The 232,909-nt window shown below is 44.8% G+C and overlaps 2 protein-coding genes and 1 long non-coding RNA gene across 4 annotated transcripts; 2 read left to right on the top strand and 1 right to left on the bottom strand.

Moving 5' to 3' along the window:
• Nucleotides 1–60,422: 60,422 nt before the first annotated feature.
• Nucleotides 60,423–199,092, bottom strand: LOC143807585 (uncharacterized). The gene is made up of 7 exons (XM_077289281.1): nt 199,030–199,092; nt 167,182–167,314; nt 165,209–165,390; nt 163,801–163,955; nt 106,762–106,900; nt 87,172–87,308; nt 60,423–61,423 (listed from the first exon to the last, which is right to left on the bottom strand). The coding sequence occupies exons 1-7, from the start codon at nt 199,067–199,069 to the stop codon at nt 60,917–60,919; spliced, it is 1,293 nt and encodes a 430-aa protein (XP_077145396.1). The 5' UTR covers nt 199,070–199,092; the 3' UTR covers nt 60,423–60,916.
• On the top strand, nt 96,820–101,390 carry LOC143807586 (uncharacterized). 2 transcript variants are annotated; one of them, XM_077289283.1, is made up of 6 exons: nt 96,820–98,601; nt 98,741–98,865; nt 99,465–99,673; nt 99,835–99,950; nt 100,025–100,166; nt 100,551–101,390. In XM_077289283.1, exons 1-4 carry the CDS (start codon nt 98,517–98,519, stop codon nt 99,845–99,847), a joined length of 432 nt encoding a protein of 143 aa, XP_077145398.1. In that variant the 5' UTR covers nt 96,820–98,516; the 3' UTR covers nt 99,848–99,950; nt 100,025–100,166; nt 100,551–101,390. The 2 variants fall into 2 exon arrangements, with proteins under 2 accessions (XP_077145398.1, XP_077145397.1); XM_077289282.1 differs by having other exon boundaries at nt 99,835–100,166.
• A 24,124-nt stretch (nt 199,093–223,216) lies between the features above and the next one.
• Nucleotides 223,217–224,270, top strand: LOC143809821 (uncharacterized). Its single transcript, XR_013222472.1, has 3 exons — nt 223,217–223,406; nt 223,497–223,647; nt 224,046–224,270. It is a non-coding gene; the product is annotated as an uncharacterized LOC143809821 (long non-coding RNA).
• The last annotated feature ends 8,639 nt before the right edge of the window (nt 224,271–232,909 follow it).

Here is a 232,909-nt window from a genome sequence, read left to right as displayed (position 1 = left end):
TTAAGTTAAAGGGGGCAAATAATATTGCACGCCCCAGTTTTCAGTTTTTGAATTTCAACAAAAATTTAAATTAACCAATAAATTTCATTCAACTTCACAATTGTGTTCCACTTGTAGATTCTTCACCAAAAATTTACATTTGGTATCTTTACGTTTAAAGCATGATATGTAGGAAAAGGTTGAAAAGTTACAGGGGGCCAAATAATTTCGCAAGGCACTGTACCTTAACCAACAAATTTTAATTTCATTAACACAAGCATAAGTGCTGCCTATGGCACAAAATAAAGAATAAAGTAAGTTATTAGAATACAGCAATTCGGCTTTACAGAATATCAATACAATTCTAATCACAAACTATTGTTGGATTTCAAATGAACAAAATATTATCTTCATTGATGTTTTGATCCTAATACCTTAACCTGAGGTGCGTCAACGTCAGTATTGGATCTGTTACCGCCATCTCTCTTTCACTCTTTTGACAAAACGAGCCGTAAAACAGGCCCTAACAGAGGCCACGATGCCAAGACCCTTATCAATGAGTCACTTTGCACACCCTAGTAACAACATCGTACATCATACATCATACCAACAGTAACATGTAGTGGTAGTGTCATGATCTGTTTTGCTACTACAGGACCTGGAAGACTTGCTGTGGTAAATAGAACCATGAATTCTGCTGTGTACCAAAAACTAGCACTAAAAAGAGAACACCGAACATAAGATCTAAAAAATAGTGTGGAACCATTGGTGAAAGGATAAAATGCCTTTATTAACAAGAGTGTTATACAATAGCGCTACATATACAGAGGTGCCCGCACTTGTAGTAAAACAAAAAAGATTACAATATATTCATACACATAAAATACATATGATTAAAAACCGAACCACTAGTTGAATTATGGAACAATATACATACACTGTTAAAAAAAAAATAAAGGGAACACTAAAATCCCACATCCTAGATATCACTGAATGAAATATTGCAGTTGTAAATCTTTATTCATTACATACTGGAATGTGTTGAGAACAATAAAACCTAAACATGATCAGTGTAAATCACAACTAATATCCCACAGAGGTCTGGAGTTGGAATGATGCTCAAAATCAAAGTGGAAAATAAAGTTACAGGCTGATCCAACTTCAGTGGAAATGTGTTATGGACCTGGTGGTTAGGTGCACCCGGAATGACCTAATGGTTAAACTAGAAATCGGGACAAGCTCTGGGGAAGTGGGAACTCTGCTGACCGCAAACCCTACTCCTATCACACACACTAGAAATAGCCGTGGAGCGTACCTAACTCTGCCTAGACGCCTCTTCACAGCCTAAGAGCTAACTACCCCTAAAGATAGAAATAGAAGCCTTACCTTGCCTCAGAGAAATCCCCCAAAGGAAAAGGCAGCCCCCACATATATTGACGGTGAGTTTAGAGGAAAGTCACAAACACAGGAATGAAACAGGTTTTAGCAAAGGAGGCCAGTCTTCACTAAATAGTCAGAGGATTGGAAAAGTAACTATGCGGTCAGCACAAAAAACTACAAAACCACGCAGAGTATGCAAAAAGACCATCACACCAACTCACGGTGTGGAGGTGCAACTCTGCACCCCCAGAGCTTCCAGCTAGCAAAGAAATATCATGATAGCAAGCTGGACTAGAATTAGAAGTAACCACAAATGAACTAGCAGGAACTTAGCTTCTGCTGGAGTAGACAGGTCATCTGAGAAGTCCAAGAGAGGTCTGAACCAATACTGAGACATTGACAGCTGGCATAAAGTAATGATCTGAGTGGAGTTAAATAGAGAAGCCAGCCTAGCAATAAACGAGGGCAGCTGAGAAAGCCAGCCTCAAGGACCAGCAGTTCCACTCAAAGCCACTAGAGGGAGTTCAAGGACAGAACTCACCGAAGTACCATTCATGACCACAGGAGGGAGTCCGAGAACGGAGTTCACAACAGTACCCCCCCTTGAGGAGGGGTCACCGAACCCTCACCAGGGCCCCCAGGCCGATCAGGACGAGCCAAGTGAAAGGCACGAACTAAATCGGCAGCATGGACATCGGAGGCAACAACCCAGGAATTATCCTCCTGATCATAGCCCTTCCATTTCACCAGGTACTGAAGCTTCCGTCTTGAAATACGAGAATCCAAAATCTTCTCTACCACATACTCCAACTTCCCCTCGACCAACACCGGAGCAGGAGGATCAACGGAGGGAATCATAGGCGCCACATATCTCCGCAACAACGACCTATGGAACACATTATGGATGGCAAAAGAAGATGGAAGGACCAAACGAAATGACACAGGATTGAGAATTTCAGAAATCTTGTAAGGACCAATGAATCGAGGCTTAAACTTAGGAGAAGAAACCTTGATAGGAACATAACGAGAAGACAACCAAACCAAATCCCCAACACGAAGTCGGGGACCAACACAGCGACGGCGGTTAGCGAAACGTTGAGCCTTCTCCTGGGACAACGTCAAATTGTCCACTACGTGAGTCCAAATTTGCTGCAACTTGTCCACCACAGAATCCACACCAGGACAGTCAGAAGGCTCAACCTGCCCCGAAGAAAAACGAGGATGAAAACAAGAATTGCAAAAAAAAAGGAGAAACCAAAGTAGCCGAACTAGCCCGATTATTAAGGGCGAACTCAGCCAAAGGCAAGAAGGTCACCCAATCATCCTGATCAGCAGAAACAAAGCATCTCAGATAGGTCTCCAAAGTCTGATTGGTTCGTTCGGTTTGGCCATTTGTCTGAGGATGGAAAGCCGAAGAAAAAGACAAATCAATGCCCATCTTCGCACAAAAGGACCGCCAAAACCTAGTGACAAACTGGGAACCTCTGTCCGACACAATGTTCTCCGGAATGCCATGCAAACGAACCACATGCTGAAAAAATAATGGGACCAAATCAGCGGAGGAAGGTAATTTAGGCAGGGATACCAAATGGACCATCTTAGAAAAGCGATCACAGACCATTTTCTAAACTTCTGGCAATATACCTTCGCTTCATCCTGACCCTGACACAAAGCCAGCAAGATTTTCTCTGCCTGATCCACTGAATTCGGTTCATCATAAAGCAATCCAAGCGCCAGAAAAAACACATCTACATTAAGCAATGCAGGATCTCCTGGCGCAAGGGAGAATGCCCAGTCTTGAGGGTCGCCACGTAACAAAGAAATAATAATTTTTACTTGCTGAATGGGGTCACCAGAGGAGCGGAGTTTCAAAGCAAGAAACAGTCTACAATTATTTTTGAAATTCAGAAACTTAGATCTATCCCCAGAGAACAAATCAGGCATAGGAATTCTAGGCTCTAACATCGGATTCTGAACTACATAATCTTGAATTCTTTGCACCCTTGCAGTGAGTTGATCCACACAAGAGGACAGACCCTGAATATCCATATCTACACCTGAGTCCTGAACCACCCAGAGGTCAAGGGGAAAAGAGAGACAAAACACACTGCAAAGAAAAAAAAATGGGTTCAGAACTTCTCTTATCCCTCTTTTGAGATGCATTAACACCTTTTTGGGCCAGCTATACTGTTATGGACCTGGTGGTTAGGTGCACCCGGAATGACCTGATGGTTAAACTAGAAATCGGGACAAGCTCTGGGGAAGTGGGAACTCTGCTGACCGCAAACCCTACTCCTATCACACACACTAGAAATAGCCGTGGAGCGTACCTAACTCTGCCTAGACGCCTCTTCACAGCCTAAGAGCTAACTACCCCTAAAGATAGAAATAGAAGCCTTACCTTGCCTCAGAGAAATTCCCCAAAGGAAAAGGCAGCCCCCACATATATTGACGGTGAGTTTAGAGGAAAGTCACAAACACAGGAATGAAACAGGTTTTAGCAAAGGAGGCCAGTCTTCACTAAATAGTCAGAGGATAGAAAAGGGAACTATGCGGTCAGCACAAAAAAACTACAAAACCACGCAGAGTATGCAAAAAGACCACCACACCGACTCACGGTGTGGAGGTGCAACTCTGCAGCCCCAGAGCTTCCAGCTAGCAAAGAAATATCATGATAGCAAGCTGGACTAGAATTAGAAGTAACAACAAATGAACTAGCAGGAACTTAGCTTCTGCTGGAGTAGACAGGTCATCTGAGAAGTCCAAGAGATGTCTGAACCAATACTGAGACATTGACAGCTGGCATGAAGTAACGATCTGAGTGGAGTTAAATAGAGAAGCCAGCCTAGCAATAAACGAGGGCAGCTGAGAAAGCCAACCTCAAGGACCAGCAGTTCCACTCAAAGCCACTAAAGGGAGTTCAAGGACAGAACTCACCGAAGTACCATTCATGACCACAGGAGGGAGTCCGAGAACGGAGTTCACAACAGAAATGCCTCAAAACAAGGAAATGATGCTCAGTAGTGTGTGTGGCCTACACATGCCTGTATGATCTCCGTACAATGTCTGGGCATGCTCCTGATGAGGCGGCGGATGGTCTCCTAAGGGATCTCCTCCCAGACCTGGACTAAAGCATCCGCCAACTCCTGGACAGTCTGTGGTGCAACGTGACATTGGAGGATTGTGCGAGACATAATGTCCCAGATGTATTCAATGGGATTCAGGCCTGATGAATGAGTCCATAGCTTCAATGTCTTCATCTTGCAGGAACTGCTGACACACTCCAGCCACATGAGGTCTGGCATTGTCCTGCATTATGAGGAACCAGGGCCAATAGCACCAGCATATGGTCTCACAAGGGGTCAGAGGATCTCATCTCAGTACCTAATGGCAGTCAGGCTACCTCTGGCGAGTACAAGAAGGGCTGTGCGGCCCTCCAAAGAAATGCCACCCAACACCATTACTGACCCACTGCCAAACCGGTCATGCTGAAAGATGTTGCAGGCAGCAGATCACTCTCCATGGCATCTCCAGACTCTGTCATGTCTGTCACATGGGCTCAGTGTGAACCTGCTTTCATCTGTGAAGAGCACAGGGCGCCAGTGGTGAATTTGCCAATCCTGGTGTTCTGTGGCAAATGCCAAGCGTCCTGCACGGTGTTGGGCTGGGAGCACAACCCCCATCTGTGGAAGTCAGGCACTCAGACCATCCTCATGGAGTCAGTTTCTAACCGTCTGTGCAGACACATGCACATATGTGGCTTGCTGGAGGTTATTTTGCCGGGATCTGGCAGTGCTCCTCCTGTTCCTCCTTGCACAAAGGCTGAGGTAGCGGTCCTGCTGCTGGGTTGTTGCCCTCCTATGGCCCCCTCCTCTTCTCCTGGTGTACTGGCCTGTCTCCTGGTAGCGCCTTCAGCCTCTGGACACTACGCTGACAGACACAGAAAACTTTCTTGCCTCATCTCGCATTGATGTGCCATCCTGGATGAGCTGCACTACCTGAGCTACTTGTGTGGGCTGTAGAGTCTGTCTCATGCTACCACGAGTGTGAAAGCACAACCAACATTCAAAAGTGACCAAAACATCAGCCAGAAAGCATTGGTACTGAGATGTGTTCTGTGGTCCCCACCTGCAGAACCGCTCCTTTAGTGAGTGTGTCTTGATAATTGCCAATAATTTCCATCTGTTGTCTATTCCATTTGCACAACAGCATGTAAAATTGATTGTCAAACAGTGTTGCTTCCTTAGTGGACAATTTGATTTCACAGAAGTTTGATTTACTTGGAGTTATATTCTATTGTTTAAGTGTTCCCTTTATTTTTTTAAGCATATATAGTATGCTTAGTTTTCCGTTGGTGGCGTAGTGGTTTGCGCATGCCCAAGGTCCCGAATCCACTGCACAGGGGAGTGAAAAGAGCGCGATGTGCGCTATTTCCCTGGTGATCGGTGGGGTCGGTCATCTTCCTTTGGCCGCGCGTGCGCAGAAGCGGCGCTCTGCTGGCCGCGGCTTCAGGAAAATGGCTGCGGGATGCTGCACGTGCGCAGATGGAGATCGCGGCGGCCATTGTCCTCAAGCAGAGTTCGCATCTCGGCTTCAGGAAAATGGCCGCCGTGATCTCCATCTGCGCACGCGCGGCATCCCGCGGCCATTTTCCTGAAGCCGCGGCCAGCAGAGCGCCGCTTCTGCACACGCGCGGCCAAAGGAAGATGGCCGCCCCCACCGATCACCAATGAAATAGCGCATATCGCGCTCTTTTCACTCCCCTGTGCAGTGGATTCGGGACCTTGGGCATGTGCAAACCACTACGCCACCAACGGAAAACTAAGCAAGATCTGGGGGAAGACACCACGCCCATCTGACCAGACCAGCCTGATTGACAGGCGAAAACGACTACTTTGGTAACGTATTTCGGCAGCATAGGTGGGGAATCGGGGTCCACAAAATACACTATTGCAATTCACAGCTCAGGCCCTATTTAACAGTATTTTTATCTCATACGGAAAAAACGGGGTGACAGGTTCCCTTTAAAAATTAGTGCCATCATACAGTACACCTAAAAACAACACCTGAAAAAAATAGTGCTAGGCTGTGTGCACACGTTGCAGATTTTTTGCGTTTTTTTTGCGTTTTTTCATGATAAAAACACTAAAAAACAGCATAGAATATTCATCCCATCATTTAGAATGAATTCCACAATTTTTGTGCACATGATGCGTTTTTTTCCGCGAAAAAAACGCATTGCGGTAAAAAACGCAGCATGTTCATTAATTTTGCGGGGTTTTTTGCGGATTTCCCACTATAAAATGCATTGGGAAATGTCCGGAAAAAAACGCACAAAAACGCGGCAAAAACGCATGCAGATATCTTGCAGAAAATTTCAGGGTTTTCTCAGGAATTTTCAGCAAGAAATCCTGAACGTGTGCACATAGCCTTAAATAGAAGTACCTATAATGGACCCAATATGTAAACGTCTCTTCAAAATAAAATAATATACCTACAAAAACAATATTCAAAAAAGGGTGAAAACTGTGTTCACGCTAATGAGTAAAAATATATATTTTATTAGAAAAATGTAAATGTCAAGTATAGACACATAAACATATAAGTAGTGGGCAAAATGAGGGTGTAACAGTGAAATTTAGACCAGAGCTGAAATGCTGAACAAGTCATAAATTCCAAGGATAAATGCATATGCAAGTTATCAATAAGGAGAAATTCTCAGATAGTAATCATCATGCACATAGTCCAATTGTATCACATGTGTAGAGCAAGTGCATATACTGTATGTCTGCAGTATCCAGTGTGAGATAGGATGCGGGCGGATATCAGATAATTAGTGCACTATGGCAAAAGACATAGTAAATCCACATCCCAATCTCACCCACACACTGGATGCACACATAGTCTAAAATGAGCTAAAGATGACAGCCACAATTGAATGCATGCATGGAAACATGATGGTATCAGAAAGAAAAGGGGGTTAGGTGTAGCAGCAATTACCCATTGGTGTGGTTTTAGCAGCACTCCGGATGGCTGTCACCAACATACGTTTCGCTTTAACGTTGCTTCCTCAGGGGGTCTGCATCCAATCTTATAGAGTGGCTAAATTTTCTTTCTCTTTTTTTAGTATACAAGAAAAAAGAAGAAAACAAGAGTAACCAAGCCCATATAAAAATATACAATCTTTATTCGATACAAAATACATAAAAATATGCAAATAAAATCAATAAAAATTAGAGAACGTCAGACAGAGGCAGAGATCACACAGGATACCCCAAAACATATTGCAAAAATACATGTATGCCCTGTGGTAAAGCAGCTCACTCGGCTACACACGAAGGTAGACACGGCTACACGGCATCTTTAGGAATTTCCTTTGGTTTATTGTAAGCAGCATAAACTAAGGTGTGGTAAAGAAAATATAGCCCTATGAGCAAAGCAGGAAAACAAACCACAATAGTGGCAGAACAAACACAGTCCTTCTGTGGCTGACAGAACACACACGGCTCAGGTTTACTAGTCCATGCAGCACTCTCCTGCAGTGCTCCATCTCAAGGTGATCCCACTGAACACTGAAAGTTCTTTCTTTCAGTCATTTAAAGGGAACCTGTCACCTGAATTTGGTGGGACCAGTTTGGGGTCATATGGGCGGGGTTTTCGGGTGTTTGATTCACCCTTTCCTTACCCGCTGGCTGCATGCTGGCCGCAATATTGGATTGAAGTTCATTCTCTGTCCTCCGGAGTACACGCCAGCGCAAGGCAATATAGCCTTGCGCAGGCGTGTACTCCGGAGTACAGAGAATGAACTTCAATCCAATATTGCGGCCAGCATGCAGCCAGCGGGTAAGGAAAGGGTGAATCAAACACCCAAAAACCCCGCCCATATGACCCAAAACTGGTCCCGCCAAATTCAGGTGACAGGTTCCCTTTACGCTTAGACCATGTGACTCCTCAACCACATGACTGATCACATGACTATGACATAACCAAGGTCCTGTCAGCACACAATGGTGCTGGCCCTGTAGGTGGAGATATGGGACACTCTCCCACCCGCTCTATGAATGCCCCCCCTAAAAACCAGCCTATAACATTTGTTAACTTAACCCTTGCATCACTTACTGTGCTGAAGGAAGTAAAACTCTGGATATTATATCACTGATGCCATTAGGCGTAGTGAAACATATCTCCCCTCTATTACATTACCAGTGACTCTGTCACAGCCCATAAATAATAATAATCTTTCATTTTTACCTCCGAGTATTTATGACTGCTGGGAGATTTAGTTTTCATCGTGGCAGCTGAATGATTTACAGCTACTAGCCAGGCTGAGTACATGTGGGGGTTGCCTGGTTGCTAGCGAATCCCCACTTGCAATCAAGCTGGCTAATAGCTGTAAATCATTCAGCTGCCGAGATGTAAACTAAATCTCCGAGCAGTCATAAATACTCAGAGGTCACCCAAGCGTGCTCGGCAAAATCTGAGCAACGAGTACACTCGCTCATCACTAGTTATAATCTATTGATGTATTCATTATTATTATTATTATTATTATTATTTATTTATATAGCACCATTAATTCCATGGTGCTGTACTGTAAGAGGGTGGTGCTGTTATGGACAGTAAGAAACACGCTGTCACTTTAAGAGGCTGCATCCCCTTGTCTGGTGTGAGATGGAATGGTCTGCTCCCCCCCGCTCTAATCGTTTTGATGATCCAGTCAGTGCAGTGTGGAGGGGTGGAGCTGAAGCAGCGTGTGGGAGAAGAAGCTGATATAGAAGACGGTGTGCTGTTTTGCTGCAAGAAGGGTTACACAGCTTGAGACGGACTGCGTTTTTTAAATAAACGTTTCCAGTTACAGCAAAGGTGGCTGTTCTGTGCTAGTTTGGGAAGCCACGAAGATACTGAGAAGGGGACTTACAGTTTCCAGGAGCATCCCTAGAATCCAGAAGCAAGGAGAAGACCATGCTTCGCAGAGCTGACAGGAATCCGTGCGCACCACCGTGTTGGATTTCTGGGGGCCCCCTGGGACTGGGCCTGTGTCCCCAACATCACCATGAGTCTGTTCCTGTATGGTGCACCAGTTAGGGCCTAGTGCAGGCTTCAGTAGTCAGAACACGGTAGCCGTGTGGCCTGCATAGTAAAGGCCAGGGAAGCTATACATAGACTAGCATCGATATTGGTCTCATTGTTTAAAGTTGCTTGTGAGACAAATTCTGAGTTTGTAATTGTTGAAGCAACGTGCTATTTTACGGACAAGATAACTCATGTGCATTATCTTTTGCTATTGTAAACCCCTGTTTGCATCTTCCTTGTTCCTTCCATTCCCTGTCTCCCAATAAATCTACCCTTTGTTGTTTGCACCTCATCTTGTGTACAGTAGTCTTCCTGCACAGTGGTGGTCCCCTGGCCATCGCTTCAGTACATGAGAAAAGGGGGTACGTACAGGGTTATAAATATCATTTACAGTAAACAAGTTTACAGTGACAGACTGATACAGAGGGGAGAGGACCCTGTCCTTGCGGACTTACATTCTATGGACCATGTGTCCACAAAAAATTGTGAAAATATGTCACTTTTTTATTCTCGCCATTGAGCAAAATGATCAATACAAGTCTATGGGTCAGTGAAAATCAAAGACAGCACACAGATGACATCAGTGGGAAGTCTGTGTGCTGTCTATTATTAATATTCTAAAGGATTGGGGAAGCTTTGCAATTTTTTTTCCATCAGTGAAATATTGATGGTAAAAACTGAACACTGATGAAATTCGGATCCAAAACACTGATGAACAATGATCCATGTTCTTACATATGAAAGAAATCACATATGTCTGAATGAGGACTAATGGCGATCTTCTTTGTGTCCCATAACAGTAAAAGTGCTCCTGTTAGTAGCAAAACATATTAATATTTTAATGTCCACCAGTGGGACCCTTCCTTACAAATAAATCAGAACACACTGCGGGGTGGGATCTCGGGTCTCAGGTACACACAGGCGCGAGATGAATTCCATTAGGTGATGTGAGTTGAAGGGCAGCGCAAATGGCGCATTCCCGAAAAAGAAAAGCACAGCCCAGGTGCTGGGTACATTACTGAAGACAGAGGAGGCGGTGCCCGGCGCACAGAGGGGCAGACTGATGGCTGGGAGGCACTTGTGTCCGGGGGAAAAGACGTGACCCCCCGACAGACTAAAGGTATGGCGCGAAAATTATAAAAATTTATATTGCTGAGTTGCTAGGGAGCACAAAAAGAAGACCTTCACAGAATGAAGCATTAGTGATGCACAGGGTGGCTCTTTTAGTTAAAAACGCCAGCGGGGGGTGATAGGTTCGCTTTAAGCCTTGCAATGCTCCTCTGGGAAATGTAATATGCAAGTTGCCTCTTCAAAGAGGAAGAGGATCGAGTGGTAGCGCACCACTGATCAATTCATTGTCTGTGGGACTGCCAGAGATACCCAAAAGCAGCATTCAGCTTTTTCTAGAAGTCCTTTAGAGAATGTATAAAGCGATGTACATATCTGGCCTTCATTCCATTTCAATGTGGATCTGAAGAGCATTATTCTCGGGAACAGTGTTGTCCCAGTGATAATGTCTCCTCCAATCAACTAATCACTATCCACGACACAGAAAGATGATAACTTCTAGAGGTGGGGATAAGCCTTTAAGAAACTGAATAGAATATGATTTAGAATTAAATCAATTAATAGATACTCTGCAATAAGTAAATAAATGGCAGTAATACACTTAGTTGACACTTTTTTGATCAATAAAGCGTTATAGCTATCCCACCGTGGCAAGATGTACCCAATTTTTATGGTCTCTAATTCTAATATCTCACCTTGCTATGTGCCAACAGGGCTCAAAATAGATGAGGGGCAAAGCAGGATCTGGACCTGACTGCTTTACCCCTGCCTCTGAAAAGCTAAATAGGCAAGATGCACAGTCCAAAGGGAATTGCCCGCCTCACCCACTAAATTTACCAAAAACAGGAAACTAAGAAAAAACTGAAAAACTGGATCAACATACTTGTCATTATAATTAAGTGAAGAAGTAGCGAGTTAAGTGACTGGAGTTAGGGACTATCCTGATTGGGTACATCTTGTTGTTGGGGGGGGGGTTTACGCTCTTTTGATCAAAATTATACCAACTAAATACCTTATTTACATGTATTACCATTCTGGGTGTTGTGTGCTAATGGCTATGCACTTACTGTACACTGACAGGTTTGCTGGCCAAATTTTTCGGTTTTGTTTAAGTTGGTTGTTAAAGCTTCAACTACATTTTTTGGTATTGAGAATCTTCAAAATAGTTTACTAGAGCAGCTTCCCTTTGATGTTTTATGGACAGACATAGCTTCGTCGAACACTTGTTTCCTTCAGATACAGGAAATATGAAATGTATGTTGTGCGGTTAGCCCACAAAACTTGAACTAAGGTTCACTTATTGTTTTTCTGTGCTTCAATTACTTTGACATTATATGTTACAGTTCATGCTTCCGCAACAGTAGAAAACCATCTGCATCTACGGTAAGCAATAAAGAAGTGGAAATAATTGACATTTATTGTGTATTAATTCAAAATTAACCAACACCAGATTTAGTTCACAACATGAATAACTAGTAAGGTAGTAAGGGTGCTTTCACACGCTTACTTTGCATTCTGTGTCCCCGTCGGGGCATTTGTCCGAAATCCTCTGGAAAACGGGGTGCGGACGCAAGCACCAACTGGGTCATAGACTGTAATGATGATGGCAGAGCGAACGTGCACTCTGATATGACTCATTTTTCGGAGCCAGGAGGCGGAAACTCAGACGTATTAGACTGTGTCTTAGGGTCAGCCTCCTGTAGCTTACACTCCAGAAAAAAGTGCACAGCAGAGCGCATGTTTGCTCTGATGTCACCATTACAGTCTATAGCCCAGTCGGCGCATGCATCCGGACCTCGTTTTGTGGTAATTTTGGACGTTTACCCTGACGGGGTCACATAACGCAATGTGAAAACACCCTAACTCAGATGTCTCATACTGTGTACTGGGGCATAGCTAGATGAGGTGCAAAGGTTACTTTCACATCAAGGCTCTGGTGCAGAGAGGGCCAAACATCTCCTCTGACACATAAGAAGGCATCTGTATTTTAAAAAGCACACTAAAGGCAGGAGTCATTACAGATTTCACAAGGCGTTCCAAAAGACTTTCTTGTGTAAAGAAAAGAGCCAAAATCATACATAGTAATGTTACCGCAGTGGCTATTGCACATAGGGTTATTGTGCTCCTACTAAAAGATGGCCTGCCGGTCGTCCTGACATGTCTGCTTTGATGTCTGCCACTGATCAGACATAGATTACCTATACTAAGGACAGGCCATCAATGCTAAAGTAGTGGAAACCTATTTACCTGGAGTGAGAAAAGTGCAAGAAATGGCAAATATCCAACCGTAAAATTATTATTTCCCAAGTATGCATGGTTGTCCATACCATTTCCACAGATATTTTGTTTTACAGTGTCTACAATACACAATTGTACCACTGGCTAAAAGGGACTGCTTGAGGATCCCAAGTGAGCTTACTATACTATTCTCTTGATAGTACAATGGGAAGAATCAATGAAGTTCACTGATGATGATGCATTCCTTGCGGTGAGATCTATTGTGTTGTAGGAATGGTACATAGGTAACATTTTTGTGGTAGGGCTTTGGATTTGTGGACATGTTTAATCAAATTATAGCTGGTTTTGGACTTACCCTTGAAATTAAAGAACTCTCCTTTGAGTTCCTAATATTAAAGAATGAAATGGGTCAAATACCACACACACAGCAGTCTTTCGTTGAGGGAGTAGTCATCTTGGACCCTTAAAACATGATATTCCAAATGAGGAAAACCTATGCTCACAAAACAATTGCTTCTAATCTAACAGATTATTATCATAATTGTCACCTTAGATTTCCAAGGTGGGATAACCCTGATGAAAATTGAGGGTGATGGGGAAAACTCATGTAGTTTTATAGATATTGAAGCCAAAACTGTAATCTCATATGCAACATTAAGACTTTTAATACAGCTGCATCATATACAATGACAGTGATTTATATATATTAGGTCTCATTCAGATGTCAATGATTTTTCACGTATGCAAAACCTGTCCGAGTGTCATCAGTGTCTGGACAGTGTTTCAGTTTATACCAGTGATCAGTGTTTTTCATCTAATATATAATTGCCTAGAATACTACTTCCTGCAATTTGTGCCAACTTCCGTGGCTTTGTCCGGAGCTAATGTCCGGAGCTAATGTCCGGAGCTAATGTCCGGAGCTAATGTCCGGAGATAAGTGACGTCACCAGTGTCCTACACCCAGGCAGAGCACAGGGGCCCCAGGCAGCATATGGGGCCCCAGGCAGAGCACAGTGGCCCCAGGCAGAGCACAGAGGCCCCAGGCAGCATATGGGGCCCCAGGCAGAGCACAGTGGCCCCAGGCAGAGCACAGGGGCCCCAGGCAGCATATGGGGCCCCAGGCAGAGCACAGGGGCTCCAGGCAGCATATGGGGCCCCAGGCAGAGCACAGTGGCCCCAGGCAGAGCACAGGGGCCCCAGGCAGAACATGGGGCCCCAGGCAGAACATGGGGCCCCAGGCAGAGCACAGGGGCCCCAGGCAGCATATGGGGCCCCAGGCAGAGCACAGGGGCCCCAGGCAGCATATGGGGCCCCAGGCAGAGCACAGTGGCCCCAGGCAGCATATGGGGCCCCAGGCAGAGCACAGTGGCCCCAGGCAGAGCACAGGGGCCCCAGGCAGCATATGGGGCCCCAGGCAGAGCACAGTGGTCCCAGGCAGAGCACAGGGGCCCCAGGCAGCTTATGGGGCCCCAGGCAGAGCACAGTGGCCCCAGGCAGAACATGGGGCCCCAGGCAGAGCACAGTGGCCCCAGGCAGAGCACAGGGGCCCCAGGCAGAACATGGGGCCCCAGGCAGAGCACAGGGGCCCCAGGCAGCATATGGGGCCCCAGGCAGAGCACAGGGGCCCCAGGCAGCATATGGGGCCCCAGGCAGAGCACAGTGGCCCCAGGCAGCATATGGGGCCCCAGGCAGAGCACAGTGGCCCCAGGCAGAGCACAGGGGCCCCAGGCAGCATATGGGGCCCCAGGCAGAGCACAGTGGTCCCAGGCAGAGCACAGGGGCCCCAGGCAGCTTATGGGGCCCCAGGCAGAGCACAGTGGCCCCAGGCAGAACATGGGGCCCCAGGCAGAGCACAGTGGCCCCAGGCAGAGCACAGGGGCCCCAGGCAGAACATGGGGCCCCAGGCAGAGCACAGGGGCCCCAGGCAGCATATGGGGCCCCAGGCAGAGCACAGGGGCCCCAGGCAGCATATGGGGCCCCAGGCAGAGCACAGTGGCCCCAGGCAGAGCACACACCAAATCGGAGGCCGAGGGGCCCCGCCAACCAAATCGGAGGCCGAGGGGCCCCGCCCACCAAATCGGAGGCCGAGGGGCCCCGCCCACCAAATCGGAGGATAAGGGGCCCCGCCTACCAAATCGGAGGCCGAGGGGCCCCACCAACCAAATCGGAGGCCGAGGAGCCCCGCCCACCAAATCGAAGGCCGAGCGGCCCCGCCCACCAAAGCGGAGGCAGAGGGACCCCGCCCACCAAATCGGAGGCCGTGGGGCCCCGCCAACCAAATCGGAGGCCGAGGGTCCCCGCCCACCAAATTATTCTTACATTTGAATAAATAAAGTATATATGGATTCTAGACTCCCGATTCTTTAGAATCGGGCTGCCATCTAGTGTATATAAAAATATATAAATAATTTGCATAGCTATTCCTATTCAATACAATGTTAATCACGTACTGCATACTGATGCCATCTGTATGCAGTCCATGAGTTTCATGGATCCATATACTTACTGTATATGGATTATTTTTGCCTTTGTTAAATTGATTCTTTTTCAAACACATGGTCCTCAAAAAAATGTACATGTGAATAGCACTGTAGACTTTAAGGGGTATGTGTGCTATCCATGAAACCACAGATAGAACATGTACTTGAAAAACAAATGTCTGAATGTGGCCTTATGTTTGAGCAACTAAAAAAAAAATTCAATCACAAAGCCAATTACAGCTCATGTAAATTCAATGCCTTTATTAATGCATGGTATAATAAATAAACAATAAACATGGGCAGAATTTTAATGCAATACAAAACTTATATGAAAAAAAATCATTAGATAGGAAAAACAATATACATAGAACAAACGGTTAATGAAGTGCGGAGTGTTACTAGATTACAATGATTCAACTAAATCTATAAAGAATCACAAATTCCCTCACTCACAGATCTTTTATAAGCTAAGCAGGAGCATCAAAAATCGGAAGCTACAGTCAGATTCGAACCCTGAGTGCAAAAGGTACAGTATGTGACTTAAACAAGTAGCAGAACATTTGTTAGTGACAGGATCTATTAGATAAAAAGAATTTGAAGCATTACCTATAGAGCTACGTAGGAAAGAGATCTGACCTAAGAATTCATGGTATGTGTAATAAAAAGTACACTTTCTTAGGGATCAGGAACAATGACGGGGAGGGATATGTGCAAGAGGAAAGGATGCACACATCATATTAGGGTAGTATTTGGGGGGGGTTGTATGAAAGTATGTCCAGTTTGCCTTTTTTTCTCTTTTTTTGTATTGCTCCAATGAACACAAAAGAACTAAACATGTGTATAACAAAGCATGTGTAATTGCAATCATTTTCTGGGAAAAATACTTCATTTTCTGGAACAATTTCAGGGGTTCCAACACTTTTGGCCACGGTATAATGCAGAAGGATACATACACTGGTTGTGCAGAGATTCTTTGGGAAAGTGTGAGCTCTTTTCCAAATTATAGGCATTCCGATAGGCATATTTATTGAATGAGCCACATTGGATCTGTAAATTAAGATCTGCCTGTGGCTCATGTAAACTTGTATATAGGAATCTGCAAATCAATGACATTCAACAGTTTTCCTTATGTACCTATGCAAACTTTTTCTAAATGTCAAAAACTTAAAGAAGCACTCCTGTTAATTTTTTTACTTCCCTAAACCTTTGTAAATATTAATGTAATGTAAGTGAGTCAATATACTCACTGATCGGAGTCTGGTATTCAGCGCCACTCCGCTACTTTTCTGAGTCATGTGACCCAGTCCCTCCGTGTCATACTGCACTTTATGTATGAGCTGGAAGTCTCTCTTACAATCTGAGCCTATGGAGCCTCATTCTGATGCCTTAGAAGAGTACCGGAGCGGCACTAAATACCGGAGAACATGGTGATAGGTGAGTATATTAACTACTCTAACATTTACACAGGTTTAAGGAGAAAATAATGGGAGTGCCGCCTTAAGCCAAAACTGAAAATACTGAACTTATAATAGGACACACCAATCTTTTATACCTGTAGTTTGCATGAATACACTAAAAATCATAACTCCAACTAATAAAGGTTAATTCACAAATAAGACACCTAATTAAAAACTGAAGCAAATACAAGGTAGATACATTCTATAGCTTTATTCACAACTGGATATTTTCATAAGTTGGAACAGGGCTGGGGAAAAATGCTCACTGCTGACCACTCAGGCCTGGGTGAAGACCTCTTGTTTCCATCATCAGGTATAAGTGGGCCACCATACCTCTTGGACCCCCAATGCATCTGGAGCGCCCTAGCTGGGCAGTGGGGTACTCGGAATCGGGTCTGGTCTCTCTTAAAGGGGATGTCACGGCGGCTGAGACCCAGTCCGTGGCCCTGGGTGTCCAATAAAAGGGAAAGGTCTTTTAAGGGGATATTGTAAATGAGTCTGTTGTGACGCCACCTGTGGTGTTCGGTCAATAGTGGGACCGACGCTGCTTTAATGGGGTCCTCTGGGGGATGTTGTTGCAGCAAAGATGGTAACGCTTCCCACAAGTGAAACGGGGTCCCCAGGGGTCCTATAGTGTATGGCGATGATGGTGAATGCAGGGCAATGAGTAAAGGACACAAGTTGTAAAGTCTTTACCTGGTTTACTGTAGTTGGCAGGCCACAGTCCAGGGTACCAGGCACGGATGGTGGTGTGGCCCGGCCGGCTCAGAGGCAATGGGAGAATCCCTTTTCCAGTAGAGGTCCGTGAGCCTTTCCAACTAGCGCTGTTCTATGTGAGGTCCCTGCTGCCTGAAGCTTACTAGCAAAGTCCTCTTTTTCCCTGTCTTGGCACATGTACCTGCATGACAGGCAGCTTGAGCCGTTTTACAGGGACTCTATCATGCCCCGGGCTCCTCAGGTGCTGGTGCGTCTCAGGTATGATGCGGGTCATTCACTGAAAGTTCTGAGCCCTCCGGCTTTGCCAAGTGTCCTACAGTTCCACTATAGCCTCGGGCTCCCAGTACCCAGTACTGCGCTTCGGCTCTGAGGGTGCCCGGTCACAGTTCCCCTCTGAGCCCTGTTCCTCTCCTCTGCTCCTTTCCTCTGAAGCTCCACCACATACAACCATTCGGGTCTTTCTCCTTCCAGAGGCTGCAGCTCCCATGTGGCTGCTGGGCCTCTCTGTGTGCTCTCTCAGACTTCCTTCTCCTTCATTGTCTCTATCAGACTGGTTAACTCCTCTTCCAGACCAGGACATATATCCATATTTGAGGGAAGCTCCCCTGAATCCGGGTCCTGAGCTCCCCCTCCTGGTCTGGATTTGGAATATGTTGCATGTGAGTGCCTTTCCTGATAAAGGGAATTCCATTGCCTCTGAGCATGATATCACCCTCCCCAAAAGGAAGGTAACATCACTGCAACAACCGGTTAGCTGGGGTGTTGCACTTATGCACAGGTTGCACCAATGATATATCTGTCTCTCGTCAAGATAAATTATGATTTCCTCTGTAACAGAAAAACTGCTAAAACTTTAATCTCACACATTTTCACTTTCTATGGTTGAGAGAAAGTGAGAGAATGTGTCTTTTGACCACATCCTTTCGTCAAACCTCAGCATGTAAACAATGCAAAGAATCTTCACTAATTTTTCATGTTAAAAAATCTTGTCACATCCGCATTCACCAGCTTGCCGAGTTCAGGGTTGATATATCGCAGTATTCCTTGCTGGCTCAATGTTTGCACATAGTTTGCTTTCTCAGAAGTACTGTACAGCCATCTGATGTAGAAAGACTATCCTACTGTAAGATGGAAGCTCAGCTAAGCCAGAAAAAGGGTTACTGGCAGATAAAAAAATATTTTAAAAGGGCTCAGACTAGTATGTAAAGAAACTCTACTAACTCTCCCGATCAGACGCTTCTAGTCGCTGAGTGTCTGCTTTCTGGTCCCATCTTGACCCACTCAATAATAGCAGACACAGACAGAAATATGCCCCTGTGCAGCAACAATACATGGACTCTTTGCAGTCCAATAGTTCATCATAATGCAAAATTCCACCTGTTTTGGAAATGGAAGTGGTCCTCCTTACCTCTTGGTCCCCTGTTTGGCTGCACGGGTCGCACCAATCACATGTCTGCCCCTGATAGCAGCCATTATAAGTTGTCTATGAGCTTTGCAAAGATCCTGTATGACATATAAGTCTATGCACATTAGAGTTTCCTTCTAATACAGTGTTTCTCAACGCCAGTCCTCAAGACCCCACAACAAGTCATGTTTTCAGGATTTCCTTAGTATTGCATAGCCGATGGAATTAATGCTTGAGCAGGTGATGAAATTATCACCTGTGCAATACTAAGGAAATCCTGAAAACATGACCTGTTGTGGGGTCTTGAGGACTTGAGTTGAGAAACACTGTTCTAATAGTTCTAGATTTAGGTTATTAGCCTTCATAGCAATCGCGTATTTTACTTTTGCTGTAATAAAAAAATTGTAACCACTATTATAAACTGTGCCTTAGGGCATTGTATTATGAGAAGGCTGATAACCGAATAGTTCTTAGCAAAGTAGTAAAACATATAATTATTAACTGAAGAGACGCTATGTTAACAGCGGATCTCTATGAGGCCCTCTTGGGATAGCCATTGAAAAACAGACTCACTGCAGACACAACCTCTGCACAGTAGAGCAGCATATGAAAACGTAGTAGATAATGCGGCATATTCATCAATACTCTCTAATTCCTTAAAATGAGAAAGGTTTATCAAAGTGGTTCATACCGTTTGATAAATCTATTTTTCGACTGTTTCATCTTAGTTTACACTACCTATTGGTATTTGGGCAGAGCTGTAAAGCAATACTCGGGTAAGTGCCGGCAATGCGCTCACTGCGCACCACTCCAATGACTTCAAGCAGTTTATTTTCTCCATGTAGCCACTCTTTCAGTAAGCTAGGCGAACATGATTCTTATGCTTCCTGATTTACTTGCAGATTACCACTAGATTTTTAGAGGTGACAGATTCCCTTTAAGGAAGCAGCGGCCTTATGCAATTTACTGTAAAGTGACTTGTTCCTCATTCAGATAGTTCAGGAAGAACCGGTTTGACTCGATTTATCTTATGCCAAATTCATATTGCACCGCAATGTGTCTAATAGATAAAAGCTTCTTCCACGGGCCATAACTGTATTTTTCACTACACATAGCCATACAAGGGCTTATATTTTGCAGGATGAGTTGTACATTTGAATGACATAATTCATTTTATCATGTGATGCACTGGAAAGTGGGAAAAAATTCCAAGTTCTTTGAAATTGTAAGAAAAGTGCAGTTCCACAATTTTTTTTTTATTTACCATATTCACATGATAAAACTGAACTGGCAATATGATTCCCCAGGTCAGCACCAAATATGTATAGTTTATTTTTTATTTAAGTGGTGAAAAAAAATAAAAAAAATTACAAAATTTGTAAGAAAAAAACATTTTGATTATATTGCCAATTTCACAGTTTTCATTTTTTGGGATATGGGCTGTGTAAAGGAGTAAAGGGAACACCCTGATCTGATGCTTTCATTGATAGGGTAGATATGATGTTTTAATCGCCTGTTATTGCATTTTATTGCAGTGCTGCGTCTGTAAAAAACCCATAATTTTGGCGTTTTGATTTTTTTTCCTGTTACGCCACTTAATAGATCAGATTTTTTAGTTTATATTTTGATAGATCAGACTTTCATGAATGCAGCAATGGCATAGATGTGTATTTTTTTTATTTTTAATGTGGCAAAAGGTGGTAATTTGAACTTTTGTGGGAGTTTTTTTATTTTTTTTTTTCATATTTTTTTTTTAATTTAACTTTTTTTTTTACTATTTGCTTCATTTTATAGCCCCCTTAGGAGACTTGAAGCTGCGATTGTCCGATCGTTTGGCTAAACATTGGGCTTTGTCACTTCAATGTATAACAGAAATCAAGATCTCCTATGGACATTGAAATGACAGGCACAGGGGTCTTCAGCAGACCTCCGGTGGTTGTGACAACTCATCAGGACCCCTAGATCACATGACAGGGATGCCGATGTGTTGTGAATTTACCTTTTTGGCTCCCTCTAGTGGTTACTAGTGATTTGACTCTGGGAATGTCTGCCATCCCTTGTATGCTCACCTGGGTCGTTAGGTCAGGGGTGTTGCTATATAAGCTCCCTGGACCTTCAGTTCAATGCCTGGCAACGTTGTAATCAGAGCTAATCTGTTGTGCTCTTGTCTACTGATCCTGGTTCCTGCTAGATTAAGCTAAGTCTGCTTTCTTGCTTTTTGCTATTTGTTTTTGTTTGCATTTTTGTCCAGCTTGTACATAATCTGTATCCTAACCTTGCTGGAAGCTCTAGGGAGGCTGGAGTTCTCCCCCCGGGCCGTTAGATGGTTCGGGGGTTCTTGAATTTCCAGTGTGGATTTTTGATAGGGTTTTTGTTGACCATATAAGTTATCTTACTACATTCTGCTATTAGTAAGTGGGCCTCTCTTTGCTAAACCTAGTTCATCTCTGTGTTTGTCATTTCCTCTTACCTCACCGTTATTATTTGTGGGGGGCTTGTATCCAACTTTTGGGGTCTATTCTCTGGAGGCAAGAGAGGTCTTTGTTTTCCTCTTCTAGGGGTAGTTAGTCCTCCGGCTGGTGCAAGACATCTAGCGACCAACGTAGGCATGTTCCCCGGCTACTTCTAGTGTTGGCGTTAGGAGTAGATATATGGTCAACCCAGTTACCACTGCCCTATGAGCTGGATTTTTGTACTTCGCAGACTTACTTGTTCCTCTGAGACCCTCGCCATTGGGGTCATAACAGTTTGCCAGGCCAGTATTAAATGTTAAATGCATTGCAGAAGCGGGATTATAAGAAAGAAAATTCTGAGTTTTTTTTTCTCTTTCTCATTTTTTTTTCTTTTCCCCTTTACCTCTGAGTGGCTTGTGTTTGCTGCAGACATGAATGTCCAGACCTTGATTACAGGTGTGGACCAGCTTACTGCTCGTGTGCAGGGCATACAAGATTATGTTATCAGAAATCCTATGTCAGAACCTAAGATACCGATTCCTGAACTGTTTTCCGGAGACCGATTTAAATTTAGAAATTTCAGGAATAATTGTCAATTGTTTTTGTCCCTGAGACCTTGTTCATCTGGAGACTCCGCTCAGCAAGTGAAAATTGTTATTTCTTTTTTACGGGGCGACCCTCAGGATTGGGCCTTCTCGCTGGCGCCAGGAGATCCGGCATTGGCTGATATTGATGCGTTTTTTCTGGCGCTCGGTTTGCTTTATGAGGAACCCAATCTTGAGATTCAGGCAGAAAAAGCCTTGCTGGCTATGTCTCAGGGCCAGGACGAGGCTGAAGTGTATTGCCAAAAATTTCGGAAATGGTCCGTGCTGACCCAGTGGAACGAGTGTGCATTGGCTGCAAATTTCAGAAATGGCCTTTCTGAAGCCATTAAGAATGTGATGGTGGGTTTTCCCATTCCCACAGGTCTGAATGATTCCATGGCCCTGGCAATTCAAATCGACCGGCGGTTGCGGGAGCGCAAAACCGCAAATTCCCTCATGGTGTTGTCTGAACAGGCACCTGATTTAATGCAATGTGATAGAATCCTGACTAGTAATGAGCGGAAAATTCATAGACGCCAGAATGGCTTGTGTTACTACTGTGGTGATTCTACACATGTTATCTCAGCATGCTCTAAACGTCTTACTAGGGTTGTTAGTCCTGTCGCCATTGGTAATTTGCAACCTAAATTTATTCTATCTGTAACTTTGATTTGCTCACTGTCATCGTATCCTGTCATGGCGTTTGTAGACTCAGGTGCTGCCCTGAGTCTGATGGATCTGTCATTTGCCAAGCGCTGCGGTTTTGTTCTGGAGCCATTGGAAAATCCTATCCCTCTTAGGGGTATTGATGCTACGCCTTTGGCAAAAAATAAACCGCAGTTTTGGACACAGGTTACCATGTGCATGACTCCCGAACATCGGGAGGTGATACGTTTTCTTGTTCTGCATAAGATGCATGATTTGGTTGTTTTGGGTTTGCCATGGTTACAGACCCATAATCCAGTCTTGGACTGGAAGGCAATGTCGGTGTCAAGTTGGGGCTGCCATGGAATTCATGGAGATTCCCTGCCCTTGTCTATTGCTTCTTCTACGCCTTCGGAAGTTCCGGCGTATTTGTTTGATTATCAGGATGTCTTCAGCGAGTCTAAGTCCAGTGCACTGCCTCCTCATAGGGAATGTGACTGTGCAATAGATTTGATTCCTGGCAGTAAGTTTCCTAAGGGGAGACTGTTTAATTTGTCGATACCTGAACATACCGCGATGCGTTCATATATCAAGGAGTCTCTTGAGAAGGGGCATATCCGTCCTTCTTCTTCCCCTCTTGGTGCGGGATTCTTTTTTGTGGCCAAAAAGGACGGATCTTTGAGGCCTTGTATTGACTATCGGCTTTTAAACAAGATCACTGTCAAATTTCAGTATCCTTTGCCGCTGTTGTCAGACTTGTTTGCCCGGATTAAAGGTGCCAAGTGGTTCACCAAGATAGACCTTCGTGGTGCGTACAACCTTGTGCGCATTAAGCAAGGCGATGAATGGAAAACCGCATTCAATACGCCCGAAGGTCATTTTGAGTACTTGGTGATGCCATTTGGGCTCTCTAATGCACCTTCAGTTTTTCAGTCCTTCATGCATGACATTTTCCGGAAGTATCTGGATAAATTTTTGATTGTTTATCTGGATGATATTCTGGTTTTTTCTGATGATTGGGACTCGCATGTGGAGCAGGTCAGGATGGTTTTTAAGATTTTGCGTGAAAATTCTTTGTTTGTTAAAGGCTCAAAGTGTCTCTTTGGTGTACAGAGGGTTCCCTTTTTGGGGTTCATTTTTTCCCCTTCTGCTGTGGAGATGGACCCAGTCAAGGTCCGAGCTATTCATGATTGGACTCAACCCTCGTCAGTTAAGAGTCTTCAGAAGTTCTTGGGTTTTGCTAACTTCTACCGTCGTTTTATCGCAAATTTTTCTAGCGTTGTTAAACCATTGACGGATATGACCAAGAAAGGCTCTGATGTAGCTAACTGGGCTCCTGCTGCCGTGGAGGCTTTCCAGGAGTTGAAACGCCGGTTTACTTCGGCGCCTGTTTTGTGCCAACCTGACACCTCACTTCCCTTTCAGGTGGAGGTGGATGCTTCGGAGATTGGGGCAGGGGCCGTTTTGTCGCAGAGAGGCCCTGGTTGCTCTACTATGAGACCTTGTGCCTTTTTCTCCAGGAAGTTTTCGCCGGCAGAGCGAAATTATGATGTGGGCAATCGGGAGTTGTTGGCCATGAAGTGGGCATTTGAGGAGTGGCGTCATTGGCTCGAGGGTGCTAAGCATCGTGTGATGGTCTTGACTGATCACAAAAATCTGATGTATCTCGAGTCTGCTAAACGCCTGAATCCTAGACAGGCCCGCTGGTCATTGTTTTTCTCCCATTTTGACTTTGTGGTCTCGTATTTACCAGGTTCTAAGAATGTGAAGGCCGATGCTCTGTCTAGGAGCTTCGTGCCTGATGCTCCTGGAGTCGCTGAACCTGTGGGTATTCTTAAGGAAGGAGTTATCTTGTCAGCTATTTCTCCTGATCTGCGGCGTGTGTTGCAGAGATTTCAGGCTGGTAGGCCTGACTCTTGTCCATCTGACAGATTGTTTGTGCCTGCTAAATGGACCAGCAGAGTCATTTCCGAGGTTCATTCCTCAGTGTTGGCAGGGCACCCGGGAATTTTTGGCACCAGAGATCTGGTGGCCAGGTCCTTTTGGTGGCCTTCCTTGTCAAGGGATGTGCGGTCATTTGTGCAGTCCTGTGGAACTTGTGCTCGAGCTAAGCCTTGCTGTTCTCGTGCCAGCGGGTTGCTCTTGCCCTTGCCTGTCCCGAAGAGACCTTGGACACACATCTCTATGGATTTCATTTCTGATCTTCCGGTGTCTCAGGGCATGTCTGTCATCTGGGTGATATGTGATCGTTTCTCCAAGATGGTCCATTTGGTTCCTTTGCCAAAGCTGCCCTCCTCTTCTGATCTGGTTCCTGTGTTCTTCCAGAACGTGGTTCGTTTGCACGGCATTCCTGAGAATATTGTGTCGGACAGAGGATCCCAGTTTGTTTCCAGGTTCTGGCGATCCTTTTGTGGTAGGATGGGCATTGATTTGTCGTTTTCGTCCACTTTTCATCCCCAGACTAACGGACAAACGGAGCGAACTAATCAGACTCTGGAGGCTTATTTGAGGTGTTTTGTCTCTTCTGATCAGGATGATTGGGTGACCTTCTTGCCGTTGGCTGAATTTGCCCTTAATAATCGGGCTAGTTCCGCCACCTTGGTTTCGCCATTTTTCTGCAACTCTGGTTTCCATCCTCGTTTTTCCTCGGGACATGTGGAGCCTTCTGACTGTCCTGGGGTGGATTCTGTGGTGGATAGGTTGCAGCGGATCTGGAGTCATGTGGTGGACAACTTGAAGTTGTCACAGGAGAAGGCTCAGCGTTTTGCCAACCGCCGCCGCGGTGTGGGTCCCCGACTTCGCGTTGGGGATTTGGTATGGCTGTCTTCTCGATTTGTTCCTATGAAGGTCTCCTCTCCCAAATTTAAACCTCGCTTCATTGGTCCTTACAAGATATTGGAAATCCTTAATCCTGTATCCTTTCGCCTGGATCTTCCGGTGTCGTTTGCCATTCACAACGTATTTCATAGGTCCTTGTTGCGGCGGTACGTTGTGCCTGTGGTCCCTTCTGCTGAGCCTCCTGCTCCGGTGTTGGTTGAGGGCGAGTTGGAGTACGTGGTGGAGAAGATCTTAGATTCTCGTCTCTCCAGGCGGAGGCTTCAGTACCTGGTCAAGTGGAAGGGCTATGGTCAGGAGGATAATTCCTGGGTGGTCGCCTCTGATGTGCATGCGGCCGATTTGGTTCGTGCCTTTCACACCGCTCATCCTGATCGCCCTGGTGGTCTTGGTGAGGGTTCGGTGACCCCTCACTAAGGGGGGGGTACTGTTGTGAATTTACCTTTTTGGCTCCCTCTAGTGGTTACTAGTGATTTGACTCTGGGAATGTCTGCCATCCCTTGTATGCTCACCTGGGTCGTTAGGTCAGGGGTGTTGCTATATAAGCTCCCTGGACCTTCAGTTCAATGCCTGGCAACGTTGTAATCAGAGCTAATCTGTTGTGCTCTTGTCTACTAATCCTGGTTCCTGCTAGATTAAGCTAAGTGTGCTTTCTTGCTTTTTGCTATTTGTTTTTGTTTGCATTTTTGTCCAGCTTGTACATAATCTGTATCCTAACCTTGCTGGAAGCTCTAGGGAGGCTGGAGTTCTCCCCCCGGGCCGTTAGACGGTTCGGGGGTTCTTGAATTTCCAGTGTGGATTTTTGATAGGGTTTTTGTTGACCATATAAGTTATCTTACTACATTCTGCTATTAGTAAGTGGGCCTCTCTTTGCTAAACCTAGTTCATCTCTGTGTTTGTCATTTCCTCTTACCTCACCGTTATTATTTGTGGGGGGCTTGTATCCAACTTTTGGGGTCTATTCTCTGGAGGCAAGAGAGGTCTTTGTTTTCCTCTTCTAGGGGTAGTTAGTCCTCCGGCTGGCGCGAGACATCTAGCGACCAACGTAGGCATGTTCCCCGGCTACTTCTAGTGTTGGCGTTAGGAGTAGATATATGGTCAACCCAGTTACCACTGCCCTATGAGCTGGATTTTTGTACTTCGCAGACTTACTTGTTCCTCTGAGACCCTCGCCATTGGGGTCATAACACCGATGTGGGAGAGGTATGACATGCTTCTGGCCGATGCGTGTTAAATCCCACTGTCAGAAGCACTGTTTTTAGTGCTTGCTCACACTGGCATATAATATGGAGGAGTGCATTGCGAGAAAATATTGCATAGCTTTCTGAATGTTATTCAAACAGGCAGAGCACATCTATCATTTTTTTCTAATGCCAGTGCAGCATGCTGTCATGAGTGTATTTCGCACTGGGTGCATGCAAAACATTGGACTGCACTCAAATGTCATCCGAGTGCAGGCAATGCAGAATATGGAGAGAGTAATCTCTCCTTCTCCTCACCTGTGATCCCATTCTCGCATGCAAGAAGATCAGAGCACAATAACATGACACTCGGCTCACACTCGCAGCAGAGTTTGAGCCGAGTCTCAATAGCATATCGCATCCCATGCTATATTCTAATGTCACCCCAGCCTCAGAGGCGCTGCAGCTGTTTCAAAAGAGCCTTTAGAACCACTCAGACACAAGGCCCTAGTGTGAGGTATAGCTCTGCAATACTTCAGTATATATTGTACATTCTTAGCAGGCTTGTAGATTCTGAATTGTGTGGTGTATGACAGGGGCGACAAACTTCTGCTGCTCCCCTCTTAGGGTACGTGTCCACCTTCAAGATGGCCGGCGGTTTGGACAGAGCGGCAAATGCGCTCCGCCCCCTTCTGTAGACGCGATGATGCCGGATGTGTTCATTGCACACATCCAGAATCATTGCACCCCACACATAGGGCCCTGTGTTTTACCTTGCGGCGGCGCAGCGTCGCCGCAAGGTAAACGGACATGCTGCGATCTTAAAAGACGCGCCGCATGTCCGGAATCGCAGGGCCGCCAGGTGCGTGTTACCACGCATAGTGGAGACGGGATTTCATAAAATCCCCTCCACTATGCTGTAACATCTGGACGCTGCGTGTTTAACACTGCGGCTCTGCGCAGCGTCAAACACGCAGCGTTTCCTGAATGTGGAAACATACCCTAAGGCCGGGGTCACACTAGACCGTAATACGGACGAGTGCTATGCGCTAAAAAATCGCATAGCACTCGGCCCAATGTTAATCTATGGTGCAGCTCCCATCATCCGATATTTTCTCCGCCGTATTCAGGATCCGAGTGAAATCGCAGCAGGCTGCGATTGTCAGCGTATCTCGGCCGAGACTCGCCAATGAAAGTCTATGGGGGTGAGAAAAAATCGGATTACACACGGACCATGCGTGTGCATTGCGAGAAATACGGAAGACTTCTCCAGGTGACAGGAAATTGAATCATCCATCATCAGGAAGCTTTGGCATGCTAATTTATGGCCCACGCTGGATTGCAAAGCAGGAAGCACGCCTCCACGGAGTGTACTGTGTAGCAGCATGGCCAGGCATATAAATGTGGAGATGCTGATTGCTCTGGTCCATGATAGACCAGAGTTATGGGACCAACGCGACGCACATTATGTGGACCGCGCACGAAAAGACGCAGCATGGAGGGCAATCTGTCGCCACATGTTCCCCGATTTTGATGAGCGACCTCAAGAGGTTCAGCAAGAAATTTGTAAGTACCATCCTTTACCAAAAAATGTGCTTTAACATTTTGGTCTTGAGAAAAATAGGCATGAACACATCATATGTGGTGTGTTTATGAGTGATGTAAATGTTCCAAGCTCTTGGTTGAGGCCACAAAAACCTTACCAAGACACACCAATATGGTTCCAATATAGTAGCTAGAGTCCTTTCAGATCTTACCAAGGGAGTTTTATGTCCCCTTAGGCTCCAGGGCCTGTGTGTGCTTGCAAACCCTGGACCTGTTGTAGTTATGTGCTTGGACAGCATGGTGGCTCACTGGATATGAGTCCTGGGTTCAAATTCCACCAAGGACAAAATATGCAAAGAGTTTGGATGTTCTCTCCGTATTTGCGTGGGTTTCCTCTGGCCACTCCGCTTTCCTCACACAATCCAAAGACATACTCATCGTGAATTTATATTGGGAGCCACATTGGTGCCAGCAATGATAATGTTTTTTACAAACTGCCGAATCTGTTATCGTTATGTAAAAATAAATATTCTTTATTATTATTTGTTATTCCCCAAACAACTTTTGCTTCTTTGCAGTGAATGATGTCACTAGACGCTGGCGGAGTTGCCGGGATCAATACCGGCGGGAACGTCAAGTTTCTGGGCGGAGTGGTGATGCAGCACCCAAAAAAAGAAAATATCTGTATTTTGATAGGCTGAATTTTCTTGCCCCGGTGATGGAGCTCAGACCGTAAGTGGATGCATGTCCCAAAAACTTATACCCATCTTCTAACGTGAATATGTTTCTAATTTTTGCCTCTCAAATCATTTTTGAAATACAGAACAGAGTCCAATCTGACAGAAAGAGAGACTGCATCTGACTCGGAGGTGGTGATTGACCCCATTGGTGAAGATTCCCAAATGGCTGGACCATCAGGGCAAGCACCAAGCAGCAACCAACCACAAGCAGCAGCAGCGTCTTCTGCCACACAGGAGGCCAATCCAGAGGTTGAGGAAGAAGGCCAGAGCAGCAGTCCAACCTTGGCTCTGGATACATCACCACAGCCTACTACCAGACCAAACCGTGGTTGGCGCAGAAGGGTGGCTTCTAACACTGGCACCAGGAGGCAAGTGGATACAGGGGTGTTGGACTATTTGTCAAGGGCTGCACATGACGATGGGGAGGAAGCGTACTTCCGCAGTCTTGCCCGCTATTTACGGCCCATTCCACGCTCGCTCAGGCTGCGGACCAGAGGTTGTATCCAAATTGTTATTGATGCGGCAACACCCCCAAACAACCCCATTCGTTTGTTCAACTACCTAGAACAGTGGCAAATGTCACCTACAAATGTTCTGGCGGTACAAGACCTTCCAGAGGAACCCAACCAAACAGTTGCAGCACCCCCCTTGCCTGCCCAAAACACCCAACAACAACCAAACAGGCCAATTAATGAATATCCATCCACTGCCCAATCTGACCACTTGAACAGACACATGTTTGGAGGCTGGTCCCAACATGTGTCTGCTCGACATGGCCATATTGGGGGGTATGACCAAATGGGTCAATACAGTACACAGGACTTTATGCCGTTCTACCCTCAACATCCTGTTTTACCGCACACTCAGGATCGAAACTTGCAACAACACCCTTCATATATATCTGCCATACCACAGGTTGACAGTCTGGTTGGTCCACCACCTAGGCCAAGTTCAGCACATGCTGGACACCCGCCATCACCATCGCCACCCCCAAACTACCAGAACCTGTAAGTTCTGTTTCAAAAGTTTCGGGAGGTCAGTTATGTTTTTTATTTTTGTTTTTGGCGCCATTGGCCTGTTATTTGTTCTGGTTGACTCTGGTTAGTAGGCCTAAAATTACATATGATGTTAATATGTTTTGGGCAAATATATATATGCTTTGATCAGTAAAAATGTTGGTCAAAATATAAGTGTTGTGTATTCTTAGGACTACAAAGATGATGTGGCAACTTCCAAACTTTTTGGGAAAGGAAAAGTCGAAACATACTACACAATTCACACATGAACATTAAGCTATTTATTAAATAACAATATAATGAAAATTTAAAGCAAAACAGCATTGTCTTGCCAATCAGTCGCTCCCTCTGGTGACACAAAATAATTTGTTAACACATCACGAACTTTTAGGCCTGAGGGCTGACGACAAGAATGAAGAACACGTGGAGTAGGCAATACAGTATTAGCAGAATCAATTTCAACATCAGCAGATGATGGGCAATCATGGTATCTAGTAAAGTTGTGAAGAACAACACATGCTTTGATGACACCATTGACATTGCCTTCACTCAGTTGTATTGCGGACTGAAGTACCCGCCATTTAGCAGTGAGAATGCCAAATGAACACTCTACCAGACGGCGGGCACGTGAAAGGCGCAAATTAAAAATTCTACGCCGGTAGTCCAGGCCTCTCCGTAGATATGGCCTCATGACGTTCCTGGATAATTGAAACGCCTCATCTGCTACCATCATGTAAGGCACTGCATCTAAATTCGCCCCTGGTAGGTTACTTGGGGGTGGGAGATTCAAATCATTGTTGCGCAGCCGCCGACCCATTAAGGAAGAACTGAAGACTCTAGAGTCTCCAGTTCTCCCATAGGCCCCAATATCTACAATTATAAACCTGTAGTTGCTGTCGACCAGGGCCAACAGCACTACAGAGAAAAACTGTTTATAATTATAGAATTGGGTCCCTGAGCCCGGCGGCTTACGCACACGGATGTGCTTTCCGTCCAGAGCCCCAATACAGTGCGGAAACTGGCAGGTGTCCTGAAATCCTTGGGCAATCCGTAACCAATCGGACCTTTTCGGCTCAGGCATCACCTCTTGATGGAGTCTTCGCCATATTTCCGTGCATGTATCCCGCACAATTCCAGAAATTGTAGATTTGCCAAGTAAAAACTCTAAATGCAGTGCTGCATATGATAGTCCAGTGGCAAGGAAGCTAAAAGAAACAAGATAATTTGTTTACCATACAAAATTCAAACATTACAGTGTTCTCTGGGCCAAAACTACAATTAGATAAATAATATGGCATGATTCCTCAAACATTAAGGACATGCGATGGCTTTGATGTTCGATTTGCTTAAATATTCCAACTTTAGCCTAAATTACGGTATTTTCTGGCGTATCAGACTAATTTTTAACCCCTGAAAATCTTAAAAAAAGTCGGGGGTCGTCTTATACGCCGGCTGCCGTCTTGGACGCCGAGTGCAGACACCAATGTGTATATGGTGGGTGGGGGGGAGTGGTCCCGATGCCGAAGAGGGGGCGTCTCACAGGAAAGTGTGAGTGGAGTATCCCCATTACCTCATTGGAGATGCAGCATGGGGTCTCTGTGCTGGGGAAAGGCGCCAGCTGCTGCTCCTCTTTGTGCCGCATGGGTGCTGTGCTGTGGGGCGGTGGCCGCCGCCGCTTCCCAGCACCCTACACTGCAGCTACAATGAGGTAATAGGGGATACTCCACTCACACTTTCCAGTGAGATGAGCCCTCTTCCTCATCATGACCATTCCCCCCCAAAAGGCACATTAGGCCCCGGCCCTATAAGACGACATATGGCGTATAAGAAGACCCCCGACTTTTCCTAAGATGTTAGATTTGAAATAGAAAAGTTGGGGGGTCGTGTTATACGCCCAGTCGTCTTATATGCCGGAAAATATGTATGGTATGTTGAAGTTTATGAACCATTTAAATAGCTACTTTTCACAATGGGTAATAGCATTACACACAAAACTTTGTTTAGAAACAGAGGATTGCTACATACCGTAAAGTAAGGATAAGGCGCTCCTCTGCAGAAATGGATTGTTGCATCCTGGTGTCCTTCTTGGTAATCCCTGGTCGCAAAATCTCCAACAAAATATCAAACGTTTGTATCCGCATCCGACAATAGTTGAAGAACTTGTCTGGATTGGTCCTCAGAGCAGCATACAGACGTTTGAAATGTCCTTTCTTGATCCGTTGCTTCATAAGTGGATGTACCCACATCCGTCTCCGCCTCCTTGGATCCACAATTACTGGGTATGGCTCTCCAAAACGTTGGGAAAGTACCCAGTTGTAAAGCACACGCTCTGTGGTGTTAAAAGTCAGTAGATCCGACATGTTGCTCATCAAGCAGAAGTGCACCAACACAAACAGGGACTCTGCTGCCTTGATTGGTGGCTGCCACCTGTTTTAGGGCCCTTAAATAATGTTCGGGTGATGATTTAAATTTTTACAGCTGCCAAAACCGTTATATGTCCATTTTGCAAGCTTGCGAGAAAATCTCGGGATACGGATGGCATACGGATGACACACGGATGTCACACGGATCATTTGATGCGAGGAAATCGCATCCTCGCACTGCTCACGGATCACTGTTTTTGAAACATTTGTGCGATTCTCGGCCGTGAAAAACGGTCCGATTTTTTATACGTTAAGTGTGTCCCCGGCCTAAGACTGAGACTCTACACATTAGTTAGTAGACAGTGTTCAGTTACAATGTCTCCGGCAAGAGCGTGACTACTGTGGGCAGGTATGAAGCCGAAGCCAATCAAAGCTATTGCAGAGCTGAAAGCCTCTGGCTCACTGCCCCACAATACCTACACCCCACTAGCCTATCAGAGACCGGCAACAGCCGATGACGTCAGGATCGTAGGTGAAGCAATGACGTTACTGCAATTCAGGTGAGTGGAATGGATGTTTTTTACAGCTATGTAAAAAGTGCCACAATGGGGGAAATTATTACTCTATGGGGGCCAGAATGGGAGCCATTATATGGCATATGGGCCAGCATGTGGGAGTGGGACATTACATTATGGAGGACATACTGAATGGAGGATATTATTACAGTATGAGGGTGCAGAGCAGGACTTTAGACTGTATGGGGGCTTATTATGCCTATGTGGTAAGGAGCTTTTAATAAACCCCAGGCGATTTGCATAATTAGCCCCCCCAGCGCCCACTGACACACAGTATGAGCTGCACTGCATTAAATAATCTCATAATAAGAAGTTTATTTTATGAAATTATTAAATATCGTTCAGCTCATACCAGGGTTACTTTATAGGAGGGCAATAGTACATGAGATGAAGAATGATTACTGTACATCATTGTTACTGTGTTAATTGGCCCCCCAGACAATAACCATGATGTGTAGTAAATTACCATACATCCCAGTCTCTTTGTTATTCTAGGCTTAGGCTAGGTCTACATTAACTTGCATCATTAAATGACCGCTGATCTGCCACATATTTGCTCTCGGAAGGTTTTTAATACCCTGTTTAGCCCCTTAACGACCGCTGATACCTCTTTTAACGGCGGCCGCTAAGGGTACTTAAACCACAGCGCCGTTAATTAACGGCGCTGTGGAAAAAGTGAATAGCGCCCCCCAGAGTCGGATTTTCTCTGGGGTCTCGGTTGCTGAGGGTAGCCGAGACCCCAGAGAACATGATTTGGGGGGTTTTTACCGACCCCCGAGTTGCGATCGACGGTAATTAACCGTTTACCGGCGGTCGCAACAAAAAAAAAACGCGATTTGCCATTTAATTTCTCTGTCCTCCGATGTGATCGCACATCGGAGGACAGAGAAATAGGGTCCCCGATGGCCCCCGATAGCCCCCCAATACTCACCTATCTCCCCCGGTGCTCCTCGTGGCTCCCGATGGGCGCCGCCATCTTTTTTCCGGGGAAAAGATGGCGGGCGCATGCGCAGTACGCCCGCCGCCCGGCACCCGGAAGATCTTTGGGGTCTCGGCTGCCGGGGGTCGGTTTGCACCCCTGTTGCGATCGCCGGTAATTAACAGTTTACTGGCGACCGCAAAAAGAAAAAAAAAAAAGCGATCTGTAATTCTCTGTCCTCTGATGTGATCACACATCAGAGGACAGAGAAATAGGGGGATTCGGGGACCCTATAATACTCACCCGGTGTCCCTGGGTCCTCTTCCGTCTCCTCCTGCCGGCCGGCTTTTTCATCATGGCGGGCGCATGCGCAGTGCGCCCGCCATCTGCTGCCATCTGCCGGCCGGCAGGAGAGACGAGTTGGGGCTAAAATTAGGGTTAGGGTTAGGGCTAGGGTTAGGGTTGGGGCTAAATTTAGGGTTAGGGTTAGTGCTAGGGTTAGGGTTAGGGTTGGGGCTAAATTTAGGGTTAGGGTTAGGGCTAGGGTTAGGGTTAGGGTTGGGGCTAAATTTAGGGTTAGGGTTAGGGCTAGGGTTAGGGTTAGGGTTGGGTCTAAATTTAGGGTTAGGGTTAGGGCTAGGGTTAGGGTTAGGCTACTTTCACACTAGCGTTTTTTGGCTTCCGCCGCAATGCGTCGTTGGAGAAAAAACGCATCCTGCAAAAGTGCTTGAAGGATGCGTTTTTTCTCCATTGGCTTGCATTAGCGACGCATTGCGACGGATTGCCACACGTCGCATCCGTCATGCGACGGATGCGTCGTGCTTTGGCGGACCGTCGGCACAAAAAAAGCTACATGTAACTTTTTTGTGCGACGTGTCCGCCATTTCCAACCGCGCATGCGCGGCCGGAACTCCGCCCCTGCCTCCCCGCACCTCACAATGGGGCAGCGGATGCGTTGAAAAAACAGCATCCGCTGCACCCGTTGTGCGGCGCTTACAACGCTAGCGTCGGTACATCGGCCCGACACACTGCGATGGGCCGAGTACGACGCTAGTGTGAAAGTAGCCTTAGGCTTCTTTCACACTTGCGTCGGTACGGGGCGGTCACAATGCGTCGGCCCGACGTACGTTGTGAAAATTGTGCACAACGTGGGCAGCGGATGCAGTTTTTCAACGCATCCGCTGCCCAGTCTATGTCCTGGGGAGGAGGGGGCAGAGTTACGGCCACGCATGCGCGGAAATGGCGGACGCGACGTACAAAAAAAAGGTTACATTGAACTTTTTTTGTGACGACGGGGCTAAAGTTATGGTTAGGGTTGGGGCTAAAGTTAGGGTTAGGGTTGGGGCTAAAGTTAGGGTTAGAGTTGGGATTAGGGTTAGGGTTTGGAGTAGGGTTGGGATTAGGGTTACGTTTGGGATTAGGGTTGGTATTAGGGTTACGTTTGGGATTAGGGTTAGGGGTGTGTTGGATTTAGGGTTTTGATTAGGGTTATGGTTAGGGTTGAGATTAGGGCTGTTTTGGGGTTAGGGTTGTGATTATCCTTAGGGTTGTGATTAGGATTATGGATCGGGTTGAGATTAGGGTTAGGGGTGTGTTGGAGTTAGGGTTGGAGTTATAATTTGGGGGTTTCCACTGTTTAGGTACATCAGGGGGTCTCCAAACACGACAGCCAATTTTGCGCTAAAAAAGTCAAATGGTGCTCCCTCCCTTCTGAGCTCTGCCGTGCGCCCAAACAGTGGTTTACCCCCACATATGGGGCATCAGCATACTCGGGATAAATTGGACAACAAGTTTTGGGGTCCAATTTCTCCTGTTACCCTTGTGAAAATAAAAACTTGGGGGCTAAAAATCTTTTTTGTGGAAAAAAAAATATTTTTTTATTTTCACTACTCTGCATTATAAACTTCTGTGAAGCACTTGAGCATTCAAAGTTCTCACCACATATCTAGATAAGTTCCTTACGGGGTCTAGTTTCCAAAATTTGGTCACTTGTGGGGGGTTTCTACTGTTTAGGTACATCAGGGGCTCTGCAAACGCAACATAACACCCACAGACAATTCTATCAAAGTCTGAATTCCAAAATGGCGCTCCTTCTATTCCGAGCTCTGCCGTGTGCCAAAACAGTGGTTTACCCCCACATATGGGGTACCAGCATACTCAGGACGAATTGAAGAACAAATATTGGCATCCAATTTCTCTTGTTACCCTTGTGAAAATAAAAACTTGGGGGCTAAAAAATCTTTTTTGTGGAAAAAAAAAATATTTTCTATTTTCACTATTCTGCATTATAAACTTCTGTGAAGCACTTGGGCATTCAAAGTTCTCACCACATATCTAGATAAGTTCCTTGGGGGTCTAGTTTTCAAAATGGGGTCACTTGTGGGGGGTTTCTACTTTATAGGTACATCAGTGGCTCTGCAAATGCAACATAACGCCCGCAGACCATTCTATCAAAGCCTGCATTTCAAAATGGCGCTCCTTCCCTTCCGAGCTCTGCCGTGCGCCCAAACAGTGGTTTACCCCCACATATTGGGTACCAGCATACTCAAGACAAATTGTACAACAACTTTTGGGGTCCAATTTCTCTTGTTACCCTTGTGAAAATAAAAATTTGGGGGCTAAAAAAATCTTTTTTGTGGGAAATTTTTTATTTTTTATTTTCACTACTCTGCATTATAAACTTCTGTGAAGCACTTGGGCATTCAAAGTTCTCACCACATATCTAGATAAGTTCCTTGGGGGGTCGATTTTCCAAAATGGGGTCACTTGTTGGGGGTTTCTACTGTTTAGGTACATTAGGGGTCTGCAAACGCAACATAACGCCCGCAGACAATTCTATCAAAGTCTGCATTCCAAAATGGCGATCCTTCCCTTCCGAGCTCTGCCGTGCGCCCAAACAGTGGTTTACCCCACATATGGGGTACCAGCATACTCAGGACAAATTGGACAACAACTTTTGGGGTCCAATTTCTCTTGTTACCCTTGTGAAAATAAAAACTTGGGGGCTAAAATATCTTTATTGTTAAAAAAAATATATTTTTTATTTTCACGACTCTGCATTATAAACTTCTGTGATGCACTTGGGCATTCAAAGTTCTCACTACACATCTAGATAAGTTCCATGGGGGGTCTAGTTTCCAAAATGGGGTCACTTTTGGGGGGTTTCTACTGTTTAGGCACATCAGGGGCTCTCCAAACGCGACATGGCGTCCGATCTCAATTCCAGTCAATTTTGCATTGAAAAGTCAAATGGCACTCCTTTGCTTCCGAGCTCAGCCATGCGCCCAAACAGTGGTTTACCCCCACATATGGGGTATCGGCGTACTCAAGACAAATTGTACAACAACTTCTGGGGTCCATTTTCTCCTGTTACCCTTGGTAAAATAAAAATTTGGAGGCAAAAAGATCATTTTTGTAAAAAAAATGCGATTTTTTTATTTTCACGGCTCTACGTTATAAACTTCTGTGAAGCACCTGGGGGTTTAAAGTGCTCACCACACATCTAGATAAGTTCCTTAAGGGGTCTAGTTTCCAAAATGGTGTCATTTGTGGGGGGTCTCCACTGTTTAGGCACATCAGCGGCTCTCCAAACGTGACATGGCGTCTGATCTCAATTCCAGCCAATTCTACATTGATAAAGTAAAATGACACTCCTTCTCTTCCAAGCTCTGCGGTGCGCCCAAACAGTGGTTTAACCCCACATATGGGGTAACGACGTACTCAGGAGAAATTGCACAACAACTTTTGTGGTCTAATTTCTCCTGTTACCCTTGTGAAAATAAAAATTTGGGGACAAAAAGATCATTTTTGTAGAAAAAATGCGATTTTTTTATTTTCACGGCTCTACGTTATAAACTTCTGTGAAGCACTTGGGGGTTAAAAGTGCTCACCACACATCTAGATAAGTTCCTTAACCCCTTCATGACCCAGCCTATTTTGGCCTTAATGACCTTGCCGTTTTTTGCAATTCTGACCAGTGTCCCTTTATGAGGTAATAACTCAGGAACGCTTCAACGGATCCTAGCGATTCTGAGATTGTTTTTTTCGTGACATATTGGGCTTCATGATATTGGTAAATTTAGGTCGATAATTTCTGAGTTTATTTGTGAAAAAAACGGAAATTTGGCGAAAATTTTGAAAATTTCGCAATTTTCACATTTTGAATTTTTATTCTGTTAAACCAGAGAGTTATGTGACACAAAATAGTTAATAAATAACGTTTCCCACATGTCTACTTTACATCAGCACAATTTTGGAAACAATTTTTTTTTTTGCTAGGAAGTTATAAGGGTTAAAATTTGACCAGTGATTTCTCATTTTTACAACAAAATTTACAAAACCATTTTTTTTAGGGACCACCTCACGTTTGAAGTCATTTTGAGGGTTCTATATGGCTGAAAATACCCAAAAGTGACACCATTCTAAAAACTGCACCCCTCAAGGTGCTCAAAACCACATTCAAGAAGTTTATTAACCCTTCAGGTGTTTCACAGCAGCAGAAGCAACATGGAAGTAAAAAATGAACATTTAACTTTTTAGTCACAAAAATGATCTTTTAGCAACAATTTTTTATTTTCCCAAGGGTAAAAGGAGAAACTGGACCACGGACGTTGTTGTCCAATTTGTCCTGAGTATGCTGATACCTCATTTGTGGGGGTAAACCACTGTTTGGATGCACGGCAGGGCTCAGAAGGGAAGGAGCGCCATTTGACTTTTTGAATGAAAAATTGGCTCCAATCTTTAGCGGACACCATGTCGCGTTTGGAGAGCCCCCGTGTGCCTAAGCATTGGAGCTCCCCCACAAGTGACCACATTTTGGAAACTAGACCCCCCAAGGAACTTATCTAGAAGCATAGTGAGCACTTTAAACCCCCAGGTGCTTCACAAATTGATCCGTAAAAATGAAAAAGTACTTTTTTTTCACAAAAAAATTATTTTAGCCTCAATTTTTTCATTTTCACATGGGCAACAGGATAAAATGGATCCTAAATTTTGTTGGGCAATTTCTCCTGAGTACATCAATACCTCACATGTGGGGGTAAACCACTGTTTGGGCACAAGGTAAGGCTCGGAAGGGAAGGAGCGCCATTTGACTTTTTGAATGAAAAATTATCTCCATCGTTAGCGGACACCATGTCGCGTTTGGAAAGCCCCTGTGTGCCTAAACATTGGAGCTCCTCCACAAGTGACCCCATTTTGGCAACTAGACCCCCCAAGGAACTCATCTAGAGGCATAGTGAGCACTTTAAACCCCCAGGTGCTTCACAAATTGATCCGCAAAAATGAAAAAGTACTTTTTTTCACACAAAATTTCTTTTAGCCTCAATTCTTTCATTTTCACATGGGCAACAGGATAAAATGGATCCTAAAATTTGTTGGGCAATTTCTCCTGAGTATGCCGATACCTCATATGTGGGGGTAAACCACTGTTTGGGTGCACGGCAAGGCTCGGAAGGGGAGGCGTGCCATTTGACTTTTTGAATGGAAAATTAGCTCCAATTGTTAGCGGACACCATGTCGCGTTTGGAGAGCCCCTGTGTGCCTAAACATTGGAGCTCCCCTACAAGTGACCCCATTTTGGAAACTAGACCCCCCAAGGAACTTATCTAGATGCATAGTGAGCACTTATAACCCCCAGGTGCTTCACAGAAGTTTATAACGCAGAGCCGTGAAAATAAAAAAATAATTTTTCTTTCCTCAAAAATGATTTTTAGCCCAGAATTTTTTATTTTCCCAAGGGTAATAGGAGAAATTGGACCCCAAATGTTGTTGTCCAGTTTGTCCTGAGTACGATGATACCCCATATGTGGGGGTAAACCACTGTTTGGGCGCATGGCAGGGCTCGGAAGGGAAGGCACGCCATTTGGCTTTTTGAATGGAAAATTAGCTCCAATCATTAGCGGACACCATGTCGCGTTTGGAGAGCCCCTGTGTGCCTAAACATTGGAGCTCCCGCACAAGTGACCCCATTTTGGAAACTAGACCTCCCAAGGAACTAATCTAGATGTGTGGTGAGCACTTTGAACCCCCAAGTGCTTCACAGAAGTTTATAACGCAGAGCCATGAAAATAAAAAATAATTTTTCTTTTCTCAAAAATGATTTTTTAGCCCACAATTTTTTTTTTTCCCAAGGGTAACAGGAGAAATTGGACCCCAAAAGTTGTTGTCCAGTTTCTCCTGAGTACGATGATACCCCATATGTGGGGGTAAACCACTGTTTTGGCACACGTCGGGGTTCGGAAGGGAAGTAGTGACGTTTTGAAATGCAGACTTTGATGGAATGCTCTGCGGGCGTCAGGTTGCGTTTGCAGAGCCCCTGATGTGCCTAAACAGTAGGAACTCCCCACTAGTGACCCCATTTTGGAAACTAGACCTCCCAAGGAACTAATCTAGATGTGTGGTGAGCACGTTCAACCCCCAAGTGCTTCACAGAAGTTTACAACGCAGAGCCGTGAAAATAAAAAATCATTTTTCTTTCCTCAAAAAAGATGTTTTAGCAAGCAATTTTTTATTTTCACAAGGGTAACAGGAGAATTTGGACCCCAATATTTGTTGCCCAGTTTGTTGTGAGTATGCTGATACCCCATATGTGGGGGTAAACCACTGTTTGGGCACACGTCAGGGCTCGGAAGGGAAGTAGTGACATTTGAAATGCAGACTTTGATGGAATGGTCTGCGGGCGTCACATTGCATTTGCAGAGCCCCTGATGTGCCTAAACAGTAGAAACACCCCACAAGTGACCCTATTTTGGAAACTAGACCCCCGAAGGAACTTATCTAGATGTGTGGTGAGCACTTTCAACCCCCAAGTGCTTCACAGAAGTATATAACGCAGAGCCGTGAAAATAAAAAATAATTGTTCTTTCCTCAAAAATTATGTTTTAGCAAGTAATTTTTTATTTTTGCAAGGGTAACAGGAGAAATTGGACCCCAACAGTTGTTGCCCAGTTTGTCCTGAGTACGCTGGTACCCCAAATGTGGGGGTAAACCACTGTTTGGGCGCACGTCGGGGCTTGGAAGGGCGGGAGCACCATTTGACTTTTTGAACGCAAGATTGGCTGGAATCAATGGTGGCGCCATGTTGCGTTTGGAGACCCCTGATGTGCCTAAACAGTGGAAACCCCTCAATTCTAACTTCAACACTAACCCCAACACACCCCTAATCCTAATCCCAACTGTAGCCATAACCCTAATCACAACCCTAACCCCAACACACCCCTAACCACAACCCTAACCGCAACACACCCGTAACCCTAATTCCAACCCTAACCCTAATCCCAACCCTAACCACAACTGTAACCCCAACACACCCCTAACCCTATCCGTAACCCTAACCACAAGCCTAATCTTAACCCTATTTCAAACCCTAGCCCTAATCCCAACCCTAACTCTAATTCCAACCCTAACCCTAAGACTATGTGCCCACGTTGCGGATTCGTGTGAGATTTTTCCGCACGATATTTTAAAAATCTGCAGGTAAAAGGCACTGCGTTTTACCTGCGGATTTACAGCAGATTTCCAGTGGTTTTTTGAGCGGATTTCACCTGCGGATTCCTATTGAGGAACAGGTGTAAAACGCTGCGGAATCCGCACAAAGAATTGACATGCTGCGGAAAATACAACGCAGCGTTTCTGCACGGAATTTTCCGCACCATGGGCACAGCGGATTTGGTTTTCCTTAGGTGTACATGGTACTGTAAACCTGATGGAAAACTGCTTCGAATTCGCAGCGGCCAATCCGCTGCGGATCCGCGGCCAATCCGCTGCGGATCCGCAGCCAATCCGCTGCGGATCCGCGACCGATCCGCTGTGGATCCGCGGCCGATCCGCTGCCGATCCGCGGCCGATCCGCTCTGTGTGCACATGCCATAACCCTACCCCTAACCCTCACCCTACCCGTAACCCTAACCCTACCCCTAACCCTACCCCTACCCCTAGTTCTAACCCTAGTTCTAACCCTAACCCTAGTGGAAAAAGAAAAAAAATATTTTCTTTATTTTATTATTGTCCCTACCTATGGGGGTGATAAAGGGGGGGGGTTTATTTATTATTTTTTTATTTTGATCGCTGCGATAGAACCTACCACATCGATCAAAATGTACTTGTAATGAATCTGCTGGCTGGCAGATTCGGCGGGCGCACTGCGCATGCGCCCGCCATTTTCCAAGATGGCGGCGCCCATGGAGAAGACAGCCGGACACCGGGAGGGACATCGAAGCTAGGTAAGTATGGGGGGGTGGGATCGGAACACGGGGGGGGGGGATCGGAGGACCGGGGGAGCGGACAAGAGGACCGGGGGAGCGGACAGGAGGGAGGAGGGGAGCGGACAGGAGATCGGGGCAGAAAGGACGACTGGGGGGGCGATCGGTGGGGTGGGGGGGGGCAGATCGGGGTCTCCAGCCATGGCAGATGCTATTGCAGCATCGGCCATGGCTGGATTGTAATATTTCACCATTTTCATAGGTGAAATATTACAAATCGCTCTGATTGGCTGTTTCACTTTCAACAGCCAATCAGAGCGATCGTAGCCACGGGGGGGTGAAGCCACCCCCCCTGGGCTGAAGTACCACTTCCCCTGTCTCTGCAGATCGGGTGAAAATGGAGTTAACCCTTTCACCCGATCTGCAGGGATGCGATCTTTCCATGACGCCACATAGGCGTCATGGGTCGGATTGGCACGGGTTTTCATGACGCCTACGTGGCGTCAAAGGTCGGGAAGGGGTTAAGGGGTCTAGTTTCAAAAATGGTATCACTTGTGGGGGGTTTCCACTGTTTAGGCACATCAGGGGCTCTCCAAACGCATCCGATCTCAATTCCAGCCAATTCTGCATTGAAAAAGTCAAACGGTGCTCCTTCACTTCCAAGCTCTGCGGTGCACCCAAACAGTGGTTTACCTCCACATATGGGGTATCGACATACTCAGGAGAAATTGCACAACAACTTTTGTGGTCTAATTTCTCCTGTTACCCTTGTGAAAATAAGAATTTGTGGGCGAAAATATCATTTTTGTGAAAACAAATGCGATTTTTTATTTTCACGGCTCTACGTTATAAACTTCCGTGAAGCACCTGGGGGTTTAAAGTGCTCACCACACATCTAGATAAGTTCCTTAAGGGGTCTAGTTTCCAAAATGGTGTCACTTGTGGGGGGTTTCCACTGTTTAGGCACATTAAGGGTTCTCCAAACGCGACATGGCGTCCGATCTCAATTCCAGCCAATTCTGCATTGAAACAGTCAAACGGTGCTCCTTCACTTCCAAGCTCTGCGGTGTGCCCAAACAGTGGTTTACCTCCACATATGGGGTATCGGCGTACTCAGGAAAAATTGCACAACAAAATTTGTGGTTAAATTTCTGTTTTTAAACTTGTGAAAATTTAAAAAAATGGTTCTGAAGTAAAATGTTTGCAAAAAAAAGTTAAATGTTCATTTTTTTCTTCCACATTGTTTCAGTTCCTGTGAAGTACGTAAAGGGTTAATAAACTTCTTGAATGTGGTTTTGAGCAGCTTTAGGGGTGCAGTTTTTAGAATGGTGTCACACTTGGTTATTTTCTATCATATAGACCCCTCAAAATGACTTCAAAGGTGATGTGGTCCCTAAAAAAAACATGGTGTTGTAAAAATGAGAAATTGCTGGTCAAATTTTAACCCTTATAACTCCCTAACAAAAAAAAAATTGGTTCCAAAATTGTGCTGATGTAAAGTGGACATGTGGGAAATGTTATTTATTAACTATTTTTTGTGACATATCTCTCTGATTTAAGGGCATAAAAATACAAAGTTTGAAAATTGCTAAATTTTAAAAATTTTCGCCATATTTCCATTTTTTTCATAAATAATCGCAAGTAATATCGAAGAAATGTTACCACTAACTTGAAGTACAATATGTCACGAAAAAACATTCTCAGAATCAGCGGGATCCGATAAAGCGTTCCAGAGTTATAACCCCATAAAGTGACAGTGGTCAGAATTGTAAAAATTGGCTCGGTCATTAAGTACCAAATTGGCTCTGTCACTAAGGGGTTAAATAGACTTCCACAGTTTGTTGTTGTGTTTTTTTTTTAATTATCATAAATATCATAAATTAAATGTTACAATAAAGAAAAAAGTGACACGTAGCTATGCGCAACCTACGAAAGGTGCATTTGCTATTTTAACAGTAGGCTAATGATAACCCAACCTTCTCAGCAAGGTATATATAGGTACAAATGGAATAAATATACATCCCGTGATATGTAGGTTACCATCCAGAGGAGGATTTATAGTTGCCACAAGTGGGGCAATTCCAGACCAAACACTTCTAAAGGCATGCAGGGAAATTCACACACATCCACGTAAACAGACACACCCATTCATGCTGTGGTAGATCGGCTGCTGACAAAGGTAGCCACAGGCATGTCTCTTCTGCTGGTTTATTTAACACACGGCACAAGCCACTGCAGGCTCAATAAAATAAACACGGCCTTTCTGGCATAAGAAGAAAACAAAGCATAATGTATAGCACAGCTCATATGCCTGCGGGGATCCCACCTCTTTGGATACAACAACCGGGTTCAGTACGGTTTAACACAAAACACTTCTCTGACGGCTGACTATTTTGACTATTTACCTTCGAAACCCCACCCTTGGGAGGAGATATGGTGAACAGCCTCCCACCTGCTCTTCAGCTGTTGACTTAAAGACTAGCCCTTAAAATGTCCAATTAACTCCTCTCAGCACTTAGTGTGCGGGAGAAAACTTCCAGGTTTCAAATCACTGAAGCTAATAGGCTCAGTAAAACATATCTACCCTCCACTACTTTGCCAGTGACTTTGTTACAATACACTAACACCCTCTCATCCCCTCACTCCTCCGCTTCCAGCCACAAGAGAAGTAGTACGACAACATACTGAGTGTAATGCAGAACATTAGCTAATAATTTAGGGGGAGGCCTCAACAGTAATTGTAGGCTCAGATTCAAGCTAGAGTGACCAGACCTTTTCAAAACTTGTTTGGACATTTCTTGAATGTATAAAGTACTTTGGAAAAGGGAATATTTTTTATTAACTAGTTTCAGTTGACCTCCACATCATTATGAGCTTGCCTGGCACAGACAATAATAATAATAATAATAATAATAATAATAATGCTAAAGAAGAGTTGTTTATGGGAATTTTGGATCAACTCATCCATTACCCTTCATCATAAAACACCTGCATCCAAGTTGGCACTGGAGGCCATGGAGGTGTATCAATAGTGGTTATATACATGTATCACCAGGCCTATCATGTGGCACTAGTGCAGCGCCCCCACCTCGTCGCAGGGCCAAGGGGTACCCGGTACCGGGCCTCTGAGTCTCTGTTCTGGGGTTGTCACGGTGGCTAGGCCCGATCCATGACCCTGCTGAGGGGGCGCCCAAATAAAGGGATGACAGTCCGGTGTGTGGTGCAGGACGCAATCAATCACAAGGACACAGGGGTGCAGTCTCTTTACCTCTTCACTGAAGGTCTCAAAGTCCTCAATCCGGAATATGGTTAACCAGGCTACGCAAGTCCGGCCGGTCCGATGGCACCTCCAGAATTCCCTTTGCAGGTGGAAATCAGTGTCTACCTGCTAGCGCTTGTGTGTTGCGGTCCTCCCCTGCTGTGCTTACGGGATAGTCCCCACAACTGTTGTGTCTGTTTCTCGTGTTCCCTCACAACTCGATCGGATGATGTTCTTCTCCTCCGTCCCTCCCTGATGGTCTGGTTAGGACGCACCCGTATGACGGGTAGGCTCGGAGCTCTTCCGGGACCCTAGAGTCGCCCCTCTCCTAGTGTGCCCCCTATGTCTTCGTAGGTGATTTAGGTGAGACAGCCCGCCTGTGACTGACTGTCCTGCCGTAGGTTTGAAGTATTGCCTGGAGCTCTGTACTTCCTCGGCGTTCCGGCCGCCGGTTATTTGCGCCTCAGTAGGATGTTGCCTCGATCTTACAGCACGACTCCTACTGGTATTTCTCCTTATGCGTTGATCTCGTTTCTCACTCAGCACAATAAATCTCGCTTCTTTTCCTTTCTTGGGCACCGCCGCAATGTCGTGCAGGCACGGTCCCGTAACGTTCTCTCTAGTTGCCAGGCCTCTGTCAGGGTCCCACTCCTGACAGGGACCCTACCGAATCTTCCCCCACAACACCCTCTGCCACAAGGTGTTGCCTGGTTCCAACCCAGTCAGCTTTCTCTGAACTAACTTCCTGCCTGACCCCCAGTTTTACCCAAGTGTGAGGAGTGGCCTAATGAATAGAACCCTTAGCTCCCCCTGGAGGCCAGACTGTGAAATGTATTGGTGTATGTGATACCTGGTCAGATGAATCCCTTCAGTGCCATCAGACGTACCATAGCCCCCCTTAGTGGCAGAGCAACGGCACTGCAACGACCAGGACTCTGGGGCGCTGCACTAGCATATAGCGCATCATCACACAGTTTCAGTACAGTTATTCTGTAATCACTCTGGTGGTATTTGACTTTCACTGGAATGTTAATAATGAAAATATACTTCCCATCAAGGATCTAGATCTGTAAAACATCATTTAGTTTTTATGCAAATATATATATACTAGATGGTGGCCCGATTCTAACGCATCGGGTATTCTAGAATATGTATGTAGTTTATTTATGAATATTTAAGAATAATGCAATGAATACACAGGATTTTCTGGGTAAAATATATACTTTATCATTAAACTTTATTGCTAATAGAACTTAATACAACCGAACAAAATTATTAAACAGATCATCAAAATATATAAACCATTACATGAATATCTAACTGTATTTAAATAAATCATCGGATGAAAGAAGTACATCGACCGGCTGGGCGCGGCCAATCAGTGAAGCGGTGTTTAAATCCTGTGCCAATATCGCTGATTGGTTGCGGCCGGCCGGGCGCATCCAATCAGTGATACAGTGTTTAACTCCTGCACCAATTTTGCTGATTGGACGGGCACGACCAATCAGTGAAGCGTGGCTCAAATCCCGCGCTAATTCGCGGCTGGACTGCGCCTGTCGCTGATTGGTCGCGGCCGGGTGCGACCCATCACCAAAGCAGTGTTTAAATCCCGCGCCAATATCGCTGATTGGTCGTGCCCGGCCGGGCGCGACAATCAGCGAAGCGTGGTTCAAATCCCGCACCAATTCGCGGCCGGACTGCGCCAATCTCTGATTGGTCGCGGGCGGCTGATGCGACCACTCAGTGACACGGGATTTCCATTACAGACAAACAGACAGAATTAGACGATTATATAGTAGATATATACAGCTCTGGCAAAAATTAAGAGACCACCACATCACAAACCCTGTCATGGGCAGCCCAATCTCCAGACCTGAAACCCATTGAAAACCTCTAGAATGTAATCAAGAGGATGATGGATAGTCACAAGCCAACAAACAAAGAAGAATTGCTTAAATTTGTGCACCAGAAGCAGTGAGAAAGACTGGTGGAAAGCATGCCAAGATGCATGAAAGCTGGGATTAAAAATCATGGTTATTCCACAAAATATTGATTTCTGAACTCTTCCTGAGTTAAAACATTAGTATTGTTGTTTCTAAATGATTATGAACTTGTTTTCTTTGCATTATTTGAGGTCTGAAAGCATTGTTTTGTTTTGTTTTTTATTTTGACCATTTCTCCTTTTCAGAAAAAAAAATACAAAATTTATTGCTTGGAAATTCAGAGACATGTTGTCTGAAGTTTATAGAATAAATTTATATTTATATTTTATATTTATATTTATATAATTTATATATTTATATATATTTATATTATATTATTATATTATTATATAATAATATTATATATATATTATTATATATATATATTATATAATATTATATATTATATTATATTATATTAATATATTGATATATTTATATAATTTATATTTTACTCAAAAATATACCTATAAAGAGAAAAATCAGAGAAACTGAAATTTTTGCACTGGTCTCTTAATTTTTGCCAGAGCTGTATATATTCATTAGTAGGGTTGAGCGACCTTTACTTTTATAGGATCGGGTCGGGTTTCACGAAACCCGACTTTTTCAAAAGTCGGGTCGAGTGAAATCGGCCGATCCTATAAAAAAGTCGGGGTCGGGGTCGGCCGAAACTCGAAACCCAATGCAGTGCATTGGGTTTCCAATGGTTCCCAGGGTCTGAAGGAGCGGAAACTCTCCTTCAGGCCCTGGGATCCATATTTAAGTGTAAAATAAAGAATTAAAATAAAAAATATCGCTATACTTACACTCTGACGGGCCCTGGTACTAACCGGGAACCTTCCTTCCTTAGAATCAGCCTTCCAAGACCTTGCGGTGACGTCGCGGTGACGTCGCGGCTTGTGATTGGTCGCGCGGCCCCCATGTGACCGCTCGCGCGACCAATCACAAGCCGCGACGTCACCGTGACGTCACCGAAGGCCCTGGAAGGGCTGATTCTTAGGAAGGAAGGCTGCCGGAACGAAGCCGAGGGTGAGTATATTCCTATTAGGTATATACTCACCCTCGGACACGCCCTGCTTCTTTCCGACAGCCTTCCTTCCTAAGAATCAGCCCTTCCAGGGCCTTCGGTGACGTCACGGTGACGTCGCGGCTTGTGATTGGTCGCGCGAGCGGTCACATGGGGGCCGCGCGACCATTCACAAGCCGCGACGTCACCGCGACGTCACCGCAAGGTCTTGGAAGGCTGATTCTAAGGAAGGAAGGTTCCCGGATAGTACCAGGGCCCGTCAGAGTGTAAGTATAGCGATATTTTTTATTTTAATTCTTTATTTTACACTTAAATCTGAATTCCGATACCAATTCCCGATATCTTAAACATATCGGGAATCGGTATCGGAATTCCGATTCCAGATTCAGAAGATCGCCGACCTCATGGCCGACCCCACACAGGGGTCGGGTCGGGTTTCATGAAACCCGACTTTGCCAAAAGTCGGCGACTTCTGAAAATTGCCGACCCGTTTCGCTCAACCCTATTCATTAGGATTGAAGCTACATTTTTTTCACAAAACACCAAATCTCCATGTTTCACACTATCATAGAAAAGGTATATTGAAAAGGTAAAGGTCACCAAGTAAACCATCATTAGGTAGTCCAGTGATTGTTGGAACTTGTAGTTTTGTCTTACCATCAAAACCATCTACAGTAATTACAGCATAATTAAAATAGATGCTACATTATTGTGAAGACTTCTACCTACTCCTTTCTTCCTTACAAACATGCAAAGATATTTCAACTAGTCAACTACGGTTCGGTTGATTGTCATTTTAGATAGGAAGTGATTCCAACTCAAGAGGACAAAATTACAAATAATTTTTATACAATATCAAAATTAAAAATAAATAAAATAATGAACAAAAAGACAGGGCGAATAAACCTCCAAAAAGGAGAGGAAACACACAGCAACATTCAGTAAGTGGTGGAAAGTGGTGGGATAAAGATGCGGTGGTAGCCTCAGAACAGAACCTACCGATGCTAACACAGTCAGTGAATGCAACAAAAAAGCTTGCCTCCAGAGGAAAGTGGTCTGCACAGTGAACGTATCTAGAGAATGCTGGAAAGTTGACACAATGAGGCTACATAGCCTATAGCATATACTGTAAGTACACAGTGTCTTGCTGTGCTTGGATGTAGCCAAGACATGCCTCAGCACCTGTCATCGGGACTCCGCTTACTGTGGCTAAAGGGACTTTCAGAACAGTGCTCAGGTGGAACACACTGCAGTCACCAGTTTGAGCACTTCCGGAAGTCAGAGGGGAGACAGGACCCGGCACACGTGCAGATGTCAGAGTAAGATCCCAGTCGGCCGGGGTAGCGATCCGGACATGTCAGTGGATAACAGTGTGGGTGCCTTCAATGGAGTGGAAAGTGATAGTCATTCAAAGGGATAGTAGGAGAGTATGAGGTAGCTGATGTTCCATCTTTATCCCATCACTTCTACACCACTTGCCGATTGTTGCTGTGTATTTTCCCTCCTTTTTGGAGTTTTTTTCGCCCTGTCTTTTTGTTCATTATTTTATTTATCTTTACTTTTAATATTAAATAAGAATTATTTGTAATTTTAACCTCTTGAGTTGGAATCGCTTCCTATCTAAAACGGCAAGCAACCGTTTTAGACTCCTTTGAAATATTGATTATGAAGTGTCTAACGCTGATTATTGGACATATAGTAATGAAAACATGCAAAGATGTCTCTACCTGCCCTCTCGTCTGATATTGCCAGTTTTGACAGAGAGCAGCATAGATTTAAAAAATTGATTCTTGTACTTCTTTCCATACATTCTCTTACGTACCTACTCCTTCCTTTAATACTTAGTTGTTTGAGGTATTTTCATCTATTCTTCCTTTGAAAATTCTTTAAAATCTATGAGATTTGTGTCGTTTTGCATGCGCTGCTATTTTGAGGTCTAGCCACAGATTTTCAATGGTGTTCAGATCAGGGGACTGTGAGGGCCATTATCAAACTTTCAGCTTGCACCTTTTAAGGTAGTCTATTGTGGATTTTGATGTGTGTTTAGGATCATTATTCATTTGTAGAAACCATCCTTTTTTCAACTTCCTTTTTACAGATGGTGTTATGTTTGCATCAAGAATTTGTTGAAATGTTATTGAATCCATTCTTTCTTCTAGCCGTGAAAAGTTCCCGATGCCATTGACTGCAACACAACCCCAAAGCATGATTTATCCACCACCATGCTTAATGGTTGGCGAGATGTTCTTTTCCTGTAATTCTGTGAGAGCTCATACTGTATATAGGGGTCTGTGTGTTGTGTCATTCTGTATATAGGTGGGCATTGTATGGTCTCATATGTACCGTGGCATGTGAAAGTTTGGGCATCCCTCATGAAAACTATTGTTATTTTGAACAGTTAAGCAAGTTGAAGATGAAATGATCTCTAAAAGGCCTAAGGTTAAAGATGACAAGCTTTCTTTGTATTTTAGGCAAAAAAATACATATATACATGTATATAGTTATTTTTTAAATGTTAAAAATTACAAAAAGGAAAATGGGCAGATACAAAAGTTTGGGAACCCTTGGAGACGTGTGAACTCAGATAAATTTGACTAAGGTTTCAGACCTTAATTAGCCTGTTAGGGTATGTGCACACGTTGCGGTTTTTGCTGCGGATCTGCAGCGTTTTTGACGCTGCGGATCCGCAGCAGTTTTTCATGTGGTGTACTGTTGTGAATTCTGTTTGTGGGCTCCCCCGGTGGTGTTTTATGGTAGTGCCACTTATTTGCCTTCTTCTATCCTTGATCACCTGTTGACACCCATTAGGGGAGTTTCCTATTTAAGGCTGCTTGGCTGCTGGTCCGATGCCGGCCAACAATGTATCAGTAGCATTCTGTTGCATTCTCCTGCCTCAAGATCCTGTTCAGCTAAGTTGAATTTTGTTTCTAGTTAATGCTATTTTTGTCCAGCTATTTGCAATGTGACTCTCTGTAGCTGGAAGCTCTCGTGGACTGAAATTGCCACTCCAGTGGCATGAGTTGTCACTGGAGTTTTAAAGTAATTTCAGGATGGTGTTTTTGAGTAGTGTTTTGAAGTTGACCGTGAAGTGACTCTTTCCTGTACTTCTGCTATCTAGTAAGCGGACCTCACTGTGCTAAATCTGCTGTTCATCCTACGTATGTCTTTTCCTTTTGACTCACCGTCAATATCTGTGGGGGGCTGCTATCTCCTTTTGGGGTTCATCTCTGGAGGTAAGGCAGGCCTGTATATTCCTCTGATAGGGGTAGTTAGATCTCCGGCTGGCGCGTGGTGTCTAGGGCATCGTAGGAAACACTCCCCGGCTACTTCCAGTGTCGTGTCAGGTTCAGGTCACGGTCACTTTAGTTCCCATCACCCGAGAGCTAGTCCATTGTTATTTTGATTTCCCTGCCATTGGGAAAATCATAACAGTTTGGCCGGCCCACATGTGTTAAAACTATGCACTAAAGCAGGAAAGGATATGAAAAGGTTTTTTTTTTTCCTTCTGTGTTTGGAAAGTGCACCTTAGTGCTTATTTGTACTCCTTGCTTAAACTGCAGTCTTCAGCCTTTTTTTTTTTCCTCTCCTCTTAATCTCTGAATGGCTTTGGTTACACCTGTTTGAATCATGGATCCACAGAGTTTGGTTGCAGGTCTGAATAACCTGGCTACAAAGGTCCAGAACTTACAAGATTTTGTTATACGTGCTCCAATGTCTGAACCTAGGATCCCTATGCCTGAATTTTTTACCGGAGACAGATCCCGTTTTTTGAATTTCAGAGAGAATTGTAAATTGTTTTTGTCTCTGAAATCTCACTCTGCTGGTGATCCTGCGCAACAGGTTAAAATTGTTATTTCTCTATTGCGGGGTGACCCACAAAGTTGGGCATTTGCATTGTCGCCAGGGGATCCTGCGTTATTAAATGTAGATGCGTTTTTTCTGGCTTTGGGGTTGCTTTATGAAGAACCTAATTTAGAGATTTTGGCTGAGAAAGCCTTGATAGCTCTTTCCCAAGGGCAAGATGAAGCTGAGATATACTGCCAAAAATTTCGTAAATGGTCGGTGCTTACTAAATGGAATGAGTGCGCTCTAGCAGCTAATTTCAGAGAAGGTCTCTCTGATGCCGTGAAGGATGTCATGGTGGGGTTCCCTGTGCCTACAGGTCTGAATGATGCCATGAAATTGGCTATCCAGATTGATCGGCGTTTACGGGAGCGCAAATCTGTGCACCATATGGCGGTCTCTTCTGAGCAAAAATCTGTGCACCATATGGCGGTATCTTTTGAGCAAAAACCTGTGCACCATATGGCGGTATCTTCTGAGCAAAAACCTGTGCACCATATGGCGGTATCTTCTGAGCAAAAACCTGTGCATCATTTGGCGGTGACCTCTGAAAAGGCACCAGAGCATATGCAATGCGATAGTGTATTGTCTAGAGGCGAACGACAGAATTACAGGCGCAAAAATGGGTTGTGCTTCTATTGTGGAGATCCAGCTCATGTTATATCAGCATGCTCTAAACGCATAAAGAAGGTTGATAAAAAGGTTGATAAATCTTTTTCTATGGGTACCTTGCAGTCTAAATTTCTTTTGTCCGTGACATTGATTTGTACTTTATCATCTGTTACTGTGGATGCTTATGTGGATTCTGGCGCCGCTCTGAGTCTCATGGATTGGTCCTTTGCCAAGCATTGTGGGTTTGATTTAGAGCCTCTGGAGGTTTCTATTCCCTTAAAGGGTATTGATTCTACACCTTTGGCTAGCAATAAACCACAATATTGGACACAAGTGACTATGCATCTTTCCCCAGACCATCAGGAGATTATTCGTTTCCTTGTGTTATATAATCTACATGACGTATTAGTACTTGGATTACCATGGTTACAAATTCATAATCCAGTCTTGGACTGGAGATCAATGTCTGTGCTGAGCTGGGGATGTCGGGGGATTCATGGGGATGCACCTTTGGTTCCCATTTCTTCATCTACTCCCTCTGAGATCCCAGCATTTCTGTCAGATTTTTATGATGTCTTTCAGGAGCCTAAAACTGATTCTCTCCCCCCTCACAGAGAGTGTGACTGCGCTATTGAGTTGATTCCCGGTAGTAAATTTCCTAAGGGTCGCTTGTTTAATTTGTCTGTACCTGAACATACTGCTATGCGGGAGTATATCAGAGAATCTTTGGAAAAGGGTCATATTCGCCCCTCTTTGTCTCCACTGGGGGCAGGGTTTTTCTTTGTGGGTAAAAAGGATGGTTCATTGAGACCTTGTATCGACTATCGACTTCTGAATAAGATTACAGTTAAATACCAGTACCCGTTACCTTTACTGACTGATCTTTTTGCTCGCATAAAGGGGGCGAAGTGGTTCACTAAGATCGATCTACGTGGTGCGTATAATTTGGTGCGGATTAAGCAGGGGGATGAGTGGAAGACCGCATTTAATACGCCTGAAGGCCATTTTGAGTATTTGGTAATGCCTTTCAGTCTCGCGAATGCCCCTTCCGTTTTTCAGTCCTTTATGCACGATATTTTCCGTGAATATCTGGATAAATTTATGATTGTGTATTTGGATGATATTTTGATTTTTTCGGAGGACTGGGAATCTCATGTTCAACAGGTCAGGAGAGTTTTTCAGGTTTTACGAGCTAATTCTCTATTTGTGAAGGGCTCAAAGTGTATTTTTGGGGTTCAGAGAATTTCCTTTTTGGGATATATTTTTTCCCCTTCATCTATGGAGATGGACCCTGTTAAGGTTCAGGCTATTTGTGATTGGATACAACCTACTTCTCTAAAGAGTCTTCAGAAATTCTTGGGATTTGCTAATTTCTATCGCCGATTCATAGCGGGTTTTTCTGCCATTGCTAAACCTTTGACTGATTTGACCAAGAAGGGTGCTGATGTTGCTAATTGGTCCTCTGCGGCTGTGGAGGCCTTTCGGGAGCTTAAGCGCCGCTTTTCTTCTGCTCCTGTGTTGCGCCAGCCTGATGTTTCGCTCCCGTTCCAGGTTGAAGTAGATGCTTCCGAGATCGGAGCAGGTGCAGTTTTGTCGCAGAAAGGTCCTGACTGCTCAGTGATGAGACCATGTGCGTTTTTCTCTCGAAAGTTTTCGCCCGCTGAGCGAAATTATGATGTTGGAAATCGGGAGCTCTTGGCCATGAAGTGGGCATTTGAGGAGTGGCGTCATTGGCTTGAGGGTGCTAGACACCAGGTGGTGGTCTTGACTGACCACAAAAATCTAATTTATCTTGAGTCAGCCAGGCGTCTGAATCCTAGACAGGCGCGCTGGTCGTTGTTTTTCTCTCGATTTAACTTTGTTGTTTCATATCTGCCTGGGTCTAAGAATGTGAGGGCGGATGCCCTCTCTAGGAGTTTTGAGCCTGACTCGCCTGGTGATTCCGAACCTACTGGCATCCTGAAGGATGGGGTGATATTGTCAGCTGTCTCCCCAGACCTGCGGCGCTCTTTGCAGGAGTTTCAGGTGGATAGGCCTGATCGCTGTCCGCCTGGTAGACTGTTTGTCCCTGATGACTGGACCAGTAGAGTTATTTCGGAGGTTCACTCTTCCGCGTTGGCAGGTCATCCTGGAATTTTTGGCACCAGGGATCTGGTGTCTAGGTCCTTCTGGTGGCCTTCCTTGTCTCGAGATGTACGTATTTTTGTGCAGTCTTGTGATGTTTGTGCTCGGGCTAAGCCCTGCTGTTCCCGGGCCAGCGGGTTGTTGTTGCCCTTGCCTATTCCTAAGAGGCCTTGGACGCACATCTCTATGGACTTTATTTCTGACCTTCCTGTTTCTCGTAGGATGTCCGTCATCTGGGTGGTGTGTGACCGTTTTTCCAAGATGGTTCACTTGGTACCTTTGCCCAAATTGCCCTCCTCCTCTGAGCTGGTCCCTCTATTTTTTCAGAATGTTGTGCGTTTGCATGGTATTCCTGAGAATATAGTGTCTGACAGGGGTACTCAGTTTGTGTCTAGATTTTGGCGGGCGTTCTGTGCCAGGATGGGCATCGACTTGTCTTTTTCGTCTGCATTCCATCCTCAGACTAATGGCCAGACTGAGCGTACTAATCAGACCTTGGAGACTTACTTGAGGTGTTTTGTGTCCGCTGATCAGGACGATTGGCTTGATTTTTTGCCATTGGCAGAGTTTGCCCTTAACAATCGGGCCAGTTCTGCCACTTTGGTTTCTCCATTTTTTTGTAATTCAGGGTTTCACCCTCGCTTTTCGTCCGGTCAATTGGAGTCTTCGGATTGTCCTGGAGTAGATGCTGTGGTTGATAGAATGCATCAGATTTGGGGACAGGTTGTGGACAATCTGAAGTTGTCCCAGGAGAAGACTCAACAGTTCACTAATCGTCATCGGCGTGTCGGTCCTCGTCTTTGTGTTGGGGACCTGGTTTGGTTGTCTTCTCGATTTGTTCCTATGAAGGTCTCGTCTCCTAAGTTTAAGCCTCGGTTTATCGGCCCTTATAGGATTCTGGAGGTTCTCAATCCTGTGTCCTTTCGTTTGGACCTCCCAGCATCTTTTACTATTCATAATGTTTTTCATCGGTCATTGTTGCGGAGGTATGAGGTGCCGGTTGTTCCGTCTGCTGATCCTCCTGCTCCTGTGCTGGTTGAGGGTGAGTTGGAGTATGTGGTGGAAAAGATCTTGGACTCCCGTGTTTCCAGATGGAAACTTCAGTATCTGGTTAAGTGGAAAGGCTATGGTCAGGAGGATAATTCTTGGGTGACAGCATCTGATGTTCATGCTCCTGATTTGGTTCGTGCATTTCATAGTGCTCATCCAGATCGCCCTGGTGGTTCTGGTGAGGGTTCGGTGCCCCCTCCTTAAGGGGGGGGTACTGTTGTGAATTCTGTTTGTGGGCTCCCCCGGTGGTGTTTTATGGTAGTGCCACTTATTTGCCTTCTTCTATCCTTGATCACCTGTTGACACCCATTAGGGGAGTTTCCTATTTAAGGCTGCTTGGCTGCTGGTCCGATGCCGGCCAACAATGTATCAGTAGCATTCTGTTGCATTCTCCTGCCTCAAGATCCTGTTCAGCTAAGTTGAATTTTGTTTCTAGTTAATGCTATTTTTGTCCAGCTATTTGCAATGTGACTCTCTGTAGCTGGAAGCTCTCGTGGACTGAAATTGCCACTCCAGTGGCATGAGTTGTCACTGGAGTTTTAAAGTAATTTCAGGATGGTGTTTTTGAGTAGTGTTTTGAAGTTGACCGTGAAGTGACTCTTTCCTGTACTTCTGCTATCTAGTAAGCGGACCTCACTGTGCTAAATCTGCTGTTCATCCTACGTATGTCTTTTCCTCTTGACTCACCGTCAATATCTGTGGGGGGCTGCTATCTCCTTTTGGGGTTCATCTCTGGAGGTAAGGCAGGCCTGTATATTCCTCTGATAGGGGTAGTTAGATCTCCGGCTGGCGCGTGGTGTCTAGGGCATCGTAGGAAACACTCCCCGGCTACTTCCAGTGTCGTGTCAGGTTCAGGTCACGGTCACTTTAGTTCCCATCACCCGAGAGCTAGTCCGTTGTTATTTTGATTTCCCTGCCATTGGGAAAATCATAACAGTGTACAGTACAATGTTAACCTATGGAAAACAAAAACCGCTGTGCACATGCTGCGGAAAAAAACGCGCGGAAACGCTGCGGTTTTTTTTCCGCAGCATGTCAATTCTTTGTGTGGAATCCGCAGAGGTTTGACACCTGCTCCATATTAAAAAACCGCAGGTGTAAAACCGCAGCAGAATCCGCACAAAAACCGCGGTAAATCCGCTGTAAAACAGCGATAAATCCGCAGGAAAAGCGCAGTGTTTTTGCCCTGCGGATTTATCAAAATCAGTGCAGAAAAATCCGCACACCAGGACGCAGCGTGTGCACATACCCTTAGGGTTATAGCTTTATCACTAACATTGTTAGGAAAGGCCAGATGATACAAATTTCCCAGCCTTTTAAAAACCCAGCCTTCTGTAAACTTGTGCCAAAAAACAGCAGCCATCTGTTCTTTTGAGCAGTTGTCTATCTCTCTGGAAATGAAAATTTTGAAGGCCCACAAAGCAGGAGAAGGCTATAAGAAGATAGCAAAACGTTTTCAAGTTGCTCTTTCCTCAGTTTGAAATGTAATTAAGAAATGGCATGGAATAGTAATCAGAAGAAAACCTCTTTTTCGTCCTCACCATAAAATTCAGTATCAGAAGTATGCAAAATGACATCTGAACAAGCCTGATGCATTTTATACTGTATGGAGCATTATATGAGGCCCATTATACTGTATAAAGCATTTTGAAGGTCCCAGTATGCTGTATGGAACAATATATGGGATTCATTAAACTGTGGGGTGCAGTATATGGGGCCATTATTCTGTATGGAGCACTATCTAAGGCCCATTATATTGTATGGAGTAATATATGCTGGGCTTTATACTGTATGGAGTCATATATGGGGCACATTATACTGTATGGAGCAATATATGGGGCTATTATATACTGTATGGAGCAATACATGGTTCCATTATATTATGTAGAGCAATATATGGAGCCATTATATACCAGTTGTGTGAAAAAGTGTTTCCCCTTCCTGATTTCCTATTCTTTTGCATATTTGTCACACTGAAATGTTTCAGATCATGAAGCTAATTTAAATATTAGACAAAGATAACACAAGTAATCACAAAATGCTGTTTTTAAATAAAGATCTTTATTATTAAGGTAAAAATAAATCCAAGCCTAAAGGGCCCTGTATGAAAAAGTGATTGCCCCCTTCAACCTTAAAACATAAGTTATCTGTGGTTTATCACATCTTTGGGAAGCTAAGTTAAAATTCCTTAGCCACACCTAGGCCTAATCACTACTACACCTGTTCTCAATCAGGAAATCACTTAAGTAGGACCTGCGTGACAATGTGAAGTAGACCAAAAGATCCTCAAAAGCTAAACATCATGTCGCGATCCAAAGAAATTCTGGAACAAATGAGAAACAAAGTAATTGAGATTTATCAGTCTGTAAAAGGTTATAAAGCCATTTCTAAAGCTTTGGGATTCCAGCAAATTACAGTGAGAGCCATTATCAATCTACCACTCTACCTGTGCCCTCTGTTCTGCTAATAACCTGAGGTTAGCATCTTCAATTATCAGAACCTCCCACTCCCATCTCCAAGACTTTTCATGTGCTGCACCAATTCTTTGGAATGCGCTACCCAGGTTAATACGATTAATCCCCAATCCACACAGTTTTAAGCATGGTCTAAAAACGCATTTGTTCAGACTGGCCTACCGTCTCAATGCTTTAACTTAACTATCCCTGTGTTGCCATTCAAAATTTTTACCATAACCAGGTTCCTTGCATCATGTTCTCACATGCTTTATGCATTTAATAGCCCTCTGTGTCTGTACTGTTACATACTTAGGCTGATAACCGGTTCATGCAGCTTTACATGAACAACCTATTCTTGTACTATGCCTGGTCTGAACAACTAAAGCAATTGTTACCATCCACCTTTTGTGTCTCCCCTTTTCCTCATAGATTGTAAGCATGCGAGCAGGGCCCTCATTCCTCTTGGTATCTGTTTTGATCTATGTGCTTATTGTTATACTGTAATGTTTATTGAATGTACAAGTACCCTCTAAAATGTAAAGTGATGCGGAATATATCGGTGCTATAGAAATAAGATTATTATTATTATCCACAAATGGTGAAAACATGGAACAGTTGTAAATGTTCCCAGGAGTGGCCGGCCAACCAAAATTACCCCAAGAGTGCAGTGATGACTCATGCAAGAGGTCACAAAAGACCCCACATCAACATCCAAAGAACAACAGGCCTCATTTCCATCAGTTAAGGTCAGTGTTTATGACTCCACCATAAGAAAGAGACTAGGCAAAAATGGTCTGCATGGCAGACTTCCAAGACTAAAACTACTGATGAGCAATAAGAACATAATAGCTCTTCTCAGTTTTGCCAGAAAACATCTTAATCTTCTCCAAGACTTTTGGGAGAATACTCTGGGGACTGATGCGAAAAACGTTGAAGGTTTTGGAAGGTGTATGTCCCATTACATCTGGTGTAGAAATAACACAGCATTTCAGAAAATAAACATCATGCTAACAGTAAAATATGGTTGTTGGTGGTAGTGTGATAGTCTGGAGCTCTTTTGCTGCTTCAGGACCTGGAAGACTCTCTGTGGTAAATACTGTAGGACCTTGAATTCTGCTGTCTACCATAAAATCTTGAAAGACAATGTCTGGCCATCTGTTTGTGACCTCAAGCTGAAGCGCACTTGGGTTCAGTAGCAGGAAAATGATCCAAAACACACCGCAAGTCCACCTCTGAATGGCTTAAGAAAAACAAAATTAAGACTTTGGAGTGGACTAGTCTAAGTCCTGACCTTAATTCGATTCAGATGCTGTGCCATGACCTTAAGTAGGCGTTTCATGTTTGGAAACCCTCCAATGTGACTGAATATCAACAATTCTGCAAAGATGTGTGGCCCAAAAATTCCTCCAGAGCGTTGTAAAAGGCTCATTGCCAGTTATTGCATTTACATAGCGTTATTAATTCCACAGCGCTTTACAGACATCATTGCTGTCCCCATTGGGACTCACAATCTAGATTCCTTATAAGTATGCCTTTAGAATGTGGGAGGAAACCAGAGTACCTGGATGAAACCCACGCAAACACAGGAAGAACATAAAAACTCCTTGCAGATGTTGTCATTGGTGGGATTTGAACCCAGGACCCCACCACTGAGCCACCGTGATGCCCCATATGGAGGCATTATACTGTTTGAAGCTCTGTGTGGGGCATTATTCTGTATGGAGCACTATGTGGGGCCCATTATACTGTATGGAGTAATATATGGGGCCCATTATACTGTATGGAGCAATATATGGGACCATTATAATGTATGGAGCAATAAAAATATGAGGCCATTATACTGTATGGAGCAATATAGGGTGTCACTATATACTGTATGGAGTAATATATGGGGCTAATATATATGGTATGAGGCAATATATGGGGCCCATTATATACTGTATGGAGCATTATATAGGGATGATTATACTGGGTTTTTTTTAACAAACTTTGGATTTTTTTCACCACTTAAATAAGAAAGAACCTAGACATGTTTGGTATCTACAACCTTGTAATGACCTGGAGACTCATAATGGCAGGTCACTTTTAGCATTTGGTGAACGTGGTAAAAATAACCCATGGAATTGCACATTTTTGCAATTTCACCGCACTTGCAATTTTTTTCCAGTTTTCCAGTACATTATATGATAAAACAAATGGTGTTGCTCAAAAGTACAACTCGTCCCACAAAAAACAAGCCTTCATACGGCCATATTGATGCAAAACTGAAAAAGTTATGACTCTGGAAAGAAGGTGAGCGAAAAACAGAAACTCAAAAACAGAAAATGTCCCAGGGTGAAGGTATTAAACTTGATTTCCCGCCAACTAGTCTGATTGCTTACGTTGTCAGGGTCCCTCCTCTATCTACTGTTGATGAGATCTCACATTGCTCAGTACAATGAAACTCCCTAGTTGTAAACTGGACCATAAAATGCTCATGTTGTTATCAGGATTATACAGCCATTCTCGCATAGTTTACAGTAAGTGCAGCTGCCTTATCAATTCAAAGAGAGCTATTTAGCACTATATGTAGCACTTGTATTGGGAAATCCGGTGACTGATCTGCTTTAACAACTTAGGACCAAGTAAAATGTTAACTAGCTCTAATAAACTTTGTGACTCATAACAATACATCATTTTCATGAGAAAACATATTGGGAACATGCTTTCTTACTTTTCTTCAATAGAGTTGCTAAACAAGGGTTCTGGATCATTTACGTATAAATTACTTAAATTATCATTTTGATTTACATATGGGTGTCCGTGTCCTGGTTTGTGACAAAATTCTCCACTTGTAATGAAGTCATAATAATAGCCTTTATCTTTAGAAAAATGTGTATGACATGGTAACTGTTCTGCCATTGTGTATCTTGCTTGAAGGGTAAAAAAAACATTCTGATTTTTTACTGGAATTTGTTTTGTGCCATAAGTCGAGTTTCTTAGTTCCACCGTTTTGTTAAGGAGGCAATTGGGATCGATGTCTTTCAGTTTACAGTTAGCATAGTCTTTTCCCCAAGTTTCAGTGGAGACATAGCGCTTGTTTTGGAGATCTTCATTGACATCTTCATCCGATGGAGGAATATATTTAGAGAGCTCCATGCCTTCAAATATCGAAGGGACCATGAAGGTAGCATCAGATTTGTTGTCACTTGGTTTTGATTTTTCTGTATTTAAAATCTGTTTTAAAGAAGCAAAAAGAGTTAGAGTTAAATAGAGTTAACCGGTTATAATAGAAGTGAGGGCATAGCTGGAGCCAGGGGATGCCAAGATATCAATTGAACTCTACCTTAGTGGCCGAGTGGACCCAGAAGTCTGCCTGTCACATAATAGGACGCTACTACTACTATGGATTTTACAGCCGAAGAGCTTCAATTTATGACTCTGAAGGAAACATTTTTTGATCAGTTCATGACCGGGCCTGTTTCTGGCCAAGCACATATTCAATTTTTTATTTTTACATTCGCCTTTAACAGGTGTAAAATTTTTAATCATTTAGATATGCAAATAATTTTTGCTTCTTTTTTTAAAAAATACATGAGGTGTAATTGTTATGTAATTTATATCTTTTTATTGCTGATATTGCACAAAAATACAAAGAAAATTAGAAAATATGTGTCTATTTTTAACTTTTTTAAAACATTTTTTCTTACCATAATGGATCATTTAAAATTGCTTTTCATTTTCAATAGAAATTGTTTTGTATATATTGGACATATTTTTTTTACAAGGTGTGGATAGAAACAGCCAAAAAGAACTATCCTAAAAGAATACTTTATTGATAATGTCTAAAATTCTCATAAACAATTAAATATACTTAAATGTATGCTACCAACATCAAACCTCTGGGTTCGGGTAGGCTAGAAAAAATAGAGGGAATAGTAACAAAGGTATACCTGTCACAGTCCCTGTTAGGTGGCCCTATAATGGCTTGCACCTAACAGGGACTACCTTTGTTACTATTCCCTCTATTTTTCTAGCCTACCGTGAAGCATGGAGAAGGAGGTGTGATGGTGTGGGGGTGCTTGGCTGGTGACACTTTTGGGGAGTTATTCAAAATTGAAGGCATATTGAACCAGCATGGCTACCACAGCATCTTGCAGTGGCATGCTATTCCATCCGGTTTGCATTTAGTTGGCCATCATTTATTTTTCAACAGGACAATGACCCCAAACACACCTCCAGGCTGTGTAAGGACCATTTGACCAAGAAGGAGAGTAATGGGGTGCTACGCCAGATGACCTGGCCTCCACAGTCACCAGACCTGAACCTAAACAGAGTGATTTATTTTAAGTGTTTATTTCTGTTAATTTTGATGATTATGGCTTCCACCAATGAAAACCCTAAATACATTATCTCAGTAAATTAGAATAATTGACACAAAGCACATCCAAAGGCTTCCTAAGCATTTAAAAAGGTCCAATAGTCTGTTTCAGTAGGCTCCACAATCATGGGGAAGACTGCTGACTTGACAGATGTCCAGGAGGCAGTCATTGACACACTCCACAAGGAGGGTAGGCCACAAAAGTCACATTGCTTAAGAAGCTGGCTGTTCAGAGTGCTGTATCCAAGCATATTAATGGAATGTTGAGTGGAAGAAAAAAGTGTGGTAGAAAAAGGTGCACAAGCAAGTGGGATAACCGCTGCCTTGAAAAGATTGTTAAGAAAAGGCCATTTAAAAATTTGGGTGAGATTCACAAGGAGTGGACTGCTGCTTGAGTCATTGCTTCAAGAGCCACCACACACAGATGTATCAAGGACATGGGCTACAAGTGTCGATTTCCTTGTGTTAAGCCACTCATGACCAATAGGTAACGCCAGAAGCATCTTACCTGGGCCTAGGAGAAAAAGAACTGGACTGTTGCTCAGTGGTCCAAGGTGTTGTTTTCAGATTAAAGCAAATTTTGCATTTCATTTGGAAATCAAGGTCCCAGAGTCTGGAGGAAGAGTGGAGAGGCAGACAATCCAAGCTGCTTGAGGTCTAGTGTGAGGTTTCCACAATCAGTGATGGTTTGGGGAGTCATGTCATCTACTGGTCTAGGTCCACTGTGTTTTATCAAGACCAAAGTCAGGGCAGCAGTACATCAGGAAATTTTAGAGAACGTCATGCTTCCCAATGCCAACAAGCTTTTTGGAGATGGAAATTTCATTCTCCTGCAGTTCTTGACACCTCTCCACACTGCCAAAAGTGCCAATACCTGATTTTAAAACAACAGTATCACTGTGCTTGATTGGCCAGCAAACTCGCCTGACCTTAACCCCATAGAGAATCTATGGGGTATTGTCAAGAGGAAGATGAGAGACACCAGACTCAACAATGCAGACGAGCTGAAGGCTGCTATCAAAGCAACCTGGGCGTCCATATCACCTCAGCAGTGCCACAGACTGATTGCCACAATGCCACGCCGCATTGATGCAGTAATTGATGCAAAAGGAGCCCCGACCAAGTATTGAGTGCATTTACTGAACATACATTACAGTAGGCCAACATTTCGGATTTTAAAATAATTTTTCAAGCTGGTGTTATAAAGTATTCTAATTTACTGAGTTAATAACTTTTGGGTTTCCATTGGCTGTAAGCCATAATCATCAACATTAACAGAAATAAACACTTGAAATAGATCACTCTGTTTGTAATGACTATATAATATGAGATTCACTTTTTGTATTGAAGAACTGAAATAAATTAACTTTTTGATGATACTCTAATTTTGTGAGAAGCACCTGTATATCATGACAAGTCACTAAGAAACCTAAGAGCACCAATCGTGGTCTCATCTCAGAGACAATATGTGCGATACTTTCCAAAGATACACAGTAGTGGTCCAATATATCTGTTCACCATTTGAACATATAGTGCCACTGCAGTTATTTTGGTTTTAATCACATTATTTTAAAATTTACCAATAAAGGTTATATTTTATCCCACATTCTAGTCCTCCAATTCCCCTTCCTTATAGCAACTATGAATTATTTTGGTGTTGTACACCTATGTGGAAAAACTCTTTAGGCATTAGATTGGTTTACTGCATACTCTGTGGGTATTGGAATAACACAAAAAAAAAAAAACAGAAAAAAGGCAAATTGGATAGGTGCCAACAATTTTGTCTGGGCCACTTTGGGGGTTTTGTGTGAAATTATGTCCAACCTGCCTTTTTTTCTCTGTTTTCTTGTGCTGTTCCAATACACACAAAATGTCACTATATACTGCCCAGTGTCAGAAAGCTGAGTTTGCGTTCTATATCATGGGTGTTCCAGCAGGACAATGACCCCCAAACATTCTTCAAGAAGTACAAAGAAATGGATGGAAACAAAGTGCTGGAGTGTAATAGTACATCGATGTCGGACTCCCTCCTGTTTGGTGTGGGCTCCGGCGCTGAGCCTGCACCTTTCAGGGCACAAAACAGCTGAATTGTACAGCTGAGATGAGCCCACAACAGCCACAGTTTGAGTCGCGATCCACCAGTGGCTGCTAAATAGTTAAATGCCACTGTTAGTCTCTGACAGTGGCATTTAACTTGCGCTTCCGGCAAGCACGCCAGAAATCCCGCCCATCAATGACTGCGTCACGTGATCACAGGTCACCGATTGGTTGGCATGATAACCAGAGGTCTCCTGCAGACCTCTATGATTGTCATAGCCATATTGTTATGAGCGCCACCCGGTGGTTGGCACTCATAGCAAGTGAGCATTTCTGCTACATACAGGCCATCTGATCATCACCTGTATGTAGCAGAGCCGATCAGACAACTGCAGCTTCTAGTCTCCCATGGAGACTATTGAAGCATGCAAAAAGTTAAAAAAAGTTTTAAAAAATATTTATAAAATATAAAAGCTCAAATCACCCCCCTTTCGCCCAATTCAAAATAAAACAATAAAAAAAATCAAATATACACATATTTGGTATCGCCGCATTCAGAATCGCCTGATCTATATATAAAGAGTTAACACGATCGTAAAATGGCATAATGAGAAAGAGCAAAAATGCCAGAAGTACGTTTTTTTTGGTCACCATAACATTGCATTAAAATGCAATGACGATGATAAAAAGATCGTATCTGCACCAAAATGGTATCATTAAAAATATCAGCGCGCAAAAAACAAGCCCTCACCGAAACAGAGATCACAAAAAATGGAGACACTACGGGTATCGGAAAATGGTGCAATTTAAAAAAATAAATAAATTTGGACTTTTTTTTCACCACTTAAATAAAAAAGAACCTAGACATGTTTGGTGTCTATGAACTCATAATGACCTGGAGAATCATAAAGGCAGGTCAGTTTTAGCATTTAGTGGACATGGTAAAAAAAAAACAATTGTGGGATTGCAATTTTTTTGCAATTTCAGCGTACTTGGAACTTTTTTTTACCATTTTCTAGTACATGATACGGTAAAACAAAAGTTTTGGAAAAAAAATACAGGATTTTAGGAGGTTCAAGATTTCTGTGTGAATGGGTAATAGTTATTTAGAAAGTTATGCTTGAAATACTCTACTATTTCCTTCGCACGTTCATTTTACAGTAAAATCCACATTACATGCATACTTAAAATTCAGTATGACTGATATGCCACTGAATGCATGAAGCATTCTCCAGGAAACGGTTGGCAAATAAGGTTGTGCGTATGAAAGTCGGAGGTGTATTGGCATTTGCTACAAATATGTGCATATTTTCAATTGTTGTCTGTGTGGGCTTCTACATGAAACTCACCTTAAATATTATGGAAAACTAATGCCATGAGGGTAGTGAAATTACTTTTTTTTTCTTTTGTATGACAACCAATCACTACAATTGAATATCATCTTATTTATTCCTTCTTATCTTCTTAATATTTTACTTCCCTTCTTTTTTTTAGTGGTGGGGCCTGGTGGACACACCATTGGTGCAACCTGTGCAGCTGTATAGGGGCCAAATAGGCATAAGGGCCCAATGTGACCTAGCATCTTATTTCTATCTATTAGATTTTCTGTAAATGCCCTGCCTTGGGTTGAGACTTTAGGGGATGCTCTATAATGACATATTAAATAACATGGGACATAAATATTGTCTTTGTACTGAGGTGTTCAGGTTTCTTTGCCCAACTCTGTTTAGGATTTATGAGCTATGGTAATAAGTTTTTAAACCTGTAAACAAGTACTCAAGTAGTATTTGTTCACAAGTAGCTTATAGTTTCTTCAGGGGCATAACTATCGATGTCACAGGGGTCACAGCTGAGACGGGGCCCGGAGTGCTTAGGGGCCCGCCCAGTCCAGCAAAGAAGCAGCCGGGGTCCACATCATTCCCGGTCCTGTGCACAGTGGGAGATCTCCGTAGCCTACCCGTACACCCAATCATGGGCTGACATACCGCCAATGCAGTGGGGCCCCGAGCAGGAGGGGGCCCAGGAAAAATTCATGGCGACGGTGCATAATTGATCACAGAGCTGGCGGCAGCATCATCGCTAAAAGGAGAGGCCGGCCCGCTTTGCTGCACACTACACACGGTTATGCTGAGGGGCCCTGTCCTCACCTGTTAGTTCTGATGCTGCTGTCCGGTCTCATCTATGTAGAGACGCTGATGGGAGGATGGAGCATCATTCTGAACCTCGCAGCCTGTGATTCCCTCTGCTGCTGACACCTGCCTTTGCCGTACCACTGATCTGATGGTATGAGAAGAGGGGGGAGGTGCTGGGAGGGAGGTCGCTGAAGCAGGACATTAACCATGTCCTGATCACTATAAGGGGGGTCTCCTGAGTGCCCCCTCATACAGCTTTATTAAGTTATAGACATTGCCTCATTGCCTGTCAGCCAATTACAGACTATTCTTTATAAGCACATCTGTGATTGGTTGGATCTGTGATTGGGTGATGATGATATTCCAGTGTCTTCTGTATCCTGGAGTCACAGCTTGGAGCGGGAAGCCTCAGCAGAAGAGACTGTGGACCAGACTGACAGGATGGTAAGACACAGGAGCAGACATACCATTGGCGCAGCTGATACATCTGCATCAGGGCCCGAAGGTGGAGGGGGGCCCATGCAAATCATTCAGCTGCTGCGATGAAAACTAAATCTCCGAGCAGTCATAAATACTCAGATGTCAACCGAGCATGCTCGGGAAAACCTGAGCAACGAGTACACTCGCTCATCACTAGTATGGAGCATTATATGGGGTACATTATTCTGTATGGAGCAATATATGGGGCCCATAATACTGTATAGAGCAATACATGGGGCCCATTATTCTGTATGGAGAATTATATGGGGTCCATTATTCTGTATGTAGTAATATATGTGGCCCATAATACTGTATGGAGCATTATATGGGGTCAATTATTCTGTATGGAGCAATGTATAGGGCCCATTATACTGTATGGAGCAATATATGGGGCCCATTATTCTGTATGGAGCAATATATGGTGCCCATTATACTGTATTGAGCATGATATGGGGTCCACTATTCTGTATGGAGCAACATATTGGACCCATTATACTGTATGGAGCAATATATGGGGCCCATTATTCCCCATGCAATATTATATGGGTACCATTATACTGTATGGAGCAATATATGAGACCCATTATACTGTATTGAGCAATATATGGGGTCCATTATTCTGTATTGAGCAATATATGGGGTCCATTATTCTGTATGGAACATTATATGGGGTCCATTATTTTGTATGGAGCAATATATGGGACCCATAATAGTGTATGGATCAACTTATGGGGCTCATTATTCTGTATGGAGCAATATATGCGGACAATAATACTCTATTTAACAATATATGGGGACCATTATTCTGTATGATGCATTATATGGGGTCTATTATTCTGTATAGGGTAATATATGGGGTCCATTATATTGTGTGGCGTAATATATGGGGCTCATTATTCTGTAAGCCGTTATATATGGGGCTCATTATTCTGTATGGAGCGCTATGTGGTGCCCATAATACTGTGTGGAGGACTATGTGGTGCCCATAATACTGTGTGGAGGACTATGTGGTGCACAAAATACTGTATGGAGGACCATACTATTCGGTTTCTGAGCTATTGTAGAACTTACAATAGATGTCACTCATTTTTGGCAATGTACTATACCTATATTTCTCTGCCGTATCGGTCCATCGTGAATCGTGGTATGTGTTAAAGGGGCCCACTGAGACTCTCGTGTCCGCAGCCCACGAAAACCTGGAGCCGGCCCTGTATCACTGTCTATACATGTGTATATACAGTATGTTTATACATGTGTGTGCATGTGTTTATGCATGTGTGTGTATGAGTGTGTGCGTCTGTGTTTATGATTGTATGTGTATGCGTATATGTATGTGTGTATATATGTGTATGTGTATATGAGTGTGTGTGCATGTACAGTAACAGTACAGACCAAAAGTTTGGACACATCTTCTCATTTAAAGATTTTTCTGTATTTTCATGACTATGAAAATTGTACATTCACACTGAAGGCATCAAAACTATGAATTAACACATGTGGAATTATATAGTGTGAAACAACTGAAATTATGTCTTATATTCTAGGTTCTTCAAAGTAGCCCCCTTTTGCTTTGATGACTGCTTTGCACACTCTTGGCATTCTCTTGATGAGCTTTAAGAGGTAGTCACCGGAAATTGTCTTCCAAGAATCTTGAAGGAGTTCCCAGAGATGCTTAGCATCATGGGTGTAACTACTGCGGTTGCCACTGCGACCAGGCCCGGTGGGTCAGGGGCCCGGCAGGTTAGAGGCACGCCAACACCAGCAAAAGCTTTCACCTACAATACATGCAGCCGGGCCAGGCCACCATCAGGGCATTACTGCCCTTACTGGCATATGGGGCCCGATGAGCAGAGGGGGCCCGCTGTGAGCCCCCTCTGTTCTGCTCACTGGGCCTGCAATGGCAGGATTCTCGATCAGTTAAAATCTGTTGCCGTGCAGGAGATTCCTCCCGCTAGGCAACAGATAACAGCCGCCGGCCAATCACAGGCCGGCAGCTGACATCAGCGCGCACGTCGCTGATGTATGACATCACTGTCATACGTCGGAAACCACGCTGCGCGCCTCAGTCAAATCGTGGGTGAGGACATCGCTGGAGCTCAGCCAGGTAAGGAAAAACTTTTTTTTTTGTAAAGCCGTGGTATGGGGCATATTATACAGGTATGGGGGTGCATTATACTACTATGGGGCTGCTGCATTTTATACTCCTATGGGGCTGCTGCATTTTATACTCCTATGGGGCTGCTGCATTTAATACTGCTATTGGGCTGCCGCATTCTATACTCCTATTGGGCTGCTGCATTATACTGCTATGGGGCTGCCGCATTTTATATTCCTATGAGGTTGCCGCATTTTATACTCCTATGGGGCTGATGCATTTTATTCTGCTATTGGGCTGCCGCATTTTATACTCTAATGGGGCTAATGCATTTTATACTGCTATTAGGCTGCCACATTTTATACTCCTATGGGGCTGCCACATTTTGTACATTATGCCATATATGACTATGGGGTGCATTATACTACCATAAAGGACTATCAGGGTGCATTATACTTAATAAGATGACTATGTGCGTGCATAGTACTTTATAGGAGGACTATGAGGCGCATTTTACTACTCTGAAGTACTATGGGGTGCATTATACTTTATCAAGGACTATGGGCTGTGTACTATACTTTATGGATGACTGTGGAGGTGCATTTGATTATACTACATGGATGACTATGAACTGTGCAGTATATTATATAGAGGACTATGGGGGTGCATTATATTATATGGAGGACTATGGGGTGCATAATACTTCTTATATGGATCCCCATGACAACTGTGTAACCCCCTCATGAGTATAATTGTTTATTTTCTTTTATACATTACAGTACAACGGCAGAAAGGGTGACAAATATATACCAGGATGGGGCACCGGATAAGGGGCGCCGCCTCCTCTTGCTGCATTATCGTCCCGGCGCCTGCGCATTAAGTTTTTTTTTTCGGTCATGCGCAGTTGCGCTGCCCTTTGTACTTACGCCGGGGATGATAATGCAGCAAGAGGAGGTGGCGCCCGGCGCGCACAGGCCCGGAGTGACAGCTGTGCTGCGTCTGATTAGGAACGATTTCAGGGTATGAGGGGGCACATTTTATAAACGTTTATTTCAGCGTGTGCAGGCATCATAACTAAAAGAGCCACCTTGTCAGACTGCAGCATTTGTGCTGCACAAGGTGGCTCTTTTAGTTACAAACACCTGAGGGGGGTGACAGGTTCCCTTTAAAGGTATTATGACAGCAGATGCATGCTGCCCAATCTGCAAGATGACAGTGGAGCTGGAGCATATACATTACATAGGAGATGGTGGGGCAGGAGCATATACATCACATAGTAGACACTAGGGCTGGAGTATATACAATAGGAGACATTGGGGTGGAGTATATACATCACAGGAGACAGTGTGGTTGGAGTATATGCAATAGGAGACATTGGGGTGGAATATACACTGTGTTCCAAATTATTATGCAAATTGGATTTAAGCGTCATAAAGATTTAATTGTTTTGTTTTTCAAATAAACTCGTGGATGGTATTGTGTCTCAGGGCTCAATGGATCACTGAAATCAATCTTAAACACATGTGATAATTGGTTTTCCAGGTGATTCTAATTAAAGGAAAACTACTTAAAAATGATGGTCCACATTATTAAGCAGGTCACAGTTTTCAAGTAAAATGGGAAAGAAAAAGGATCTCTCCGCTGCTGAAAAGCATCAAATAGAGCAATGCCTTGGTGAAGGGATGAAAACATTAGAAATTTCACTTAAGCGTGATCATCGTACTGTTAAGAGATTTGTGGCTGTATCTGAGCACAAATGTGTTTGTGCTGATAAAGGCATAATGAGGAAGATTTCTGCCAGGCAAGTTCATCGGATTAAGAGAGCAGCTGCTAAAAAGCTATTACAAAGTAGCAAACAGATATTTGAAGCTGCTGGTGCCTCTGGAGTCCCTCGAACCTCAAGGTGTAGGCTCCTTCAAAGGCTTGCTGTGGTGCATAAACCTACTATTCGGCCACCCTTAAACGGTGTTCACAAGCAGAAATGGTTGTATTGGGCCCACACATACATAAAGACTAATTTCCAAACAGTCTTGTTTACTGATAAGTGTTGAGCAACCCTGGATGGTTCAGATGGATGGAGTAGTGGATGGTTGGTGGATGGCCACCATGTCCCAACAAGGCTGCAACGTCAGCAAGGAGGTGGAGGAGTCATGTTTTGGGCCGGAATCATGAAGAAACAGCTGGTGGGGCCCTTTAAGGTTCCTGAAGTTGTGAAAGTGACCTCTGCAAAGTATATTGAGTTTCTGACTGACAACTTTCCTCCATGGTATAAAAAGCAGAAACGTGCCTTCAGGAGCAAAATCATCTTCATGCATGACAATGCACCATCTCATGCTGCAAAGAAAACCTCTGAGTCATTGGCTGATATGGGCATAAAAGGAGATAAACTCATGGTGTGGCCTGTTGTGATTTTGCTCTTTGCTCCCTCTAGTGGTCATTAGTGATTTGACTCTGGAGCTTCTGTCTTTTCCTATATCCTCACCTGGGCCGTTAGTTCAGGGGCGTTGCTATATAAGCTCCCTGGACCTTCAGTTCAATGCCTGGCATCGTTGAAATCAGAGCTAATCTGTTGTGCTCTTGTCCTATGATCCTGGTTCCTGTATTTCAAGCTAAGTCTGCTTCCTTGCTTTTTGCTTTTGTTTTGTTTGGTATTTTTGTCCAGCTTGTTCCAATCTGTATCCTGACCTTTGCTGGAAGCTCTAGGGGGCTGGTGTTCTCCCCCCGGACCGTTAGACGGTTCGGGGGTTCTTGAATCTCCAGCATGGATTTTTATAGGGTTTTTGTTGACCAGATAAGTTATCTTGCTATATTCTGCTATTAGTAAGCTGGCCTCTCTTTGCTGAACCTGGTTCATTTCTGTGTTTGTCATTTCCTCTTACCTCACCGTTATTATTTGTGGGGGGCTTGTATCTTGCTTTGGGGTCCCTTTCTCTGGAGGCAAGAGAGGTCTTTGTTTTCTTCTCCTAGGGGTAGTTAGATTCTCCGGCTGGCGCGAGTCATCTAGCGATCACCGTAGGCATGATTCCCGGCTACTTCTAGTGTTGGCGTTAGGAGTAGCTATTTGGTCAACCCAGTTACCACAGCCCTATGAGCTGGATTTTTGAATCTCGCAGACTTACACGTTCCTCTGAGACCCTGTCCACTGGGGTCATAACAGTATGCCAGGCCAGTATTAAATGTTTAATGCATTGCAGAAGTGGGATTATAAGAAAGAAAATTTTGAGTTTTTTTTTTTTTCCCTCTCTCATTTTTTTTTTTTTTTTTCTTTTCCCCTTTACCTCAGAGTGGCTTAAGCTTGCAGACATGAATGTCCAGACCTTGATTACAAGTGTGGACCAGCTTTCCGCTCGTGTGCAGGGTATACAAGATTATGTTACCAGAAATCCTAGGTCTGAACCCAAGATTCCGATTCCTGAATTGTTTTCAGGAGACCGATTTAAGTTTAGGAATTTCAGGAATAATTGTAAATTGTTTTTGTCCCTGAAACCTTGTTCGTCTGGAGACTCTGCTCAACAAGTAAAAATTGTTATTTCATTCTTACGGGGTGACCCTCAAGATTGGGCTTTTTCGTTGGCGCCAGGAGATCCGGCATTGGCTGATATTGATGCGTTTTTTCTGGCGCTCGGTTTACTTTATGAGGAACCCAATCTTGAGATTCAGGCAGAGAAAGCCTTGCTGGCTATGTCTCAGGGCCAGGACGAGGCTGAGGTGTATTGCCAAAAATTTCGGAAATGGTCCGTGCTGACACATTGGAACGAGTGTGCACTGGCCGCTAATTTTAGAAATGGCCTTTCTGAGGCCATTAAGAATGTTATGGTGGGTTTTCCCATTCCCACAGGTCTGAATGATACCATGTCCCTGGCTATTCAAATTGACCGGCGGTTGCGGGAGCGCAAAACCGCAAATTCCCTCATGTTGTTGTCTGAACAGACACCTGATGTGATGCAATGTGATAGAAAAACCGCAAATTCCCTCATGGTGTTGTCTGAACGGACACCTGATTTGATGCAATGTGATAGAATCTTGACTAGAAATGAGAGGAAAATTCATAGACGCCGGAATGGCTTGTGCTACTACTGTGGTGATTCTACACATGTTATCTCAGCATGCTCTAAACGTATATCTAAGGTTGTTAGTCCTGTCACCGTTGGTAATTTGCATCCTAAGTTTATTCTGTCTGTAACTTTGATTTGCTCACTGTCATCTTATCCTGTCATGGCGTTTGTAGATTCAGGTGCTGCCCTGAGTCTTATGGATCTCTCATTTGCTAAGCGCTGTGGTTTTATTCTTGAACCATTAGAAAATCCTATCCCTCTTAGGGGTATTGATGCTACGCCATTAGCAGAAAATAAACCGCAGTATTGGACACAGGTTACCATGTGCATGACTCCTGAACACCGCGAGGTGATACGTTTTCTCGTTCTACATAAAATGCATGATTTGGTTGTTTTGGGGCTGCCATGGTTACAGACCCATAATCCAGTCCTTGACTGGAAGGCTATGTCAGTGTCTAGTTGGGGCTGTCGTGGTATTCATGAGGATTCCCTGCCTGTGTCTATTGCTTCTTCTACGCCTTCGGAAGTTCCGGAGTATTTGTCTGATTATCAGGATGTCTTTAGTGAGTCCAGGTCCAGTGCATTGCCTCCTCATAGGGAATGTGACTGTGCAATAGATTTGATTCCAGGCAGTAAATTTCCTAAGGGAAGACTTTTTAATCTGTCGATACCTGAACATACCGCTATGCGTTCATATATCAAGGAGTCTCTGGAGAAAGGACACATCCGTCCGTCTTCTTCCCCTCTTGGTGCGGGATTCTTTTTTGTGGCTAAAAAGGACGGATCTTTGAGGCCTTGTATTGACTATCGGCTTTTAAATAAGATCACTGTCAAATTTCAGTATCCTTTGCCGCTGTTGTCTGACTTGTTTGCCCGGATTAAAGGTGCCAAGTGGTTTACCAAGATAGACCTTCGTGGTGCGTACAACCTTGTGCGCATTAAGCAAGGGGATGAATGGAAAACCGCATTCAATACGCCCGAAGGTCATTTTGAGTACTTGGTGATGCCTTTTGGGCTCTCTAATGCCCCTTCAGTTTTTCAGTCCTTTATGCATGACATTTTCCGGAACTATCTGGATAAATTTTTGATCGTTTATCTGGATGATATTCTGTTTTTTTCTGATAATTGGGACTCGCATGTGGAGCAGGTCAGGATGGTCTTTAAAATTTTGCGTGAAAATTCTTTGTTTGTCAAGGGCTCAAAGTGTCTTTTTGGTGTACAGAAGGTTCCCTTTTTGGGGTTCATTTTTTCCCCTTCTGCTGTGGAGATGGACCCAGTCAAGGTCCGAGCTATTCTTGATTGGACTCAGCCCTCGTCAGTTAAGAGTCTTCAGAAGTTCTTGGGTTTCGCTAACTTCTACCGTCGTTTTATCGCTAACTTTTCTAGCATTGTGAAACCTTTGACGGATATGACCAAGAAGGGCTCCGATGTGGTTAATTGGGCTCCTGCTGCCGTGGAGGCTTTCCAGGAGTTGAAACGTCGGTTTACTTCGGCGCCTGTTTTGTGCCAGCCTGATGTCTCGCTTCCCTTTCAGGTTGAGGTGGATGCTTCAGAGATTGGAGCAGGGGCCGTTTTGTCGCAGAGAGGCCCTGGTTGCTCTGTTATGAGACCTTGCGCCTTTTTCTCTAGGAAGTTTTCGCCTGCGGAGCGAAATTATGATGTGGGCAATCGGGAGTTGTTGGCCATGAAATGGGCATTTGAGGAGTGGCGTCATTGGCTCGAGGGTGCTAAGCATCGTGTGGTGGTCTTGACTGATCACAAAAATCTGATGTATCTCGAGTCTGCTAAACGCCTGAATCCTAGACAGGCCCGCTGGTCATTGTTTTTCTCCCGTTTTGACTTTGTTGTTTCGTATTTACCAGGTTCAAAAAATGTGAAGGCCGATGCTCTTTCCAGGAGCTTTGTGCCTGATGCTCCTGGAGTCGCTGAACCTGTTGGTATTCTTAAGGATGGTATTATCTTGTCAGCTATTTCTCCTGATCTGCGACGTGTGTTGCAGAGATTTCAGGCTGATAGGCCTGATTCTTGTCCACCTGACAGACTGTTTGTGCCTGATAAGTGGACCAGCAGAGTCATTTCCGAGGTTCATTCCTCGGTGTTGGCAGGTCACCCAGGAATTTTTGGCACCAGAGATCTGGTGGCCAGATCCTTTTGGTGGCCTTCCTTGTCTAGGGATGTGCGGTCATTTGTACAGTCCTGTGGGACTTGTGCTCGAGCTAAGCCTTGCTGTTCTCGTGCCAGCGGGTTGCTCTTGCCCTTGCCTGTCCCTAAGAGACCTTGGACACATATCTCCATGGATTTCATTTCTGATCTTCCGGTGTCTCAAGGCATGTCTGTTATCTGGGTGATATGTGATCGCTTCTCCAAGATGGTCCATTTGGTTCCTTTGCCTAAGCTGCCTTCCTCTTCCGATCTGGTTCCTGTGTTTTTCCAGAACGTGGTTCGTTTGCACGGCATCCCTGAGAATATTGTGTCAGACAGAGGATCCCAGTTCGTTTCCAGATTCTGGCGATCCTTTTGTAGTAGGATGGGCATTGACTTGTCGTTTTCGTCTGCTTTCCATCCTCAGACTAATGGACAGACGGAGCGAACTAATCAGACTTTGGAGGCTTATTTGAGGTGTTTTGTCTCTGCTGATCAGGACGATTGGGTGACCTTCTTGCCGTTGGCTGAGTTTGCCCTTAATAATCAGGCTAGTTCCGCCACCTTGGTTTCGCCGTTTTTCTGCAACTCTGGTTTCCACCCTCGTTTTTCTTCGGGTCATGTGGAACCTTCTGACTGCCCTGGGGTGGATTCTGTGGTGGATAGGTTGCAGCGGATCTGGAATCTTGTGGTGGACAACTTGAAGTTGTCACAGGAGAGGGCTCAGCGCTTTGCCAACCGCCGCCGCGGTGTGGGTCCCCGACTACGTGTTGGGGATTTGGTGTGGCTTTCTTCCCGCTTTGTTCCTATGAAGGTTTCCTCTCCCAAATTTAAACCTCGTTTTATTGGTCCTTACAAGATATTGGAAATCCTTAATCCTGTATCCTTTCGCCTGGATCTTCCTGTGTCGTTTGCTATCCACAACGTGTTTCATAGGTCCTTGTTGCGGCGGTACGTTGTGCCTGTGGTTCCTTCTGCTGAGCCTCCTGCTCCGGTGTTGGTTGAGGGCGAGTTGGAGTACGTGGTGGAGAAGATCTTGGATTCTCGTCTCTCCAGGCGGAGGCTTCAGTACCTGGTCAAGTGGAAGGGCTATGGTCAGGAAGATAATTCCTGGGTGGTCGCCTCTGATGTTCATGCGGCCGATTTAGTTCGTGCCTTTCACGCCGCTCGTCCTGATCGCCCTGGTGGTCGTGGTGAGGGTTCGGTGACCCCTCACTAAGGGGGGGGGTACTGTTGTGATTTTGCTCTTTGCTCCCTCTAGTGGTCATTAGTGATTTGACTCTGGAGCTTCTGTCTTTTCCTATATCCTCACCTGGGCCGTTAGTTCAGGGGCGTTGCTATATAAGCTCCCTGGACCTTCAGTTCAATGCCTGGCATCGTTGAAATCAGAGCTAATCTGTTGTGCTCTTGTCCTATGATCCTGGTTCCTGTATTTCAAGCTAAGTCTGCTTCCTTGCTTTTTGCTTTTGTTTTGTTTGGTATTTTTGTCCAGCTTGTTCCAATCTGTATCCTGACCTTTGCTGGAAGCTCTAGGGGGCTGGTGTTCTCCCCCCGGACTCTTAGACGGTTCGGGGGTTCTTGAATCTCCAGCGTGGATTTTTATAGGGTTTTTGTTGACCAGATAAGTTATCTTGCTATATTCTGCTATTAGTAAGCTGGCCTCTCTTTGCTGAACCTGGTTCATTTCTGTGTTTGTCATTTCCTCTTACCTCACCGTTATTATTTGTGGGGGGCTTGTATCTTGCTTTGGGGTCCCTTTCTCTGGAGGCAAGAGAGGTCTTTGTTTTCTTCTCCTAGGGGTAGTTAGATTCTCTGGCTGGCGCGAGTCATCTAGCGATCACCGTAGGCATGATTCCCGGCTACTTCTAGTGTTGGCGTTAGGAGTAGCTATTTGGTCAACCCAGTTACCACAGCCCTATGAGCTGGATTTTTGAATCTCGCAGACTTACACGTTCCTCTGAGACCCTGTCCACTGGGGTCATAACAGTGGCCACCATCTTCCCCTGACCACAACCCTATAGAGAACCTTTGGAGTATCACAAAGCAAAAGATCTATGAGGGTGGGAGGCAGTTCACATCAAAACAGCAGCTCTGGGAGGCTATTCCAACTTCATGCAAAGAAATACAAGCAGAAACTCTCCAAAAACTCACAAGTTCAATGGATGCACGAATTGTGAAGGTGATATCAAAGAAGGGGTCCTATGTTAACATGTAACTTGGCCTGTTAGGATGTTTTGGCGTTAAATAGCTTTTTTGTTCAGTGAATGTGACCTCCTAATGCTGCAAATTTCACAAATGAGCATTTTCAGTTCTTTAAAAAATATCAAATGTTTAGAAATTCTACTGTGCCTAATAATTTTGAACAATGCATTTTGAGTTTTTATTCATTTTGGAGATTATACTGTTATCATTGGGAGGTTTCTTCAAAAAAATTCGATGTATACTCTAACAGGTGATGACTTTTATTACACTGACTGTCATTTGCACCAACCACTTAAGAAAATCCGATAAAAATGTAATTTGCATAATAATTTGGAACATAGTGTATACATCACAGGAGACAGTGGGGTTGGAGCATCTATATATATAATTGTCTAAGGGTTTTTCTGTCTGTCTGTCTGTCTGTCTGTCCCGGAAATCCCGCGTCTCTGATTGGTCGAGGCCGCCAGGCCTCGACCAATCAGCGACGGGCACAGCATGGCGACGATGATGTCATAAAGGTTGCCTCGACCAATCAGCGACGGGCACAGTCTGCCGCGAATTCGCCTTGACCAATCAGCGACGGGCACAGTATTGATGTAGATGTCATAATGGTTGCCATGGCGACGATGATGTCATAAAGGTTGCCTCGACCAATCAGCGACGGGCACAGTCTGCCGCGAATTCTGGAATCATCATTGTCCATATACTACGGGGACATGCATATTCTAGAATACCCGATGCGTTAGAATCGGGCCACAATCTAGTATACAATAGGAGACATTGGGGTGGAGTATATACATCACAGGAGACAATGGGGTTGGAGCATATACATTACAGGAGACATTGGGGTGGAGTATATACATCACAGGAGACAATGGGGTTGGAGCATATATAATAGGAGACATCGGGGTGGAGTATATATATCACAGGAGACAGCGGGGTTGGAGCATATACAATAGGAGACATCGGGGTGGAGTATATATATCACAGGAGACAGCGGGGTTGGAGCATATACAATAGGAGACATTGGGGTGGAGGATATACATCACATGAGACAATAGGGTTGGAGCATATACATTACAGGAGACATTGGGGTGGAGTATATACATCACAGGAGACAATAGGGTTGGAGCATATACAATACGAGACATTGGGGTGGAGTGTATACATCACAGGAGACAGTGGGGTTGGTGTATGGATATCAAAGGAGACAGTGTGGCTGCTGCTGTCTTCACCCGTGGGAAAGGAGGACATTGCGCTCTAGCTGGGACTTATGATACTGTGGTAATCCACAAGTAAAGGCCGGAGCAAGCCGTACCCCCTCCCCCCACGGCGTAGGCGAAGGCCTGCATGACAATGGGGGGGAGTGGGGTAGGTAAGGGGTTAACAAGAGGGGAGGGAAGGGTTGGTGGCTGAGGATTTATGGGAGTTTGGGGGGTGGATCTAATCACTTCCCGCACTTTTGGATCGAGATCAGTCATACCTGCGATGTCTGGCGTGGATTCGATCCTGGAGTCCCTTAGGGCGGCTGCAGCGTCACATCCCCCCGGGTGGTTGCAGGCGCAGGTGGCCCGCATCATGTCGGACGGTGCGGGGCCGTCCGGCGCTGCAGCGCCGCTGGAGCGGCGCTCTCGGAGGACGCGGCCCCCCGAGCGCCTTTCACCAGACTCCGGTCCCCGAGCCCCCAGAAGGCGCAGGAGCCCCTCGCGGGTTCAGCGGTGGCCCGGTCCCGGCCTGGGAGGAATCCAACTGCCGGTCGGGGCTCAGCGGCGGTTGGCAGGCCTGCACCCCGCAGTGCAGCGGGGGCGGGGCTTCGGCACGCTGGTCAGCGTGCTGGGCTTGTTGGAACGGGAGGCCGCAGCGGTGAGGCTCCAGCCGCGCGGCCTGCCTCGGCCTCATCTGGGAGTGTGGGGGCTTCGGTCGGTGACACCAGGGCGGGCGGCCCACAGCAGGACGGATTCGGGCCGGCTCCAGCTTCAGCGGCGGGGACCTCTCCTGCGTCAGGTCGGCGGGACGGCGTGCTGGCGTTGGCGGCAGGCGCTGGAGCAGATCTGAGCTGGTGTGCTGCTAGCTCATCCACGCAGGCACCAGTCTCCTCGGGCAGACAGAGTCTGGCACCTTTATCCACGGTGCCTGTATCTGGACAGGGCACCTCTGAAGACCTCCTGGGATCTCATCAACGGTCGGATTCGGGCGGATCGTTTGTGGACGCGGCGAGCCGGGGACGTTTGGATGCCAGCACTTCGGCTGGGGGGCCTACAGATCCCTCGCAGCCCGGTGAGTATATGTCTGTGTTGGGTTTGTGTACTCCTACTTTGGCATCGCCAGCTTTTACGGGTAGTCAGGGGCTTGGTAGTGTGGAGAGGGTGGCAGGCGATGCCGGTTCGGCGGGGGTTCGTGAGCTGTTGGGTAGCGTGCAGGGTTTGTTATCTAGATTAGAGCAGAGTATGTCCGCTCAGAGACATTTAGGGGCTTGGTCGAGCCCGTTGGTGGGGGCTTTTGGGGCAGTTGGGGCTCCAGTGGTGGCGCCTGCGCCGATATCGGTTTCAGTGCAGACGGAGAAGGAAAAAGAGTGTAGGGTGCATTTAGATGACAGGGCTCACGGCGAAGTTTATGTGTGTTTTGAGGGCCCCCTAGGGGCGCATCTTAAGAAGGAAGTTAAGGAAAAGATTGCGAAGGACGAATATGTTGAAATATTTTCGTTACTTCCGTTAGAGAAATTTAACCTAGATAAGAAAAAGAAGGATGAGGGTAAGAAGGAAGATGAGGAAAAGCGGCGGTGGCGCTTGATTCCTCAGACGTTTGCTAACTGGCTGCAGGCCTTCGCCATTTTGGCTAGTGTGATTGAGGAGAAGGCACCTGAGAATCGGTCAGGTCTGTTCTGTTACTTGGATTCTATCCATGAAGCTTATAGGGTGTATGGCGGTCAGGCGTGGCTCAGGTACGACGAGCAGTTCAGACAGAGAAAAGCGGTTCGGCCGGCAATTCGCTGGGATCAGAAAGATATCGGGCTTTGGTTGCGGGTGATGGCGCAGTACAAGTTTGGCCATCCCTTTCAAGGAGGGGCCGGTGGGTCCGGCCAGGGTTTTCAGTCCGGTGCCTCAGGGTCCTCTGGTTCCTCTAGCCAGGCAGGGGCTCAAAAGTTGGGTGTTTGCTGGCAGTTTAATGAAGGCCAGTGTAGATTCGGGGTCAACTGTAAGTTTAAACACTTGTGTTCCCACTGTAGCGGCTCCTCACACGGGGCGGCAAAATGTTTCAAGAAGGGTAGAGGAAAGGCAGGAGCCGGTAATACCCATGGGGGTGACACCGGTGATGTGGGAAAAGATGGTCCCTTATCTAAATAGATATCCAGATAGGGAAAAAGCGGTGTTACTGTTATCAGGTTTTCAAGAAGGTTTTGTTATTCCGGCCCCTTCGTTTGAGGTCCCTTGTGTTAGGAAGAATTTGCGGTCGGCTTTGTTGCATGCTGATGTGGTTTCTGAAAAGTTGCGAAAGGAGGTTGCTTTGGGGCGGATGGCGGGCCCGTTTGAGTTACCGCCTTTTGGGGATTTGGTGGTTTCCCCTTTAGGAGTTGTGCCTAAAAAAGAAGTAGGGAAATTTCGTTTGATTCAGCATCTGTCGTATCCTAGAGGTATGTCGGTTAATGACGGCATTGACCCCGGGCTTTGCTCGGTGGTTTACGCGTCTTTTGATTTGGCGGTAGAATGGGTTCAGAAAGCCGGAAGAGGGGCTCTGCTAGCTAAGACAGATATTGAATCCGCATTTCGTTTATTGCCGGTTCATCCAGATAGCGTTAGGCTGCTTGGTTGTTTTTGGGAGGATCGTTTTTTTGTTGATAGGTGTTTACCCATGGGGTGTTCGCTTTCTTGTGCGTTGTTTGAGGCGTTTAGCTCATTTTTGGAGTGGGTGGTTCGTGACGTTTCGGGTTGTGATTCTGTCATTCATTATTTGGATGATTTTTTGTGCGTCGGCCCGGCTGGGTCTGATTGTTGCAGGAAGATTTTGAGAGCAATAGAACTCGTGGCGCATCGTTTTGGAGTGCCGTTGGCTCCTGGTAAAATGGAGGGCCCGAGTACGTGCTTGTCTTTTCTTGGTATCGTAATTGATACCATTCAGTGGGAGTTCAGGTTGCCCATTGACAAAGTGGTGGCTTTGCGGGAGGAGGTGCTGCGGGCTTGTCGTTTGCGGAAGTTGTCATTGAGGGAGTTGCAGTCGCTTCTTGGTAAGCTGAATTTCGCTTGTCGAGTTATGCCTATGGGCAGAGTCTTTTCTAGGCGGTTGGCTATGGCTACGGCTGGAGTTCGTGCTCCTCATCATTTTGTGCGGTTGTCGGCTGACCATAAGGATGATCTGACTGTGTGGAGTTGTTTTTTGCAGAACTACAATGGCCGGTCGTTGTTTCAGGAGGGGGTGGTTGACAATGAGTCGTTGGAATTGTTTACTGATGCGGCCGGGGGGTCAGGTTTCGGTGCGTATTTTCAGGGGCAATGGTGCACAGCACAGTGGCCGACTTCATGGATTTCTGCTGGTTTGGTTCGGAATATCGCACTTTTGGAAATTTTTCCTATTTTGGTGGCGGTGCATTTGTGGCAACAGGTTTTTCGAAACAGACGTGTTCGTTTTTACTGTGACAACATGGGGGTGGTTTGTGCGATAAATAATTTGTCGGCTTCGTCGCCCCCCGTGGTGCGTGTGTTGAGACAGCTGGTTTTATCGTGTTTGAGATTGAACGCGCATGTAACAGCGACACATGTTCCTGGGGCTCATAATTCCATTGCCGACTCTCTCTCTCGTTCACAGTTCGAACGTTTTCGGTCACTGGTTCCAGATGCGGAGGCCGTGGGGTTGGAATGCCCTGCAGAACTTTGGCTTGTGGTGTTCGAGACGCGGAGGCATTGATCAAGTCGTCGTTGGCTCCCAGAACATGGGAGGCTTACAAGGCTATTTGGCTGGAGTGGGTGGATTTGTTGCGGGCTGTCGGTTGTGGGCCGAGCGAGCAGGAGCAGACTGGGGTGTTGTTGTCCTGGTTGAGTCGTGGAGCTGCAGAGGGTTGGTCCCCTGCTAAGGTGTCTCGTGTTATGTCGGGTTTGGCATTCGGTTTTAAATTATGTGGTCAATTGGATTTAACTAAGGTTTTTCTGGTGAAACAAGCAGTGAAGGGTTTTCGGCGGCGGCCGCGGCGCATTGATGCCAGACGTCCCGTGTCTTTCAGCTTGTTGGAAAGGTTGGGCGGGGTTTTGCCTTCGGTTTGTGTGTCGGGTTTTGAATTGCGTTTATTTCGGCTAGCTTTTTCTTTAGCCTTTTTTGGGGCTTTTCGGGTTGGTGAGTTGGTTTCACCTAGTAAGAAGGTTATGGGAGGTTTGTTGGCTCGTGATGTGTTTTTATCGGCAGGGTCGGTCGAGTTGTGGTTGCGGCGGTCTAAGTCCGATCAGGAAGGTAGGGGTAGCAGGATTGTGTTAGGTGCTGTTCCAGGCTCGGTTATGTGCCCTGTTGCCTGTTTAGCAAATTTTTGGGAATTGCTGCCTAGTCGTGATCGGTCGTTGTTATGCCACATGGACGGTTCCTCGTTGTCCCGGTATCAATTTACGGCGATTTTTAGAAAGACAATTGGGTTGCTGGGTCTGGAGGTAGGCGGGTTCGCTCCTCACTCTTTCAGGATTGGGGCGGCGACGGAAGCGGCGTTGGGGGGCCTTGGGGTTCCGATAATTCAGCGCATTGGCAGGTGGCGCTCTGATAGATATCGGAGTTACGTGCGCCCGTAAACGGAGGTGCTTTTTTGGAAGGTGGGTGGCTGGATGCCTGTTGTTTTGGTCGTGTTGTTTTGATTTTTGTTTTTGTGTTTTTTCAGGTTCCTCGCCGTTGTTGGTGTGGATTTTCGGCCATTCATACGTCCATTGGGGGGCGCAGCGGGCTGACTTGCGGAACGACGGGCGGCAACTGGGTTTCGGTCGCGAGGTGGCGGTAATCCGTTGGTTGGGTTTTAGGGGATTGATTTGGCGTAGAGTTTTAAAAGAGATTAACGATAGTGTTCGGCTGGACAGGGCTCCGGATGTTTTAGTATTGCACGTCGGGGGTAATGACTTGGGTGCCCGACCATTTAGGGACTTGATAAAGGATATCAAGCAGGATTGTCTGCGTTTGTGGGTATTGTACCCCGGGTTGACCGTTATTTGGTCAGATATCGTGCCGCGCAAGCGATGGAGGAACATGAGGTCTTTGGACAGGTTGAATAAAGCCCGGATAAAGGTCAATCGAGCGGTATCGGGTTTTGTGGTCAGGAATGGAGGTGTGGCGGTTCGGCATTTCGAACTGGAGAAAGGGGAAGGGGCCTTTTGGTTGGCTGATGGGGTCCATTTGAATGCGGTGGGTATGGATTTTTGGGCCCTCGCTATTCAGGAGGGCATTGAACGGGCTATATTTTTTCGGAGTGGTGGGGTCTCGGGCCTTTGAGGTGTTCAAAGGGCCTCTCGTTGTGGCGGCTGGGGGGAGTCCTGGGAGTTGGTAATAAATTGGTTTGGGGATCCATTTTGGCTTATGGCTCCTCTGTTTTGGTGTTGGTGTCTTTTGAATCTGGTGAATGGTGGTTGGGGAGTTCCGGTAGGGGTGGCCGGATCTCCTGGGATTTTTTACCGTGAACAGGGAACCCTTGGGTGGGTTTTTGGTGCTCCCGAGCCAGGGTTTTGAACGGCTGGGAGTAAAGTTGGTGTTATGTACGTTCACGGTATGGGTTGTCAATCACCAGATTCTTGGGGCTCCGAGGACTCCTTCTAGCCTTTAAAAATGTTATGATTGCTTTGTATTTATGTATTTATTGTTCATGTTTAATAAAAAGGCTACTGTGGCCTATATCATTCCAAAGAATTAATGATGTCGTGTCTTTGTTGCTATAGGAATGATAAATGGGGGCCACGGTGGGAGAAGAGGTGGGTGGGGGTGGGTCTTTTTCCTAAGAAGACTACCCCGTCGACGATACCAGGGTCATGACCCATTAGCAGAGTTTGATATAATGACTCTAGAATGCTTACTATTAACTATCATATGTGTTCATAATTTCATCCATTGGGTGTGATATTTGTAATTGCATAGCATCTGTGGCCAATCACATTGTGGCAATCCACATTAGGCATTTGTGCCACAGATCATTTATAATCAGGGCTATGATTGCTTACTCTGCCACCATAACACCTAAGTACCATGTTCTCTTATTGTTTTTATATTGCACAGTGTGGGGTCTAGGTCTCCCTAGATATAGGTATTATCTATGTCTAGCCATTAGGGGTACCTTTAGTCCTATTTTGTGTGGGCAGAGGGATAGCTTGGGCCAATCAGGTTCAATCTAGGGACCCCAGGGCCAGCCATCGCGGAGCGGGGGCGCCAATACGTTTCCCCTAGGGTGCCAACCCCCGCAGATAGGCAGCATACAGCATAGACATATACTAGGGCATGACTTTTTCCCCATTCTAGTTTTTTTCACGGTGTGTTGTTTTTGGTGTGCCATTGGTTGTTGGCATTTTAACTATATTTAATAAAATTAATATTTTAGGGTATTACATGATTATACATATAAAATTACTACCCCATTGCATTTATTCAAAGTAAAGACATTGCGCTCTAACCCTCAAAATACATCCATACACTGGCAGTGGCCAGCATCAGGACATAATCCTTCAATGCATGTGCCGCAGTGTTCAATAGTGAAGGCTGCATACACGTGCAAGAAGGAATTTAAAGGGCTGTTGGCCAGCAAACGTTGCCACCGGCCCAAGCACTGCGTTCCCAGGAAATCTGCTCGGAGGGCGGGGAAATGCTTCCAGGCCTATTTGCAGCCTGTGTGCTGTTCCTCTCCCCACCATAGACGCTCACTTTCCCAATGTGTAAATGTTAATTCAATTTAAAAATGGACACCAGATTACTATTTCAGAGATGACCAGACAAACAGAATCAAAACCAAGTAAAAAATTAGAGGTTTCGTTTGTACACTGTCAGCATGTAACTATTGTGCCCTTAACAGTGAAAGGCTTAAAGGTGTATTCTCATCTCCAAGATCCTGTCCCAATATGTAGTAGGTGTAATAATAATAGTAATATTGGGATAGTATCTTGGAGATGGGAATACCCCTTTAATGAAAGCTTTTGTGGAGAGAACCCGAGCTGTTGCCATCTGCTGGAAACTCTCTTGCTGTATTGCAGCGCCCCAGAGTCCTGGTCGTTGCAGTACTGAAGCTCTGCCGCTAAGGGGAGCTATGGTACGTCTGATGGCACTGAAGGAGTTCATCTGACCAGGTATCACATACACCAATACATTTCACAGTCGGGCCTCCAGGGGGAGCTAAGGGTGCTATTTATTAGGCCACTCCTCACCGTGTGGGTAAACTGGGGGTCAGGCAGGAAGTTAGTTCAAAAAGCTGACTGGGTTGGAACCAGGCAACACCTTGTGGCAGCGGGTGTTGTGGGGGAAGATTCGGTAGGGTCTCTGTCAGGTTTGGGACCCTGACAGAGGCCTGGCAACAAGGAAGAACGTCACGGGACCGTGCCTGCTCAGCATAGCGGCGGTGCCCTAAGAAAGGATAAGAAGCGAGATATATTGTGCTGAGTGAGAAACGAGATCAAAGCAACAAGGAGAATACCAGTAGGAGTCGTGCTGTAAGACCGAGGCAACATCCTACTGAGGCGCACAACCGGCGGCCGGAACGCCGAGGAAGTATTTATATATCTAGCTCCAAGCAATACTTCAAACCTACGGCAGGACAGTCAGTCATAGGCGGGCTGTCTCACTTAAATCACCTAAGAAGACATAGGGGGCAACTTGTGGAGAGGGGCGACTCTAGGGTCCCGGAAGAGCTCCGAGCCTACCCGTCATACGGGTGCGTCCCAACCATAACACCGGGAAGGACGGAGGATTAGCAGAACATCACCTAATCGAGTTGTGAGGGAACATGAGAAACAGACACAACAGTTGTGGGGACTTTCCGTAAGCACAGCAGGGGAGGACCACAACACATAGCGCAAGCAGGAAGGCACAGATTTCCACCTGCAAAGAGAACTCTGGAGGTGCCATTGGACCGGCCGGACTTGCGCAGCCTGGTTATCCGGATTCCGGACTGAGGACCGAGAGATCTTCAGTAAAGAGGTAAAAAGACTGCAACCTGGTGTCCTCGTTATTTACCGCGACCGGCACTTCACAACTACACCATCATTCTCCACTCTTTCACCGGACGTCCCCCTGACAGGCAGGGCCACGGACCGGGCCTAGCCACCATGACAACCCCCAGAACAGAGACTCAGAGGCCCGGTGCCGGGTACCCCTCGGCCCTGCGGCGGTGGGGGCGCTCCAGTATTACATACAGGCATTTGTGAAGCCAGAGTAAGAATCTTTGGATTGTTAGCGGCTTTTCATTCTGGGTCAGGTGGTTTGAGTGGAGAAGGCTCACATTATTTTTTTCACCATGTTTTTCGGCTTACCAGGTTAGAAGGAAGAGGTGGCTTTGGATAGAACACGTTTCTGTACAGTATAAGATAAATGGTGAGAATGGCAACAATGACCACAGATGCCATGACAGCCAAGATGGATCCAATGAGGACTTCATTAGCTATTACACCTAAGGAAGATAGGTATCAAAATGAGTAATGACGTAAATACATAAAAATATAGATTTTAGCAGTAAGCATATTGAATAATCATCATCAATATATTGTGTCCAATAACTTTATAGGACGCTTTTAGATTTACCCAGCCTTCGCACGTTGATTCGTTCCTGAGTGGTACAAAACTCCTAGAAGGAAACTATTAGTATAACTTTTGTTATGTTTATGTTGATCAAATGCAGACATATCTACTAATGTTTACATAAGTATGTATGTACGTGTGAAAAGAGAAGAAAATATAAAAAAATAAAAATGGAGGAAAATAAGAAAAAAGAATGGAAAATAAATGTTATCATCTTATATCATAACTATAAAATAGACATGGACCGCACATCCAAAACATGCGCATTGATCTGTTGTGGCGAAGCAAAACTTTACTAAACTAAAAAATGAGGTTCTTAATTTAACATTGTAATGAGACTGTATGAAGCCCACTGCCACTGGCTGTGGGTGTGCGCTCCATGTCTTTTTCTACAGCTATGATATACTATCATCTTATAACATTCTTAAAGGTGGTATTTTTTAAGCTTTTGAAAACACTATACCAATATGGAAGCTGAAAGGTGTTTTTTTTTTTGTTCTTTTTCTATCCGTTTCAGCCATTTTGGATTTGCATACGTTTGACCAGTAGGCACACGGCTGTAAATTCTCCGGTGCTTACAGAAAGAAAACCAGAGAAGCTACAGCAATAAAAGTTGTGTATTCTGAAAGGGCTGCCTTAACAATTATTGAGCCTGCATATAGTGTTATTCTTACAGGGCATCTGTCAGTAGAACCAACCTCCTAACACATCTGTATGGGCACACAGGTCACAGGAAGCTGAACCAAGTGATACCTTGATATCTGCATTCCAATGAATGGTTCCTGAGAAAACTAACTTCTTCAAATATGTAAATAAGCTGAAAAGCTGTCAAGAGAACTCCGAACAGATTTTTTTTTACAAATTTGAAAAATTGTGCATTTCTATTGATCATTCATTGGTTACAGATATCAAGATATCATTTGATTCCACCATCTATGACCTGCATACCCATATAGACGGCTTAGGAAGGTTGAGTTTACTAACAGGATTCCTTAAAAGGGGTTTCCCTAGTACATATTAATGAATAGTTCATGGAATAAGAATACATTTCACAATTGTAAGTGTTAAAAAATAAGTGCCCACGATCAGGAATTGCTGCAGGTTGGACGCTGCGTATCTATGCAGCATCAAAAACGCAGCGTCCAGATGTTACAGCATAGTGGATGGGTTTTCTAGAAATCCCATGTCCACTATGTGTGTATGTGCACCTGCAGATCACACGCGGAAACTGACATGCGGCGCAGGTTGACGTGCTGCAGCATGTAATGTTCCACAATAGAATGTATTGGATGCGGTAAATCCGCTTTGGACAGTAAACACGTGCGGATTCACTTGTGTGATTAGAATACAGCATTTTGGACACAGCAAAGAGCTACTGCTTCCTAATCGTTGGAATGTACCCATAGGCTATGTATAGGATCATACTACATCTCCTAGGCAGGGGGGAAGCAAAATAGTATATAGACATTACAGCATTGGATGGCAGATAATTCTTTTTGTGAGGTAAAACATTTCTCTGTCTGTTTTTTAAACAATGTTTTACCTCTCAAAAATAATTCTGTCTGCATACTATTTTGCTTCCTCCCCTGCCCAGGAGCTTTGGTATGATCAGACCATGTTCCTGCATGATCAGACACAGCCATTACACAGTACACAGCAGGGGCACATTTATAAGATTATCTCAGCACAGGAACAATATTTATAAACACATCTAATTGATTCATTGCTCACTCTTTAGTAGTGAGCACAGTGTCAACCACCAGCTTCCTGCATAAGCCGGGCGGTCACTTGTGCCCGCTACTTAAGAGAAATGAATATTCACTGCCCTCCACTTCCATGGGCGTAGAATGCAGTGATTATTCATTCCTTTTAGTAGTGGGAACACGTGAACGCTGGCAGCTGCAGGAAGCCGGCGGGTGACACTCTGCACGCCACTTCGAGTGAGCAATGAATACTCACTGCCCTCCATGCACAGTCCTGGCGTGGGGAGCAGTGAGTATTCCAGCAGCTGTCCTTCGGCTTGTAATCAGCACATGATAACTCTGCCATGCGCTCCTTACAAGCATAAAGCAGCTGCTGGCACCGGAGCAGGATGCTGCGAGGGAGCGCATGAAGCAAAGTGTAATGGTTTGTTTTTTTAATGTTTTTCTGATGGGACCATGCATATCAGGATGGGGGTGGGGGCCAATCATACCAGGAAAAGGATGAGGCCATGAATACCAGGATAAGGATTTAGTCATGCATACTAGGATGGGGATGAGGGCCAATCATACCAAGATAAGGATGGGGTTATGCATACAAGGATGGAGATGGGGCCATGCATACCAGAATACGGATGAGGGTGAACATTCCTACCAAGATAGGGATGGGGGACCATTCCTACCAGGATAGAGATAAGAGGGACATGCCTGTCAGGCTAGAGATGAGGGGGACATGCATACCAGGATGGGGATGAGGAAGCAATGCAAGCCAAGATAGGGATAAGGGGGCCATGCACATCAGGATAGGAATAAGGGAGCCATGCATACCATGATAGGGATGAGGAGACCATGCATACCATGATAAGGATGAGGGGGCCCATGCACACCAGGATGGGGATAAGGTGACCATGAACACCAGGATAAGGATGAGGGGCCATGTACACTAGGATGGGCATGAGAGGGGCCATGCATACCAGGATAGAGATGAGAGGGGCCATGCATACCACGGTAGGGAAGAGGGGGCCATGCATACCAGGATGGGGATGAGGGGACCATTTATACCAGGATTTTTCGCTTCAATTTTTTTCCTAATTTCCTCCTCTAAATCCAAGGTGCATCTAATGGTCCAGTGCATCTTATAGTCCGAAAAATACGGTATACGTTTCCACGGGTTGATCCTGATTTTGGTTTACAAATACTAATCTAAAATACTGACCAAATACTGAACATATAAACGCGGCCTAAAGCAGCTAATTTGAGCCATTAGAATAAAGCAATTATCTTTTTTTACAACTGTCTTCCAAAAGGGATAGATATTTAATTTTTCAATTATTCAAGGGTTTGTTACAGCCGGGAAAATAAATATATGAGACACTGACGATTATGTACATTTTCCCACCTACAAAGAATGGAGGTCTGTAATTTTTATCGTAGGTACACTTCACCTGTGAGAGACAGATTCTAAAAAAATCCAGAAAATCACATTGCATGATTTTTACATGATTAATTTGCATTTTATAGCATGAAATAAGTATTTGATACAATAGAAAAACAGAACTTAATATTTGGTACAGAAACCTTTGTTTTCAATTACAGAGGTCAGAGGTTTCTGTAGTTCTTAACCAAATTTGCACACACTGCAGGAAGGATTTTGGCCCACTCCTCCATACAGATCGTCTCCAGATCTTTCAGGTTTTGGGGCTGTTGCTGGGAAGCATTGAATTTCAGCTCCCTCCAAAGATTTTCTATTGAGTTCAAGTCTGGAGACTGGCTAGGCCACTCCAGGGCCTTGAAATGCTTCTAACAGAGCCAATGCTTAGTTGCCTTGAATGTGTGTTCTGGGTCATTTTCATGTTGGAAGACCCAGCCACGACCCATCTTCAATGTTCTTACTGAGAAAAGGAGGTTGTGGGTCAAAATCTCCCAATACATGACCCCATCCATCCTCCCTTCAATATGCTGCAGTTGTCCTGTCCCCTTTGAAGAAAAGCACCCCCAAATTATGATATTTAAGCCACAATGCTTAATGATTGGGACAGTGCTCTTAGAGTTGTACTCATCATTTTTCTTCCTCCAAACACGGCGAATGGAGTTGATACCAAAAAGTATTGTTTTTCTCTCATCTGACCAAATGACCTTCTCCCATGCCTCCTCTTGATCATCCAGATGGTCATTGGCGAACTTCAAATGGTCCTGGATATGTGCTGGAGTGAGCAGGGCGACCTAGTGTGCCCTGCTGGATTTTAATCCATGACGGTGTAGTGTGTTACTAACAGTAATGTGTGAGACTGTGGTCCCAGCAATCTTCAGTCATTGACCAGGTCCTCCCGTGTAGTTCTGGACTGATTCCTGACATTTCTCAGAATCATTCTTACCCCACGAGACGAGATCTTGCATGGAACCCCAGTTCGAGGAAGATTGACACTCATCTTGTGTTTCTTCCATTTTCTAATAATTGTTGCCTTCTCACCATAGTCTACAATTTTGTTCCTGGTTTCCTTAGACAGCTCTTTGGTCTTGGCCATGGTGGGAAGGTTGAAGTGTGATTGTTTGAGTGTTTGGACACATGTCTTTTATAAAGGTACCGAATTCAAGCAGGTGCTTCTGAAAGAAAGGGCTTCTGAAAGAAAACGGGTTCCTGAAAGAAAAACTAAAAGGTCTGTGAGAGCCATAAATCTTGGTGGTTGGTAGGTGATAAAATACTTATTTTATGCAATAAAATGCAATTTAATTATTTAAAAATCATATAATGTGATTTTCTGGATTTTTTTTTTCAGATTCTGTCTCTCACAGTTGAAGTGTACCTAGACTAAAAATAACAGACCGTCCATTCTTTGTAGATGGGAAAAGCTTAAAAATCGGAAGTATCAAGTACTTATTTTCCCCACTGTATTTGAGAAACAAAATGTATTTTTAATGTTATCATTTTTTAGCATTTATATGTTCAAAACTTCTTTCATTTTATTTTTTTTTTGGGGGGGGAGGGAATGGAGGGGCATTGGAAAAAAAATTGTATTGTTTTTCCTTATTCTATTAGCCACAACTTGTTTTTCTGCGGGATGAGATTAGGTGTTTAACAGTACCTTTTGGGGATACGTCTGATTTTATTTCCAGGTTTTGGAAGACGGATGAACAAAAATCAGCAATTGTTTCACTTTTTTTCCGGTGTTTACCATATGGGTTAACTCATGGGCGCACATACCGCCGATTCAACCGGTGAGGCTCACCGGGGTCCGGAGGCTCTGGGGAGGGCTGGCATTAGGGGAAGGCAGCTGCCTAGGGCCCCCGCTCCCCAGAGGCCCCCAACTAGTGGCACATCACACAGCCGCTATGGGGCCCCTGTGAGGCAGGGGGGCCCGCCTGCCGCCAGCACTGACTCCCCTGCCGCATTGAACTATACCGGCGTCTGCCGGTACAGTTCAAAGCAATGATGGAGGAGAGAGCGTCAGATGACGCTCCCTCTCCCATCATTCCCCGCTCTGCCTCTGACACTGCAGGTGCGCGATGACGTCATTGTGCACTCACTGTGTGCCAGGCAGTGCAGCGGCAGCCGCCGAGACAGGAGCTGGTAGCAGCACGGGCACGAGAAGAGGTGAGGAGTGTTTTTGTTTTTTTTATACTATAACAGTGAGTACTGGACTGTGGGGCCATTCTGGGGGGGAGATGCGGGCTGTGCTACATACTACGTGGGCTGTGCTATATACTACATGGCTGTTCCATATACTACGTGAGCTGTTCTATGTACTATGTGGGCTGTGCAATATACTATGTGGCTATGCTATACATACTATGTGGGCTGTGTTATATACTACGTGGCTGTGCTATATACTACGTGGCTGTGCTATATACTACGTGGGCTGTGTTATATATTATGTGGGCTGTGTTATATACTACGTGGCTGTGCTATATACTACATGGGCTGTGCTGTTCTGTATACTATGTGGGCTGTTCTATATACTACGTGGGCTGTTCTATATACTACATGGACTGCGCTATATACTACGTGGACTGCGTTATATACTATGTGGCTGTGCTATATACTACGTGGGCTGTGCTATATACTACATGGCTGTTCAATATACTACATGACTGTTTTATATACTACATGGGCTGTGCTATATACTACGTGGGCTGTATTATATACTATATGGCTGTTTTATATACTGCATGGCTGTGTTATATACTATGTGGTCTGTGCTGTATACTACATGGCTGTTCTATATTCTATGTGGGTTGTTCTGTATACTACATGGCTGTGCTATATACTACATGACTGTTTTATATACTATATGGCTGTGCTATATGCTACGTGGGCTGTGCTGTATACTACATGGCTGTGCTATATACTACATAGATGTGCTATATACTACATGGGCTGTGTTATAAACTACGTGGCTGTGTTATATACTACGTGGCTGTGCTATATACTGCATGGCTGTGTTATATACTATGCTGGCTGTGTTATATACTACGTGGGCTGTGTTATATACTATGTGGCTGTGTAATATACTACGCGGGCTGTGCTATATACTACGCGAGCTGTGCTATATACTATGGGGGGTATATTATATTCTATGGAGGGCTGTGTTATGTACTATGTGGCTGTGTTATATACTATTTGGGGTATATTATATTCTATGGGGGAGGCTGTGTTATATAGTATGTGGTTGTGTTATATACTATGGGGGTACATTATACATTATATTCTATGGGGGAGGTTGTGTTATATACTATGGGGGTACATTATATTCTATGGGGGAGGCTGTGTTATACTATGGGGGATACATTATATTCTATGGGAGAGGCTGTTATATAATATACACAAAAGGTGAAACAGACAAGGTCCTAAGAAAGGGGATCACCACAACAAGGAAATGGCGAAAAATTATATATACACAGCTTTATTGAAATATATATACAAACAAGGGTAACAAACACATGGACATATAAAAACACTTAAAAAGCATGCAAATGCTATACACAACAGCCCCTAATACGGCCGTACCCCACATAGGACTCGAGTCATGTACATATGATGTAATTACCTAGAACCAAATTGCTCATAGAATGAAAGAAATAGGCCAAGCTACCTGGGCACTCCCCTGGGTACTGCAAATGGGAACAGACCACTAATAGTGTGAATGCAAAATAGCAAGAGTATAAAGCCCACATAGACATACAAATCCCTGCACTGCAAGTGCTAGATAAGGGACACACATGCACAAACCTGCCTAGCAAGTAGAGACGACAGGTGTGTACATAACGGTACATAAATGTCAAGCAGCAAAAAATATATCAGCATAATGCCTCAATAGCATGTGACTAACTATCTAACATGCCACTATACAGAAAAATAGCACCAAGATAGTGTGAGCTGTAGAGATAGCATATTACCCAGGGCACATGATGCCCAAGCCTATAGCGCCTGGAAAAAGAGTCCTAATGTGGGCTACAAGGAGACCCAACGCGTATCGCCACCACACCGGGCAGCTTCGTCAGGGGTAATTTAAAGACCAAGTACTTGCCCCTTATATAACACATAAATGAATAGCATTACCATAATCAGCTGTGCTGCTGCTAGATCGGCCGCATGGAGTAGTATGAGTCACACCAACATGGAGAATCTCCCCCATCTGAGCATGCTCCGGCATCGAACGCTGATTGGTGTGAAAATACAGTTGCCGGGGAGACAAGAAATGCTTCCAGAGTTTAACCCTTCGGTATGAGGGAGCCACTACATGCACCACGCTGCAATGTAATCCATAACTGCAGCAAATGCAAGTGCCGGCTGGCACATACCGATCAGATGTCAGTGTCACACATGTGCAGCCTGGAGCAATGCTGGGATCGCTCTACACAGGCTCCTGTCGCATATTAATGAATGCCCAAACCGAATAATCCAGGCAATCAAAGCACACAAAATCGTTTGAAAAATAGAGGTGCCCACACAGTATAAAACATAATGTATCCACCATATTGGCTATGCAAAGGACCATAGGATACCAGTAGGATGAATGAGCGCAAATTACGCTACATAAATCCAACCAGTAAACCACTACTAACCCATATGTTCAGAAACTGCGTAACGATCGCACAGCGCATGCTCCTGCGCCGCATAGTGATAGAAACCTGCAAAAAATATCAGAGCTGTCAAGACGCATTAAGATGAGCCAAATACACTGTATGAGCTGTCATACTGCCAATAAAGTATGTGAGCGCTAATGCCATGAGAGGGAACCGCTCCATGCACCACGCTACGATACCACCCATAGATGCAGCAAGTACAAGCGCCAGCTAGCACATACCGATCAGATGCTGTTGCCACATAAGTATAGCCTGGAGCAATACTGAGATCGCTCTACACAGGCTCCTGCGTCGTATAATAAGAAATACCCAAAATTACCCAGGCAATCAGGATGCCATTCAGTGAGCACTTCAAAGTAGAAGTGTCCACACAGTGTAAAACGCATCCACTGCAGTAACTGTGCAGGAATGCAATAAAACACCAAACGAATGAATGCATGCAGCCAACGCTACATAACTAACCAGTTAACCCCCTCATGTCCTGTGTGTTCAGGAGCAGCGTAACAATCACACTGCGCATACTCCTACGCTGCATAGCGTTAGGAGCCTGTATAGAATAACCAGGACTATCAAAATGCTTTAGATGGACCCTATTTACTGTAGGGTTACACCCTAACCCCATAGAATGAAAAATACATTAACGCACATGAACTTGCAACGATATTATAATGGAAGGTACACAGTGGACAAGAAACTCACAGACTATCAAAGATATAGTAGAGGTGCCAAATATTAAAGGGCATTTACAGCAAACCCCACGACTATACCCGAAAGGCCTTATTAAGTGTAGTGGCACAGGGGAGCCAATCTGAATACCCGAATATCCTGGCCCTAAGATGAAAAACAGTGGTACACTTAGGGATTAGAGAACACAAAGACCCCCTATAGATATACAGTACCTCATGAAGGAGTAATCTTTATTGCGCCCACCAACATATACTCATGAATACAGGGACAAAAAATCGTAGATACCATAGTAGAGACTCATATTGCCCCCTGCAACCACGGACACCATAGGTGGTACAGAAAGACATATAGGTCGCTATAGTAGATAACCCAGGGGAGGCCAATTCAATCAGGTTTGTTTGTAAAACCCTGTAAATAGAAGGTCCTCATTGAGACCAAAAGGAGTTAGACAATTAAGATCGAAAATCCATCTAGATTCACGCCTCAAAAGTTCCAGGGTGACATTGCCCCCTCTAATGTTCGTTTGAACGCCCTCCAATCCAAGTATCTTGGTATCCACCAGTTGGGAGTTATGTTCGTCCAGGTAGTGTGTAGCCACTGACGTTAAAGTCTTTCCTTTAGCCTTATCCGCTTTAGCCATGGAAATATTTGAGAGCCTGTGTAGAGCGATCCCAGCATTGCTCCAGGCTGCACATGTGTGACACTGACATCTGATCGGTATGTGCCAGCCGGCACTTGCATTTGCTGCAGTTATGGATTACATTGCAGCGTGGTGCATGTAGTGGCTCCCTCATACCGAAGGGTTAAACTCTGGAAGCATTTCTTGTCTCCCCGGAAACTGTATTTTCACACCAATCAGCGTTCGATGCCGGAGCATGCTCAGATGGGGGAGATTCTCCATGTTGGTGTGACTCATACTACTCCATGCGGCCGATCTAGCAGCAGCACAGCTGATTATGGTAATGCTATTCATTTATGTGTTATATAAGGGGCAAGTACTTGGTCTTTAAATTACCCCTGACGAAGCTGCCCGGTGTGGTGGCGATACGCGTTGGGTCTCCTTGTAGCCCACATTAGGACTCTTTTTCCAGGCGCTATAGGCTTGGGCATCATGTGCCCTGGGTAATATGCTATCTCTACAGCTCACACTATCTTGGTGCTATTTTTCTGTATAGTGGCATGTTAGATAGTTAGTCACATGCTATTGAGGCATTATGCTGATATATTTTTTGCTGCTTGACATTTATGTACCGTTATGTACACACCTGTCGTCTCTACTTGCTAGGCAGGTTTGTGCATGTGTGTCCCTTATCTAGCACTTGCAGTGCAGGGATTTGTATGTCTATGTGGGCTTTATACTCTTGCTATTTTGCATTCACACTATTAGTGGTCTGTTCCCATTTGCAGTACCCAGGGGAGTGCCCAGGTAGCTTGGCCTATTTCTTTCATTCTATGAGCAATTTGGTTCTAGGTAATTACATCATATGTACATGACTCGAGTCCTATGTGGGGTACGGCCGTATTAGGGGCTGTTGTGTATAGCATTTGCATGCTTTTTAAGTGTTTTTATATGTCCATGTGTTTGTTACCCTTGTTTGTATATATATTTCAATAAAGCTGTGTATATATAATTTTTCGCCATTTCCTTGTTGTGGTGATCCCCTTTCTTAGGACCTTGTCTGTTTCACCTTTTGTGTATGCTCATATGTCTCAGGTCCTGGTGGTATCCCATGATCCGTGGTGCCCCCTTTCCATTATATGTATACTGATTGTGTTCATGTGGTGTCTCCTTTGACCACATCTTCTGGGTGTTGGCACACGGTAGTCTGAGTAACCTTTTCATTATTATTATTACTATTTCCCATATCTTGTTTGATAGGATATTGTATTACTATGGATTTGGCAGCACGAGAGGCTGCATGGAGTAGTCAGGCCAGTGGTATTTTTAATGATGACTATGGGGATGACCCCGGTAGTAGGGGTGACAATGATGATTTTCAAATTGTTACTAGAGAACTCACCAGTTTGCATAAGGCACTCACTAAATCTTGGTGGAACGTTAAATCACTAGAAGGATACAAGAAAGCGGGACTGGTTCCCAGAGGCCTTAGGGTACAGATTTTCCCGGCATGGGAAGTGGAATCTGGGTTTCAAAATATTTGGGAGTCTGGATTGTTGAAATGCTCTCATATTCTAATTGACATGCTATTGGAGCATGATCAGGGTGTATTGAGAACATTGAGAGACAAAATCAAATCTTGTGAGGAGAAACTTCTCAAATTTGACAGAACCACACTGGTTGAACCCTTTCAAGCTCAACTTAAAAATACGATAGATAGCTTTGAAAAAGAGGTTATAGCCAAGAAAAAGCAGAAATATAGGAGAGACCAACTTGATTTTAAAAATGGTCGAGCTTACAGGTGGGTGCACAGAGGAAATAAAAGGTTTGGTGCACCAGAAGGCACGATAGCTGCCAGTACCATCACTACGCCTGATATACAATCTAGCGATGATTTTTTATCCTCGGGCCCGAGCGACGTCGAAAGCGCCACAGGAGGGGCCGCAGGAAGAGACACGGCACAGAGAAAACGAACCAAGAATTACAAGGCATGGTCGCCCAGGAACCAGCGAGAGACACGGCAATACAGGAAACGCCAATACTAGATATGGATTCACGGTGTCCACCAGCTGCTGGTAAGCTACAAATCATAAACTTGTCCACATATAATCTATCGGAGGCTGAGGTTACAGTATTGGAGAAGGGGCTATCTTTTTGCCCAACTAGTGGCCTGGACAAATTCACCTTTATTAAGGACGTTTACCTGTTTTGCAGACAGCTTACATTTAAGGTTCTGTTTCATCGCTCTGCAGCATTGGATGATCTCTCCACGTGTGATAGACAGATACTGCGGGATTTATTGGATCTGCTGGACGAAGGGGAGGAAGGTCATACTAGACGTAAGTTTACTGGACGATTACCATCTCAGGCCACCCCCTCGTTTGCATTATGCCCGGCTGTGCAATGTTTCTTTGATGCTGTATGTAGGGAGGTACATCAATTGAAACTAGACCCTACCAGGAGCAGGAATATCAGTAAAGACGAACAGGCCATCATAGCACGGCTGGGGTCCAATAGGGACTTCGTTATTCGGGAGGCGGACAAGGGGGGCAATTTGGTCATTTGGCCAGTTAACCTCTATGTCCAGGAAGCTATGCGTCAATTACGCAACACAGAGTGTTATCAAGTCCTTCCCTCTGACCCTACAGGTGCTTTTCAAGCTAAATTAAACCGGCTGTTAGATAATGCGTTTACATATAACATCATTAATAAACGTGAGAGAGAGTTTTTGACCACCCAACATCCTAGGACCCCGACCTTTTACATGCTCCCCAAGGTCCATAAGTCGTTGGAGGTTCCACCGGGCAGGCCTATAGTGTCGGGGATAGGGGGACTACTTGAGCGTCCCTGCACCTACATTGACTTTTTTCTTCAGCCCCTGGTCCTTGATTTACAATCGTATGTCAAGGACTCAACATCTCTGATTTCATTGCTGCAGGACTTCGAGGTTCCTCCCAACACGTGGCTGGTGACCCTGGATGTGGAGTCCCTTTACACGTGTATAAGCCATGAGTTGGGGACACAAGCTGTAGCGTATTTTCTGGACTTGAATTCATCGGGGGATAGGAGACACGATTCGTTTCTGTTGGATCTGCTGCTGTTTATCCTGGATAGGAACTTCTTCACCTTTGACCGTGTCTTCTATAGGCAAGTGAGGGGCACGGCTATGGGGGCTCGCTGTGCCCCGGCTTATGCCAACCTCTTTTTGGGGTGGTGGGAGGCTACCAGGGTGTACTGTCTGGAGGGGTATGCCAAATATGTTATCAAGTGGCTTCGATATATTGATGATGTTCTATTCCTCTGGACAGGCACCCTGGATGAGTGTCAGGAATTTGTCAAGACACTAAATGAAAATCCATGGAACATCCGATTGACATCTCATTACTCCCAAGTGGATATTGAATTCCTGGACCTTAAACTGAGTGTGAGGGAGACAAAAATCAATACCACCTTGTATCGGAAGCCTACAGCTACTAATAGTCTCCTCCACTTCAATAGTTTCCATCCTCAACATTTGAAGACAGGCATTCCGAGAGGACAGTTTTTCAGAGTCAAGAGGAACTGTAGCCAGCAAGATGACTTCGACAGATGCTCTCGGGAACTCACTACACGCTTTCGTGAACGTGGATACCCACACAAGGTAATCTCTCGCGCTTTTGTTGCAGCAAGAGATAGCGACAGGTCGGTTCTCTTACATCCTCGTGCTAAGACATCTGTTAAACCATTGGGGGTTATTACGGCCTATAATAACCAGTGGACGGATGTAAGAAATATCCTCTCCAAATATTGGGGTATTTTGCGTAGTGAGGTCAGATTGCAACCACACATTGCTACTCAACCGAGTCTAATAGCTAGGAGGGCTAAAAATTTGAGGGACTGTTTGAGCCATAGCCATTTTCAGCGGCCAACCAAGAGGTTGAATAGGGGGGTCAGACTCACGGGTACATTCCCTTGTGGGAATTGTAATGTTTGTCCCTATATGGTTGGTGATAGAGTTATTACCTTGCCCACTTTGCCTTTACAGATCTCCACTAAGGCTTACTTCAATTGCAAATCTCGGAACCTGGTGTACGCTTTGATATGCCCGTGCCGTAAGGTGTATGTCGGACAGACTACACAGGAGTTGAGGAAACGCATACAGCAACACTTCTCAAATATTTCCATGGCTAAAGCGGATAAGGCTAAAGGAAAGACTTTAACGTCAGTGGCTACACACTACCTGGACGAACATAACTCCCAACTGGTGGATACCAAGATACTTGGATTGGAGGGCGTTCAAACGAACATTAGAGGGGGCAATGTCACCCTGGAACTTTTGAGGCGTGAATCTAGATGGATTTTCGATCTTAATTGTCTAACTCCTTTTGGTCTCAATGAGGACCTTCTATTTACAGGGTTTTACAAACAAACCTGATTGAATTGGCCTCCCCTGGGTTATCTACTATAGCGACCTATATGTCTTTCTGTACCACCTATGGTGTCCGTGGTTGCAGGGGGCAATATGAGTCTCTACTATGGTATCTACGATTTTTTGTCCCTGTATTCATGAGTATATGTTGGTGGGCGCAATAAAGATTACTCCTTCATGAGGTACTGTATATCTATAGGGGGTCTTTGTGTTCTCTAATCCCTAAGTGTACCACTGTTTTTCATCTTAGGGCCAGGATATTCGGGTATTCAGATTGGCTCCCCTGTGCCACTACACTTAATAAGGCCTTTCGGGTATAGTCGTGGGGTTTGCTGTAAATGCCCTTTAATATTTGGCACCTCTACTATATCTTTGATAGTCTGTGAGTTTCTTGTCCACTGTGTACCTTCCATTATAATATCGTTGCAAGTTCATGTGCGTTAATGTATTTTTCATTCTATGGGGTTAGGGTGTAACCCTACAGTAAATAGGGTCCATCTAAAGCATTTTGATAGTCCTGGTTATTCTATACAGGCTCCTAACGCTATGCAGCGTAGGAGTATGCGCAGTGTGATTGTTACGCTGCTCCTGAACACACAGGACATGAGGGGGTTAACTGGTTAGTTATGTAGCGTTGGCTGCATGCATTCATTCGTTTGGTGTTTTATTGCATTCCTGCACAGTTACTGCAGTGGATGCGTTTTACACTGTGTGGACACTTCTACTTTGAAGTGCTCACTGAATGGCATCCTGATTGCCTGGGTAATTTTGGGTATTTCTTATTATACGACGCAGGAGCCTGTGTAGAGCGATCTCAGTATTGCTCCAGGCTATACTTATGTGGCAACAGCATCTGATCGGTATGTGCTAGCTGGCGCTTGTACTTGCTGCATCTATGGGTGGTATCGTAGCGTGGTGCATGGAGCGGTTCCCTCTCATGGCATTAGCGCTCACATACTTTATTGGCAGTATGACAGCTCATACAGTGTATTTGGCTCATCTTAATGCGTCTTGACAGCTCTGATATTTTTTGCAGGTTTCTATCACTATGCGGCGCAGGAGCATGCGCTGTGCGATCGTTACGCAGTTTCTGAACATATGGGTTAGTAGTGGTTTACTGGTTGGATTTATGTAGCGTAATTTGCGCTCATTCATCCTACTGGTATCCTATGGTCCTTTGCATAGCCAATATGGTGGATACATTATGTTTTATACTGTGTGGGCACCTCTATTTTTCAAACGATTTTGTGTGCTTTGATTGCCTGGATTATTCGGTTTGGGCATTCATTAATATGCGACAGGAGCCTGTGTAGAGCGATCCCAGCATTGCTCCAGGCTGCACATGTGTGACACTGACATCTGATCGGTATGTGCCAGCCGGCACTTGCATTTGCTGCAGTTATGGATTACATTGCAGCGTGGTGCATGTAGTGGCTCCCTCATACCGAAGGGTTAAACTCTGGAAGCATTTCTTGTCTCCCCGGCAACTGTATTTTCACACCAATCAGCGTTCGATGCCGGAGCATGCTCAGATGGGGGAGATTCTCCATGTTGGTGTGACTCATACTACTCCATGCGGCCGATCTAGCAGCAGCACAGCTGATTATGGTAATGCTATTCATTTATGTGTTATATAAGGGGCAAGTACTTGGTCTTTAAATTACCCCTGACGAAGCTGCCCGGTGTGGTGGCGATACGCGTTGGGTCTCCTTGTAGCCCACATTAGGACTCTTTTTCCAGGCGCTATAGGCTTGGGCATCATGTGCCCTGGGTAATATGCTATCTCTACAGCTCACACTATCTTGGTGCTATTTTTCTGTATAGTGGCATGTTAGATAGTTAGTCACATGCTATTGAGGCATTATGCTGATATATTTTTTGCTGCTTGACATTTATGTACCGTTATGTACACACCTGTCGTCTCTACTTGCTAGGCAGGTTTGTGCATGTGTGTCCCTTATCTAGCACTTGCAGTGCAGGGATTTGTATGTCTATGTGGGCTTTATACTCTTGCTATTTTGCATTCACACTATTAGTGGTCTGTTCCCATTTGCAGTACCCAGGGGAGTGCCCAGGTAGCTTGGCCTATTTCTTTCATTCTATGAGCAATTTGGTTCTAGGTAATTACATCATATGTACATGACTCGAGTCCTATGTGGGGTACGGCCGTATTAGGGGCTGTTGTGTATAGCATTTGCATGCTTTTTAAGTGTTTTTATATGTCCATGTGTTTGTTACCCTTGTTTGTATATATATTTCAATAAAGCTGTGTATATATAATTTTTCGCCATTTCCTTGTTGTGGTGATCCCCTTTCTTAGGACCTTGTCTGTTTCACCTTTTGTGTATGCTCATATGTCTCAGGTCCTGGTGGTATCCCATGATCCGTGGTGCCCCCTTTCCATTATATGTATGCTGTTATATAATATGGGGGCTGCATTATATTTTATGGGGAGCTCCATTATATACTATGGGGAGGTGGGCTGTTTTATATTCTATGGGGGGCTATATTAGATTTTATGAGGGAGGATTGTATCATACTCTTTGGGGCTACATTATACTCTATGGGGAGGTGGGCTGTATTCTATTCTATTCGGGGCTACATTATATTCTATCGGGGGCTGTATTATATTTATATTCTATGAGGGGTGATTGCATCATACTCTCTGAGGAGACTACATTATACTATATGAGGGGGGCTGCATTATATTCTATGGGGGTTACATTATACTCTGTGGGGTGGTTGCATTATGCTCTATGGGGTGGCTGCATTATACTATATGTGGGCTGCATTATACTGTATTGATGACTATGGGGAATACATTATACTATATGAAGAACTATGGGGTGTATTATACTTCCGGAAGTGAATTGTATTATGACAAGGATGATGATGGCGGTGCATTATACTATATGGAGCACTATGAGGAGTGTATTATACTATGTGGAGGACTGAGCAGTGTATTTTAATATATGGAGGACTATGGGGCATATTATATTATATGGAGGGCTATGGGGCATATTATATTATATGGAAGACTATGGGGTGTGTATTTTACAATATAGAGGACTATGGGCCGTGCATCATACTATGGGAAGTGAATTGTACTACATGGATGACTATGGCGGTGCATTATACTATATGGAACACTATGAGGAGTGTATTATACTGTGTGGAGGACTGAGCAGTGTATTTTAATATATGGAGTACTATAGGGAGTGTATTATACTATATGGAGGACTATAGGAAGTGTATAATACTATATGGAGGACTGAGGAGTGTATTATGCTATATGGAGGACTATGGGGCATATTATATTATATGGAGGACTATGCGGTGTGCATTTTACAATATGGAGGACTGTAATTCACATTATAACACATGGAGTACTATGCGGTGTATTATACTAAACAAGCAAAATGCTGCATATTCATCGAGTGATTGGATTGTTTATGCCGAAACAGAAATCATTGTTCTCAGCAGCACATCGTCGGTGTAAACTGTAGATGTGCTGCTGATAGCATGATCCTGTATGGTGATCTGTTAGTGATCTATTAGTGATCATTCTGTCCCCATCATTCTTACTCAGACGGTGGAAAGAGGCCAGGAAACAAGCGTTGAACGACGTCAATATTGTCAATCACACTCATTTAGTGGCCTGAACTCAGCACTTGTAAATACAACCGAAATGCTTCTGTGTGATGTGCAATATGCTAGCATTTGGGGCCCCATTTAAACTTTGCCTTATACCGGCCCTGCCTGCAGGGCAGCTAATATTGAGTCCAATCTGGCCAGTTTATCCGGCCCCGAGGCTCTGGAGGGTCCCTGGCCAGATTGCCCTTATGTGCGGTGGGCTGGGAGCAAGCCCTGCAGCTCCGCGGCCTGCAGGAGAAAATGTCAGTGGAGTGGAGCTGCAGGGAATGGATCCGTCCTGCTTACTGCCCTCACTTCCTGTATCACACAGCAGCGGCTGAATGACATCAATGTGTGTGTATGCAGAGAGGTGAATGGTGCTGTGTGTGTGTGTGTAGGTGGAGGAGAGGCCAATGAAGGGGGTGATGGGGCGGAAGGCAATGATTGGGTTGACGGAGAGGGCAATGATAGGGGTTGTGGGGGAGGAGGAGATGATGGAGGTGGTGAATGGGCAATAATGGGGTGGTGGGGATAAAGCGATAATGGAGGTGGTAAAGGGGGCATTCAGGGGGGTGGGGGAGAGGACAATAATGGGAAGCAGGGGAAGGAGGACAATGAGGGGTGTGGGGGATTGGGATGGGAGGAAAGGGGATTTATAATGGATTTAGGAACCGGGAGGTGGAGGAAGATGTTATTATCGATTATTATGTCTAACACAGTCCCTTAGTATATAGTGTACTCACTTATGTATAGCACAGTCCCTTAGTATGTATGAATGTATGTATGTGTGTATATACTGTAGATATATATGTATGTATATATATATATATACACACACCCACACACACACATACATATATATATATATCTTTGTCGCCTTAAAAGGAGATGGGCCCAGACACATTTCCTGCACAGGGGCCCCAAGCTGTCTGTGTCCGCCCCTGGGTTAACTAATGTGACATTTCTATCACTGGAGTCATTAAGAATGTTGTACTACCACTTTGGGTTTTTTATTTGATTTTTTTTGTTTACATAATAAGAAATGGATAAAAGGATAAAGTCTAATTTGTATTTAATTTGTAGGTTTTGTAGTATTTATTTATTTGTAGTTTTATATTTGTATTTACAATTTCTTTAATTTGTTTTTTACTTTATATTTTCATCCCCACTTGGAAACTTGAACTTGAATGAGCTTGACCTCTCTTATAACACACTGCAATATTACTGTATTGCCATGTATTATGCCTGTCCTCATAAAACTAACAGGCATTCCACTGGACCAAGTCTCAGGCTGAGTCTAATAGGAGAACCAGGATGACAACCATGGGGGGGGGCAGTGTTAGGTCCCCATCTGCCTTAACATTGCATTTTTCAAAAGAACAATGGCAGGGCAAATGTTGCTCGTGCTATTATGAGCATCTTGGGTGGTCTAAATGTGCTACCATAGCCTGCAACATCTCTAGACTTGTCTCCCATCGAGCACTTCTGGAATGTCATTGGTCATCAATTACAGAGGAAGCTGCCAGCAGTGGATCTTGATGATTTCTGTGCCCAAATACATTCAAAGTGGAAGAGCATTCATCAGACAGACTTTAATCTCATTGATAGCAGCCAAGGTGTGTAAGTGTGGGTATTTCTGCACATGGCGCTCATAGTCAATACGTAATATATCCCAAAATGTTTTGAAAGTTTTGTTTCAATTTTTTCATCATCTGCATATCAGTAACATGTTTATCTATCCTGTGATTACAATAATTCCACAATTTTTTCTTCTTGGTATTTCAACTAAGATCTGCTTGTCGGGAGAAACAACAAGCCACATAGTATAATTAGGCATTTGGATTAATGAATGCTATCACAATCATGCCAAATATTCTACTGCATCTATTCATTCGATCCGCTGGGTCTAAATCAACTTAAATCACCTATATCGTACATTTTAAATAGATTAAAAAAAACCACAGATCTTTTCTACCCACATATACCGTAATCCCTTTAAATCTCTTGGTGGAAGTTAGTGGGTCTCCAGAGAAAGATAATGGTCTCACTCAGTGACTGACAGCCTTTACTGAGTGGTTGTACACTTTACATGACAAAGTTCTAATTTAACAAATGAGACAAAAATATTTGCAGAATAAAAGGGCTCCACTGAAGTTTACATTTTCCTTTAAAGTGACCAAAGTGAACATCATACCTTTTATTTCTACACATTCATATGGACTCGAGCGACTTGTGATTTCCCCATACTTCATATTTACAGTGATGCAGTAGTTCCCAAGTGGCATATCTGTAATATTCCATTTTGTCTCCTCTGTGTTTTCAGTCTTAATCAACTGGAAAACATAAAAGTTTAAAAGTATTTTGGTAGGATAGTACTGAAAGCAGCAAATGTAATGAATTTATTTCATATTTATATGTTTACACATAATAATCAGACTTATCATGTAATGTTAGTTCACGCATTAACCATACATAATGTTAAACTTCATGATGGCTATACCAGATTAGATTATAGGGAATGTCCATACTATGATATTGATGACTTATCCTTAAATTAGTTACACAGGCTTGTTGATCAAGCCTGCAGTCACTCTATGTGATTGCAGACTTATCAAAGCTCACAGAGCGCACATTGCAAGCTGTCAGGATTCTCAGGTGCCAGCGCCAGGAACGGGCGGGTGTCAGACCACAACGATGTGATTTGCATGCATGGGGTCACATGCCAACTGGACGTGTGCACATGGCTGAACTGGGACAAAAAGGCAGCCCTGCCACACAAACCCAACCAGCCCACATACTATAAAACTCCCCCAACACCCGATCAGTGTATTTTGCTATACTTTGTCATGCCCCTCAACACTCCTCTTAAAGGCGTTATTTGAAGAGCCATGTGTGAATGGCGCTGCAGTGTGCATGTTCGACCACAGCTCCATTTACATGGTGCTCGTTAGAGTGCCGGTTCTCGGGATCATGGGGGTCCCAGGGGTCAGACCCTAGCGACTGAAACGTTCTTGGGATAGGGGATTAATTGGCATAATCTATTTAACCCCTTCATGACCCAGCCTATTTTGACCTTAATGACCTGGCCGTTTTTTGCAATTCTGACCAGTGTCCCTTTATGAGGTAATAACTCAGGAACGCTTCAATGGATCCTAGCGATTCTGAGATTGTTTTTTCATGACATATTGGTCTTCATGTTAGTGGTAAATTTAGGTCGATAATTTCTGCGTTTATTTGTGAAAAAAACGGAAATTTGGCAAAAATTTTGAAAATTTCGCAATTTTCACATTTTGAATTTTTATTCTGTTAAATCAGAGAGTTATGCGACAAAAAATAGTTAATAAATAACATTTGCCACATGTCTACTTTACATCAGCACAATTTTGGAAACAAAATTTTTTTTTGCTAGGAAGTTATAAGGGTTAAAATTTGACCAGTGATTTCTCATATTTACAACAAAATTTACAAAACCATTTTTTTTAGGGACCACCTCACATTTGAAGTCAGTTTGAGGGTTCTATATGGCTGAAAATACCCCAAAGTGACACCATTCTAAAAACTACACCCCTCAAGGTGCTCAAAACCACATTCAAGAAGTTTGTTAACCCTTCAGGTGTTTCACAGCAGCAGAAGCAACATGGAAGGAAAAAATGAACATTTAACTTTTTAGTCACAAAAATGATCTTTTAGCAACAATTTTTTTATTTTCCCAAGGGTAAAAGGAAAAACTGGATGAGGAAAGTTATTTTCCAATTTGTCCTGAGTACGCTGATACCTCATATGTGGGGGTAAACCACTGTTTGGGCGCACGGAAGGGAAGGAGCGCCATTTGACTTTTTGAATGAAAATTTGGCTCCAATCTTTAGCGAACACCATGTCGCGTTTGGAGAGCCCCTGTGTGCCTAAACATTGGAGCTCCCCCACAAGTGACCCCAATTTGGAAACTAGACGCGCCTTAAGGAACTTATCTAGATGCATAGTGAGCACTTTAAACCCCCAGGTGCTTCACAAATTGATCCGTAAAAATGAAAAAGTACTTTTTTTTCACAAAAAAATTCTTTTAGCCTCAATTTCTTCATTTTCACATGGGCAACAGGATAAAATGGATCCTAAAATTTGTTGGGCAATTTCTCCTGAGTACGCCGATATCTCATATGTGGGGGTAAACCACTGTTTGGGCGCACGGCAAGGCTCGGAAGGGAAGGCGCGCCATTTGACTTTTTGAATGGAAAATTTGCTCCAATCATTAGCGTAGATCATGTCGCGTTTGGAGAGCCCCTGTGTGCCTAAACATTGGAGCTCCCCCACAAGTGACCCCATTTTGGAAACTAGACCCCCCAAGGAACTTATCTAGATGCATAGTGAGCACTTTAAACCCCTAGGTGCTTCACGGAAGTTTATAACGCAGAGCCGTGAAAATAAAAAAAAAAATTTCTTTCCTCAAAAATGATTTTTAGCCCGGAATTTTTTATTTTTCCAAGGGTAACAGGGGAAATTGGAACCCATATGTTGTTGTCCTGTTTGTCCTGAGTACGCTGATACCCCATATGTGGGGGTAAACCACTGTTTGGGCACACGGCAGGGCTCGGAAGGGATGGCACGCCATTTGGCTTTTTGAATGGAAAATTAGCTCCAATCATTAGCGGACACCATGTCGCGTTTGGAGAGCTTCTCTGTGCCTAAACATTGGAGCTCCCCCACAAGTGACCCCATTTTGAAAACTAGACCTCCCAAGGAACTAATCTAGATGTGTGGTGAGCACTTTGAACCACAAAGTGCTTCACAGAAGTTTATAACGCAGAGCCATGAAAATAAAAAATAATTTTTCTTTTCTCAAAAATGATTTTTTTAGCCCGGAATTTTTTATTTTCCCAAGGGTAACAGGAGAAATTTGTCCCCAAAAGTTGTTGTACAGTATCTCCTGAGTACGCTGATACCCCATATGTGGGGGTAAACTACTGTTTGGGCACATGCCGGGGCTCGGAAGTGAAGTAGTGACATTTTGAAATGCAGACTTTGATGGAAAGCTCTGCGGGCGTCACGTTGCGTTTGCAGAGCCCCTGATGTGCCTAAACAGTAAAACCCCCCACAAGTGACCCCATTTTGGAAACTAGACCCCCAATGGAACTTATCCAGATATGTGGTGAGCACTTTGAACCCCCAAGTGCTTCACAGAAGTTTACAACACAGAGCTGTGAAAATAAAAAATCATTTTTCTTTCCTCAAAAATTATGTTTTAGCAAGCAATGTTTTATTTTCACAAGGGTAAAAGGAGAAATTGGACCAAAATAGTTGTTGCCCAGTTTATCCCGAGTATGCTGGTACCCCATATGTGGGGGTAAACCACTATTTGGGCACATGCCGGGGCTCGGAAGGGAAGTAGTGACGTTTTGAAATGCAGACTTTGATGGAATGGTCTGCGGGCGTCACGTTGCATTTGCAGAGCCCCTGATGTACCTAAACAGTAGAAACCCCCCACAAGTGACCCCATTTTAGAAACTAGACCCCCAAAGGAACTTATCTAGATATGTGGTGAGCACTTTGAACCCCCAAGTGCTTCACAGAAGCTTACAACGCAGAGCTGTGAAAATAAAAAATCATTTTTATTTCCTCAAAAATGATGTTTTAGCAAGCAATTTTTTATTTTCACAAGGGTAACAGATGAAATTGTACCCCAGTAGTTGTTGCCCAGTTTGTCCCGAGTATGCTGGTACTCCATACGTGGGGGTAAACTACTGTTTGGGCGCACGTTGGGGCTCGGAAGGGAGGGAGCACCATTTGACTTTTTGAACGCAAGATTGGCTGGAATCAATGGTGGCGCCATGTTGCGTTTGGAGACCCCTGATGTGCCTAAACAGTGGAAACCTCTCAATTCTAACTCCAACAGTAACCCCAACACACCCCTTCCTTAATCCCTACTCTAGCCATAACCCTAACCACAACCCTAACCCCAACACACCCCTAACCCTAATCCCAACCCTAACCCTAATCCCAACCCTAACCACAACCCTAACCCCAACACACCCCTAACCATATCCCTAACCACAAGCCTAATCTTAAACCTATTTCCAACCCTAACTCTAATTCCAACCCTAACCCTAAGGCTATGTGCCCATGTTGCGGATTCGTGTGAGATTTTTCCGCACCATTTTTGAAAAATCCGCAGGTAAAAGGCACTGCGTTTTACCTGCGGATTTACCACGGATTTCCAGTGGTTTTTGTGCGGATTTCACGTGCGGATTCCTATTGAGGAACAGGTGTAAAACGCTGCGGAATCTGCACAAAGAATTGAAATGCTGCGGAAAATACAACGCAGCGTTTCCGCGCGGTATTTTCCGCACCATGGGCACAGCGGATTTGGTTTTCCATAGGCTTACATGGAACTGTAAACCTGTTGGAAATCTGCTACGAATCCGCAGCAGCCAATCCGCTGCAGATCCGCAGCCAAATCCGCACCGTGTGCACATAGCCTAATTCTAAGGCTATGTGCACATGCTGCGGAAAACGCTGCGGATCCGCAGCGTTTCCGCAGCTGCGGGTCCGCAGCAGTTTCCCTTGAGTTTATAGTTCAATGTAAACCTATGGGAAACAAAAAACGCTGTGCACATGCTGCGGAAAAAACTGCGCGGAAACACAGCGGTTTACATTCCGCAGCATGTCACTTCTTTTTGCGGATTCCGCAGCGGTTTTACAACTGCTCCAATAGAAATCCGCATTTGTTAAACCGCAGTGATATCCGTAGAAAAACCACGTTGAATCCGCGATAAGGCCGCAGCGGTTTTTCACTGCGGATTTATCAAATGCGCTGTGGAAAAATCCACAGAGGACCAGAATGCCCTAACCCTAACCCGGGAAAAAAAATATATATATTTTTTTTATTTTATTGTTGTCCCTACCTATGGGGGTGATAAAGGGGGGGGTTCATTTACAATTTTTTTTATTTTGATCACTGTGATAGGTTTTATCACAGTGATCAAAATGTGCATGCGCCCACCATTTTGGAAGATGGCGGCGCCCAGCGAGGAGACGGACGGACACCGGGAGGATCGGTAAGTATGAAGGTGTGGTGGGGGGGTGGATCGGAGCACAGGGGGGGTGATCGGAGCAAAGGGGGGGTGGATCCGAGCAAGGAGGGAGCGGACAGGAGGACGGGGGAGCGGGCAGGCGGACGGAGGGGACCGGACCACATAACGGAGGACTGGGGAGGAGATCGGTGGGTGTGGGGGGGGGGGGGGCAGATCAGGTTTTCCAGCCATGGCCGATGATATTGCAGCATCGGCCATGGCTGGATTGTAATATTTCACCACTTTTCATAGTGAAATATTACAAATCGCTCTGATTGGCTGTTGCACTTTCAACAGCCAATCTGAGCGATCGTAGCCACGGGGGGGGGGGGGGGTAAGCCACCCCCCCTGGGCTAAAGTACCACTCCCCCTGTCCCTGCAGATCGGGTGAAATGGGAGTTAACCCTTTCACCCGATCTGCAGGGACGCGATCATTCTGTGACACAGCATATGCGTCACAGGTCGGATCGGCACCGACTTTCATGACGCATACGCTGTGTCACAGGTCGGGAAGGGGTTATATGGGTTTTCCAATATTTATTTTTTTCCCATAGGAATACTGAAAATAATAAACCAATATTAACCCTCCCAAACACTAATGTCACCTCTCTAAGAAAAGGGCAGGAGAAGTGGTATTGTTCAGTGTATATATACAGGACAGGAGAAGTGGTGCTGTGCAGTGTATATATACAGGACATGAGGAGTGGTGCTGTGCAGTGTATATATACAGGACAGGAGGAGTGGTACTGTGCAGTGTATATATACAGGACAGGAGGAGTGGTACTGTGCAGTGTATATACACAGGACAGGAGGAGTGGTACTGTGCAGTGTATATATACAGGACAGGAGGAGTGGTACTGTGCAGTGTATATATACAGGACAGGAGGAGGGGTACTGGGCAGTGTATATATACAGGACAGGAGGAGTGGTACTGTGCAGTGTATATATACAGGACAGGAGGAGTGGTACTGTGCAGTGTATATATACAGGACAGGAGGAGTGGTACTATGCAGTGTATATATACAGGACAGGAGGAGTGGTACTGTGCAGTGTATATACACAGGACAGGAGGAGTGGTACTGTGCAGTGTATATATACAGGACAGGAGGAGTGGTACTGTGCAGTGTATATATACAGGACAGGAGGAGTGGTACTGTGCAGTGTATATACACAGGACAGGAGGAGTGGTACTGTGCAGTGTATATATACAGGACAGGAGGAGTGGTACTGTGCAGTGTATATATACAGGACAGGAGGAGGGGTACTGGGCAGTGTATATATACAGGACAGGAGGAGTGGTACTGTGCAGTGTATATATACAGGACAGGAGGAGTGGTACTGTGCAGTGTATATATACAGGACAGGAGGAGTGGTACTATGCAGTGTATATATACAGGACAGGAGGAGTGGTACTGTGCAGTGTATATACACAGGACAGGAGGAGTGGTACTGTGCAGTGTATATATACAGGACAGGAGGAGTGGTACTGTGCAGTGTATATATACAGGACAGGAGGAGTGGTACTGTGCAGTGTATATATACAGGACAGGAGGAGTGGTACTGTGCAGTGTATATACACAGGACAGGAGGAGTGGTACTGTGCAGTGTATATATACAGGACAGGAGGAGTGGTACTGTGCAGTGTATATATACAGGGGGAGTGGTACTGTGCAGTGTATATATACAGGACAGGAGGAGTGGTACTGTGCAGTGTATATATACAGGACAGGAGGAGTGGTACTGTGCAGTGTATATATACAGGACAGGAGGAGTGGTACTGTGCAGTGTATATATACAGGACAGGAGGAGTGGTACTGTGCAGTGTATATATACAGGGGGAGTGGTACTGTGCAGTGTATATATACAGGACAGGAGGAGTGGTACTGTGCAGTGTATATATACAGGACAGGAGGAGTGGTACTGTGCAGTGTATATATACAGGACAGGAGGAGTGGTACTGTGCAGTGTATATATACAGGACAGGAGGAGTGGTACTGTGCAGTGTATATATACAGGACAGGAGGAGTGGTACTGTGCAGTGCATATATACAGGACAGGAGGAGTGGTACTGTGCAGTGTATATATACAGGACTGGAGAAGTGGTACTGTGCAGTGTATATATACAGGAGGAGTGGTACTGTGCAGTGTATATATACAGGACAGGAGGAGTGGTACTGTGCAGTGTATATTTACAGGACAGGAGGAGTGGTACTGTGCAGTGTATATATACAGGACTGGAGAAGTGGTACTGTGCAGTGTATATATACAGGACAGGAGGAGTGGTACTGTGCAGTGTATATATACAGGACAGGAGGAGTGGTACTCTGTAGTGTGTATACCGTTGTGCTCGAAAGTTTACATACCCAGGCATATGTGGCGCCCCAGGGTCCTGGTCGTCACAGTTGCATTGCTTTCCTCACGGGGAGAGTGATGTTACGTTTGGAAGCGATGAAGGATCTCTTTTATCAAGTAATCACAATGCACACAACATGTTCACACTCCAGGCCACAAGGGGGAGCTTTTGATCCTATTCCTAGGTGACTCCCCTATATATATTGTGGTTTGGAAGGAAAGAGAGATTGAGATTGTCAGAGATAGACAGGAGAGAGCAGACCGACATAGAGTGTCAGAAGGTCTGAAGGGGCCATGCAGCCACGAGAAAGTGTTGCAGCTCCTGGACAGAGACATACAAAAGGAAAGGACATTGTTCAGTGAGAGTGAAGGAGAGCGAAGCACAGGAGAGTGACATCAGGGGAGAAAGGAGCTGCCTTCCTCTGAAGCGCAGATCACCGGTAGCCGGAACACCGAGGCTTTTGTGGGACTCTAAGACACATAGCAGAGACCACCAGGACAGCTGAACTGCAAGTTACCTGTCCGCCACACACACCTGAAGACACAGAAACACATAGAACCCGGGGCGTGCTAGAGTCCCTGTAAAAAGGCTTGAGTTACCTGTCATACAGGTATTGTCCTATCCTATATGGGGGACAGAGAGAAGAACTGTGAGGACCTTATCAGAAGCCATAGGCAGTGAGGGACTACAACACCACCGCGCTAGAGGAAGGCTTTTAACTCCACCTGGTAAAGGGGACTCTTGATTCGCTTCCAAGCCGGCCGGACCCTGCCTGCCCTGTGATCTGGTACCCTGGACTGTGGCTGCCTGAAGACTTCAGTAAACCAGGTAAAGAGACTGCAAACCTGTGTCCTTGTTCTTTACTACACCATTCACCATCTTCCATCTACACACCGGGATATACTTCACCTCTGGGAAGTTATACCATCTAGCTGCCATAACATCATCCCAGAGGACCCCTTAAAGGTGCGTCGGTCCACACTGACTGAATATCACAGGTGGTGTCACAAACATAAACTGTATTCTATTTCCCTTTTACGTGGGTGCCCAGGGCCATGGACCGGGTCGCCACCGTGACATCCCCCTGTGAACACCGGACCCGGTACTGGGTACCCCACTGCCCTGGCGGGCGACTCACATAACTTTTGCTTTCTTGGCCTTTTTTTCCGAGAATATGAATGATAACATCAAAACTTTTTCTCCACTCATGATTATTGGTTGAGTGAAGCCATTTATTGTCAAACTACTGTGTTTTCTCTTTTTAAATCATAATGACAACCCAAAACATCCAAATGACCCTGATCAAAAGTTTACATTTCCTGGTGATTCATCCTCAACTGTGACCTGTTTGCTTGTAATCAGTGTGTGTGCATAAAAGCTGAGTGAGTTTCTGGGATCCAGTCAGACTCTTGCATCTTTCATCCAGCCACTGACATTTCAGGATTGTGAGTCATGGGGAAAGCAAAAGAATTGTCAACGGATCTATGGGAAAAGGTAGTTGAACTGTATAAAACAGGAAAGGGAAACAAAAAGATATCCAAGGAATTGATAATGCCAGTCAGCAGCGTTCAAACTGTGATTAACAAATGGAAAATCAGGGGCTCTGTAAAAACAAAACCACGGTCAGGTAGACCAACAAAAATGTCATCCACAACTGCCAGGAAAATTGTTAAGGATGCAAAGAAAAACCTACAAATAACATCAGCTGAAATACAGGACTCTCTGAAAACTGTGGCTGTTTCAAGATGTACAATGAGGAGGCACTTAAAGAAAAATGGGCTGCATGGTCGAGTTGCCAGAAGAAAGCCATTACTGCGCAAATGCAAAAAAGTATATCGCCTACAATATGCAAAACAGCACAGAGACAAGCCTTAAAACTTCTGGATCAAGGTAATTTGGAGTGATAAGACCAAAATTGAACTTTTTGGCTACAACCATAAACGTTACATTTGGAGAGAGGTCAACAAGGTCTATGATGAAAGGACACCATTCCTACTCTAAAGCACGGAAGTGGATCGCTGATGTTTTGGGGATGTGTGAGCTACAAAGGCACAGGAAACTTGGTCAAAGTTGAAGGAAAGATGAATGCAGCACGTTATCAGCAAATACTGGAGGCAAGTTTGCAATCATCAGCCTGGAAGCTGCGCATGCAACGTACTTGGACGTTCCAACATGACTACGATCCTAAACGCAAGGCCAAGTTGACCTGTCATTGGCTACAGCAGAACAAAGTGAAGGTTCTGAAGTGGCCACCTCAGTCTCCTGACCTCATTATCATTGAGCCACTCTGGGGAGATCTCAAGCGAGCAGCTCATGCTAGACAGCCCAGGAATTTACAGGAACTGGATGCTTTTTGCCAAGAAGAGTAGACAGCTTTACCATCTAAAAAAATAAACAAATGCACCCACAACTACCACAAAAGACGTCAAGCTGTCATTGATGTTAGACGGGGCAATACACGGTATTAAGAAATGGGGTATGTAAAATTTTGATCGGGTCCTTTGGATGTTTTGGGTTGTCATTATGATTCAAAAAGAGAAAACACAGTATCACAGTATAACATCACCCAACCACTAACCATGAGTGGAGAAAAAGGTTTGGCGTTATCATTCATATTCTCTGAAAAAGGTCAAGAAAGCAAAAATTTTGCCAGGGGTATGTAAACCTTTGAGCAAAACTGTATATATATATACATATATACAGTACAGACCAAAAGTTTGGACACACCTCATTTAAAGATTTTTCTGTATTTTCATGACTATGAAAATTGTACATTCACACTGAAGGCATCAAAACTATGAATTAACACATGTGGAATTTTATACTTAACAAAAAAGTGTGAAACAACTGAAAACATGTCTTATATTCTAGGTTCTTCAGAGTAGCCACCTTTTGCTTTGATGACTGCTTTGCACACTCTTGGCATTCTCTTGATGAGCTTCAAGAGGTAGTCACCGGGAATAGTTTTCACTTCACAGGTGTGCCCTGTCAGGTTTATTGTGCGATTTCTTGCTTTATAAATGGGGTTGGGACCATTAGTTCTGTTGTGCAGAAGTCTGGTGGATACACAGCTGAGAGTCCTACTGACTAGACTGTTAGAATTTGTATTATGGCAAGAAAAAGCAGCTAAGTAAAAAAAAACGAGTATCCATCATTACTTTAAGAAATGAAGGTCAGTCAGTCCGAAAAATTGGGAAAACTTTGAAAGTGTCCCCAAGTGCAGTGGCAAAAACCGTGAAGCGCTACAAAGAAACTGGCTCACATGAGGACCGCCCCAGGAAAGGAAGACCAAGAGTCACCTCTGCTTCTGAGGATAAGTTTATCCGAGTCACCAGCCTCAGAAATCGCAGGTTAACAGCAGCTCAGATTAGAGACCAGGTCAATGCCGCACGGAGTTCTAGCAGCAGACACATCTCTACAACAACTGTTAAGAGGAGACTTTGTGCAGCAGGTCTTTATGGTAAAACAGCTGCTAGGAAACCACTGCTAACGACAGGCAACAAGCAGAAGCGACTTGTTTGGACTTGAATGGACATTAGACCAGTGGAAATCTGTGCTTTGGTCTGATGAGTACAAATTTGAGATCTTTGGTTCCAACCACTATGTCTTTGTGCGACACAGAAAGGTGAATGGATAGACTCTACATGCCTGGTTCCCACCGTGAAGCATAGTAGAGGTGTGATGGTGTGGGGGTGCTGGTGACACTGTTGGGGATTTATTCAAAATTGAAGGCATACTGAACAAGCATGGCTACCACAGCATCTTGCAGCGGCATGCTATTCCATCCAGTTTGTGTTTAGTTGGACCATCATTTATTTTTCAACAGGACAATGACCCCAAACACGCCTCCAGGCTGTGTAAGGGTTATTTGACCAAGAGGGAGAGTGATGGGGTGCTACGCCAGATGACCTGACCTCCACAGTCATCAGACCTGAACCCAATCGAGATGGTTTGGGTGAGCTGGACTGCAGAGTGAAGGCAAAAGGGCCAACAAGTGCTAAGCATCTCTGGGAACTCCTTCAAGATTGTTGGAAGACCATTCCCGGTGACTACCTCTTGAAGCTCATCAAGAGAATGCCAAGGGTGTGCAAAGCAGTCATCAAAGCAAAAGGTGGCTGCTTTGAAGAACCTAGAATATAAGACATGTTTTCAGTTGTTTCACACTTTTTTGTTAAGTATATAATTCCACATGTGTTAATTCATAGTTTTGATGCCTTCAGTGTGAATGTACAACTTTCATAGTCATAAAAATACAGAAAAATCTTTAAATGAGAAGGTGTGTCCAAACTTTTGGTCTGTCCTGTATATGCAGGCTATATATATATGTATATATACAGGATATATATATATATATATATATATATATATATATATATATATCCTGTATATATACAGGATATATACAGGATATATATATATATATATATACACTCACCGGCCACTTTATTAGGTACACCATGCTAGTAACGGGTTGGACCCCCTTTTGCCTTCAGAACTGCCTCAATTCTTCGTGGCATAGATTCAACAAGGTGCTGGAAGCATTCCTCAGAGATTTTGGTCCATATTGACATGATGGCATCACACAGTTGCCGCAGATTTGTCGGCTGCACATCCCAAAGATGCTCCATACAAGGCAGGATGGATCCATGCTTTCATGTTGTTTACGCCAAATTCTGACCCTACCATCCAAATGTCGCAGCAGAAATCGAGACTCATCAGACCAAGCAACGTTTTTCCAATCTTCTACTGTCCAATTTTGATGAGCTTGTACAAATTGTAGCCTCAGTTTCCTGTTCTTAGCTGAAAGGAGTGGTACCTGGTGTGGTCTTCTGCTGCTGTAGCCCATCTGCCTCAAAGTTCGACGCACTGTGCGTTCAGAGATGCTCTTAGGCCTACCTTGGTTGTAACGGGTGGCGATTTGAGTCACTGTTGCCTTTCTATCAGCTCGAACCAGTCTGCCCATTCTCCTCTGACCTCTGGCATCAACAAGGCATTTCCGCCCACAGAACTGCCGCTCACTGGATTTTTTTTCTTTTTCGGACCATTCTCTGTAAACCCTAGAGATGGTTGTGCGTGAAAATCCCAGTAGATCAGCAGTTTCTGAAATACTCAGACCAGTGTTGTGAATTTGCTTTTTGCTCCCTCTAGTGGTTACTAGTTTTTTGACTCTGGTTTTTCTGTCATTCCTTTTATCCGCACCTGGGTCGTTAGTTAGGGGTGTTGCTATATAAGCTCCCTGGACCTTCAGTTCAATGCCTGGCAACGTAGTTATCAGAGCTAGTCTGCTGTGCTCTTGTCTACTGATCCTGGTTCCAGTTATATCAGCTAAGTCTGCCTTTTGCTTTTTGCTATTTGTTTTGTTTTTGTATTTTTGTCCAGCTTGTTCCAAATCTATATCCTGACCTTTGCTGGAAGCTCTAGGGGGCTGGTGTTCTCCCCCCGGACCGTTAGACGGTTCGGGGGTTCTTGAATTTCCAGTGTGGATTTTGATAGGGTTTTTGTTGACCATATAAGTTACCTTTCTTTATTCTGCTATCAGTAAGCGGGCCTCTCTGTGCTAAACCTGGTTCATTTCTGTGTTTGTCATTTCCTCTTACCTAACCGTCATTATTTGTGGGGGGCTTCTATCCAGCTTTGGGGTCCCCTTCTCTGGAGGCAAGAAAGGTCTTTGTTTTCCTCTACTAGGGGTAGCTAGATTCTCCGGCTGGCGCGTGTCATCTAGAATCAACGTAGGAATGATCCCCGGCTACTTCTAGTGTTGGCGTTAGGAGTAGATATATGGTCAACCCAGTTACCACTGCCCTATGAGCTGGATTTTTGTATTCTGCAGACTTCCACGTTCCTCTGAGACCCTCGCCATTGGGGTCATAACAGTTTGCCAGGCCAGTATTAAATGTTTAATGCATTGCAGAAGAGGGATTATAAGAAAGAAGATTCTGAGTTTTTTTTTTTTTTTTTTTTTCTCTTCTTCCCCTTTACCTCAGAGTGGCTATGCTTGCTGCAGACATGAATGTCCAGACCTTGATTACAAGTGTGGACCAGCTGGCTACTCGTGTGCAGGGCATACAAGACTATGTTATCAGAAATCCTAGGTCAGAACCTAAAATACCGATTCCTGAACTGTTTTCCGGAGACAGGTTTAAGTTTAGGAATTTCGTGAATAATTGTAAATTGTTTTTGTCCCTGAGACCCTGTTCATCTGGAGATTCTGCTCAGCAAGTAAAGATTGTTATTTCGTTCTTACGGGGCGACCCTCAGGATTGGGCTTTTTCGCTGGCGCCAGGAGATCCGGCATTGGCTGATCTTGATGCGTTTTTTCTGGCGCTCGGTTTACTTTATGAGGAACCCAATCTTGAGATTCAGGCAGAAAAGGCCTTGCTGGCTATGTCTCAGGGGCAGGACGAGGCTGAAGTGTATTGCCAAAAATTTCGGAAATGGTCCGTGCTGACACATTGGAACGAGTGTGCACTGGCCGCTAATTTTAGAAATGGCCTTTCTGAAGCCATTAAGAATGTTATGGTGGGTTTTCCCATTCCCACAGGTCTGAATGATACTATGGCACTGGCTATTCAAATTGACCGGCGGTTGCGGGAGCGCAAAACCGCAAATTCCCTCATGGTGTTGTCTGAACAGACACCTAATTCGGTGCAATGTGATAGAAAAACCGCAAATTCCCTCATGGTGTTGTCTGAACAGACACCTGATTTAATGCAATGTGATAGAATCCTGACTAGAAATGAGCGGAAAATTCATAGACGCCGGAATGGCTTGTGCTACTACTGTGGTGATTCTACACATGTTATCTCAGCATGCTCTAAACGTATAGCTAAGGTTGTTAGTCCTGTCACCGTTGGTAATTTGCAACCTAAATTTATTCTGTCTGTAACTTTGATTTGCTCACTGTCATCTTATCCTGTCATGGCGTTTGTAGATTCAGGTGCTGCCCTGAGTCTCATGGATCTCTCATTTGCTAAGCGCTGTGGTTTTACTCTTGAACCATTAGAAAATCCTATTCCTCTTAGGGGTATTGATGCTACACCATTGGCAGCAAATAAACCGCAGTATTGGACACAGGTTACCATGTGCATGACTCCTGAACACCGCGAGGTGATACGTTTCCTGGTTTTACATAAAATGCATGATTTGGTTGTTTTAGGGCTGCCATGGTTACAGACCCATAATCCAGTCCTGGACTGGAAGGCTATGTCAGTCTCAAGTTGGGGCTGTCGTGGTATTCATGGGGATTCCCTGCCTGTGTCTATTGCTTCTTCTACGCCTTCGGAAGTTCCGGAGTATTTGTCTGATTATCAGGATGTCTTCAGTGAGTCTGAGTCCAGTGCACTGCCTCCTCATAGGGACTGTGACTGTGCTATAGATTTGATCCCAGGCAGTAAATTTCCTAAGGGAAGACTGTTTAATCTGTCGGTACCTGAACATACCGCTATGCGTTCATATATCAAGGAGTCTCTGGAGAAAGGACATATTCGTCCGTCTTCTTCCCCTCTTGGTGCGGGATTCTTTTTTGTGGCAAAAAAGGACGGATCTTTGAGACCTTGTATTGATTATCGGCTTTTAAATAAGATCACTGTCAAATTTCAGTATCCTTTACCGCTGTTGTCTGACTTGTTTGCCCGGATTAAGGGTGCCAAGTGGTTCACCAAGATAGACCTTCGTGGTGCGTACAACCTTGTGCGCATTAAGCAAGGTGATGAATGGAAAACCGCATTCAATACGCCCGAAGGTCATTTTGAGTACTTGGTGATGCCTTTTGGGCTCTCCAATGCGCCTTCAGTTTTTCAGTCCTTTATGCATGACATTTTCCGGAAGTATCTGGATAAATTTTTGATTGTTTATCTGGATGATATTTTGGTTTTTTCTGATAATTGGGATTCGCATGTGGAGCAGGTCAGGTTGGTCTTTAAAATTTTGCGTGAAAATTCTTTGTTTGTCAAGGGCTCAAAGTGTCTCTTTGGTGTACAGAAGGTTCCCTTTTTGGGGTTCATTTTTTCCCCTTCTGCTGTGGAGATGGACCCAGTCAAGGTCCGAGCTATTCTTGATTGGACTCAGCCCTCGTCAGTTAAGAGTCTTCAGAAGTTCTTGGGCTTCGCTAACTTCTACCGTCGTTTTATCGCTAATTTTTCTAGCATTGTGAAACCTTTGACGGATATGACCAAGAAGGGCTCCGATGTAGCTAACTGGGCTCCTGCTGCCGTGGAGGCTTTCCAGGAGTTGAAACGCCGGTTTACTTCGGCGCCGGTTTTGTGCCAGCCTGACGTCTCACTTCCCTTTCAGGTTGAGGTGGATGCTTCGGAGATTGGGGCAGGGGCCGTTTTGTCGCAGAGAGGCCCTGGTTGCTCTGTTATGAAACCTTGTGCCTTTTTCTCTAGGAAGTTTTCGCCTGCCGAGCGAAATTATGATGTGGGCAATCGGGAGTTGTTGGCCATGAAATGGGCATTTGAGGAGTGGCGTCATTGGCTCGAGGGTGCTAAGCATCGTGTGGTGGTCTTGACTGATCACAAAAATCTGATGTATCTCGAGTCTGCTAAACGCCTTAATCCGAGACAGGCCCGCTGGTCATTGTTTTTCTCCCGCTTTGATTTTGTTGTCTCGTATTTACCAGGTTCAAAGAATGTGAAGGCCGATGCTCTTTCTAGGAGCTTTGTGCCTGATGCTCCTGGAGTCGCTGATCCTGTTGGTATTCTTAAAGATGGAGTTATCTTGTCAGCTATTTCTCCGGATCTGCGACGTGTGTTGCAGAGATTTCAGGCTGATAGGCCTGAGTCTTGTCCACCTGACAGACTGTTTGTCCCGGATAAGTGGACCAGCAGAGTCATTTCCGAGGTTCATTCCTCGGTGTTGGCAGGTCACCCGGGAATTTTTGGCACCAGAGATCTGGTGGCCAGGTCCTTTTGGTGGCCTTCCTTGTCAAGGGATGTGCGGTCATTTGTGCAGTCCTGTGGGACTTGTGCTCGAGCTAAGCCTTGCTGTTCTCGTGCCAGCGGTTTGCTCTTGCCCTTGCCTGTCCCGAAGAGACCTTGGACACATATCTCCATGGATTTCATTTCTGATCTTCCGCTATCTCAGGGCATGTCCGTTATCTGGGTGATATGTGATCGCTTCTCCAAGATGGTCCATTTGGTTCCTTTGCCTAAGCTGCCTTCCTCTTCCGATCTGGTTCCTGTGTTTTTCCAGAACGTGGTTCGTTTGCACGGCATCCCTGAGAATATTGTGTCAGACAGAGGATCCCAGTTCGTTTCCAGGTTCTGGCGATCCTTTTGTAGTAGGATGGGCATTGATTTGTCGTTTTCGTCTGCTTTCCATCCTCAGACTAATGGACAGACGGAGCGAACCAATCAGACTTTGGAGGCTTATTTGAGGTGTTTTGTCTCTGCTGATCAGGACGATTGGGTGACATTCTTGCCGTTGGCTGAGTTTGCCCTTAATAATCGGGCTAGTTCCGCCACCTTGGTTTCGCCTTTTTTCTGCAACTCTGGTTTCCATCCTCGCTTTTCTTCGGGTCATGTGGAGCCTTCTGACTGTCCTGGGGTGGATTCTGTGGTGGATAGGTTGCAGCAGATCTGGAATCATGTGGTGGACAACTTGAAGTTGTCACAGGAGAAGGCTCAGCGCTTTGCCAACCGCCGCCGCGGTGTGGGTCCCCGACTACGCGTTGGGGATTTGGTATGGCTTTCTTCCCGCTTTGTTCCTATGAAGGTCTCCTCTCCCAAATTTAAACCTCGTTTTATTGGGCCTTACAAGATATTGGAAATCCTTAATCCTGTATCTTTTCGTCTGGATCTTCCTGTGTCGTTTGCTATTCACAATGTATTTCATAGGTCCTTGTTGCGGCGGTACATTGTGCCTGTAGTTCCTTCTGCTGAGCCTCCTGCTCCGGTGTTGGTTGAGGGCGAGTTGGAGTACGTGGTGGAGAAGATCTTGGATTCTCGCCTCTCCAGGCGGAGGCTTCAGTACCTGGTCAAGTGGAAGGGCTATGGTCAGGAGGATAATTCCTGGGTGGTCGCCTCTGATGTTCATGCGGCCGATTTAGTTCGTGCCTTTCATGCCGCTCATCCTGATCGCCCTGGTGGTCGTGGTGAGGGTTCGGTGACCCCTCACTAAGGGGGGGGTACTGTTGTGAATTTGCTTTTTGCTCCCTCTAGTGGTTACTAGTTTTTTGACTCTGGTTTTTCTGTCATTCCTTTTATCCGCACCTGGGTCGTTAGTTAGGGGTGTTGCTATATAAGCTCCCTGGACCTTCAGTTCAATGCCTGGCAACGTAGTTATCAGAGCTAGTCTGCTGTGCTCTTGTCTACTGATCCTGGTTCCAGTTATATCAGCTAAGTCTGCCTTTTGCTTTTTGCTATTTGTTTTGGTTTTGTATTTTTGTCCAGCTTGTTCCAAATCTATATCCTGACCTTTGCTGGAAGCTCTAGGGGGCTGGTGTTCTCCCCCCGGACCGTTAGACGGTTCGGGGGTTCTTGAATTTCCAGTGTGGATTTTGATAGGGTTTTTGTTGACCATATAAGTTACCTTTCTTTATTCTGCTATCAGTAAGCGGGCCTCTCTGTGCTAAACCTGGTTCATTTCTGTGTTTGTCATTTCCTCTTACCTAACCGTCATTATTTGTGGGGGGCTTCTATCCAGCTTTGGGGTCCCCTTCTCTGGAGGCAAGAAAGGTCTTTGTTTTCCTCTACTAGGGGTAGCTAGATTCTCCGGCTGGCGCGTGTCATCTAGAATCAACGTAGGAATGATCCCCGGCTACTTCTAGTGTTGGCGTTAGGAGTAGATATATGGTCAACCCAGTTACCACTGCCCTATGAGCTGGATTTTTGTATTCTGCAGACTTCCACGTTTCTCTGAGACCCTCGCCATTGGGGTCATAACAGACCAGCCCTTCTGGCACCAACAACCATGCCACGTTCAAAGGCACTTAAATCACCTTTCTTCCCCATACTGATGCTCGGTTTGAACTGCAGGAGATTGTCTTGACCATGTCTACATGCCTAAATGCACTGAGTTGCCGCCATGTGATTGGCTGATTAGAAATTAAGTGTTAACAAGAAGTTGGACAGGTGTACCTAATAAAGTGGCCGGTGAGTGTATATATATATATATATATATATATATATATATAGCCCGAAAGTGGCATGTACAGTAGGATAGGGAAGAGTTATGATATGACCCATCAAAGAAGTGTCACCCTGCCATGGTTGACGGGCACAGATGAATTGGCCAATTTATGTGCTAAGAAACTTTGCTTTTTTGTAAGTACATCTTGCTGAGGGACAGTGCAGCTGGAAGTTGTTATTTCCATTGACACTCTATGGGCTCGATTCTATAAAGTTCGTTTCTTTTTTTTCCGCATGCGAGTTTCATCTCGCATGCGAGCTGTTCTCGCTTGCTCGCGTGATTCTTAGAAGCTTGCGAGTTTAATTCCCTTGTTCGAATGGTTGCGGAAGTCGTTGCGAGATTTTGAAACTCGCTTGCGGAAATCGGTGCTTTTCATGCGAGTTTGCGAGTTCCGATGCGGATTTACGTCACAAACTTGCGTATTTTTCTGTGCAGGAAGCTGCTGGAGTCTCGTGTGTGGACAGGAAGTGCGCCCCTGCGGGAACAGCTTTACACTTGTGCATGCGCATCACACATCTGGTTTGATAGGAGAGAGAGAGAGATAGGTAGGAGATAGAGATAGAGATAGGTAGGAGTGATAGGAGAGAGATAGGGGAGTGAGGTTAGGTTTATAGTGCTCCTGCCCGCAGCTGTTGCCTGTGTATTAGCTGCAGCAATCAGTCACCTTTTGGCATGTCTTCACAATGTTGTGAACCTCAACTTGGGGTAGTTATGCCTTAAAACATTAAAGTATCTCTGTGAGGTCCATATTAAATCCTGTAATGGTCTGGTCTTTCTAATCCCCAACTCAGGCAGCAGCATGGCCCGGTGCACCCCTGGTCATACTTCAAATTACAAATGGTAACGTGCAAATAGTGTGGGCAGTAACTCTGTCCACACATCTGACATCCACATTGTTCCTAAATTGCTGACCAAGATTAAACACTAGGAAGTTGTTAAACAGACATTACACTTTTTTTTTCAACTGCAGTTGCTTATTTTTGAAAAAACAAAAAAAAAAAACACTGCTGCAGCACATAAACGTTTGGAAGGTGGGCTGTAATTCTGATGTGCAGAGCATTAACACTGTTATTTATCTTTAACTGACACATGTACATGTTTAGAAGTGGATCACCATTGGCCAATGTGATCGGATACTTTGCTCAGGGATAAACAAGGCATAAGAATTAATTTTTGGGGCCGTTTTTATACAAAAAAAAGATACTTAATAAGCAAAGAACCGATTGATCAGTTGTGCTCTTACAGAATTTCCCTGGTCATTGGCTGGTCCATCATACTGCAAGGCATGGATGTTCTCCACCATGCCCTCTTCCTCAGCAATGTAGTCCTGAACCCTGTGCTTAATTGCCAGATTGTGCAGCACCACACAGGCTCCTACAATGTCAACTACCTTGGGAGGTCTGTATTGTAAATAGCCACCGGACTTATCAAGGCACCGGAACCGTATTTTTAGTAGTCCAAAAGCCCGTTCCACCACTGCTCTGGTCTTCTTGTGGGCCCTGTTATATGTGGTTTGCGCTGCCGTGTCCTCACGCAGCATTGGCGTCATCAGCCACGGTAAGCAGGGATAACCAGAATCACCTAGAAACATATCAGGTTGTTAGCAACATTGTTTAGCACAATCGGAGAACACCACATGAATAACTTACCAAGCAGCCATCCTTCAGGGAGATTGCCATCCTCAAACTTGGTATATAGGCCAGAGTTCCGCAGAATGTGGCTGTCGTGACAGGATCCTGGGAACCCTGCCACTAGGCTCATGATCTGCAGATCAGGCCCAGCGACCATTTGAATGTTCATCGAATGGCCCATCTTCCTGTTACGGTAGATGTGTTCCTCCTCCACTGGTGGAATAAAATTGACGTGCGTACAGTCTATTGCCCCGAGGACATTGGGCATTTGTGCGATTTTATACCACTTAGTTTTCATGTGGCTAACCTCTTGCTCAGATGTGGGGAAGTACACAACTGTGGACAGAATGCGTCGCATCCCCTTCAGAAAGTCGTCCAATGCCCGACACATTGCCGGCTGTGACATGCCCATGCACAATGCTCCCAGCCGCTGGAACGACCCATTGGCCAAAAACTGAATGCTTGCCACCATCTTAAGCATCCCAGGTAAGGCATGATTACGAGCGGTGATTGGCTCCAGGTCCTGTTGGAGAAGGCCATATAGGTAGGTGAGGGCACTGCGGTTGAGTCGGGTCAGCTCATATATGCTCCTCTCCGATAAATTAGCGATGTCCAACCTATCCCGATATATTCTGGGTCGGGGTACCGGCCGTGTTCTGGCATTTTCAGCCAGAATGCGCTCAAAATCCACACAAACAGCTAGAAAAGGCTCCATGATGCTCCTGAGGTAACTAGTTCTCTCCACAAACAACCAACTGTAATTTTCTCCCACATAACTGTCGAGATTTGCTCGCCAGAGAGAGGGGAGTTTGGTTATAGGATCGCACTAGAATTTCTCGAATTCGCATAGCCATTGTGAGTTTTTCTCGCATGCGAGTTTTTTTGCGAGTTTGCACTCGCACTTGCGAGTTTTTTTCGCAAAAACTCGGCAAAATCGAGAATGACTGTATAGGATCGCACCTACATTGTTTTCAGAGCGAGAATTACATTTTAACGCTAAAAACAGGCGAGTTTCCCATTTTCGAACTTTATAGAATCGAGCTCTATGTCTTGGTATTCACAGGGTGCTTCTGTGCTTTTGTATACATAATTGCAGTCACTACCTATTCACACTTAGGAGGTGCTGGTCAGGTTTTTTGTGTGTGTATATAGATAGATAGATAGATAGATAGATAGATAGATAGATAGATAGATAGATAGATAGATACACACAGTGGTATCACTGTCGCGGTTTCACCTATATAATGTATATAGACAGCTGTGCATACATTATATAGGTGATACTGCTACTGCTGTATATAATCGCAGTATCACTTATATATTGTATATACAGCAGTCAATATACATTAGACAGGTCAAACTGCAAATGCTGTATATACAATATATAGGTGATACTGTGATTGCTGTGTATAGTCGCAGTATATATACAGTGGTATCACTTATATGATGTAAATACACAGCAGTCACAGTAACACTTATACAGTAGACTGCTGTACATACAGTACATTATGTAGGCGATACTGCAATTATATACAGCAGTAGCGGTATCACTTCTATATTGTATATACAGCAGTCTATATACTTTATACAGGTGATACTCTGATTGCTGTGTATAGTCACAGTTTATATACAGTGATATCACCTATATAATGTATATACACAGCAGTCGCAATATTACTTATATAACGCGTACAGACTGCTGTACATACATTACATAGGTTATACTTCAATTATGTACAGCAGTAGTGGTATCAATTATATGTTGTATATAAAGCAGTCTATATACCGTATTTTCCGGCATATAAGACGACTGGGCGTATAAGACGACCCCCCAACTTTTCCAGTTAAAATATGAAATCTTCTTAAAAGTCGGTGGTCTTCTTCTATGCCTTATGTTGTCTTATAGGGCCGGTGACTAATGTGCCTTTTGGGGTGGGGAGTGGTCCCGATGACGAAGAGAGGAAAGTGTGAGTGGAGTAGCCCCCTATTACCTCATTGCGGCAGCGTGGGGGTCTCTGTGCTGGGGAGCGGCGGTTCCTCATTGCGGTAGCATAGGGTTTCTGTGCTGGGAGCGGCAGCTCCTCTTCGTGCCGTTGGTGCTGTGGGGCGGTGCATCTTCTTGCAGAGTCGGGGCTCCTCCGGCATCTCCTCAAAGCCCGGAGGCACCGGCAGCTCCATTGCTGCGATGCGGTGGCCTCCGGGAAAATGGCCGCTGGGGGGCGGCGCATGCTCAGATTCAGATCTCGTCTCCCGAGATCTCGGGACGAGATCTGAATCTGAGCATGCGCCGCCCCCAGCGGCCATTTTCCCAGAGGCCACCGCATTGCAGCAATGGAGCTGCCGGTGCCTCCGGGCCTTGAGGAGATGCCGGAGGAGCCCCGACGCTGCAAGAAGATGCACCGCCCCACAGCACAGAGCCCCCACGGCACGAAGAGGAGCTGCTGCTCCCAGCACAGAAACCCTATGCTGCCGCAATGAGGAGCCGCCGCTCCCCAGCACAGAGACCCCCACGCTGCCGCAATGAGGTAATAGGGGGCTACTCCACTCACACTTTCCTGTGAGACGCCCCCTCTCTTCGTCATCGGGACCACTCCCCCCCACCCACCATATGCACATTTGTCTGTACCCGGCGTATAAGACGACCCCCGACTTTTAAGAAGATTTTGAGGGGGTAAAAAGTCGTCTTATACGCCAGAAAATACGGTAAATTATACAGGTGATACTGTGATTGCTGTGTATAGTCGCAGTATATATACAACGGTATCACCTATATAATATATATACACAGCAGTTGCAATATCACTTATATAGTAACATAGTAACATAGTTATTAAGGTTGAAGGAAGACTTTAAGTCCATCTAGTTCAACCCATAGCCTAACCTAACATGCCCTAACATGTTGATCCAGAGGAAGGCAAAAAAAACCCATGTGGCAAAGAGTAAGCTCCACATTGGGGAAAAAATTCCTTCCCGACTCCACATATGGCATTCAGACTAGTTCCTTGGATCAACACCCTATCAAGGAATCTAGTGTATATAACCTGTAACATTATACTTTTCAAGAAAGGCATCCAGTCCCCTCTTAAACTTAAGTAATGAATCACTCATTACAACATCATACGGCAGAGAGTTCCATAGTCTCACTGCTCTTACAGCAAAGAATCCGTGTCTGTTATTATGCTTAAACCTTCTTTCCTCCAGACGTAGAGGATGCCCCCTTGTCCCTGTCTCAGGTCTACGATTAAAAAGATCATCAGAAAGGTCTTTGTACTGTCCCCTCATATATTTATACATTAAAATAAGATCACCCCTTAGTCTTCGTTTTTCCAAACTATATAGCCCGAAGTGTAATAACCTATCTTGGTATGGCAGACCCCCCAGTCCTCTAATAACCTTGGTCGCTCTTCTCTGCACCCGCTCTAGTTCAGCTATGTCTTTCTTATAGACCAGAATTGTGCGCAGTTTTCTAAGTGTGGTCGAACTAGTGACTTGTATAGAGGTAAAATCATGTTCTCCTCATGAGCATCTATGCCTCTTTTAATGCATCCCATTATTTTATTTGCCTTTGTAGCAGCTGCCTGACACTGGCCACTGAATATGAGTTTGTCATCCACCCATACACCCAGGTCTTTTTCATTGACGGTTTTGCCCAGAGTTTTAGAATTAAGCACATAGTTATACATCTTATTACTTCTACCCAAGTGCATGACCTTACATTTATCCCCATTAAAGCTCATTTGGCCTTTATCAGCCCAAGCTTCTAGTTTACATAGATCATCCTGTAATATAAAATTGTCCTCCTCTGTATTGATTACGCTGCAGAGTTTAGTGTCATCTGCAAATATTGAAATTCCACTCTGTATGCCCCCTACAAGGTCATTAATAAATGTTAAAAAGAAGAGGGCCCAATACTGACCCCTGTGGTACCCCACTGCTAACTGCGACCCAGTCTGAGTGTGCTCCATTAATAACCACCCTTTGTTTCCTATCCCTGAGCCAGCTCTTAACCCACTTACACATATTTTCCCCTATCCCCATTATTCTCATTTTATGTATCAACCTTTTGTGTGGCACCGTATCAAAAGCTTTTGAAAAGTGCATATACACTACGCCCACTGGGTTCCCTTGGTCCAGTCCGGAACTTACCTCTTCATGGAAATTGAACGTATATAGACTGCTGTACATACATTTTATAGGTAAAACAGTGATTATATAAAGTAGTAGCGGTATCACTAATATGTTGTATATACAGCAGTCAATACATTATATACAGTAGGTCAAACTGCAAATTCTGTATATACAATATATAGGTGAGACTGTGATTGCAGTGTATATTCGCAGTATATATATATACAGCAGTATCACTTATATATAACTTATATACATAGCGCAGTCACACTATCACCTATATAATGTATATACAGCTGTATATACATTATAGGTGATACATTGATTATATACAGCAGTATCACCTATATGTTGTATATACAGCAGTCTATACACATTATACAGGTCAAACTGCAAATGCTGCATATACATAAAAAAAGTTTTCATCTTGGTACTCACCTGAGATGGGGGGAGGATGAGGTGGGTCCACTGTCCAGCCAGCGTTGGAGGTGCTGAGGACTCGGAGCGGGTGCCGGCCAGAGATTGGTGAGGAGAGTAAACTGTTCTCTGATGCTGCTACTGACCAGCATCAGATAAAGAGAGGCTCAAGCAGGCATCCTGTGTCCGCCACGGCAGCCTTTTCAAACTTCAGCATAGTCCCTTGTGTGCGTGTGCTCTCCTGCTTGCCGGCGCTGACAAGGGCCGCAGCCGCGTGCACAAGCACGAATGAGGGGTGCGCTCAAGCACTAACGCAAGCCGACATGGCCCTTTTCAGCATGTGCACTAAGAGAGAGCGCACACACAGGGCCTGCGAAGAAATTTTAAAGTGTATCCTCACTCAATACAACTGAATTGAGCAAGGCCAGACATGTCAAGTTGGAATGTGGCCAGAAGTATTTAAATCTCATAAATTTGGTTAATTGACCAACTGCTCCTGGCGCTGGCACCAAAGAATCCTGACAGCGAACACTGTGCGCACTGTGAGGATTCACAAGTCTGCAGTCACAGAGAGTGTCTTGAACCCAAAGCCTGGAAACTACTTAGAAGAGGACTTTACACAGTTTTAATATATTAAATTAGCCACATAATGGAATAGTGGATGCAGAACTCAATCTAACTATTGTCATTATTATTGGAATAAGTCAGAACTTTACCTGACTCTGCCATGAACATGCATGCTCAGTGTATGTATTTTGCTTATGGGTACATATTAGCATTTACTGGCAAGTGGGGAAATAAAAATCTAATAAAAACTTGCAAACATTTCTATAATGCTTTAGCAGAGATCTTTTACATTTCTATATGTTTTTTTAGAGTGCAGTAAGCAGAGGCTGAAAAAAAACAGGAAAAATGCTGAATACGGTATATACTAACAATTTTAATATATGGTTTGAGCTCCCTCTTTTGGTAAAAATCTAATTGTGCAGGACTCTTCATTCAATACAAACAATGATTTACAAAATATATCATTTTAGTGCTAAAAAAGAAAATAAAATGCAATTCATAGTGACTATGATACGTTTTTATATCATATATAAATAGAATAAGTCACTAATCTAATACATTAGAGCATGGTCACTGGAGAGAAGGCGTTTCCGCACAAAGGGCACTGTTTGTCTGTATAATTAATCACAATATTTACTTCTGTTATGCTATAACTAAGGAAAAGCAACTAAAGTTGCACCACATTTTTTTGTTAACCTCTGTTTATTGCTGTTCTGTACAATTACTCAATTTGCAGGGAAACTGCTGCAGTGGTGTAGTGTGGTTTGCCAGAGCACCCAGCACTAGGCAAGAATTTTTGCACCTAATAATCCGTGGATCATTAACCAGTAGTCCTTTCCACCAGATCAGTTATACTTTGTTATATTTTTTATTTTTACTTTTTATCACATTTTAGTCTTTTATGCAACTATTCTGTTACCCTAGCCCTAAACGCAGAGGCGTAGCTAGAGGGGGCAGCCGAGCATGTGCCCCAGGTGCAGCCGGCAGGGGGCGCAGTCGGGCCGACTAATGCGGCGGTCCACAGTGTCTTCCCTGGTGGCAGCATTCTAGCGCCCCCAGACAGAGAGTCGGCTGTTCTCTGTGCCGACTGTCAAGCTGACAGCCGGCACAGAGAAGCTGCAGCTCGCCGGCTCACAGGGATCAATTGTATTAGCATCTTACAGACATGAGTAAAATTGAGGCTCTGACTGCCGGGTCAGAGCGACGCGAGCAGCGTGATCAGATCATGTGATCATACTGCTGACGTCACTCGCCCGTGCTGCCGAGGCGAACACTGGTGGTAAGTGCTCCAGTGGGGCAAAAGACACCGAAGATTAAGTGCACGATGGGGGAGAGAATTTGAGTGGAGGTGGGGGGATTTATTATGTGCAGGGAGAATTGGAGTGGGGATGGGGTGTTTAATGTGTGTGGGTAAATTGGAGTGGGGATGGGGGATTTATTGTGTGTGGAGAGAATTGGAGTGGGGATAGTGGGATTTATTGTGTATGGGGAGAATTGGAGTGGGGATGGGGGATTTATTATGTGTGGGAAGAATTGGAGTGGGGATGGGGGGATTTATTGTGTGTGGGGAGAATTGGAGTGGGGATGGGGGTGTTTAATGTGTGTGGGGAGAATTGGAGTGGGGATGGGGGGATTTATTGTAGGCAGGGAGAATTGGAGTGAGGATGGAGGATTTAATGTGTGTGGGGAGATCTGGAGTGGAGATGGGGTTATTTATTGTGTGTGGGGAGATTTGTAGTGGGGATGGGGTGATTTAATGTGTGGGGGAGATTTGAGGACCCAAAACAAAGAGCAAAGGGGGAGATGGGCATGTATGAGGAAACTGTAAAGCGAATGGGGGCATATATGAGGAAACAGTACGGGGGAATGGGGGGCATATATGAGGAAACAGTATGGGGGAATGGGGGCATGTATGAGGAAACAGTACAGGAGAATGGAAGGGATGTATGAGGAAACAGTATGGAGGAATGGGGGGCAGGTATGAGGAAACAGTACAGAAGAATGGGGGGGCATGTATGAGGAAACAGAATGGGGGCATGTATGAGGAAACAGTATGGGGGAATGAGGGCATGTTTGAGGAAACAGTACTGGGGAATGGGGGGCATGTATGAGGAAACAGTATGGAGGAATGGGGGGCATGTATGAGGAAACAGTACAGGAAAATGGGGGGCATGTATGAGGATACAGAATGGGGGCATTTATGAGGAAACAGTATGGGGGAATGAGGGCATGTTTGAGGAAACAGTACTGGGGAATGGGGGGCATGTATGAGGAAACAGTATGGGGGAATGAGGGGAATATATGAGGAAACAGTATGGGGGGATGGGTGCAGACAGTATGGGGAGCGAACCGGGGAATGTATGCGGACACAGTATGAGTAGCAATGTGAAAAATGTATGTGGAAAGAGTACGGGGAGTGAGGGTGATGGGATGTGTACAAACACAGTATGGACAGTCAGGTGAGCAGGCACTATAGAAAGTGAGGGAGTAAATATATGAAGAGACAGTATGGTGAACAGGGGGGATGTGAGAGGAGACAGTATGAGGAGGGAGGTGAATAGTGTGAGGAGACAGTATGGGGGGAGAAAAGTGGGTGGGCACAGAATAGAAACAGAGTAGTGGGGGCATAGCCTGGAGGGACAGTGTAAGGGCACAGCCAGGAGGGGACAGTACACCAAGGAGGGGGAGTGTGATGAGAGAGCACAGTATAAATACTGGGCTCTATAGGGGGGGACACAGGATGAGAGGACAGTGTGAAGAGGGGGCCGGTATGGAAAGGAGAGGTCAGTATAAAGAGCATGTACCATAAGAGGGACAATGTGGGGGTCATATTTTGTGCAGACAATATAGTGAGGGTCAATTTTTTTATTCAAGAGCATTATAATGACACTTCTATCTTTAAGGGCATCATGTGGAGAATTTTTGCAAAAGAGCGGATAAGATGGAAGTCTGCAGAGACAAGCTGTGGATGAGAAAACTCATCATGGGGTCTGGACAAGATGAAGAAAAGAAGGAGAATGACTGCAGAGATGACGTCCAGGGCCGCCATCAGGGCATTACAGCCATGACTGGCGTATGGGGCCCGGTGGGCAGAGGGGGCCCGCATCAGGCCCAGTCTGATCTGCTCACTGGGCCCCCCTGCAGGCGCTGCGGCATGCTATTGACGTGCGGGCCCGTGCCCGCACGTCAATACTTAACAGCCGCCAGCCAGTCGGAGGCTGGCAGCTGAGTAGGGCCGCAGTGCGCAGTCGCCGGCGTCTGACGTCATTGTCAGCCGCCTGGCCCGGCGAGTGGTGCGTCTTCACCTGCGTGGAGCCTGGAGGGAGCTTCGCCCGGCGCAGGAGCGCGGCCAGGTAATGTACTTGTGTTTTTGTTTTTTGTTTTTTGAGAGTGGCGATCCAGGGGGGCCCAAGGCAGAATGCAGGACACGCTGGGGCAGAATGCAGGACATGCTGGGGCAGAATGCTGGACACGGGGGCAGAATGGTGGACACGAAGGCAGAATGCTGGACACGGGGGCAGTATGCTGGACACGGGGGCAGTATGCTGGACACACAGGGGCAGAATGCGAGACACGGGGCAGAATGGAGATACGGGGCATGATTGGAGACACGGGGCAGGATGAAAGACATGGGGGCATGACTGGAGACAGATGGGGAGGATTAGAGACAGATGGGGCAGAATGGAGACACAGGGGGCATGATTGGAGACAAGTGGCAGGATTACAGACATGGGGGCATGATTGGAGACATAGAGGGCAGAATGGAGACATGGGGCATGATTGGAGACACTGGGGGCAGAATTGGAGACAGATCGTGCATGATCATGGGGCAGGACGGAGAGATCACATGGGGCGATCATATGGGGCAGGATGGGGAGATCTTTTGGTGCAGAATGGATACTCATGAGGGCAGGATGCGCGAACATATGGCTGGAGCCAGGAATGAGACACACGGGGGCCAGGATGGGGAATATTATTACCATAGGGACTAATTTAGGGATATTATTACTGCAGTTATGTATTTATTTTATTTTTTGAGTATACTGTTTTAAATGAGGGGGCGGTCCTGTTACTGTGCAGAGTGACACTATGTCGCCTCTTTTTCTTCACGTGGTGTAATGTAGAAGTTGGGAAAAATTAAGTAATGTGTTCTACAAGCGGAGCTCGAGATAACTATGTTATTTCCTGCAGAGACGAGTCCTGGCTGGATGAAATGATGGCGGTCTGTGCTGCATGAAAGATGAATGACTTCACCTAGAGATGTCACTGGTGAGTCAGTGTGTTACCTATACACTGACACTATACACTATATACTGTATACAGAGCTCCTGTGCATAATTTCACTAGTGATCACTGTATTATCTGTACACAGACACTGCATAATAAGTACAGATCTCCTGTGTATAATGGCACTTATGGTGATAGTATGGTGCTTTTTTTTTATTACTGATCAGAATTGTAGTATTCAGTCACTATGTGGTGGTAATATGTGGTCTAGAAATGGTGTTGCGGTATTTGTCCCTTGTATGTGCTATTTGGTCACTTTGTGGTGGTAATATGTGGTCTGGACACGGTGTTGCGGTATTTGTTCCTTGTATGTGATATTATTCGATCACTGTGGTGGTAATATGTCATCTGGTCATGGTGTAGCGGTATTTGTTCTTTGTATGTGATATTATTGGTCATTTTAAAAATTGAAAAATAAATAAAAATATACCTAAATTGTATTGCATATTTTAACAAATATTTAATAGGTTACAGCAGAGTAGGGCCCGGCCAAAAGTGTCTACCGTGTTATGGTGGCGGCTTAAAAAATCTTTTGGCCAAAACAAAAGCTGCTGGCTATATGTGTGATCTGGTGATGGGAACTGTTAATGTGTGATAGGTGAGAAGTGGAGTTTTTCCAAGAGAGAGCGGTGGGACTGTGGACAGTTCGAGGGGTGGAGCGTGGAGGCGGGGCTGGGGCGGAGCCTGGGCGGAGTCTCAAGGGGGCCCTGAAAATTTTGGCAGTATGGGGCCCCGAAATTTCTAGTGGCAGCCCTGATGACGTTATCTATAAGGTATCTGGATTTAAATGTTATTTGTGATACTAACTAATTCTCATGTTTTTATTTATGTTAGGAGCATTAAAGGGGATGTCCAGATTTGTAATGAGTCTGCAGTCATTCTTTATGATTGCAGACTTCTGAATTCTCACAGTGCGCACTGCACGCTGTCAGGATTCTCTCATGCTGGTGATTTACATACATGCGGTCACGTGCTGACTAGACATGTGTGGCCTCACTCAATTAAAATGAACTGAGCGAGTCCAGGCACGTCTAGTCGGAATGTGGTCATAAGTATATGCAGCGCCCCAGAGTCTTGGTTGCTGCAGTAATGTTATTCCTCCACCAGGGGGAGTGATATTACGTCTCGAGGCAATAAAGGAGATCTCCTGTTCAGGTATCACAACACACCACACACTTCACACTCCAGTCCACCAGGGGGAGCAAAGGTTCTATCTATTAGGCCACTCCTCACAGTTAGGTAAAACTGGTATTTGGAGGGAAAGTTAGTTAGTCAGTAAGTTCCTGGCTGGAGACTGAGAGAGAAAGGTCTCCAGACCGAGCTGGCTGGAGCGAGGTCCAGTCAGATCCAGACTGAGGTCTGAGGAGGACGAGGGTCCACGGAGCTGCGCCTGCCCCACGTGCAGCAGCATCCAAAGAAAGAGACATTAAAAGGAAGCGTGTTGTAGTGAGTGAGAAACGAAGGCATAGCAACAAGTAGATACCAGAGAGGATAGTAGAGGAGAGGAGCTTCATCCTTCTGGTGCGCGTTCCGGTAGCCAGAATACCGAGGGAGTAAAGTGCTCTACGCCATTGCTTCACAGACTGGCAGGACAGTCAATTCCAAGTTGGCTGCCCGACCTAAAATACCTAAGAAGACAGGTGGCAACTTGTGGGGGTCGGGGCATCTCTAGGGTCCCTATAAACAAGCCTCAGGCCATCAGTCATACGGGTTTTGTTCTATCCGACCACGGGGAACAAAGAGAGAAGAGTAATAACAGTGAGGACCTCATTAGAGCTTAAGCAAGTGAGGACCTACTGTGTTACTGTGCGCATAGGAAGGCTATTGCATTCCACCTGGATAAGGAGACTCTGAATTTGCCTTCAGATCGGCCTACCCTGTGATCCGGCGCCCAGGACTGTGGACACTGAAGCCTTCAGTAAAAGGTAAAGAGACTGCAACCTTGTGTCCTCGTTATTCACCGCGCTTTACACCATCCGCCATCTACACTTCTGGGAAGCCCTGGGGATACACTTCACCTGTGGGAAGGTATACCATCTTGCTGCCATAACATCACCCCAGCAGACCCCTAAGCAGCGTCGGTCACCCTGACCGAATACCACAGGTGGCGTAACGAACATTATACAAACTTCGCCTTTAATCGGACGCCCCTCAAAGGGCCACGGACCGGGTCGGGCCACCGTGACATCCCCCGAACCGAAGGACCCAGTACCGAGTACCCCATTGCCCTTGCGTGGGGGCGCTCCATATACAAATCGCATGCTTGTGCTGACAAGACCGTCCATTCTTGCCACTGGCAAGGCAGAATCCTTAAAGTTTACAGTGCATTCGTTGTGCAAATTCAGAAGCTGCGATGTCAGGATTCAGCTCTGCAGGTTCCAGTAGTCATCCCAAGGACACTTCACTCATATGAGACTTTCATACTTATGGTCCTGTGACAACGAGCTTCTCTTCTGCTTCTCTCAGTTTTTCACTGAACATTGAGAGAATTAGGGAGAGCAGCTCGTGGGTACATGACAAAGTGTGCAAATCGCATATGTCCTTGGGAAGGGGGGGGCACCAATATGAATTCTTGCCCCGGGTGCCAGAAAAGCTAGATACACCTCTGCCTAAACATATCCCTTACCATTAGTGTTGAGCATTCCGATGCTGCAAGTATCGGGTATCGGCCGATACTTGCTGTATCGGAATTCCGATACCGGGATTCCGATACTCTTGTGGTATCGGGTATCGGGTATCGCAACAACATTAATGTTAAAATGTGTAAAAGAGAGAATTAAAATAAAAAATATCGCTATACTCACCTCTCCGACGCAGCCGGGACTTCAGCGAGGGAACCGGCAGCGTTGTTTGTTTAAAATTCGCGCTATTACTTGGTTACGTGAATTCCCGGCTTGTGATTGGTCAGGTCGGCCACGTTGCCGGGACGCGGACCAATCACAGCAAGCCGTGACGAAATTACGTCACGGCTTGCTGTGATTGGTCCGCGTCCCGGCAATATGGCCGCCCTGACCAATCACAAGCCGTGACGTCACGGGAGGCTGGACACGCGCCCATTTTAAAATGAGCGCGTCCAGCCTCCCGGCTTGTGATTGGTTGACCGCGGCGCAACCAATCACAAGCCGTGACGTCACGGGAGGCTGGACACGCGCCCATTTTAAAATGAGCGCGTCCAGCCTCCCGGCTTGTGATTGGTTGACCGCGGCGCAACCAATCACAAGCCGTGACGTCACGGGAGGCTGGACACGCGCCCATTTTAAAATGAGCGCGTCCAGCCTCCCGGCTTGTGATTGGTTGACCGCGGCGCAACCAATCACAAGCCGTGACGTCACGGGAGGCTGGACACGCGCCAATTTTAAAGTGAGCGCGTGTCCAGCCTCCCGTGACGTCACGGCTTGTGATTGGTCAGGGCGGCCATATTGCCGGGACGCGGACCAATCACAGCAAGCCGTGACGTAATTTCGTCACGGCTTGCTGTGATTGGTCCGCGTCCCGGCAACATGGCCGACCTGACCAATCACAAGCCGGGAATTCACGTAACCAAGTAATAGCGCGAATTTTAAACAAACAACGCTGCCGGTTCCCTCGCTGAGGTCCCGGCTGCGTCGGACAGGTGAGTATAGCGATATTTTTTATTTTAATTCTTTCTTTTACACATTTATATGGTTCCCAGGGCCTGAAGGAGAGTTTCCTCTCCTTCAGACCCTGGGAACCATCAGGAATACCGTCCGATACCTGAGTCCCATTGACTTGTATTGGTATCGGGTATCGGTATCGGATTGGATCCGATACTTTGCCGGTATCGGCCGATACTTTCCGATACCGATACTTTCAAGTATCGGACGGTATCGCTCAACACTACTTACCATACTATTATCCCAATCCTTAGTCCAACCTTAACAATAGCCCTAACCCTTATCCTGTCCTAACCCAATCTCTAATTCTAATATTAAATCTATTCTTAGTTAGGGTTAGAAAATGTATGTCAAAATTTAGTTTACTATAACGTTATTGTTGTTTTTTTTTACAGAAACAATTTTTAAATTTGGGACAGACATCTTGCTGGAGAAGAAAAAAGGATTTCCTCCCCCATGATGGTGCCGCCCGCACCTGCGCTATAACAGCTATCAGATCTCTATACACACCGATAGCTGCTACTGTGCAGTCGTGGAGGGCGCCATTTTCAAATTGATATTTTTTTCTCACTCAATTAAATAAGCAAAAGCGATTAAACACACAGTAAACATGCGATTATGCAGCAGCACAGGTACCACGGCCAGCACCTGCCAGCAGAAGCGGTTTTTTTTTATTCAGTATGTGCTGGAATTCATTATGGAAACTAGGGGGAATGTCAGTGAGGGATCAGTGACCAGTCAGCAGTCTGCATTATGAATATCTAATCAGAGCACCACATTCACCAACCCCGTCTGACGGCACGAGAATCTCATTTCACAAAACTGAAAATCAAGATTAACAGAGCCAATTTGGTACCTAATGACCGAGCCAATTTTTACAATTCTGACCACTGTCACTTTATGAGGTTATAGCTCTGGAACGCTTCAACGTATCCCACGGATTCTGAGAAAAAATTTTCATGACATATTGTACTTCATGTTAGTGGTAACATTTCTTCGATATAACTTGTGTTTATTTGTGAAAAAAAACAGAAATTTGGCATTTTTGCAAATTTTGCAATTTTCAAACTTTTAATTTTTGCACCCTTAAATCAGAGAGTCATATCACACAAAATAGTTAATAAATAACATTTCCCACATGTCAACTTTACATCAGCACAATTTTGTAAGGATAATTTTTTTTTGTTAGGACGTTATAAGCGATTTTTCATTTTTCCAACAAAATTTACAAAACCTTTTTTTTCAGTGACCACCTCACATTTGAAGTGAGTTTTGGGGTTCAAAAATAACAGAAAATATCCAATAGTGACACCATTCTAAAAACTGCACCCCTCGACTTGCGCAAAACCACATTCAAGAAGTTTCTTAACCCTTTAGGCGCTTCACCAGAGCTAAAGCAATGTGGAATGAAAAAAATGAACATTTAACTTTTTTTTTTACAAAATATTAACTTTTTACTTTTTTTATTTTCACAGGGGTATCAGGAGAAAATGGACCAGAAAATTTGTTGTGCAATATCTCCCGAGTACGCCGATACCCTGTATGTGAGGGAAAGTCACTCTTTGGGCACATGGCAGGGCTCAGAAGGGGCGGGAGTAGCGTTTGACTTTTTGAATGCAAAATTGGCTGAAATCAATGGTGGGCAACATGTCGCGTTTGGAGACCCCCTGATGTACCTAAACAGTGGAACTCCATAATTCTAACTCCAACCCTAACCCTAACACACCCCTAACCCTAATCCCAACCCCGTCCCTGGCGCCTGCGCTGTAAGTTCCCATCATGTGATGGGAGTCGAAGGGCAGCGCAAACTGCGCATGCCAGAAAAAAAACTTACAGCACAGGTGCCAGGAAGTTCAGGAAGGAAATGGAGGCGGCGCCCGGTGTACGGAGGCACTGAGTGATAGCTGGGAGGAGTTTGTGTCAGGGGGGAAAAGACATGCCCCCCTGACAAACTGCAGATAATTCTAAAAATGATTATTTGAGCTTTGTCAGGGACCCGAACTAAAAGAGCCACCTTGACAGAATGCAGCATTAGTGCTGCACAAGGTGGCTCTTTTAGCTAAAAACACCTGGAGGGTGTGACAGGTTCCCTTTAACATTTGTCCTTCAACAAAGGGTGGTAATAAGATGTCATTTTCATTGGTTCCATTTTGGGATACATTTGTCTGTTTGATAACTACTATTACTGCTAATGCGACCTCTCCCGGCTGTAAGCTACTGGGGAATGAATGAGACGCAGCGGGCGCAGGCTCAGTAACTAGCGGTGACGTCCCCGAGCCTGCGCTCCCTCACAGCCTGACCTGAGGTAACCTCTACACCGTGGGAAAATGCCGGGGAAGAGGATATTATAGAGATAATGTATCTATTCTATCAATCTATCTATTCTATCTATTCTATTCTATCTATTCTATCAATCTATCTATTCATTCTATCTATCTACAGGAAGTTGGTTTTTTTTCTCTGTGTGCACTCAACTCTATTGGCAGGCACAAAGGGAAAAAAATGCATTAAAAAAACGCACCAAAAAAACAGCAAAATGCCACAAAAAACGCACCAAAAACGCACCTAAACCTGTGTTTTTGGCGCAGCTTCTTTTCTGCCAAGATGATCAGGTTTTACTGCAGAAAAAAAACGCAGCAAAAACGCCCTGTGTGAACTTACCCTAATTGTGTTTTTCATTTTTTATTTTTCTTAAAGGTTACCTCTCAGCAGATCTTTGTGCTCCAAAGTAATAGCATCTATGTATTGTATAGAATAGATCTATAACTTCGTTTTAACAATCAGTGGATCCGGTTCTGAGATGTCCCTTGCCAGCTTCCTGAGATCTTGTGAAAATATACTCTTCCCGGGGCCAGAATTCCTTCGGAATTATGGCGCTTGTATGAGATTTCGGGGAAGGGTGCTATTCACTGAGAGAACAGTGACTTGTCAGTCAGTAATGGAAGGCTGGCAGTGAGTGGGAAAAGAGGACAAGAGGCTGGAGAGCTCTATGTGCAGGGATAAGCCCCCTGCACTTGCAGCTCATTAGCGTAAAAACTGCAAATTGCATGAGTGATTTCTCTGAAATGTTAAACCTTTAAGCACTGTTCTTTTTTTCAGACATTTGATTCAATAATGACAGTACCAAATTTATTAGCTTTTTATGCTTTACTACCTTTGCTAAAACAAAACTTGTTCATTATCGTTTTTTGAGTCCCCTAACTTTTTCATTTTTCAAAAGAGTCATGCAAAAGCTTATTTTTTACTAGAATAGTTTTTTTTTTTTTGTCAATTCTCTGTGCTAAAAAATAAAAATATAATTTTATAGTTCAAGTCAATATGATTACATTGATACCCAATTTATAACATTTTTATTATGTTTTACTACTTTGGAATGGGAAATCAATTTTAAGAAAGTATTTTTTTGCATTCATATTCTGAGTGCTATAGCTTTTCCATTTTTCTATTTATAGAGAAAAAGGAGGGCTTATTGGTACCATTTTGGGATACATTCAACTGTCTGGCAGACACGGACTGAAGAGTGCCCTTTGTAAGATCAATAGAAGGGCTATTTGCTGTCATTTTAATGAGTTCCTCCTGCTTTGTATGTGAATATGGGCTTTTGCACCAATGATATGTCTGCCCCTTTGGCATACACTGCAAAGGAATGTCATGCATGGGTGTTGTCCACAAAGGAAGCCTCTCCTAAAGTCTATGCACAAAAAGCCCACCTACAATTTGCTAGGGCCCATGCTGAAAAATTTGAATACTACTAAGACCCTATACTGTGGAATCATGAGACCTATTAATGTTTTAGAAGTGATGGTTTCAAAATTGTATGGCTCCACAAAGGTAAGGCGTACAAAGAAAAATGTATGCTGTATTCAGTGAAACATGGCAGTGACAGTGTCCTTATGTGGGGCTGCATAAGTGTCATTGGTGTCACTGAGCTACATTTCTTTGATGGTATCATGAATTCACAGACATACTGCTCTACATTGAAAGAGAAGATGTTACCATCACTTTCTGCAGTTGATGTCACGCAGCACCTTGGGACTGTGGGCGCTAACCAGGTCCCTAGAACTAGGGGCGCCCTAATCTATCCCTGTCTCCTGGATTACTCCTGAAGGTGGAGATGCCAGGTTCTCATGCTTTGCTATGCTCCTAAATCAACCCTTATCTGTCCCCTCCCCCACCCAGAGAGGAGGGAAGCAGAAGTGTACAGGATAACACTAACTAGACAAACAAGGGAAGACGGACAGGGATAAATGAAAATAACAGCCATACAAAAGACACTCACCAAACAACAGAATGTAACAGAGGAGTGAAAGGAAGGAGAAACCAAAAAGGAGAGTATGAGGATGAGCACAAGCAAAACTCCAAGCAACAATCTCCTGAACAAATGCCCACTCCAAACATGAACTACACTTCCAACTCCAAACCAGGCAGTAGGAACTAACACTTGTAATTCCTAGGTTTCTGACATAAGCATATATAGCAAAGGTTAGTGGCTAACGCTGAACAGCTGAGACAATCCAGATAGAAAAGCTCCAAATTAAAAGAATAACCCTTGCACTGTCAGCAAGGAAAAAAACTGCACTGTTTAATAAGATGGTGAAGTACTTCTGGTCCCTCTCTGTCGTGGTATTCCCGTGACAGTTGGTAGACCTGAACTTTTCCAATATGACAATGATCAGAACACACATCTATGGTCACTGTTGAATTTCCGATGTAGAACACAGAGAAAGAGATTCAACGGCCAATTATGTCTCCTGATCTGAACCTATTCAAACACCTTGGGAATTTCTGAAGCGACATTCAATTCAATTTCTTGAAGCTCATCAAGAGAATGCCAAGAGTGTGCAAAGCAGTCATCAAAGCAAAAGGTGGCTACTTTGAAGAACCTGGAATATAAGACATATGTTCAGTTGTTTCACACTTTTTTGATAAGTATATAATTCCACATGTGTCAATTCATAGTTTTGATGCCTTCAGTGTGAATGTACAATTTTCATAGTCATTAAAATACAGAAAAATCTTTAAATGAGTCGGTGTGTCCAAACTTTTGGTATGTGCTGTATATATATATATATATAAATATACACTCACTGGCCACTTTATTAGGTACACCTGTCCAACTTCTTGTTAACACTTAATTTCTAATCAGCCAATCACATGGCGGCAACTCAGTGCATTTAGGCATGTAGACATGGTCAAGACAATCTCCTGCAGTTCAAACCGAGCATCAGTATGGGGAAGGAAGGTGATTTGAGTGCCTTTGAACGTGGCATGGTTGTTGGTGCCAGAAGGGCTGGTCTGAGTATTTCAGAAACTGCTGATCTACTGGGATTTTCACGCACAACCATCTCTAGGGTTTACAGAGAATGGTCCGAAAAAGAAAAAAAATCCAGTGAGCGGCAGTTCTGTGGGCGGAAATGCCTTGTTGATGCCAGAGGTCAGAGGAGAATGGGCAGACTGGTTCGAGCTGATAGAAAGGCAACAGTGACTCAAATCGCCACCCGTTACAACCAAGGTAGGCCTAAGAGCATCTCTGAACACACAGTGCGTCGAACTTTGAGGCAGATGGGCTACAGCAGCAGAAGACCACACCGGGTACCACTCCTTTCAGCTAAGAACAGGAAACTGAGGCTACAATTTGTACAAGCTCATCGAAATTGGACAGTAGAAGATTGGAAAAACGTTGCTTGGTCTGATGAGTCTCGATTTCTGCTGCGACATTCGGATGGTAGGGTCAGAATTTGGCGTAAACAACATGAAAGCATGGATCCATCCTGCCTTGTATGGAGCATCTTTGGGATGTGCAGCCGACAAATCTGCGGCAACTGTGTGATGCCATCATGTCAATATGGACCAAAATCTCTGAGGAATGCTTCCAGCACCTTGTTGAATCTATGCCACGAAGAATTGAGGCAGTTCTGAAGGCAAAAGGGGGTCCAACCCGTTACTAGCATGGTGTACCTAATAAAGTGGCCGGTGAGTGTATATATTATATATATATATATATATATATATATATATATATATATATATATATATAAATTTATATATATATATATTGTAATTATTTACATTTTAAAAATTTCAAAATGGGGCTGATGCAAAGGTTTGGGCACCCTTAGAGATTTGTGTGCTCAGATAGCGTTGACCAAGGTTTTAGACCTTAATTAGCTTGTTAGGGTTATGGCTTGTTCACTATCATCGTTAGGAAAGGCCAGGTGATGCAAATTTACCAGCCTTATAAAAACCCAGCCTCCTCTAACCTTGTGCCAAAAAATAGCAGCCGTAGGTTCCTAGGGTCCTAAGCAGCTGTCTAGCACTCTGAAAATGAAAATGGTGGATGCCAAAAAACAGGAGAAGGATATAAGAAGATAGCAAATCATTTTTGAAGATTCCCTTTCCTCAGTTCAAAATGTAAGTAAGGAATGGCAATTAACAGGAACTGAGGAGGTCAAGATAAGGTCTGGAAGACCAAGCAAAATTTCAGTGAGAGCTGCTGATAGGATAGCTAGAGAGCCAAATCAGAATCCCACGCTTGACTTTTAACAACCTTCAGAAAGATTTAGGAGACTCTGGAAAAAATGAACATTTAACTTTTTAGTCCCAAAAATGATCTTTTAGCAACAATTTTTTTATTTTCCCAAGGGTAAAAAGAGAAACTGGAACTCAAAAGTTATTGTACAATATGTCCTGAGTATGCCGATACCCCATATGGGGGGGAACCACTGTTTGGGCGCACGACAGGGCTCGGAAGGGAAGGAGCGCCATTTGACTTTTTCATTGAAAAATTGGCTCCAATCTTTAGCGGACACCATGTCGCATTTGGAGAGCCCCTGTGTGCCTAAACATTGGAGCTCCCCCACACGTGACCCCAATTTGGAAACTAGACCCTCCAAGGAGCTTATCTAGATGCATAGTGAGCGCTTTGAACCCCCAGGTGATTCACAAATTGATCCGTAAAAATGAAAAAGTACTTTTTTTCACAAAAAATTTCTTTTAGCCTCAATTTTTTCATTTTCACATGGGCAACAGGATAAAATGGATCCAAAATGTGTTGGGCAATTTCTCCTGAGTACACTGATACCTCATATGTGGTCACAAACCACTGTTTGTGCACACGGCAAGGCTCGGAAGGGAAGGAGCGCCATTTGACTTTTGAATGAAAAATTAGCTCCAATCGTTAGCAGACACCATGTTGCGTTTGGAGAGCCCCTGTGTACCTAAAGATTGGAGCTCCCCCACAAGTGACCCCATTGTGGAAACTAGACCCCTCAAGGAACTTATCTAGATGCATAGTGAGCACTTTGAACCCCCAGGTGCTTCACAAATTGATCCGTAAAAATGAAAAAGTATTTTCTTTCACAAAAAATTTCTTTTAGCCTCAATTTGTTCATTTCCACATGGGCAACATGATAAAATGGATCCTAAAATTTATTGGGCAATTTCTCCTGAGTACACTGATACCTCACATGTGGGGGTAAACCACTGTTTGGGCACACGGCAGGGCTTGGAAGGGAAGGAGCGCCATTTGTCTTTTTGAATGAAAAATTAGCTCCAATCGTCAGCGGACACCATGTCGTGTTTGGAGAGCCCATGTGTGCCTAAACATTGGAGCTCCCTCACACGTGACCCCATTTTGGAAACTGGACCTCCCATGGAACTAATCTAGATGTGCGGTGACCACTTTAAACCCCCAAGTGCTTCACAGAATTTTATAACGCAGAGCCGTGAAAATAAAAAATAATTTTACTTTACTCAAAAATTATATTTTAGCCCTCAATTTTTTATTTTCATAAGAGTAACAGGAGAAATTGGACGCCAAATATTGTTGTCCAGTTTGTCCTGAGTACGCTGATACCCCATATGTGGGGGGGGACCACTGTTTGGGCACACGTCGGGGCTCAGAAGTGAAGTAGTGACGTTTTGAAATGAAGACTTTGATGGAATGGTCTGCGGGTGACACGTTGCGCTTGCAGAGCCCCTGATCTGCCTAAACAGTAGAAACCCCCCACAAGTGACCCCATTTTGGAAACTAGACCCCGCCAAGGAACTTATCTAGACATGCGGTGAGCACTTTGAACCCCCAAGTGCTTCACAGAAGTTTACAATGCAGAGCCGTGAAAATAAAAAATAATTTTTCTTTCCACAAAAATTATGTTTTAGTAAGTAATTTTTTATTTTCACAAGGGTAACAAGAGAAGTGGACCCCAATATTTGTTGCCCTTTTTGTCCTGAGTACGCTGATACCCCATATGTGGGGGTAAACCACTGCTTGGGCACACGTCGGGGCTCGGAAGGGAAGTAGTGACGTTTAGAAATGCAGGCTTTGATGGAATGGTCTGCGGGCGTCACGTTGCGTTTGCAGAGCCCCTGATCTGCCTAAACAGTAGAAACCCCCCACAAGTGACCCCATTTTGAAAAATAGACCCCCCAAGGAACTTATCCAGATGTGTGATGAGCACTTTGAACCCCCAAATGCTTCACAGAAGTTTATAACGCAGAGCCGTGAAAATAAAAAATCATTTTTCTTTCCTCAAAAATTATGTTTTAGCAAGCAATTTTTTATTTTCGCAAGGGTAACAGGAGAAATTGGACCCCAATAGTTGTTGCCAAATTTGTCCTGAGTATGATGGTACCCTATATGCGGGGGTAAACCACTGTTTGGGCACACGTCAGGGCTTGGAAGGGAGGGAGCACCATTTGACTTTTTGAACACAAGATTGGCTGGAATCAATGGTGGTGCCATGCTGCGTTTGGAGACCCCTGATGTGTCTAAACAGTGGAAACCTCTCAATTCTAACTCCAACACTAACCCCAACACACCCCTAACCCTAATCCCAACTCTAGCCATAACCCTAATCACAACCCTAACCCCAACACACCCCTAACCACAACCCTAACCCCGACACACCCCTAACCCTAATCCCATCCCTCATCCTAACCCTAATCCCAACCCTAACCCTAATCCCAACCCTAACCACAATCCTAACCCCAACACACCCCTAACCATAACCCTAACCACAAGCCTAATCTTCACCCTATTTCCAACCCTAGCCCTAATTCCAACCCTAGCTCTAATTCCAACCCTAACCCTAAGGCTATGGTAAACCTGATGGAAAACTGCTACGAATCCGCAGTGGCCAATCCGCCACGGATCCGCAGCCAAATCCGCACCGTGTGCACATAGCCTAATTCTAACCCTAACCCTAATTCTAATTCTAACCCTAATTCTAACCTTAACCCTAGTTCTAACCCTAACCCTAGTGTAAAAATAAAAGTAAATATATTGTCTTTATTTTTATTATTGTCCCTACCTATGGGGGTGATAAAGGGGGGGTTCATTTACTATTTTTTTATTTTGATCACTGTGATAGGTTTTATCACAGTGATCAAAATGTACCTAGAATGAATCTGCCGGCCGGCAGATTCGGCGGGCACACTGCGCATGCGCCCGCCATTTTGGAAGATGGCGGCGCCCATGGAGCAGACGGACGGACACCGGGAGGCTCGGTAAGTATGAGGGGGGGATTGGAGCACGGGGGGGATCGGAGCACGGGGGGTGGGATCGGAGCACGGGGGAGCGGACAGGACGACGGGGGAGTGGACAGGTGGATGGAGGGGACCGGAGCACAGGACAGAGGACTGGGGAGGCGATTGGTGGTGGTGGGGGGCAGATCAGGGTTTTCAGCCATGGCCGATGATATTGCAGCATCGGCCATGGCTGGATTGTAATATTTCACCATTTTCATAGGTGAAATATTACAAATCGCTCTGGTTGGCTGTTTCACTTTCAACAGCCAATCAGAGGGATCATAGCCACGAGGGGGTGAAGCCACCCCCCCTGGGCTGATGTACCATTCCCCCTGTCCCTGCAGATCAGGTGAAATTGGAGTTAACCCTTTCACCTGATCTGCAGGGACGTGATCCCTCCATGATGCCACATAGGCGTCACAGGTCGGATTGGCACCGACTTTCATGACGCCTACGTGGTGTCACAGATCGGGAAGGGGTTAAGCAACGGGGTGGATCAATATTAGTGATGAGCGAATACATTTGGCAATATTAGTTACTCACATGAATAGAACGGTATTCGGGCTATTCGTTACTTGGTGAGTAATTTGGTATTTGCCTCGGTATATTTGATTGACCCAGCCAGCATGTTTGCCACTTTATTTGAAGCCAATGAACATGCTGGGCTGGCTTGCCAATCACAGTAATGCCAGCGCCATCTTTGGTGTGGCATTACTGTTGTTGGCTGGCCTTCCAGCATCATAGGGACCATTTAAAGGCTGCCAGCCCCATCTTGCCCACATTGCAGCTGGAAACAGCATAGGAAGAGCATAGTTTGAGCATAGGGAAAGTGAAAGTAGTGTAGGGAGAGTGATAGGAGTTTATACTGATGTTTATTCATTATAAAAAAGCTCTTTTAAGAAACTGTCAAGATTACTTTGTTTTGTTTGTTAGGTGGGGATTTAGTAGTGAGAGATTTACTAGCAGGGAGGCAGGCAGGCATCTGGGTGATCAGATCATTGCAATTGCATTCTGCAGCTCTCTGCTATTTTCCATTTAAAATATGTAATATTTGTCTGGCAGTTGTGGACTGGCACAATATGGGTACAGATAATCGTATGTGATAATTTAGCAGGGGTTATAATCTTCATTACTCCATAATTGCAGTGTTATAGCAAGCTGATTGAAAAAAAATCTTAAGTCTTCTATTGTTCTAAAAAATAGCGTATCTTTATCTACCAGTTGTGCGACTGGCGCAATACGGGTAGAGATAATCGTACGCAAGCAGGGGCAATAATCTTCATTACTCCACATTTGGAGTGTGTCAGCAAGACGATCTCCAAAAAAATAGCCACACATTGCTAGATACAGTAAATTTGTAGATAAGACCATTTGTAATGGTACTTTTGAAAAATAAAGCCAGTATTTTTTTATTTCATAAAGATAAACAAAGATAATTCATAAAGAGTCCCAGGAGACATTTGACCCCAACGCTGGCCACTCGTGAGGAACTGTTTAAGTTCCCTTGTAATTTGTCAGGCCTCTCAACGTGCACCATTAAAAAGGGTCATGAGGAGGTGAAGTGCAGTGATACCCAAACATTTGAGCACCCACGGCCAGGAGAAAGGCACGTTGGCGAAGGTCAATTTATGTCTGAAGAGGTGGAGGATAATCATGAGGCACAGTTGCCATCAGGGTAGTCTCAAATCGTAGCTCAGAAGGAGGATCAGATTGAGGAATTGGATGCTGCTGACGTGGTCGATGTTGAGGCCACTGATCCAACCTGGCAGGGTAGCATGTTTAGCGAGCACAGCAGTGCAGAGAGGGATGGATCCGTAGCAATAAAACAGGCAAGAAGAGGTAGTGGTTTGCCCAGAGGCAGAACTCAGTCAACTGTTTCATAGAGCCCCACCACTTGGCTAGATAACAGGTCAAGAGTGCTTTGTTCCCCTGCATGGCAGTTTTTTCCTGAAAGTCCTTCAGATGCAACAATTGTAATTTGCAGCATCTGCCAAACCAAGCTAAGAGGAGGCAAGAACACTGCCAGCCTGAGCACCACCAGCATGCAAAAGCACATGGCAGCCAAGCACCTCAGTAGGTGGGCGAAACGCCTAGGTATAAAATCTGTGTCTGAGGGTGAAACCACTGCCCCTTCCCCTGTGTTACGGCCTTCCCAATCTGCTGACCTTTAAGCAGGAGCTGATGCCTCCTGCCCACAACCAGCGGTTGTACACACACAACAGTCAGCAACCACGTCCAATTCATTGTCCCAGCACAGTGTTCAGTTGTCCCTGCCTCAGACATTTACTAGAAAGTATAAATATCCAGCCACCCACCCAAAAGCTAAACACCCACATTGCCAGATTGCTAGCCCTGGAAATGTTGACATTTCGATTTGTAAGAACTGAGTCTTTCCGTGACCTCTTGGAGTTGGCAGCCCCACGGTACTTGATTCCTAGCCGACACTATTTTCCCGGTGTACCGCCCCCCCCCCGTTACATAAGCACGTGTTACACATTATCAGCTGTGCCCTGGCCAACGCAGTCAGAGGAAAGGTTTCACCTAACCATCGAAACATGAGCAAGTTCTTGTGGACAAGGATGCTACATTTCCCTAATGGCACACTGGGTTAATCTGGTGGAGTCTGGGACAGAGTTCAGTCTCCACATATTCCACTTCCTGTCTCTCCTCCTCATCCTCAGCGGAACTAGCCTCCCCATCACTCCCCAGCTGGGAAATCTAAAGCACTGCCTTGGCAAAGTGTCAGCACGCTCTGCTAAAGCTCATCTGTTTAGGTGATAAAGCTCACACCGCAGTTGAGCTGTTGAAAGAGATAAAAGAACAGATTGATCAATGGCTTTCCCTGCTGAACCTCCAATCAGATCGGGTTGCGTATGATAATGGGCGTAACTTGGTGGCGGCTTTAAAGCTTGGAAAGCTAGTACACGTTCCATGCATGACCCATGTACAGAGATTTTTAAAAACATATCCTGACTTGCCTGACCTACTTGCCAAGGTACGCTGTGTCAGAGCACATTTCCAAAAATCATCTCAGGCTTTCGCCGGTCCAGCTTCGCTGCAGCAGCGCTTTAATTTGCCTCATCACCAACTGATTTGTGACCTGCCTACATGCTGGAATTCGACCTTCCATATGTTGGAAAAGCTTAGTGAGCAGCAGAGGGCAGTCTCTGAATTCCAGCTTCTCAATGCCCGTCAGAGTAACATTCAGTCCCCACACATAACTGCCGAGGGGGTGTGGAATGTTGACCTATGTGAGGTTCTTCAAAACTTTGAGTACTGCACCAAGAAGGTGAGCGCTTATGACGCTATTATGAACGTAATCATCCCACTGCTCTGTCTATTAAAACATTCACTACAGAATCTGAAAGAGGAAGTTTGAATGCCAAGCAGGTGGCTCTGGAGCAAGATTGTACAGTGGCTTATACCACACAGCCCAGGCTCATACAGTATTCTCAGGCCACACTGAGTGATGATGAGGAGGAACAGAATTTTTAGCTCTGCACTACAGAGGGGACTCCCAATCCCAGCTTCATGCCTGTCCAACATGGATGGCCTGAAGAGGAGTAGGAGACTATGCATCGTGAGGAGGAGACTATTGTTAGTGTTGTTCCTAGTGAGGACACTGAACATTTGACTCTTTGTACTGCCACATATGGCAGAGTTCATGTCCAGATTCCTTTCCCAAGATCCTTGCGTGAAAGACATTTTGTCCACCATGCACTGTCTGTGCACCTGTCTTGACCCACGGTAGAAGGAGAAATTTGCTTCTCTAATGTCAGAGGCAGACATGCCATTTTCAGTGCATGTATGCCAGAGGGCCATAGTGGAAGACTTGCTCAAAAGATTACATGCAGACAATGCTGGTGGCAGAGGTACCGGCTCTTTTCGCCCAAAAGGACTACAGGGGAGGACCACAAACACCAGGTGCAACTCGGGGGGGGGGGGGGGGGAGAAATGTCCACCAACTGGGCCATCTTCATGGCACCGTCCTATCCGCAAGTGCTATCTGTGGGTGTAACTATGACGAGAAGTTGACCAAGATGGTGAAGGACTACTTAAGTGACAAAATCAGCATCCTTCCTGATTCTTCAGTGCCCTTTAACTATTGGCTGACCAAGCTGCACACTTGGCCTGACCTCTCCTTGTACGCCTTGGAGGTGCTGCCATACCCTGCCACAAGTGTGTTGTCTGAGCGGGTTTTTAGTTCAGCAGGTGCAACCATAATGGAAAGGCACACACGCCTGTCAATAGAAAATGCAGACAGACTGAGTCTTCTAAAATTGAACAAGGCCTGGATTTCTTTGTAAGCCCTACGGATGACAGCAATGTTATGTAAATGCAGGTCAAATGTTTTTTTGGGTGAAGTTGTCTCAACGTCCATCCCTTACCATCCAAAACCATTTTATTCAGGAAATCACCTTCTCCTTCTGCCTCTGCAACTAGTACTTAGTGTTCATCTTTGTATATCCAATGCGGGTAGATTTTGTAATTTTTTAAACCTTTGCACATTGTGCAATGGTGAAAGTTATACTCTATATCTCTACCTCATGTAATAACTGCTAAATGTATTGTGATATCCCTTCAGCTGGTCTGAGGGTGACTCCTTGGCTAATTTTTGAAAACCTTTGTACATTGTACAATGGTGAAACTTGTACTCTCTATCTCTGGTAAAAACTGCTATGTGTATTGTGATATCCCTATCACGGTGTCTTTCAGCTGGTCTGAGAGAGACCTCTTGTCTAATTTTTGGAACCCATTGCACACTGTGCAGTGGTGAAACTTGTACTCTGTATGTCTACCTCTTGTAATAACTGCAAAGTGTTTTGTGATGTCCCCATGACGGCGTCTTTCAGTGTGTAAGATACAGACCCCTTGGGGTAATATTTCAAAACCTTTGTACATTGTGCAATGGTCAAATTTCTACTCTCAATCGCTATATAGTCTATTATACTTTGTTATTATGTTGCCCTTCTCACGGTCTCTTTAAGCATCTATCTGGTAGCCTGATGTTGTTTTTTGGCTCTCTATTTGGAGATTTTGGAACATAAATGCATTAATATGCTCCACGCAATTCTTCATGTTTCAGCCTTACACAGAATAATATGAGTAATGAAACATGCTCTATACACTCCCTGACAGAAGTTATGTTGCTTATCCATGTTATGTGAATAAAAGCTTATAACCTGACGTTAAATTCATCCATTGATTGTATAAATTATTCTTTTGAAAGCTGAAACCCTCCGAAATGTGGTTTAGGTTAAGAAAATAAATTGACATCAATGCAGAAATATTGATCAGTTAATGGACACAGAATAGTCAGATTTTGGCAAGACAAAAGTTTTGTCACCAACAGAAAGTAATGTGATATTAAAACAAATAATTAACTTAAAATACAAATATACAGTTAGGTCCATATATATTTAGACAGAGACAACATTTTTCTAATTTTGGTTCTAGACATTACCACAATGATTTTAAGCAAAACAATTCAGATGCAGTTGAAGTTCAGACTTTCAGCTTTCATTTGAGGATATCCACATTAAAATTGGATGAAGGGTTTAGGAGTTTCAGCTCCTTAACATGTGCCACCCTGTTTTTAAAGGGACCAAAAGTAATTGGATAGATTCAATAATTTTAAATAAAATGTTCATTTTTAGTACTTGGTTGAAAACCCTTTGTTGGCAAAGACTGCCTGAAGTCTTGAACTCATGAACATCACCAGACGCTGTGTTTCCTCCTTTTTGATGCTCTGCCAGGCCTTCACTACGGTGGTTTTCAGTTGCTGTTTGTTTGTGGGCCTTTCTGTCTGAAGTTTAGTCTTTAACAAGTGAAATGCATGCTCAATTGGGTTGAGGTCAGGTGACTGACTTGGCCATTCAAGAATATTCCACTTCTTTGCTTTAGTAAACTCCTGGGTTGCTTTTGCTTAATGTTTTGGGTCATTGTCCAGCTGTAGTATGAAACGACGACCAATCAGTTTGGCTGCATTTGGCTGGATTTGAGCACACAGTATGGCTCTGAATACCTCAGAATTCATTCGGCTGCTTCTGCCCTGCGTCACATCATCAATAAACACTAGTGACCCAGTGCCACTGGCAACCATGCATGCCCAAGCCATCACACTGCCTCCGCCATGTTTTACAGATGATGTGGTATGCTTTGGATCATGAGCTGTACCGCCTTCGCCATACTTTTTTCTTTCCATCATTCTGGTAGAGGTTGATCTTGGTTTCATCTGTCCAAAGAATGTGCTTCCAGAACTGTGCTGTCTTTTTTAGACGTTTTTTAGCCTACATCTGGTACATCTAGTTTTTTTTAGATGTACCAAACTGTAGATTTTGCCACTACTAATATTGTAGCAATTTCTCTGATGGGTTTTTTCTGTTTTCACAGCTTAAGGATGGCTTGTTTCACCTGCATGGAGAGCGCCTTTGACCGCATGTTTACTTCACAGCAAAACCTTCCAAATGCAAGCACCACACCTCAAATCAACTCCAGGCCTTTTATCTGCTTAATTGAGAATGACATAATGAAGGGATTGCCCACACCTGTCCATGAAATAGCCTTGGAGTCAATTGTCCAATTACTTTTGGTCCCTTTAAAAACAGGGTTGCACAGGTTAAGGAGCTGAAACTCCTAAACCCTTCATCCAATTTTAATGTGGATACCCTCAAATGAAAGTTGAAAGTCTGAACTTCAACTGCATCTGAATAATTTTGTTTAAAATTCATTGTGGTAATGTCTATAACCAAAATTAGAAAAATGTTGTCTCTGTCCAAAAATATATGGACCTAACTGTATGTTGAATAACATTGGTGAATGAAGTTTTGGTGCTATTAGTGTTATATTTAATATTTTGTGTGACTTCCATGAGCTTGAAGGACTGCATCCAAGCGGTTCAACAGTGATTCATACAATTTTAATGAAGTCTTCAGGAATAGCAAAGAATGCAGTCTTACATGCCTCCCAGAGTTCGTCTACATTTTTTGGTTTTGTCTTCCAAACTTCCTCTTTCATCCTACCCCAAACATGCTCAATGATGTTCATGTCTGGTGACTGAGCTGGCCAATCCTTGAGCACCTTGATCTTTTTTGCCTGGAGGAACTTTGTTGTAGAGATGGATGTATGAGATGGAGCACCATCCTGCTGCAGAATTTGACCCCTTTTTTGATTTGGAATATAAGAGGTAGCTAATACTTCTTGATATTTTAGGCTATTGATATTGCCTTCTACCTTGCAAATGTTTCGCACACCCCCAAACTGAATGTAACCCCAGACCATGATCTTTCCACCACCAAATTTAACTGTTTTCTGGGTGTATTTTGGATCCATACGGGCTCAAGTAGGTCTCCTGCAGTATTTGCGGCGGCTGTGGTATAATTCTACTGAAGATTCATCAGAGAAATCCACCTTCTGCCACTTTTCCAGCATCCATCTGTTTAGCAGGCTGTAGGACTTTGCAAATGCCACACGTTTTTTATTTGCCTTTTGTTTAGTGCTGGCTTCTGGGCACTGATTCAACCATGGAGGCCATTTCGAGACAGAATCCTACAAACTGTTCTAGTTGACACAGGGACTTGAGGTGACCAGGCCAGTTGGAGCTCTGCTGCAGTGGAAGAGGGGTTTGCTTTGGATTTTCTAACCAACAAACGTTCCTCCTGAGCAGTTGTCTTCCGGGGTCTGCCAGACCTGGGCTTGTCAAACACATCTCCAGTCTCGTCAAATCTTTTTTTAATTCTTTGTACTTGATGCTGAGACACATTAAAGGTGCCAGCCACCTCTGCAATGGATCTGGTCTTCAGCCTCTTGATAATCCAGGCTTTGGTCGTAGTGTAGATTTTTGGCATGTTGCCAGAGCTCTAGTTGCAGTTCAAGTGAAGGTCTAGGGTGCTGAGTTTCTTTTAATACACACACACACACTAATTAACCGATCATTTACTGAGCACAGGTGAGGATGTAAACTAGGATTGGGTGCATTATATGACCAGGCGACAAAACTTTTTGTCTTGCCAAAATCTGACCATTCTGTGTCCATTAACTGATCAATATTTCTGCATTGATGCCAATTTAGCTTTCAAAAGAATAATTTATACAACCAATGGATGAATTTAGCATCAGATTATAAGCTTTTATTTACATAACATGAATCAGCGACAGATCTTCTGTCCGGGAGTGTATATATGCTGCTAGTTCGAAAATCTTACCCACACATCCCTTTATAAAGGGAAATTTGACTTAATACCTCTGTTAGCATACGCCATATCCTGCTCATATACGTAGCACCCCAGAAGGTGGGCAGATCGCCTGGATACAAAATCTGTGTCTGAGGGTGAAACCACTGGCCCTTCCCCTGTGTTGCATCATTCCCAATCTGCTGTCCAGGAAGGAGGCGCTGATGCCTCCAGTCCACAGCCTGCAGTTGCACAGACACAACAGTCAGCAACCTTGTCCAGTTCGTTGTCCCAGCACAGTGTTCAGTTGTCCCTTGTCAGCATATATGTCTGTTCACAAATTTTTTGTTAGATAGGGCATACATATTCGTTAGCAATTTGCCTTGTCAGGTGCTGGACAAATACTATTGGTGACTTTTACAGGCTTCTAAATGAGACTGTCTCTTTATTAAACTGTCACTTCCCTTACATTTTCTACATTTGGGCTCTTACAAAAAAATGGTGGTTGGGGTATTGGCGAGTTTCTGTATATTTTAAGCACGTCTAAGAGACTGGGTTAATACACTCCACAGACCTATTCAGGCCGCAGCCTTACACAGTGGAAGATGGTCTTTGACACACTAAGGCCTTTACCTGAGCTCTGTAGCACTGCCTGTCACCTGAGTACTACACTCCACAATCCTCGACACTCTCTGGGACATATCCTCTAATTACTACATTGTTGCTCAAACCATGCAAAAGATACATTTTCCAGAAGAAGTGTGTAGACTTGTGCAGATTGGTCAATGGCATTCCTGTTTCTTTCCCTTGAGTAGGCTGCTTTCAAGTAAAATGAGGCTTGTACAATGTCCTGACATAGGTTTCAGGCCTGACAGACCGACTACAATCCAGGCCCTCGCTTGCATACACTGTATTCAGAATTTAATTCTAATGCTTTTGGTATCTGGTAAAATCCAATTTACTTACAATGATCATACAGCTCCGTCAACTCCTGTATTATATTCACCTTACAGCGGCTTCACCCACTATGACAGTGGTTCCATCAGGATCCAGTGGCAAAAATGAACTGTGGACCTTACAAAATGCAGGCTTCACAGCACATGGTGACCCTCTGAAAATTAAAAGCGAGGGCCGCATAATGACATTGCGGTGGACATGGTAGTGATAGCGGGCGATGCCCAAAATTCAAATGGCATGTTTGAAATGACATTGTAAAGTGATGGGGAATATGTATTCCACTATCTTGCTAACTATTTGGCATGAGGGAGGGTCCTCCCAAAAGTAGGAGTGAGAGCTCTCACAAATGTTAACGTAAAAAATAAAGCCAAAACACTCCGTGTGAACATATGATAATATATACATTTAAATATATATATTTTTGTGCGTTAAATACATGTATTTATGAAGGAAATAATGTTTCTTTGAATTTTCCCTTTAAAAAAATTTGGGGTTTGGTTTGGTAGGTCTTTTTACAAATCAATAAAACCGGTGCAATAGTCTGACATTATTCAGAAATACCATATGTGAGTCAGAAAGGCATGCAGGCATCTTCTCCTTGCTGTTCCCATTTAGTTTTTAGTATTTCCCATCCATTTCAGCTTTTTTCTCATGCCCCCAGACCTGTCCAGCACAAAAATTTTCGGCTTTCCCATTGACTTGCATTGGATTTGTTGTTTTGTGCGAATATACGGATATTAGAAATTATTCATGCCGATATTCCCGAATCTGAATATTTCACTATTCGAGCAAAACTAATCAATATGCTTTGGGGTTGTGTTGCAGCTAATGGCACGGGGAACATTTTACAGGTAGAGGGAAGAATGGATCCAATGATGTTTTAAGAAATTCTTGATGCAAACATAACATTAGCCTGCAAAAAAGCTGAAGTTGAAAAGAGTATGGCTTCTACAAATGGATAATGATACTAAAACAGACGTCAAAATCCACAGTAGTCTACCTCAAAAGGCGCAAGTTGAATGTTTTACTATGGCCCTCACAGTCCCATGGTCAGAACATCATTGAAAATCTGTGACTAGACCTCAAAATAGCAGTGCATGCAAGACAACCCAGGAATTTCACAGAACTGGAAACATTTTCCGAGGAAGAAAGGAGGAAAATCCTTCAACCAGGAATTGAAAGACACTTGGCTGGCTACCAAATGCATTTACAAAGTTTTGATGCTTTCAAAAAGGTGGTGCTACTAGGTACTAACCATCCAGGGTGCCCAAACTTTTGCTTGGGTCAATTTTTCTTTCTGTAATTTTTAAAGTGTAAAAGATGAAAATATGTACAGTATAAATAAATATAAATTAGCCTTAAATACAAAGAAAATGTGTCATCTTTAGCTTTAGGCCTTTTACAAATCATTTCAAACGATCAAACTTTTACATCCCACTGTATATATACTGTACATATTTATATGCACTTATTTATATGTATTATATATATTTTATATATACTTATTATCTTCAAATCCAACCAAGAACAACATCTGGAATGAGTTTGTATGTTCTCCCTGTGTTTGTGTGGGTTTCCTCCCACACTCCAAAGACATACTGATAGGGAATCTAGATTGTAAGCCCCATTGGGGACAGTGATGACTATGTCTGTAAAATGTTGTGGATTTAATGGTGCTGTATTAGTTAGTAAAATAAATAAAATAAATCACTGTCTACCTCATTCCTCCTGCTGTGTTTTGTCGCCCTCTTGTGTTCCACTATTTTAATTCACTTGTCTTTTTATCAATTGTAAGTTATCAGCTTAACAAAATTTATATTGATTCCGACTAGTTTTGACTGCACCATTTCTTGTAGTTTTTTTCCATATAAGTAATGGTGCACTCAGATAAAAATTAAAGAATAGATCAATTATTTATTTACATGGTGTAATGTCATCCTAGCGTGTTTCCCTGTGCCCCAACGCGTTTTGCACAGCTTTTTGAGGGGGCGTCAGAGGAGGGAACAAGTCAGGTTTATAAAGAGAAGTGAATTAGCCGTAACCAATACCTGTGCAAAACAACATTTGAGGCACCACTGTATTAGCGGTGCATGTGTTTATCATTCATTTCTGCTGTCAAAAGGCGCTTCCAACTCGTGAGCGTGCTGTGGATACATAGCACCTTCATTGCTTGTTGTTGGCTTTGTGCAGTCTGTCTCTGGTATATATAGCATACTTAGGGCTTTCTGGAGAGATGGGCAGGGGCGGAAATAACACTGATGCAACTACAGGGGCCCAAAGTATAAGGGGGCCACTTCCACCTCCAAATTAGTAAACAGCTTTTGTCACAGACACACTATTGGAATGCAAAGAGCACATACTTTATATTACGTTCTTGCGCAGGGGATCTCTTCTATCTCTGCCCCTAGATATAGCAATAGTGAAATAATTGTAGAGCTTCTGAGTTGAATTAATATACATATAAAGCAGGGGGAACATCAGAGCCTGCCAGCCATTTTAAGAGAAATTCAAACAATTTAAATTGAGAAATCTACGGTTACTTTTTACAAGCCACAAAAAGTATAATGAATAAGGGCCTGCTTATGTATCATTTACCTTAACAAAACATTTAGAGGGGACGATTCATTAAAGTGTTTATTCCAGAATTTTGGAGTAAAATTCCTTAATAAGTTGCAAAATTTTCATGGCATTTTCACTCCAGACTTGGCCACCTATGCCAATATGGAGGAACATAGTAAATATAGAAAAACTGACTGAACAGCCATCTAGTCTGAACTGGTGCATAACCAAAAAGTCTTACATAGCAAATAGATAATGGCTGCACTCAAGTTTATTGTGCTAAAGCAAGGAAATGTGCAATACATGAAATGTGAACAGCATAATGGCTTGTGAAATTTATGAAAAAACACATGAGATATTTAGCACAAAATTTGGCCAAATATTGTGAGCCCATTCACCATTGAGTGCAGCCATTATCTATTGGCTATGTAAGACTTTTTGGTTATGCACCAGTTCAGACTAGATGGCTGTTCAGTCAGTTTTTCTATATTTACTATGTATTGCTTTTTCTGACTTGAACGCCCCGCCCTTCACCATGCTGTGATTTTAACTACATCCAAAACACAGTTGGTTCTAACCTCCTCTATAAATGCAGGCTTTACCATTTTATTAGCCATAGGTAAGTGTTCACACTAGGCAGACAGGTTAGTTACCCATTCGATCTGAGATTACCTTGACGTTTGGTGAATGGGCTCACAATATTTGGCCAAATTTTGTGCTAAAAATCTCATGTGTTTTTTCATAAATTTCACAAGCCATTATGCTGTTCACATTTCATGTATTGCACATTTCCTTGCTTTAGCACAATAAACTTGAGTGCAGCCATTATCTATTTGCTATGTAAGACTTTTTGGTTATGCACCAGTTCAGACTAGATGGCTGTTCAGTCAGTTTTTCTATATTTACTATGTATTGCTTTTTCTGACTTGAACGCCCCGCCCTTCACCATGCTGTGATTTTAACTACATCCAAACACAGTTGGTTCTAACCTCCTCTATAAATGCAGGCTTTACCATTTTATTAGCCATAGGTAAGTGTTCACACTAGGCAGACAGGTTAGTTACCCATTCGATCTGAGATTACCTTGACGTTTGGTGAATGGGCTCACAATATTTGGCCAAATTTTGTGCTAAAAATCTCATGTGTTTTTTCATAAATTTCACAAGCCATTATGCTGTTCACATTTCATGTATTGCACATTTCCTTGCTTTAGCACAATAAACTTGAGTGCAGCCATTATCTATTTGCTATGTAAGACTTTTTGGTTATGCACCAGTTCAGACTAGATGGCTGTTCAGTCAGTTTTTCTATATTTACTATGTATTGCTTTTTCTGACTTGAACGCCCCGCCCTTCACCATGCTGTGATTTTAACTACATCCAAACACAGTTGGTTCTAACCTCCTCTATAAATGCAGGCTTTACCATTTTATTAGCCATAGGTAAGTGTTCACACTAGGCAGATAGGTTAGTTACCCATTCGATCTGAGATTACCTTGACGTTTGGTGAATGGGCTCACAATATTTGGCCAAATTTTGTGCTAAAAATCTCATGTGTTTTTTCATAAATTTCACAAGCCATTATGCTGTTCACATTTCATGTATTGCACATTTCCTTGCTTTAGCACAATAAACTTGAGTGCAGCCATTATCTATTTGCTATGTAAGACTTTTTGGTTATGCACCAGTTCAGACTAGATGGCTGTTCAGTTAGTTTTTCTATATTTACTATGTATTGCTTTTTCTGACTTGAACGCCCCGCCCTTCACCATGCTGTGATTTTAACTACATCCAAACACAGTTGGTTCTAACCTCCTCTATAAATGCAGGCTTTACCATTTTATTAGCCATAGGTAAGTGTTCACACTAGGCAGACAGGTTAGTTACCCATTCGATCTGAGATTACCTTGACGTTTGGTGAATGGGCTCACAATATTTGGCCAAATTTTGTGCTAAAAATCTCATGTGTTTTTTCATAAATTTCACAAGCCATTATGCTGTTCACATTTCATGTATTGCACATTTCCTTGCTTTAGCACAATAATATGGAGGAACATGCGTGAAATGGGGCGCTGCTAAGTTCACCTGTCAAATTCATGAAAAATTGTACCACTAAAGTTTGCATAACTTATGCTAGAAATGTACTCCAGTCATCCATTGCTAGAGACGCAGGGCACTTGTAACATTCACCTTATTCATTAAGTGGTGTGCGCCTCCTAATGAATTAGGTGTATTTTACTCCACTTCATTAAAGAAGCACTCCTCCCATCAAAGGTTTTATCCTCTTAATACTGTATATAGCAGTCATCATATTATATAGCACTGTGTATTTACAATTGCTCATTTTGCCTTTCTACCCCGCTAATTCATCTCTTTTCTCTACTCTATGTAGAAACAGGAAGTCTCTTGTCTCTGAATTTAACATTTCCCTCTACAGTTCCTGACCCAGCTGCTCCTTCCTGCCACCTTCCAAGGACCTTTGCAGTGAATGATGACTCATACAAGGAAAACTGACCTTCTGTTTCTACATAGAGCTTAGAAGAATTCTGCCAATCATTTTTTAATTATCTAACGCCATCTACCTAATGGAAAAGAGAAGAATGACCTGGGTAGAAAGGCAAAATGAGCAATTGTAAGTACACAGTCCTATATAATATGATGATCTCATTGTCCCAACTACATTTCCCTTGTCACCATTTTATTCAACTTCATAAACTTGCACAAATGTACAATAATAGTAATCTGCCTTTTGTCGTAGAAGTGATTATAGAAGGATTGACATTGCTTTATACAATATCAGGTTTTACCTTTGACGAAGCTGACACGTTAATAGAAAAAGACATTTTCTTCTGATAAGCAGTGCCAGCATACTTAAGGTGATACAACAGCAGTGGAGCAGTGATATATACTAATATGGTGTTAGATGAGGCAGTTGCAGTCACCGCTGGAGCACTGATAGTTGCTGAAAGAAAAAGAAGATTCAATTATATTTGGTTAATCAGGATAAATTCAATACAAACGTAACAGCTGACATATGATTCATTGCCATGGGAAAAACATGCAGTTCTTGTTTGGGCTAACTTACATGAGACTATAATCTTCTGGATGGTCTGGGAATCTGCCAACAATCATGCATTCCCAAAAATGTTCATTTTTTTATTCAGTGGCAATGTGCAGACAAAATGGCCACTGCAAGGAATTGGAAGTGCTCTGGAAAGTTTGAACTGCTCCTCCTTTGCATTTTCTCTATGGTGGGATGGAAACAGCACTGTCATAACTCTGTTGTTGGGTGTCCCTGGACCGGAGGCTCCTTCCCTGTTCCCAAAGCTAGGGGTGCCCTAGCTCGCCCTGTTCCCCAGGTTACTTCTGATGGTGAAGACGCCGGGGCCACATACATTGATTTAGCTCCTGAATCCGCTCTCAGTCTGTACCCTTCCCCCACCCAGGGAAGAGGGGAGTAGTAGTGTACTGTAATATGAACATGGATAAAGGAAAATATGAATGTATACACTAGGGCAGCACCCTATGCAGTGATGTGGCAGTGACGCAGCAAAGTTCACAGCAAAACGTCTCTTTAATGTTAAACTCAAAAAACACAGCACACGATATCCTTCGGATCGCAGCTGGAAAACAGGCTGGGCTAAGAGTATAGTGTCTTATACTTCTCAGCTTGTGACATCACTAAAGGGCTGGTTAATGATATGCATTGATCTGAGAGATATTTACGTTTCTAGAGTCTGGAGACAAAAATTCCTGAGTGAGAAGGGAGGGACAACGGGTGGCTTTACCGGATTGGTCGTCTGCAGTTTAATGCCACACCCTGCTCACACACTAGCTTCAAGTTACCCAGTGTCCCTGCTCTAGGCTTTGCCATTGGGGGAGGAATGCAGAGGGAGGGAGAAAGGGGAAAAGAACAAGGGGGGTCGCAGCTGCATTGTGAGTGTGGGTGTAGGAAGCCATGTCCTTCTTAAACTAAACTCACAATATAATATGGCATTTTTGGCATTATCATGAGAGACCCCCTGAAGGAACTTATCTAGATGTGTGGTGAGCACTTTGAACCCCCAAAAACGCAGCATGTGAGCAAACCTTAACCTTATTTCACATTCTCATTTTGTAGTTAACAAAGCAATTTAACATATCAAAGATTGAATCAAACCCTAATCTTGCAGGCTGTATCACATCATAAGCAATATAAAGATCTCATCAGCTTACTGTCTCGTAAGATTTTAAATTCTTCACTTGATTTCCACGTGGAACTATCTTTTCCTTTCTTTGCTCTAACTTTGGCAAATATCTTTTCATAAACGTTCTTTTTCTTCAATAATTCTGCTGTCATATTGCACAAGTTCTTCATTTTTTCACAGTTTTTGATTCTTTGCCACTTTTCACCGTATCTGTAAGTTGATAATGCAACCATTATTTATAATCTTTTACTATACTTTTAAATACTGGTGCTTCTCACACAATTAGATTATCAAAAAGTTAAATTATTTAGGTTCTTCAACAGAAAAAGTGAAACTCATATATTATATAGAGTCATTAAAGATTGATCTATTTCATGTGTTTATTTCTGTTAATGTTGATGATGATGGCTTACAGCCAATGAAAACCCAAAAGTCATTATCTCAGAAAATTAGAATAATTTACAAAACACATCTGCAATGGCTTCCAAAGCGTTTAAAAAGGTCCCTTAGTCTGTTTCAGTAGGCTCCACAATCATAGGGAAGACTGCTGATTTGACAGATGTCCAGAAGGCAGTCACTGACACACTCCACAAGGAGGGTAAGCCACAAAAGGTCATTGCTAAAGAAGCTGGCTATTCACAGAGTGCTGTATCCAAGAATATTAATAGAAAGTTGAGTGGAAGGAAAAAGTGTGGTAGAAAAAGGTGCACAAGCAACTGGGATAACCGCAGCCTTGAAAGGATTGTTAAAGGGACTCTGTCACCTGAATTTGGAGGGAACAATTTTCAGCCATAGGGGCGGGGTTTTCGGGTGTTTGATTCACCCTTTCCTTACCCGCTGGCTGCATGCTGGCTGCAATATTGGATTGAAGTTCATTCTCTGTCCTCCATAGTACACGCCTGCACAAGGCAAGATTGCACTGCATGTAATGAAGTGCAGAGTGCCAAAGTAGATATAGGGAAGAATCTTAGCAATCACACAGGAAAATCACATAGGAACTGTGCAATGCTGAAAGATAAGTAGTAAAGTGCTATGTGCAAAAAATGTGATTCAGGGGGAGATCTTAACAAACATTACCTTAGGGTACCACACCGTCCTGTAACAGCACACACTCCCATTGGGCCTTATATATTTTAATTTACGGGTTTATTTATTGATTTTTTGATCTACTGTACATACTAAATATGTTATACATAATGTCCTGAATCGCACAGTTTGTTTATTTATATTTTTATATTTCTATGTATCACTACTACTTGTCAATATAGATATTTTTGAACTATAAGATTCAGCTTGGTTTTCCTGGTGTATCCATAATTCTGGTGGTTTGTTTTTTTCTGGTTACGAGTGGTTTCATCTTGTTTTAACACCATGGGCAATCATTGATATTATCATATAGAAATTGTAACTATTTTTATGGTTTTTTAGACTTTTATATAGTGTCCTTAGGTGATTTAACATTATCTAATATAATTGTATGTAAACAACAGCACACATAAGTGACATCCCTGAAATCTGTGTCTCAGCCCCCTCCTCATGCTGTCCTTATATTACAAAGCAATAACCTACTTCCCTTTAACACATTCCTTAGTTACATAGCCACGTTCTTTATATACGTGTCCATGCTCCCAACTCTGTGCGATCCTAGTCTCTCCATCTATACTGCTAGCTCAGCCTACTCTGTATAAGACCTTAGAATTCTGACACTTTTTTGGGACTCTGCCAAGCGAGATGATATATAAATATATTGGTTGTTTTTGGAATTATGGATTTATCATTGTTGTTACAAAGATTCCTGACTGTGAATCGTTCAGTAAAAAACGTCTTGAAGAGATTTAGGATCTACAATCTACAATTCCTAAGATGTGTGGCCTCACATATACAGCATCAAAAAATCATGAAACGTCTTCTCTAATGGTAGCAGATTGGGCTCAAGTCAGTGGAAAAAAATGCAAACCATACCATTCTCCTGAGCGCCATATATGTAAATGAGATACATACACTTTGTACTGAACCTCATATCTGCAGGTGGGTTGTCCATCACATGTTGTTTCCCAATGCAGCATTGTGCAAAAGTTTGAAGAATTGAAAAACACCTTTAAAACTTCCAACGCTGGATGTACACATGATACATCTAAGGAGAAATAACAAGAATTTATTATTTGCTGCACTTCTGCATATATCTGTTTCTACTTCTACATACTGACAGTTATTGTAAATCACAGATAAAGCTTCCATGTGAAGTAACGCCAAGGTCACACCATGATAATCGATGACATGTGAAAGATAAGTTTGCAAACATTGTACAAAAAGTCCTATATTTAAAGGGATATTCTGTTATAAGAAATTACTACCTATCCATGTACATTGCCACTCTGTTCAGACAGAGACAAAAATATCCAGTTCTGCTAGAGAAGGGTACTTTTGGTTGAACCCTCATTGATCAAGAACTTATTTCCTCTTACCTTTGGATACCTTTTTTTATATTTGGAATATATTCAGAACCATGAATGTGTGTGTTATGAGATGTTAGCAGATCTGGACCTTATACAGGGAAGGACAAACCAAATGTTATACCTGTCTGCAAACTATTTTAGAGAAAGGGGCCTCTTACTGCCTACGCATTGAGCAGAGGATTGGACTCGATGACCTATGAGGTTCCTCCCAACCCTAACGTTCTATGATTCTATGATGTTTGTTCCCAGCAGGTCAAACACGTCTCCTGAAGTCCCATAAACACGCACACTTGGATTAAGGAAGCAGTCATGGGCATTCTAAATCAATGTTTTCATCCCAACTACTGTTGCTGGGGAATATTTGAGGTCTCCCATACATTTTAGATTCTTGGCTTGTCTCCTGAGATTATTATAATCATTATGAACACAGCGAAAATAATGATCTCCTGAGATTATTATAATCATTATGAACACAGCGAAAATAATGTTTTATTTTATTTTTCATTTTGTTATATTTTACATTTATTTAACATTTTCATAGAGAAAATAAAACAACATTAGTAAGAGGAAAAACAACACACAAATTACAATTACTTCCTATATCACCAATTATAAATTACTAGTGGAAAAAATGGGACTAACGAAAATACCATTACCAGGGAAGGGGAGTGGGGTAATTTCCAAAATGGTGTTGGAGTCACAAGACTATATATGCCATGCAGAGGTGTACTTAGGGCTTTGGTTCAGTGGGTGGAGAAACTTCTGAGTGGACCCCTAAACAGGTAATCCTGATTACAAATGTGGTGGCATATCAATGCTGCAGAACATGTAAGAGATTACAGTACAGTTACTGATAGTGACTTACAGCTGACGTTCTTTCTGGTGGAGTCATTCACTTTTGCTGTGTTTTTCCATCAGGACCAGACTGACATGGCAACTTCTTCCAGCCAGGACCCGGCTGCAGAGGTTACCACAGACACATCTGACTTCTCACATTTCAGGCACCGTCCACATTAATCCCCAACCTTCACAAACTCCTTATCCTGCTGATACCCCAATGCTGAGCCGCTGCTGCCGTATGTGTCCCTATTACTGTACTCACTGTGTGGTACTGTGTGCTTTCTTATTTTCCTCCTACTGGAGCCCTAGATTCCCCTTTCATTGCACTCAAAGCATGATTTCAACAAAAGTGCCCCATAAACACTAAGATACCCCTACAGTGAATTCCCCCTCAGTATCCTCCACACGCACAGTATGATAACCCTACTGTAACTCACCCTTCAACTGTCCCAGAAAAGTATGGTGGCCGCAACACAGTATGATCCCCAAACTGTGACTTCCATAAGCACTCGATGCAGTATAATGGGCCTACATGCAGTATAATGGCCCCATATCTCTACACACTGTATAATACCCCTACACAGCTCTCCACACAGTATGATGGACCCACACACAAACCTTCACACTGTATAATTGCTTGCATACAGTATGAAGGTTCCCCCACAGCCATCCAAATATTATAGCCACCCCTCCATAGAGTATAATGCACTCTGCATAATCCTCCATATAGTATATTGCACTCCGCATAGTCCTCTACATAGTATACTGCACTCCCCATACTCCTCCAAATAGTATACTGCACTCTGCATAGTCCTCCATATAGTACAATGCACTCCTCATAGTTCTCCATATAGTATAATGTGCACCCTATTTTCCTTCAACTAGTATAATGCACCCCATAGAACTCTATATAGTATAATGCACTCCCCATAGTCATCCATATAGTATACTGTACTCCCTATAGTCTTCCATATAGTATAATGCACTCCCCATAGTCCTGTATACAGTATAATGCCCTCCCCATAGTCCTCATACTGTCATGCACCCTAGTCCTTCACACATACTGTCATGCACCCTAGTCCTTCATACAGCATTATGGCCCCCACAATGTTGTCACTGATTTAAAAAAAAGAAAAACATGCAATACTCACTCCTCGTTTTGCCACTTCTCCAGTCTCTGCAATGAGCATTCTGAAGCGCTATAGATCTCAACATAGCGGGCGTGATGATGTCACAACATGGTGCCCACTGCTCTGAGACGTGAAGTATATCGTGGCACAGCTGTGTCGGTGCTCAAGATAGGTTGCCCACACCAGTAACATATATATAATAAATAACTTGGCACTCAACTTGTGTATGGTGATGATTTTAAAGAAATAGATATTTATTACTTGGATAGCAGTCCAGCATAAACGTTTCGGTCAAATCAATAAGACCTTCCTCAGTAAACTGCTTACAAATATATAACAAAACAATAATGGGTATATAAAAAAAACAAAAAAAAAAACAAAGGATAAATTAACAAAAAGATAAATCTCACAATAATTGTGTGATATGTGACAAAATGGAAGGGAGGAGAGATGGGATAAGGATAAGGTAACATCTTTTAACATACCCGACTGCTTATATGGTGTAGAATATCGCTGGATGTAGACTGGGTCCTATATCATGGTTATGATGGACCTCCAAGGAAAAAGGGGGGAGGGTGTTTCCCTATAGTAATGAAAGGTAATTATATAATGGAGTATATGGTAAACAAGATGGGATAGTAGTAATATACTAACCGGGTAAGCTGAGCGTGTACGTCTAGCGTTCCAAATATATGGTAAGGATGGGTATGGTAAGGATATAGGCTGTAAGATAATATATGACCATGTTGGAGGAGCAGGTGTCAGAGAGTACATATATCTACATTGGAAACTGTGGAGATTCTCACCTAATATAGCCGTGCTAGAGTATGGACGCAGGTATATATGCCCGTGGTATCAGAAGATAGGGCGTTTAAGATATGTCGGCTGTAACAAAAGGTGTAAAAATACTGTCATTTATACACATAGACGTAAATAGTTCTATGTATAAATAGAAAAAAAGTCTCACCATGAAGCTGTGGAATCCTCACCAGGGAGAGGCTAAATCCCATATAAGTTGGCAATTAATTAACAGTGCGATAGCGTAAGACCTAAAAGATTGCATAATATAGTGTTATAAATGTGTATTAGTAACTGTGCCTGGACCCCAAAGGAGAGATGGCTCACCTATTGTTATAGGGCTCTTCTGAGAGTGCTCCTGGAATAGGTATGCTAATGATCCCGGCTCCTATAGTATAGCAGCGTATTAGAAAAAGTCCGTGTGAGCTACGGGGGGGAAATAGCAAAGAAACTTACCAGTGTGAGGTAGATAAAGGGTGTACATCAACGCGGTATCCGCCGCTGGTTGAATGTACAGGGGCCAGTGATCTGAGTTTAAGTAGTAGCAGGGCGGGATCGTGTTACCGCCGAAACCGGAAGTGTGTCATATATCGTGACACACACTGTCAGTATGTGGGGGTCCGCCCTGTTCCATAGGGACCTAGCAACTTGTGCGGTCACCTGATCGCTGCTCCTGAGGGATTGTGGGGGATGTAGTTCAGTAATGCCTTAGAACCGGAAGTGCGTCACTGTACCTGACGCGAACTTCCTGTTTGAAAGATGCCAGTGTTGTGGTCAAGGTTAACTGGCTAGAGCGGTCACATGATTGCTAATAAGTGCTGTATTTGGAGGCATAGATCTGTGTTTTCATGTGGAGAAGGTATGAGCTTAATATATAAATAAATGTAACAGCGTGGTTGCTGAATTTAGGGAAAACAAAATGCAGTCGGGTAGGGAGCAGAAGGATGGGAAAGTCCAAAGGTGGGGAGGGATCAAGGAGTGACTTGCGTGTCGATTATCAATAACGGCGACTCTGTAGAGAAAGACAAGTGTGTTAGTATGCATCATAAAGAATATGGCCTTAAGTCACAGAAAAAAGAGTTACAAAATCATGAATAATGATAGAATAACAACAATATCATAATAATGTCCATTTCTAGGTGAAGGCTAAGGGGTCATAGTCCCTGTTTAAGCCCCTCGGAGCAAGGGTCTGCAACTCATGAATCCAGTATGCCTCCCTCTTTTTCAGGAGGTGGATTCAATCACCCCCCCCGTCTGGGTACCGGGATATGCTCCAGGACTTGGAACCTTAATTGTGATATGGTATGACCCTTAGTGATGAAATGACTCGGGAGTGGTAATAGTAGGTTCTGACAACGAATGGTAGATTTATGCTTAGAGATGCGGGACTTAATTGGCTGGGTTGTCTCCCCGATGTATAAAAGACCACAAGGGCATTTTATGGCATAAACTACAAAAGACGAATCGCATGTCGAGTAGCATTTTATCATATATCTCTTGCCAGAGTGAGGATGATAGAAACAGTCCCCCTGGATGACATTATTGCACTGATTGCACTGTAGGCACGGAAATGTGCCGTTTTTAGGTTGACTGAGAAAGCGTTGTGTCCTGTCCTTATTTACCCCAAAATCAGCTTTGACTAAGGAATCCCGGATATTGGAGGGGCGTTTGAAACATGGTAGGAAGTGCTCCTGAAATTCAGGAATAGACGGATGGGCAGTGCGTAATATGTTCCAATGTCGTCTGATGGTATGGTGCAGAATGTTTACATATGGGTGATATACATGGACGAATGGAACTCTTTTGTTGGATAATGGGCGTGTGGTTGTAGGGGGGTTAATGGCCTCGGTCAGTAGATTGGGGGGGTAACCCCGTTCCCTGAATTTAGAGTACATCTCATCCGTCCTGGTTTTGAGGAGACTGGGTTCAGTGACTATCCTCTGTATCCTTTTAAATTGAGATCGGGGGATGGACTTTTTGGTGGCATAGGGATGTAAGCTTTGGAAATGCAAGAGACTGTTTCTATCCGTCGGTTTCGTGTAGAGGTCAGTCTTAAGATTCCCTAGTTCATCTTTGATAACCATGGTATCGAGAAAACTGACTTTTTGTGTACTACTGGTTATGGTGAAGGTAAGTCCTGGCCAGGCAGTATTCAAGGTATTAAAGAAGAGGTCCAGGGTTTGTGGTGTTCCAGTCCATAGACAAAAAACGTCATCTATGTAACGTTTCCAGAAGGGGCAGTAGGCCTGGAATAGAGGATTGGGGTATACAATTTCCTCTTCGAATAGGGCCATGTAGCTGTTAGCGTATGGTGGAGCTAAATTTGACCCCATAGCGGTGCCCTTCGTCTGGAGGAAAAAACGGTCCTCAAACATGAAGAAATTTTTTGTCAAAACTATAGTCAAAAGGTCAATACAGAGACTGATGACCTCGGAATTCAGCTGTGAACCAGTAAGTAAGTGTTTGACACTCTGGATCCCTTGTGAATGTGGGATCGAGGTATATAGGTCTTTAACGTCTAGGGAGACTAAAAGGAGGTCTTTTGGAAGAAAGCCTAGTCCCTGTAGTTGGTGCAGGAAGTCACCTGTGTCGAGGAGAAAGGAAGGTAACGTGCGAATGAGTGGAGTAAGGTTCTTTTCCAAAAAAATAGCAAGTGGGGACAATATGGACTCGGTAGAGGCCACTATAGGGCGGCCTGGGGGATGTTCAAGGTTTTTGTGCACCTTGGGCAGGATGTAAAACACCGGTGTAATGTGATGGTTTTTGGTCAGGTTCTCCCGTGTTTTATCATCAATGACACCTTTGTCTACATAGGAGACAAGAGTATTTTTTTTTTTTTTTTTTTTATATACCCATTATTGTTTTGTTATATATTTGTAATGCAGTTTACTGAGGAAGGTCTTATTGTTTTGACCGAAACGTTTATGCTGGATTGCTATCCAAGTAATAAATATCTATTTCTTTAAAATCATCACCATACACAAGTTGAGTGCCAAGTTATTTATTATATATACTGCTCTGAGACGTCAGATGGTGATGAAGAATGATTGCTTTCAATTGTATCAGCAGGACACAGATGAACTTGCGATGACGAGCGGCGCCAGCACTGAGCCACCCTGGCTCATGGGCCCCATAGCAGCCGTGTGGCCTGCCGCCACTAGCAGCAGTGCAGGGAGATCGTGTCTCCCTGCTCTGCCATAGAGTTTAACCATGTCGGCACACTAGACATCAGTTGTGGCTGAGGATGCAGTTCTTGTTGTGGTTACATCACTCAGTGTCTGAGCGGGAAGCCGCAACGTAGCCTCATCATTTTCCTCCTCCTTCACCTCCTCTGCGGAGCTACTCAGCTGAATGCCTGTGAATTCACACCAAGTGGGATCTACAACCTCATCATCATGTTCTCTGTTCTCCCACTCCTCACCCTGAGAATCAGCCTCTTCCTTTTCCTGACTTAACAGCACAGTACAGTCCACATACGCCTCAGGATCACCTCCACCCCTGGGGGTTAACTTCTGGTGGCGAGGGTCCGCATTCAGCTCAGACCCTACTTCTTGCGGTAACAGATACAACTGTAAAAGAATTTTGGGCATCGGTGTAGGTGCTTTCCTCCTCTGAGTCTGTGAATCTTTGGAGCAAACTTCCGATGCCCATGGAATAGAATGTGTGAACAGCTCTGCAAACTCAACCATCTGTGGTTTCCCACAGTCAGTTGGGCAGTTGGAGAGTTGTGATGTGGGCGAAAACAAGGATAATTGGGGTGCCACCTTTGAGGACTGTAGTGTGTGTGGTGTTAAAGGAAACCTCTGAGCAGGATTGTGCACAGTATCCTACAGATATTGTCAGGTCAACATCGTTATTTTGATTAAAATTATACCTTGGTTGATGAAATCGTCTTGTGGTTGTTGTTTAAGGCTTCTTTCACACTGGCGTCATCTGGCGGACGTCGCAATGCGTCATTTTGGTGAAAAAACGCATCCTGCAAAGTTGCCCGCAGGATGCGTTTTTTCTCCATAAACTTGCATTAGCGACGCATTGCGACGTATGGCCACACGTCGCATCCGTTGTGCGACGGATGCGTCGTGTTTTGGCGGACCGTCAGCACAAAAAAAAGTTACATGTAACTTTTTTTGTGCTTTCGTGTCCGCCATTTCCGACCGAACATGCGCGGCCGAAACTCCGCTTCCTCCTCCTCGGACATTACAATGAGGCAGCGGATGCGTTGAAAAACTGCATCCGCTGCCCCCCCGTTGTTCATTATTTTCACAACGTGCGTCGGTACGTCGGGCCGACGCATGGCAACTGCCCTGTACCGACGCTAGTGTGAAAGTAGCCTAAGCTGTATTTTCAGTTTTGAGTTAATGATATGCTCTTGCTCTGATGCGTGGCTGTGGGTGGGGCTTTATGTGGTGTTCTGATGATCTATTCATAATGAAAACTGCTGACAGGTCACTGATCCCTCAGTGACCTGCCTCCTGGTATACATAATGAATATTATATATACAGTACAGACGAAAGGTTTGCACACACCTTCTCATTTAAAGATTTTTCTGTATTTTCATGACTATGAAAATTGTAAATTCACACTGAAGGCATCAAAACTATGAATTAACACATGTGGAATTATATACTTAACAAAAAAGTGTGAAACAACTGAAAATATGTCTTATATTCTAGGTTGTTTCAAGAAGCCACCTTTTGCTTTGATGACTGCTTTGCACACTCTTGGCATTCTCTTGAGGAGCTTCAAGATGTAGTCACCGGGAATGGTCTTCCAACAATCTTGAAGGAGTTCCCAGAGATGCTTAGCACTTGTTGGCCCTTTTGCCTTCACTCTGTTATCCAGCTCACCCCAAACCATCTCGATTGGGTTCAGGTCTGGTGATTGTGGAGGCCAGGTCATCTGGCGTAGCACCCCATCACTCTCCTTCTTGGTCAAATAGCCCTTACACAGCCTGGAGGTGTGTTTGCGGTCATTGTCCTGTTGAAAAATAAATGATGGTCCAACTAAACGCAAACCGGATGGAATAGCATGCCGCGAGACCACTAAGTCATCTGGGTAATTTCGCAATGCATCTCTGGGACGAAAGCTGGCGGCAGAAGCGCGCACATCGTGACAGCTTCGCTGGACACCGGCGGGTGAATATATAACTATTTTTTATTTTAATTTTTTTTTTTAACAGGGATATGGTGCCCACACTGCTATATACTATGTGGCCTGTTGTGAGTTTGGTTTTTGGGCTCCCCCGGTGGTCACTGGTGGTACTGGACTTGTGTGCTTCACTTTCTCTGTTCACCTGTTTCCATCAGGATATGGGTGTATCCTATTTAGCCTTGCTGCTCAGTATTTCTAGTGCCGGCCATCAATGTAACCAGAGCCTTTCTGTTGCATGTTCCTGCTTCTAGACTACTATCAGCTAAGTTGGACTCTTAGTCCTAAGTTTGTTTTGCATTTTTGTTCCAGTTCACAGTTATGTTATTTTTCTGTAGCTGGAAGCTCTTGTGGGCCGAAATTGCCACTCCGGTGTTATGAGTTGACACATGAGTCTTAAAGTAATTTCGGGATGGTACTTTAATAGGGTTTTCAGCTGACCGTGAAGTTCCCTATTGTATCTTCTTGCTATCTAGTAAGCGGACCTCGCTTTGCTGAACCTACCTTCATACTGCGTATGTCTTTTCCTCTGAACTCACCGTCAATATATGTGGGGGGCTTCTGTCTCCTTTTTGGGGGAATTTCCCTAGAGGTAAGCCAGGTCTGTCTTTTCCTCTATTAGGGTTAGTTAGTCCTCTGGCTGGCGCTAGGCGTCTAGGGATAAAACGTAGGTACGCCACCCGGCCACTGTTAGTTGTGTGGTAGGTTTAGCTCACGGTCAGCTCGAGATTCCATCACCCAAGAGCTGTTCTGTTATTTATGTTCTCTGACGTTCCCTTGCCATTGGGAACCATGACAGTATGGCCGGCCCAGTGTTAAAACCGTTGGCAGAAGAAAGGAGAGAAAAAGAAGTCTGCAGATTTTTTTTTTTTTTTTTTTCCTCTGAGCTTTCTCTATAGTTGACTTAGTTGCATTTCTGCTCTAATTGCAGCCTTTGTCTCTCTCTCTCCTTCTAATCCTTGAATGGCTCTGATCTCACCTGATTAAAATGGATCCTCAGAGTTTGGCTACAGGTTTGAATAATCTTGCTATGAAGGTTCAAAATTTACAGGATTTTGTTATTCATGCTCCTATATCTGAACCTAGAATTCCTATACCAGAATTTTTCTCCGGGGATAGATCTCGTTTCCGGAATTTCAAAAATAATTGTAAATTATTTCTTTCCCTGAGATCTCGCTCCGCTGGAGATCCCGCACAGCAGGTTAGGATAGTAATTTCCTTGCTGCGGGGTGACCCTCAAGACTGGGCATTTGCATTGGCACCCGGGGATCCTGCGTTGCTCAATGTGGATGCGTTTTTTCTGGCTTTGGGGTTGCTTTATGAGGAACCTAACTTAGAGATTCAGGCTGAAAAAGCCTTGATGGCCCTATCTCAAGGGCAAGATGAAGCTGAAATATACTGCCAAAAATTTCGTAAATGGTCTGTGCTTACTCAGTGGAATGAGTGCGCCCTGGCGGCGAATTTCAGAGAGGGTCTCTCTGATGCCATTAAAGATGTTATGGTGGGGTTCCCTGCACCTACAGGTCTGAATGAGTCCATGACAATGGCTATTCAGATTGATCGGCGTTTGCGGGAGCGCAAACCTGTGCACCATTTGGCGGTGTCTTCTGAGAAGGCTCCAGAAAATATGCAATGTGATAGAATTCTGTCCAGAAACGAACGGCAGAATTTTAGGCGAAAAAATGGGTTGTGCTTCTATTGTGGTGATTCAACTCATGTTATATCAGCATGCTCTAAACGTACAAAAAAGGTTGATAAGTCTATTTCAATTGGCACTTTACAGTCTAAGTTTATTCTGTCTGTGACCTTGATTTGTTCATTATCGTCAATTACCGCGGATGCCTATGTCGACTCTGGCGCCGCTTTGAGTCTAATGGATTGGTCCTTTGCCAGGCGCTGTGGGTTTGATCTAGAGCCTCTGGAAGTTCCTATACCTCTGAAGGGTATTGACTAGTGTTGAGCGATACTTTCCGATATCGGAAAGTATCGGAATCGGAAAGTATCGGCCGATACCGTCACAGTATCGGAATCCAATCCGATACCGATACCCGATCCCAATGCAAGTCAATGGGACGAAAATATCGGAATTAAAATAAACCCTTTATACACTTGTAGGTTCATTCTACATGAAGGAAAACAACTAAGAATAATGTAGGATGTATTGGGGGACGTGGCGGAGACATTAAAGGCACAGAGGTTTAGCCCAATCTAATAGAATAGCAGGATTTTTTTTTTTTTTTTATGACGTTCGGCGTTAGAAAGAATTTGACTATGTTATTTTTTTTTTTTATGTCAGATATTGATGTTTCACTACTTCCACGCCCTTCACCTTCTTTTTTACTTCTCCCACGCTTTCTTCTTCATTATCCTCATCATCAGCTTCTTTGACATCAACTTCTTCACCTTCTTCATCTTCTTCTTCATCTTCTACCTATTATTTTTTGGGTTACATTGTTCATATTCTTTTTATTTTACTATTATCTTCATCATATTCTACTTCTTCATCATATTCTTATTTGTGACAGGCATTCCCGTAGTTGTTATCTATAAAAGTTTGAAGATTACACCTTCCGTTCTGCCTGTCACAAAACAGTTACATTTGTCCGCGTTCAGTTTGGCCTGCAGCATCAGGCTTTATCCAGGGGCACCACGAGGAGGAACGGACTCACCCCCATACACTGCTTAGTCTTCTTCTGCTTATAATTTACATAATATTTTTTGCTCTGATATTTTGTGTTATGCTTAATGTCCTTCTGCTCTTTGTTCTGCAGCCTCTTGTTCTTCTGCTTCTCGGTCTTCCAGGTCGTCGTCGTCTCCAGGGTCGTCGTCTCCGGGGTCGTCGTCATCGGGGTCGTCTCCGGGGTCGTCGTCATCGGGGTGGTCTTCAGGGTCATCGTCTCCAGGGTCGTCGTCATCACGGTGGTTGTCGTCTCTGGTGTCGTCGTCATCTTAGGGGTGGTCTTCCGGGTCATCGTGTTTAGTCTCTTGAACTTGGAAATGCAGCAGAAGGTACAAGAAGGCTGAGAGAATGCCGAGAACCAGCTGATGGAACTGGAGCTCAGATGGCTACCCGAAGGTCCAAGAGCCAATGGAACGACCGAGGACCAGCTGACGTTACTGGAACCCGGTTACTAAGCAGGAGGTACCCGTGCTGAAAGCACTACCAAGGACCACCTGACGTTGGTGGAACTCAGATACCCAGAGGGAGGCACCTAAGCCAAAGGCTCTGCCCGGAACCAGCTGACGGTACTGGAACCAGGATGGGGAGCAGAAGGTACAAGAGCAAAAGACACTGCCGAGAACCAGCTGACGGTGCTGGAACCCGGATGGGTAGCCGAAGGTCCAAGAGCCAATGGAACTACCGAGGACCAGCTGACGTTACTGGAACCCGGTTACTAAGCAGGAGGTACCCGTGCCTGAAAGCACTACCAAGGACCACCTGACGTTGGTGGAACTCGGATACCAAAGGGAGGCACCTAAGCCAAAGGCTCTGCCCGGAACCAGCTGACGGTACTGGAACCAGGATGGGGAGCAGAAGGTACAAGAGCAAGTGTCTGCGTGGCTTTTGCAGGACACGATGCCGGCTGCACAGCAGGGGAACAGCTGGCGGTGCTGAACCCCACTGACACATTGGCTGGTGTTTTTCTCTGTGCAGCTAGCACATCTGGGCCCCAACTGGCGGTGTGTTAGAGCCCAGGGACAGCAGGAGAAGGAGGAGGAGCAGGAGCAGGGGGAGGGGAGTGTAGGCCGAAGCCTGCACTGGCGGCAGCTTTGGGTGTGTTGTGTCTGCGTGGCGGTCGCAGGACACGTTGCCGGCTACACAGCAGGGGAACAGCTGGCGGTGCTGGACCCCACTGACACATTGGCGAGGTGTTTGGCTCTGTGCAGCCAGCACTTCCGGACAGCAACGAGCGGTGTTGTAGCCCGGGCTCTGCAGGGGGAGCAGAGTGTAGGCCGAAGCCTACTTGAACCAATTTCAAAGGTAACCTTTAACCCCCCCTCAGGGGTTAGAAAGTAGAAGAGCCACAGCTTATGCAGCAGTAGTGCTGCGCAAGTCAAAGGTTGCTCTTGTAATTTTTCTCCTTGCACACGCTGAATGGAACACGTATAACATTTAGCCCTTTATACAGTCAAACTGTGTAATGGAGGCGAGAGTTCCCTTTGTAATGAGACGCAGCACAGATGTCAAGAATCCCACCTTGGTGCTGGGTGCAGCCTCCTGAGCGTTGTTATTTGCTGTACAGGAGTCTGCGCTGTCGTGTTATCCCCTGGCCTAGCGCCGTTAGCGCTGCCCATCTTCTGACATCATTTAATGTCGGCCGTTGCGGTTCGCGATGACCATGAATCCCAGCCCCGCAGTGTCTTAACATTGTTAAAACACTGCGGGGCTGGGATTCAGGGCCTGGCGCAGCACATATGTTCGCCTCTCACACGCGGGTCCTTACACCCGCTTCAGACTGTGCGGCGTCATCTGATCCCTTATCGCATGCCACGGCCATGAAGCCGCACAGTCCGAAGAAGGCGGAAGGAGAGGAGGGACAGGCGAACTGATGCACTGATCCTGCCCATCAATCACACCCTCGCAGTCCCAATAAATAAGACACCGAGGGGCGTTGTGTGGGTCAGGGCGGCCGCAGAGGCGCAGCCAGCCAAACAATGATGCCAGAAGACGGGCAGCGCTACCAAGGGGGTTGCAGCGTGTCATTACAAAGGAAAGTCACACCCCCGGGACGGTTAAATGGTCACACAGAGGACACATTTCAGACGTGTTTTCAGTTCCACATGTGCGAGGAGAATACGTTTATGAGCCACCTTGCACACATGCAGCATTACCGCTGTACAAGGTGGCTGGATAACGTAAAAACGCCTGGGGGAGGGGGGACAGGTTCCCTTCAATTTCAGTTCTTGTGTCTGCGTGGCTTTTGCAGGACACGTTGCCGGCTGCACAGCAGGGGAACAGCTGGCGGTGCTGGACCCCACTGACACATTGGCTGGTGTTTTTCTCTGTGCAGCTAGCACATCTGGGCAAAAACTGGCGGTGTGTTAGAGCCCAGGGACAGCAGGAGGAGGAGCAGGAGGAGGAGGAGCAGGGGGAGGGGAGTGTAGGCCGAAGCCTGCACAGGCGGCAGCTTTGGGTGTGTTGTGTCTGCGTGGCTTTTGCAGGACACGTTGCCGGCTACACAGCAGGGGAACAGCTGGCGGTGCTGGACCCCACTGACACATTGGCGAGGTGTTTGGCTCTGTGCAGCCAGCACTTCCGGACAGCAACTAGCGTTGTTGGAGCCCGGGCTCTGCAGGTGGAGCAGAGTGTAGGCCGAAGCCTAATTGAACCGATTTCAAAAGTCACCTTTAACCCCCCCTCAGGGGTTACAAAGTAGAAGAGCCACAGCTTATGCAGCAGTAGTGCTGCGCAAGTCAAAGGTTGCTCTTGTAATTTTTCTCCTTGCACACGCTGAATGGAACACGTATAACATTTAGCCCTTTATACAGTCAAACTGTGTAATGGAGGCGAGAGTTCCCTTTGTAATGAGACGCAGCACAGATGTCAAGAATCCCACCTTGGTGCTGGGTGCAGCCTCCTGAGCGTTGTTATTTGCTGTACAGGAGTCTGCGCTGTCGTGTTATCCCCTGGCCTAGCGCCGTTAGCGCTGCCCATCTTCTGGCATCATGTAATGTCGGCCGGTGCGGTTCGCGATGCCCATGAATCCCAGCCCCGCAGTGTCTTAACATTGTTAAAACACTGCGGGGCTGGGATTCAGGGCCTGGCGCAGCACATATGTTGGCCTCTCACACTCGGGTCCTTACACCCGCTTCAGACTGTGCGGCGTCATCTGATCCCTTATCGCATGCCACGGCCATGAAGCCGCACAGTCCGAAGAAGGCGGAAGGAGAGGAGGGACAGGCGAACTGATGCACTGATCCTGCCCATCAATCACACCCTCGCAGTCCCAATAAATAAGACACCGAGGGGCGTTGTGTGGGTCAGGGCGGCCGCAGAGGCGCAGCCAGCCAAACAATGATGCCAGAAGACGGGCAGCGCTACCAAGGAGCTTGTTGCGTGTGTCAATACAAAGTCAAATCACACCTGAGGGACGTTTTAATGGTCACAGAGGACACATTTTAGACGTGTTCACTTCAACATGGGCAAGGAGAATAAGTTTCTGAGCCACCTTGAACACATGCAGCATTACTGCTGTTCAAGGTAGCTGTAAAACATAGAAACACCTGGGGGAGGGGGGACAGGTTCCCTTCAATTTCAGTTCTTGTGTCTGCGTGGCGGTCGCAGGACACGTTGCCGGCTACACAGCAGGGGAACAGCTGGCGGTGCTGAACCCCACTGACACATTGGCTGGTGTTTTTCTCTGTGCAGCTAGCACATCTGGGCAAAAACTGGCGGTGTTAGAGCCCAGGGTCAGCAGGAGGAGCAGGGGGAGCGGAGTGTAGGCCGAAGCCTGCACTCGAGCAAGTTGAAAGGAAACCTTTAACACCCCCCCCCCCAGGCGTTTGTAGCTGAAAGAGCCATTGTGTACAGCACTAATGCTGGAAAAGGTAAACTTAGCTCTTTTAATTATGGTCCTTGTACATGCGGAACCAAACATTTATGAAATGTGTCTCCTCACAGCGTTAAACCGTCCGGTAGGTGGAACTTTCCTTTGTCGTGTGACGCAGCACAGCCATCATTTTTACCCCCTTGGCGCCGTGCGCCCACTCCTCAGCGTTGTTTGAATCTGTCCCGGAGCCTGCGCTGTTAGGTTAGCCCTTGGCCATGCACACATGTTGCGCTGCCCGTCTTCTGACCTCATTTGGTGTCAGGCTGGCTGCGCCTGTGCGGGTGCGCTGGCCGAGATCCCGCCTCGCAGTGTCGTCTAATGTAATCCCACCGCGGGCCTGTGATCCGTGCCCGTGCGCAGTGCATATCCTGTCCTCTCACTCCCCTCCCTACGGCTTTTTCAGACTGTGCGTTGTCACGGCCGTGGCATGCTATTAGGGACCAGCTGACATCGCACAGTCTGAAGAAGCCGTAGGGAGGGGAGTGAGAGGAGAGGATATGCACTGCGCACGGGCACGGATCACAGGCCCGCGGTGGGATTACATTAGACGACACTGCGAGGCGGGATCTCGACCAGCGCACCCGCACAGGCGCAGCCAGCCTGACACCAAATGAGGTCAGAAGACGGGCAGCGCAACATGTGTGCATGGCCAAGGGCTAACCTAACAGCGCAGGCTCCGGGACAGATTCAAACAACGCTGAGGAGTGGGCGCACGGCGCCAAGGGGGTAAAAATGATGGCTGTGCTGCGTCACACGACAAAGGAAAGTTCCACCTACCGGACGGTTTAACGCTGTGTGGGGACACATTTCATAAGTGTTAGGTTCAGCATGTGCAAGGAGCATCACGAAAAGAGGCACTTTTTCCCTTTGCATTATTACTGCTGCACAAGGTGGCTCCTTCAGTAACAAACGCCTGGGGGGGGGGGGGGTCAGGTTCCCTTACATTTAACTTGTTGTGTCTGCGTGGCGGTCGCAGTACACGTTGCCGTATACACAGCAGGGGAACAGCTGGCGGTGCTGAACCCCACTAACACATTGGCGAGGTGTTTGGCTCTGTGCGTACAGCACTTCTGGACGGCAACTAGCGGTGTTGGAGCCCAGGGACAGGTGGAGGAGGAGGAGGTTGGAGGAGGTTGGAGGAGGTAGGAGGGATTGCCACACACACAGCAGGGGAACAGCTGACGTTACTGAACCCCAATAACAGAGGAGGGACTGTTGACTGTGCGTACAGCACTTCTGGACGGCAACTGGCGGTGTTGGAGCCCAGGGACAGGTGGAGGAGGTAGGAGGAGGTAGGAGGGATTGCCACACACACAGCAGGGGAACAGCTGACGTTACTGAACCCCAATAACAGAGGAGGGACTGTTGACTGTGCGTACAGCACTTCTGGACGGCAACTGGCGGTGTTGGAGCCCAGGGACAGGTGGAGGAGGAGGAGGTAGGAGGAGGTTGGAGGAGGTAGGAGGGATTGCCACACACACAGCAGGGGAACAGCTGACGTTACTGAACCCCAATAACAGAGGAGCGACTGTTGACTGTGCGTACAGCACTTCTGGACGGCAACTAGCGGTGTTGGAGCCCAGGGACAGGTGGAGGAGGAGGAGTTTGGATGAGGTTGGAGGAGGTTGGAGGGATTGCCACACACACAGCAGGGGAACAGCTGACGTTACTGAACCCCAATAACAGAGGAGGGACTGTTGACTGTGCGTACAGCACTTCTGGACGGCAACTGGCGGTGTTGGAGCCCAGGGACAGGTGGAGGAGGTAGGAGGAGGTAGGAGGGATTGCCACACACACAGCAGGGGAACAGCTGACGTTACTGAACCCCAATAACAGAGGAGGGACTGTTGACTGTGCGTACAGCACTTCTGGACGGCAACTGGCGGTGTTGGAGCCCAGGGACAGGTGGAGGAGGAGGAGGTAGGAGGAGGTTGGAGGAGGTAGGAGGGATTGCCACACACACAGCAGGGGAACAGCTGACGTTACTGAACCCCAATAACAGAGGAGCGACTGTTGACTGTGCGTACAGCACTTCTGGACGGCAACTAGCGGTGTTGGAGCCCAGGGACAGGTGGAGGAGGAGGAGTTTGGATGAGGTTGGAGGAGGTTGGAGGGATTGCCACACACACAGCAGGGGAACAGCTGACGTTACTGAACCCCAATAACAGAGGAGGGACTGTTGACTGTGCGTACAGCACTTCTGGACGGCAACTGGCGGTGTTGGAGCCCAGGGACAGGTGGAGGAGGTAGGAGGAGGTAGGAGGGATTGCCACACACACAGCAGGGGAACAGCTGACGTTACTGAACCCCAATAACAGAGGAGGGACTGTTGACTGTGCGTACAGCACTTCTGGACGGCAACTGGCGGTGTTGGAGCCCAGGGACAGGTGGAGGAGGAGGAGGTAGGAGGAGGTTGGAGGAGGTAGGAGGGATTGCCACACACACAGCAGGGGAACAGCTGACGTTACTGAACCCCAATAACAGAGGAGCGACTGTTGACTGTGCGTACAGCACTTCTGGACGGCAACTAGCGGTGTTGGAGCCCAGGGACAGGTGGAGGAGGAGGAGTTTGGATGAGGTTGGAGGAGGTTGGAGGGATTGCCACACACACAGCAGGGGAACAGCTGACGTTACTGAACCCCAATAACAGAGGAGGGACTGTTGACTGTGCGTACAGCACTTCTGGACGGCAACTGGCGGTGTTGGAGCCCAGGGACAGGTGGAGGAGGTAGGAGGAGGTAGGAGGGATTGCCACACACACAGCAGGGGAACAGCTGACGTTACTGAACCCCAATAACAGAGGAGGGACTGTTGACTGTGCGTACAGCACTTCTGGACGGCAACTGGCGGTGTTGGAGCCCAGGGACAGGTGGAGGAGGAGGAGGTAGGAGGAGGTTGGAGGAGGTAGGAGGGATTGCCACACACACAGCAGGGGAACAGCTGACGTTACTGAACCCCAATAACAGAGGAGCGACTGTTGACTGTGCGTACAGCACTTCTGGACGGCAACTAGCGGTGTTGGAGCCCAGGGACAGGTGGAGGAGGAGGAGGTTGGAGGAGGTTGGAGGAGGTAGGAGGGATTGCCACACACACAGCAGGGGAACAGCTGACGTTACTGAACCCCAATAACAGAGGAGGGACTGTTGACTGTGCGTACAGCACTTCTGGACGGCAACTGGCGGTGTTGGAGCCCAGGGACAGGTGGAGGAGGAAGGAGGAGGTAGGAGGGATTGCCACACACACAGCAGGGGAACAGCTGACGTTACTGAACCCCAATAACAGAGGAGGGACTGTTGACTGTGCGTACAGCACTTCTGGACGGCAACTGGCGGTGTTGGAGCCCAGGGACAGGTGGAGGAGGAGGAGGTAGGAGGAGGTAGGAGGGATTGCCACACACACAGCAGGGGAACAGCTGACGTTACTGAACCCCAATAACAGAGGAGGGACTGTTGACTGTGCGTACAGCACTTCTGGACGGCAACTGGCGGTGTTGGAGCCCAGGGACAGGTGGAGGAGGAGGAGGTAGGAGGAGGTTGGAGGAGGTAGGAGGGATTGCCACACACACAGCAGGGGAACAGCTGACGTTACTGAACCCCAATAACAGAGGAGCGACTGTTGACTGTGCGTACAGCACTTCTGGACGGCAACTAGCGGTGTTGGAGCCCAGGGACAGGTGGAGGAGGAGGAGGTTGGAGGAGGTTGGAGGAGGTAGGAGGGATTGCCACACACACAGCAGGGGAACAGCTGACGTTACTGAACCCCAATAACAGAGGAGGGACTGTTGACTGTGCGTACAGCACTTCTGGACGGCAACTGGCGGTGTTGGAGCCCAGGGACAGGTGGAGGAGGAAGGAGGAGGTAGGAGGGATTGCCACACACACAGCAGGGGAACAGCTGACGTTACTGAACCCCAATAACAGAGGAGGGACTGTTGACTGTGCGTACAGCACTTCTGGACGGCAACTGGCGGTGTTGGAGCCCAGGGACAGGTGGAGGAGGAGGAGGTAGGAGGAGGTTGGAGGAGGTAGGAGGGATTGCCACACACACAGCAGGGGAACAGCTGACGTTACTGAACCCCAATAACAGAGGAGCGACTGTTGACTGTGCGTACAGCACTTCTGGACGGCAACTAGCGGTGTTGGAGCCCAGGGACAGGTGGAGGAGGAGGAGTTTGGATGAGGTTGGAGGAGGTTGGAGGGATTGCCACACACACAGCAGGGGAACAGCTGACGTTACTGAACCCCAATAACAGAGGAGCGACTGTTGACTGTGCGTACAGCACTACCAGGCAACAACTAGCGGTGTTGGAGCCCAGGGACAGCAGTAGAAGCAGAGGAACACAATGTAGGCCGAAGCCTGATTGGAGAAAGGGAACCTTTAACCCCCCCCCCCAAGGCATTTGTAGCTGAAAGAGCCAGCTTGTGCAGCTCAAAAGATGCAAAAGGAAAAGGTGGCTCTTTTAATTATGCTCCTTGCAAGCACAGAACTAAACACTTATAAAATGTGTCCCCTGAAACCGTGAAACTGTCCCGGAGGTGGGACTTTCCTTCGTAATATGACGCAGCACAGCTGTCATTCCTACCCCCTCGGCGCCGTGCCCCGGCTCCTCATCGTTGTTTGATTCCGTCCCGGAGCCTGCGCTGTTAGGTTATCCCTTGGCCAGGCACACTTAGCGCTGCCCATCTTCTGACATCATTTGGTGTCAGGCTGGCTGCGCTTGTGCGGCCGCGCTGTCCGAGAGCCCGCCTCGCAGTGTGGTCTAATGTAATCCCACCGCGGGCCTGGGATCAGTGGCCATGCGCAGTGCATATCCTCGCCTCTCGCTCCCCTCCCTACGGCTTTTTCAGACTGTGCGCTGCCACGGCCGTGGCATGCTATTACGGATCAGCTGGCACCGCACAGTCTGAAGAAGCCGTAGGGAGTGGAGCGAGAGGCGAGGATATGCACTGCGCATGGCCACTGATCCCAGGCCCGCGGTGGGATTACATTAGACCACACTGCGAGGCGGGCTCTCGGACAGCGCGGCCGCACAGGCGCAGCCAGCCTGACACCAAATGATGTCAGAAGATGGGCAGCGCTAAGTGTGCCTGGCCAAGGGATAACATAACAGCGCAGGCTCCGGGACGGAATCAAACAACGATGAGGAGCCGGGGCACGGCGCCGAGGGGGTAGGAATGACAGCTGTGCTGCGTCATATTACGAAGGAAAGTCCCACCTCCGGGACGGTTTTACGGTATCAGTGGACACATTTTATAAGTGTTAAGTTCTGCGTGTGCAAGGAGCATAATGAAAATAGCTACCTTTTCCTTGTGCAGCATTACTGCTGCACAAGGTGGCTCTTTCAGTAACAAACGCCTTGGGGGGGGGGGGGGACAGGTTCCCTTACATTTCAGTTGTGTCAGCGTGGCGGTCGCAGGACACATTGCCGGCTACACAGCTGGGGATCAGCTGACGTTACTGAAACCCAATAACACTGGGTCGTATGTTTTGACTGTGCAGATGGCACTTCTGAGCCTCAACTGGCGTTGTTGGAGCCCAGGAATGTAAGTTCAGGTGGTTGAAAGATGAACACAACAGGAGACCTGGATAACGTATACAGTGACCTAATTATTTAATCAGGAGGAGGAGTGGCAAATTCCTGCGAGATCCAGGCCTTGTTCATTTTCAGGAAAGTAAGCCGGTCAACGTTATCGGAGGATAGTCGCATGCGACGGTCAGTTAGTACACCACCTGCAGCACTAAAGACACGTTCCGATAATACACTGGCCGCAGGGCAAGACAGCACCTCCAATGCATACTGGCTTAGCTCTGGCCATGTATCCAGCTTTGAGACCCAAAACTTGAAAGGGGAAGAGCCGTCTGGGAGTACAGCAAGAGGGCAAGACATGTAGTCTGTCACCATCTGACGGAACCGTTGCCTCCTGCTGACTGGAGCCGTCTGTGATGGTGTAGACTTTTGTGGGGGGCACACAAAACTGTGCCACAGTTGGGCCATACTGGTCTTGCCTTGGGCAGAGGCACTGCTTCTGCTCCCTCTTTGTGCAGAGCCTCCACCACTGCCTGGACGCACTGAGCTGCTTTGGAATGCACTAGCAGCACTTCTCTCAGTTGGAATGGAGAAGATGATGGAACTGACCAGTGTGTCTTGGTACTCCCGCATTTTTCGCTCCCGGTTCAACGGTGTGATGAGGCTTTCTACGTTGTCCCGGTAGCGAGGATCGAGGAGGGTGAACACCCAGTAATCAGACATGTTGAGAATGTGGTCGATGCGGCGGTCGTTTCTCAGGCACTGCAGCATGTAATCCACCATGTGCTGCAGACTGCCAACTGCCCAAGAAACGCTGTCCCCAGCTGGAGGCGTGATCTCTGCCCGCTCGTCATCACCCCACCCTCGCTGTACACACTGAGTACTGGACAATTGTGTAACTCCCTCCTCTGGACGGATGTCTTCCTCCTCCATTGACTCCTCCTCATCCTCCTCACAAACTGTCCCCTGCCTACGCGTTTGTGAGGAACCACGTGGCGCTGACTGTCCAGAAGATGATGGAAGTGGTGAATCCTCATCCTCCACCTCTTCCACAACATCATCCCTTAGCGCTTGCAGTGATTTTTCAAGCAGGCAGATAAGGGGGACAGTCATGCTGACTAGTGCATCATCTGCACTCGCCATCCGCGTGGAATAATCGAAGGGACGCAAAACCTGGCAGACATCCTTCATAGTGGCCCACTCTGTGGTTGTGAAGTCTGTACGGCGCTGACTGCGACTTTTGTGCGCCTGATACAGCTGGTACTCCATTACAGCTTGCTGCTGCTCACACAACCGCTCCAACATATGTAACGTGGAATTCCACCTGGTAGGTAGGTCACATATGATGCGATGTTCCGGCAGGCGGTGTCGGCGCTGCAGAGCCGCAATGCGCGCTTTTGCCGTGCTGGAACGCCGCAAGTGAGCACACTCTAGGCGGACCTTGTGCAGCAGTGCATCAAGATCCGGATAGTCCCTCAAAAAACTCTGCACGACCAAATTGAGCACATGTGCCAGACATGGGATGTGAGTGAGGTTGCCGAGGCCCAGGGCTGCCACCAGATTTCGGCCATTATCACACACTACCATGCCTGGCTGGAGATTCGCTGGCTCAAACCACACATCGCTCTCCTGCTTGATGGCATTCCAGAGCTCCTGCGCTGTGTGGCTACGATTCCCCAAAAAAATTAATTTCAAGACGGCCTGTTGACGTTTGGCCACGGCTGTGCTCATGTCGGTCGTAACAGGTACACGTTCATCACGGGTCCATGTGGAGGTGGACTGTGACGGCTCCTGCAGCGATGATTCTGAGGAACTGGTGTAAGAGGAGGAGTCAATGCGTACAGAATGGATTCCTGCAATCCTTGGAGTGGGCAGGACACGTCCTGCGCCACTCGCACGGTCTGTACCCGGCTCAACTACATTAACCCAATGGGCAGTGAGGGAAAGGTATCGCCCCTGTCCATGTTGACTGGTCCACGCATCGGTGGTGAGGTGGACCTTGCTACTGACGGCGTTCAGTAGCGCGTGTTTTATGTGTCCCTCCACATGCTTGTGCAGGGCAGGGACGGCTTGCCTGCTGAAGTAAAAGCGGCTGGGCACACTGTACTGTGGGACTGCCAATGACATCAAGTCACGGAAGCTGTCAGTCTCCACCAGCCTGAATGACAGCATTTCCAGTGACAGAAGTTTGGCAATGCCTGCAGTCAGAGCCTGTGCTCGTGGGTGGTTTGACGAGAAAGGCCGCCTTTTCTCCCATGCCTGTACTACCGATGGCTGTAGACTGGGCTGGGAGTGTGTGGTTGACTGGGAAAGTGGTGCTGCGGGTGGAATTACAGCGGGTCTCTGGACAACAGGGCCAGAGGTTCTTCCACGGCGATCCTGGGAGGAAGCCGAACCAGCTGCGTGTGAGCTAGAGGAAGAGGCAACACGAGCTGAAGAGGTGGTAGCTGCCGCTGTTGGTTGGCCTAGCTCTTCAGTGTGTTTGTCTAACTCCGCCGGGTGCCTGTTGCGCACATGTTTCCACATGTTGGAGGTATTGAGGTTGGCGACTTTTTGACCTCTTTTGATTTTTTGATGACACACCTTGCATCTGACATAGCAAATGTCATCTGCAACTGTGTCAAAAAAGGACCAGGCACTGCAAGTCTTGGGAGCCCCCCTTTTGACTTTTGGAAGAGACATGCTCCTTACGGGTGCCAAAGCGGAGGCTGCAGGATCCGCAGTCTTCCCCCTCCCTCTCCCTCTTTGGACCGTACGGGGAATCTCTTCCTCAGAGCTGCTCCCACCACCTTCCTGTCCCTGACGCCAAGATGGGTCAAGGACCTCGTCATCCACACTACCCTCTGCCCCCAACTGCTCCTCCCGGGTAGTCTCAGCAGCAGAGCACGCACCAGTAAGTGGCACCTGAGTGTCATCATCAGCTGATGCGGCCTGCGATGTGGTGAACGGAGCCACTGGCCCACCCGCCTCTTCAGACTCAGAGAGAAAAAGCTGTTGGGCATCACTGCACCCTGCCTCTTCTTCCATTTCTCCAATGCTGCTTGGCTGGCCCCCTGTTTCCAAGCCAAGAGATTCAGAGAACAGAAGTAGAGACGGCTCCTGTCCTGGGCTCTCTGTCTGCCTGGGCAATTTGGCAGGTGGTGAAGAGACAGATGGCTGCTCTCCAGTGCTCTGTGTCTGAGAGGATGTGGCACTAATGGAAGTTGATGCATTAGCTGCCATCCATCCCACAACGGCTTCAATTTGGTCTTCACGCAGCAGCGGTGTACGGCGCTCGGCGACAAAGCTGCGCATGAACGACTGTTCCCTCGTGAAAGTGGGTGCTGATGAGTCACCGGTGCCCGCAGCGGGCACAGAATCCCCACGTCCCCTCCCTGCTCCGCGCCCACGCCCACGTGCCTTACTCACTGCCTTCTTCATCGTGGTTGACTGATAAAGAAAAGCAGAAAAGTACTAACGGCTTTGTGTGCTTATTCCTGAAAAACTCCTCCTAACAGGTATAAGAAACACTAATTAGCTAAAGTGTGGACTAGACTTTAATATGAGTTAATGTGGCCTACACAAATGTAAAGTGGTGTAACTGGTGTGTTTGGTGAACTTTATTATTTATTTCTTTTTTGGGGGCTGAACTGACAACGGATAGAGCTGCAGTCACACGGAGACCGTGCAGACAGACGTTAACGGCGCTGTAAGGCCCAAAAACCCTCCTCTACTTTATCCTATGTAGTGTTTTTCCACAAATTAGCTGGAGACGGGTGGAAAGACACTAATAGGATTTTTTTAAATTAATTAGCAGCAGACTACAGTACTTGAAAAAAAATTAAAATTGATTTGGCGGTATGACGCAGTTAACAACCCTGAGCTGGAGACAACCAAGCTACGGCTGCTCACAGACTACAGGGCGAGCTGCAGTCACACGGAGACCGTGCAGACAGCCGTAAACGGCGCTGCAAGGCCCAAAAACCCTCCTCTACTTTATCCTATGTAGTGTTTTTCCACAAATTAGCTGGAGACGGGTGGAAAGACACTAATAGGATTTTTTTAAATTAATTAGCAGCAGACTACAGTACTTGAAAAAAAATTAAAATTGATTTGGCGGTATGACGCAGTGAACAACCCTGAGCTGGAGACAACCAGGCTATAGCTGCTCACAGACTACAGGGCGAGCTGCAGTCACACGGAGACCGTGCAGACAGCCGTAAACGGCGCTGCAAGGCCCAAAAACCCTCCTCTACTTTATCCTATGTAGTGTTTTTCCACAAATTAGCTGGAGACGGGTGGAAAGACACTAATAGGATTTTTTTAAATTAATTAACAGCAGACTACAGTACTTGAAAAAAAATTAAAATTGATTTGGCGGTATGACGCAGTGAACAACCCTGAGCTGGAGACAACCAAGCTACGGCTGCTCACAGACTACAGGGCGAGCTGCAGTCACACGGAGACCGTGCAGACAGCCGTAAACGGCGCTGCAAGGCCCAAAAACCCTCCTCTACTTTATCCTATGTAGTGTTTTTCCACAAATTAGATGGAGACGGGTGGAAAGACACTAATAGGAATTATTTGAAAAAATGTGCAGCAGCCTGCACTACTTCAAAAAAAAAAAAAAAAAAGGACAGTATGAGGCAATGAACCACCCTCCCTGAACTGAATACAACCAGCTATGGATGGCCTATGTGGCTGCACTCAGACTAGAGAGTGGGCTGCACTCACACACACACACACAGAGAGACCTTGCAGATCGCTGTGAAAACAGCGCTACAAGGCAAAAGCAAGGTGAATAGTAGGTGAACACAGCGGTTGCTAAATTAGCCTTTGGAAAGCACAAAGAAGCAAATCGCTATCTCTAAACTGTCCCTCAGTCAGCAAACAGCGTCCTGTCACTAACTGAATTCACAGCAGAGTGATCGCAAAATGGCGCCAGCGACTTTTAAACTGCATCATGACATCATTTCAGCAGCCAATCACAGCCTTGCCAGTACTTTCATGCCCTCCATGCTAAACAGGATGTGCCCACACTTGGAATCTTTCTCATTGGCTGAATTTCTGAATTTTGAATCATGGAACTTCCGATTCCGGTATCCGATACGCGCCAAGTATCGGAATCCCGGTATCGGAATTCCGATACCGCTAGTATCGGCCGATACCCGATACTTGCGGTATCGGAATGCTCAACACTAGTATTGACTCTACACCATTGGCTAGTAATAAACCACAATACTGGACACAAGTGACTATGCGTATGAATCCAGACCATCAGGAGATGATTCGCTTCCTTGTGTTGTACAATCTACATGACGTTTTGGTGCTCGGATTACCATGGTTACAATCTCATAACCCAGTCCTTGACTGGAAAGCAATGTCTGTGTTAAGCTGGGGATGTCAGGGGGCTCATGGGGACGTACCTTTGGTTTCCATTTCGTCATCTATTCCCTCTGAGATTCCGGAATTTTTGTCTGATTATCGTGATGTTTTTGAGGAGCCTAAGCTTGGTTCACTACCTCCTCACAGAGATTGCGATTGTACCATAGATCTGATTCCGGGCAGTAAATTTCCAAAGGGTCGTTTATTTAATCTATCTGTACCTGAACATGCTGCTATGCGAGAATATATTAAGGAGTCCCTGGAAAAGGGACATATTCGTCCTTCTTCATCTCCCTTAGGAGCCGGTTTTTTCTTTGTATCTAAAAAAGATGGCTCTTTGAGGCCGTGTATTGATTATCGACTCTTGAATAAAATTACAGTCAAATATCAGTATCCTCTGCCACTGCTGACTGATTTGTTTGCTCGAATAAAAGGGGCTAAGTGGTTCTCTAAGATTGATCTCCGTGGGGCGTATAATTTGGTGCGAATTAAGCAGGGGGATGAGTGGAAAACCGCATTTAATACGCCCGAGGGCCATTTTGAGTATTTAGTAATGCCTTTTGGTCTTTCAAATGCCCCTTCAGTCTTTCAGTCCTTTATGCATGACATTTTCCGTGAATATTTGGATAAATTTATGATTGTGTATCTGGATGATATTTTGATTTTTTCGGATGACTGGGATTCTCATGTCCAACAGGTCAGGAGGGTTTTTCAGGTTTTGCGGGCTAATTCCTTGTGTGTGAAGGGTTCTAAGTGTATTTTTGGGGTTCAAAATATTTCTTTTTTGGGGTACATTTTTTCCCCCTCTTCCATTGAGATGGATCCTGTCAAGGTTCGGGCTATTTGTGATTGGACGCAACCTTCTTCTCTTAAGAGCCTTCAGAAATTTTTGGGCTTTGCTAATTTTTATCGTCGATTTATAACTGGTTTTTCTGATGTTGCTAAACCTTTGACTGATTTGACCAAAAAGGGTGCTGATGTTGCTGATTGGTCCCCTGCTGCTGTGGAGGCCTTTCGGGAGCTTAAGCGCCGCTTTTCTTCCGCCCCTGTGTTGCGTCAGCCTGATGTTACTCTTCCTTTTCAGGTTGAGGTCGATGCTTCCGAGATCGGAGCTGGGGCGGTCTTGTCGCAGAAAAGTTCCGACTGCTCCGTGATGAGACCTTGTGCGTTCTTTTCTCGAAAATTTTCGCCCGCCGAGCGAAATTATGATATTGGTAATCGGGAGCTTTTGGCTATGAAGTGGGCTTTTGAGGAGTGGCGTCATTGGCTTGAGGGGGCTAGACATCAGGTGGTGGTATTGACCGATCACAAGAATTTGATTTATCTTGAGTCTGCCAGGCGCCTGAATCCTAGACAGGCGCGCTGGTCGTTGTTTTTCTCTCGGTTTAATTTTGTGGTCTCATACTTACCAGGTTCTAAAAATGTGAAGGCGGATGCCCTTTCTAGGAGTTTTGAGCCTGATTCCCCTGGTGATTCTGAACCTACAGGTATCCTTAAGGATGGGGTGATATTATCTGCTGTTTCCCCAGACCTGCGACGGGCTTTGCAGGAGTTTCAGGCGGATAGACCTGATCGTTGCCCGCCTGATAGACTGTTTGTTCCTGATGATTGGACCAGTAGAGTCATCTCGGAGGTTCATTCTTCTGTGTTGGCAGGTCATCCCGGGATCTTTGGTACTAGGGATTTGGTGGCTAGGTCCTTCTGGTGGCCTTCCCTGTCTCGAGATGTACGAGTTTTTGTGCAGTCTTGTGATGTTTGTGCTCGGGCCAAACCTTGTTGTTCTCGGGCTAGCGGATTGTTGTTATCTTTGCCTATTCCGAAGAGGCCTTGGACTCACATCTCTATGGATTTTATTTCTGATCTCCCTGTTTCTCAGAAAATGTCTGTCATCTGGGTGGTGTGTGACCGTTTTTCAAAGATGGTTCATTTGGTGCCCTTGCCTAAGTTGCCTTCCTCATCCGAGTTGGTTCCTCTGTTTTTTCAAAATGTGGTTCGCTTGCATGGTATTCCGGAGAATATCGTTTCTGACAGGGGGACCCAGTTTGTGTCTAGATTTTGGCGGGCGTTCTGTGCTAGGATGGGCATTGATTTGTCTTTTTTGTCTGCGTTCCATCCTCAGACTAATGGCCAGACTGAGCGAACTAATCAGACCTTGGAGACTTATTTGAGGTGTTTTGTGTCTGCGGATCAGGATGACTGGGTTGCCTTTTTGCCGTTGGCGGAGTTTGCCCTCAATAATCGGGCTAGTTCTGCCACTTTGGTTTCTCCTTTCTTTTGCAATTCGGGGTTTCATCCTCGTTTTTCTTCCGGTCAGGTGGAGTCTTCGGATTGTCCTGGAGTGGATACTGTGGTGGATAGGTTGCATCGGATTTGGGGACAGGTGGTGGACAATTTGGAGTTGTCCCAGGAGAAGACTCGGCATTTTGCTAACCGCCGTCGTCGTGTTGGTCCTCGTCTTCGTGTTGGGGACTTGGTGTGGTTGTCTTCTTGTTTTGTCCCTATGAGGGTTTCTTCTCCTAAGTTTAAGCCTCGGTTCATCGGCCCGTATAAGATTTTGGAGATTCTTAACCCCGTGTCCTTTCGATTGGACCTCCCAGCATCTTTTTCTATCCATAATGTCTTCCATCGGTCATTATTGCGCAGGTATGAGGTACCGGTTGTGCCTTCCGTTGAGCCTCCCGCTCCGGTGTTGGTTGAGGGTGAATTGGAGTACGTTGTGGAGAAGATCTTGGACTCCCGTGTTTCCAGACGGAAACTTCAGTATCTGGTCAAGTGGAAGGGCTACGGTCAAGAGGATAATTCTTGGGTGACAGCCTCTGATGTTCATGCCTCTGATTTGGTCCGTGCCTTTCATAGGGCTCGTCCTGATCGCCCTGGTGGTTCTTGTGAGGGTTCGGTGCCCCCTCCTTGAGGGGGGGGGTACTGTTGTGAGTTTGGTTTTTGGGCTCCCCCGGTGGTCACTGGTGGTACTGGACTTGTGTGCTTCACTTTCTCTGTTCACCTGTTTCCATCAGGATATGGGTGTATCCTATTTAGCCTTGCTGCTCAGTTATTCTAGTGCCGGCCATCAATGTAACCAGAGCCTTTCTGTTGCATGTTCCTGCTTCTAGACTACTATCAGCTAAGTTGGACTCTTAGTCCTAAGTTTGTTTTGCATTTTTGTTCCAGTTCACAGTTATGTTATTTTTCTGTAGCTGGAAGCTCTTGTGGGCCGAAATTGCCACTCCGTTGTTATGAGTTGACACATGAGTCTTAAAGTAATTTCGGGATGGTACTTTAATAGGATTTTCAGCTGACCGTGAAGTTCCCTATTGTATCTTCTTGCTATCTAGTAAGCGGACCTCGCTTTGCTGAACCTACCTTCATACTGCGTATGTCTTTTCCTCTGAACTCACCGTCAATATATGTGGGGGGCTTCTGTCTCCTTTTTGGGGGAATTTCCCTAGAGGTAAGCCAGGTCTGTCTTTTCCTCTATTAGGGTTAGTTAGTCCTCCGGCTGGCGCTAGGCGTCTAGGGATAAAACGTAGGTACGCCACCCGGCCACTGTTAGTTGTGTGGTAGGTTTAGCTCACGGTCAGCTCGAGATTCCATCACCCAAGAGCTGTTCTGTTATTTATGTTCTCTGACGTTCCCTTGCCATTGGGAACCATGACAGTGGCCTGTGTGATATACTGCGTGGGCTGTGCTATATATTACATGAGTTGTGCTATATATTATGTGGGCTGTGTTACCTACTGCGTGGCTGCTATATACTACGTGGGCTGTGTTATATATTGCGTGGGCTGTTATATATTACATGGGCAGTGTTATATACTACGTGGCAGTGTTATATACTGTGCGTCTGCTATATACTACATGGCTCCTATATACTACGTGGCCTGTGCTATATACTATGTGGCTGCTATATACATACATATGTTAGAATACCCGATGCGTTAGAATCGGGCCACCATCTAGTATATATATATATATATATCCTAAAGTACCAAGAAAATGTGTCATCTTTAACTTTAGGCCATTTAGAGTTTGTTTCCTCTTCAACTTAACTGTTCACAATGATAGTAATTTTGACCAGTTTTGCCCAAACTTTTTCATGCCACTGTAGGTGCAGAGATTAGAGTGAATATAAAACAATAAACAAAAGGGATCCAAAGCCATTCATGTTTTAGATAAACATGTACTACACATACATATTATTCCCTTGTAATTGTATTACTAAGTTTTAAGGCACAGTATGCACCTTAGAGCAAACACTGGTATTGACACTTATGAATACTTTAGTGATCACGTACAGAATACTACTTTACTAGACCTTATGGTTACAGTACTCTAATTTTATAGTTATACAGTGTATCCCTCAAAAAATACTTTAAAAATGTCTTAAAAGATTCTAAAATATTACTACTACACCTAATACTTTAGACATTAGGTATTAGAAATGTTCTGGGTTGATATGTGTACTGTATAGCTCATAATGTGGTACCTTAGGAGATATACTGTTATATGTACACACCTTGCAAATGTTTGATAGTCTACAATAATTCTTACTCGCTACGCAGTGCATGTCCTCAATTTTTTATAACTTCAGTGATTATATTATCTATTTAAGAAAATCTAAAATGCTGGTTTTAATTCAATGGCAGCATGGCATTTGCACATTTGTTCCACCTCTTTGACCCTGGCCAAATAGCTGGTAATGTTATAATACTTAGCAAAGTGAGCATAAGATTTCTATAAATATCATCCACTTTGCTGGAACTGAAAGACACTGCGGTTTTTTTTGCTCAGTGCATCTCGCATTTGGAGCCGGTGTCGCACTTGCGAGTGCAATGCGAGAAACTCACGTGAGTCCCTCGCATCAATACCCGGTACTGCCGCCGGCACTCGGGACCGAGCGTTCAGCTGCATAGAAATACATGTCCCGAGTGCCGGCGGCAGTGCCGGGTATTGATGCGAGTTTCTCGCATTGCACTCGCAAGTGTGACACTGGCCTTGCTCAAAAACTCATCATCTGAGCTTAACCTAAGAGGCGCAATCCAGAGGACACTATATCAAGACTGGTGTAAAAAACACCTTAGGCTACGTTCATATGACTGGATAAAAAATCATCAGCGTTTCATCAGGAAAGCTTGGATGATTTTTTCCTTACTTGTCATCCATGTACACTCTGTATGTATGGTCATCTGTTTCTTTACAGGAGCTGTTAATTATTTAAAAGACCATTTACAGTTTCCTATGCTGCAGAATTGCAATGCATCTGTAATCGATGTGAATACTTTTCTGCCCAATGATGACAGAAGTATTCTGGGAGTGATACCTTTATTGGCTAACCAGAAAATAATACGTTTGCAAGCTTTCAGAGCACAGTGGCTCCTTCTTCAGGCTAGATTACAAATAGATTAATAAGAAACAAGCACAACATTTAAAGAATACTACAGGAGGACATTTGTTAGGGGGTGGGAAGTGTGATGGGTCCATAGATCAGCCAAGGTAATCCAATTAGGCATTTTCTTACAAATGGAGAGGCAGTGGGAATAATGTTCTTAGTTTTCTGGAGTCCATCACCAGAAAATAGATGCTGTACTGTGGCTCTGTTTGGCATCTGTTATTTTTTTTGCACACCCATAGCCTTGAATGGACGAGTTTCATCCAATACATGGTAAAAACTAATGCTTGCTGCAATTTTTTCCACTCACAGACCAGCAAAAAAAAAATTGCACATGTGCACTGCCCCATTGAATAATATTGGTCCGAGTGCTGTCTGTAAAAAAACAGACAGCAGTTGGACATAAAAATACACTTGTGTGAACCTTCCCATACTAAATGGGAAGGAAAGTCTGTGCTAGAGGATTATATCATTTGTGACTCAAGGATTATCCTGACACTATCACTCATTCCTCAGGCTGCTACAGACGGACGGCTCAAATTAACTCCCAATAAATAACTTTAGACAATCAGAATAGAAGAAAATATTTTTTTTTTCTGCAGAAAAAAATATGAAAATGCATAGAGAAATAAAAAAAATAATACTTACATAAAAAGCTCCACATGCACAGTTTCAGGAGCAGAACCATCTTGCTTGCAGGTGAATTTTGCACTCAGGTGCTTTGCATGAGAATTTCACTTCTCTCTCAGTTAGCATAGGAAAATAACTTCTCCATTTTAACAATCACGTTTTCTTATCTTTCCTTTATTATTTTATGGGCAGGTCATCCCACTATGAAGTTATATTTGTTTTCTAGAACAACAAACTACTAGTTCAGCTTTTTCACGGTGAATTAAATTGTATATTTTGAGTAATAATTAAAGGGGTTTTCCACTCTATTTAAACAAATATGTTGAGTACACAATTAATGAAATATAAGTATTATGGGTTTTTCTGCCGTACAGACTAAAGAGCTCACCTGTCCACAATCTCCTGTCCATAAAATGGTTGCTGGTGGAGGAACATATGACCATGTTCATGTCACATGAGAAAGCTGGGTTTCAATTCGAGGATACTGATAGACAGGTCCAGTCACAGGCTCCTCTACCAGCAGTCATGTTGTGGATGGAAAAGCAGTGCAGTCTGTGAGGAAGGCTGCAGTAACATATTCAGGATAAACCCTGCAATACCAAACACAACCGTGGGAAAATTCTATTAGCCCCTTAACTTTCCCCGGTATGCATTAAAATGGCGGCCGCTTAGGGTATGTGTCCACGTTCAGGAAACGCTGCGTTTTTGACGCAGCGCTGAGCCGCAGCGTCAAAAACGCAGCGTCCAGATGTTACAGCATAGTGGAGGGGATTTAATGAAATCCCGTCTCCACTGTGCATTAAAAAACGCATGCGTTTTTCCCGCAAAAACGCACATGCGTTGCGTTTTTTCAGAACACAGCATGTTGCTACAATGAGCAAAACACGCAGGAACACCGCAGGTGACCTGCCAGTGACCTCAGGTGCATTTTTGGTCAGGATTTTACCTGCATAAAATCCTGACCAAAGCTTGAAGCAAACCTGAACGTGGACACATACCCTAACAGGCCTTATTCCCTCATCGCCTTTTTAAAACCATCAATAAGGTAATAGCGCCCTTTAGGGTACATGTCCATGGTCAGGAAACGCTGCGTGTTTGACGCTGCGTGGGGCCGCAGCGTCAAACACGCAGCGTCCAGATGTTCCAGCATAGTGGAGGGGGTTTTTCGAAATCCCGTGTCCACTATGTGTGGAAACACGCACGCGGCGGCCCTGCGACTCCGGACATGCTGCGCGTCTTTTCAGATCGCAGCATGTCCGTGTTCCTTGCGGCGACGCTGCGTCGCCGCAAGGAATAACACAGGGCCCTATGCGAGGGGTGCGATGATCCCGGATGTGGGCAATAAACACATCCGGCATCATCGCGTCCCAGAAGGGAGCGGGGCTTAGCGCCGAGCGGCTTTGCCGCTCCGACGATACCGCCGGCCATCCTGGTCGTGGACACGTACCCTTAGAGTCAGAAAACCTGACACTGATGTCAATATTCCATTGATAAACCATCCTGATGTTAATATATTATTATTATTTACTAGATGGTGGCCCGATTCTAACGCATCGGGTATTCTAGAATATGTATGCGTAGTGTATAGCACAGCCCACGTAGTTTATTGCGCAGCCCACGCAGTACATTGCACAGCCCATGCAGTACATTGCGCAGCCCACGCAGTACATTGCACAGCGCACGTAGTACATTGCACAGCGCACGTAGTACATTGCGCAGCCCACATTGTATGTTGCGCAGCCCACGTTGTATATTGCCCAGCCCATGTTGTATATTGCGCAGTCCACGTAGTATATTGCCCAGCCTACGTTGTATATTGCGCAGCCCACGTTGTATATTGCGCAGCCCATATAATATATTGCGCAGCCAACGTATTATACTGCGCAGCCCACATAGTATATTGCCCAGCCCATGTAGTATATTGCGCAGCCCACGTTGTATATTGCCCAGCCCATGTAGTATATTGCGCAGTCCACGTAGTATATTGCCCAGCCTACGTTGTATATTGCGCAGCTTACGTATTATATTGCGCAGCCCACGAAGTATATTGCCCAGCCCATGTAGTATATTGCCCAGCCTACGTTGTATATTGCGCAGCCCATATAGTATATTGCGCAGCCCGCGTATTATATTGCGCAGCCCACGTAGTATATTGCCCAGCCCATGTAGTATATTGCGCAGGCCACGTTGTATATTGCGCAGCCCACGTATATAGCAATGTGGGCATGATATCCCTGTTAAAAAAAAAAAGAATAAAAATAAAAAATAGTTATATACTCACCCTCCGTTGGCGCCTGGATCCAGGAAGCGGTTACCGACGTTTGGGATCCACCGAAGCTCCGCCGAGCCGCTGGACGCCATCTTCCTTTCCCAGGATGCATTGCGAAATTACCCAGAAGACTTAGCGGTCTCACGAGACCGCTAAGTCTTCTACGTAATTTCGCAATACATCGCCGGGAACGGAAGATGGCGGCCGGTGCCAGCGGCTCGGTGAACTACGGAGGGTGAGTATAGCAGGTTTTTTGTTTTTTTATTATTTTTAACATTATTTTTTTTTACTATTGATGCCGCATAGGCAGCATCAATAGTAAAAAATTGGGGACACACAGGGTTAATAGCAGCGGTTACGGAGTGCGTTACCCGCTGCATAACGCGGTCCGTTACGCCGGCATTAACCCTGTGTGAGCGGTGACCGGACAGCGTATGTGGGCACTGGGCAGTGAGTGCAGGGAGTAAGGAGCGGCCATTTTCTTCCGGACTGTGCGCGTCGCTGATGGGTCGTGGCAATGGTCGTGGGCGTTTTGCCACGACCAATCAGCGACTTGGATTCCATGACAGACAGAGGCCGCAACCAATGAATATCCGTGACAGAAAGAAAGATGGACAGACAGAAGGACAGACAGACGGAAGTAGCCCTTAGACAATTATATAGTAGATTTATATAGCACCATTATTTCCATGGTGCTGTACATGAGAAAGGGGTTACGTACAGAGTTATAGATATCATTTACAGTAAACAAATTTACAATGACACACTGATACAGAGGGGAGAGGACCCTGTCCTTGCGGACTTACATTCTACAGGATAATGGGGAAGAGACAGAATGTTGGGGGTGCGGCAGCTCTGGTGGTGATGAGGCGGCAGTTCTGGTGGTGGTGAGGCGGCAGAATGGTTATTGCAGGCTTTCCTGAAGAGATGGGTTTTCAGGTTCCGTCTGAAGGATCCGAGGGTGGTGGATAATCGGACGGAGGCGTGGAATTCCAGAGGATGGGGGATATTCGGGAGAAATCTTGGAGGCGGTTGTGTGAGAAACGAATACGTGTGGTGGAGAGTAGGAGGTTTTGGGAGGATTAAAGATTGTGTGATGGAAGATATTGGGAGACTAGTTCAAAGATATAGGGAGGGGACAGGTTGAGGATGGCTTTGTAGATCAGTGTTAGTAGTTTGAACTGGATTCATTGGGGAATTGGGAGCCAGTGGAGGGATTTGCAGAGGGGAGAAGCAGGCGAGTAGCGAGGAGAGAGGTGGATTAGGCAGACAGCAGAGTTGAGGACAGACTGGAGTGGTGCAAGAGAGTTAGCGGGGAGGTCACCGAGGAGGGTGTTGTAGTAGATGAGGCGGGAGATGATGAGAGCATGCACAAGAGTTTTAGTAGATTGAGGGCTTTTATACCACTTTTACTTGAAGTGGATGGATGCCTCTGCGATTGGTATAGGAGTAGTTCTCTCACAAAATTCCTTTGGAGCAAACAACCATTTTTGCGGATTCTTCTTCAAGAGATTTTCTCACGCAGAATGGAAATATTGTATTTGTGACACCGTGAACTCATAGCCATAAAATTAGCTCTTGAGGAATGACAACATCTTAAAAGAGTTAGGTTCCCCGAGACTATCCATACTAACTACTAAAATCTGGAATATCCTCAGTCAGTTCATAAGAAAAACCACAGGATGCTTCTGAAAATGCACCCTACTTGTTATGAGCAAATGTGCTCCCACTGCTCGTTACTCGATCAAGTATCGCGGGTGCTCAAGCACTATGCTCGAGTCCCAATGCCGTATGTTTTGCACCTGTTAGACAGCCAATAAACATGCGGGGATTGCCTGTTAGCTACTGGAATTACTATGATTGGTCAACCATATTGTGTCAGCAGATCTTATGATGTGATGCTTGGCACACTCTCCTCTGTAAGTAGTTCAGGTAGAGTTGTTATAGGAGGGAGAGGAGGCATATAGGCAGTGTTTAATATTGCTATCGTAGTACTTGTATGCCACTGCTATACCATGAAAACAAAAGTCGTTTTCAGGGCTATATACTGTCCTTTCTCTAGTAAAACCACTGTTACCTGCGTTCAGTGTAGGAAAAGCTGGTGGAGGTTGGATAGTTTTGGATTAGAGGCATATAGGCAGGGTGTATGGCCTTACTGTATTTCTATAGGTATAGTGTTGCTGCAACCTAAAAAGAAAAGTCCTTTTCAGGGCCACATATTTTCTTTTCCTTATTAATACTGGAAATTTTGCATTCATATATTATATACCTTAATTTAAATCCACAAAACTTGCAGTAAGAGATGGGGAAGTGGACGTGCTACTGATGGTGCATGCAGAAGCCAAAGCCGTGGGCCAGGTGAAACTATGCCTGATGCGGGAGCACAACGAACATGCTCATCCACGAGACCTATCATCCTGTCCCACTTTGCAGGGGGTGTGGTATGGCAGATAATGCTTCCAGTATGTATCTCAGCACCACTATGTCTTCCATATGGTCCAGTCTCACTGGCCAAGAGTCTGAAGCACATAGTCCTCACTCTCATTCTCCTTCCTTTCACCACAGGGAGTGTCAGGAGACAAGTGATCCCGCACGTGGACACTCCAAGGAGTTTTTTATATTTCCATTTATTGATTCTTACCTCTTGCCCTGGAAGTTTCAAGAGGTACATAAGGAAATCATGTGTAGTAATGCCCAAATATTTGAGCAGTCACAGTCAGAAGAAGACGATGGTGAGGAACATCAATTTGTGTCTCAAGAGGTAGATGTAGATGAGACACAGTTGCCAACAAGTGATGTTATTAAGTCAACAAGTCAGGAGGACCAGAGTGTGGAAGTAGAAGATGAGAAGGTGGACGATAAAGTCACTGACCCAACCTGGGAAGGTGCCATGCAAAGCAAGGAGAGCAGCACAGAGGCAAAGGGATATGCAACATGAAACAGGCAGGAAGAAACATGGGGTGGCCAGAGGGAGAATGCTGGCAACTGTTCCCCAGAGCATCCACACGTTGTAACTTCCCAGGCCAAGGGTTAGGTGCTCCCCAGTTTGGTGCCTTTTTAAAGAAAGTGCGGATGATAAAATAATGGTCATTTTCAACCTGTGCTGTATTAAGATTACTGTAGCTGGAGCCTGACAAGTCACAGACTGACCACCACCAACATGCTCAGGTGCATGTCATCAAAGCACCCGACTAGGTGGGCCGAACACCTGGGTCGACAAATCAATCAGTGCCTGTGGGGGATATCAATGCCTCTTCCCCTATGCTACATGCTTGCCAATACCCTTTCCAGGACAAAGACACAGATACCTCCACCCTGCACCGTTTATTGCACATTCGCAAGCACCATCAGCAACCACATAAAAATCCTTTGTCCCGGCCCAGCATTCAGCTGTCCATAATCCAAGCCTTAGAACGCAAATGGAAAAACCTAGCCACCCACCCACAGGTTCAAACACTGAACAGGCATATTTCCAGACTGCTTATCCAGGAAATGTTGCAGTTTAGGCTTGTGGAGACTGAGGCTTTCCAAAATCTCATGTCAATGGACGTCCCTCAGTATTTCATCCTAAGTTTCCACTATTTTTCCCAATGTGCCATCCTTGCCTTACACCAGCACGTGTCCCTTAACATTACCCATACAGTGACCAACACAGTTACTGGGAAGGTCCACTTAACGACAAACATGTGGAAAAGTGTTTGTAGCCAGGGATGCTACATTTTCCATACTGGGTGAACCTTGTGAAGACCGGAACAGTGTCAGACCCTGGGACGGCACACATGCTACCAATGTCAAGGATTGCGAGCCCTAGTCCCATCAGGGTTTCCTCCACCTCCAACACCAGTTCCTGCACCACCTCCTTCTCCACATACGCCATCTCCGAATTGTCATCTTGGAGCACATCGTCCATATCAGTCGAAGATGGAAGTACTGCAGCACTGCCTTGGTGAAACGTCAACAGGCTCTGCTGAAACTAATTTGTTTAGGTGACAAACAGCACATCGCTGCAGAGTTATACAAAGATATAACAGAGCAGACAGATCTGTGGCTCTCGTCACTGAACCCAAAACCAGCATGGTCATGTGTGATAATGGCCATAACCTTTTGGCGGTTCTGAAGCTTGGCAAACTCGCACACCTGGCCCACATGCTCAACTTAGTGGTTCAGTGGTTTCTAAAAACTTATCCAAACATATCCAGATGTGCCTGAGCCACTTGTGAAGGTACGCCGCTTGTGCGCCCATCTCTGTAAGACAGCTAAAGGTGCTGCCGGTGTGGCAGTGCTGCAGCAGCGCTTTCAAGTGCTAGCTTAATGACTGTTCTGCGACGTGACTATGCTGTTACACCACATTACAGTGGAGAAAATAAGTAATTGATACACTGACAAGTGCAAGTTTTCTCATCTACACAGAATGGAGAGGTCTGTCATTTTTATCGTAGGTATATGGTACTTAAATTGTGAGAGACAGAATCTAATTTAAAAAAAAAGAAAATCACATTGTATGATTTTTAAATAATTACAATGCATTTTATTGCATGAAATAAGTCTTTGATCGCCTACCAACCAGCAAGAATTCTGGCTTTCTCGGACCTGTTAGTTTTTCTTTAAGAAGGCCTTCTATTCTGCTCTCATTACCTGTATTAATTGCAACTGTTTGAACTCATTACCTGTATAAAAGATGCCTGTCCAAACACTCAATCAGTCACACTCCAACCTATCCACCATGGCCAAGACTGAAGAGCTGTCTAAGGATACCAGGGACAAAAAATTGTAGACCTGTACAAGGCTGGGATGGGCTACAGGACAATAGGCAAGCATCATGGTGAGAAGGCAACAACTGTTTAATAGAAAATGGAAGAATAACAAGATGATTGTCAATCTTCTTTGGTCTGGGGTTCCATGCAAGACCTTGCCTCGTTTCGTACGGATTATTCTGAGAAAGGTCAGGAATCAGCCCTGAACTACATGGGAAGACCTGATCAATGACCTGATGGGAGCTGGGCCCACAGTCTCAAACATTACCATTAGTAACACACTACACTGACATGGATTAAAATCCTGCAAGGCATGCAAGGTCCCTCTGGTCACACCAGCACACATCCAGGTCTATTTGAAGTTCACCAATGACCATCTGGATGATTCAGAGGAAGCTTGGGAGAATGTCATGTGGTCAGATGAGACCAAAATATAACTTTTTCGTATCAACTCCACTTTATTTCCAAGCTCATTGGAGTCGCTGTGCTGAGTTGGAGGTCGTTGTTGGTGCTGGAGATTGTTATATGCTGTTTGGGTCTATGCTTTACTCAATGTTCTATTCCCATTTGGTTAGAACATTTCTATCCTTCCCTATATACCTCTTTACCTTTGGGTGAGTGTTTTTGTATGTTAGTTGCTTTTTGTTATCCCCATTTGTCTTATGTGTTTATTAGTGATGAGTGAATATACTCGTAACTCGAGATTTCCCGAGCACGCTCGGGTGTCCTCCGAGTATTTTTTTAGTGCTTCGAAATTTAGTTTTTATTGCCGCAGCTGAATGATTTACATCTGTTAGCCAGATTAAGCACATGTGGGGTTGCTTGGTTGCTAGGGAATCCCTACATGTACTTATGCTGGCTAACAGATGTAAATCATTCAGCTGCGGCAATAAAAACTAAATTTCCGAGCACTAAAAAATACTTGGAGGACACCCGAGGGTGCTCGGGAAATCTTGAGTAACAAGTATATTCGCTCATCACTAGTGTTTATACACTAGCATTTCTGTCCCATGACTCCTGGGGAGTGGGAGGGTACAGCTCAGGGTATACCAGGAACACAGTAAGGCTGGTGGCCCAAACCACCTCACATTTAGTGGTACCTTTGGGAGCAGGGATAGTTAGGTTCCCAGCACTAGGGACAGTGCAGGGCCCCTTTCCCTATCAACGTACAGTCACAGAGTGATACATTGGCAGTCTCCAGACCTGAACCCAATAGAAAATTTTTGGAGGGAGTTGAGCAGCAATGTTGCCCAGTGACAGCCTCAAAACCTGAAAGATCTGGAGAAGATCTGTATGGAGGAGTGGGCCAAAATCCCTGCTGCAGTGTGTGCAAACTTGATCAAGAACTACAGGAAACATCTGACATCTGTAATTTCAAACAAAGGTTTCTGTATCAAATATTAAGTTCTGTTTTTCTATTGTATCAAATACTTATTTCATGCAATAAAATGCTAATTAATCATGTAAAAATGATAATGTGATTTTCTGGTTTTTATTTTCAGACTCTGTCTCTCACAGTTTACCTGTATGATCAAAATTACAGACCTTTCCATTCTATGTATGTGGAAAAATGTGCAAAATCGGCAGAGTATGAAATACTTATTTTACCCACAGTATATTGGTAAGGCTTTGTGAGCAACAGAGGGAAGTAGACGAATACCAGCTACAACATGCCCATCGGTATTCTAGTCAGCCTCTGCACATAACAACCAACGAGTGGGCATGGATGTCTGACAAGCAGAAGAGAGCATAAAGGGTATTCCAGCTCCGGTTAAAAAAATGTTAATTTATTCAAATAAAAAAAGTTTTCTTTAAAACAAGTAAAAATAACATCTTGCGACGAGTTACATCAGATGTAAGAACATGATGCAAAGCTTTGACAAAGAATGTCCAAGTTGCGTTCAAAATGCATTGTTTTATGTCCTCCATTTGATGGACCCTCTTTCCTGTATCATGATCTGATGGAACTCGTCACAAGATGTTATTGCTAGTTTTGTTTACAGAAAACTTTTTTGATTTTAATAAATGAAAATTTTTTAACCAGAGCTGGAATACCCTTTCTGATTTCTTCTGTTTGTCATACATCTGATCAGGACACATATCTGCCACTCCACAACAAGAACCGCCGCAGGTGAGCTGGCTAAACTTTTTCCTTTTTTTAACATTTAACGGATGTCTGACATCTGTGAGGGACTACAAAGCTTTGAGGAACGTTGAGTGGCGATGACAACATAATTAGCGTGACATCCCGATTCTATGTCTACTCAAACACTCGCTGCTCACAACTAAAGAGGAAACTTTGCGTGTGGACCAGGTGGAGGAAGAAAGTACACAGGGTGATACTACCCAGCCCAGCCTCATCTCATCTTCTCAGCACAGATTGGGTGATAATGAGGAGTAGGCGGCTGAGAAGGATTTGTTTTTTTCTTACTGTAGGGGGAAAAATAAATATTTTATACATGTAAAGTAATTATTAATTTGAAACTTATCTAGTAAGCAAAAAACTACCTTCTACATTAAAAATTCCTAATGCTTTTCATATTATTATTATTATTTATTATTATAGCGCCATTTATTCCATGGCGCTTTACATGTGAGGAGGGGTATACATAATAAAGATAAGTAAAATAATCTTGAACAATACAAGTCACAACTGGTACAGGAGGAGAGAGGACCCTGCCCGCCAGGGCTCACAATCTACAAATGTCCCTACTACACCCTATAATGCTCAACAAATTCTCTCCTACAGTCAAGACAATTCTTGCTTCTGCCTTAGATCCAGACATGAAGTATGACATTAACCAAATTCTGAACGATAAGAACATTCAAGGAAAGCAACTGTTGTTAAGAGTCAGTTCACACTAAATTACAATCTGCTGTGGATTTTGCCATCTACATCTAAACACTGCTTCATACTGGAAATTTTAATTTTCATCTGCCCTCCTGTGTCCTCCTGGTTCTGTACCTTCTTGTGGGTCATGCCTCACTTGTTTGTCTGCATTCGAGCACTGCCTGTTGTCCAAGTCCTCACTGTTATAAGTACCTTCTACCCTGAGGGGCCAACACCCTGTGTTGCTGTGTCCACCCTGACTTGGGGCTATGTGAATCCATGTCAACTCACCTAACAAAAAATAGTAACATGTAAAAATTGAAAAAAAATAACATATAGTATTTGTTTGTTACCGTCTCTGTCTTCCCAATCGCTGCAAACATGGCGCTGAACAAGCGCTATATGTATACAGAATAGGAAATGCTAATAACGCTTCCTCCTCTGGACCAAGAAGCCCCAAATTTTACTGCTTGCATGTATGAAAAAAAACAATAATGTGCTTCATCAGGAATGGGGTAAATGACCTGGTCGTGAACTAGTTAATATATGCTAAGGAATGAGATGTGTATACTTTTGAAAATTAATTGTGCTATAATTATTGCACATTATACCGTAGAATTATATACGCGTTTTATATATTTCATGTGAGTCAACACCTGGCTCACGAACATACAGCACATTGTTCCCAATGCAGAAGAAATGTATGCAAATACATAGTTGGCCTATGTAGTGCTTTTGAGTATTCATATATCTCCCAGCACAACAACATGTTGTTTCATTTTGTAGGCAAATTTACACGAACAAAACAAATTCTAATAGATGACTTATGGAAGTGTGGCACTCCTGCACAAAACATTCTGTGCAAAAGGCCATGTTAGACATTGATTGCCTCACAGCTTTCTTCTGCATTTTTCATGAAACAAGGCATACCAGCATCCTCTTTTTAGAAATAGATCTTTTTTTCCATTGTTAAAGGTGCTTTTTAGTCTCAGAGGGGGTCTGTCTTGTGGGAGCACTTTAATATAACAAATTCCAAGTTACTGTGGTCTGTTTGGATTACAACAGCTGGGTCAGATTTATAGATGTGTTCAGGGCAGGGTCAGCATTAGCGGCAGGCAGACCAGGCAGCTGCCTAGGGCCTCTGATCCCCCAGGGTCCCCCAGGCAGTCGCCTGCCACCAACGCTGACGCTTTCAACTATACTGGCGTCTATGATGCCGGTACAGTTGAAAGCAATGATGGAGGAGAGAGCGTCAGCTGACGCTCCCTCTCCCATCATTCCCCTCTGTCTCTGACACTGCGGGTGCGCGATGACATCACTTCATCGCGTACCTACTGTGTTCCGGGCAGACAGCTGCCACTGAGATTGCAGCCAAGCCGGGAGCAGCACAGGGCACGAGGAGAGATGAGGATTGTCTGTTTTTTTTGTTTTTTTAAAATATATCAATGAGTGAGTACTGGACTGTGGGGCCATTCTCGGGAAGATTGCATCACACTCTTTGATGGGGCTATATTATATTCTATGGGGAGGTGGGCTGTATTATATTCTCTGCGGGGCTACATTATATTCTATGGGGGGCTGTATTAGATTTTATGAGGGAGGATTGCATCATACTCTTTGATGGGGCTACATTATATTCTATGGGGAGGTGGGCTGTGTTATATTCTATGGGGGCCTACATTATATTCTATGGGGGGCTGTATTATATTCTATGGGGGAGGATTGCATCATACTCTTTGATGGGGCTACATTATATTCTATATGGAGGTGGGCTGTATTATATTCTCTGGGAGGGATACATTATATTCTATGGGGGGCTGTATTATATTCTATGAGGGAGGATTGCATTATACTCTTTGATGGGGCTACATTATATTCTATGGGGAGGTGGGCTGTATTATATTCTCTGGGGGGCTGTATTAGATTTTATGAGGGAGGATTGCATCATACTCTTTTATAGGGCTACATTATATTCTATGGGGAGGTGGGCTGTATTATATGCTATGTGGCTACATTATATTCTATGTATTAAATTTATTATATTCTATGAGGAGTGATTGCATCATACTCTGAGGGGGCTACATTGTATTCTATGGGGGGCTAGATTATTATTTTGTGTGGAGGCTTCATCATACTATATGAGGGGGCTACATTATATTCTAAGGGGGCTGCATTATACTATATGAGGAGGGATACATTGTATTCTATGGAGGGCCTACATTATATTGTATGGCGGGGCTGCTTTATACTCAGGGGGCTACATTATATTCTGTGGGGTGGCAGCATTATACTATATGTGGGCTGCATTATACTGTATCTATGGGAAATACATTATACTATATGAAGAACTATGGGGTGCATTATACTATGGGAAGTAAATTGTACAACATGGATGACTATGGCGGTGCATTATACTATATGGAGCACTATGAGGAGTGTATTATACTATGAAGAGGACTGAGCAGTGTATTTTAATATAAGGAGGACTATCAGGAGTGTATTATACTCTATAAAGGACTGAGTAGTGTATTTTACTATATGGAGGACTGAGTGTATTTTAATATATGGGGCACTATGAGGAGTATATTAAACTATATGGAGGACTGAGCAGTGTATTTTAATATATGGATGAATATGAGGAGTGTATTATACTATATGGAGGACTGAGGAGTGTATTATACTATATGGAGGACTTTGGGAAGTGTATAATACTATATGGAGGACTGAGGAGGGTATTTTAATATATGGAGGACTATAGGAAGTGTATTATACTATATGGAGGACTATGGGAAGTGTATTATACTATACAGAGGACTATGGGGCACATTACATTATATGGAGGACTATGGGGTGTGCATTTTACAATATGGAGAACTGTGGTGCACATTATACTATGTGGAGGACTATGGGGTGTATTATACTAAACAAGCAAAATGCTGCATATTCTTCGAGTGATTGGATTGTTTATGCGGGAACAAAAATCATTGTTCTCAGCAGCACATCGCCAGTGTAAACTGTAGATGTGCTGCTGATAACATGATACTGTATGGAGACAGATTGATCTAATACTGATTGTTGTGTGTTCCCATCATTCTTTCTCAGTTGGTGTAAAGAGGCCGGGAAACAAGCGAACAACTTCAATATTGTCGATCATACTCATTTAGCGGCCTGAACTCAGCGCATGTAAATACAACAGAAATGCTTCTGTGTGATGTACAATATGTTAGCATTTGGGGCCCCATTTGAAACCTTTGCCTAGGGCCCCACTTTGCCTAAAACCGACCTTGGTTCAGGGTAATATACAGTAGGCAAAAGAGAAAAAACTAAGAAATGAGCTGGAGCATAAGCTGGTATATGTGCAATGTGTAGGAGCACATTAACACTGTGGCCATTTAACAGACCAAACCCAAGAAAAAACAAAATGAACATATACTCTTCAGTAAAGAAGTACATAGTAATAGTACATGTAAACAACATAGGCTGCACTGATCAAAAAAAGTGTAAAAGCCATCCCACCATGACAAGGTGTACCCAATCGGGACATTGCTATCCTATCCCTAGCATAAAACCTCACCTTGTGTCAGCCCAACTCAATATAGATAAGGGCAGAGCAGGATTCAGGCCCAAATCTTCAGACACCTGCCCTTGTGAATTACAGTAGGCAGGGAAAGTATTCAGACCCTTTTACATTTTTCACTCTTTGCTTCATTGCAGCCATTTGATAAATTCATTTGGAAAACATAAAGTTAGATCCAAAATGGCCAACTTCAAAATGTCTGCCATGGTCACCACCCATCTTAAAAAGTTTTCCCCCTCCCATATACTTATGTGCCACAAACAGGAAGTTGATATCACCAACCATTCCCATTTTATTTAGAAGTATCCATATAAATGGCCCACCCTGTATATGTATAACCATCGTGTAGATAGTGTATTGTCTAGTGTGCCCTTAAGGCGATTAAATATATAATTTAACCTTGGGCTTCCCTTTTATCTTGATCCACAAATCCACACGTCCGTTTCTCGGTTTAACATTCCGTGGGCCCGTGTGTACAGGGAAGTCTGTATAAACCTGTACCAAGTTGACCTTGCGTGTCACAGGGGGTTCGTAACGTCACGTTGGTGAAAGTGAAGATACCATATTACGTGATCTGTCTGATGTAAAAGTGACGTCAGGCAGGGGGCGAGGTGGGGTTCTTCACATGTGGGGGCAGCGGTGGGATTCTGTATTATCTCTATGGTGCCATCTTTTTCAAGTCGTATACCTACTTAAGCTCTGGTTCATTTCTTTGGTTTTGCTATAGTTTCTTGTACTCTGTACAAACAGGGGTGTGGCTCCTCATTTTTGCACTAGCCATTTTTGTCTATATAGCATGGCTATATTGATGCAAAAATAAAAAAGTTTTAGCTCTTTGAAGAAGGGGAGAAAAACAAAAAAATAAAAATGGCACACAGCTTGACAGTTACAGTCCTTAGTACTCAACCTGTGGGTTACAACCATCCTACTATTGATAACTCAACTTGGTAAATGTTGGTCTAGACATTGCTGTAGACTTTGGACGGTCACTGGCTCGAGTTTCACTTACCAAGAGAGGCAATTAGTTTTCTGCCTACATCAGTATGGATGTGAAGAATCTGGTCTGTCACCACCAGCAGCACGGACAGAAAAAGCTATAAGGATTGTGCCTACGATGTCTTTTAAACACTGAGTTTTTACTGAAGAACCATCTTCTTTTTGTATGTTGGAAATTTTGCAGCAGCTTTGCTGCCTGCAGCTCTTTCTTTGCCTCTATATAAATTTGTGTGTGGCCTCAAAAGCATAGGTGTCAAACAATGCCCGAGAGCAGAATCTGGCCCGCCATGTCATTCTACGTGGCCGGCAAGGTCAGGATACAATTCAACACTGCTTTGACCAGCTCTCCATATGGGGAAATTGGAGTCGGTCTGAGCAATGTTGATGTGTGTTTCTAATCACAAAATCTAAGATGGCAGACACCCCCTGTGCTGGCACCAGCCCTCTACTAAGTATTGGCTGCCAGTGGAGTATCAACAAAGGTGGCAGGTGATGGGGGCACTGGGCCCCCTTCCACCTGTCACACGTTCAACTGTATCGGCGGCACGTTAAAACGACTCACGTGGATGCATCCACAGACAAACGCATGTCCCTGCATACCCAATGTTAAAGATAGGTACGCAGGATGCATGCGCAGCTGTGCAGATATGAAAGGAAAAAGTACGCAGCCCTACGCAGGGCTGCTGAACGCAAATGTGTACTTAGACTTAGCCCTACTACCCAGGGACAGCTCTCTTAGCCCTACTACCCAGGGACAGCTCTCTTAGCCCTACAACCCAGGGACAGCTCTCTTAGCCCTACTACCCAGGGACAGCTCTCTTTAGCCCTACTACCCAGGGACAGCTCTCTTAGCCCTACTACCCAGGGACAGCTCTCTTAGCCCTACTACCCAGGGACAGCTCTCTCAGCCCTACTACCCAGGGACAGCTCTCTCAGCCCTACTACCCAGGGACAGCTCTCTCAGCCCTAATACCCAGGGACCTCGCTTTTAGCCCTACTACCCAGGGACAGCGCTTAGCTCTACTACCCAGGGACAGCGCTCTTAGCCCTACTACCCAGGGACAGCTCTCTCAGCCCTAATACCCAGGGACCTCGCTTTTAGCCCTACTACCCAGGGACAGCGCTCTTAGCTCTACTACGCAGGGACAGCGCTCTTAGCCCTACTACCCAGGGACAGCGCTCTTAGCCCTACTACACAGGGACAGCACTCTTAGCCCTACTACCCAGGGACAGTGCTCTTAGCTCTACTACCCAGGGACAGCGCTCCTAGCCCTACTACCCAGGCACAGCGCTCCTAGCCCTACTACCCAGGGACAGAACTCTTAGCTCTACTACCCAGGGACAGCACTCTTAGCCCTACTGTCCAGGGACAATTCTCTTAGCCCTACTGTTCAGGGACAGTGTTCTTAGCCCTACTACCCAGGGACTGCCCTCTTATAGCTCATGGTCATTCCATGCATTGCAGTCGAAGCTCTTACCATGCTGCACAGACATCTGCATGAGCGCTTATAATTTCAATTGGTCATTTGAAGGCAACCATAATGCTGATGCATAAATCACTGAAAAGGAGTTTGACACCCGTGCTCTTAAGGAAGACTCTTGAAGAAACATAAGGTCACTTTCATTAGCGGCTTTTTGGTATCTAAGCCTAAAGCGAATAAAGGAAGCTCAAAACAAGGGACATATGCACAGCAAGTCATTTTGACATTTTTCAGCGCTTTTACAGGTGTACTTCAGGCAGACTACACCAGAAAAAATACAATGTGTGCACATACTATAAACAGTCCTGTCTTATCTCTCACAGGGCAATCTGCCCTCAGATATAGACACAAACTGACTTGAGGCCCTAGCGATCTGTCAAAGGATCAGTTCATTCAGACATACAAGTGCTTCTCAAAAAATTAGGATATCATCAAAAAGTAAATTTATTTCAGTTCTTCAATACCAAAAGTGAAACATCTACAATATATAGAGTCATTACAAACAGAGTGATCTATTTCAAGTGTTTATTTCTGTTAATGTTGATGATTATGGCTTACAACAATGAAAATCCAAAAGTCTTTATCTCAGTAAATTAGAATAATTAACACAAATCACCTGCAAAGGCTTTCTAAACGTTTAAAAAAATGTCCCTTAGTCTGATTCAGTAGGCTCCACAATCATGGGGAAGACTGCTGACACTCCACAAGGAGGGTAGGCCACAAAGGGTATTTGCTAAAGAAGCTGGCTGTTCACAGTGTGCTGTATCCAAGCATATTAATACAAAAGTTGAGTGGAAGGAAAAAGTGTGGTAGAAAAAGGTGCACAAGCCCCAGGATAACTGCAGCCTTGAAAGGATTGTTAAGAAAAGGCAATTCAAAAATTTGGAGAAGATTCACAAGGAGTGGACTGCTGCTGGAATCACTGCTTCAAGAGCCACCAAACACAGATGTATCCAGGACATGAGCTACAAGTGTCGCATTCCTTGTGTCAAGCCACTCATGACCAATAGACAACGTCAGAAGCATCTTATCTGGGCCAAGGAGAAAAAGAATCGGACTGTAGTTCAATGGTCCAAGGTGTTGTTTTCAGATTAAAGAAAATTTTGCATTTCTTTTGGAAATCATGGTCCAAGAGTATGGAGGAAGATTGGAGAGGCACACAATCCAAGCTGCTTGAGATCTAGCATGAATTTTCCACAATCAGTAATGGTTTGGAGAGCCAAGTCATCTGCTGGTGTAGGTACATTGTGTTTTATCAAGACCAAAGTCAGCGCAGCCATGTAACAGCAAATATTAGACCTTCCCTCTCTGGTCACGTGACCCGCCAGGTCCTTGTCTGGGTCTCTTCACACCGCCGTTTCAGCCTGCTACCCTCTCCTTCCCTCTCCCTCTGGAGTGTGCGCACGGTAAGCACAGTCTTCTTTGGTACAGTCCTCTCCCTCTCTAGTGTGTATGCACTGCACACACTGTGTTTCTTCACAGAAATTTTAGAGCACTTCATGCTTCCCTATGCTGACAAGCTTTTTGGAGATGGAAATTTGATTCTCCAGTAGGATTTGGCACCTGTCCACACGGCCAAAAGTACCAATACCTGGTTTAAAAACAACAGGATCACTGTGCTTGATTGGCCAGCAAACTCGCCTGACCTTAACCCTCTAGAGAATCTATGGGGTATTGTCAAGAGGAAGATGAAAGACCCCAGACCCAACAATGCAGTAATTGATGGAAAAGGAGCCCCGACCAAGTATTGAGTGCATTTACTGAACATACATTTCAGTAGGCCAACATTTTTTATTATAAACTCATTTTTCAAGCTGGTGTTATAAAGTATTCTAATTTACTGAGATAATGACTTTTGGGTTTTCATTGGCTGTAAGCCATAATCATCAACATTAACAGAAATAAACACTTGAAATAGATCACTCGGTTTGTAATGACTATATAATATATGAGTTTAAATTTTTGTATTGAAGAACTGAAATAAATTAACTTTTTGAGGATATCCTAATTTTGTGAGAAGCACCTGTACATGACGGGAGACACGTAATGTTCCCGCAGTGTCATCTGCAATCTAGTGGTTACCATAATTAACTTTAAAGGCACATAAATCTGCATACATGTTAATCATCAACAGAATGAAAATGTCCAAGTAAAGTGTATGATTATATATGGGATACATTGGCATATATGCAATTCTGTGCTGTAGGACCCACTCCACTTTACAGTTATCATAAAGATATAAAATGTCTATTCCTTTAAGCCATCCTTGTGTCCGATGACTGCAATATAAAAAGTACTTAAGAGAAGAAAATATATAGAGTTGCTAAACAGACAATCCTTCAGCGCTGCCTTCATTGACCCCTCACACGTATTTGGACTGGGGTGACTGCATGTGGATACATGATACATATGTACTTTTTGCAATGTCTGTGATTTTCAGATTGGGCACTGAAGTGTGTAAATGGGTTTATTGCAATATCTGAAACACATGACTTATAATCTGCATTTATTATCAGTTTTTGCTGTACAAGCCCTTTTTTAATTAGTTTTCCCTGAAGTCAGATAAAGAAGTGGTGGTAAGCCATCTGCCATATTGTGTCCCGTACACAGCACACATAGGAAACGTCTTGCTCCTTTTTCCTATGTCAAACTTCAAAGCACAATGGAGTACATAAGGGAGAGAAGAACCTAGTGTAGATGTATATCCTGGAATGAGAGAGTAGAACACTTACTAAAAACAGCAGCATTTCTGCTTTCCTCTCCACAGCTTCCTCTTCCTCTTCATAGACCTTTATGGAGAACACCTGTAACCATATCTCTCAGTGATCAGTCTTCACCTGCGGTTATCAGATGGGAAAACATATGGCAAAGTACAAGTGGTAGAAATACTCATACCCAATTATCAGCGTCTCTAAACAGGCAGACAATCATTTATCGAACAAACAAAAGACTGTCAGATGGGTGTGATGATTTGTAACCTGGCTTAAAGGATGATCCAAATTGCCCAAATCCAACTTTAGATGATATTAATAATTTCCTCTCTGGTTGAGAGAGTTGACTCTTTGAATAAACTTTTTAGCAAAGAGATTTCTTCTGCTATTACAAAACTGAAAGATAAAGCCTGACGGTTTCCCCAACGAATATTATAGTATTATAAAACATTCCATTCCTATCTAATCACACCTTTAGTATCTTTTTTTTTTTTTTTTTAACTCTGCTGCCAAATTTGAACTTTTTCCAACAGAATCCCTTCATGCGAACATCATTATTATTCCCAAACCAGATAGCAACCCTGAATTGATCCAAAATTACCGCCCTATTTCTCTTCTTAACGCAGATATAAAAATGGATGCAAAAATGATAGCAGAAAGACTAAAAAACATTATACCCTTACTAATTCATTCTGATCAAATTGGATTTGTCAAGGAAAGACAACCTTTGGATGGTACTAGGAGATTCATCAATCTTATTTCACCAATTGAGAACAAGAGACTTCCTTCCATTCTCCTTTCTTTAGATGCAGAAAAGTTCTTTGACCGTATTAATTGGAATTATTTGTTCGCCACCTTAAAAAAAATTGGATTCGAAGGCCCAATACTCAGTGTTATTTTAGCATTATATTCTGAATCTACTGCGAAGGTTTCAGTAAATAATCATTTTTCAAAACCTTTTACACTAACAAATGGTACACGTCAAGGATGTCCATTATCCAACACTCTTTATTTTAATAATGAAACCATTTGTAGAATTATTAAGATGCATCCCAGCTGGTTTGAGGCATCATAAACTGTTTTTTTTCTCACCGATGACATTCTACTGACCATAACCGACCCAGTGAATTCCCTTCATGAATTCTGTGTTAATTAATAATATTTCTCATTTATATCTCATTATAAAATTAATGAGAAAAAAATAAAAAATCCTAAGCTTTAATTTAGACCCAGAAACAGTGAATTTGATAAAGGATGAATTCTCGTACTCATAGGAAGCATCAGAGATTTCCTTTTTGGGGATTAGTTTAACAAACCCCCTAAGCCTAACTCTGGAGACCAACTTATTGCTAATATTTAAGGTCATTCAAATCTTACTAGATAAATATGACAAAACAAATGCCTCATTGTTGGGTAGAATTGTGATATACAAGATGCTGATCCTTCCTAGACATATAATTTTAGGAATGTCCCTTTAATTATCACTTCATCCTGGACTCAAAAATTTCACAAACTATCATGTTTCATTTGGTAGAAAAAAACACCAAGAATAAGTAAAAAATATCCTTTTCAAAAGTAAGGAAAAATGGGGTATAGACCTCCCTAATTTACAAGGTTATTATGAAGCAAATAGCACCCTACAGAGTAGAAAGTGGCTTATACCCAACAAGAAACATAATTGGGTTGCTTTAGAAGAAGACCAAAATAATCAAAAGCCATTAAAGGGAATCTGTCACCTCATATTTCGTATAGAAACTGCGGCCACCGCCATCAGGGGCTTATTTACAGCATTCTGCAATGCTGTAGATAAGCCCCCTGATGTAACCTGAAAGATAAGAAAAACAAGTTAGATTATATTCACCCAGGGGCGGTCCCGGTTCGGTCTGTTCGGCGTTGCAGTCCGGTGCCTCCCATCCTGATATAATGACGTCCTCTTCTTGTCTTCCCGCCGCGGCTCCGGCGCAGGCGTACTTTGTCTTCCCTGTTAAGGGCAGAGCTAAGTACTGCAATGCGCAGATGCCAGGAAAGGTCAGAGACCCGGCGCCTGCGCACTGCAGTACTTTACGCTGTCCTCAACAGGGCAGACAAAGTACGCCTGCGCAGGATCCGCGGCAGGAAGCAAAGAAGAGGACGTCATCGTATGAAGATGGGAGGCGCCGGACCAAGACCACAACGCCCATCGGACCGGACCGCCCCTGGGTGAATATAATCTACCTTGTTTTTCTTCTCTTTCAGGATACATCTGGAGCTTATCTACAGCATTACAGAATGCTGTAGATAAGTCCCCGATACCGGTGGCCGCAGTTTATTTACGAAATATGAGGTGACAGATTCCCCTTAATATCCCTAATTTTATTACGTTTATTGGTTCCCTCCCATCCACTACCTTCCCACCCATTATTAAACGCCACAATTACACAATGGAAAAAATTATATAAATTAACATCTCAGAATCTATCCTCTTTTTCCACCAGAAAAAGTGCCATTGCATATTTTCTTTTCCCATTTTTCCTAATTTTCCATACCGTAAATGGTCTAAACGAGGCATCAAAGACTGTTACGGTCTACTTACAGGTCCCAATAAAGATAATATAGCAAATTTTCAAACTTTTAAATTTGCATTCGGTCTGCCAGATGAAGTACTCTACAAACCTCCTACATCTTAAAAAAATTATTAGAAGTAAAATATCTCTCCCCTTAGGCCATGTTCACACGCTGCGGTTTTTACCGCGGAACCGCCGCGATTTTGCCGCTGCGGGTCCGCTGCAGTTTCCATTGCGTTTACATTTATATGTAAACCTATGGAAACCGCAAACCGCTGTGCACATGCTGCGGGAAAAACCGCGCAGAAACGCAGCGGTTTACAACCCGCAGCATGTCACTTCTTTGTGCAGAACTGCAGCGGTTCTGCACCCATAGAACTCCATTGTGAGTGTCAAACCCGCAGTAAAACCCGCAGAAGAAAAAATATCTGCGGGTTTTCTGCGGTTTGGGGTGTAGAAACCGCTGCAGCAGGAAGTGCGGGGAAGCGGGCGGAAGTGCGTGGGCGGAAGTGCGTGGGCGGAGTGTGGCTGTCATCATGGAGGCATATCGTCGCATGGGGATCGATGTCGGCCGTTTGATAGATCTGGTATGTATGTATGTATGTGTGTGTGTGTGTGTGTGTGTGTGTGTGTGTGTGTGTGTGTGTGTGTGTATATGTGTGTGTGTGTGTCCCCATGCGACGATAGTGCCACCATTGTGCTAAGTCGCCGTATGGGACTACTACTCCCATCCGATATTAGGATGGGAGAGTTGTCCCTGTGTTTCCGGCGACTTAGCACAATTGTAAGTAACACAAACACACACAATACACACACAATAAACGTAACATACATGACAGACATTACATACAACATATAACATAGAGTATATACTCACCATACAGCACACTGGTACGCGAAGCCCTCGCCCTAGGGAAAAAGTCCAAAAAAATAAACAAAATCCATACTCCCTGTCCGCAGAATCCAATACAGAGTGTCCCACGCCGATCCCCTGCTCTCCGGCGATACACTGCCAGGAGCGAAGCTCCCAGCAGTGTATCGTGCACTGTTCCGGAGTTCAATGGCGCCGGCGTCTCTATTTACGGCACTACAGGTGCGGGTGAACTTTCCCACGCTGTAGTGCCGTAAAGCGAGAGTGCCGGGGTCAATGACCGCCGGTAAACTCTTGCGCATGCGCAGTAACACACCGACAGGTGCCAAAGCACCTGTCAGTGTGTTGCTGCAGCCGTGGAGAGCAGACACATCTCCGGATGTGTCTGTTCTCCATGGCAGATCGACGTGGGACCCTCGTTGGATTTCTGCGGACAGGGCCAGGGAGTATGAATTTGGTTTGTTTTTTTATTTCTGTACAGGTCGAGGGTCTTCAGGTGGATTACCCGTGTAATAAAGGGTTTGTCAAAAAGTGTGTGTCACTATTTCATAAAAATATTTTTTTCAAGTGTTTGTGTTTTTTTTATTTTTATTGTATTTTAGTGCCACGTATTTAAGTGCCACGTATTTAAGTGCCACGTGTCACTTATTTCAGTGCCACGTATTTCAGTGCCACGTATTTAAGTGCCACGTATTTAAGTGCCACGTATTTAAGTGCCACATGTCACTTATTTCAGTGCCACATGTCACGTATTTAAGTACGTGGCACTGAAATACGTGGCACTGAAATACGTGGCACTGAAATACGTGGCACTTAAATACGTGACATGTGGCACTTCAATACGTGGCACTTAAATACGTGGCACGTGGCACTTAAATACGTGGCACGTGGCACTTCAATACGTGGCACTTAAATACGTGGCACGTGGCACTTCAATACGTGGCACTTAAATACGTGGCACATGGCACTTCAATACGTGGCACTTAAATACGTGGCACTTAAATACGTGGCACTTCAATACGTGGCACGTGGCACTTAAATACGTGGCACTTAAATACGTGGCACGTGGCACTTCAATACGTGGCACGTGGCACTTCAATACGTGGCACGTGGCACTTCAATACGTGGCACTTCAATACGTGGCACTTCAATACGTGGCACGTGGCACTTAAATACGTGGCACTTAAATACGTGGCACTTAAATACGTGGCACGTGGCACTTCAATACGTGGCACTTCAATACGTGGCACTTAAATATGTGGCACTTAAATACGTGACACGTGGCACTTAAATACGTGGCACTTCAATACGTGGCACGTGGTACTTCAATACGTGGCACGTGGCACTTCAATACGTGGCACGTGGCACTTAAATACGTGGCACTTAAATACGTGGCACGTGGCACTTCAATACGTGGCACTTAAATACGTGGCACGTGGCACTTCAATACGTGGCACGTGGCACTTCCAATACGTGGCACTTAAATACGTGGCACTTAAATACGTGGCACGTGGCACTTCAATACGTGGCACTTAAATACGTGGCACGTGGCACTTCAATACGTGGCACGTGGCACTTCAATACGTGGCACGTGGCACTTCAATACGTGGCACGTGGCACTTCAATACGTGGCACGTGGCACTTCAATACGTGGCACGTGGCACTTAAATACGTGGCACTTAAATACGTGGCACGTGGCACTTCAATACGTGGCACGTGGCACTTCAATACGTGGCACTTCAATACGTGGCACTTAAATATGTGGCACTTAAATACGTGACACGTGGCACTTAAATACGTGGCACTTCAATACGTGGCACTTCAATACGTGGCACGTGGCACTTCAATACGTGGCACGTGGCACTTAAATACGTGGCACGTATTTCAACCAGCCTAACCGTGTTTAATGCCACCTTACAATAGCAAGGTGGCATTAACCCCTCATTATCCCATATCCCACCGCTACAGGGAGTGGGAAGAGAGGGGCTAAGTGCCGGAATTGGCACTTCATTGTGATGCGCCTTTTCTGGGGCGGCTGCGGGATTATATTTGTAGTCAGGGGTGGGGCAAATATCCATGGCCCCTTTCCTAGGCTATGAATATAAGCCCACGGCTGTCTGCGTAGCCTTTCTGGCCTAAAAATATAGGGGTACCCTACGCCTTTTTTTTTTTCCGGGGCCCGTGTGTTATGTATGTAATGACACTATTCTTTTCATTGTAGGTTCGCGATATACCAGCTCTATGGGATGCCGCTGATGTGTCCTTCAAGGACAGATATTTCCGTGACCATTGCTGGACCAAGATTGTGAGGGACCTGTATCCGGAGTTGGATTCCTTGTCCATTGGCAACCAACTGGAAATTGGTAAGTATAATGTTACAGATTATTATTACCGTTTATTAGAAATTTACTTTGACAATATAAAGATATATATATATATATTTTATTTCTTAGAAAAACATGTCAAACAAAGATGGAGGTCAGTTCGGGACCGGTTCAACAAATTTATCAATTCATGTGACCGGAGTGGATCCTCCCCCAGCCGCACTAGCTTTCCATTTTATGACGAGCTGCAGTTTCTGCTCACAAGCCGGACTTTGCGGAGGTAGGTTATATACCATTATAGTGTAGTACAGTTGGCTGTGTATTGAACGCTGTGTCCTGCCGCAGCGTTCAATACACAGCATCCAGATGTTATACCATAGTGAAGAGAGGATTTTCAGAAATCTTGTTTGCACTATGATTCCAAAGATTGAGTTGTGAGAGCTATGGCACCACACCGTGTCTATTTTTCTTGTGTTGGCACTTTGACTGCGCAAGATAACTAGCACATTGTTTGGATAGCATGTGGTGATAACGCATGTGTTAAATGAAAACGTGCATTATCAGCAGACACGCAAAAAAGTGAACAGCATTTTAAACAAAGCAGCCTTTATGCTGTTCCAAAAATGTTGCTCCTCCGCAGCGGTCATAATTAATTATTTTTTTCCTTTTCTCACACAGGACTGAGGGAAACATTTCAAGCCCGCCTCTTGTTGATGACAACTCTGAAGATGGAGCAGGCACTGATGGAGCAGGCACTTCCTCGGGAGCGACAATTTCTCCATCTGTTACCACAGCTTCTGCTGGTGCCGCATGTCCAGCAGCTGCTGCAGGCACATCAACTGCAGCAGCTGTTGGATCATCTGTTACGGCAGAAGCTGTGGTAACGCAGAAGAGAGCTGCCTATCCGTTGGCAGGATAGTCCAGAAAAAAACAAAACAAAAAAAAAAATGAGGATAACACTGAAAAGATCGCAAGTGACACACTCAATTTACTCAAACAATCCTCAACTGAGGACCAATGTGACTTTTTTGCCTTGACCATTGCCCGAAAGGCACGCTCCCTGCCACCGGATAGGCAGTCTCTCTTTATGGCTCTGTGCCAAACGTCCCTCACCGCTCTGGAGGACCCTGCTCCAATTCAGTCATATCAGGATGTATTGACGGGGGTTTTTGGACTCTTTCGCCCGCGACCAAAACCCAGAGAACCTCAATCTACAGCGTCTTCCTACACCCAACCGGCACTACATTTTTCGGGTGGAGGAAATACAAGCCTGGGACCATCTGCTAGTCAAAATTTTATCACAGACCCAACTAGCTCTTATGGGTATTCACAGGAATACACCTACTTGCCTTAATCTGCAATTGTATCTTCAAAAAAAAAATAGTTTCACTGGGCAAGTTGCCGCAAAATTAAGTTTTTCATATTGAAAAAATCTTGACAACTGTTTGTCAAAATTTAGTTGCTTGTTAAATAAATTAATGTTGATCAAATGTCATGTCTGATTTTTATATACTTTACGTTCTTAGTGGGCAAGGCCTCTATGTTGTACGGTGTCATGGCTATATGGGCGCTGGACTATGGGATGGACATAGTCTGATGGGTGTATGGGCAGTGAACAAAGGGATGGAGGAGAATCAATCATTAAAAATTTTCTACAAACAATCCTTATTAGATTGAAAAATAACCACTTGAAAGTAAAAAAAATTTTTATTAACGAGAAAAATAAAATAATAATTTTTGGGTTCACCAATAAAAAAAAGGTACAATAAACAACATTGAATATCGATCTTGAATTTGATTAACAGGGATCTTGACTTCTTCTAGCTTTTGGTATAGATCGTGGCATCTTTTATTGGTCGGTCAATGTTCTTCCATCCTTCTCTGCTGGTCAGGCTGCCCAACACCAGCACAGGAGTATTGCCAGTGCACGGCACCTTCAGGACTCATGAAGTAGTCAGTGAAGGATTCTCTCACACGCACACCCGAGTTGGATGGCCTGCCCAGACCCACGTTGACCACTGGATTAAATACTGGCTGCTGGTACTCCACATCTACGTCAGTGTTGTACTCACGAGCATAGTTGTGGAGTACACAGCAAGCCTTAATCACAGTGTCAACGGTGTCAGCATCCAGCTGGATGGGTGTGTGAAAGATCCTCCACTGACTGGTCATGATCCCAAAGGTGCATTCCACATATCTGCGTGCACGACTTAGCCGATAATTAAAAATCCTTCGCCGGGCATTCAGTCCCCTTCGTGGGTATGGGCGCAGCAGGGTTGTCGTTAAGGGAAACGCCTCATCCGATACCATCACAAAGGGCACTGGATGTGTGGAACCCGGCAAAGGTCTTGGGGCTGGGAGCGTTCCGCCATCTTGAAGAATTTGCATCCCAATCTGTGACGTTCGCAACACCCGAGAATCCCCAGTACTACCATAGGCACCAACGTCAATGGCAACAAATTTGTAATGGGCATCAGCCACCGCCATCAGGACCACTGAAAAATACTTCTTATAATTAAAGAAGCGTGATCCTGATCGTGGTGGCTTCAGCACTCTCACATGTTTACCATCGACTGCACCTATGCAGTTTGGGAAATTGGCCACAGACTGAAAGCCTGCTGCGACCTGCAGCCAAGTCTCCTCGGTTGGGGAAGGCATCACCATGGGCTGCAACTTCTGCCAGATGACGGTACATGTGCACCTCACAATTTTAGAGATGGTGGATTTACCAACTCTAAATTGGAGGTGCAGGGATGTATAGCTCTCTCCTGTGGCCAAAAATCTGCAAAGAAACAAAAATGAATATTAGAAATGTCACACAAAAATATAATGAAACATGTCAGCTGTTATGGACGCTATAATATGCGTCCAGCACCTTTCATGTTTTATCTAAAGCATTCTATAATGCTGGCCTTAACACCCGGCACAACACAAAGGGTATCAATAAATAAACGGCCAGTCACATCAGATGGGACTAGCAGGTCCGTGTCCAGGCACTCCAATGTTTAGCTAACGACGACAGCCTCCTGCTTGCTTCAAACGCACTAATTCGGCCTGTTGAGGGCAGAAGTAAGTCTTGCAGTGAGCGAAGACAAGGAAAGGTGAGAGGCCCAGTGCATGCTCATCTGCGCACTTAGCTCTATCCTCATCAGGACAATAAAGTACGTCTGCGCAGGAAGGGAGGCGCATGACCTGGACACAGCAAGATGGGATAACATTACACGATAGCACCCCACACACGGGTATGATCTATCGCCACTGACCCATTGCCTTATTTATAGAATGCTGTAGATAATGCTTAAAATACAGTGGGTACATGTGCTAGCAAGCAAAAATGCTTTTACAGTTTGCAGGTGTGTTTTACATATAATATATCCGGTACCGTAAAGCACAGTACCAGAGATATCCATGTCCATGTGTGTGTGCAGCCCATGTGCTGAATCCTTCCCACACGGATGGCTAGCAGGGATCAAAACAATACAGTAAGCACAGTTAGCGGCGGCAGGTGATGAAGACAAATCCCATTCTTCCCTGATGGCGCTGAAATCATGCAGAGCAGGGAAGAATGATGACAACATCTTCATAACCTGCCGCCAGGGAACAGCGCTTCCTGTAGCACTTCTTCACCAGTGCAATGTGTGTCACACAGAGGACATCAATGTGTGTTCTCCGTGTGCACATGTGCGGGACACTTTGTTGAACATGCAAATAGTCTCAAAATGACATGTCAGCGGGTTTTGCCTGCAGACATACGGCCGCCGACAACGCGCTGACATGTCCATAGATGACTGTGTGTAAGTTTGTCAGTGTCTCCGGGACATGTGAAAACTTTAATCACACATACCGGACGCACTGACATGTGAAAGAGCCCTAATGACATTCCAACCCAAAATTTAGTTACTTACCGCAAGGTGATGAGCAGCCTTTCCTCAGCAGAGATGGCTTTCCTCATAAAAGTGTCGTGCATCGTGAGATGGGGCGAAACTATTGCCAGAAGTCGGTCAAACGCCGGGATGGGTAGACGGCAGAATGAAATGAACTTTTCCGGGTACCTGAAAATGTAAAAAGAAAACAAATGGTTACATAACATATAACATTTGTAGAAAAACATTATTTGTCTTTTCATGTATTTCAACTTACTTCCTCAAATCATTATAAAGAACATAAAAGTGGCCTTTTTGTGGACGTTCGGCGACAAGCGGGTGCACCCAGAGTCTTTTCTGTTGACGTCTTCTCTCCTGCTGCTGCCTCTAAAATAAAAACAAATATATATATTTCTTAGAACAGAACAGTGTCAAAAAAAAAAATAACAGAAAGAAGTGGGTAAAGCGCTGCAGATTATGTGTAGCGCTACAAAAAAAAAAAAAATTTAATAGCTTACCTGCTGTCTATGATTATTCAATATTTGCAGCAGCAACCCCAGCATAAGTATACGGTGCGGCCTGCGGAGCTGTATCTGCGGCATGCTGTGGTTGCTTCCACTCATTTTGATGTTTTCACAACATGGAGGATGAAAGAAGAAGGGGTTGGACAAGGAAGTGACATCATTTTTTTTTTTTTTGTTTCTGAATTTTTTCAAGTTTGTGAACCTTTATTTATGTAAAAAACGCAGACAATCTGCAGAAAAAAACGCACTGAAAAACGCACTGAAAAACGCACCAAAAACGCACCAAAAACGCACCAAAAACGCACCTGCGTTTTCTGCCAATAACTGCAGATTTTAGTGCAGAAAAATCCGCAGGAAAATCTGCAAAGTGTGCACATACCCTAGTATTACCGAAGGCTATTAAATACTCTTAAGAAATCCCCATTTGTTTTCAGTGTGGAATATAAAAAATATATATACAGTACTCTTTTTAACCCCTTAATAAACAGAGCTTTTTTCGGTTTTGCGTTTTCATTTTTCGCTCTCCTCCTTCCCAGAGCCATAACTTTTTTATTTTCCTGTCAATATGGCCATGTGAGGGCTTATTTTTTGCGGGACGCGTTGTAATTTTGAACGACATCATTGGTTTTACCATGTCGTGTACTAGAAAACGGGAAAAAAATGACAAGTGCAATGAAATTGGAAAAAAAAGTGCAGTCCCACAGTTGTTTTTTGTTTGGCTTTTTTGCTAGGTTCACTAAATGCTAAAACTGACCTGCCATTATGATTCTCCAGGTCATTACGAGTTCATTGACACAAAGCATGTCTAGGTTATTTTAATTTTCAGAGACCCGTAGCATCTCCATTTTTCGGGATCTCGGGTCGGGTGAGGGCTTATTTTCTGCGTGCCGAGCTGACGTTTTTAATGATACCATTTTGGTGCAGATACGTTCTTTTGATCGCCAAGTTATTGCATTTTAATGCAATGTCGCAGTGACCAAAAAAAACGCAATTCTGGCGTTTTTAATTTTTTTCTTGCTACGCCGTTTAGCGATCAGGTTATTCCTTTTTTTATTGATAGATCGGGCGATTCTGAAAACGGCGATACCAAATGTGTGTAGGTTTGATTTTTTTATTGTTTTATTTTGAATGGGGCGAAAGGGGGGTGATGTGAACTTATTTTTTTTTTTTTTTATCATATTTTTTAAAACAGTTTTTTCTTTTTAATTTTTACTTTTTCCATGCTTCAATAGCCTCCATGGGATGCTAGAAGCTGGCATAGCCTAATAGCTGAATTACAGCATTGCTATGAGCACCGAACTAAAGGGTGGCTCTCACAGCAATCTGGCATCAACAACCATATAGGTCTTCAGGAGACCTGTGGTTGTCATGCCAACGCATCGCTGACCCCCGATCACGTGACGGGGTCAGCAATGCGTGTATTTCCGGCATGAAGGCAAGAAGCGCTTGTTAAATGCCGCTGTCAGACTTTGACAGCGGCATTTAACTAGTTAATAGGCACGGGTGGATCGCGATTCCGCCCGCGCCTATTGTGGGCACATGTCAACTGTTCAAAACAGCTGAAATGTCCCGGAGGTTCTGTCATCGGACGTACTATTCGGTCCGATGGCAGAAAGGGGTTAATTCAGACACGGAATTTGTCAAGCAAAATCTCAATCAAATGGGAACGAGATGTAAAAAAAAAATTTCTAATAAAGCTTGGCAACAAACCTTTAAATTAACCCCTTAGTGACAGAGCCAATTTGGTACTTAATGACCGAGCCAATTTTTACAATTCTGACCACTGTCACTTTATGAGGTTATAACTCTGGAACGCTTTAACAGATCCTGCTGATTCTGAGAATGTTTTTTTCGTGACATATTGTACTTCATGTTAGTGGTAACATTTCTTCGATATTACTTGCGATTATTTATGAAAAAAACGGAAATATGGCAAAAATTTTTAAAATTTTGCAATTTTCAAACTTTGTATTTTTATTCCCTTAAATCACAGAGATATGTCACACAAAATACTCAATAGGTAACATTTCCCACATGTCTACTTTACATCAGCACAATTTTGGAAACAAATTTTTTTTTTTTTAGGGAGTTATAAGGGTTAAAAGTTGACCAGCAATTTCTCATTTTTACAACACCATTTTTTTTTAGGGACAACATCACATTTGAAGTCATTTTGAGGGGTCTATAGGATAGAAAATAGCCAAGTGTGACACCATTCTAAAAACTGCACCCCTCAAGGTACTCAAAACCACATTCAAGAAGTTTATTAACCCTTTACGTGCTTCACAGGAACTGAAACAATGTGGAAGGAAAAAATGAACATTTAACTTTTTTTTGCAAACATTTTAATTCAGAACCATTTTTTTTCATTTTCACAAGTGTAAAAACAGAAATTTAACCATAAATTTTGTTGTGCAATTTCTCCTGAATACGCTGATACCCCATATGTGGGGGTAAACCACTGTTTGGGCGCACCGCAGAGCTTGGAAGTGAAGGAGCACCGTTTGACTTTTTCAATGCAGAATTGGCTGGAATTGAGATCGGACGCCATGTCGCGTTTGGAGAGCCCCTGATGTGCCTAAACAGTGGAAACCCCCCACAAGTGACACCATTTTGGAAACTAGACCCTTTAAGGAACTTATCTAGATGTGTGGTGAGCACTTTGAGCCCCCAAGTGCTTCACAGAAGTTTATAAAGTAGAGCTGTGAAAATAAAAAATCGCATTTGTTTACACAAAAATGATCTTTTCGCCCACAAATTCGTATTTTCACAAGGGTAACAGGATAAGGCCACGTTCACATTTGCGTTGTGCGCCGCAGTGTCGGCGCCGCAACGCACAACGCAAACAAAAACACAGCAAAACGCATGCACAACGCTGCATTTTGCGCCGCATGCGTCCTTTTTTTCATTGATTTTGGACGCAGCAAAAATGCAACTTGCTACGTCCTCTGTGCCCGGACGCGGGCGCCGCAGGGACGCATGCGGCGCAAAACGCAAGTGCGACGCATGTCCATGCGCCCCCATGTTAAATATAGGGGCGCATGACGCATGCGGCGACGCTGCGGCACCCGACGCTGCGGCGCCGACCGCAAATGTGAACGTAGCCTTAATTAGACCACAAAAGTTGTTGTGCAATTTCTCCTGAGTACGTCGATACCCCATATGTGGGGGTAAACCACTGTTTGGTCGCACCGCAGAGCTTGGAAGAGAAGGAGTGCCGTTGTAATAATTATAGGGGATAACTCAGGAGACACTGCATGGAACAAGACAACTACAGGACACAGTTTTATAAGTGGTAAAGTCTATATTATCACACGGTGATTCAAACAGGTGCAGAGAGAAACTCAAGTCCAGAAAAAATAAACAAAGAAAAAGATATGCGCACTAGTGGGATCAACCAACTATAATATATTTTATGAAACACTTGATTACAAAAGGCAACAACAAAGACACATAATATAAAAACATTTAAAAGTCAAAAAAGACCAACCTAGGTCCCCCCAGGACAGGTTTAGATGTGAAAAACAGACCAGTAGGAGAATATACAAAGATAATGTAGGCAAACCATACACAAAAATATATGTATAATTAAGCTAGACAGCAAGTTAAGTACAAATAATCCCATCCTATGCTGCCAGCTGACCTCAGGCAAATACTACCAGTCTGTATAAATAGCAATAACCCATCAAAGTAGACAGGAGCAGACCAAATATCAAAAATAAACAGCAATAATTCTATACTATATAATATGTCTGAAACCTGCCTCAATACTAATGCACTAGAAAATAGTCTATAATGTCAGAGTTACCCTAATCCCAACCCAAAAGGGATGTTATCAGAATAGCCAAAAAGGTATAACAATCATCTCCATGAAACATACCCAAGCAATCGGCATGCATGTAAATTGTGCAAATAGCAAGGCTAAAGTGCATTTGGGAGTTACCAAAAAGAGTCCATAGGGGGGGACCAAGGCCCCACGCGTATCGACGCTACTAGAGCGTCTTTATCAGGGGAAGGTTGTGAGGGATATGTCCAAAGCGTGTCCCTTATATATACATAAATCATAAGTCAAATAAGAATCACCTGTAAGGAGGCCGTGGCGTGTGCGATCAGTCCACCAAATGAAAAGCCGAGTGGACTTCCGGATATGCACCAACATCACTACAGAATGCGCGGCTGCGCACACTGATACCAGACAGACCCGCAGCAAGTCAGTGCGCAGGCGTGGGGATTACCATGGAGATATGGACGCCTAGTGGTCTAGGATGTACCAACTGCGCATGCGTTTAAAGGAGCAATGCTAATAAAAAGTTTACCTTTCATGTTACGACAATAAGAAGATAGTCACTGCGTTCACATGCCCAGAGCACAGCATATCCAGGCGTAAGCAAGGCAGCCGAAAATAAGGGATGGAGAAGAGGACATGTCATCCGGATATCGTTTCGTAAACACAAAGCGCATGTGCTACCCAATAAAAAAGGCGTTTATATTTTGATTTTCCCCACAAGGGTAAAAGGCCATTGATGTTGGCAAGGTCGCAAAGCATCACACTTACATGATATTCACATACAAACTGGATGATTATGCTAAGTGTATCCGAAGCAAGTCTGCGCAAACGCGGAGATTACCATGGAAATATGGACGCCTCGCACTCTAAGATGCATCAAAAGCGCATGCGCCAAATAAAGAATATTACTAATCGGCCAGTTATCTTTTATGTTCTGATCGTAAGTAAAACATTCCCCATGCTTGCATATCCAGATATCAACAGGACAGCCGAGCTCTTGAGTCAGTAGGAAATGGAATGAACATGGCGTTCAATAATGTCTCATATGTACTAGGCACATAAATTAATCAATGAGCAAAGTAGATGTTATTATTTGTACGACAAGGAGTGGCCTAAGTCATTGATATTAATATAAGTCCCAAAGTATCATGCTTTAAATGGGGTCACTTGTGGGGGGTTTCTACTGTTTAGGTACATCAGGGGCTCTGCAAATGCAACATAACGCCCGCAGAGCATTCCATCAAAGTCTGCATTCCAAAACGGCGCTCCTTCCCTTCCGAGCTCTGCCATGCGCCCAAACAGTGGTTTACCCCCACATATGGGGTATCAGCCTACTCAGCATACATTGCACAATAAAGTTTGGGGTCC

This window comes from Ranitomeya variabilis, chromosome 2, assembly GCF_051348905.1.
Source record: "Ranitomeya variabilis isolate aRanVar5 chromosome 2, aRanVar5.hap1, whole genome shotgun sequence".
Lineage (NCBI taxonomy): Eukaryota > Metazoa > Chordata > Amphibia > Anura > Dendrobatidae > Ranitomeya > Ranitomeya variabilis.
This window is presented reverse-complemented; position numbering and strand designations above follow the sequence as displayed.

Coding starts and splice junctions, on each gene's coding strand:
- LOC143807586 (XM_077289283.1), top strand. CDS start 98,517: ATGGTCGCCCAGGAACCAGCGAGAGACACGGCAATACAGGAAACGCCA. Junction 98,602..98,740: donor ACGGTGTCCACCAGCTGCTG/GTAAGCTACAAA, acceptor CCTGTTTTGCAG/ACAGCTTACATTTAAGGTTC. Junction 98,866..99,464: donor GGAGGAAGGTCATACTAGAC/GTAAGTTTACTG, acceptor TCATTGCTGCAG/GACTTCGAGGTTCCTCCCAA.
- LOC143807585 (XM_077289281.1), bottom strand. CDS start 199,069: ATGGTTCTGCTCCTGAAACTGTGCATGTGGAGCTTTTTAT. Junction 167,315..199,029: donor GTGCATGTGGAGCTTTTTAT/GTAAGTATTATT, acceptor ATTTCTCCTTAG/ATGTATCATGTGTACATCCA. Junction 163,956..165,208: donor ATTTAAAATCTTACGAGACA/GTAAGCTGATGA, acceptor TTTTTCTTTCAG/CAACTATCAGTGCTCCAGCG.